Source organism: Scomber scombrus, chromosome 10, assembly GCF_963691925.1.
Source record: "Scomber scombrus chromosome 10, fScoSco1.1, whole genome shotgun sequence".
Classification (NCBI taxonomy): Eukaryota; Metazoa; Chordata; class Actinopteri; order Scombriformes; family Scombridae; genus Scomber; species Scomber scombrus.
In genome coordinates this window covers 12,123,419-12,380,499 of record NC_084979.1, presented here as the reverse complement: position 1 = coordinate 12,380,499, position 257,081 = coordinate 12,123,419, and the positions used below count along the sequence as shown (strand labels likewise).

Genomic DNA, 257,081 nt, shown 5'->3' with positions numbered 1-257,081 from the left:
TTAAAAAAATGTCTCCCTTTATGTTTTTGATAAACATGCCTCCTGTGTAAAACTTATGTTACTTCTTTTTTGCATATCTACATGTTTAATCTTTTATTTAAATGTACACCCATTTTGTTGTCCATGTGCCCTAATAATTGAAAAAAATAACTGTACATCCATGAAATTACACTAAACAAAACAAGTCCACCAATGAATTAACTTTAAAATAAGTTCAACCTCAGATAGTCTAAAAGCTGTAGATACAGGTAATCCTTTTTTTTAAACCTCTGACAGTCTGACTCTCTTTTTATCCCACAGCCCCTGAGGAGAAAGTCGGCCAAGCAGCAAGAGCGCTCGAAGTTCTGGAAATTCTGAACTACTGAACTGTGATGTCATTTCCGATCATTAAAACAAGCTCGATACCAGAACTAAACGAATCTAACCAGGACTCTGGACTGTCGCTCAAAAAGAGGAGAGGGGAGGCTTGTGTGTGTTTATGTATGTACTGTACTGTATGTATGTGAGACAAGAGGGGTACATGAGCAATCATCCTCACCTCCCCCGCTACCTCCCTGACCCCCTGAAGCCACCAACATAAAAGACTCCATCATCCCCTACTCCAAACCCTCGGAGAGAACAAAACGACGTGACGGCAAGATGTCACAAAGAATTTCAGGGCTTTACAAATGCATTTTATTCAAAACAGAGAGAAGAGAGAAATAGAGGGTTATCTGGCATTTGGAGAAAAAGTCTCTCTCCTATAAAGTGATACGCTTACAGTGACTGGCTTTGATTTGCATGCAGGTTGAAAAAAAGACATAAAATGAAAATTCAGACTAAACAAAAGGAAATTGAATAGACAAGGAAGGTGTGAGCAGGAAAGGAAGCAGGAGGGACTCTTAGAAATTCCACAGGATGTATATACAATGCAAGGGGACTACTTAATATACAGCTAATGACTTTCTCATATGTTGCAGTTGCATAGGCTAGCATTTGATATTATGGAATACACAGTACATGCAGGCAGCCTTAGGCTATTGTTGTGGCTAACAGACCTTTAAAAATACCCTGAACACCAGTCAAAACATTTTTCTCACATATCAAGAATCCCTGATATGTTAGCCAACTGTATGAAGCACCGTGTGCAGAAGTTGTTCTGACATACATGTAGCAACTCATGATTTGTGAGGGCTAGCATGGGGCTAACAGAAACGAAAAGGCACCCTCATTTGCAAGAGTAACGTGACATTCTGCCCACTTTAACACTGACATATAAAAACCTAATACATATCTGTGAAATTTAGCAGAAGGGTTTGTGCCACTGTCTCTGGTATTCTCTGGGTAGTTAGGAGGATTTTAACTTTTGAAGTGCATTATTAATGTGAATTGACTGTACTTTTTAACTGCCACCCATTCCAATACTGAACAGCTTTGATGACTTCTGGCTTCCTCGCCAAAGCGTGTTCCTTGTAAAGGCTTACAAACAGCCAGCTTTTGTTCAACATAGTAATAGCATTGTCTTAACAATGTATTCATAGTAATTCTGTTAATAGTTTGATTACCAGAACAGCCATCTAGTCTTTTAATTGAGCTAAACCCAGATTGCGTAAACAGGATGACATTTTATAGTTGCACTTAGTTTTAGTGCACAGTGTTGGCAGTAATGCCCTTTTTTTGTTATTTTTGCCATTGTAAGTGTGCATAAATGGGTGTACAAATGATTAAGTCTCAGCTTAGCTCCGCTTGCTTACAAACTCGTTTAATATGTGCACTGAATGAGTGATGTAATGTGTAATGAATAGGCTTTAGACACTGCAAAAATTTGCAACGACATGTTTGTTTCCTCCCTTCTGCTTTGCCATATATTATCAGTTCTAGGTCTTTAATTTGTGCCATCTGATTTGTTTGAACCCTTTTATTTAATTGCAGTGTTTTTGTTCATACTGTTTCAATAAAAAACTGAAAACACTCCACAAAGTAGTTCCATCAATTGCTCACTGAAAACTCTCATTTTTCTTCTGTGAATGAATAGCTTTTTCCAATATTTGTTTATAGTCCTCACTATTTCCTATCAATTAGATTAGATACCATGGCAACACCAAAATGTCAACACATTCTTGGGAAGTACTGTATTCACTCTTGAGTCAAGCCAAAATAGTTGTAACAGTTAAAATCTCCTGACACTTTTCTATTTCCAAGTGCAACTCACACACATCATTAACAGCTTCCACAGGGGCAGCATCCAGCTGCCCACTCTGATTGGTTCAAGTAATGCTTCAAATTTTCAAAAAAAAAAAAAAAAAAGGGGAAAAAAACTTGTCATTGAAAGATTGGAAACAAACAGTACCAAATATGGAGGAACATATGGCCTCAGACCGTTGAGTCAGTTGAGCCCTCTGACAGTTAGGTGTGTTTTTTATGTCATGTTGTGGAGTTTTTCATAAGGTGCTGTTAAGCTGAGGCAAGGCTCCAACAGTAGGCTGTGAGTTGCACAGAGATGCTCTGTGTCTGGCTCCCTCTCCTCCGTGTGGTTTTAGGCAACGGCCCAACGCCCACCACCTCAGCCTCTGCCCTACCAGCGTGCTTCATAACTCCCTTTAGCTCACTCTCTAGCTTCAGACTGCTGGGAACAATGGAGTCTTTTGAGAGGGGCAGATGGAGAAGCTATGGGTTGTGGCTGTGAAACTTCTCGCCAGTAGCTCCCTCTCGCCCCTTCAGCAAAGGGGGAATTCTGTACATCGCTACAGGGTGGAGTCACTTCCTGGGTGGGCCTAACATTGATCATGTGCATTTACACACGCACTCACAAACAGAAATACTCAAATAGAGACCTAAATCACTAACTGTGTGCCGACTGTGCAAATGAACACATGTTAAAGCTATCATAACAGTCATGCTCCAGCAAAATGTCCCAGCAGAAGCAGCTATTAAGCCACACCATAAAAGTGTGTGATTCACTGAGTCAGATTCATGACACATGGTTACGCAAGTACACACACAGGTCTACGTCTCATATTTAATTATCAGGCTCAAAACAGCCTGTTTATGTGGTGCACAGGCATAAATATGAGCTGAGTGTGTGGAAGCTCTGCATAGTCACGTGTTGGTTTGGTCCACCGCATGTGTGTGTTTGGGCTTTTCATGTTATATACAGTATATGTCTATAAATACAGACAATGCATGAGCCTGTAAGTGTACATGTGGAATAAATCATCAGAATTTTTTTTTTTTTTGGTATTTAGACATTACGCAAAGTCTCTCCTCCCCTTTCCTGAGCTCGTCTTGAGGTAACTGAAAAACTGCTCAGCTCTAGCAGACAGATGGATGAGACAATATCTTTTTCCTCTTAATAAAACCACACCGGTGTATTTAGATTTAACGGAAGAATGTGTGTTTATTTTTGTCTGTGCAGCGGCAAATGAAATACTAGGTTCCTGTGAACGGCCTGTTTGTGATTTATTCCACTCATAAGAAACCTGTCTGGACTGGTCATCATTTTCACTTTTAGGGAAGCTGTTGGTGCTCACTCAGCAAAAAATAATCCTGTAACAGTGTAAAGAAAGCACAGATTGTATAACAATAGAGGACTGGGGATTATTAAATGCAGGACTTAAAATAAATACCAGACATCAGAGTAATTCCCCTAAACTTGATATTGGCAGGTGAGGCTGTCTTAAAGAACAGTTTGGTTTGTAGCATACATGTGCTCAGTCTTTTTAATTGTTTTGTGGCTTCTTTTTTTTCTTTGCAGTATCTTAGAGAGAGTATACTATGTAAGGCAATCCAACAAACTAATGATATTAAATAAGTCATGCTGTACATAAAGCTTTCATAATACAGATTATACAGAAAAAGGATAAAGGATACTGCAGTCCAAAACACAGAAAGATATGAAAAAGGAAGGAAACAAATAAGTAAAAGAGACAAGAAAGGAATTCAAGCTTACATCAAATATCCATTTGTGCCTTAAAATAGTTGGGGTCACTTTCATAACTCTTGCAAAATGTCCAATACCTATATCATGGTCTCTTTATTTATAATTGTTATATGAACTTGCAATAAAACCATAGCTGTTTACTATGTTTACAATTCTAGTTTTCCATGAAATAGTTCTCCTTAGTTTTTAGTTGCTACTAAGATCTTACAACACACATGGTCAACCTGAATAAAACATAACAGGTTGCTTTTTTATCTATTGTAGCCACCTGTTGTCATTGCTTCATGTTTTTGGACTCTTTGTGTTCTCTTGGTTTCCAGTGTGTGTTCAGTCATTTGCTTTTGTTTATTTATATTTGGGTTTTGTAAGAGTTTTCTGGATTTTTATTTTCAGTTTACTGTGTGTTTTCCTTGTGCACTCATCTTCATGCCTGCCCTGCATTTTCATCATTAGCCCTGACCTGGGCTTGTATCTTCCTAGCCAATCAGCTCCTAGCCTGCCCTTGTGTTGTGCCACCTGTTCCCTGTTGTTTGATTAGTTTGGTTTGTATGTAAGTCTTGGTTTTTCTGTTCAGTCTTTATTGGATCCTTTGTCTCGTTTCATCAGTTCGTTCAGGTTTGTACATTTAGTTTTTGTATGCACGTCCAAGGAAATGAACCTTTTTCTGCAGCCCTGCCTTCGATCTCTGCATTTGGGTCCACCTGGGGGGTATTTCAAGAAGGAGGTTCAACAAACTCCGAGTCTAACCCTGAACTCTGAGTTGACTTACTCTGAGATGAAAACTCTGAGTACCTGGTTCCAGAACAGCTGATCTGAATTAGTTCAATAAACTCTGAGTATGTTCACCTTGAGTTAAGCGCGTGCACAAACACTATAAAAAGCCATCATCAATGGAGCCCTGATACCTTGATTCACCATGGCAACTATTGAGAAAAAAAGATTGAGTTACTTTACCCCACTGGAACTGGAGGTCCTCAGGCCTGTGGCGAACATGACCATATATTTTCTCAAAAAGCAACACCGCTGCAGACACTGCGGAGAGATAAGCAGCATGGGAAAAAATTGCTGCCCAAGTCAATGCTTAAGTTTGAATGCACCACTCCATTGACTTAACATTCCTCATTTAAAATTGTAGCATACAGGTGAAAAATTGGTGTAACGTAATTGGAAGCAGCTAAAAATGAAATAAGAAAAACATAATTCAGGAAAGTAAGGCACATTTTGCTAGGCTATGATTGTACCTCGCTTTGATTTTATTCATAGTTGATGTAGGGTATTAAACAAAGTAGGGAGACTGGGGACAGTTGAAACGGGATGGTTGCAACAAGTCTTATTTCTCCAATCAGAAGCATGCTAGAGTGATGACACTCACACTGCACATGCTCAGTTAGACTCTCTGCCCACCAAGAAGAGAGAGGCCATATTGAGCATCCGGTCCTGCTTTTATCAAGAAAAGTTGTTTTGGAGGTATGAAAGTAGCTTTTTTCATGAGCTGTATTTCTGTCATACTGTCCTGACCTTTTGTATGAGTGAATTTGTTCACTCATACAATGAGTTTGAATCATTGTTTTGTTGACTATTCAGTGACATGGTTAGCATGTGTCAATGTCAGTGTGGCTAGCTAGCACATGATGTTTTGTCATGACTGATACCATGGGGACTGTTGCAACAGTTGCATCTGTCCCCATGGTAAGTTGGCTAGTCATATCAAAACAGACCACAAAACAGTATTTTTGAAGATTTTAAGTTCAATTCATGTATTTTATTGTGCCTATGCTCATGATGAACAGAACTGGCAATTATATTATAAGATAATGAGAGACTAATGCTATTGATAAACAAAATAATTCCCCACATATCTAGTTGAGCAAAAATAAGAAATTATTGTTCTATTTGTTTTGCTATGGGACAAACTAGCTACATACATTTTCCTGTGAAAACAGGAAAAAGTCAATTTATTTGTTGTCCTATAGTGAATAAATCATATAAAAGTAGGAATTGTATTCTGTTTGTTTTCAGTATGCCAAAAGTGAGGAAGCGAGTCACTAACAGAGGGGTTCCCCTCGATATTTTGGAACGAGCCTCAGATATTGTAAGAGATGAGGGCAAATCAGTCAGAGCAGTAGCCAAGGCCTTCGACATATGCCACACCACATTATTCAGGTACCACAAAAAAAGAGAGAGACTTGCAAGCGGGACATCAAATAAGATACCGCTTGCAGGGTACTGGACCAGCAAAAAAGTATTCTCAGAGGACCAAGCAAATTATTCCATTCTTCTTGTCTCACACTGAAATATTGAGTTTTAATAGCTTCAGTAACTTCTGCACATTGACTCAAGGTAGGCCTATGATAAATATTATTAAATAAATAATAGTTAATTGGTTAAATTTAATGTGTTTTTAATATGTTGCAACCGCCCCTGATCCGTGTTGCAACTGTCTCCAGGTTTGGGGTCAGTTGCAACATTTGAATTTTTCTATTCAAATCAATATTGTGATTGATATGTTATGTAACCATCTTTAAATGGTATGGGTAATTAGCAGACATGTGTAAGTTTAATATGTAATAAGTTTGGTGGGCCTAGACAAAATAGCCTCTGAGTAACTGAGAGTAATGTAAAAAGTGTTGCAACTGTACCCAGTCTACCCTAAATATTAAGTCTGTGGCTATTTCAACGTGTAGTAATTTAAACCCCCAACAGAACACATATGTCCTTTTGTCTAATATCCTCCTTAGTAGATTAACATCTTACATAATTTTAACACTTATTTAACACAACTGGTGGAGGGCCACCAAAATACTTCCTAAAATAATAAGATAGAAACAAGACCTGCCAGCGAGCAGGTTATGTTCACAGAGTCAGTTACCATGGTGACTGACTCAGAGTTTCAGTTACCTCTCTTTCTGGAACAGATAACATAGAGTTTTCCTCATCTCAGGGTAAACTCTTGAGTTTTCACATAACCCGCTTTCTGGAATACCGCCCTGCTCTGTTTCCTGTTTACCTATTGGAAAATCATCCTTAAAAAAACAAGCGTGAACAATTGCAATAACTCAAGATAAAATATTTTCTATGACAAATTTTACAGTACCTCCACATTGAGCAATTAAAGGACACAACTAAAATGACTCACTTTCCAGCATAATTTTATAGTATTTCCATGACACATTTACTTAATGAAAACAATAAAGATGTAATCAGAAACCCAGATTTTAGTATTCAGATTTTGTCTGTCCTTATATATTTAAATAGATTCCATGCATTCGTTCCCTAAATTGCTTATTTCATTCAGGGTTGTGCATATGTTATCACACCTTAGGCAAGACAGTTGTATCCAGGCTTATAGATTCAGTAGTTCATCGTGCATGTCTCTGGACTGATTGAAGAAAATAGAACGATGAGGAAACACAGAGGGAACATACCCCACACAGAAAGGCCCCAGCTGGCAAGAACTCAAGACCTTTTTGGTGCAAGGTGACAGTGTTAACCCGGCCATATAACCAGTTTGACAATATCAAACTCATTTAATTCATAGCCTCTAACCACTATCTAGGATGTTTCAGAAGGGTTAGCGACAAGGCATTTGTGGTTTTAGGTTGATACTTCATCAACAGGAAGTGACTTCATGGTTTGATTATCATTATAGATTCAAGATACATACTTATTTCTATACTATGCGATACTAAAGCCAAAGCACTTGTGTAAACAACTGGTAGCTATCTCCATGAGTCACACTAGTTCATGTCTGCAGTTCTTCAACTCATGGAGTTGGAATGAATGCCATCTTACGGTGATGTAGATTTGTGTGCGTGCAAGAAGCGCCACATGTCAGGCCTGTAGGGTGCAGGCGTTTGTGATGTCATGAAGAAAATGTCAGCCCATAGGGCCATGTGCTTTGAGTGCCGCAGACAGCTGGGCCAAAGGGTGGATGGAAGGGGTGGGGTGGAGGTGGAGGGGCAAAGGTGGGGGCACAAAGTTGGGTGACAGGCATAGACACTTAGTCAAGTCAAGTCAGTTTTATTTATATATTGCCAAATCAAAGCAGAAGTTATCTCAGGGCCCTTTTCACACAGAGCAGGTCCAGGCCGTACTCTTTAATTTACAGAGACCCAACATTTCCCCATTCGCAAGCATTTGGCGACAGCGCCAAGGAAAAACTCCCCTTTAAGAGGAAGAAACCTTGAACGGAATCGGGCTCTAGGTGGGCGGCCATCTGCCTTTACCAGTTGGGATGAGAAATAAGGGAGAGAATAGAGACTCAAAGAAACAACAATAGCAATAATAACAACAACAACAACAACAATAATAATAACAATAATAATTATAATAATAATAATAATAATAATAGAACTACATAATAATAATAATAGCAGACTCTGGCGCCAAGCAGGACACACTTAGAATGTTTGTGTGTGTGGTCAGAGACAGTATGGATGGTACATGGAAGAGCTGAATGTGCTTGTGTGTGGCAGCAGAGAGGCGGAGACCGTGAAAGAGGAGAAGGACTGATGGTGTGTGTTTGGTATGTAAGAGTGTGTGTACAGTATCTGTGCACATGGCATGTGACTTTATGGGTGTCAGGGTGCATCTCTATATGTGTGTGTGTGTGTGTGCAGAAGTCAGAGGGTGCAGTGATCCTGGAGGGCACATGTGTGTTAACTGGACTTTGCAGGATTATTAGCATGGGTGTGGTGTGTGTGTGTGTGTGTGTGTGTACATATATTTCACTGTGTTACAGTTATGTGCACATTTGTACAGTGTCATGTATTTCTGCACTGTACAGTTTGTATTTGTGTTTCGATGTGTTCACATTTACATGTTCTTCCCTGCACATCTGGCGTCCTACATGTGGCAGTAAAATTTTATTTCGTCCCAGTGACATGACATGTTGTCTGATCACAGACAAGGCTTTGTCTGCACTGTGTGGCACACATCCTCTATAAGAGACCCTTATTGTTTCACACTAATGTCCTGCTCACTGATCGTCCTGATACACAGACACGTTGTGGACCACCTCTCCCTCTCCCCCTCTTTGTCTCTCTTGTCCTATATGTTCATGTGGTTGCTGAATGTTGCATTGTGCACAGAGTCATTGGCACGTACCGGCGCACACTGCCACAGGATACGCTACCATGTTTGTAATCTGGGTCACATTTTGTTTCAGTTTTCTCTTACAATCACTCAGTTTCCTTTTTGCTCTTAAAGCAAAGAATATTCATAACTTTTAGGACGTCATTCGGTGTGTAAAACTACCATTTTATATTTTCTTCATGTCACATATATTTTATTTGAATTTTGTTATTTTTCAACACAGAAACATCAAAGAGTGAGCACAAGAGGTAAACATCCAACTTAGAGCCTCAACGCTACTATGGTGTGCATATACTGTAATCATATAACTACAGAGAGACATGTGCACATGTTACACTGTGATGCAACAAATGATCATGTGGGAATAAAAAAGAGAAATAATCAAATCATTTGAAAATGATATCTATACATATATGTGTGTATATATATATATATATATATATATATATATATATATATATATATATACACACACACACACACACACACACACACACACACACACACACACACACACACACACAGATAGATAGATGTAGATATATATATAGTATTAATCCCTCAAATGTCACATTGAGCATTTATATCTTCATGAATGTCGTCTGAAAGCTTGAGAGTTTTGTTTCCATGTTCATAGTAATATATAGTACAGGGGTCATTTACGGCTAATCCAGTTGCATGCTTGTTGACAGTGAAACAATCTGTAGCAGATGACGTTTGTCTCCTTATTTACTTCTCAGAAGTCACGGTGGAGAGGATACTTAACAATATACTTAACAATAGGGCAGCAGATATAAACCCACATTATCACTGAACATCTGTTGAGATTAATATTTAAAGCTTTTTCTGTAGAACCAATGCAAACATTTTCTTATTTTATATTTCTAGTTGTCAGGCCTGGTGCAACAGAGTACAGTTTGTTCTCTGATGAGGCTAAATATGTGTTGAATTGCTTTCAGCAAGCAAGACTCATTCTACAACTTTGACTACTTAGCCATTTGTCTGACATGGCTTACAGGTGGTCAACAACTGCTTATACAAGGATTTGACGTATGTGGCCAGACCTAATCGTGAACTGCTCATCATAATTCCAGAGCTGCAATTGGTGTCCAATGTGAAAGACACACTGGAGCCTTGGGCATGTCCAGAGTGACTGTTTTTAATGCCGTAATGAGCTATATAAAAAACAATATATATATATATATATATATACACATATGATCATGGTCAACTTGTCACCAAATTAACTCTGTGTAAGAATCTGATACTGCCAGATACAATTTGTTCTTCGAGAGTTATGTCAGTTCTACATACCACACTGTGTCAGCATTTTCACTGAAAAGTTTGGGGGCGTTTGAATCTCAAATACAGAGAGGGAGAAAAGCCTGAGAAGACAGGCTTTTTTCTGTGATCTTTCAGGATGGTTCGCAGAAGTCTGGCATGTAGCTTGACATCTAAAGACCACTTAGCCCACATACATTTCAACAAGAGACACCATGCATGTCCCATTAGAACACCACCCATATGCTGCACAATGTCACAAATGCACATGTGCACGTCTGGTGAACTCCTACAGATTCTTTCAAAGACCGTATTTTATGTTTGCATGATTCTGGGGGTGGAAATAATGCCATGTGAAACCAGAGGGTAGCTTTCTATCAGTGTAGGTGTGAGCTTTACATGAGCTAGTACCATGTGATCCTATTGACAATTGTTGGAGAAAACAGAGAAGTAGTTGGGGAATGAGAACATATCAGCACACATCATAAATTGTAAATCTGTCAACTAGGTGTGGCTTCTCTCCAAAGCTGAGAAACAGAAGTGACAACGGGAACACAGGATTGAAATATGACCTGGCTATACAGTATTAGCACATAAATTAACACAGTTTTGAAAGAAAAAATGTAAACACATAAAATGTATGTATACATATATGTAAACTGAGATAAAACAGAACTATATTTTAAGAAATGTTTTTTTTCATACACTTGTATGTTTTACATTACATTTTGTAGCAAAAAAAGTTTTAATCTCAACACTGCTACTACTGTTGATAGAAATAATATCATTAATATAGCAAGGGCTGTAAACATTAAACATGCTAAATGTTTATGCCATACAAACAACACAGAAATACAACTGTAAATGACCAAAGTTACCAATATAATCCACAGAAGTAGTGAAGCCAATCAACTTCTTTGTATTGACAAGATGTTGTATTGCGCCCTCTACGGGTCAAATTATTGCACTGCAACGAAAATGGTTTCTTTAAAATAAAATATGAGATGACTGTATTACAAAGACATTTTTTGGATAATCCAACTGTAATGCTGAGAGAGTGAGGAGATGATAAAAAAACCATTCAATATAAAAATGTCGACATATAGTGAAAAAAAGATAATAAATAATAGATTTTTATTTTATTTTTTTATTTTTTTAAGTGAGTGGTTTCAGTTTGGAGTTAGTTTTTTCTTGCAATTTTAGATAAATACATACATTCAAACCAGCTGGAGACAGCATGAATATATGTGATTACGCAGGTGAATGTTTTATAGTCTTAAATCTTGAAATACAGAAGAAAATGTAAACATGTGAACGAAACAACCTGCACAGGCTGGCAGAGATGCGCAATGTTCTCAATTTAGTCTCTGGTGACAGCTGCTTTGATGTTATTTTCTTCCCGTGCCTTAACAAACCCGTTGCTGATTTGTCCACACATTTGACATCCACTATCTCTAGCCAATCACAGCGCCGGAACCTTGTTGGTAACATTAAGGAACACAGCTGTCTACAACCTGCACCAGAGGAGTATTTCAGACAGCTCAACCGCACTCAAGCTGCAAACTAAAGTATGTGCAGGAGCTGTAACGAGCAGGTTTGTATAGCAGGAAGTGTTAGAAACAGTCGTGTCTTATTTCCTATTCCTAACTATAGCCAACCAGCCAGGGCTCTCGAGCTAGCATGTAGCTAGCAGTACGTTACATTGTCAATGATTAAATGGCCGACAACAACTGACTTCTTTCCCTTTGGTAAGTGAAACCTTGTTACAGGAGCTTGACGTTTATCGGTGTTTAATTTGCCAGCGCCTTTCTTGCTCGTCGGGGATAGCGTTGGGGCTATTTTAGAGGAGCCACTTGACCTTTTCAGTGGGCGAGCTAGAAGCCTCCGTAGCACAACAGTGCTGTGACGACGTGTTGTGGGACCAGCTAGCAATGGTGCAAGGACGGGGGAGCGTCATCAGACCAGGTGAAGCATGTGAACGCACCAGCACGAATCCCACCTGCAGTTATTCAATTAAAATGCGTATATTTCTTTGTTTGTTATACATGCACTTTATATGTCACGCCAGATAAGCTTGTTGTAACGCAGATGGATGGAAGTTAAATATTTAAAAACTAACTGGCTCAAATAATGTTATGTAGGCCTCTGACTGGTGTATGAACAATTTTCGATTCTTCTAACATGATATCGTGAGTGATTCAGTTGTCTTTGTGCAACAAGAACTCACAAATGCTATGTCTTTGAACATAAATGCAAGATGTTTAAGAACAAGCTTTAAGGTCTTTGTTTACATTTCCTCTCGTATCTACAAGTGCCTGAAAACTGCGCTATGATGCATCAATTATGCAGGATGGTTAGAAAATAAACTCTTTGTTCCTTAAGGAGAAATTAACAACTTAACAGCTGAACAAGTGATGAAAGAAGTGAGCGCAAATGCTTTATAAGTGTTAAGAAACGATAGATCTGGCACACACATGCTGGGCCTGCCATTTTGTCCTATCAAGCATTGGATGAATATATCAATCTGCATTTCCTTGCAAGTTTTCCAATAATAACTGAAACTATCAAAATATTGACCATGATTGGTGTGTGTGTGTGTGAGGCAGTTGTGTGTCGGTGTATAAGCAGTGTAGCAGGTGGTGTAAGGCATACCAGGGTAAATAAGGTAATCATGGGGGGATTAGCAGTAAGCTCACTGTTGGTAAGCACTCATTAAAATGAAAACATGCACAGTATCTAGCATTACATTAACAGTGTACAAGGTGTTGGTTCCTTGATAGGCTTGATGGACATCAGCTTACTACATAATAATAAGGCAGGAACCAAGGTTTACTCTACAGCTAAATGACCAGAAAGATAAAGCATACTGTGGACAGCAACTCCGCCATAACGGATCAATTTGAGCTCTGCATCATTTTGTAGTTTCAGTTTGAGCGTCATATCATTAAAACCATTTTCATGACTTTTTTTTTTAATATATGCTTTGCTGTTGTCTTTCTTCCAACAGAGTGAAAAGCCTGTGTGTTCATCTGGCTAACAACAAAACATGCCTTCCACCCTTCACTGATAATTAAAATGGTAAGATGACAATGATTTAAAGTATAAATAATATAATAAATATAAGTGTTGTCTGATGGCTGAATTTAGTTAGATAATAACACATGAAAGATGGGGAAAGAGCTCTACAATAATTCTGAGGGCTGATGAAACATTCTCAAACAAATAAGACCAAGATTATGTAAAGATGTTGATGTTATACTGAAAGATTTAGATAATATCATGAACACCTGTAAGATGTCATACTATTCCAATACTCTCTTTTAATCTCCCCATTTTTCCTTTTTTCTTCATGTGAAGCACTTTGTAAATTATGTTCTGAAAAGTTCTATATTAATAAATTGCCAGCAATGCATACTGTTTGTTTTTGTTGAGCGCTGCATTAGAGAGGTGGAAATTTGCTGTCATTCATAAATAAAGGGAATTACTGCTATTACTTGTAAGAATAAACTTTATGCAGCACTTTTATAAATGAGTGAGAGCTTCAGTTATGCTTTACTATCTATTACATTAAAACAATAGATAAAACAGATAACGTAAACACCACTTAAATGTTTATGTATATTGATTTGCACTATAGTGTAATGATGGATGTTGTGTGGAGTCCTTTAATGACACTTCAGCAATGTAATGTAGTGTTTGTTCATTAGATTGACAGTGCCTTTTTTATGTATTCATTAGTTGTGACAGCTGTCAAAGTCCTGTGTAACAGACCGCCTTCAGAGAACTGGATTCAACCTCCACAGAAGATGGAGGACTCTTCTCATTTGTACATATCTGAATTTGGAGACAGTGAGGATATAGAGGAGGACGAGGAAGACGTTTATCAAGAGGAAGGTAACATTGAACCAGATGCACCTAATTCACGAGACCTAGATCTTCATGAAAATCCTCCCCAGAGAGCCTGGGACTCTTTTCCCTGTCAGCACTGTGAGAGGCATTTTACCAGCAAACAAGGCTTGGAACGACACATGCACATCCACACATCGGTGAACAACGAGGCGCATGCATACAAAAGCAATAAGAGCATCATGTCTTTTGGTTCAAATTTAGGTCAGCTGCAGCATGAAAAGATGAAGCCTTTGGATTCAGTAGGCTCAGTCACGCAGCTTCATACTTCATCCCCCATAAACTTTAATACTTCCATTTTGTCAGCTGAAGACCACATTGCTCAGCCAGAAAAACAGGGAACATTAGAGGAGCATCATGCTTGTAAATACTGTGAAAAAATATTCACCACTCATACCAACAAGCGACGACATGAGCGCAGGATCCACGAGCAGCATCTGCAACTCACACATGTAGAAAAAACCCTGCTGCCCCAGGAGGAAAATCTTCAGAGGATTAGCAGTGCAGCATCGCAACAGGAAACAGAGCTCTGTGACAATACAGCACCTGCAGCTGTTGTGAGGAATGAAGGGGAGCACACAGAACAATACATGCTAGACGTCTCAAGCAATATTTCAGAGAACCTTAGCTTTTACATAGATGGAAAGATAGTGTCAACAAGTACAGTCAGTAGCTGTGAAGCAGCTGAGGTTCATTCTGTGTCTTCAACTTTAGTAGGACTGGATGCCCTGATTCTAGACCCCACCCAAATCAGCCAGGTTTTAAATCCAGATTCAGTCACAGGCAAAGAGATACCTGGTCAGCCAGTGGCCAAGAGGAGAACTGCGACACCACCTCTTTTACCACAAATTAAAACCGAGCTGGAGTCTGAGGTGGTTGTGTCTTCATCCTCATCATCACTTGTGTCTTCTTTAATAGAGAATCTACTTCCTCAGAATACAGAGTCTACAGTTGTGCAGAAGGAAAGGACTGTGTTTCTATCCCCTAAGCTGAAGCAGCTCCTGGAGAAGCAGGACGGCCTGAAACCTGCACTGGCCCTCATCACAGATGGCCAAAAGCCTTGTTCACCCGTCTCTCTGTCTGTCCTGCCTGCTGGAACAGGAAGGTTTAAAAGAAGGACTGGTTCTCCACAAAGTTCTCCACAGCAAAACCCAACATCTAACGAGGAAACACCAATGCAGGATACAGGAGATTGTGAAGCTGCAAGTACAGGACAGACGGAGACCCAGCATAGTTCACCTGTGCACCAAACAGCCAATGAGAAGGATAACACAAATCTGTTCGTAGAGGAACCAGCAGTGAATGCCGTCCTAACAGAGAGCTGGCCCCCTATGACTGGTGGCAATTCCTGTAACCAGCAACCACTGGATCTCTCCAATACAGTCAAAAGAAATGAAGATGAAAGTTTAGGCGATGCTGTGCTGGATTTAAGTTTGCAGAAAAGGAGCCCAGATGAATCTGAGGGGACATCAAATGTAGTTTTGCAGGCAGTTTTAAAAGAAGGAAGATTAAATACAAGCATGTTGGAGAAGGCCTTAATCAATATTGCAGAGCAAAATGTAGGCCTAGGAAATTCTGAGACCCCTTTAGTCACAGACTTCACAATAGTTACAGGCTCAGATATGGTGACCCCTGTGGAGTCTGTTGCAGAAGGACTTCTGTATGGACTTACACTTCCCTCCGGTTCTCTCACTCCATCATCTGCCTCCCTTACCTCTGTTGCCTTGCAGCCAGCTTCACCATGCACTATAGCATTCGCTTCCCCAGCCTCACACACAGTGCTCCCCACTGCTCCTTCATTAATTACAGTTCTGGCACCAACGCGGCCCATTTCTAACCCTTCAAGCCAACCAATCCAAGTATTAGCCCCAAATATATCTTCTGAGCCCTTGGTAATCTGCACAGAAAATGCATTAAATGCCTCAGAGTGTGATTTAACTACTGCATTTACGTCTGCGAATTCTGCAAACCTTGTCACTCTCTCACAACCCCTTGACCCAACTCTAAATCTACCTGGCCACGTGTTTCTCACTGATCAAATCACCCTCAACCCCCCTTTAGTTGAATCCACTCCTGTGTCAGAAGTACCATTCACACCCACTGTAACTTTAAATGATTCCCTCATCAACTCTTACAACATTACAAGCAACACTGTGTTGATAGAGTGCACAATAGCCCTTGAAGCCCCAGGTAATGTTGTCCCTGCAGCAATTACCTTACAAGAACACACTGCAGAGCCTCCTAGCAGAGCACCTACGCAGATGGTTGTTAATCACATAGAACAGCAACAGATTGTATCAGTACCTAGCCCTCCAACCGTGGACCCCACCGTTCTTGTGTCTTCCATCGCAGAATCAGTGAGTCTGTCCACCACCACCTCACTGATATCTGATCGTCCTGCAGTGGGTGAATCAAAGCCTGACCCAGAACCAGCTGTTAATGCAGAGCCACCAACCACAAAAGAGGAGAAACTGACTGGCATTTCTGTTTCCAAACCCGAAACCTCTCAGTCTCAAACCTCGCAACCCCCTGAGAAAGCTGAAGAGGAAGAATCCTCAAGCAGTGCACCTAGTGAGCAGCAGACCTTCACCAAGAACTTCATCTGCAATGTGTGTGATAAGCTTTTCCATTCAATGAAGGAACTGGGCCATCATGTAGGTGACCATGCTGATGAATGGCCCTACAAATGTGAGTTCTGCGTATTGCTCTTTGGCAAGCCCTCTGCTTTGCTTGACCATCGATCAAGCCTCCACGGTGTTGGCAAGACTTATGTTTGCAGTGCATGTACAAAAGACTTTGTCTACCTTTGCAATCTGAAACAGCATCAGGAGGAATTACATCCCAGTCAGCAGTGTACTTACACAGAAGAAGAAAAGGGAAAACTAAGACCTCAGAACTACAACAACTCAACAAAAGTCAACACAGAGCCTCCAGAGGAACCCAAGAAATCAGTAAAAAAGGAAGAGAGTGAAGTGGATGTAGCTGCTGAAGAACTGTTTACAACAATAAAAATCATGGCCTCAGATGGAGGCAAACTGAAAGGGCCTGATGTTCGTCTTGGCATTAACCAGCATTATCCCAGCTTCAAGCCTCCTCCATTTCCTTACCATAACAGATCACCTGCTGGCTCAATGGCTTCAGCCACAAACTTCACCACCCACAACATCCCACAAACATTTAGTACAGCTATACGGTGCACTAAGTGTGGGAAAAGCTTTGATAACATGCCAGAGCTACACAAGCACATCCTGGCTTGTGCAAATGCCAGCGATAAAAGGCGATACACACCCAAAAAGAATCCCATCCCACTACGCCACTTTGCAAAAGCTCAAAATGGAGTGCTGTCTACGACTAATTCTGCTAATGAAAACAGAGCCAGCCAGTCAAACAGGTCCAAAACTCACCAGGAATCACAAGTAAAGATGAAGTTCAAAGTGCTTAACAAAAGGAAGAAAAAGATGGTCCAAAGGGTCATGCCTCAGAGGAACAAGTCGACCCCCTCGTCAAATAAAGTGTCACCTTCACAGGTGGACGAGCAGCAGGAGATATTTGTCTGCCCACACTGCAAGAGGGAGTTCACAATGCGCCGCAGCAGAACCAAACACATGGCAGTCTGTCCCAAGAAGCCTAAAGAGGTGAAGAAAAGGAAAGAAGGGGGAATCTCTGTAACCAAGGAAAATGACGGACACCTGCACAGAGGGGTTTCTCACGTTGAAGAGAAACAAGTCTCACCTCCGCATAAAACTAGACTGCAGACTTCTGGCCCTGCCAAGAGGCCAGCCATCCTACCAGTGCAAACTGTCTTTTCAAACAAAAGAAGTAAAATAATCATAAAAGAGAGCACGCAACCAAAAACTGAGACACCCACTCTGAATGAACTTCCCATCGTTCGCACTTTCAACCCCTCGATGCGCCAGTATACCAGAGTGCAGCATAGCGTCAAAGGCATCCCCATTAAAATCACCATAGTGAAACCACAACAGACTGAACCACAGAAGGACGAGCTGCCTCCCACTCTGAGCCGAGAAGAAGCAACCGGAGCCGTCACCAGCAGCTCTGAGCAGAGCGCTACAGCTTGAAGACTATTCAGCAGGCCACCAGACGATCGCCAGGTAGATCATGTACATTTAAGTTTATTTGCAAACAGATATGAACAGTTATTGCTCATTTATACAGGTAAGGTGAGTACTGAACAACTGAAGCTGAAACAACACACAAGAAGCTTCTACAGCCCCTTAAGATGGTTGTGCAATTAAAATTTCAGCCTATAAGATCTCAGCTTGGCTACGCTTTTAAAAAACTGACAGAAAATGAAATTTTGCTTAAATACAAGAACTAGAAGTACACATCTGTCTCAATAAGTTGTTGTTTACACTTTCAGGACTCTGCTGTGTGGAACTCCTTCGGTGGTACTGAAAGGCGATAACTGCTTATCACACTGTAAACTCAACGGACTCAGATTGCATTACACTGTACATTAAATGACTGGATTGAGGATGGATAAAGCAGAAGACTAAGGATACTGCAGTGAGTGGATGTATTCAACTGAGTATTTGAATGCTTTTGTAGTTGCTTGGAGTTTTGTAGCTTCCTCCTTCATTTTGTAAACTTTCTGTCAGACGGCTTGGATTTGCACTTTGAAGTTAATCTGACTGCTACATGTCACAAATTGGAAAGGAAGTGGGAGGAATTGAGCTGGATGCTCCTCTCGTTTCCTGCTCTGCAGGCTACCTAGAGTGGAAGGCAGGTGGCAATCGTTTTCAGCATGCATTTGCACTTTTCCTTATCTGTTATCTGTGGCCTTTTGGTTTAAACTCTTACTGCATGCTGTGAGCTTGTATTACAGCTACATTCATATAGGAAGGATTATGTTGATGCAGTTAGGCCTTAAAAACTGTCTGATGTTGCGTAATTATTATAGTATAGTATACTATAGTGTAACATCGGCCACAAACTACCTGTCAAAATTCTTGTTATGGGCACTGTCAATTATTAGAGAAGTCAGTGTTTTCATTTATGTGAAAGCAACATTTGGTAGAATTAATGCTGCAGCCTTTTGTATATAATCTGGTTGGCCAGTTGCTATGTATCTGTAAGGAACAGTTTTGAGAATATTGATCTTTACTGTATGTGCCATCAAACATATATGACATAGTTAAATGTGGCATATAAGTGATGCTGAATGAAAATAGTTCACTGTTTCCCACATGTAGAATTTAAGGTGGCTGATCAAAATAGATGATTTTTAAAAATATTTATCTCTTCAGAAATCAAATGTGCAATTACATCTAAAAAGAGAAAGTACTTCCTTTCAGAGCCGAATGTCTGGGATGTTGGATTTTGTCACTAATGGACCACCACAAAAACACTGCAGTTTGATGTATTTGCACTGCAGTCCAAAACAAATTATCATGTCATTTTCTGTATAGTTGGATGCATCGCCGCCACTGTTACAGTAATAAGACTTCAATTCAAAACAGCATTGACTAAGCCAGCTCCAGTGCTTGGCTTCTCTGCATTTCTGCTGAAATCTTGAAACATTAACAACAGTCCAGTTTGTTTTGCACCAGTATCACAAAAAATATGATTTTGTGTGGTTTTCTTTCCTCTTTAATGACTAGACATTTTAATGTGAAGTACAGTTCATTTAGGTCTCTGTCATCTGTAGAAAACAAGCACTTCATCACTGCATAAATCCTGTGTAACAGTTGTTGACAGTTTATTGTGTAGTGTGTATAATGAATTCCAACATCTATAAATCACAAAATGGAAATGTAAGATCAATTATGTGGTCATTTTTGCTGGAACCCTGCACTGAAGTATAAAATGATGATGGCAAATTGTAACTAATGTCAGAGTGAGTGTAATAAAGTTTGTCTGTTTGCTTATCATAAGCTACAGGTTTTAAGATCCAGTGGTATACAGGGTAGTTTTTTCATTATGATTTAAATGAGATAAAATAATTTGAACTCAAACTTGCACTTGAGAACCTGACAATGGTCTGTACCTGAGAGCAAGTAATGGTACTTTTGTTTTCCTTTTTTTTGCATTTTCAACCCTTGCTGGTAATATTTCCTTCATGCAGAAAGACTGCAGTTTGTTGGCTGTACAGGGTGGTTTGGGAGACTGTTATTTAACTGTGAAAAGTGCTTGTAGCATTTCAAAGTGTAAATGAAGTCATGTATATTTATTAATAATTTAAAATTATGTTCTCAATCTCTGAGCGGTTCCTCTGTATAATTTGCACTAAAGTTTTTTCAAGCGAGTGTTCAAAATAAATGGAGAATGTTAAAGCTACATGTGAGGTTTGTGTGTGACTCTCTTTAGTAATCAAGCTTATCACATTATTGGAGGTTTATGAATGAGTAAATTCATTTGATTTGGTTATTTTACAGTGGTAACAGTATTCAACTCGGTCTACTGCAGTGTGTTCCTGCAAAGAAATTAAATGTCCAGGTGGTGGCACACTTTACTCACTTTAACGCCTTGAGCAGAGGATTCAACAGAGATGGGATTTTGAAATACCACTGCATCCCATCTGCACTCCCACTGTCTCTATGAAAAATCCATTTTTGGTGACACATGTTTTTATGCTATTGTTAAAGCATTCTGTCCTCCATTATTTTAACATTTTAAATGTGGATGCCAACAAGTGCTGCCAGCCTGTGACCTGTTTTCTGGAAAAACTGAATATCTACAGAGTGTAGAGTAGCTATTACATGTTAACATTCATCTGCCTTTATTAAATATTGACAACAAAAAGGTGTAAATAAAATTGCAAATAACAATACAATACAAAAGTCAGAAGGTGCAACAATTATCTGTTCTCCATCTGTATGGATGTGCATCAGGACTAAATACAGTAACTTCATTCAGCTTTCTTTTTCCTAAATTAACCATAGTTTAAACACAGTTGTTTACTCAAGCTTAGGGTCATAAATAATTCAAACCTATCAAGTAGGTGTGTGTGCAATGTGAGTGTAATTGCCCGCATACAAAATATTTAGCTGTCCTTTCCTTTTCCATCTCTGGATAGCTTTCCTCAACCTTTGCGAATTGGAAACTTGAACTCTAGGTTACCTACAATTAATAATGTCACATACTGGGGCTATTTATGTATATGTATTATGATATTTATATAAAAAGGGATGAGTCAAGTGATGTGTGAGTGGTAAAATGTACAGCAGTACCAAAAATTGCAACATTTTCCCACTCCCACTCCCACTTTGCACTCAAAAACTTAAAAAGTGTCAAGAATCTGCCACAGATGAACTGAACTGTAGATGTTCTTTTTGTGTGGCAAAAGCACAACAGAAAAACCACTGAACCGCTGTGATGCCCAGGAAAATTGTTCTGTACAAGCCCACAGAGGTCCAATTATTTCATAAGTCATTTAACTTTTGTGTGTGTTGCATTAATGTTTTGTATAAGATTTTTGGTTTTTATACTTTTTGCTATATGACTTGTTTGGTTATATATTTGCAGGCAGCCATTGTAAATGGGAGTTGCTCTGTTGCTCTCAATTGGCTTCCTCTGAGTAAATAAAAATAAATAAATGAATAAAGGTAATTAGCCATAACTTTAAACACCCGTTTACATTCAAGCAATCATCATTCAAACAGTAAAACTCTATCACCTTGATTTTTTACTGTGTCGCAGCTGTGTGGCTGAGCATGTTAATATCAAATACATGTGCAGTGTTTTAATTTGTGTGCGCGTGTAAAAAGATTTCCCCCGTCAGTTACAGCAGCATAGTGTGGAAGAGTAAAAATGCATTGGCAATTGTTAAGAGTCGACTGCAAAGCTGTAACTGCAGTAAATTAGATTTTCACATTTTGACATAGGTCATTTTTTGATCCAGATGAACAGAGGAGTGTTTGAGGATTCTCAGAATACCTTCAAAAGCAATGGTACAGTAAGTGTTGCCGAGCAACCTCAGGGTTTTATCTGTTTAACTTTAAGAAAAGCAAATGCTCTGTGACTCTAATATAATGATATAGCCTGAATGAGAAACTGGGTCAATAAACAATAGCTTCAATAACATCAAGTACAAGTTTTTAGTTCTAGTTTTTTTGCTCATGCCTGTATACAGTACATGATAAAAACAAGCTAATAAGTATAGCAAGTAATAAAAGACATCATATAACAAAAATGGTCAGACCATGGCCATCAACATATCTTGTTTGGGAAATATGAAAGAAAAAAAACAAATACTAACATTTAGACACAAAACAGATGACAGATTTTGAATCTATATATGGTGGGACTTTCTGTTATTTTTAAATGAGTTCAATATGCTTCTCTTTTTTTAACGAGTGTGTCTGTGTGTTAAGGTCTAGTTTAGCTTAAAGACTGGAAATGGAGGGAAACGGTGAGCCAGGATATATCTACAACACCCCTACAAACACCATGTACCCATACATAAAATATAAAAACAATTTGTGGTGTGATGGGAAGTCACATCCTGGAACTATTTCTCGACAACCAATAATGAATACAGTAACGGTGTGCAGCTATCTGATTTAACGTGGTTGCCAGGTTTGGTACTAACGTTACCAAAATCAAAATATGTGCTCATCGACCTTATCAGGCAACATGCACTAAAGCCTGAGATGGTGCTCTTAAGTACTGAGAAGTTGGATACACTGCTGGAGTAAATGTACTCATGTACAGCATAGAAAAGTATTTAAATGTTTAGCCATGCTGTTAGCTTACAGACATACTAATCTAAGATGGTAAACATCAGCATACTGACAGCAGAATCTAGCTCAAAGCTTTGCTGAAATACAGCCTTTCAGAGCTGCTTGCGTAAACTCATCTTGTTACCTGTAAGACCTATGAATGAAAGCAGCCTCGAGAGACCACTTAACTCTAATTTTACACAACTGTGGACTTCAATTTCTATTACTGTCCGTAGAGACCAGTCAAACTGCTGGCTTGTGTCAGCGTTCTCTATCAATCAAACACTCGCAGACTAAAGCTAATATTTGCCTCAATGTAATTGTTAATCAACATGCAGCACGGCGGGTATAACTTTAATTGGATTTTGGCAGTTATGCAGATTCTTTTATTTTCTATGGGCAAATAATAGAGGGGTCCACTGGAAAGGTTGTTTTTTTAATGTATTGTCAATTTTATGAGACAGTGGCTATGTTGTACATCAGTGTGTGACATTGGCATATTGCTGTGATTCCTCCATCCTCTTGTGTCATGGCCATAGCCAACACTGTAATTAAATGCAGATGCACATGACTTAGCAACAGCAGGTTCTCTTCGCTTCTCATCAGAAGCTTTTCAGTGCCTTTGTTACAAGTCAACACGAGTGATTTTGATTTTGGTGAGCACAGTTTTGGATCTTAGCCCAGGATCATGCTGCATTCTCACTGGAAGTTAAGAAGGAAAGTGAGGACACCAGATCAGAGATGGTCTAAAAAAACAGATACAGCCATCCCAGAAGCCTGTGGAGAAATCTTTCATCGGCTTCTTGTTATTTTCATCATCTTTATTGAAAGTTTGATCCTTTTTTCTCACAATAATCTGGAACCAGTACCACAGCGTGACACTAAGTGTATTTTTTTTCGCCCCGAGGTGGGTTGGAGACCTGATCTGTACCTGTAGTGTCGAAAGGCAAAAAGACTGCTGGACTCTGAATGATGCAGTGTCTCATCTGAAGGTGAGGATTAAGTTTGCAAGTACAGGTCAACAGTGCATGAGATGATGACAGCAACCTGTCAGGATCACAGTGTTTTAAGTGAAGACACATAAAAGACTTGAGTCGCACCACCTCTGGCATAGCTTGTTCTGCCTGACATGACAGTGATGGTTTTTGAGGCAGAATCGTTGGGACTGCTTCTGTAGTCACAAACAATTTTGGCCAGATCTCACTTGAAATACAGACTCATAATCTCAATAGAATTTATCTAGTTAAACAAAAGTTAAATATAGATAAAATTCAATATTTGAGCATTGCAGGCTCTCAGATCTCCTAATGCAGCTTCTTTTCTGCCACGACAACTTATGTAAGACTGAGTTCAAAGGGAAGGCGAACCCGTCTCTGGCATTATAAAGGTATCCAACCCCCTCCAAGCAACACTGAGTGGAAGCAATAATGCCAACAGGATATGGGGATAAAGTACTTTTTGTACAAGTCTCTTCTTCCCTCTCTGTATGCTGTTCATGCGAGAGCAGAACAGACATGTTAATGAGGACATTAATAAAGGATGCCGATCCATTTTTAATGATGCACTGGCCCCTTTAGTTTGAAAATGATTTTTTATGTCCGTGGTTGAGTTTTCCGTGTTTTTGCTTTGAGACGGACTCGCTAATGCGCTATTTTTGCCCACACAAGCAAAGTGCTGCATAAAAACAGCATACACCTTTATGTTTGTGCGTGTGAGTGAGAGACACACACACAATCAGTGTTGTCTGTCTATATTTGGAAGATAATCGTTAAGTAGGTAGAGCAAGGGGAAAAAGAGGGAGTATGGAAGAAAGAAAGAACTTAAACTTTATTATCCTGAAGAAAATCTGGTTCTGAGTCAGACAATGAACACAGACAGTAGATCACAGGAAAGAAAAAGTAATGTTGGAAAATCCGATATTGTAGACAGAATGGCAGGTATGAGACCTGCATTTGGCTTTGATTGCGATAGTGTTGTATGTGCATGCTGGAAAATTACACATTTTTGCCCTCTGATCCCAATCCAATAGATGTTATCATGCCTATTTGTTGTGTATTTTAACATTTATGCCTGTCAGCTTAACATAGAAGAGTCAGATTGGATTAAAAACGAAAAAGAGATAAAAGAGAAAGAGGAAACCACAGCCAGAAACTACACGCAGCAGCAGCTACAGCACAATGTTAGAACTGGCTATACACACACACACACACACACACACACACACACACACACACACACACACACACACACACACACACACACACACACACACACACACACACACACACACACACACACACACACACACACACACACACACACACACAGTCATCTCTATTCTCACTTTCGTCAGGGGAGAGAGTCTGTCTTCTCTCTGCAGCAGGCTTCTCCTTCTCATTGCTGTCTCTCTCCCTCTCTCTTGCTTTGTTCATGCTGCGCTCTGCTCTGAAGCAGCGCCACACTGGAGCACTAATGAGCAAACTGAGAGCAACCCAACACAGATCTCCTGTCAGTTGAGGAGCAGCAGCAACTCTGACGGCGTCTGAGGCAACGAGACATAGGGCTGATCTGCAGTCAGCGGGGAGGCAGCTGTAAAAAGCAAATGAAAGCCCTGGGAAAGGCGTAGGAGAGGTCGTGAGGTGGCTTCAAAGACAAATTAGCAGTGAGTGAGAGAGTGAGAGGGGAGGGTTGCTCCGGTGTTACTGTCAACCTTCTCCACGCTCGGAGGCTGACCCCCAGTGCACTTTTTTTTAGTGAAGACGAAGGACCGTTTTCCTCCCTGAGGAGCGCAGCCATGGAGGAGATGCTCACCTGCAGCCGAAGCCCTTTCTCCCAGGTGTTTGGGCGTCAGGGTCAACTCATGCAAGCCAGTGAGTGTTAACATCCACCTGAAGTCTGCAAAATATAAATATTTTACGTAAAAAGTTTTATTTGCCTTGCTTGATCTTATTGAGTTTAACCTAATTGCATGTAATGGGTGCACCCACACTGTGTGTATTTAATTCAGAATATCCATCACAGACTGGCTTTAAAGTAGACTATTATTAAAAGAAAAATCCAACAATGCAGGTATGCAAAATTGAGGCATTTAGGGAGGCAACAGTTGAAATTCTGTGTGCTAGTTTCACACAAAAAAGTAAGAAATCATATTTTTTCTTTTTTTAATTAATATCCCTTTTAGCTTATGGTGCAATTCATCATTCAGTTTTTGCAATATTTTTAATCATGTTACCCTTTTATCTTTTAAAATGTGTATTAATGCAATTTTTCAACTCTGTTGTAAAACCACTTTGAAAAGACAATTTATATTTCATGCGGCATACCTTCATCATATCTGTTCTATGTATTTCCTAAGAAACATCACATGACACATTTTGCCAAACAGCGAGTTATGCATCAATACTAAATCATTTTTAGTGTAATGCAATGTAACATGGAGATGTGTTAATGTTGATAGACTGTGATACTCCTTTCATGCACAAGAGAGATGTCAGGTGTGAACATGTGTGAGCTCTGTCTGGTGTATTCATGTACATTGAATTCATGATACACTGTGAAATACACTATAATCCAATAAACCCGGATAAATAGTCCTGTAAAAAAAATACTGCTTTTATCAAGTTCATAGTGTTTGATTAGTGTCACTCTGCTAATTCATCATAGCCTACTCAAGGGCAATAAAATAAGTGTTTTTTATTGAACCTGAAAATTACAATTTTAGTCACTAATTCACTAATGCATTGGAATTTAATACTGTACCAACTCTTCAAATAAACTCTTGTAGATTTAATCTTTGCACATGAGGCTGATCAGTTAAAAATAGATGATGTTTGCTCATAATTATATGCTATTGTATTTCATGGGAGTTATTTAAAAAAAAATCCACATTAGAAGGGATTCTCTGCAGACCCCCACACCCGCCATTCAAACTCTGCTTACGTGTGTGCTATATGTATTATTTGTATACAGTATTCAGTATGTAAATTGTCTCAGTGTGAACTATAAGCTTGAGCATTGAGGTCCTATGGCTTTTATTTTCTTCAGGTTCAAAATCCGCCTCTGGTGTTCTGTTACAAGGTGTCACCTAATTCCTAAAACAGAAAATAGCACCCGGTGGACATAGAAGCTTAGTGAGTTGTGATTTTTCACAGGTTTGCCAGTTTTAGATGACTGTGCATGAACACGCATGTATCTGCTGGGCAAGTTCATCCACTGTGGTGCAAAAATGGATTGCTTTGTTCCTAAATTCTACAGAATTTTTTTCATATGCAGTTGAGCTGCACCTTGTCAGATTTTATTTTTTTATTCATCAATAAATAATTGTTTGTTTTCTAGCTGCTGTTTTGGTGTACAATAGCTATAGCTTTTCCCTGGCTTTCCTTGACATTGGAAGTATCACTGTAGATTTCTTTCAAATGAAATGTTGTGTAACATAAACTTTTATGAATGGCAAAGTATTTTTTATTTTCTGCCTGTGGGCGAGTGGTTACTATTTGTGTGTTAGTCTTTAGTTGCAATCATAATTACTAAGATTGAATAGGTTTCCTGATTTAAGAAACTGAAATGTTTACTCACTTAGATATTCATTCAGGCATAGTGGAGAACACAGCAGGCAGTATAACATGGGGGAAAATCTGCGGAAAAGAGTGTTTGAAGGCACGTCAAGCTTTCTTTGTGCAGCTTGTTTGTGGACTATCACATAATGAAAATATATTAACACTGAATATTCAGACTTTGTCCCACATTTATTTTACATATGTCCATGGGCTATTATTGTGTTCCTTCCCTTATTCAAAATGAACTCACAAACAACTTCCAGTCAAACTGTTGTGCTCATTTGCAGCGGCTCCCCTCCAACACCTACTTATCAGTCACAGGATAGGTGAGAGCGCTGGGCGTATTAAACCTAAATGCCACTCTTTGGTTGTGAAAATGACATTATCGTTGCCATGTGTTGTGGTGAATTACAGTCAGTCTTGTGCTCCCCAAGTTATCTATGCTCTTTGAAGCTACTGCTGCATGTCTGTGAATTTGGATGTGCGAGAGACGGAAGGGAAAGGGGAGATGGAAGGAGAGAAGACGGAGGGGAGGGGATAGGGGCAAGAAAGTGAGCAAGCTGCAAACTGTGTGAATAAGAGATGGGTGTTTTTTTTCTATTTTTAGCAACAACCTTACATACTGTTACACAGCTGCTGGAAGACTAATCCACAGTAGCGCTGGTTCGCAATATCTGAACAGTAATTATAGGGGAAATTTTTTGTTATCTTTGGCTGTCACCCATCATTGGATCAGAAGTCACTCAGCTATACGGCCTGCCTGAATTGCAGAGAGAAAATCCATTACATGAGTGTTGCATATGCCCAAAGACTTGAATATTAACAACCTTCTGGTGGTACCCTGGCAGAATAAACACTTGACAGAATTTTTTTTTTTTTTCTTGTGAATCACATTCACGTGGCACTGCCAGGTGCATAATCCTGCTACATTTCTGCTGCTCCCCATTGGAGGTGTGATTTGTTCTGTGTTCAGCGTTGTGATGTGTTGTCAAAAATCCTTTGGCTGCCAATGCTACTGTTTGCCATGGGGTTGTGACAACTCAGTTCACTGGCTTTGAAATAGAAAAAGTATTCGAGAATGTTCATTTCTTTTGTCTACAACTTTTCAACATTTGTCCATTCTAGGTAGAGCATTATTTGACTAATTACCCAAATTTAGTTTTCTTGCACTCGAAACAAATAAATCTTACTCCTCTTGAGGATCAAAGACAATTCTCAACAAAGTATGTATTTGTTTAAAAAGCCAAGAAGCAGAGGTTTACAGCTTAATATTACAAAATATTTGAAAGATATCTGTCAGCTGTTGATAGGATTGTGGATCAATAGTATGACTTCACCTGACACTGCCTTTCAAAACTCAGCTCCCAGCTGTCATTGTGTTTGAACAGGGGATTCCTGTTTTCAAACATCTGACGATGTTCTTTACCACAAATTCTAGATGATAACTCTGTCAGTCTGAAAATAAATGTAATTTTGACTAATTTCCCTCTGCTGTTTGTGATTTAAATGTAGTGAGCAGAGCATCTGACAAAATAGTGTTTTATTAAAAATGAATTCCATTTCCCTTTTTAAAGTGCATATTAATTTCAATTAAGAAAAATAACAAAAATTGTCTGGACAGAATGTTACAGCCCTAACATTTTTTTAAAAATGGATTGTTGCTGATAGACACAGATAATCACTTAATGGCAGTTAATCATAGCTGTATTTCCGATATAACTATAATGAGATTATTACTTTCAGAGGCAACTTTAACATAGGAGGAAAGTATATTTTTAGTTTGGCTGTCAAAGTTGGAGTTGGTTCCTTTCTTACCTACCTCATGACTATCCTCTTAATACCTCAGTAAACCGTTGGTAAGTCCCTGCTCTGGAGAGGTGGTTGGATTTGAAGTTTTAATACGTGACCACTGCAGGTGTACAACATATTTGGGTCTTCTTTGAAGTGATTAATTCCTCTCCTGCTTCCACTCGTGTTATGGTTCTAGCACATTCACAGATCCCTCATACCTCCTTACCCGATGGGCTTTCCTGCAGTAAGAGATTAGCTTCATGCTCCTGGTGTTGCTAATCATGTAGAAGGAGTCACGTTGCAAGAGGTTCGCCGGTACAGTGACTGTGTGCACTCAGCAAGGTAACATACCATTTCTCACTTGGTGAGTCCGTTGGGCTTTTTTTTTAATTTTTGAGATTTTCATTTCTTTTTTAATTTGCTCTTAAGGGAAACTGTTGATCGGTGAAAATGAAATGCCAACACTAACTGTGACTACAAGATTGGTGCATCGATAATAACATTCACACTCCACCTGCTGTCATTTTGTTGTGCATTTAAATAAAACCGTGTAAATTAAGTGAAGGAATGAAGCCACCGGAGATTCATTATTAGTCCACCAGACTTCAAATTATCTCATACAATCTGAGGCAGATTGTATGAGATAACACACCAGAAAATAATTCAGATACTAACTGAGGCCACGACAATAATAATAATAATACTACACAATGTATAGTACACAATGCGCATGCTTAGAGTTACAGAGCCGTGTTGGTATGTATTTTCAGTTTTTAGTACCCTGATATAGTTAGTTGTGCGCATATTACAGAATTTAAGGGATATACTATAGTGCTCTTGTTGAGGACTGAGTGTTTGCGGTGCGGTAAACTATTTGCAGCTGACCTTGTACAAGTAGTGTAAGGAGGTCTGGATATTTTTCAATTCTCTATTTTCTATACTATATTCTATTTTTAGTATTTCACCTCTATATGAAAACTATGTGTTTACATCATACCAAATGTGCAGTCTACAAAGAGTGTAATGTGTTTCTCAGAAAATTCTCTTGTGCTTATAGGCATACAGTAAATTAGTAAGATTATGCTGTTTTCACAGTGGGTTATCTGCAGTATTTTGGGTTATTGTGGGATAACTCGGAAAATATATCTTCAGTAGGCTTTTGTGTTGGGACCTCAGTTGATCTCTGGTTTGGAAATGTACCTTTATGACCTAAAACATAATTAAATAACCAAGCCATTGCTGGAAAATCAAGATTATAATAATATAACATGCACACATAAACGTTATATCAACACCTGATAACAAGCAGTCCACCACAGATAAATGCCAGCATCTGTCTGCACTAGTGGGCCTATCCCAATATGGTAAAGATGGGCCTATACTTAAATAAATAGCAAAACCAAAGTTCTGTCTCAGAAAGAAATTATAATTACATAACATCCTATGACAAACACAGTATGTTTAGACCTGACAGACAGGTCAATCACAGATGAATGCAGGTTATTGTTCTGCACCAGTGGGCCTACTCTTCCTCACATGAGTTAGAGACCATGGTATCGCCATCCACCCACTCCTTGAACCCCAGCAGGGCATCAGAATCACATGTGAAATATAGAGTTTCACACTGTTTTCACCCAGCTCCCTATGCAGAAGAACTATGAACTGTGCAAATACTTATTTTTTGGAAAAGTATGTACATACATGATAAACCTCTTCAAAAGTCTCCCCAGTTGCAGCAAAAAAGTTTGTGTTAAGTTGTCCTGGAAATTGTTTGTTTTTATTGGTTGCAGAAATCTACCTTCCAAGTTTTTTTAAAATCCATAACTCCTCAAATTGGAAAACTGCTGTCAATGCAGTCATTTTAGTTTAAGCGGCAGACCCTGGGACACTTGGCATGCTCTGAAGAATTTACAATAGACCACCTCCAACCAATTCCTGTCCTTAGAATTGGACATCTCCAACTTGCATTAACCTTCAGATGACTGAGCACACTGCCAGGGTCAGCAGGCTTGGTCTACGCATCTCCTCCGCCTCACTTATCCTCCTCTACTTCTATTGAACCATCCTCTTAGTATAAAACCTACAAATTATAATATGTTGAAAATAGCTACGGCCCTATTCCTGAGACAGAGTCACCATCAACAAGAGATACAGGACCAATAAGCCAGGCTGAAAAGCTTCAGCCTATTGAATAAAAGCATTAAAGTATGTTTGATACTGTGATAATTTAATACTGCATAAATGTGGAAATTCTGTGTGACATACTTTCAATGACATTAGATATTATCTGTGCTTTGGAGTTTCACACAGATGTCACAATCCATGCAAAATGTGTTTCCGTAACACTTTTCTCTGTTCGCTAATTCACTCAATATCACCTACTCCAATGTGCACATACATTTTTGACATCAACTCAATAGGCATGATTGCACCATATTTGCTGTATAATTTCAATTTGGGAGGCTACTGCTTCTGAATAATGTTTCATTTCTTAAAGGAAGATTTTTATTGCTGATTTAATGGCCAGTCTTCACAGTACCTCGGTATTAGCTGACTGCTATATTTTTCAAATCCATCAAATAAAGGCCATGAAAAGGTAATTTTTTATAACCAAATTCCAACTTGCTTGAACAGTACCCGACTATTCTCTGTTCCCTGTCACTTTCGCTGTTGTGCATATTCATCAACATCTGTGTATGAAGGAAGGTAAAGGAGTTCCATAATCAAATACATGGTAATAAATCATATGACACTTTGCTACCTTTTGTGTCAGAGTAGGAGATTGCTGTCTGACAAATGTGAAAAAGCCATTTTCTATTATGTTATTATATTCAAAACAGCTGAACAATGGCCAGTTTTGCACCATATACTTTCTACCAAAGATCTTGATTGTCTCTGGAAACAAATGTTAAAGTTTTTTTGGGTTTTAATAGCATCACAAATTAATTCCATTCACCTCCACTGTAACAGGGGCGGTGGCATAAATCTCAGAGATATCTCAAAACCTAGGCAAATATAGTTGGGACTACGCATTGTTTTTAAAATATGTTTTAAAAAGTTCATTTATTTCTGTATTGTGGGTGATCCTATTTAATTGTGAGCTTTCAATATCTTGCTTCTACAGCCATCGCCATATGATGGCACTATTTCACATATACAATGCGTTTAACCCATTAACGATCCTTGAGTTCATGGATGTATTGTGACAGAGTTTAGTGCGACCATCCCCACATTTAATATTTGGAGCCAGCAGTGAACATATTTGGACAAAAGGGTGGAGGGTGGGGAATTAGCACTGTATACAGTATAAAATCTAATGCAAATTTTTGCCAGCAAATAACTAGGCCTAAATACATAAAAACAAAATGCACTTACCTGAAAAATGCAGACAGCTAACCTCTCAAATGGTCTTTTAGTCCAACAAATGGTAGACCTGGCGTTAGAGTCACTCGTGTGTATGAAAGATTTCTGATGGCAGGCTAACTTAACTGAAAGCGAGGTCGGCAAAAAGGAAGCGAAGAAACATGCAGGAATAATAACACTAGAGAATAGAGTGAAGACGTACTATGAGGACAACACGGGATGAAAACAGGGAGGCTGCCAATTATGGAGCTAATATTGATGCTAGCGAGCACTGCTAACGTCAGGAATCTACTGAACTGCATCCACTTTATAGAGTGAGTGCTGTTTTTAAAGAGTGGCTTAAAGAATGAACTAATAATACCAAGAGGAGCCTTGTCTTTATGGGAGTTACAGATCAAGTTTTGCTAATTGCTGCATGAATGAGTGTCTGTTAGTGTAATTTAGTCTTGATAGAGGTGACAGACTCATAGATTTAGATAGATAACACATATTCTCATAATTTATCACCAACAGATGTATGGTGGGGGATTCACAGGTGCGCATACTGATTAAACCCTGTATTGATGCATACAGATGCCTTTGAGTGAAGCTTTGCTGATATAGAACACACAGGCATCTGTTTTTAACAGAAGACATCCATTCATGTCTGTTTGATGGAAACCCTCGCCTCTTATGTCCAAGATAAGCAGAAATGAAGGGGATAGGAGACAGGCTGGAGTCTTTGTTCCTCTTGATTATTGAAGGATGTGTGTGAAAGCAGACATTAAAACCCTAAAAATTTCCTAGTATTGCTTGATGGTTGTAGTTATCTGTGTTTTAAGGGTAGTTTATGAATTTATATTTAAGGGGGAGTGGGATTTTATTGTATTACATTTTGGAAGGGAGGTGAGGTAAGGTTTTAAAAATTAAGCTTACATCTGGTAAGAAATGCCCTTACATGCATAAATAAAGTTGCATTGAATGGAATTTAAATAGATTATAGCAGTGTGTGGGCGGGCCTCCCAGGGGGGCTCCAAACAGTTTCAGGGGAGGCTCAGTGACTGGAAGTTAAAAAATATTACATTAGTTACTACATTAGTTATCAAAAGGAGATCACATAGAATATCCTAAATGTGTGTGATTTGGTTAAAGAGATAGTTCAGGGATAGTTACTTTGGGGAATTTGACTATTTTTCCCACTTTCCCAGAGTTAGAAACTAATAAATGCCTTAGGACAGACTTTTTTATGTATTTGGTGTCGTCTGAAGTTATGTCAAACAGCAATTAGGCTATTTTACTAGGCTATCTTGACTCAATTGTTGAGTGTCTATGGGATCAAATAACAATTATGATCCCATTGGCATTCAGGAACTGAGCAAAACTAAGCAAGTAAACTAAGCGGAGGAGAGAAGACGTCTTTTTCAAAACTTCATCTGAGGGGAGGGTCACAGTCATAGACTTTGAAAAGCCTTGGTTTATAGTAATATTATGTATCTATGGGGCCAATTTAAATTTATGACTGATACAGTATCAGAGCGTTTTTTCTCGGAAAGAATACAAGGTACTTTATAATTTCGATTTATATGTTTTAAGCAATGATTGCAGGATAGCCATCCTTTTGTCCAGTTTTTGAGGATCATTTAAACTTTTGGCTTTAGAGTAAAGGTGTGATATTTTCTGCATGGCATGTGGTTCTTAGTTCTTGAAGTGACTGAACTAGTGCATGTCATTGCTACAGTTCACTCTGCTCGTATACACGTTTCTCTTTCTAGACACTGCAGCAAGACAAATTATGCAGTAATTGGCACAATTACAAATTACAAATACAAATGTAGCATTACTGGCGTTGCCATATACTGTGCTCCTTCACTGTAACTGTACAGGTAAGAGAATCCAACATGAACAGTCCACACTGTAACTCACTGCAGCATTTTGTTGGCTTAAGTGGGGAACTGGTGTGCAAATACTACCAGTCGACTCTTAGTGGTTCTGTATTTATGGTATCAGCTGGCAATGGTGCAAAGAAGCAGGCTGGCCACAAGCTGGCAGGGCTGGATGTTAGCCAATAACCAGGCAGCAGTTGCCTTAGCCTTTCAAACAAAGTGTTATATTACATGAATTTAATAATAGTCTAAAATGGTGATATTCATTGTTTCATCTGACCATTACACGACACAGAAAAAGTAGCTATAGGCCTTTTTCATGGCAGACATGCAGGAAAACACAAGTGTAGCTAATAGCATGGCATGTATAATTGGAATGCAGACATTAATTTATTTCAATGGTGGTGTTCATGTTGTGGGATGTCAAATATTCTGCCCTGAGGAAGGATTTAACTAATTTCGCAGATTCCTGTTCTGTCAAATTGACCTCTGTTGCAGATGCAATATGATCTATAACTCTGCCTCTAAACACATAAAATAACATTTCTGCTCTCAGCTGGTAACACACTTAAACACTGGCACAGTTCCAAAGGACGTAGTTTTATGTCAGATCCTCCCATCCCCCTTAAAATAGAAGGATAGGATTCAGGTTCAAACACAGTGTCAGTTTTACTCTATTTGACTGATCATGGAGCGTGATGCCATATTTAAGGGACATACAATTTCCCTTCTGGCTCCTCTGCAAGGCAACTGTAATCCTCTCTAATCACTGAAAGTTGATTATGTTTGCAGTTGTCATTGTTTTGCAGCGTGTTTCATATTCTTTGCTATTCAGATAACACGTGTTTTCTTTCCTCCTGTTGTTTTGTTTTTCTTGTTGGCTCTAGCGGCAGGTGGATAATGCGTCAGCAGCATGTGATTTTTCATCACGTCAATCCTAGGCTCTAATCCTTCACTTTCCCGCTTCTAAATCCTTACTTCAGGCGTCCGTGTGCTCCCATCTAGACAATCCATCTCCACCAAGCTTTCCTCTGTGAGACGAGAGATCATTGATGAGTGATAAAGGCTTAGGCTTTAATCCCAAACACATACAGGATTATAGGACAAGTGTTGCACATTTGAAGTAACAAAGCAATAGCGCCTGCTGTGACTTTGAGTTTTGGACTTTTTAGTTCACTTGCTGTAATTATCAGATATCCAAGAAAAATCTAACCACACAGAGCAGTCATCATACATATTTTGATAACCACTAGCAGTCTATAACCCAGTGAACTGGTCTCATTACAGCACTTTCTTTCTCAGAAACTTTGATGTGTATATTCAATGATTTTAAGGGTTTGAACCTGTACATTTATACTGTCTTCGTCTCAGTTAACCCAGTGTCAGTTTAGACAACATCACAGGAAATCATTCTCACAGATGATATTGTAATAATCCGTTTCACCACAACCTTTATTCTACCTACAATGGAAGCTCTTTGTCATGTCTTTTTTTTCTTTTCTTTTTTTAAGTGCATTCAAATTTGTTACAAATGAAAAAGAGGAAATGCCTTCGCTCAGAAATTATGTTAAAATATTTAATTCACCACGCTAGACGAAGAAACAACCATAATGCAATCCTCGGCTCATACCAGACTGTTGGAAAATGGATGATGAAACCCACATGAAGGCCACTGACTGAAATGCTTTTGACTCCCGCTGCGTATTCAATAAGCATAACACACAATAATTTGGCGGTGCAGAAAGTCTTCTTTTTGATCCTCACTGTCATATACTAGCCCCTAGAAGCTTTCCTAACTCACTTGAGCTTGATTTAAAACAATGGGAGAGACAGAAGCTAGAAGTCTGAAGGTGTCAGCTCAGGTTAAAAGAGAACAGAAACCTAATAAAAAGTAAATAGTAAACATAACGCCCTTACTGACACTAAGACTAATACTCTCATTTATTAAGGACAGACTAGCATTATGAGTGGATGAATTATGCTTTTTACTGGCTGAATACTCAATCGGGGCTTATTGAATAGTATTTATAATGTGTCAGTTGCAGGTTATTGGAGAAAGAAATAATCAAAATGATGTATCATCTGACCAAGGTTAGAAGAGTGCAGCTCACTCTCTGGATGTGTGTTGAGGCTTAAAATCTCACCTTCCACTGTAATTATCAGAGGCTCCGTTGCCTGAGGGAGTAATCTCACTCTGGCTGAGGTGTTAGGATGGCACAGCGCAGCAGGCTACAAAACCACACAGAGCTGTTAGATTGAGCTGGGCTCTTAGATCGGTCAGTTCTGAACAGTCATTGTTGTCTCAACAGCAAGTTCTGCACCGATAACTAAAAGACCCCCCCCCCCCCCCCCCCTAAAAGCGTCATTTCATTCCAATTATTAAAAATAAAAATCTTCCCACACTATTTACTCATCCAGATAGTTTGGGTGTCATTTGTCCTGGTTTTGAGATATCTGTCTCTAAGACTTCAAGGGAGATGGATGGAATTTCATTGCTGTTGCTCATAGATATGTTTAAAAAATTCAGTGGCAACTTGTCGTTCCAGAAATGCTTGTGTGCCTCTGAATAATTCACTGACCACTGACTGGCTGTGACAAGTTTTTATTGGAGCCATCGACTGATTCATCGGCATGGACGGTGTCATCAGCTGATGTTGGATTATCTCAGATATCTGTCAGTAATGTAGGTCTGCAGCTAATGATTATTTTTTACAACTGATTAATTTGCAAATTCTTTTCTGGATCAAAAGATGAATTGTTTTGATCCGTAGAATATCAGAAAAAAAAGAGAAATGTCAAAAAATCACTTTTGTTAAACCAACAGTCGAAAACCCACATACAGTTTGCTGTCATAGAAGACTTAAAGAAAAACCAAATACTCACATGTTAAAGCAGGGGGTCTGTTTATATGCATACATCATTTCATTTCAGAAATTGCAATAGTGAAATGTTTGTAGTAATTGTAGTTTGTCCACAAGGATGCATGACAGGTTTATTTTTCAATTGTAAAATGTCCATATGTCAGTACTCAGAACATATCTTGGTCAACATCCTACCCAGCACACACGTTTAAAGTCCCCGTCCACTCAAAAATGTGTTGTGCTTATTGTTACCTCACTTGGATGTTTGAGTTTCATTATGAATGAATGAATGAATGATGCAGAGTTTGAAGTTGTTTCCAGTTTGTCTGTGCACACCTTAAATATGACTTTAATGTGTGTACCTTTGAGGATGTTTAGTGACATCACATGTAGTTGGGAGCAAATTGTGCTCCGGTATTAACATTACAGATGTTAAAATGTATTACATTTAAGAGGAGAGGACATACAGTTCCAGTCAAAAGTTTGGACACACTTTCTCATTGATGTGAATGGGAAAGTGTATCCAAACTTTTGACTCATACTGTAGGTGCAGTGAGTAAAATGGTGTATGTGATTTGGATCAGTGGTTGCAGGTGTGTCCCTCCATCAGATAGTGTTTTATATGCCTGTTTGAAGTGTGCAATAGAGGTTATTGCTGTAATGTAATATGGGATCTCATTCCAGATTTTATTGTATGTGTGAACAAATTATCTCTGCTTCGTCGTTTTTGTAAGCAGATACTGGAATAAATGCACGCAAAGCTGATCTGGAGATGTGTTCCTGTCTTGTGTTGGCAGTAAGGCAGTAAGTGTTAGAGGGCAGTTATTATTCTGGATGTGAAAGTAAAATGTAATGGCCAGATTATTCGTGTAGTTCTGCAAAGTCAGGGCATTAGAATATGAAAGTGCAGTGCAGTGGTGAGTCTGAGGGGGAAGGTTGCCATGGATCTTCTCGGCTTTATTGTATAATCTTGCTATTGGTTCAATGATTCCCTTTGTGGTGAGGGACCAAATTTGAAGCCTCCAGTGAACATAGACTGTTCTCAGTCTTTTGAGTCAAACTTATAAAATATTCATAGATTCTGGAGTTTCCAATGGGGGATAAAAGGAGAAGACATTTTAAAGATTTTAACAGGGTAATATAACAAATTATTATTCAAAGCAGTAAGTATTTATATATGTTAAAAAAAGTGGCTGCAGGGCTCCTTTAATTGTGTCATGTGTTTAAAAACATATTGGCCAATATACTTTATGCTTATACCATACTACTTATACCAATATATATTTTTGTTAACTCTTATCCATATTGGTGAAAGCCTCTCTGCGTGGATTGATACCCTAAGAGTATTTATTTATTTATTTAGATGAACAGATCTATTAATGTGAAAAATGGTTTCCACTCATCAGTAGTCTATGCGCTTGTTCTTTTTGATCATATCTTTTGTTGGGAACTATAGCAGAAATAGATAGCAGAGCTGTCTAATAAAAACTTTATAGAATCGTTTGTGCTCTGAAGCTATTTAAATCTCCTTTAATCGAACACAGGTCCACAGAAGCTGTTTAATTAAAGGAAAGTTCCCTGATGAGCATCATTCGCTTTAAACTTAAACACTAAACCCTGACAGAGGACTGTCATTATACATGTAATCCCTCTTGTTTTTGTTTTGGCAGCAGCTTCCAGCCCCCACAGGCAAATCAGCGGGGATGACAGTGAAAGGAAATGGTCTTGTCAAGTGTGATTCATGGCCCCCTCCACACCCCCCACCCTCTCCTGATACCAGTATGCAGACTTCTAAAGTGAAGTAAGAGAAGCTGCGGTGCAGCAGATATGTCTGCACACATTACAGAAAACTGTGTCTCCTAATCGCAGGGTAATATTCACTGACCAGCACCTTTTTGTCTCTAAAAACATTCCCATGAATATTAAAAGAGGGGAAGAGGTGATGGCGGTGTGATGTGTGGGAGTAAGTTGTTTGTCAGTTTCATCTTAAAATGTAAGAATATTAAGGCCAGTTTTGCGTCAGGCTGAAATTTCCTTTGCTTTCATTTGCCATCATGTTTGTGCTAATGCACTCAGCATTAGCCATTAGCTGTTCATGCATGAGTTCAGAAAAAGTGCATAATCCTGTTGGAGAGCTTTTGAAAACATTTCACAGCGAGAGCATTTTTTGTCTTTAAAATTCACACGGCGTCGCAGAGAAAATGAGAGTGCGACATTCAACACTCTCGCTTCGCGGATTGCTCAGAACTTCAACTTTGAACTAAAGTTAAGAGCTGTTTATCCTAGGATCACATTTTAATCAGCCTGGCAGATTCAACAAACACATGAAATTCTGTTATGACACCAAGCACAGGCAAAGATTCATCGGTCTCTAGATACTTGGCCCAGATCCAAATTTTGACAGTATTTACAAAGACAGTTCTTGTAGTTCAGAGATGCACTGTGAACAGCAACACACTTCAGACCACCCGGTATCTAAGGAGAGTCACAAAATGTTCTCAAGGCATAAAAGCCAGACAGTTTTGAGTTGACATAACAGTTTAATCTTATCTAGACTTTGGCAGCAGGGTCCGAGGATTGAATCCTTCCTGTTTGTGCAGAGCTTTATGTTGGCCGTGACCAAAATCAAAATAAACCAGAGTGTACAAAGCATCAGACATGAGGCTTTTCCTTTTAACTTAAGAGCCCTGAGTCTGTTTTCGAGCCGACAGTGTTTATAAGGCTACATTATTAAAAGATGAAGTTAATGCGCAAACAACATTAGTCAGATGATGTTGCCGCTGCTGTCCCTTTGTGCTGAGACATCAGATACTGGTTTTTTTTATTATTCTGTTTCTCAAGCTGAAATTGAGTACATGCTCGAGCCGGTATGTAATCCACTGAACAATTGAGGATGTTGTTACAACTGCAGCAGAAAAACACAAGAATGAGGGCAGAGAGGAGGAGAGAGCTTCAGTCATGTAAAGCTCAGCAGAAACAGAAGGGGAAAATCAAGGGGGATGCATCTGCTGCTTGAGGCAGAAATAGGCAGATATGGTGAGCCAGGCCTGGATTTTTTCTGTCATGGGCAAACACACAGACACACAAATACACCCACATCCCACATACACACACACACACATACACAAACCCTTTTTAAGTGTACTGCTAACCACCTCCAGGAAACCACATCCCATTCCCGCTCCTCTCTCTTTATTCCGCCCATTACAGCAGTAACAGATACGATTAGTAGAGTTTAATGAGCTCTGCAGAGATGAGAGTTCTGCTTGCTGCTCTCTGCTTCGTAGCTACAGAACCCCCGGGGTTCCGCTCCAACCAATCGAACGATGTGTGTTTCTTGCTGTTTGTGCCATCTCCTTCTCTTTATCGTCATCATGTAAATCTTGTGCGGGGACTGTAGGTGGGAAGTTGATGGTATTATGTGCTTTTGTGAGAACACTTGTAAACATGATCCTATAAGAGCCACCTGGTTATGATGTGTCTGTCCTGTGGGCCTTTCATGAATTTTAACTTCTCTCCTGTCTGTTAGATGATTTGGATAAGAAGGAAAACTGGCTCATAAATCCTGATCAAGAAAACATTTGTTTCTTCTTTAGCAATCGTGTTGATTCATGTATCAGCTTGGATGACGACACATTTTTCAGGCTGCGTTCATGCGGACTTTGTGATGATGATTAATGCACCTAATGTTCTATGAAACTATCCCATTTCTTTTGATGGCCCGCCTTCATATCTCCCACCAGCCTCGCCACTCCAAAACCAAACCTACAGAGGCACTTTAGATCAACAGAACGCACATCAGGTGTTGAGCAGTGATCACATCACTTAAGACACTAAGATATGCTGAAAATATCCTTACAAGGCAGTGAAGATGCCCTCATGAGACATAACTGTGAATGAAAACATCTCATTCCTATCAGGCCATATTTTCACACTCAACAGACAGACTTATAATTGACATTAATTTGAAGACTATCATGCGCCTTTTCATCTTTTTTTATGTGGTTGAAGTCTGGTAATGTTCTCACCCCAGAGATTTGATTGATTTGCATTCATTTCACAGTGAGATTAAACTGAGTGGGAGTGTAGTGAACATCATATGACTATTACAGACATTAAGATCAGCAATTGGCCAATGCTGCAATGTTGTATTGTTATCATTAGGGGGCAGTGTTGTATAGCACTTCTCTCATGTCAGTCTGACACTTTCTGACTATGTGGAAATTCATTTGATGCTGCATTCTGTCAGGTAAAACCTATGCTATAAAACAAGAAGTTTAGAAACCACTCCACTTTTATTAGTACTGGTATTGATTTAAAAATAGCTAACCTCCTGTCAGTTTTGGCTGCATAGTGATTTTTCCCCCTTGCCCACAAGACCATAATTATTTTAATTTTCTGGGGAAATTGTACCAATCACTCATTAACAGTAGTCAGGATCCTAGTTCACTGTCTAGTTTAGATGCCTTGTTGCTTCATATGTCCTGTTAAATGTCTTAAAAACGGAAGTTTTAGCATGAGAATGTGGACCTGTGTGTTTAAAACAAACTAAAACACATATTTACATTCCTGAGCATGTCTTTAACTGCTTGTCAGGGCCTAAAGAGTTTACCATTGCCTAAAATAGCTTTTATCATTATGATGTTAATGATGCCGTTGAAGATCTCACACATACTTGAATATCGATTTCACAAGTTTTATTTTTACAGCTCCTCATAGCCCATCTGTTCAATTTACCAGATGTTTCATAAGTGCATCACTTTAAACTGTGCTTAATGGTGCACACAGTAAACCACATGCCGGGCTCCCAGTTAAGCACCGAAGGAATTTGTTTCACCAATATGAACACAAAATGGGAAGAATTCACTGGAATTGTCTCCCATTATGTGGCTATTGAATACTTTGATGCAAACCGCTTTAGAAAATAGTATTTTTTATTTTATTTAGTAGTTGCAATTTTTATTTCATAGTCGCTATCAGCGTGTGAAATTGTTTCCCCTCTTTCATTGCTGCCTGCTGAAGGAATCAACTTTGGTATTGTGTTATTATTCACAATAGCAGCAGGCCGAGGTATTGTTTGAAAGGTGTCGATGCCAGTGACAACACAAAACCAGTTTCAGTACCAAGACAAAACAATAGTTTTCCTCCATATCTCACACTGAGGAATATAAACATGTTTTTCTATAAGCTGTTTTACTATTTAACAAAGTAAACCAAACATCTCCAATGCATTGGAGTTTAACGTCGTCTTCACATAAACAAAAGAGTCTGTAATTGCCAAAATTATGATGTAAAAAATAGGAATCATCTTATTAACAAATAAGTAATCAAGAATCTGACCAAGCCTTCAACAACTTGATAGTTCAGCAGATGCATTTCAGTTAGTATTAAGATGAGATATCCAGCTCTAATTAAAATACCTTATTCACATCACCTACTGTAGCCTAGCAACAGCTATCAATGACCTTACACCAGCAGAGAATACATTCAGGAGATCAAAACTATCCAGCAACTCGTGTGCTGAGAGCAACATTATTATGAAAATATGGGTTACATTTCATTATCATATATTCTTCTTACTTAAAACTTCAAATGTTGGTTTCATACTTAATTAGAGCTGAAATGATCAAATACAATAATAATCTATCGTGTCAGTGATTTTTTTAAACAGACAAAACCAACAGTCCTGTGGGTCCAGCTTTTAAAAACGTGATGATTTTCTGAAAAGTGTCTTTGTTGGTGGCACAAAACAAGAAGACGTTATCTCGGACTGGAAAATTAGTTCAGACAGTTTTTCATTCGTTTTTTGTGCTTCATAGACTACACGATTAATTGAAAAAATAATTGGCTGATGAATTGATGTGTGCCACCACCCCTGTTTGATTCAGTTTGAACTGGAATGCTACTTTTTTACACAGAGGGTAAAATGTTTTCCTTTCTTCTGAATTGCACTTTAGTTAATTAACACATTAGACGATAACTACAACTAAACACTATTTCAAGCTCTGTGCGTACATTACATGCAGTGTTAAAGAAAAGTTTTTTGCTTTGCAGTAAATGAAAGTCTGACTTCAGAACTACTTCAGAAATGGATTTTGGCTCATCATCCTCAATATTTCTCAACATTCCTCCTAGACTTCATGTGTGCTATGAACAATTCGCATGAAATAAGCCCCTTTTATCTCGACTTTTGCCCGACTACTGCACCTTATCCTATTAGGTTTGCTGCATACATTCTTTCAAACATTTTTTCATCAATAGTGATCTTATTCCCCCTGGAATGCAGAGTTCTCCCTCCTGAACAGATAAAGGCCTGACAGGGTGCTGCTGTGGCCTCTTTCTTGGTCTTTTGTTGTGCTGTTCCTGCTCTACAGGATGACATGTAAGGCACTTTGAGTTCTGCTTATGCTGGTGAAACACAGATAGGAGAATAAAAAATAGAGAAAAGGAAAGAGGACAAGCAACAGGAGAAGTGCAACTGCTGAGCCAGAACGACAGGTTTATTTTCCTTCACATCTATTGTAACCAAAGTACTGCAATTTTATCTTCCTTCTTCCTTCCCACCTGCATAGCGCTGCCTCTCTTTCATCAGTTTTCAGATTAGCTGAAGGCAAGCTTGAGGTAGAATCTATTTCTAGTTCGCTGATGAAGACACAGAATAACAATCCCTGTAGTTTGGTATATTTCGCATCGTTATCCTTAGCAGCAATGTCACCGCTGTTACAGTGATATATTGTTTTATTTACCGACACATAACATGGACTGAAAATAACTGAATTAAGATCATAAATGTTTAATGTGGACAGTATCAGTTATAACCATAAAAGTGCTATACTACTATATGCCATTTACTATTATTGGTTTGACCTGAAGGAAAACTCCACCTCGTGTTAGTAGAATTGTGTAATATACTGCATAATGTCATGAAATCAGTAATCAATAATTGCTATTTGGTGTATTTATGAAAAGATTGACGCACATGCAATGAGAGAAATGCCTTCGATGAATTGTGTGTGTTTGTGTGTGTGTATTCAATCCCATGATTTGATTCTTGTTGATACACACCGGGTGGAAACACCTTTGAAGAAAAGCGTCGACTGTGTGCTTCATTAAACTGGTTAATGATTTGTCTGTGAAATAATGTGCCATGCATCCAAACCATTTAGTTGTACTTTTTTTTTGTGCCTCAGAGGCTTAATGATCGCAGTATTGGCGACTGGACAATGGTCAATATGCAGGGTTACGTGCAAGCAAAATGTCTATTGATTTTAGTGCATGGCGTATGAAGTAGGTAGCCTTCATGATCGATGGCTACGAATTTGAAATCAATGGTGTTTATACCCCAGTGGCAAATTTACTTTATCTATTCTGTTAGTTTTAAAAAGTCTTTATCATTTTACCTGAGGTCTCTTGACTATCCATGCAGTAATTGAACATATTATTAAATTAGGTTTGTATACAGTGTATCAAATTTAAAATTCCATAGCAAATCAGTATATTACCACAGCCTGTCTAACATGCTTCTGGTCACAGTAGTGCTACACTGATCTTATGCTCAGTTATGTGTTGTCAGGATATGAACTGGCAAATGATCAATACCACAGATTCACCAGTGCCTGCATGTTCATTATTTGCCCAGGAGAGGGCACTAAGAGTAAGCGACTGAACTTGACTGATGGAGTGAAAAGGCTTTATACATAATTGCTAATGTGCCTCTATGTGGCTTCCACTTCAGTGAAAACATAGAGAATACATTGAAATTAGCAGGAAGAAGAAACATGGCGTTTGCCTTTTTAATCAACCACATATCCTGCTCATAAGCTGAAAAAAGGGAAAGAACAAAGCAAGAAAACCTCTTCACTCACCATCTACTGAAGTGTTACAGTAGCGTTTAGCTGAACTGGCCAGAGTATGTGTGAAGTCAGGTGACACACCGCAGCCTACTCACATATTTAAACATCTGACGTCTGCTCGACTCTCACCTCAAGGGGACACAGTCTTCCTCTTCAGCCCCCTCGCTCCCTTTCTTATCTCTGCCGCCTTCAGTGCCGACTTGTCAAATTTCCTACTGAAAGCTTGTTTGCTTGGAAATGTCACCCACGGTGAAATAATTTTTTGGTTATGTAACATGTTAATCTATGCTCTCTTTTTTTGCGTGGGCTTTTGTGTGTGAAAGAGGCTTTATGTTTGCATCCTGAAAAGACCCATACTCATTCTTGGCCTAAATTCATCCTGCTTTATATGGATTTAGCAGGTTAGATTTCTTTATTTGGCAGAAATGTGGCTGTGCCTGATTCCAGTAGAACACAAGAGATTTAATGGCTCAGAGTCTGTTTGAGATGACCTCTGGACAGAAGGTCAGTCATTGATCACCTCTGGCTCCTTTTATAACTGACAAAGCTGTATGTTTGAGTTTTTAGCGAAGTTTAAATGCTTGAAAGATGAATAATGAGGCATTAGGGGTTAGTGCGGCAGCTCATAAAAAATACAAAAGATACTTATGCTAAAAAGGCACAAAAATATGGAAATGCCTTTTTCTCCAAGTCTTTCATTTATCCAGCATTTCCACCACGTGGGTGGCCTCGGAAATAGTTGCGGTGACCTTTCAAAGACTAAGGGGGATTAATGGTAAGTGGAAGAGGGTTGAGGAAGTCTGTGTGTGTGTGTGTGTGTGTGTGTGTGTGTGTGTGTGTGTGTGTGTGTGTGTGTGTGTGTGTGTGTGTGTGTGTGTGCGAGAGAGAAGGAGGAAATACAGTAGGGCTGGCTAGTTTTTTAATAGGGGAGCCTACGCTGGAGAGGAAACCTGAAAGGAGTGGTTTGCCAGGGACACACAAGGGCAAGAACATGGAAACAAAAACAGGATGGATCTCAGGCCGACATGGAACATTCTGGACCTGAAAGGGCGTTGACAGAAAGTCGGTGACAGTGTGACAGTAGGAAACTGTGTTCTTCCACTGTGTTATCTCTGCTGTTCCTGCTCAGTAAGAGGTTGGCATCTCATCCACAAAGGAAGAAGAAATACATTTGTGTGTGTGTGATGGCACTATCAAATGCAAACCAGTATCAAATGCAATTTATGATTCCTTTGAACCTGTCTCCACTCTGATAGGGCGGACATATAGCGCTGTTTTTCCTGAACAATAAGGAGGATTTTCCGTATAGTTTGAGTTTGATTCACCAGACTAATGTATCATATTTTTAATCACCAAATAAAAACCCAAATTGAACAAATGTTCTGTACGTTTACAGCCCTGATTTGTATTTGTGTGTCTCCCTCTAGCTGTGCAGTCTCTGAACAGCCTGAATGACCAGATTGCAAACTTCATGGTGGCTGGACCTAAGCCCCTGGAGGAGGAGGAGCACGCTTTTATTCCCCCTGAGAAGGAGACACTACAGAAGTCCATGACCCTGATGAGGCACCTCCTGGTGGATGCTCAGGTACAAGAAACAGCAGAAAGTACACTTATTAGTTCACAAGACTGCAGGACGAGAGAATCATCACTGACAAAATGACTGTTCAGCTCTCCAGGTCTTAATCAGTCCACAAGTTGACATACAGTATGACATCCTTTTTTTTTCTTAAATAAATTAAATTGGATAGGTTGTCAACAGAAACAGAGTTATACATTTTGACATATGACATTCTTTTCACACCAGCATTTAAAAAAGAAAAAAATCCACCAAACTCTGTTAATTTCTGTAATAATCAGTGATGGTGGTGAATTAAATGAATGCAGTGCTTCTGCCTAGTTAAACTTGGGTAAACTTTAATATGATAACACAATTGCAATGCATTTCATAGAAGCTTTCATTCAAGCTCTGTAACACATCCTGCAAGAAGTCAATATATCAGCATGCCTCCAGCACCACCTCTTTTGCAAGAATGCATTGATAGGTTTTTTCTCTGCCACTTTGTAGTGTGATTGTGGGACTTACATTAACGGTTTTCATAAAGAGCTCTGATCGGCCTAAACATTGATCCTTTAAACTCTAGAAACAGAAAACTGCAGGTGACTGCATGAATACTAAACACATTACTCAGCTGATTGATTAGTCAGTCAACAGAAAATTTAATCAGCAACAATTTAGATAATTAATTAATGATTCAAGTCATTTATCAAGCAACAAAACCCAAACATTAGTTTAAGCCCTTGGTTGGAAGATGTTCTACTTTTCTCTGTTTTATATCTTGAAGGTTTTTATATTTGAACTTGGACTAGTCTTATAAATCAAACCATTTGATTTAAAGCCCTTGGGGTCTGGTAATATATGATGGGCATTTGTTTCGGTTTTCTGACATTTTATAAACTAAATGATTCATTTCTCTATGAATGGAAAACATATTTGAAGGATTGTTCATTTGAATTAATCGTTAGTTGCCGACCTATGCAGTTAGATTATGACTGATATGAGGTGAGACACATTTAATTCACCTTATAAATTGCCGAAAAATGTAATCTCAGGGAACAAAGGTCAAAATAGGTGTTCAAATTTGAGAAATCTCAACAGAGGAAAAACCCAGTTTGTGCTGACAGCTGACAGACTTGTAGTGCAGGAGTACACTTCATGCTTCATTTTGCACCAGTGCAAATTGTTTGTGAAGACACAGAATGCTATTTCTAAGCAGCTCTGGCAAAGGGCCTCAGATGAAAAGAAAATATTGACTGTGTGTAATAGGGGTGGAACAACAAGGTTACATTTCCTCCATCAGAGTCGATTGCCACTTAAATTCCTTCTGTGCAATGACAAATCCAGTGAATAGAACAGCGTATTGTAAAGTATTCTTACGGTTAATTTATTTCTCCGTGCTACCTCCCTGCTCCTCCTCTGACTGAATCTTCTTCCAAGTCTTCTTAATATTGAGTGATGACCACATCGTCCTCAAAAAAATGTTTTCTGGGGCATCAATCACTCAAGTAAGCATCTGTGAGAATTGATGTTTGTCATCTGCTAGGGTGGAACATTTTGTTACTAAATGAATTTGCTGAACCACTATTAATGCATCCTATAGAGACGATGTGGACATAACATTATCAGCACCCTCTCCATACATCTATTCTCTCTCTGTTTTTTTCCTCTTGTTTCACTCTTGTTCTTGCTGATAATTTGATGTAACCTTTGTGAAAGAAGAGGAGGAGATGAGAGGCTGGATTCCTACAAGCTCCAATTAGTGGAGGCATGATGCAGCCAACTGAAGTGGCAATGTCAAGAGTGTGATTGAGCTGTTTGCAGTTTAATACGCATATTTGTTGTGTTAATTTGTTATGCTGTCATTTGTATTCTTTCACACAAATTCAGCTTGTAATGAAAAATGTACTTCATGAGCTACAGCCTAACTGATGTTGTTGTATAAAAATGGTCATGAACTCTAATTTACATCAAGGTGTCTTTAAAGGACCAATGTGTAGGATTTAGCAGCATCTAGTGGCGAGGTAACAGATCGCAACCAGCTGAATACCCTTCCCTCCTCTGCGAAACTCACAAAAAAAATGAGAGGCCCTCTCTAGAGACAGTGTTTACTTTGTCCATTCTGGGCTGCTGTAGAAACATGGTGGTGCAACATGGCGGCCTCTGTGGAAAAGGACCCGTACCCTATGTAGATATAAAAGGCTCATTCTAAGATAATGAAAAGACAATGATTCTTATTTTCAGGTGATTATACACTTATTAAAACATATTTATGAATATTATATTCTATTTCTACCAAGTCTGTTCCGCTGGACAGTAGTGTGCACAAGGGGGTGGGGGCCCAATTGTTGAAAAAACGCACACTAAACTGCCCTCTTGTGAGCCAAAATGCGTGCTAAAGTGCCCTCTTCAGTGGTGAGAACGCGCTGTATGTGCCCTTTTTTTTCTTTTCACCCCTGCCCTTCAAAAAGTCTGTGCACGCCACTGCCGCTGGATGCCACTAAATTTTACACACTGCACTTTAAACTTGCCAGTTGCACCTCTATTTGACCTTTTTTTATTTTAATCATCATTTATACAAAAGCTAATGACCTTCTAATGAAAGTAGTTACCTATTTAGCATTTCTTTCTCTTTGATTCTCTCAGTCTCTCATTGTCTGTTTCTTTTGAGGCTAAAAAGCCGGTTCAATGCTCAAAGCCAAAGGAAAATCCACTTAATGCCAGGACAAGAGACATGCTGAGACTACTGAGTGACGGTGACTGACATTGAGCGTGCCTCTTTCCTTCTTTTTTCACTTTATCACATCATCTCTCATTCTACCTCTAAGTGACAGGTAGCTATCCCCCTTTCAACAACACTGCAGACTGTCTTGTTAATTTAAGTTGTAGTCAGACCCTTCTCAATCTGTCAGAACTCTTGGAACATTTCTCTTTTTCATTTTAGTCATTGCAAAGTAAAACAAAATGTCAAGCAGGTGTCAAATCAGTGAGGATGGTCGTTCTCAGAACAAGAAGCTCCATGCAGTAAAAAGTGGACACAGCTCTATATATATATATATATATATATATATATATATATATATATATATATATATATATATATATATATATATATTTCTTTTTTTTTTAAGTAATTTATGGGGAATCAGTGGTATAATATTGAAATGACAAAACATGAACATAACATAAGAAATATAAAATGAGGAAGAATCTGGAGATGTCTCAAATCTTAAAATGTGGTTTCCAGACTCTTAAACACTGGACAATATAATAATTAATGGATGATTTTAAGTTATTCCTGTTGCAGCCCCCAAATCAATTTATAACCTTTTATGATGTAAATATAGGGGGGGGGGAATTGATTCTTTGATGCATCACAATGCAGACATCAACAACTGCATCGATTTGCAGAAGTAAAAAATAGATTTTCTAAATGTTTATAATGTCATGTTGATGGAAAGAAAAAGGTGGAACTCAAACTTCGAGGGTAGTGCAGCAGTTGGACAGTCGACAGCGCTCACATGCTAGAGTTCATCCTCAAAAACGGTTGACTAAATCATTACCTTTGTGCTTTGTGGGATTAACATGTAACAAGTATATTGTGAACTTTTTAACTTTTTACACTGTCTCTCAGAAGCTAACATTAGCGGAGCGGAACAGCAAACAACACCAGCTGACCAACACACTATGGCATTAGACAATGCATTTTAAACTAACTCTGAGGTGAAGAAAATAACTTCAAGTGTTCAGTCTGTTTCACCTCATCAACCCTGCACCCGCTTAGTGTCTTGGACAGCAATGGCTTTCCCTGGAGCTGACGGTGCAGCAGAGAGGCTGCTCTCCACTGCTGGAGACATGACGTTTATAAAAACACAGCGGGGCCCTCTGCCTCCCTCTCGGTTTGTTATTTTTTACACATGCAGGAGACTGTAAGGTGCTTTCAAATTAATTTATTCATTAATGACTGTAGTTAACTTTTTAAAACAAAAAGGCTGCTGAGTATTTATCTTACCTGCTATATAAGTTATGTGTCATTTTATATTTCAGTGGACTGAGAACTAGGGTTGCAAAATTCCGGGAATTTTCGAAGTTGGAAACTTCCCATGGGAACTAAGGTTGCAAAATTTCGGGAATTTTCAAAGTTGGAAACTTCCCATGGGAATTAACGGGAATATACACTATATTGCCAAAAAGTATTGGCTCACCTGCCTTGACTCGCATATGAAATTAAGTGACATCCCATTCTTAATCCATAGGGTTTAATATGACGTTGGTCCACCCTTTGCAGCTATAACAGCTTCAACTCTTCTGGGAAGGCTTTCCACAAGGTTTAGGAGTGTGTTTATGGGAATTTTTGACCATTCTTCCAGAAGCGCATTTGTGAGGTCACACACTGATGTTGGACGAGAAGGCCTGGCTCTCAGTCTCTGCTCTAATTCATCCCAAAGGTGTTGAGGTCAGGACTCTGTGCAGGCCAGTCAAGTTCATCCACACCAAACTCTCTCATCCATGTCTTTATGGACCTTGCTTTGTGCACTGGTGCACAGTCATGTTGGAACAGGAAGGGGACATCCCCAAACTGTTCCCACAAAGTTGGGAGCATGGAATTGTCCAAAATCTCTTGGTATACTGAAGCATTCAGAGTTCCTTTCACTGGAACTAAGGGGCCAAGCCCAGCTCCTGAAAAACAACCCCACACCATAATCCCCCCTCCACCAAACTTTACACTTGGCACAATGCAGTCAGACAAGTACCGTTCTCCTGGCAACCGCCAAAAACCCAGACTCGTCCATCAGATCGCCAGATGGTGAAGCGTGATTCGTCACTCCAGAGAACGTGTCTCCACTGCTCTAGAGTCCAGTGGCGGCGCGCTGTACACCACTGCATCCGACGCTTTGCATTGCACTTGGTTATGTATGGCTTGGATGCGGGTGCTTGGCCATGGAAACCCATTCCATGAAGCTCTCTACGCACTGTTCTTGAGCTAATCTGAAGGCCACATGAAGTTTGGAGGTCTGTAGCGATTGACTCTGCAGAAAGTTGTCGACCTCTGCGCACTATGCGCCTCAGCATCCGCTGACCCAGCTCCATCATTTTATGTGGCCTACCACTTCGTGGCTGAGTTGCTGTCGTTCCCAATCGCTTCCACTTTGTTATAATACCACTGACAGTTGACTGTGGAATATTAAGGAGCAAGGAAATTTCACGACTGGACTTGTTGCACAGGTGGCATCCTATCACAGTACAATGCTGGAATTCACTGAGCTCCTGAGAGTGACCCATTCTTTCACAAATGTTTATAGAAACAGTCTGCATGCCTTGGTGCTTGATTTTATACACCTGTGGCCATGGATGTGATTGGAACACTTGATTTCAATTATTTGGATGGGTGAGTGAATACTTTTGGCAATATAGTGTATGTGAACTAACATAAATAAACTGGACATTTACAAAATTGTATGTTAGCCTATAACAGGGGACTTATATATAAACTACTTATATAGTTAGAAAAAAACACATTATAGCATAATCTTGGTTAAAACAACCAGAATTAATGCAAATACAGTTGAATATCTACCCTATTCCTCAATTACATGCACATAGCACATTACTTACTGCAGGGCCACACCCCTTACATACACTGTGCATTCCTCCATCACATGCACACATGATTTCTAGAACCCTAGACTATTGAACCCTATTGACTATTTTGAACCCAAGGACTACATAAAGTCAAGTAAGTTTTGATGATATTAGTGGGGTAACGATATTTGATCTATGTTATTAAAGTTTAACTTGCAAATATTAAATCAAAATGTGTTTGTACAGTAGCTAGCTAGCTGGTAAATCAGATATGCTAAATGTAATCTAGCTACCTCAAATGTGATGCTGTTTCTTCTGCCTCGTGCTAGACAGTTTTCTGTTGTCATACAAGAATTTATACATCAATTGTAAAAATATTTTTTTACAATTTTTTATAATACTTTTTTTTTGGAGGGGAAGGAGGCTCCTTTCATTTTACATTTTGAATGGAACTTTTTTTTGAGGGGGCGTCAAAGGTTACATTCATGTTTTTGCGTTCAATGATTATTTTTATTAGTTTGCGTGCATGTCTGCTTATGACAAAAATAAATGTTTATATTTATGTTTGTATACAGTTGATACAGTTTGTATAAATTACCCAAACTTTCCAGTTAATTGCTGTTAATTCCCATATATTCCCATAATTCCCATGGAAAGTTTCCAACTTGGAATATTTCCAAAATTCCCCAGTTTAACTTCCTATGGAAAGTTTCTGGAATTTACCAGAAATGTATCAGAAATGTTCACCCCTTGCAACCCTACTGAGAACAAAGAAGTACTTAATCATGTATAGAAATAAAAAATGTAATGCGTCAAGATGCATCAGTAATCGTTTTACCATCGCATCGTAGGTCTCTGAATTGGAATTGAATCGAATCATGATGTGCCTTGAGATTCCCACTCCTATATAAGTAAGTACATTAAGTAATACAAATGTAAATTTTGTATTTACAGACTGCAGCTATGACTGAGTCTGGCTGTGCTCAAATTAAGTTCCGCTTAGATTTTTTTTAACTTTCCACTTTGTCAGGTTGCCTGCAGCTCTGCAGTATCTGAGAAGGGCATTTGAAACCAGCAACACACTGACTTCATGAGTAAATTGATCTATGGAAAACCCAAGTTTATCAAATTTATCTCTAAAGTATTATGCCCTATCATTAGAACATTGCATTTTCAACAAACCCCTACTATTGTCCTGCAATAGACAGCTCACTGCAGAGCTGCTTCGTGTGGATCTTCTTTTTCCTCCAAAGGCCCATCTGGTGTGTATCCTGCAGTCAAGCTGGGAGGAGATTGGCTGCTGAGCTTTTGCCACCGACCCTCCTTCTATCTCCCCTTCCCCGTGCTGTACCCGGCTGTGCCTACATTAGCTGAGCTGTCACTCATCAATGGAGGAGAATGGGGGGAGAGAAAGGGGGAGTTTGTGCACAGGGGGATGTGGACACAGTTTAGAGGCCAGTAAAGGTGACTTTGACAGTGACTGAGTGGAGACACTGATAAATAAGATCTATCTGACTCCCTCTGACCTCCACTCTGCTGTAATCATCAGTGGAGAGTTGCAGACACGTCTGTCACTCTTAGTGAAAAAGCAAAGAAGATACACAGACACAAAGGTCTGTTATTTATTTTTTTTACAAGTGCAAAGTTACACAAAATTTTAGAGCTAAAAGCGATGAATGTATAAAACGAATGTGATTGATATTTCATGCTGTGAAATTTCCACAAAAAGGTAGTCATTTTGAGCCCTTTGTAATATGGATTGAACACAGAGAAAATCAATATTGTTAGCATTGCCGGCTATTCTGAAAGAATCAATATTTTGCGGCTGTAAAATGTACAAACTTGGCATCGCCTTACAGAATTGTTGCAAAGTCTCTCAACTCATCGACATGAATGCAGTATTATTTCAGTCTATGAATGCATTTGTATTGTATGGAAGTGAATAGATGGTTATTTTGACTTAAAGCTGCACTTATCAACATTTTTTACATTGAAAGCCCCATGAAACAGAAATTAAGAGTGCCTTAAGCTTGTGATCATTGTACTGTTATACAAGGGATTTAAATCAAATCCTTTATATTTGATTGGACTGCAAAAAAGTGGGCAGGGATTAAAGTTTAGAAACAACTACAGAGGACTGTTGGCTCCACACACACACCTCCTCCACTGTTGTTCCATCAGGAGGAAGAGGGAGAGATAAATGAATGAAACCTCAGCCACATTGTTTTGGAAATGAAAACAAAACTTTTTCCCTCCAATATCCAAACACATATCTTTTCCTGTCTCTCTCCATTTGCTCTGTTAGTTACTACAACTGTGAAGTGCTGTTTTATATGAACGGTGTGGCTAGTTACTCACCCAAAGTCACATTTGAATGGATGAACTTTTGTCAACTTCCTGAATGCAGGTTTAGTCATCAAACATTTGAAACTGTAGAGAAAACACAGGGATTTTGAAAATACTCTCATACAGATTTTTTGATGTATAAAAAGAGATAAAGAATTAACACCAGGACACAGAATTAAAACTGTGACAATGCATTTTTCATTTCATTGGGCCTTTAACAATCGGTCAAATGGCAGTGTGTAATGTAAAATGGGCCACTCTTAGTGATGAACCACGGGGGCTAATTATCACCTTACTTTGTAGATTCCCTCATCTCTACAGGCTGTTTTTGTGTCGTTTAGCTCCTGTAATTTAACTTGTTTAGGTTAACTCTCAATGCTCTCATCAGTCTCACCACATGCAGCATGCAGTGTAAAAGCTCTGATAAATCCACTATATGCAACCTGGCCAGCACCAAACAGCAGACTGACAAGTTAGTGACAAGCACAGTGGAACATATAGCTGCTAAAATGCCATATATTTGCCTCAGAAGTTGGTGTAAGTATAGCAGACCTAACAGGAATAATAATTTTGGAGGATGGAAACACGACTCTGAATGAATACTACTAAACAGGCAACTGTTTGCTAACTTTTTAAGTTGACGATTGATCAAAGTTGTGTTTATTGCTCTTTCCACTGCCCCCAAGTGGCCACAAAAGAATTAAGACTGCTCAAATGAGTGAGGTAATGATCCCCCTATCTACATTATGTGTCAACTAGTTACCTAAATTAGTTGTGTCGGATCAAATAACTATCCTAGGAGTGTCCAAATTAGTATTTCAACACATTGGACTGGCTTGCACATATATATCAATAGTGCTGGACCTGTGCCCGGGGTCATGGAAGAGAGCAGGCTTTCTACAGTCTCAGAGGACTGGGGGGAGGTGCTATAGAGGGAGTGTATGTGATGGGTCTGGCTGGGTCAGTCTGTCTCTCTATGACTTGGGGCTCAGCTGGCCCTCTAGAGCACGGTTTTTACCCATGCATAATACATCACCTTGGTCCCATCTGCCCTCTCAACCCTTCCTGTGACTCCACCAGGTCTGTCTAATAGGCCCTGCTCCAAAAAGAGCCAGCCAGATATGCTGCCATGTGGTACTACGGTGATGGCTTATTGTGGCCCAGCTCAATCCCAGAGTGTGACAAATGAGAATGGAAATTGGGTAATGTGGTTCAAAGACAGTTTTGTGTTCATCTATTGTAGAAAAGAGCTGGGGTGTTTCATGGGTTTTACGCTTCTGTCGAAACATCCAGCAATATTTTCAAAATACTTGAATTTGCTCACTTAAGTTTTCCACTTCTGTGTATGTAAATTTTTGAAAATTACTCTTTCATATCAAAGGCAGCAAGCTTCAACTTGAGGTATTTGGTTTTGAAGTCTGTTATTTTCCCATTTTCGATTAGTTTATTCATTTCTGTTTTGCTTTTCCTCAAAGTCATAATTGCCTGAAATGTTGTCAGTCTTAATGCTGCTGCCCTTAAGAGTATTGCACTTAATGAAAAGCCCATATGTCATTTATTCAGCAGATACTATCCAGGAGGAATGTATAAAATTATGTCTTTCACTCTATCTGCTGCTTTCAATCTTTTTTTTTTTTTGGGCCACATAAAAATGGAATTATCGGTGCTAAATGCATGATAGTACTCCTCTAGCTGGTGGACTTGTATGTTGAGCAGATTGAAAAAGACATCTTATCTTGTAAGGAATAAATTGAAAACCATTTCATTATAGAAATACAGTTCTGAATGTTTCCTGCAGAGAAAAGAGCTCTCTGTCACAGTGAAACATAATGGTATGAAGATTCATGAGTCAGTAGGAAATCATTTAATGATTCTTTCATTAAATGATTTCCTACTGTATCCTTTATTTTTACTTGAACTCTGATAAGTATTATAGGAACTCACACTTTATCATTTGTTGAGAAAAATGTATAACTAAGTTATCATAATATGTCACCATAGTTGTCATTTCGCAGCTTGAGTCAATATTTGGACACAAACTGTTTTCGGAAATACATTTGCAGAACTTTGAAATTAACACAGTAGAAAAAAACAATCCTCTCCAGTGTCAATATTTGCCCTGCCATCAAAATCTATTATGAGCAGGTGGAATCAATGAGCCCTGGCACAGTTAATAATGAACAATGCCAGAGAACAGTAGGACAAAGAGTGTGGCAGCAGTGAACTGTGCTCACTGGCCAAAGTAGACTTTTTGCTTTTAATGTAATTTTTTTTATTCCAGATTCCCCATAAATATTATCAAGTGTTCAGACCAAAAATGGAACTGTAACAATGGCAATGAGCTATATTGATGAAATATGATATTGGAAAGCCACTCTTAGTGATTGATCCAAAACACTGCATAATGTATAAGTTAATAATACATCTGGGATGGATTTCATAACTCTTGGAAGTTATATGGCAATCATTTTATTCTTTGCCAAAGCAATTTTGATTTTCAATGAATCCGCTGATTATTGTCATTTTTTCAAAAAAGTCCAAAAAAGAATTCAGTTTGCTATCATGTATGACAATGTAAAGCATTATCAATAGCAGCTAATTATTGGTATTTTTGCTTAAAAATGACTAATATTATTATATAATTATAGGTACTGATTCATCTTCCATCGATCAACAAATTGATTAATTGCTTAATGGATCCATCATTGCAGGTCTGGCCTCACTGATAAAAGTTGAGCCGTTTCATCATCGTTGCTGGACAACCAGTATTTTTTGGTGCTGCATCAGCACCGCCCCTGTGCCAACACAGTAGTCTCATTGAAATGAATGAGGGCAGCGTTCTTGATGTTTTCCAGCAAAGTAAAATAAATATTTTTGTCTGAATTTTGTCAAATGTTTGTTAAATTTCTGTCAAATCAGACTTGGCTGTTCATATATAGACTATAGCTTGTTTGACATGTTTCTTACATAAAAGTTACTGTTAAAATGGTGTTAGTTAGGCTAGCATGCTACATAAACCAACCAACACACTTTACATTTGAAAAAACTAATCTCAAAGTGTAGTGTCTAACCAAGCTAAAACTGCTGCTAAGTTAGTTTGGTGAGCAGTAAGCTTAATAGATTCAGTGTCTCTCCTTTGTTCACAGACATTCCCTTGCTATATCACTGCTGACCCAAAACGTGAATCATTCTTTTAACAAAGTAAACTGTTAGCTGTTGTGATACGGAGCCTTGTTGAGTTTACCAGGGAACAGGTAAACAAGCTAGCCTCACTCACATTGCTCTGATTGTCCACTGCCTGCAGCAGACGGTACCTCATCTGCTGCAGGGTTGCCAGGACTGTTGTCATTGCCTGTTTGGTGCGATCCAGAAGATATTTATGACATGTTATCTATGTGTATTTTTGTAAGCTTCCATCTATTTTAGACTGTTATTGACTCAACAAATAAAACACCAAAAAAACAAAAAACAAAAGACTGCTCACCTTGAAGAATCTTAGTCGGCTGAAGGGTCTTTGACAGTGTGTTATAATGACAGATATGAATGTTAAACATGGTCGAAGGTCCAAAGCCTGATGTGAACATATGTAGAAATGCTCCCTGCAAGTCAAAAGCTCAGGCTTCTGTCTGCTCTGAATGCTTTGTTTGCAATGTTTTTTTCTACCTTGCCCATAATAGGCTGACTGTTCCATAGTCTTTTTTTTTTTGAGGTTCTTCATGGTGTGTACGGGTTCTGTGAGACTGCATGAAAGGTCAGTATGAATTAAATATGGAGTTAAATTTTTTTTTTAATTCATGTTAAGATATTCCACTGGTGCGCCAGAATAAATATAGGCAAAATGGAAATGTCCCCTGTAATTTCATTTAGCTTCCTACTGTTTTGGGTATTTGTGCGTTCGCACATGCTCAGTAAGTACTTTCCCACAGCACAGGTCTGTGGGGACACGCATAAACTTTCCACTCATCTTACATCTAAAGGCCCCATATATGGAATAAAAAATGGCATGTTTCAAGCTAGCTCTCTGCAATGAAAACTGAAAATTACTAATCTATTGATTTGGCAAGTGTACTTAACAGAAAGGGAGAGAACTGATGATTGTGCAAGCCTTTAACACACTGCACAGTTCTCATCTTCCATGAAGCCTTACTCTCCTCAAGCTTTAACCATTTCTATTGGAGGTCAAGGTCTGACTCTAACAGAGACATACATTAGCTATGGGAATAGTAACACAAGGTAGTGGTTAATAGCCTGCATTGATCCAGAATGCAATGCCTCTGAGATTCTGTGACTACCAGCCCTCCGAGCTGGTCTCCAAACACAGCTGGAGCAATAACTAACTGTCCTTTCTGGTCTCCTGGGATAGGGAAAGATAAATGTGCATCCTTCAAGGAGAACCACAACCTTGAGGCCAGATTTGAGCAAACTGCTAAATAAAGGCATTTAACCCAGAACAAAAGGTTTTCAGATTGTAGATTAGGCAGCAGCTGAAATGCTGGACTTGCTGTTACCTCCCCAGTGAAATGGCTTTACTGGTTCCTCAAATCAGTTCTGTTTGAATTTGGTATTGAATGAGAAGGCCGACTCAGCATGATCTGGCTACACTGAATATTGTGAACCCCATGTGGAATTGTCTGCTAATAATTACAGGACCCTTGTTGGGCTGTAAGTTAAAAATGGGATCATGATAACTAAAGCTAATAACCAGATTTAGTTTATATGGGACAATGCCAGATACAACACAGTTCATAGATGACCTTGTTTAAAGGCAAAATACCACGGAAAGCCTTTTACATTTACCAATTTCAGACACATCCTTTGCATTTCTTTTCAGCCGTGAATCCATTTGGTGAAGACCCCTCAGACTGTCAGATAATGGATTCATTATTGTGTCTAATAACCCAGAATGGGGCACTCAAGGAAAATTCAATCACAACAATAACTTATGTGGAGTTGGTGTTGAACAGAAATATTTCAATCAGGAGAGAGAAGTAAATAGAAAGATATTTATTGTAAATATGTAATGAACAAAATCTTAGTAATGACAAAGTCTTTGGCGCTTGAACTCCATGAGGAATCATCTCTGAATGGCTGCATATATATGTAGATCCCCCATGAAGTCCAGACACTGGTGATGGTGATTGCTAATGAGACTGAAGAGAAGATGGCAGATGGGAATAGACGGCAGATCCTGTAGAGAATGGCGGAGATTGGGAGGTGGTGGGGCACAGGAACAGCTGTATGACAGGACTGAAGCAAAGGGAGAGAGGCACATTTAAACGGACCGCTACAGGATGATAGGCTAAGGCTGAAGTGTGGCGATGTGCTATTGGTTGCTGAGATTGACAGGTGACTAGCAACAATTGAAATAACGCCCTAGACATAGAAATCTAGGTAATAGATGAGCATGCTTGAAGGAGGCAGAAGTTACCAGTTATGCCTGTATGTTTTAGAGTCTTCTGACTGAACTTTCGCTAAGCTTCATTTGCATAACTGCTGGCTAAGTCATACCTAGATGGCTAGGTAACGCAAGTTGTCTGACAGCCACTGTCATAGAGAGTCATGTTCATGGTTGAATCTGTGTTTTGTTGTTTTGTCTTATTTTTTTGTCAGATTTGTTTTTCTTGACTTGTCATAAGAGAAAGAAACCTTTATCCCAAGTGTATGTGTGTGCCTGCGTGAACCCATCTTCTAAGCCAATGAAGAGCATGCAAATTCTTCCAAGCACATAATCCACTTTGACAATGTCTCTACACAGAAAACGTAGCGTGAGCAGCATGTTTAGCAGAGCAGTAGTAGCGAGTGCTGTGTATCTACATTGGTGGTTAGGTGCAGTATTGAGTGTAGTTCACCTGCATTTTGGAAGTGCTCAGAACCCACCACACAGTGACTGTAGCTATGTCTGTAAATTTGAGAAAAATAGACTCAAAGCCTAAAAACGTGCTTGTGGTCTTGTGTAGACAGTTTCATTGATTGACATAGAAGCGTACTGTTCCCTCAGACAAGTGAAACTGAACTGAACTGGACAGCCCAGTTTAGACATGATATGAGATTCATGTGATTATTCTGTGCCTAAGTCATGTCAGAAACATTGCATAATTATTAATTTATTGTTTAGAAGGTCTTTTACTCTTTGGCAGCTCACCTGGAGCCACTTATAGTGTTTCATAGTTAAACTTTGAAGATCACAAACTAAGAAGTGTTCCAACTTGAGGATGATTCAGTTAGCAAACTGCTGCTCACAATAGCTCCATGATCTCCCTTTTCATGTGGAGAATAGTTTGTCTCAGCAAGTTTCGGTCAAATCAGACACAATACCCTTCTAATCTAATCTAACTAAGCTCATCTATTGATGTAGTCAAGTGGAAACCTCAGTTGACGGGACTGCTACCTCAGGTGTGTGTTTTCATGTGTATCTGTGTATGTGCATACACATGTTCACATGAGGTACTGTAGTAGGTTACTATGGAAACAGGAGATTATTTTGATGGTATAAAGAGAAGATATAGTCAGAGAGGTAATGGAGCCAAAGCTTGTTTATGTGCGAGTCCCTCTTGCTCTGTCTTGCTCCTATTTCCCCAATGTGTTCTTCATATTACTGTACCTCACAGAACCAGCTATCTTCAAAGATCAAAGGCTTTGCCCTCAATTTTGGATCAGGGTTTCAGAGCTATATTGGGCTGTCTCTGACGCAAGTATGTGCTGTACCCATAGCTACACTGTTTAGTAGAGGTAAACCCAAAACCCTCAGGTGTGGAAGAGTAAAAACTCTTCAAGCCTTCGTCTAAAGTATGTGTGTGTGTGCACATACATATGCAGTCACTTGCTCACTCAATTTATGTGACCTTCAACAAGTGAACTGCCACAGAGATGACTGTTCCAACCTTTCTCTTGTCTTTGTGCCGTCCAAAATTAACTTTGACTTTGTGACTGTCAAGTGCTCAAGATTTAAATCTGCATTATGCTTGAGGTGGCTCATCATGATAGCTCTGTGCTCTTTTCTTACCCCTGCACAGTGGGAGTCATTTTATATTAGAAAATACTTATTATAAGACAACCCTTCCTTTTGCTATGTCTTATTTTTGGTAGTTAATAAATGTTGATGCAAACATTGTAATAGTATTGTTACTGTGAAATTAAAATAATTTTAAAAAGGAAATAAGAATAAAGATTCTTAAACTCAAATAAATCTATTGTTTAATACCTTGTTCAGGGTCACCTGGGGTCTGTTTTGCCAATTTACTGACTTAATAGACTTATTTCTCTAATTTCCCTTTGGGATTAATCAAATACTCTATGTGTCTATTTATTTAACGGCTTTTATAGGCAAACTTTGTCCATGTTTAACCAGTATTGTATCATTACAATGTTGGTAGTATATGCAATTGAACAATGTTTAACTTTTCTACCATGTTGCTTGTATGCAGAGCTCCCTACTCATTGCTAGCAAATGCTTCCCACGTGATGTGAAATGTGTCATCCGGTATACAATTGTGTATAAATTGACACCAACATGTATTTGATCAGGCATATGTAGTGATGTGATTGAAAAAATTTGCATTTTTAGAAAGCTTGAGCTTTTTAACATTAGAAAGAAATGGTAACATTGCGGTGAGGCTGGAGCCTGTCCTATCAGGCATCGGGGCAGGAGGCAGGACACACCCTAGACAGGATCACCAGTCTGTAAGGCTAACAAAACAGACGGACGCAGTATTCATTGTCCCATTCTCAGCTAGGTTCTGCTGAAAAAGTGTGTGATAACATTTCAGCTCAGACAGAGAAGAATCAATAAGTTTATGATGAAACATACTTTCCTTTCTCCTACCAAACCTGCTACCGTGGTTTGCCTCATAATATTGGATTCATGGACAAATAGAGTTCCCATCATATCAGATGTTTCTGGACTTTCATTTAAACACAATATGAATTGTTTAGCCTGAAGTTGCTCATTTCATGTGGATCCTGATAGAAAAAATATTACAGTGGGAGGACTGCTTTGGACGGCGCTGATTGAAAGATGATAAAGTGTTTTTGAAATATGTGGGGAAAGGGAAGAGGGGGGAGGGGTTGTCACGTTGCCAACACATATCGCTTGAGTAAACAGAGCTGGACAGGGATGACAAATAGAACAATTCATACTGGCCTAATCCATAATATAAAAAGCACTGGTGTTATCATCAAACCCTCTTGTCACTTCGGATTATTGGCTCTTGAATGAGGTTTAAAGGAATCAATAAATAGAGAGCGAACTTAACAATGAATGGCTCACAGTGTTTAGATTTAGAATAATCACTTTTTTCAGTGGCTCATTATGGAAAAATAATTAATGGTTGTATTTATCTTTGGAATCATTAACATGTTGTGCTCAAGCATGAATTGAGGCCAGCCCTCTCCATTTCAAGAGTTTTGAAGAATTTATCTGTGTGGTGCAGCTGTGGGGAAAGCTTATTGGATCTCGTGGAAGCCTTGAGATAAGAATTCCTAGTGCCACACTAGGGCACTGGGTTATAATTGCCCTAAATTAATTGAAATTTAGTTTTAATAATTGAGTGTTTTGGTCAGATTGAATTCTGCTTCTATACAACCTGTGTTTTGAAACACCAAGTTTGCCTTTTATTGAGGGCAATTTTGACCACACAGGAAATAAGTCTTGTTTTTAGGGAAAGTAAATTAAGCGAGTGCTTCTAACAGGGTTCAAGCTTAACAATTGTTTGTCCACTAGCCAAATGGCTAATCAATGTTCAAATGTCCACTCAATAGACTACATTGTTTTGGTTTTTTTTCTAGTACGTGAAGCAAATCTTCAAGCCATGTGCATATTTTACCAACATGTGGCTGGTGCTAATTTTGAACCCTGACTTTATAAAACATGTAACCCAGTCAAATCACTCAACACATTTTTATCAGCTAATTGCTAAACAATATTCTGTTGGCAGCTTTAAAGTCTTCAACCAAAGAGAATTAACTTGGGGCGGCTATCAGTAATTATAATTCAATTCCTCACACTACATCTAACCACACAAAAACACAGAGTATATCTTCATAAAAGATGGAGAAATATAATTGAATTACCCTGTGTGCTACTTAGTGTGCTCATCCAATCATACACAGATGACACTGTACTGCTTTGCTCACGTCTATAATGCAGACAGTTCTGAGTTGTGAGTCACAGTCGAGGATGGTACACTGGATGGTGGTATTATCCTCGAGGCAAATCAGCTGTCCAAGCAAAAAAGAAAATGAAGCAACTGTAGCTTAGTATAGTCTAACTGCAATAACAAATACTTCTCATATTTTATTCTAACTGTTCAAGTCACACATTCCTGATGTATAGTTATTATCCCCTCAGAAACATTAAAAGTGATCCGCAGGGCATATTTTCCCGTCAAGGCTTTCCCTCCTAAATATGACAAAAAATAACACAACAGCAAAAAGCAGAGGAACAAAATTGTACACTAGAAACAGATGAATAGTGCTCTAGTTACAGTAAAAAATGGTCTAAGCTCTCCTGTTCACTTTTTCTCATCGTCTGTCTTTTTCTTAGGAGAAATTCTGTAAGTGTTCATGACGCCTAACGTAGAGCGATATCAGTCTTGTCTTTGATCTTGGTCAGCGATTAAAGACAGTATAAGTAGACAAGGTAGATCTCCTCGTGGTTAAATGCCAGAGTAAATGGGATTAGGTTTCATTTTCCCATGAGGCCTACTGAGCCCCCCTACAAAGCTGACACACTCAGGATGAACTCAGTAATAGATAACTGCATTTTCTGCTGCCCACAGTCCTCAGCGTCACTATGTGCACATCTAACCTTTTCTAATGTCACTGAGGCGTTTTCAAAAGACTCACCCAAATGGTAGACTGAATTTTCATAAAAGTGCACTTTCCATGGCTTAAATTGATTTTCTGAAACCATGGGCAGAAAAACAATGAATTCAGATGTTTCATTAAAGGAGTCCAGTGAGGGCTGCTGCCAGTTGTCTGTGACATTACCACAGGAAAACCAGACACATTATGTACAATTTAGCATTTCAGTCCACTCTGAGCTTCTAATCTGACCTACAATATAGAGCTAGTTTCTTGCCAAAATAAGATATCCATTGTTTTTTAAATTGGGGATATTAAGGGCAAAATACAATAGCCTTAATCAGTTTCTGTGTCATAAAAAGTGTTTCTCATGTTTTTATCATGTTCTGAGAAAGTTCTTGGTACCCTCCAGGGGTTAAATATAGGGGCGTCATGCAGTCAGTTGTTTTTAAGGGGACAGTTTCACAATGCATATGTTAATGTTCATACAGTACCAAACCAACCTGCTATCATTAATCATCTGACTTGGCTTCAATTAATATCATAAAATTGTCATAATTGCCCCCCTTTAAATTAATAACAGTATCTAGAACTATAATTGAATGAAACTTTTTAACAATATATTGCATTTAGCAGCAATATTGAACAAGTTTGTTCGTGAAAAGCGAAAAAGCTTTAAACAAAGCAACCAATAATTTAGCTACGACTAGTAATAGCAAAGCACAACAAGAAAATGCTAATATTAATTACTTTCAGGTTATTGTCAAACCACTGGTGCTTAAATCACTTTAAATAGCACAGATATTTAACATTATGCCATTATGTATATTCAGTGTGGGAACTGAAATTGAAGCAAGATTACAGCATGAGTAGGATTCATCACAGGACAGGTATGGTTTATATATACAGGAAATAGCTGCATCAAACATGCAAACTCAGTTGTCATCATAAACTTCAAACAGGCTCTGGCTTAATATTCAGACTGAACCAAAGCAATAATGAACACTGTAGGAGTGTTTCACTGCTGTAGTTATGGGACTGGACTGTGACATCTTGAGCCCTGCTGTAATTTTCATATGTGCACATATGATATTATTTCTCTTGCTCTCTCACCCTGTCATTCTATCTCTCACATACATAAACATACAGTGCCCGTGTCTTTCTTTTATACCATCTCTTCAGTTTCTGTTAGGGGTCATCAGAGCTGGCAGTTTTTCTAGTATTTTCCGCTGACTCTGTCTGGGCACGCTTGGGCATCTTTCAATTTAGTTCCTTCTGATAACTCCCCTTTTTCCAATAGATACATATTAAATTAGAACAAATGACTCTCACTCTCTCAGCAGGCATTTGTGCCCTCCTCCCTGAGGTTTTTAACATCAGCTAAACAAGCACTACTGCTATCTGTAATTAGGAGTGGGTGGAAAAAAACAAATTGCTTGCATTTGAACTGCTAAATCAACATCCTTTGCTTTATCGATAGTAACCATCCAGCTGCAGCCTCTGGAAAACTGGACATTATTCAGATCAGCTGTGCATATTCTCAGGGGGTCACACATTGCTAAATCACCAAGTTTTTGTCACTGAATCTGCATTTATGAATATTCCTCAATAAAGTGGAGGATGGGATTTCAGATGGGCTTTTAAAAACGAAAGCTAGATGTGGTTTACTGGAATGTTTCTGCTTTTACATGATAAGTGTCTCATACATATATACTGAAATAATCTTCCTGCAAAGCCTTTTCATGTTTGTTTTTAGCACATATTCTAGGTTCCAAAGAAGGTTGTAATCCTGTAAGCCTGTTTGAGTGTGTAACATTATTAGTATAACATGATTTGGATGGCAAAAGACAAGTGAGTTTGATTGGGTGTCGCTCCCAGGGGAACACTTTTGGATGAAGGTAACATTGTGTAGCATCTGACTATCTGGCATGAGTTATTAGATGGTTTGTGTGATAGGGAAGTGCTGCAATGCTGAAAGCTGCTGCAGATGGCTCATATCTATCTGTGCAGCAGCAGCGAGGCCTCCATTTGGAGCAGTGAGTAATATCCTGAAGCAACGATGCAATTTGCTGTATCAGTTTTTGAATCAATCTGTAGTATTGATATATCTATCTGTCTATTGGCCTGTCTGTCAGACAAGTTATTGGTCTATTTATTTATTTTCCTAAACTACTACTCTATCTTTAAGTGCAATATGTATTACAATCTCTGTATGTAATGAGCAGTTCCAAGGTTAAAAAACAGTACATTTTGAGACATCAGTTGAATTAAACTGGGCTAGAATGTGAATCAACTCCTTGTGAATATTCACTATGCTAAAATGCCACTTTGATTCATGGAAAGTATGGGAGGATATGGCTGTTATGCCACTGCTCACACATTGTGTCTGTGGAATTACTGTATATTTCATAAAAAAAGACACATGGAGCTCACTGATTTGAATGTCTTTGGCAGACCATGCACATTTCTCATCACTATAGGGAGAAAAGTAAAAATTCCTTCAACTCACACTCCTCAAGGAAGGCACTGAGGAAGATGAGTGATGTTAGGATTACGATGTGGAAACACTTTTATCTGGGATTTGATTTTGGATTAGTGCCACCCATGAACATGGTAATGTAGGTTTCTGGGTTTACAGCATCCATACAGTAACAGAGCTCATGTGAATCTTAAGGGAAGATTAAAGGAAAACCAGTGTTGACTTTTGGTAGGAGTTGCTGTGCTATAAGAACAACACATAACTTCCTGCCATCACCAGTAAAATGACAGCATTGGTCATGTCATCCAATGCTAGAATGACTATGCTCACTTTCTGTGAAACAGCATGCTCCATTTCTGTGTTTTTGTGCATTTGTGACATTTCAAAGCCGATCCCCAGCTGTTCCTGTTGTCCTTCAGACCACCTCGATTTGCTCCTGCCTCTGCACCTAATAAGACACGAACTATGGTTCATGTCTGTGTTTGTCTGCTGTGTTCTGAAAGAAGTGCGTACCTGCAATTTCCTTTGAGAGATCCTGAAAGGAGCGAGTTGTGGTTAACACTGTCAAAGTGAACATAACTACACTGCTTGTAAGGCTCAGTAGAAGAGAGCTTGTGAGAAAATGTCTGAAGAACGCGGTCGCGCCATTACCAGTAAAGTAAGGGGGGATAAGTGTAAATAAATACTTATAGTATCTGATTCACTGATTGTAACATGTAAGTAAAATGCTGGTCCTGGCAACAAACCTACAAATGACTATTAGACAAAGAACATTACGGGGAAACAAACATTTGTTCTAAACAGACTGTGACTGTTGAAGATAACGACCCAAGTTAACTTACTTGATGCTGAAACATCATGTTATATTCAGCTGAATTTTGGAATGTACTTTTACATAAAACAATGGCTGTGGATGTTGTCTTTCATCTTTTACAGTGTAGTATTGTTCCAGGGGAATAGTTTCAAGGCCTGTGTGGACCTATCCTTCAACCAAGTAGTTTTAGTTTCATAAACTTAATCAAAAACCTTACAGGTAGCAGATGAGGAAACATTCAAATGACTCATACTGATAAACAGTGTTATCCTGACATCGGGCGCCACACGAGAAAACACTCACATGGGTCTTTTTTTTGGAAGGAATTACAAAAAGGGCTCACTCTGTTTTGACAAGGGTTGTTTGTCAAGGCTGTTTGAAAGAATCAATGCTTTAATGTTTTTTTGGAGATGGCAGCCTCTTGTTGGCCAATCTGCAATGCAGTTGAATTGTTGCCTGTACTGGCTGACACCTTTTATAGATTTGAAAATAAATACAATGATTGTGCATACAGCTCGCACATTTCCAGCTTTCTAGATGGATTGTAATATTTATGCATGCAACATCCACAGTAAGAGCGCTTACCTGGAGAGGACAGGGTAATGTAGCATTGTGCTGCAGAATCTGTCCTCAGCTGTTCAGCTGCAGCGTGACCTCTCTGTGAAGACAACGCCATTCATTATCAAATAAAGGTGAGCTTGCATATGGATGTTAATGGCTCGCTGTGATTTACATTTTAGTTGCAGGGGCTATATGAGAAATTAGTTGTATGCAAATCATGAACTGGTGAATTGTGCAGGAAAATGATTGACATTTTTCAATTAATACTGCAAGATGAATTTAATATGTTTTGTGCTTTAATTAACTAGAGGAAATGGAAATGACTAAGGATGGATTAGCATGATCTATGCGTGGTTCTGCCGGGGTCAATTACCCAGCTGCAACCGGGAGAATGAAAATGCTGTCATCTTTGATTGATGTCGATTCTTATTAAATTTGATGTGGAGGTCTGATAACTTCACTATCAGACTGAGCTCCTGCCAAATTAAAAAAAAAAGGTCAGGGTTTCTACATCTGAATTCCTCCCCATGTTGTGTTTGCGGTGCTGTGGCTCTGTTTGAAAAGGTCAGATGATCACAGTATGTAAACAGTAGAATCATAATGGAAGAACCTGCTTCTCTTTGATGCGTCATGCACAGCGGTGTGTTATGTGCTTGTTACTGTTCAGAAATGACGACACCTTGTCTACATTGTTAGGTGTGCATGGCTGTAAATCATACAGGCTTTTTTTTTAACACTTGCAGCTTTTACGACTTACTGATGCATTTTAATCTCAAACAGACATTTCCCCACATATTGTTGAGCTGTTATAACATAAGATATGCTAAGATATAAATGTCTCAGACAGCAAGACAACAAAATAGAAACTTGCATCAGATTGGTGGATGATGTAAACTCACACTAGATAAATGAAAATGGAGATAGCAAAATGTGCTGGCTGACAGTTAGACTCTTGATATGAATGTTATTTATTCCATCTGCTTTTCTCTTATCATTCACCTTCAACTGTAAGATTCTGCCTATGCACTTTAAATGATGTTAAAAGATTTCTCCAAGTTTCAACAAAAAGGAGAGAGAGCGACACAGACGCTGCTCTGATGTCAGAATGTGTGTCACCGTCATGAAATATTCATCATGTTTGCAGAGGGTGTGCATTAAGTTTAGAATAAGAATAGCTTGAATTTTTCAGCAGCAGACCATTGATCCGGGCTGTATCATTAGTTGAATGACTCATCGCTGAAGAGTGTTGCTGAATATTGATCGCTCACACGACTGAACCCTGCAGAGCACATTTCCCACATTTCTACAGCCACTTTTTGAAAATGTGTAAAAAGAAATATGCATCATAACATAACTGCTTATTTGAGTTTACTTTCAGTTTCTCTACCGTGTACTTTCTGCTCTGTTCTCGCTGCAGACATTGGCTGTGGACACACAAATATTGACACAAAGATAGTATTTCAGTATTCTTCCTTTTCCTCTCTCCATTTCTCTTCCTCCGTGTCCTGCTGATAATTACACTTTAGCTATCTTTGATTTCCTCTGCGCTCATTGGGACGCTCCCACGAGTTACCTTCTATCTGGCTGCCTTTGACACGAGCAGTAAATAACAGTGAGGAAGGCTATAAATCATGGTAATTCTTACATAGACCTGTTCTCCAGACCTATCATCCAGATTGATTACTCGTGCGCCTATGAAATCCACTTGTGATTCTTGTCCCACAGATATAAATTAAGTAGAATTATGGGAAATACAGTATGTACAATAGCATCATTCTGTATCAGATTAATTCTGCAGCAGACGATGTGTGAAAGCATGGCACGGAGGCCTTTTTTGAATCAATTTGGGGATTCCACTTTAAAATTTAATTACTTAAAGAAAGATAAGGGAAAACAAATTAATTCATTTATAATTACTTGATAGTAATAAATCATAATTAAACAAATCTATAACTATAATATTCTGGTGATATACTCCAGACTACATAGTTTGGTGGAAAATGAAGAAATGAATCATAAACCAAAGGCATATAATTTTGTAAGGTGCAAAGAAAAGAACATTTACAGTCTTTATTAAAGTAAGTAGTAAAATAAGTGTCAGATTTGGGATGCAGAGGGGCTTCGTCAGAGAGCAAAAGAAAAGAAATCAATAAAATATTACATAAGATTAACTTACACGACACGATCTTTAGAAGCTGCAGTTTTGCAGATGTCACAAATGTCCTCAGTGCTTTTCTCATTTTTTACCCTTGTGGCATTGAAGGATAGGGATATCCAACACTTAAACAAACAAACACACACACACACACACACACACACACACACACACACACACACACACACACACACACACACACACACACACACACACACACACACACACACACACACCCAGAGATGGTGAGCTAAATGACTGACATGTATCTTGCTCTTCTGCTTATATCACTTCTTTAAAACTTTCCCAATATAACTGACTTCACAGGGGGCTCAGTGTGTTCACTGAGTCAGAAAATCATATTTTGATACACAGCTAGCAAACTAATCCCAGCCGTGTACAACTCTGGACTGGACTGGCAACAGCTGCAAGGCATCCACAGACAATGGTGCTTTATCTCCCTATTGGCAAGAGTCGGATTAGTCTCCGCAAGACTTTTTTTATGGCACTTATTAGCTCATATTTCACCCAGCCATTAATGCAAACTCATTTACTGAGTGCTGGAGGATGTTTGGCCATGTGCTGCTCTGACAGCTTGGGGTCAGCCACAGATGACCTGCATAGACAGAAGGAATTAGTTTCAAATTTGAGCAGGATACATATGTAAGTAACTTTCATAAGCAGAGCTGGCAAGCACCAAACACACTTATTAATCTGTTTGTCAGCATTTGCTCAATGCATTCAAAGCAGTTCGGTCATCTAAAGGGGTTCTCACACCAGTTATTTGGGAGATGGGGTCATCAATATGCTTTGTTTTCACAAAACAGAATTGCTACACACTGAGGATTGATTTTGTGACACATATTCATGGCAGCAAGTTGTTTCTTGTTTATAAGGTTCATAATGTTCCTGTTAAGCCCCCAGGGCTCAACAAAGTCTTATCTTACTAACAACAAAAACACACCAGCTAGCTAAGCAGAAAAACAGATGAGGTATTCTGCATGATGCATATATGTGTACAATTCAATTTCTGGCATATGTTTGTGTGGACTCCATGAGACCACTCGAATTGTACCCCAAACCAGTGTTTTATGGTGGTCTACTACAAATTACATTTATGTAGTACTAATTTTGTTGACAGAACATTTAATTCATGCTGGGATTATGTTCCATGGCAACAGTTTTATGTTTAAGGTAAGTGCAGCACTTATTTGCCTCACTAGATCTGCAGGAAGGTAACCAAGCTGGATAACGACTGTACAAAGTTCAGAACTTTGATGTCGAAGCCCTTGGATCACTTCTGTTTTTAATCTATGTTCCTGTTCAATATTAATGATAAAAAAAGATTAAAAACTTAAAACACCAGGCAACTCAAAAAGATAAAGTAGTAAAAAAAGGTACAGATTAAATCAAATTAAAGTCCACTTTGAATGTATGTAACGTTGTACGCTGTAAGATACTGTTCAGTTCTTAGGGTTGTGACCAGTTGATTGTCTTCCTTTATGAATCAGTCATCATCCTTTATGTGGTCTGGTGTTTGATATTCAGTGCACAGGGATAATTTGATTAATAATGTCCAAAATGTCTGTGAAGGTCTTTTACAAACCACCAATTTTTCTAACCACAAGGCTTTTGAAAAACAAGTTGACTTACAGCACAAGTCGAAACTTTCAAGGGAATGGGAAGGTGTGTCCAAACTTTTGACTGGCACTATATGTTTTTTACATTTTAGAATAAGGATCATTTAATGGATAAACTACCCCCTCTCCACAGTGTGTTAACAGTCACACCAATATATTTGTCTAGCTTTTATTAATGTTGGGAAAAACCTACCTCTGTCATACAACTACATAAACACTTCAGGTCATATGACAAATGTGCTGAATTTGGCTCTTTCCTGCTTCCTTGGTTCAGGCTGTAATCACAAAGCACCCATAGGTGTCCGCATCTATTTTTCCCATAATCAGCACTTACGCTGTCTGCAAGCACTCTACACTAATTTAATACAGTAGGTAATGTGTTCATTTGCAAAGATCTGCATATTTTAAGGATAAAAACAATGCAAAACACCAGGAGTGATGGAAAAGTTTATTCCCTGTGGTGTTTTAGAGGTTTCTCTCCCCATTCCTATAACTGATTCTCTGTAATCTTGATGACAATGGGAGCCTACTTAATTCTGCTGCAAATAAATCAAGTGTAAACATCATTACATGTTGATGAGAATTGTGTTCATTTACAAAATGAAGTTGGGTATGCTCCACTAGATAAACTCATTGGCACTGAGGTGAATCCAGATATGAATATTACAGGAAAATAAACTGTTAACTCAACAACATTTCTGGTGTTTTCAATTATGATTTTTTTATGTGTCTTTTCGTATGATACCATTCGTTCTTTATTGATGTTTTTAACTCATTCTTACATCTGATTTTAAGTCAAACATGCAATAGTTTAGTAATTGTAGCTTTTTGAAAGAAAAATATACACGTTTTTGTGTATTTATTATTAATCAATTTTAATTTATAACTAACTATATTTTAAACTGTGCTACTGTGTTTTAGACATCTGGGTGTATTTGTCTCCCATTCCAGGCATCCTTTGGTTTTCATTCATTTTCACATAATTTTTTTTTAGCACACTCTTGAAAATTGAGTTATTTTTAATCCATCGCATTGCACATCAAGTTATAAAGGATGGTTAAATAATTTTCTTATCACACACAATGAATGTAATGTCACAGCAGCTTAGAAAAATAGGAAATATACCTTAGAGGGCTGGAATTGTGGAAAACAAGAAACATGAGTTGTGGGATGGATTAGAATGATGATGGGGGCGCTCCTGTGCTGTTCTATCTCCTTAATCTTTTTCAAGTTATTTGAAATGTGCCTGTTTCTGCGTTGCTGAAGGTGGAGGCTACACTTGCAACTAGTTGGAGTAGGTGGTCTATAATAGTGCAGCTATAATGTTAAATCCACAGTCCTTGTTCTGTGCAAAAATGTGTTCAAATGTTTAATGATACGACCAGTTTGAGTTCAAAAATACAGTGTGTATCTTCCAAGTTTACAGTCTTTTTACTATGACAGTCCCTCTTTTGTTGTTACTATCCCTGCAATGCACATCACAAAGGAAACTGTGTCTAAAGGAAGAAAGACACTTTATTTGTGTCAGCCTAAAACTTCGGAATACATTTTCACACAGAATGAAGACTGTGGAGTTTGTCCCCCATTACAGTGGAGGCTTGGAGAGGAGCTCTTAATGGCCAATAACAGGAGGAACAATTTCAACAACGAAAAAATGTTTCAATGTTCATACGTTTTAAGACAGACAGACTTGTTTTCTCTTGTATAAAATCTCTTCCTCACATATTGTTTTACAAACAAACAAATATATTTTTGATATCTTTTCGCCACCTCTTTTGTAGAGGCGCAGAAATGCTTGTCATCCATGTGTTTTGCCTTTGAAGAAAAGTGGTTTTGAAAGGATACATCAAGCCAGCCAGCATCAACCCCCCTACAGCACCTAAACAGAGCTTCTCTCAATCCCTGTCACAGAGACGACGGTTGCTGAATACTGAGCAGAAGAGACAGGAGCTGCCCCTCAACCTGAAACACACAATTATTCTCTCTATCTCTCTCACACACACACACACACACACACACACACACACACACACACACACACACACAAAGGCATACATACATGCAGACACATACACACGTGCAATTAACCACACCAAGTGAAACAGCACACACCTACGCAGGGATTTTAGTTCAAAGAACACTAACAGCATCAGATGTGCAACCACACACTCCCTTTCAACAGGAAAAATGGACCATCTGTGAGCTCTTCAGGCCACCAGCCAATGACATTGTTTAGGACTCATTTTAATGGCAGTCGTGAACTGCATTATAAATCTTTGTTTAGCAGGCTCTTGCATTTGTTACTGAAAAGGCTTTTTTGTTCTGTCTGTTTTGTAAATATTTGTGTGTGGATGTGAAAATTGCTTCTATAATAGAATTAAGGCTCACTGATATCTCAGCTACCATATGCTGTTAACGGCAGGAGTTTTTTAACAGATTCATGGAGTAGGAATAAACACATACTCATGCTGATTTTATTCATATAATGTAGAGATGTAACCGCGTGTGTATTTGTTCCAAACTTTCATGCCCCAGACGTCACAGTTCGTTGCATGTAGTTGTATGAAGAATACGCTTTAATAATCCACTTAAATGTAGAACAGTAATTCTAGAGCATGAGTTTCACCTGAAACTATTTTAGCAGCACACCACTCAGCCGTAGCATGTATGCTAGCCAGTTTAGTGTCACACCCAATGACAAATAACACTGACGGGGTGCAACACTATTCTTAAAATATACTCCATTATCTCTTTTTATCCACCTTTGAGTGAAGCTGTTCAGAACAATGATAAATCATTTGACTTCTGACATGGTCGGACACGTTGTAAGAACCAGTTCTGCGAAAGAAAAATGTAGTTAAAAAGTATGAAAGTATTGTAGCGGTTTGGTAGATATATTATTATGTATGACATTATAAGATTATTAATACTGGAGCATCAGTGTTAGAGCAACATGTTACTGTTGAAGCTGCTGGAGGAGCTAGATTCAACTACTTTATATACAGGTAGACCATAAATCAGAGTAAAACAGCTGTCAGCAGGTGTCCTGAGTACTTGCAGGAAGCAGAAAGCTTTTTTTCCCTTGTCCACTGCAGCAACTGAACTGTTTCATTTATAGTTTCCACTACAGCACTAAATTGTTATAGTAATAGTTATGGCCAATGGGCCATTGTTAGATATTTATATTTTTGAAAATAAAAGACCAATAACCAACAACCTTTTTTCCCCCTGCTGTACTGAAAACATACAGAACTGTGAATTTTGTGTACTATCACACCCCCTATTATACTGTATTTTATGTGTTTGAATATTTAATTTACACAGGAACTTTATTGAGGTAAAGGATTATGGAGGGTTGAATGGCGGACACATAGTTCGGGACTTTGACATCAGAGGGTGAAGTTCACATGCTGAATCCTTTGTGTGGCTAGGTCTAGGCAACAAAAATGCTTAAGTAGAGGTGAAGCATTTTCTAAGACTCTTTCAGTATGAAAGCAACGTCCTTCAAATCCTAACTAAGCTCTGTGAGTGTCTAAACAACCATAAAAAGTGCTATAGTTGCTCTTGTTTTGAAAAAGTGAATATTATTATAATAATATATATATATAATTATAAATGTATTCTTAAGTTTTAAGAATACACAGACAGACAGATTTGTTCTTAAAATGCAGGCATGAGTGATTTCAGATCATTTGTAGCATTCATCAAAATGCTCAAATGGTCCATGTCACATATGACATGTAGGTAAAATTAATTCAGACTAGTGTGTTATAAAAAGTGTTTCTCCCCAATGAAGAAAAATCTATTCATAACAGGTACTGTTGTATGTGTCATGTTAAGATTTTTATGGCCATATTTTAACGCAGCAGTTTCTACATTTCAGTAGTTGTTGGAAACTTCTCTCACTCCCACAGCTGCCCCTGTGTCTCTTTGCAGGTCTCTTTCCAGTATCCTCTTGTGTTGCAGCTGTCAGTGTAACATCACCTGAATACAATAATATTCTCTCCTCTAATATCCCTGTCACTGTCACATCACTTGACCACCTCTCATCACGGAGCACTTTACTTTAGGAATATTTTTTTAGCATCATACTTTTCATCAAATCATTCCCTCTTTATTTCTGTCACGGTGCAGAGCTGCTCTATGACGTGTTAGCTGGATTCATATTTTGGGTTTCCTATGTCACTCCTAAATGTGTCCTGTGTTTGTCTTCAGATTTCTTAAAACAACACTTGAAGTTACAGTGCTTGTACTCTTTGAAAAGTTTTGTGAGTGAAACTCGGCCCCAAACAGAGCAGAACATGGAGCTTTACATGGCAATTTTAAGGCCATGGATTATGCTAATGATCACATCTTGCAAACATGCACCTCCTCATGAACAGGTGGCATTCTTCAGGATGATAAGTTCAGGCAGTTAAGAGAGTTTGTTGAATCCCAAGTAGGATTTTCTTATTTCCTCTCACTGCACACTAGGAGTGCGAGGAAGCCTATATTAATAGTCTTCAGTAGTGCACTGTTTTTAAAGAACTAGTGCAACTATGCAAACAACACATTTTGGCTTTCCCAGGTTCACGACTACAAAATAATGTTTTTTTCCTCCAAACATTAATTAGTTGTGGATATTTTAGAGAGTTCTGAATTTTAAAATGGATTTGAACAAAGTGGGTTTGAGGCGTAGCTGCTGTAGGCTCTGCAAGTCTATTCAGGGCATCATTTCCAAAACTAATCATTATTATTATTAATAATAATAATAATGATAATAATAATAATAATAATAATGATTCATGAAAGTAAGATTGTAGCTTCCTGCTGAATAAACTTTAAAAAGGCTGACAATTTCCTAATAGGACTGCCAAGACCGTCCCAGAATGGGAGTGAAATGTATTTCATGATGACACTTTACCTCATGGCTTATTTAAAACAGTGAGGTTTGTTTTTGACAGTTAGGATGTCTGCTTGCGCACAAAATCCACTTGCATCATCTAAACACAAACACAACCTTCACCACCCTCAGTAGATGGTGATCATTGATATCACACAACCGGTTTCAAACAGACATAAAAGCATTTTTCTCTTTCGCCCATATAACTGTGGGAGATCTTTGTTGCCCGCTTGTCTCCCTTCAAAAGAGAGTGTATCTTAATTCCCATCAAAGCCTGCAAACCTGTTTGTGCCTGAGATTAGCCTTGAACTTTTACCACGGAGCAAGAGTCCATTTGGTGTTATGGTGTGGCCAAAAAAATTTCTCTTTGCCATCGCTGTCTGCATCTGCCTCACACTGGCATTGGGAATGTGAGGCGGGAGGATGTGAGCAAGAGCTTAGCGTGAATGGCACAAGAGATTAGAGAAATTGCGAGTGTTTGGATGAGCACACAGGATATTCCAATAACACACTTCCCCATCTGTAACCTCCCCACCCTTGTCAGACAGAATGGAAAACTTATCTGTGAGTCAACAAATAGTATTTACCCGACTGCATCTGTGTATTTTATTTCTTTGTCGGTTGTACATGCAGTGCTGACGGTGGCAAGGACAGCAGAGCCATCGATATCTACTCATCGGGAGTCTGTTTGTTGTTCGACATTCGTTGCTCGTCTCAGTGAAATGATTATAATTTCAGACTCAGTCTTTAGGAAAGGGGCATAATGAAGGACTTCCCTGGCCCAGTAACAACGAAGGAAAACTGAAAATAATAATCACAGTTGTTGTCAGCAGATTATATCAGCTGTAGATAATTTATTTGAATTACATTTAAAAATGTTCTCTGCAAGCTGTATGTAAAAACATGTTATTTTTAGTGAAAGAAACAGTACTCTACAGGAGTCTTTAGTAATGATTATGTTTTCAGTACTCAGAATTTAGTTTCAAGCTTAACAATTTAAAGTTATTAACGTGTTGAAAGTAAGATCTAACCAAGTAAGATCTGATTTGGTGAAATAGGATTCAGAATCGGTAAGTGGTTTTGATCTGGATTATTTTCTAGTTATGGCCAACAATTGCCTAATTACAAAACAGTACAGAAAAATAACAGCATTCAAGTGCAGTTGTCCAATAATCCACTCTCCTCTCAGCTCTGTATCTCTAGTCTTCAACTCCTGAGAGAAATATCTGATTATTTGGTTATAAATGCTCCACTGTGTTCACCAGCTAATTTGTCAGTATCAGAGCTTTTTCACTTAAAATAATAGCTTGCTGTGACCAAAAATGAGGATGATGAGAGTGGAGTTGCTGACTGGAAAATCAAAACAGTGATTCCAAACTAGACTGAAAAGCAGCAATGTTTGGTCATCATTCTAATGGGGCTTTTCCATTATACAGTTCTAGCAATATAGCCTACTTGGCTCGACTCGACTCTACTCGTTTTTTTTTTGCTTTTCCATTAGGGATAGTACCTGGTACTTTTTTAGTACCTGCTCTGGCAAGGTTCCAAGCGAGCCGACCCGATTCTAAAATGTGACGTCAACAGACTGCCCGCCACTGATTGGTCAGAGAGTGTCGTCACTGGAAGAGTCATGAGCACGACGTCTGACACAAAAATCAAACCCGCCATTTTTAAATACCGGCAACAATACTTACAGCGAGTTTCATGTGAATTAGTCTCAGCGAGTTTCATGCGAGTTAACATGGCTCCTAGGGGTGTGACGAGATCTCGTGGTACGCGAGCTGAAATGCGACGATATTTTTCGTCGACGTCAATTTTGTCTCGCGAAACTACTGTATGATTAAGGGGCGCACCAAAATTGTCACGTGTGGATCATTAACCTTGTTTCCGCTTCTACCTACTGAGAAGATCTCAGTCAGAAGTAGGAGAAGAGGAGAGGGGCAGCCGTAAATTGACCTCAGTTCTCTACACTGAGAGCCTGAAGTAGGAGGAGCAGGGAATCTAGCTCATCTATGGAAGCCTAATGATGCAAAAAGTAAAATGAGTCACATTACCAGATTATAACACAATTTGTATGTTGTTCTACTTGTGTATTTATGTGATACAGGATTTGTGCAATTTCCTTTTATTTCTGTATTTTTTTATTAGCAATATGTTATAATTTGTGATATTGGATTCTTTATTTAATTTATATTTATATATTAGAATTGTTTCTACAATTTACTTTTTAGTATTTGTGATTGTATCTAACTTTTATATTTATGGTTGTTATTTTCATAAATACCAAAATTATCCATCTATAAAATATCTATATGGGGAAACCTTTTACAGTGATGCATACTGCATATGATAATTATATATTTAGAGGGTAGAAAAAAGTGATTCATTACAAGCTGATTAGTTCAAACATTTCAATTCAATTTCCATTTTGTGAATTTTGAATAAAAGAACAGTCATGTATTTCCTCATTGAAGTTTTTTTAAAAATATAGTTAAAATCTCGTCTTGTCTCGATCTCGTAAACCCAATATCTCGTCTCGTGAGCTGAGTGTATGGTCACACCCCTATTGGCTCCTATGCGCAAAACTACACCGTGGTCCTTTGACGAGGTGCAGACGTTCCTGTGTGTGGTGGCAGACGAGCCGAGTAGTGCTTGAACTGTATAATGGAAAAGCGCCATATGTGACGATTGCATTTCTCTACGGTGTAGTTTTGCGCATAGAAGCCATGTTAACTCACGTGAAACTCACTGTAACTAACACGTGAAACTCGCTGTAACTATTTTTGCCGTTTTTTTGCGGGTTTTGATTCTTGTGTGGGACGTCGCGCTCATGACTCTTCCAGTGACGACACTCTCTGACCAATCAGTGACTGGCAGTCTGTTGACGTCACATTTTAGTATCGGCTCAGCTCGCATTGAACCTTGCCAGAGCAGGTACTAACAAAGTACCAAAAAAAACAAGTAGAGTCGAGTCAAGCCGAGTAGTGCTAGAACTGTATAATGGAAAAGCACCATTGGACTGTATTTGACATAGCAAGATGGGGCGTTGTCAGCTGGTTTGCATTGGAGCTGGTTTGAAGTTGTTGTTTATGGTCAGAACCATCTTCTCCATTTGGAACAATGACCACCATCCCGCTTATTAGAGCACCCAAATTTAGTAATTAAGATCATAATGACTAGTTGAAAAAATTATTTACATAGTATTTCTAGAGAGAAGTTGATGGTTTTTGAATGCGAGGCAGTTGACGCCTGCATCTAGTGGCCGTCAGTGGCATTGCACTTTAAGGTAGTTTTGCTTCATCCTCATGCTATAACAGTTGCAGCTTGCTCATCACAAATAGCAACTACTTTCACATTACTGTATTGTGTCCATTGTTTATATAAACAAATCAATAAGTGCAGCTTTAATAAAAATATTTGTCAAAATGCCACTGTGATCTAAAATGTTTCTTGACAACTTTAGAGATCAGGAAGTATAGTAAATGTCCCTTACAAACACTTTGGGAGTTCAGCTGCTCAGGCTAACTCTGGGTGTTGGTGTCAAACTGGTGACCTTTTAGTTTTACAAGTGTCTGTCTAATCCCTTGGGGAAAGACAGACAGTTGCCACTGCTGTCGGAGCTCTCTTTCTCCTATCCTCCAGCTGCTCAGCATTATCCATTTTCAGATAGTTTAAGCAGTGAAGGAAGAGAAGGGAGGAGAATAAACAGATTAGTGCAGTGAACATAATTCTGTGTTTTCATAAGACTTGTGTCTGTTCTTTGTCTTGGATTGACCCATCATGGTGGAATGAGCTCATTATTCTTCTTGTGTCACACAGTAACTTGTCCTCTCCCTGTAGAAATGTTCCTTAATGTGTGATTGAGATTGTGCTCACTTCATGGTATGAAACTGCCAAATTCTGTGTAAGAAACCTTGGTATGAAGCAGCAGGGCATCACTTTGCAGTGGAGTCATCTGGCTTGTCTTGTAAGAGTAAACACTGCTGATTTCATTTTTCAAGATGGTTTTATCCTCATTAACACACCAACTAAAAGTGTTGTATTCTATCACTTATGATTGATTCCCGACCTGATGTTGCCTGTTGTATCCCCATAAATGACTTCAAACATGTTACATTTTTCAAATTGCTTTTTTCCTGTCTATTTGGCTGGGCTTGTACCCCTTCACTGAAAACATGGGAAAACAGCTGGATGGAGGAGGAGCATTTAGCATTTTCCAGGTCATAGTAATTCATGGGAGTAAGTCTGCAAAGAGCTCCCTTGTTCTAATGTCATAAAAACGGATTTTCAAAGACAATTAATACAATGACTTGCAAAAGCATTTTCTGTAAAGCATTGACCTCAAATCTGTAAACAATAAGAGTATGTCCACAAAGTCCTAACCTTTGGACGAGATTCTGAATAACAAGAACTAAAGTAAACATTTCTTTGGAAATACTGGCTTGCTTGTTTATAGCTGTGACTCATATGAGGAATATCACAATAGTTCCTGATCATTCTGATCTGTGGCCCAAAAGTAAACTCTCTGTTTGTAGAACAAGCCTATGGCCGTGTTGACTTGTTTTCCTTTGGGCACTGTCTGCAGCTTCTACCCACGAGCAGCAAGATATAAGACTTTCTGCACAATAGTGGTCATAAATGACAGACCCGGTAAATATTATGATCTTATTGGAGAACATTTCTCTTCGGTACCTCTCTTTTCTTCAGTGCCCGCCTCTCTTCCTACCCCTCCACCTCTGTATGTGTTTGTTATTAATGTGTACTGCCTGAATCTGACTCTGCAGAGAAAGACTTTTTTGCTGAGCCCCGTCATCCCCTAAGATGATCTTGATAAGAGATAGCGTTCAACTACAAAAACTCAATTTCCTTACTCCTCCAGAGACATTAAACCATTTCCTTTTGCTCGGAAAAAAATAAAAGAAAGCAACCTCAGAATTCACATCAGCACTGCCCCGCATTACTGCACCTTTTCCACCTCATCGGCTGGCCTTTCCAGATGCTATCAATGAGCAGGTGATTTTGGTGCAGCCCATAAGTTCTGCATTGCAGAGGCATAGTCTGAATCACTAAACACAGATTGTGGTGCTTTTCATTGTATTTAGACTATCTGTGCAGCAGTAATGCTTACTTACAAGCAGAGCCATGACTGCTGAAAGCAAAATGTACTAAAAGTACAAGACATACATTACAAAGACATGTTTCTCTCTAGAGGTCATTTCAGTTTTTTTCTTTAGTATCAGACTGAGAGATTGTGCTAGAACACACTCAAGATTAGTATTTATGTGTCTTTTAGTTTACCGGGAAAGAACAAACTATATCAGTTATCTCAGTGTATGGCAATGTGTCTTCATGAAACAATCACCCATTGTCTGGTGGATAGGTCTTTGACAAAGCTAAGACAGAGAGAGAGATCATTCTCTTGAACTCATCACTATACGTTTCAGTATGGTCTTTTCTGTAGATGGCACTTATTTTCTATCATGTCAGCCTTTCTTTTGTACCCCGAACTACACCCACACCTTGTCTATAAATGCTCTACAGTATGTTGCTCATCATTTACACCTTTAACTGTTAAGTAATGGATTGAGAAAACAGGTTTGGAAGTGGTGGAAAAGAAAACATTATTTCTTTAGCTATGTATACTAGGCTAAAAGAACCACTGTTACAAAGCAAGAAAAAAATATATTTCATAAATAATACTAGTAATTGTAATTGTAGAAAGGTAACACACTTCCTCGTTTTTGAGAGGAATTTACAAAACCTAAATTCTGATGTAAAAACACAATCCACCATCAAACTTTTGTCAGAAAACACTGACAAAAGTTGTAATAGTAAAGGTCTTTACATTTTCTGTAGTTTTTACCACCACAGCTGAATTCAGTTTGTCATGTTGCTAGGCAACAAATACCATCCCAGTGTGTACGCAGTCGTGGCTTATATTGCTTAGCAACAAAATTCAGCCCCAGTAGGTCAGAAATTAAATCAGCGAGGCTTAAAAACTACTGTATAGACTTCAGTACTGCCACTTTTTTGCATGACTGTAGTTGAATCCGGTGGCTTGGCTGCAGAAGGCCTGTTGTGTGTATAGATACTCAGCAGCAGCACAATGAAGAATGGTGGTAGAGCACTGATCCCACTCCCCACTGTCTCTATTCATATGATAATCCAACCCATGGCACACCCACTAATTACTGATACTCAGGCAGCCACTGGGTCCTGATTCACTCCACTGACCAGCAGACACATTTAAAACCCATGGGTCATTTATTTGATGTACACACAGCCATGGATTGAGGTCTCAACACATGTTCCCATTTGGAGCTTAATTTACAATAAACCAGTAACCTCACTTATGGTGCAGACACACTGGATCCGTCGATGGATGTCAAGTCGACAGACCACATTCATTTTCTTTGAAGAGCTGGAGATCCAGCCACATGGTGCATGATGGATACGGCACAGTGAGTTGACAGACCAACCGTCGTATCTGAATTTGCATAATCACAATATGGGGTCCGTCCAGCGCATTGCAGCCAGCTTGTGAATCTTTGTATCTCTTGTGAAGCTTTGTATCTAGTCTGAGATGGCATGGAGACTAGAGGACATAAGAAGATAGTAGATAAGTTGTTCATGCTTAACTAAAGTTAAAGGAACTGGAATTAGATTTTGCCTGGCTCCCCACCACTGCCCATCTTCCAAAATGTCCCAAAACACTCTTCAGTTAAACTATTTATCAGTCCATGTCACTTTTATTTGTAACCACATATTCATTAATGTAGTTATGCATACACAGTTTATGTTTTATGGTTAATATGGAAAAGTAGAATGTAGCAAAATGTAACTTTTCAAGTTTAATCCCCCAATTGGCTCTTTTTGCTCTCCTTCCTGCATGTACAAAATGTCAAATTACCCATTGTAAATAAGCTTCTGTAACACTGCAGTGCTGTAAGACAATGTCAATATGCAAGTTATATAAAATATCAATATTTAACCTTCTCTACCCATGCACATGCATGCAGACAGAGGCCATGATGAGGCAAATGTATACCAACATACAATATAATTTGCATTCTATGGATACCATGTATAATCCTTAGGAAAAACACACGGTGTGAGGGTAGAATGTAAGTTATATGAATGGATAGATACATCCTTTGGCACACTTAGACACCAAAACATCTTAATTACCCAGCAGGGTCCAATAGACTTTTATGTCACCTGACAAGAGATGAATCTCATTAATAAACATCAAATGACTTTGGGATTATTAGCCCCCTAGTGTGTGTGCGTGTGTGTGTGTGTGTGTGTATATATATATATGTGTGTGTGTGTGTGTGTGTGTGTGTGTGTGTGTGTGTGTGTGTGTGTGTGTGTGTGTGTGTGTGTGTGTGTGTGTGTGTGTGTGTGAGTGTATGAGTTTGTCTGTGCCAGCCCTCCCCTGTGACTAATGTATCATATGCGGCAGAGGGGTCGTCTATAAATAACAACATGATGTTCATTTACTGAGCGGGAGGGGTGACTCGTGTCTGGGCAGATGGATGAATGGGTGGAGGGAGTGTGTGTTGTCTCCTTGCTTGCAGTCAGATAAGTTTTGTTTGAGGCAACAGTGTGAACCTCAATGTTTGGCCCACACTCCCCCTCACAGAGTGCCTGGGGCTATGGTAACATTTTCTGGGAGGCCACAGCAGTTGCTTGCTACTCTGCTTTGTGCAGTGCAGTAGGTGATCTGTGCTTACCACATGCAGGATGCATTGGGGCCCACGTTCGCATAACCTCAGGAAACAATAACAACACAGCTGCACTGCTGAGTGAGTGGACATGCTTTGACAGCCGAATGTTGGACTGTTGCTGAGAAATGCAGGATTGAGTTGGGGTGTTGGGGTGGGAACTGGCGTAGGTTTTCAAAGCCCTGGAGCCCAAAGACAATGATACAGAGCAGTTAATTCTAAGTAGTTCAACAAAATACTGGAGTGTCAAACATTTTTTCTCAGCTGCATAATTGGATACTGAGAGCACGGGAACTGATTTCCTTTCTCTTTAAAACATTTTATAAAACTTTTCCTCTGGAATTCAATGAAGTAGCAGTATTGTATATTGGGTTTGAGGCCCCTTCCTTGCTGAAGTGTCCTTTAGCCAGACACTTAATCCCTACCAGCTCGATTGATGATGATTTGTAGCTGACTGTGTGGTTTATGGTGGGGAGGAATATCTGCTTCTTCTCATTGAACACTTAGAACTTGGTTTCATGTCTTAAACCTGCATTAATTGATTTTTTTGGTCAATTGCAGGCAGCACAACAAGCTGTGAACACAACATTGACATCACATTATTTGCATTAAAGCTGTTTATTTACTAATCCAGCAGGCACAGCGCACCATTAGCATTAATTTGCATGAAGTTGTGACTGTGGGCACCTGGCAATTGTAAGTGCAATATCCACCCTCCTTTTAGGTCTGTTGTGATCCACACCAGCTCCTGGGAAAAGTATCTGGCTCTTTAGTAGCTAAAAGTTCCACAGTGTTTACCTGCAAGTTGCTAACACTGCTGATATCCAATTCTTTGTATTGTAATTTGGGTTCAGCACGATTGCTAGTTTTGATTTATCGATGGAAAAAGAAGCGCTATCATTATTATTATGCAAGTACACTCTGTGCCAGTCCTTTTAGCTGTGCCATTAGTCCACTTAGTTACAATAAGAAACATAACTGTCAGTTAAGCTGCAACGGTCACAGTCTGAAGACGGAAAAAATGCAGAGAAAAGTGTGCCTGTAGTTTTTTTTTTTTAATCTAAAAAAGTTAACTTGACTAAGTATAATACTCTGCCTGTATGAAAATAATGAAATGAAAGTGTAATTTACTGACTGCCACTACTTGCTAAATGTCTTTTGTACTACAGAAGTTGTACAGTGGGGGACCCTGTCTCTAGCAGTGTTGCCCCCTCTCTGCTGCAGCCCTGCTATGCATTAAAACAGACTGTGGAACGTTATACAACACTATAGAAAGTTATTGTCCTCAACAGCCCACAGTTGGCTGGAAGTTTTGTAAAGTGCTGCATTATGTGTTGTTCAGCCAGCTCATTTGTACTGTTAGAGCCGGAGTTCAGTGCTCCACTCCCCTATTGTTAGTCTCTGGTTGATGGTGTATGAAGAATTCATAAAATGCTTCTTGCAAAGCTAATTATTAAGCTGTAGAATCCAGACTGCACCCAAATGCTTGCCTATTTTGATGATGAACCACAAAACAACCTAAAAAACAGACATAACATCAACAGCAACATTCAAAAATTGTATTTTGGAGTCTGAATCATAAAATGTAACAACTTGCAATTCTTATGTGAATTGATTTTTTACGAGCAGCTATCTTCCAAGTACATATCGTCATGTTTTCTGTTGTTAGAAATATTGATTCGTGCAGCTTTAAATAATTCTGTACATCATGACTAGATAAGCCACAATCAGATATAACGTTAGGAAAAAACATCCCCACTTACTATTTAATGAGTTTTAACTCCACTCGCAAAACCACTCACTCAGCTTCTCTTTCATTAGGAAAAACAAACACTCCTAATGGAATAGAAGCTGAGCAAGTCATTGGATCAGGTTTGATCAGATCAGATTTGATTGACATGGTTGTCTCCCTAGTAACATGTGCAAACTGCGCCACAATGGTCATCAGATTTGTATATTCATAGAAAAAATATGAAATATGGAAATATGTGAAATATGTGGCAGAACGTTTTGAAACCACTGACAGTAGCACAGGCAAAACAAAACACAAGTCGAGAAATCTCTCATGTAAAATAATCAATATTGTTCTAAGTTTGGCAGAGATGTGCAAGTAGGTTTCAGGGAACCTGCTTTCAGTTATGGGTGTTTGTTCAATACTGCATGCACATACAAAATACTAGGATGGAGCATCCAATACTGTATTGTAGCTATCTGATGCCTATTGGCAAACATATTCATTCTGCTCTGCAGCATCAGTATCGAGCTACTTTGGATTAATCATGAAGCTTTAATATCTTATAAACGTCTAGTATCAATCTGTCTCCTATGTGATTTCTGGGGGATATTTGACTTTTCTAAGTAATATGATGCAGTGCTTAAACGTACAGTAAAAGCAACAGGCTTCACACTCTGACTGTAGATAATTTCAACAGACCTCCTCTGTGGTGCTGCAGAGAGGACAAAGAAGCATTAATGTTTCATTGGCTGTGAATGATTAGCCTTATTTGTAAACAGGTGGCAGTCAGTGTGTCTGCTGCCTCCATTTGTGGGCTTTGAGTCATCTATGGAGAAAGAAAAAGAGGGAGAAAAACAGAATATAACTTATGAAGGGTTATATAAGATATTTGTATTACACTGTTGATCACACACACTGAAGATCCTTTAGAGGTGTGGCAGCCAGTCACAAGTAAATGGTTTAATTCACCAGACTGGGAAAGTCCGGTTAGGAAGAATGAGTGAGCAACATTCTCTTTTTCCCAGAGCAAGTATTAGGAGGGGAGAGCACATGCTTTCATTCCCAAATCCCCCTGCATAATTTGAAGTTTGATAAATAAAAATAACAACCCCAAATTTATGGCTAAACATTATTATTTTAGTAATGAGCATCCTTCTGGTTTTGATCATTTTGTCTAAGGCTTCAACTAAGAGTTGTTTTTTTCCCCTGACATTTTTCTGATTAATTGCAAATAAGATGTTTATAAATATTGGGGGAAAAATGACATTCACAATTTCCCAGAACCCACAATGACTCACTCAGATTGCTTGTAGAAATTATATTCATTTTTCAATTATATGAAACAGAGAAAACCAGCAAATCCTCAAGCCAGTGTGGGCTTTATGCCTGATAAATGACTTAAACCATTTTCTGTGAAGTGACTAGTTAATTAATAAACGAATCATTTCAACACTAGTGTGGTTTACGGACCTCAAGTCTTATTGGAAACTCCTTTACACACTTGAATGCATAAATATGAGCCAGTCCAGACAAACATTACAGCCAAGCTTTAGAAATGCATTTGTATTGCAGGAGGAATACTGTGATGAAAGTTTTGTTTGCATAACTATTAGTGTTTTCTCCCCTCAACTGCTTCTTTGACAAATTAATGATTTCCTTCCCTTTGTCCATGAGTCCATGGAGGGAGGTGCATGCAGTATACAGAGAGAAAAAGAGGAAAGGCTGGAGTGTTTCCCTGAAAGTCCATCTTCACAGGCTTAGTGAAATTTGTTCAGTTCAGTTCAGTTAAACACACAAACCCACAACCTTATAACAATAACTCCTGAAAACAGTTGTGATGAGGAGCCCTGACGTCCATGTGCTTATATGGTGTAGCTCACTCCCCCCCCCCCCCACCCCCGGATTTTCTCTGCAAATGGTACAGTCCATTTAAAAAGGTGCCTGTCATCTCTCAATGCTCTGTGTCCTTTCAACAGTCAGCTGCGGGGAGCACATTTCACAGGGGCAGTGCTGGCTCTCTAACACACACACACACACACACACTCACACACACACGCACACACACGCACATGCTCACTCACACACACACTCATGCTGTTACGGAAACTCTCAGACACGCACACACAGGCATGCTTGCACACTGACACACTCACATCACACATACACCATCTTCCAAACACATACTCCCTCCAGCGGATACACATTTCCCCTGAGTCGGATGCCTCTCTTTAAGGGAAAGGACAAACTGCTTTGAGGATTTAACTTTGCTTTTCTCATTAAAAAAAGGGAAGAAGAAGAAAAGACAGACAAGGGAAAGAGGGATTTATTTGGGGACACCTTCCTTCAATGGAAATGATCAACTTGTCAGCATGACACCTTGTCTGGATTCCTATCTCCTCATCAGGCAAAAATCCTGAAAATGATGGATGACAACAAGCAGTTGGCTCAGCGCATAGATGGGGCCATTCAGTCGGCCAGCCAGGAGGTGACCAACCTGCGCTCAGAGCTGAGCGCCACCAGCCGCAGACTGACTGAGCTGGGGGCAACCGACTCCTCTGCCAGCATGCTTGAGACCCTCCAGCACAACCATAACGGTAAGAGACTAACTGTGTGCTATGAAGCTGCAAACATGTGGAGAAGCACGAGTAGGCTGCACGCACACACACTCTGATGAAGCTGTGCGTAGTCTTGCAGAATAAAGTATCTTTGTGTACATGTGTTCTTGTGTGATGGATGAAAAAGTCTGCGTGCGTGTCTCCTTCCATGGGAATAAGTGCATATCAGTGAGTGGATGCGTTGGAACAAAAGAGGTTAGGGGTTTCTGCTGGCTTTTGTCCACTTTCTGTTCTCCCAGAAATCCCCTCTCATGTTGAATAATTAACCTCCTGAACCTTTAAGAGGAGGGGGTGGTGCTGCACTTTAGAGGGGGCAGAGTGGGTAAAGTTACAGCCTCTTTTCTCTCTGTCAGTCTGTCTGCCAGTTCATTCGGCTCTCCCTTAACAGGGCAACGGATCTGTGTCTCTCTCGGGGAGGAAGGGAAAGGGGGCTGGTTTTAGGGTTGCCGTGGGTTACTGTTACCGAGAGCTGTTTGAATGGCTGCCCAGTCTGTAGAATGCCGTCCTCTGTGTGTGTGTGTGCCTGTGTATGTGCTGCAGCTGCTCTGTTAGCCCTTTTCTACCTTTTTAGACTCAGTTTGACGTACAGATAGGTAACAGATGTGTGTGTTTGTGTTTGTGTACATGAGTGAGCTGTCTGATAGGATACATTCCATCTTGGCTTTTCCAGCACTCAGCTTTAAAACCACATATATCAAAGACACTTCCGAGATCAAGCTCAGGAAAAAAAAAAAGTCTGCAGTATTTCCTCTCTTTCATACACGAGGAAAAAAACTATTGGCTAACTTTCCTTTTACAATGGGAGTCATGTAGTCCTCAGTTGACCTCTAGTGCCTTTTTAAAGAAGAAAACGGTCAGCGGGTCAGGAACAGTTGGGTCATGTGTCAGCATTGTTTTCATGGACTGCCCCTGTCGCTTTGTTTTGCGGTTATCTCCCTGCTTGCATGTGTGTGTGTGTGTGTATGTGCCTTGCGGTATCCCTTTAACCCTCATGCACACTCACACTCCTGCTGTTTCCATAGCAGTGTGTGTGCCAGTGTAAGTGACGACAAGCATTCCTCCGGGAGGGTTTGAGCACTGATGTCATTGTCCCTCGCAACTGGTTCTCTGCTCAGCTGAAACGATGCCTGAGATGTGCATGTTCAGTGCTGGAGTCACATCCATCTGTAGAGAACTCACATAAGTAGCACATTAACACCACAGAAAGAAAGACTTTCTGACCCCCCCCCCCACCCCCCCCTTATGTTTCTGAAAGAACACACTTTTAGAGGCTGACATCTATCTGCAGATCTCTCTGTAGATGGATTTTGTCAGATATAATTGTCCTGAAATACAGTACTAAGTGGTTCTGAGTGCCCCTTTTTCAACATCAAAAATGACACGCACACAGGTCTTCTTGATGCAGATGATTATGGTTACTGAATCCCGCCTTTGTTTGGCCTGTATATCTTCCCACCGTCGTTGTGTCTCTGACAATGAGTCCTTTTTCTCTTTTTTTTGTTTCACACCCACCTCTCTTAACCCCCTTTTCTATCCCTGTAGCTGTCCTTTACAAGCCCAGGGTGTATAATAGAAACAGCTGGGGATAGGAAGATCAGGTAATTTATCACCAGTGACTGTGCTGGGAAGGGAGGTGTGTGCTAAGGGTCGCCGGTTCATTGCGCAGCTACCATAGTGGGAGTCCTGAGGGAAGCTGAGTTTGGGGTTCTACCTGGTACTTCGCTAACAACAGCAGTAACCTTGCTGGCAGGCTGGCCTAGCTTAATTACGTCTCTGCTGCCTGGGGGGTTTGCATTTGCATGTTACACACACCCCACAAAGTGCAAAAGATATAAATAAATGGAAGTAATTCATGTATTATCTTTTTGTGGTGGTCTGCGGAAAGGTATGTTCACAGTTGTTTGTCAAACATGTGCACGAGCCAGCATCTACATCTCTCCTTCAGACTGTTTAACGCCTTCTGTATCCTCTAAACTCACTATTATCTTCACATGGTTGTTCATGAGTTTCCCCCTGGACTTAAATGGACTACATTTAACTTTGTTGTGGTGCTTTGCCTTCTCCTTATATAGAAAAATGCTGAGCAGCCATGAAAGTGGCCCAAAACTGCTGCCTGTGGTCCCAATTCATGCTGCTCTCATTTTCTCTTTTTGAATGGGAGAGGATGTCACTTCAGGCTCCATTCTGGACATTGGCTACTCTGACAAGGTTTCTGTAATGGTTCTTAGAAAAGAAGCTTTTTATTCTCAGTGCATCAGATTTAGAATGAAATGATTGTTACATCCAATTTCATAGAGGTGCATAAAAAACCTCCTCTATAGGCACTCGATTCATGTGTGAAATGCATAGTCAAACCACAATTTTGTATGCTAGATGCACTGCAGTTACCTGGATTAAATCTTGTGCAACCAACACAGGGCTGTTACAAAGTAACTACACGAGCGTCTGTGCTGTTGTAGACATCAAACCTGCTGGTTTTGCTTTTGTATTCCACACAGTCTCCCAGTCTATGCAGTGCAAATCAACAGTGTGAGAGACAGAGACATCCCCAGGACGCATGCAGTGGAGGTTGGCCTGTGGCTGCAGTGAACAGCATGTTGTGGTGAAGCAGAATCACGACTGATCGTAACTCTGTGTTGGGTAAATTTTATAGACAGTGATCAGCCACACGACTTTATTATTAAATAGGTAGTATTCACAAATGGTTCCATATCTGACACTTGAATGTTACCAAGCTGTGGAAACCAGTTTTTCACCAGTTTGACAGGTCCACTTGTGATCTGCAAGTGTTTTGTAGAGCATTAAGACATATCTCACAGTCTTTATCAGCAGATTGAGGTTTCTCTGTTGTCATGAAAATGGCTCAGTTGTCATCAAATAGTTTTAAAGTAAGTAAGTAGTATAGTAATGTGTCAGTAGTTAGCATTTTAATCACTTTTCTAAACCACTACTCAAATTATATCAAAACCATATTAAACCATTTATTAACTAGTGCCACCTCTCATTGCTCAAAATTAGGAATTTCAATGTGACAGTCTTTTTTTTAGAATTTACAAATTATAATAATGAAGCACTTACTCTGTACCCAATTAGTCATACATCAAATTCTTTAGACAGCCTTGAGAAGTTGTAAAACCTTTTGGTCAGCTATACTTTTGTGCTATTTCACCCAGAGAAACGATGAACTTACTTTGGGTCTAAGTCTGAAAATATGCAGAGGCTTTTATTGGATAAAACATTGGATATTTTCTGTAGCTGATTGTATTCTAACCACCTCTCATGAGGGATGATAATAATTATTTATTCAGCAATCAAAGGTTATGAGAGAAGGTCAATCCTATCGCGTATAATGACCCATCCATTCTTGTGTTGAGAGCGAGGGCTTTTGAGCTGAGCGCAGTTGGTCAAGCGTTATTGACTACATTACTGCCTCAACACAAAGGGCATGCTTCTCTTTCTGAAGCTCATCTCAAAGTGTCATGTGATTTCAGGGTAATCATTTGAGTTTAACACAGATTTTTATCCTCATGATAATTAAAAAATGCTAAAATATATTAATCTTCAAGAAAGGGTTGTTCAGAAGATGAAGGCTGACTTAGGCCTATTATATCATTTACCATGGAGGCTTTGCTGTCTCTGTACATCATTAATGAGCAGACAAGCTCTGCATATTAAATGCTACCGTGACTACAGTCAGGTGATGTTCTGTAATTCTCTTCACGAAAAGGCCTCCCTGGCCATTGACATTAGATATTAAACAGGATTAAGAATATCGGAAGGCTATTTGCTCAAAGAGTAGATACTCCTTCAGAGGTGAGAAGAGCAACCTGGACATGACAAGACTACTTACGCTATTACTACTATTAACCAGAGCTGGAGCTAGAATGAAAAAGGGGCCAGTATTCTCTAGAGCAGCACAGCTTGGAGTATAGGGAATGTGAAGTTTACATCACACTTTGTTGAATCTTGGGTAACTGACATCATCATTTTATTTGTGCGCCATGTCGAGAGGATGCTGCCTGCCTTTCTGTTTGTGAATTGGAGGCTGTGTTTTGATTTTCTGTTGTGATCCTGTAAAACGTTGCCATGGTAGGTCAGTGCTGTTGAACCAAGAACTGCCAACATCATCGTTCAAGAAGAAAACTGGACAATGGAATAAGTTTTTTTTTTCACCTTTCCCATGTGGAAAAAACATGGAGGGAAACAGATTGAGGAGGTGATGAGAAGATGCTGAATGACGTAGGTAGCTGCAGTAAGAAGGAAATACATTACAACATTCCTGCATTAATAAAAGCGTGTGGTCTGTATTTTCAGTCAGTGAGTTCTCTGATCTCTAAATTTGATCTAAGTTGTACAATATTTTCACTTTTTCAAATTCTTCTAAAACACACCTGCTCTCTTTATGGTTTTAATGATGGACTGTGAAGTATGTATAAAGCAATGGGCGAAACTAGAAAAACAGCCAAATGTAAAACCAGTACAAATGCAAATGCAACATTTATTAGTTAGGCTGCTTATTATTCTCTTTCCTGCTGTGGAACTTCATGTAGTTTTTCTGCAAGCCACATCCATCAACACTGGTGTCACATAGGCTGCATATGTGTGGCAGGCAGGCTGCACAGGATCTCTGAACTCCTCACATGTGGCAGCACAATCAGTATAGTAGCTTTGCCACCTGTTTTATGGATTACAGCATAAAATTGTATCAGACCCAAATGTATTTGTAATAGTGTGGTAATCTTCCTGGAACAAGTCCTCATGCCAGGCCTGTTGTCAATCTCACCATCCAGAAGACAGTTTGGTTATTTTCATGTGTTAGCAGCATATGTGTAATCAATCTAATGGTTCATCCCAGCCTGCACTTTGTTCACATTACACTCCAGTATGCCTGTTTGTCTGTGACAGTCTTCATTTCCCTGAACTGGATAGTTTAACTTGTGAGGCAGCTGGATTCATTCCGACGCACTTGTAAGCATCCTATGAGGATTTTGGCGTAGCATCTTGATCTTGCAATCTTGTGAACTTGGGCCTTGCAAGGTAAGACGGTGATAGATAGTGATAGAGAGATGTTTATTCCAATCATCTGCCAAGTATTTTTAAATTTTTACCTTTTCCAAATAGTTTCCAAGGACAACTTCTCATTTAGTTCTGTGTAACAAACAATCTTGCCCTAAGTAGGGCCCCAACGTGAGTGCATGTCTCTACAACACCAACCGTGCATATACAGTGGGCTGAGGAAACTTAACCAGTGGAGCTGATGATAACCCAAGCCTTCAGAGGAACCTCACTGAGGCGCTAGCAATACATGACCTGTTACATGATTTGAATTAGAGATGAGTAACAGCAGGGACCCTACATAGAAACCTAAAGGACTCAGTCCAAAAATAAGATAGTTTACAGTGTCCGGGTATGTGAGTGGAGGTTGTGCATCAGGGTCTGTAATCCAGTCTTAGACTGCCAAGTCATATGGATTTATGTTGTTTATCATGATTAATACTATTGCTTTACATTGGAATTTAATTTCTCCTGCTATCGTCTGGTATGGTTTTCTTTCTCTGTTTCCTTCTCTATCTGTCCTCCCTTCTCCATCAGATTTGACCCATTTAACCAACTTTTTAGCCAAACAAAACAAAAGGTTAGCAACATGCAACACGGCATGATGTACCTTCACATTCCTTATTGGGTGTTAAGCCTCTATTTCACAAACACCTTAAGTGAGATGGCCCCACACTCCTGTCCGACTGGCCCCACTTGAAGTCTCCAGATCGATGAAGTGTTGTGATGCCAGGCCATGCATCAGTGCAGGGTTTTGAAAGTGAAAGCGAGAAGCTAAGCTTGCACCTCCCTTGTACTTGAGTACCAGGCAATTCAAAAACTGGTGAAGAATGGGCTTCATGCTTTATTTGAAATTACTGTGAAACCCAAATGCACACACTTCCTTGATATTAGACCTCACTCCCACTAAGGTAACATGCCATTTCAGGGAAATTTCGCTGTTCTGTGATGACAATCTTTAATGCGCGAGTGCAGATCCTTTTTGCTCAGTGGGGGCTCCAGTCATTCTGTGTACAGCATTAACATGCAATTGTCAGTATATTAGAGACACATTAGTTGCACAGTAAATGTTTCTTTAAAATGCAGAAGAAGAGCTTGGACATTTGTATTCCTTCAGTATACAGCCTGTAAATGTGCATACCCTGACACACACGACTGATTGCTACTGTAGAAATCAAATGTGTATATAACACTTCATATTTGCTACATGGACCACGCAGAAATCAGTTCTGTCCACAACTACAGTCGTTTCTTTAACATGTAGAGAATGCTATTCCACTGCAACTTACAAAAACATACGTTTATATGTCGACTATTTAAAAATCTCAACAGCTTTTTACATAATTTCTTACCCTCTTCAATCAGGGTAATGTATACAAAAAGTGGTTTTGGTACATTTATATTCTAATGTCACTTCTTTCTTGTTGAGAATATTATTTGGGTGCTCAGATAGAAACATTATTAGTATAGTTACATACCGAGTTGAAGTTTATGAATACATAAATATGAGTATCCCTGACAATAAACTGTTCTGAATAAATGATTTGAGTTCACTTTAAGGCTTATAAAATTTGAAGGAAACATATATATTAAAAAATGCCTATGAAAGATATATGACAAATTGTTTTTCAAGTTGCAATATGATCTATCTCACATCATTTTTGAGAAATGTGACTATATTTCTGTCCCAATCTGATCACTGCCTTCGCTGTGTCAAGCCCCAGGGCAAGAATATCATTTCCACCATTGTCTTCTTTTATTGTAAAGTTGTGGTACTGTCAAAATCCCAGCAGAGTCATTCGAGTGTAGAATGTCCTCACATAGATTACAGGTTTTTCAATGAATAGCATTTCCTGCTGTCTTTTGTCCTCTTTCACAATGCCTGAAAAAATCTGACATTTTGCAACATTCCATTACCTTAATAGCCGTTCACCCTCCATTTCAATGATTTGATGAAGAGGGATAGGTGTAAAGCTGCTGTCACTCAAAGAGGCATAAGGTGTTGAATGCCAGCTGGGTGACTGAAAAACAAAGAAACAAGAGAGAGAGAGAGAGAGAGAGAGAGAGAGGAAATACATAGCAGGATAATGCAGTCATAAAAGAGTGCAATGAATTACCTCAAGCTGTGAAAATAGCACCAAATCTCATTAGTGTTTTTTTCTTTTTTCGATGGAGATGGCTTTTGAATCCCTCTCTTTCTATGGCAATGACAAACTTAATGACTTGTGTGATGAAAAATGATAGCCCTCTTCAGGTTTCATGTTTATGGCACATTTTATGGACATTTATTTGACAAAGTTACCCACCAGATGGTTACTCATCAAAGCAGTCCTCAAAAGTGCAACGAAAATTGGAAACACCACACATGCCTTTGGCAAACTTCAATTTAGCTCCTCTCTGGGCGTCGGCTGCAGTAACTTTCCTAATGAATCCCAACTTTAGATGGAATCACCACCCATTGGAGGTTGTATTGCAAATGGAATGACCTGTGTCAGTATAATTAATAAAGCTGTAACCTGAACATGTGGTTCAAGGTAGTAATTACTTGCCTATAAAGCATGTTACTGATGAGTGATGTTAGTCTCTAACCATATGCTTAAAGGTCATTCATTTACATATACATGTAGTCATCAATTGAAGCAGAGAACCTTGTGAATTAGATTGATTACCATGTGGTGTATGTTTAAAATGTAGGATGTGCTGCCTCTCACCATATAACGGTTTATCCTCTAGGGCTGGATGATTTTTTATATTAATTGATATCAATAATTATCATGATATATATACAATAATAATAATAATAATAATAATGCTCATTTTACAGTTTTAAGAGTATTCTCCTAAGGACAGAATACTCAGGACAGATAATGTTAATTATAGTTTATAATATACAATTATTTATTATCAGAATGAACAGGTGGTCAATATTGCTTTATACTAAATACTGAGTAAATGAAATAAATATAATTGATATGTAAACAACTTCTGTGATTCCCATCACATCAAATGCCTTGTTTCAAACATCTCTCAGACATTTTAGAGGTAATATACTGATCATTGATTCAAGAAAATAAAATAAAAACTTAAATGTTGAGGATGATAATGTTACTATGAGGTACACATTTTTGGCAGCTTGCAAAAAACGAAGAAGAACATGTCCACAGCCTCAAGCTTGTTTTTTTTTTCTTTTCATAATGAATTGATAAAATAAAACCCAATGGGGGCATTATCATTTCAACTAGCTAACCTCTGTAGGTAACCCGGGGTGTAGTCCTAACCTTAGAATGGTTTGTGGAATTTTGCATAGGTTGTCTTTTGTTGGTGCGAACTAGCAGATTAGAATGCTAGCCGCAAGCCGGTCAGGTACTTTCTGGCCTGGTTTTAAGCCAAGGTTGTAGAGCCGTTTCTCTGCTGTACAGTTTGCTGTTCATGTTGTTGTTTGTGTTTTTTGTAAGTAGAGGAATGAAACAGACTCAAAAAATAAGTATCAAAAAGAAATCTCATACATTTTCATCATTTTATCATGAAAATGATCAAGATCATTTTATCGCTCAGCCCTGGTGTCCTCACAGTGCTGTCACAGTCATACACCTTTGTGGCTTTATCATGTTGTTGAGCAGAGAAAGAAAGTGTTTTTAACCAGTTTCAGCTTCCAACAGGCAGCAGACTTTGTTTGACATTACAACCTTAATACTAATTAACTCACAGCCCCACTACTACACACATATATTATTCATTCTCTACCTGAATAGACAATTTGATGCCCTTCATTGCATTTGTGCAGGTCAGGTCTGGAGCTTATATTTGATGTTTTGGGTTGGTCACAGTATGAATTAATGAGGTTGAGCGGCTCTCGGATATGTTAATGTATGTTGCCCTCTGTCCTTCAGCCTGCCTGTCCTGAAAACTGATGCTAACAGCACTCTTACGCACAGCAGCAGATGGCATGAGCGAGTGTGCTTGGTAATCAGTGACATGGCACATATTTACATGCCAGGAAGTGCAAATGCTGAGTTGTGTCATGCAGAACTGTGGAGGTAGATGGTGAGAAAGACAAATGAAAGTGCTCAGTACAACATAAATGTAATTTTTCCCATAGAAACGCATTTGAAAGATGATTCTGAATATTTTGTAGCTCCATGAAGGTGACAAGCCTGTATAATGGATGGAGCACCATGTAGATAGACTACTGTGAACAATGATTAAAACTCTCATTAATTTGATGGAAAGCTTCATTAGTGGCTGATGGTGGGTGGTGGGCTTCATTGTTTTTATACTGTATCCACTAAGATCCCCCATTACTCTCTAGATGGTTTTCCTATATGTTTGCCACAGGGCCCAGCTCAAACATATTAGTGCAAACTTCTCCCTCTAGATAATGTGTGGGAGAGTCATTTGTAACTGTATTGTTGCCAGTGATCACAAAGGAAAAAGAATGGAAAATTACATCAACTGAAGCTACGCAAAGCTTTACTGCAATTACACTAGATGGGACTCTGGTGTAGAAGTCTGCATGGAGGAAGCTGATCGGTGTGCTCTGTAGCCCCAGAGAATGGCTCCTAATGGGCTGAGATAGGAGATGAAGAAAGTGTGTGCTCATCAAGCACGGAGCTCCCCAGTGGTTTTTGAATGATGTGATGTGACGGGGACTGGAGGAAGAGGCGGGAGGCTGGGAAGGAGGGGGTCCGCTGCAGGGCTTCCTAAGATTTTGTCAGCAATTATTCACAATGAGGTGCAGTCAGACGATTGACTGTGGCAGCAGCAATGATGAAATTACATTTCCTCTGTTCATCTCTCATTTCTGGTAGTGGCAGATTGAAATGATGTAAGTTTTGCCTGTTTCTGTCCTCTGTACCATTTCTGAGGGGCCCATGTGGTGCATTACATGTGTTTGAATGAGTATTACAAAATGCTGCAGTCATGTCAAGACAGTGTAAAAAAAGAAATATGTTGTTGTAAGTGCTAAAAACTGACTATAGAAATGACTAAAAGGTGTCAGTTTAAGCAATTTTCACATTACAAATAATTTGAGTAAGCAGTCCTGATAATTAGTAGATGTTGATTTTTAGGGCCCAGCCAATACTGGATATTTGGAGCCGATGCCAATACCGATATTAGGGAGTGAAAAAATTCCAATATTGATATATTGGCTGATAGTTTGTTTATATACAGATTATATACATAACACACTTTTTTTGATCCCTTGAATGTGGTTATCAAACACTTGTGTGATATGTAATGGAGGCCATGATATTTTACAGCTTAACAATAAACTTGTATAAAATTACATCAGGGCATGAAACAATAAACTAAATTTAATAAATACTAATAACTATACATTTTTAAAAAACACACAAAAAAAACATTAAACCTGAATTAAGAAAATCAAATACACATAAAGCACTTCCCATATATCTTTAAAAAATATACATACACACTGATATATCGGTCAGACTCTATTGCTTATATATACACACATGCACATCAACAGTTTATACACAAAACTTTACAGTAGACGTACAGATACCCTGTAATAATGTCATTCATTAATGACACACGCAGAGCAAAGTTCATCTTCTTCAGGTCTACGTCTACGACAGGGTGGTAATTTTGGATCCTAGCTGGGGGGAGGGGGGGGGGTGTGTGTGTGTGGTGTGTGCAACCCTAGATTATAAGGATATTTTGGGCGTGGGTATTGCCCGAATAGAATTACTGCATAGCTTTGCAGAGGCATTGCCCTGCCTCTGAGCATTTTCAGACACATGTACTGGTCCTAGATCAGATTTCTCCTCGCACACATCCCACTGCAACCATTTAAGAGCTGACAAATAGAGTAGAATCTCGGATCAGTGATTCTGTAAAGCCTCTACTCATGTGTCAAACTGCCTGCACTAGCTCAGAAAGATTGGCCAAGGGAGCTGTGAAGGTGTTTCACAGTTTTTGTGAGACACTGCCTTGAAATTGCTACAGTGCGCTTGGCAAAGGGCACAGGATGTTAGCCTAAACCAATCACGCCCAGTGTTTAAAGAAAAGGATCAGTGGGAGTTTAGAAGTGCTCATGTACAGCTGACACCAACGCCGCTATCTGAGTATTAAAACACTCCCTCCACCTCCCACATTTTGTACTTGACATGCTGCTTGGATTGCTCTTAAATCTTGCTGATGGTGTTGCGTCTTGATGAGTTCAGCAGTGAAGCATACCAATAACAGTTTCTTTCCTCTGTTGACTAAAACTGGAAGGTCTTATCATCATTAAAGTTAGAGGTAACAAAATAGACTGTTGGGATGATAGTTGCCTGGTTGTAGTTTCAAGTTTATACTGCAGTCCATTGACTGTGACCACACTGGACACATGCTCAGGCTAACTGCACAGCTGTGAGCATTGCTAGTGACAGAACCAGAGGTCAGTGGGTGCAAATACATAACATCATCATTCTTATTGCTATGCAACACACGCTTTGACAACTATCCAGCTGTCCAAGTAGCATTAGCTAGCTAAGATAAATTAATGAAATGGATCATCTTTAAAAAATAATGGGCGCAAGGAAGTTAGTGATTGTTTTTCTTGCTCCTGATGGAGAGCATAAGGAACCAAAGTATGGGTGTGAAAACATAACATGGCATGATTATTGAGAGAATGCACTGTTTTATGTCCATGTCAAAGACTATTTCCAGTAATCTAATGGCCAAAAACTGAAATATATACTGTATATAACAAAAAAGCACTGATTCACATAATGTTTTCCTTTTCATTTGTTTCTTGTTCTCGTCTCTCTTGTTTTCTCATCTAATTATCATATCAACAATCAGCATACAGAGACACAATGCTGTCTGTGTTTGTTCTAGTCAGTTAGTTAGGCCTGGCTTTTGTGAATAGGAGTTATTATCCAGTCTACAATTGTCCATCTATCAGCATGCAGGCTGTCCAGCCAGCTGGTGCCTGCTGTGTTGGAGAGGCAGATTGGGCAAGCCTGGATGTCACAGTGGTAGCAGGTGGGCCCCGCCATCAGGTAGCGTAATGCCCACTGGCACAGACGGGGCCGTCTCAGAGCTGCACGATGGGGAAGGGACAGGGCATGTGTGGCGGAGGAGAGCGGGAGGCATCTTAAGCTATGTGTGTGCCAACCCTGACAAATTGGATAAAGCCTACAGTTGATAGGGAGGGAAGTGCCAGTGTGAGGCTGACATATAAAGAGGACTGGCATGGTGGGTGGAATGGGCAGAGGGTGGGAGGGGTGAGGGTGGCGGAGAGCAGATGTGTGTGTCATCACAACCGTGGAATCATGCTGAAGGAGAGGAAGCATTACTTAGGTTAATGGACATAAACAAATAGATTCACAGAGGAAAACAAAAGATTGTGCTTGTGTTTGTGTGTGTGCGTGTGTGTGTGTGTGTGTGTGTGTGTGTGTGTGTGTGTGTGTGTGTGTGTGTGTGTGTGTGTGTGTGTGTGTGTGTGTGTGTGTTTGAGAGGAGCTGCCCTTCTATAACAATACTGAAAAATACTGCCAATGGGGCTATTTTCACACAAACATACACGATGTCTGTGGAGAGGTGCTCTTCATCTTCTACCTCATTAGTTTTTTCATGCTTTTCTGCTCCTATTACATAGTATGAAAAATAAGTGGTAAGTCATGCTGATGCATTTATGCTTTGTAAATTGCCACAGACTTGCATTGTCAGATGAGCTGCACTATTCTCTCAATCAGAACAGTAGACCATACACATCATTTAGAAACATAGCTGTCAAAGGAAATCTGTCAACACTGGATTGCCTAAATTGATGCAGAAGTTTTAATGCCTTTCTAGTACTGCTGTGCTGTAAATTAGCAAATCAGTTTTATATATATGGTGGAAGCCATCATATTTACTCCTAACTACAAGTAGTTCCAAGCTTTGTACTTTGCTGATGTAGAAACCAGTTAGACTCTAATACAATCCATGCAAAAAACAGGTAGCTCATTGTCGAAGAAATTGCATGTGCGCTCTGAGTATTCTGCTTCATTATGTCAGACCTCCATTTGCAAGCTGAACCAGAACTGCTCCTTTACACAAAACTAAAGCAATTACTAATTTCTCACAGCTGCTTTCACCTCAGAAAAGTGGGGATTAACTCAAATATTTCATGACTAACCTTTTCTTGTCAGCTTACAGTCCTCAATGGATTTCTTCCATATGAGGATTTGTTGATTCAAATTGATTAATTGGCTGGACAAAAAGTACACAAAGGCTCCATCTGAGCAGGCTTTTTGGCAGGCAGAGATCTGTATTTGCATCATTCCACTTAAGGATCTGTCCTGTCATCGTCTTACATTTTATTGATTGGGATAATACTGCAATAGCCAACTCCATACCTGTAATGCAGCTTTTATTATGTAATGAAGACTTAATACAGTGAGAAGATATTAGATGATATGTTGAGACTGAGAGAAATCTGCACTCTCTGTGCACTGTTAATTGAATTTAACTGCCAGTGATTCTCTGAAGTGCTATTCAGGGCAACATATCTTGATGCAAGCAATGTGAACGGCCTGTACGACTCAGCGAACTAAGGTGTTAGTCTAGGGTTGATGCATTTGAAGGCATCACTTGACTCTGATTGAGCTTACATGACCCTTAACCCTGGACCACATGACCTCCAAACTGAGGATGTGATATCCTCACACAGTCATTAAAAATTGGTCAATGTGTCACCATGCCTCTTTTAAGGCCCATTGAATCTTCATCAGCAGGAAGCTGGGCAGATGTCTGATCAATAGGCAGGGGAAAAGCAACAGAAGAGTCACTCCTACCAAAATCTTTGTGTGGCTTTTGTAAGCAGTGACCCAATGAAAGTCCTTTACCCTCTCTATTTGAGCCTTTGTTGGCTGAATGCAAAAAGACAAAAAAGGGTTGATCTTTTTAACTGTCTTAACATTCAAGATATTGAATATAGAATAATAGCAATTATTGTTTTCTTCTGTTATCCTCATCCTTTAAATGCTTCTAGTTTCACAAACTGTCAGTGTTTTAACCACCTCAGAGCACAGAATTACCATAACACTGTGCTAGGGTATGAAGGGTTGGTAATGAACATAAGTAATTCAAGCTTTGCTCTGGCATTCACAGTCATACATTCTGGCCCATATTCTTGTAAACAAACCCCCACATTGTTGAAATTTCACCTACTGAGACATGGAGGATGTTGCTATGAGTGTGTGAATGGCAGTGTACCATGCCAAATTAGCTTATGGTAAGAAAAAAAATACTGTTTTTTTTCACAGATATTTCACCTCCTCACAAGAAAATACAAGTGACTCAAATATTTTCTGTCCTTCACCTGACCTGTTTATATTGCATTTCTTGGTTGCAGACTGACACCCAAAATGCTGTAAATTACTCACGTCAACATCAAGCAACGAAAATGTCTATGGCTACTTAAATGTTGTGGCATGTCTCATTTGTATTTCAGGAGTTGGTTCTTATCTTAGACATAACAAAAAGCAGGTGCTGTTTTCTGGTCTGTCAGTCTACAAGTCGTCATGACACTTCATCTCTCTCCAGCTAAGAAGCTTTGTCTCGTATCTTCAACACAAACAAGAAGAGTTCAGCCAGAGTTCAGAAGGAAGTTGAGAGGGAAAGGGAGGCTTTTGCTTCTCCCTCTGTCAGTTACTCCCCACCTTTTAGGTCTTCCTCCTCTGGAAAGAGAAGTTGTTGATTTGACAGCTGGTAGGTTGGAGATATGCAGGAGAAGATATTGCTTTCTACGAGCTCCTTGTTTAGAGTATGTTGTGAAACAGGGTTTGTCATCTTTCAGAGAAAATCAAAAGGAATCTTTGACTCAGGCAGCCTCAGGGGAACACTTTTAGTTATCAAGGATGCAGATTGTGATAAAAAAGCTTTACAATCCACCTGGCCAATGAAAAAGCAAAGTGATTCAGTTACAAAATGAAATAATACATCAAGAGACATACCGTATGTGTTTTTTTTAGAAATGGTGTGTGGAAGAACAAAACACCCATTTATTAATCTTGGACAGCTCCAGAGATCAGATTCAGGGAAGAAAAGCAAGGCAGCATGATGAATTGTTCTATTGAAAAACTCATTGGGTCTTTTTGGGACTCAATACCAACATTAACGGTCTCTCGAGGCCCTTCAGCAGGGCTTGTTGTTGCTTGTGTGTATGCTCATCATGTACGTACATTGTCAAACAAACACAGACACACACAGCCTCGCTGGGTTATTTGCTTTGTGCGGTGAGTGATCCATTTGTTGGGGTGCTCTGCAGCCATTAATTGATGTGGCTGGCAGTTTAGACAGAATTGATTTTTGTTAGAGGCCATAAAACACAATGCTACAGCTTCTCACTGTCAAAATCTACAAGGCTATTACCTTGAAAGGAAGTTGATGCCACCGTTGAACAGATTCATGGATAATGTAATGGATGTAGAGAGAAAAACATACAGGGCTATTGTGCTACTACTATTCCAGCTCCTACTACCCCACTAAGTCAGATCAGTACTCTTGTATACATGTGTTTTTACAATAATCTTGATAGAAATAGATGGTTTCAGCCAAACACTAAAAGAGAAATTCCACTACTCATGATATGAAGTTCATGTCTGCTGTACTTAAGTGTTATGATGGACATAGTCTTAATTTGTCTTGACCTTACCAAGTGAAACTGAAAGGAGGAAATGACAATTACTAGCTGTCAGTCAGTAAATTTAACACACTGATAAAATTAGATTCCTGTCAGAGTTTTTTGTTATTAGTCTCCCCACACTGGTAAAATACTCCAACATCTCAACCATAAAAGTGGACTTTTTTGCAGCATCGTAGTTTTGTGGTATTGCTGCAAAAACATCTGACTGATGGAATCTAATTTTATCAGTGTATTAAATTTACTGACTGACAGCTAGTAATTGTCATTTCCTCCTTTCAGTTTCACTCAGATATTCTGTTTACTGTCATGTATGCCAAAATATCCCCACATTTGAGAAGTTGAAGAACTTCAGTTGAATAAGTTTAATGTACTAAAACGATTATTCGATTATCAAGACAAGTGCTGATTAATTTTATGTTGATTAAATAATTGTTAATCATCATCGCAGCTCAAAACATGAAAGCAAATCCTTACCAGACTGTTATGTAGCTGCAGCTTTGCACATTGGATAATGATTCAGTGGTGCCAGAGGATTGAGATCTGCTGGATGTCTCGATGTTTCCTCTGTTTTTAAAAGAATAACGACACCCTAGCTGAAAATCCTACATGTACTGCCATCAAACTGTTGCTTTATGATGCTCTGTCTGTCCTCGTCAACAGATTCAAAACTCTTGAGCCACAGAGGTCAGTACAACATTGATTTTCCTCCATGCAAGGTTTAGTGTGGAGTTGTTATTTAAATAACATACATATTAACTTGAGGAAAAGTGCTCACTTAACAGCTGTAATGAAGTCCTAATGCTTTCAGAGGTGTTCTTTTCTCACAGCTGCCATTCAACCAGTTCTGTTGTTATAATAGAGAGTAGCTTTAGATTGCCTGTATCTGTGTGTGGATAGCTGTCGTTGCATCTTGTTATCGTAAGAATATCCCAGACTGATGTCTGCGTGTATCCGGATTCAAAGCGGTAAGCTACTTATATTAGATTTTAAATCCTGCAGATCACCAAACAACATCTCAGCTTTTCTTGCACAATCCATTTGGATGCTCTGAAATTCACTGATGAGCCGCCAAAAACCCTCAACCTTATAATGTCCCATAATTCTGCAGCTTAAAATACGATCGATGCTTTCCCTTTACGAATTTGACTTGAGTGGATAGATGGATAGGCGGCTGTCGGTGAGGAGGAATAAAGTCTATCGCCTCATAGGCAATCGATCTTTTTCAGGAGTGACATGCAAGTCTGAGCAGTGTCTGACTCCCTCCACTAAACTGACTTACATAGGCTTAGTGTTCAGATATTGCTCTGCCGCTCAGGGTGTCTGAGAATTATTTCCAGGCTTATGCTCCACATTGTGATGCCAAAGTGTATCATTGATTCATTGATTGTATGCTTCTTACAATTATTGCTGCTCTATGTGGTTTAGGGTTTATGAAGAGCAATTTTGCAGTTAAAGTTATAGGAAGAATTATTGCAAGGAATCAATCTCAAAAGTCGGTATTACAGGAGAAATGTTACTTTTATGTTACCCACCCGGGCGTGAGAAAATGCTTTTGTTTCACAATTATGACCACATAGCTACATCATTGTGGTCTGTGTTCTTTAACCGATTACACGGCCAGTTGGGACTAAAGAACACATAACATTATTAAACGAGTTTTTGTTGATGTAGTTGTGGTCTAGTGTTTCACCCCTCAGACACTCCTGTTGCTAAACCTGCTTTGCTCATTGAAAAGAAAAACCACAACAGCCCTGAGCCCTGAAAATGGTCTGATAAATGCTATTAAAGGATGATTCCAGCTTATTTCAACTAGGTGTATTTCTGCTGTAGACGACTCACCCAGTCTGCCCAGGTATACATCATTTTGTGTGAGTTCTCGCTTCTCCCGAACCTCGTAATGGAGCTGGCGAGTGAAAAGTTAGAATGATCCACAGAGCCTCAGTAGGGACATTTATGGGAAATGCGCCAGGTTTAAAACCGGAATGATCTTTTAACAGCAACAGTCGTATGTTAAGTGAAATACATCTGAGTTGAAAGGAAAGTCCAGCTTGTTGCTGGTCACTTAGGACTTGGTATTGAATGAAATGCATACATAGTATCCAGTATTCAAAACTGATTAGTACCCTAAAGCTGGCATCAAATGTTTGGTCAGATTTGTTGTTTAGTTATTAATCTTTGTTGTTGATCAAAGAGTTTCTGATCTCAATCAAAATTTTGCTCATTTTAGACTGTAATTTCTTAGGCAAAGTGCTTGTAAGGCTGCTCGTGTTTAGGCAACATTTGAACATTTGAGAACTTTGGCCTTTTTCATTAATTAAAAAAACATGTTTTTATTTCTCAAAGTAAAGTATTAAAAAAATATTGTTTTATTGGCTTTTTAAACATGTTTTATTCATTCATTCATTTATTCATCACTCAACAAATACATGACAGAATGAACATATAAGCAGCAAAGCAGTGAGGTGAACTTAGGAACATTCACATCAAGGCGCCGTTATTAGAAGAATGTACTTAAATTATGATATTAACAGATGTTCTCTGTCTCAAAAGCTGAAAACAGATTTCCCAAAACTCCATAATAGATAACCACATCTTCTCAAAGGTAGACGTTTTTGTCTCATGAATGTAAACTTTTCAAGAGCAGGAGAGGGCAAAAGACCATATCGACTTGTAGACTCAGTCTGTTCACCGATTTCCAAACTTTGGAAAAATGGGTTTTTCTTGTAATAAACAAAATATTTTCTTATCTGTGTAGCTTGGATTATTTTTGCAGGAAAAATTCCAAACACACATGGTCCAGGGCACACTCCCTAGCACCATTGACACAAAAGGTGTAGGACTCACTTGGTGCTATCTTAATTATAATCATAATATAATCATCCTGACAAATTGAAGCATCAGTGTGATGTAACCCTGACACATGAGAGTACGTTGGAATAAATATAATTTAGTATACAGTCTGCTTTAAATGTCAATGCTTTTGAGTCTCAGTACAACCATGAATTTTTGTTCCTGCTGGTCAGTTTAGAATTATGAAGCTATTCAGTAGAAAGCAGGTAAATATGCAGTGGTTAAGAAATGGCCCCATGGTTATGAAAGGGAACATTGAACGGTGACCATGCAGTGGAAACAGTACAGGCTAGATGTATAATTTTCCTCTCTTGAAGCGGTGACAAGACATTTGTGGCTGTTCTGCAGGGTTTGTTTTTCATGCTGCTCCTCTCATGTCATGTTTTTAAACTGAAGGATCGTTTTACTGCTTTACTTCAGTGCTGTTGAGTATAAATATATATGAAATTCTGAAATATTAATGAAAATACATTTCGAAAAAACTGCTATCATGCTACAAGTTGCATCTCCACAAAGAAAAACCTCAAACTGATAAACTCCTTTAACTTTATGAAATCTTAAAGTCTTTTTAGGCTGGAGATGGCTCTGCCTTGATGTCAACAGCTCCACATTCATGCAGAAGAGCTTAATTGTGTCCTTTTGCTGTAGGTGTGTCTGATGGTTCCACCTCTGTGGATGCTCAGTGACAGGGTCTATGTAGATGTAAGATAAGAGTGCATGGCAGCGTGCTTGCTCAGGGCACTGAGAGACGAATGGCAAGTTTTCTCTGCTCATTAGGATTCAGCAGTAGCCGCCGAGGGAGGCAGAGATGAGAAGATCTGATGAGAGGAGAGGCAGCGGAGGGCCAGAAATAGATCAAAACTAAACTGGAGTCGAGAGTACTGGTGGGCACGGGGAGGGAAAGAATGTTGGCCCTGTAAGGCTGGACACGCTAAATAGAGCTGTCTGCTTGGACTGCAGATAGAGAGGCGCCCAGTAGAATGATAGCAATAGACCGAGCTTCCTAATGATGGGAAGTATTTAGAATTGCTGATAACAGTATGAAGGGGTCTTGGTTTTGATTGGGAAGGATGAAGATTATAGAAACCCTCAAGCTCTTCTTTGCTCCCCATTTCTTTCACTTCATCTCTTTCCTCCCTCTGTTATCTCCCTTCAGTTTTGCTGTTCTGACTGTGATTAGTAGAGAGATAAGAGGCTCATGATTCTTCTATTTTCTGCTCAATTAGTTTGACTCACTTCCTGTGGTTGGTCTGTGTCAGTGACCGAGTGGTTGTCTGCTGTAGTCTTGCCTTCATCAACTGTTGTCTGTTTTTCAAGGCCTCTCACTCCACAGCCTTTCATTTAATGGGACGCACGTCTTAATTGTAGAGTTGGGACCTATCCAATCCATTATCGGTGTTAGGTGCCAATACTGGTGTAATTCACTCATTGGATATCGGAATGACGTTACATATCCACGTACTGGTCTGGATTCCATAGTCTGATGTTTTGGCTGGCCAGAAGAGAAGGGGAATCACAGACGTCTCCTGCTGTAGAAGGGACTTAGCAAGGAAGGCAACATAAGATTGAAGGAAGACACGGCCTAGTTGTGAATAAGGAAAAAAAGCTTATGGTACGTAAAAGCCGGGAGACCAGCCGACACCCAGCAGAAGCCTCAAGTGAGGCATGGGTAAGGAGATGGAGCTCAGCACACTGCACTTGCAGGCCACTGCAGGAAAGAGGCACACGCTTCGTAGGAAATTAAAAGGGTGAACACGTGCTATTGTTTTGGCTCACTCATATAAGTTAGTATAGCTGGACTATTCCATCTTACATCATATGAATTCCTGATGCAGTAGGAGACTGAGACAGACAAGTCTGTTGATTTGTTTTCAACCTCTGTATTCACCAGTTGGAGATACTACGAGGTGGACAGGGACTGGAGGCCACCCACATGCTGCAGCCAGAGCAAAAACAGGACTGCTCTTAGCTGGATTGAACACTGACGTCTTAATACTGAGACATTTTATGTCCTTTACTGATGTTTTATTTCTCCTAACAGACTTTGATTTCTCACCTGTTTTAAATCTGTTCTTAAGTTGTGTTTGCTGTTTTGGGTCAGCACAACTCCCCTACAGAAATGATTAAATGTTTCTTTAAAGTCACACTCCACAGCCAATGGCAAATTTATTGCATTTTTTGTGTACTTCTTGCTCTTTAAATAAGAAGTGCTTTACGGGTTACTACAGCCTTGTGTAACCTTACACATAATACCACCACCAACAGTAATAATGATAATAACACATTCAAGAAAAAAGAAGTCTGGTTTTGGTTTGGGTATCAGAAGATATTCAAATTCAGGTATCAGAATTGGATCAGACCTGAAAAAAGTGGATTGGTAAATCTCTACTTATATACTACAGTGCAGGTTATCCTTTGCAAAAGTTTCATTTTCTGTGTTGGTTACAACGTCGTTGATTCTAAAAGAGAAAATGAAATATATGCGCTGTATCAGTTAGGTCATGAACATGTGTTTTAAGCTGGATTCTTAGAGTGCTCAAAAACAAAAGCATGCTCAGATATGATCTCCCAAAAGTAAGTTTTTAAACTTCTTCATATGCGTTGTGCATTCAGTATCAAAATAAGACAATTACAGCTTATTGAAAATGTGACCCTCAGTTCAGCAAGTCCACTTTGCAACTCCTTCCTCCCCTTCTCTCCAAACACACCATTAGTGCTGTGCCGGCCAATCTGGAGCTCTGTGAATGGATGACATTTAAGAAACATCGCCTTTAGTCATTCCTCTTCCTCATCCCCCTTGTCTTTTAACCTTTCTCTCGTTCTCTTTTCTCCTTCTTCATTCTCTCAATTCTTACTTCTCTCCTCTCTTTCTCTTATGTGCTGTCCTTGCCTAAAGTCCTTCTGTGACTTGCAGTTTCATTCAGACAGTGTTTTGTCTCCTCTATTTTAGCCCCCCTCTCTCCTTCTGTCCCTCTCTCTCTCTCTCTCTCTCTCTCTCTCTCTCTCTCTCTCTCTCTCTCTCTCTCTCTCTCTCTCTCTCTCTCTCTCTCTCTCTCTCTCTCTCTCTCTTATATTTCTGTGGATCCATGAGTGGAATGGAAGCAAATAGAGCGAGGCAGCGAGGTAGAACCCACTACCTCATCTGGTAATGAGCCTGGAAAGTTCCCAGTCAAAAGCACACCGTCTCCATGGAGACTGAGGTAAAGCTACTGGCACTGCCTGTGCCTGGTGTCTTTGAAGGCCCTGGTCAGAGTAAACAATGCCAAGGTCAATGCTTTTAGGGGTCTGTCTCAGCATCTGCAACCACAGAGACACACCACAGTCTTTGAGGATGTCGTGGGCGCTTGTTTTTTTGTCATATTTTTTTGTCCCTGACCTTTTCGTAAGACACACTAGACCACCCTCACTGTGACTTACCACCCAACTCACTTTGTTTTTTTCTCAAGTGCAAACCTCTAACTTGCCATCCTTGCGTCCATGGTATTTTTTGTCTTGTCCCAGATTGAACTTTCTAAAGCTCTTTTATGTCTAAGGCACCGATGAATACCTCCATATATTTCCATGCATCATATTTAGTATGAACTTGTTAGTGTGTTCATTTACTGTATATAATTTTAAGGTTCATACTAAGTCAGACATTTTTAGTACTATGTTGGGGTGTTTTTTGTGTATTAAATGCCCTCTTTGTCCTGCTGCAGCTTGTTCTTTTCTCTTTTCCATTCCCCCGCAGGCCACCTCTGTTTATTGTTCAATTTAATTATTAATGTTCTTAATTCTAAACCAGGGAACAAAGCTGCTCTGTTGATTATTTATGCCTTTGAGCTCTGAGCTATTCACTCTCTCGCTACCAGAGTTGTTGCTGTAGAGTCGCAAGTCATTGCTGGTGGACTAATTACACACAGAGGCACCCACACACAGGGCTGTGAGCACTTGGTAAACTTTAGGTCACATTTGGACCTGGTGTGTACAACGCAGCGTCTAGGAAATATTATAATTCAGTGGTAGAACTCCTGTGGTAGCTGCATTACCGTGGTAACACAATCACATCACGGCCACCGCAGAGTCAGGCTGATCACCTCTTCACCGCTGAGTGAGCGGCTCAAGTAATGGGACATTAGTGATCCTCTCAGACTTGACATAAAGAATGACGTGCCACAAGATGTGACTGTCGAATGCTGACCAATATTCCTGCTGCAAAGTCCAGAACACTGGAATAAAAGTAGACATTAGGCTATCAAGTCGTTAAAAAATAAACTGCTACAGGAATAAATGCATTGGAATAATTTATTGCATTTGTCCGAATATAAGATAGTTTGTTTGTTTTTTCCTGGATATACAACTGAAAATGTGGGGTCATCTTTTTCCGGGGTCTAGACAATAGTATGTTCACAGCACTGTATTCTTTTTTAATGGATAAAGTACCGATGTAAATTGAGTGTTGCATTATGGGTTGTTTGTAGCCTCATGTAGCTAGACTAGCAAGTGTCTTAAAGTCTCTTTATAGTGAGTGTGTTACAATCGATCAGCCCTAAAAGTGTTTGGCTAGTCCTGTTTAACCTGCAGGAGTTTCTGAAGGTTTGCGTAACATGTTTCTCTGCCATAGAGGAAATACATAAATGAATGATGAGTCCAAAGCATCTTCCAATGTCTCTACTGCAGAAACAGAAATGGTCACAGATGATAAGGGGCTCAAAAACAGAAAGAGGCAGTCTTATAAGCTACTATACATATTTAAATCTACTCATCGTTGAGAAAAATATATTGACATAATATTTCAAGAGAGATTTTGGCATTTTTTGAATGGGAGTCAGATGGAGCCTGAACATTTTTGGAGCCAGCATGTTGTGACCATTGGTAGCATTGCCCCTTAAGTCCGATCTGCATAGGCTCCAGCTGAAAGCCATGGTAGTTGCTGCTTGGTGAAGAGTTTTATGTTTCAACTGCTTTTGTACAGCTTTTACCAAGAAATGTATCCAGGAGAGTCTGTATACTCTGCTATATGTTGAAATATAGTTATCAGGAAATAGTTTAAAGAAAGATTGTATGTATTAGGCCAGTAGCACATGCCTAGATGTCTGTTGACCAAATCACCATGGTTACGGGGCAGCTGTTATCAGCTGCTCGAATAATAAATTACAACTTCGGGGGGAGGGAATGGAGAGCAAAATCCACATGAACTTTCATTTTAAATAATCTGTTGTTTTATTTTTCATGTTTTGGATTTTATGTTACCTTTTGCAATAAAGGGATTAAGCACTACACAGCACTTTGACTTGTCTTCAATTAAGGTCAGATAAAATGGTAATTTTAATCATTTTTTTCTCCTAAAGTCTATGTTATAACCAAATGTAGACCAGTATGATGAGACTAAGCAACATCTACATTCACACATTGCTAACAAGCCGTGCAACTACACCATTTTGCAGCATATGTGACCCTTCAGGTTTGTAACTGTGCCGGTACTTGACATTTCTTCCCTGTGACGCTGTGTTTGTGTATAAATTGTGTGGCTCACATGTCACATTGTCCGAGGCTGTCCCAGATGCTACAGGGCACATCTAGCCGTTAATTGGGGCTGAGGGCAAATCCAATACAGATGGTATTTGAACCGTGTGATGAAGAGGATTTTCTGGGTTTACTGCAATCTGCAGTGCAGCTAAAGGAGGAGAGGAGACGAGGAGACAGGAAATTGGAAAAGAGAAATGGGGGAGATGGAAAGCTACAAAAGGGCTGAGAAAGAAAGTGACAAACATTGAGTGTGGATATTGAAGGAAGGGATGCACAGAGAGGAAGAATGAGAGTGACATACAGCATCTAAAATCAGCATCTAAAATCCCTTTTACCTCTCTTCATAGCTCTGTTTAGAAATTTGCTTTCTAGCACTTCAGAATTCAGAATTTCAGCTTAATTTAGTGGTGAGGGCCAAAATGTAAATATGTTATGTTAGAAGAGATCCATACAATTGTCTAGACCACACATTGGAGCCAATTATTTTACATGCATCCTAATTAATCGCCAACTGTTTTTATGTTTTAAGAGGAACATTTCTAAATTCTCTCATTCCAGTCTCTCAAATGTGGTTACTTTGGTCTTCTATGATAATAAACTAAATATTTTTGGGTTGTGGACTGTTGGTTTGGACAAAACAAGACATTTGAGGACATCACCATCGGCTTCCGTAAACAGCGATTGACATTTTCTTTTAAGAACCAAACGACTAATCGAGAAAATAATCAACAGATTAGTAATGAAAATAATCATCAGTTGCAGCCCTAATCCTAATTACATGCCATGGACACCCCAGTTAGGACAAAGAGTTAACCGACTAGAAATTGTCCCCCCTTTAAATCCCTGCTCATCCTATAATTACCACTGATAGAATCTCCTGGAAACTCATTCAACTTCCTAATGTGCAAAGTTAACTTGATGGACGACAAGCAATAATGCGTCTGCGCCCTCCATCAGTCACCATTAAAACTGAGAGCTGGCCATTGCATCTCAATGTAGCCCTATGAACAGTGGGGTTTCTCGAGAAGATGGAGCGCTCTGCATACTAAACCGGACAAGAGGCCCCAGTGTCATGCTGAAAATGAACAGCCACCCTACTGTAAACTTATTTAATGATTGTCATCTATGATTAATGTGAGTGTTTACTTGTGCTGTTGAGTGAATAGTTACTAAACAAATGGCAGCTATAGATACTGGAGCTTTATTGAGACACAAACTGATTTAGAAAGCTATCCTCTCATGTTAGCATCTTCCTAGGAAAACTGCCACCAGAGGGATCCCTCAGTGACACACCATTTTGCTCTCAGCTTTACTGCATTTATAATTTATGCATGCAAAATAGGACTCTCAGCATGAGATACAACTTGCACCTCCCAGTTCAAACATTTTCTGTAGTCACACTGTTTTTTACATCAAAGATTTTCAGACAGGGATTTTCTAATGCACCAAAAAATAATGCCCCACAAATGCGTCCCAGTTTGTCATATAGGGTGATCATTTTTTTTTCTCTCTCTTTCACCAGCTAAAAGCTGATGAATGCTTTTTCTATTTGACAGCCTTTTTTCTTTCACTGTTTCTCAATGCTCAACACGTGTGAATTCCACTGTTATGCTCAGGAGCTTTAATGTCAAAATATACCACAAAGTGAAAAAGAATTGTGGTATGCATTAACGTATATGGTACAATTTGAAGGAGATTGACTGTGAATGCTCTATCTTCAATGCAGTGATAGTCCAGAGCAAGCTGGAGAGACATACTCAGACAAAACACCAGCGTGTGGTGGTGGGGCGCTGGAAAGTAAAAAAAATCACTATGAAGGAGTGCCATATTTTTAAAGTCCCTGGAAAGGCAAATCCATGATTGACTCTTAATTATGTAATTTGGGACCTAATGTACATATAAAAACCTAAAAGTATAAGAGCATAGCCTTTGACATAATTATTATTTAGTCTCTACCTTCCCTTGTTACTAGGTTGCAATTAGGCAGGCTAGGCAAGGACATTAATTACATAATACATTTTCCCCCAGTCATATTTAGGAGAAAAATGACTAATGTGGCTATCTGGCCAAACTGACCTTCACAACACTTGCAGTTGTCTCCCAGATGGAAAAACAATGCAGTTATTAATTATTATTAATTATAAATTATTATTTGCTTTTAGTTAGATTAAGAATTCAAATAAACCTGCCATGGTTTGAAATCTACTGTGTTAAGCTAACTAGCAGACTGGGGTATCCCGACCAAATCTGTATTAATCATAGAGGTAATAAGTAGCTCAAAAGTGTAGCATAGCAAAGCTAATGCTAACTGTTACATTTAAGTAAATTGGAAGATGCTAAAACACTTAACCTCTTAGACCAGGAGGTATACTTCAATAAAAACACAGATCTGTGTAGTCTACACTAGTTTGTTTGTTTGTTTATTTACACATATGGAAAAATGAATAAAAAATACACAGTAATAATAAGTACAGAGAAATATTAGGGAGAATTGCCGAAAAACCCTCCAGGGGCTTGCAGAGTTGCATTCTCGCGGCAGCAAAATTACAAACACATAGTTACATCTTTCAAAGAATTAATGCAAGTATACCGTACATCATCATTGCCAGACTGAGAATTTAGTTTTTTAATAAAATAAAGTTAAACAAAATTGCAGTAATTTAGCCAGTATATGAACATGTAAAAATATTTATTGTAATCAGAGTAACTAGTCTGCAAGTTAACCAATTAGTCAAGGTAACTAGAAGAATCCTGGGGTAGTTGATAGTAAGATTAAAAGTTTCACATAGAAAAGCTAATGCTTACTATTTCATCTAAGTGAAGGGAAAATGCTGAAAAGATTAGCGTGGTATAGGTAAATAAAAATACAGACTTGGTGGGCTAACCTAGTTTGTTAGTTAGTGTGTTATTCAAGCTTTCTAACCAAGTAGGGTCCATTTGATAGATTTGGGTTTTTTATTTCCATGGCAGCAAAAACTTTTTGGTGACTGAATGGAAAATAAAATGGTGCTTGAGCTGAGAGGGAGCTGTCAATCAAGCGTGATCTGAACACATTGCGACAAGTCTTGAGAAATGGTTTGAGAAGCCAAATGAGCTGTTTTTGAACTACTTTTTAATTATGAACATTTATTTTCACTCTATTTTTTGTGAATTCAGAATGAGATGCTAAACTTTGATATCGTACATGCATTTTTACTATTAGAAGCCAAGTTTTCTAAAGGCTTTAAAGGCATTTTTGAAGCAATTGTTTATCAAGTTCTCCATGAATATTCTGCCGTAGTTGTTGTCAGCATTTTGATGATATCAGGTTTTTTCCTTTGATATTGGAAGTATTTGAGTTGAGCCAAAGGAGTTTTTATTAATGCTGAAATCACTTGTTACATCTCTGTAGAGATATTTCATTTTCATTTATTTCTGTTATTTCTGTTGTGTTATTTAAAATAACAAACATTTTCCTCAGGGGGCTTTTGCAGTCTTCATGGCAATACAACATCATCTATTCTTACACCCTCAACATCAGTTTATTGTCCTTAGTTTCAGTTTGCTCTATGGCAAGATGTTAGACAACAGTCTCATCTCATCCTCAACTATAAATGCACTTGTAGTGTTATTTTTCTGTGCACAGTAATGTATGCTTGCAATAATATATAATAATCAAACAAAATGACAATACACCAGCTGAGCAAGAAAAGTAAGCTGTGGATATCAGCCCAGTCACACCTCTCCCTTGCAAACATGATGGATTGCAAAACAGCCGGTGTCTAGAAAAACAAAGCCTGCATTTAAGCTTCTAGCTGCCCACTATTCTTTTCTGTCGTCCGTGGCATAAATCTCAGTCAGGCCATACAGAGTGCTTCCTCTAAGAGAGGTGAGAGGGCTTATTTGTTTCACTTTGCGGGGAGTCCACAGTGGGTGGGTGGTGCAGATTTCATCTCATCTTTGGGGAAGCTTTGATCGTCTGATAAAATAGTTTGGGCGGGAGAAAGGTACAGAACACCAAGAGATGTAAGTATGAAAGCCGAGAACAGCCATCTCTGCAATAACTTGTTTTAATGGTGTTCCCTCTAGATCACAAATTAATTATTATCTCAAGAAAACAAGCTTTTTTATCTTCAGATAATCAGATAATCAACCTGTTATCATGAAAAAACAAACGGTTGTTTCCTCTTATTACTTAAAATCTTCATCAGAGATCAGGAGTTCCATGCCAGCATGCACAGATGGTGTCTTGACAACTGTAGCAACTGATTTAAGCTGAACATGTCAGATCAAGTCGTACCCATTATTATTTACAGCGCCCTTATTAATGGCATCTTTGTCAGCCAAATGGCAGGTTGATTAAATACTGGTTGTAGTATGATGGGATTTTTCATGTAGGAAAAGTACCAAATAATACCATTCAAGTATTCTCTTTTTATTAGACTCAAAAGGGGCCTAAGATACTTTTCCTTATTTTCAGTTATATATGTTAATGTTACAGTGTCAGATATTCACATTAAATGTGGCCAACGTTTCAAATAATGAGGGTAAACATATGTTGAAGTAATCCCTGTGACCTGATATAGCTGCCCATTAGCAGGTTTCCGGAAATCTGGCCAATCAGAACAGAGTGTGCCCATCGGGAGGGAGGCCTTAAGGAGACAGGAGCTAAAACAGCCTGTTAGAGACAGAGGCTGAACTGAGAGGCTGCATAAAGGGCCAGTATGAGACAAATATAGAATTGGTTGTTTTTTTTAAACTAATCATGCAAAGTTACTCTAGTAGAGTCCCATGTTCTTAAGTGACATCTGAAAGCTTCTTGTTCTTAATACATAGTTGAGCTACTCATGTGAGGTAGACATGGAGGACCAATATGGGAATCAACAAATCAGAATGAGCTCCACCCAAGATAAATCTTGTGATAAATTATCTCATTATCTCAAGAAATTTGCCTTTTGTTTTAATGAGATAACAAGATGAATTAAATCATGATCAAGATACTAGCCTAAAAAAAAATCATTTATAACCTGGCAATTTTCGGCTTCCGTAGACGTGTGACAGTGTTGTTCCATGTAATGCTTTTTTGAGAACACTTTCTGACTAGGAGGGTGTGTGTGTGTGTGTGTGTGTGTGTGTGTGTGTGTGTGTGTGTGTGTGTGTGTGTGTGTGTGTGTGTGTGTGTGTGTGTGTGTGTGTGTGTGTGTGTGTGTGTGTGTGTGTGTGTGTGCTTTTCTTTAAAGCAAAACAATAGACATACAGGCTGTAGAAAGGAGCACAGTTTGAGAAAGTTGTATAATAGGGTGTTGGTGAAGTTGGACAGAACATGTCATTTTTCTTTCTCTGAGCAGACATAAACACACATATTGGCAGATAAATAGGTAGCTGGGGATTGGTTCACCCACAACAACAGCTGCTCATGTCTGGCCACTTTCACATTAGCTAGCAGCCAGCCATGCAGGCTGAGGACTACAGTTTGTTGGCAGAGTCTGAAAGCATGTGCTGTGTATTTACACAAAAAAGTTCTTGTACAGTACACAACATGAGTGCGAGGAGCTGTGAATGCTGTGTTTTGCAGCTAGTTGTGAATGCATTTAGTAACAGGGGTGTACAGTCAGGTCATGGTTAAGTAAACACTGCATTATATTAAAACATTTGACAGTTTGAGTGATAACAACAGTGGTAAACTTATTTATTGCTATAAATGCAAAAAAAACATTTTTTGAAAGTAGTTTTTACTCATTTAGATTTGTAGATTTTGGCAAGAGAAGCAAAGAGTAGATCCTCTTAGCACTGTATACTTTAAAAAAAAGAAGAAGCTTGTTTTACAAACAGATTCTGATATGAAAAATAAAACTCAAGAACAAAGTCTGACTGAATTAAAATGTTCTCATTAAGATTTTCTCTCTTAATCCTCTTCGTCCTCTTTGTGGCTACAATGAACTCCCTTCCTGTAGATACTGTAGGAATGTCCAAACTTTGTTAAACTAATGTTCTCCAAATATCCCAAGGCAGACACAACCTAATTTCAGCAGAAAGTCTAATGGATACTGCTCTTTTTATGTAAGTTTGAGAAGATATTTAGAGATTTCATGAATGCAAATTCAGTGGAATCATGCAAATAGAGATAAGCAGATATAAATGTGTTGGCATGATCTGATGTGAAAACATTTAAGTTTTAGTTGAAATGAGCATTAATCCTGGTTTGGGAGCCAATTGATAAGATTGACTTGATTTCATTTATATTATTAACCAATGTGAATTGTTTTAGAGTATATATATACATATATATATACATATTCATCCCCCTTCTTTCCCCTCCTTTCCTGTCAGAATTAGTTTGCTGTCTGACAAAATTTAAAAAAACAAAAAACATCAAAATAAATCCCATTCCACTGCAAATATTGATATTAAGAATTGTATAATTATTTGTTGATATTGCACTAAGCCACTGTGTTTTCACCTGTTTACCTCTGGTAATGGTGGTCAACACAATTTCCACCTCATCACATTGTAAACAAACAATAAATGGAAGAATGGGTGTTTGAAATGAGGGAGAGACAGAGACAGCTTATACGTCTGTCTAACACCAGTGCTAGGTGGGTGTTGACCCTTTAATCAAGCATCAACACACACACACACACACACACGTTTTCTTCTTTTACCACTGTATAAAATATATCATTACGGCCTTGCTGAATTCGTGGTGGAGGTAGAGGAAGGGTGAACATCATAAAGTAGAGGATTCAGAAGACCTTTATATTTTGTGTAATCTCCATAGACATTTTATGAACCTCAGATATGCTCCAAATGACCTCCACTTTAAGTACAATGTCTGGCCTGTGAGTGTGCCGTTTGTCTCCTTTGTGACAGTGTGTGTGTCCCCCGTTGATCAGGGCGTGTCTTCAGATGGTCATCAGGGGGCCTATGAGAGGAAGGCTGGACGGAGATGCGCGCACACACACACACACACACCCAGGCACACTCACACACAGATTAACGGGGTAAGCTGTGCCGCTCATCTGGGATAAATGCGGTCAGAGAGGGGAACAGCTGAGCAAACAGCTCTGGCAGGAGGCAGACAGCAGAGTGGAGAGGGAGAGCGGGAAGCAGGGATGACGGACTATTCATCCCGGCGCAGCGTTGGTGACCGGCTGCCACGTTGGATATGTATCAGCCCTGAACCTGGGAGAATTGGCACCAGTGGAGGTAATGGCTAACAGACACACATATACTACACTGAACTGCCAACAGGTTTTTTTACCCTGGGGCAAACCACAAGGGGAATGGGAATTTAAGAGTAAACTAGTTCACTGAACCCTGGAAGAAAGAAACAATTGGGACGCCAGGGAAATCCTTTATTGTTTTTATAGTGACAAATCAAGGACAGGTGCCAGTGCTGATGTATTCTGTGTATATCAATCATCATTATTTTTCCCTCGAGAGGCTGGCAGAAATATGTATTTTTTCTGTCTTCCTCTAAAATAAGCGACATCAAAGAAGATAAATAGTGGTTAAAAATGTTTAAAATAAAGGATAAAAAAATGGCTCTTTAGCATAAAAGTCATATATTGAAGTTTGAAACAAAAACTGTTGTTTGAGATGATTTGCAGAGCACCAGATGTGGCACAGCAGTTCAGTGAGAGGAGTCATGCTTTAGATAAAACACAAGCAGAGGTATTATGCTGGGAAATACACCCACGTTGTACAGTACATTACGAGGCCAGATGGCCAGATGCTGATAGTCAGTTACGATCCAATGAAACTGGTGTCATTAGAATAGATAACAGTGATCTGCTACATTAATCCTCCAGTACTTGGTGAATATGAAGGGAAAATACAGCATGAAATTGTCATAACCTAATTAGCTGTGTTGCTGCTTGATGCCTAGTTTGATCAAAAATTGAGGGTTTAGACTTTGAGGTGGAAGTTGTTGAATGCAAGAGCGTTGATCTGTCATGTTCTTCGAGGTTTTTATGTTTTGGGTGACAAAACAATGAACCTACAAGGAATGACATGCCAGTCTGACAGGTGGCAAGAGCTAATTGTATCATCTACACTTTATTCAACACCGCTGTAGTGTCAAACACATTAGGCTGTCCCTCATCTATCCACACAGAAAAGTCAAAACTAATAGGTAAGGCTCAGTACAATTTAGGTTGTAAATTGAATCATGACACTTAAAATCCACTTTCGTCTCAAGGCTTTCAGAGGGTGTCATCTCCTGGATCCATTTTGTTGCCCAACTCAATTTACAGTACTGAAACCTTCTTTTTCAGTGTCGCTGAAGGCTTAAGGAATTACTAAGCGAAAAATTAACTGTGCAGTCCTGCAGTCTCATTTTGGCACATTGACATTTCTAGGGCGGCTTGTTGTTGCTTAACATGCTGTGCAAATACTGTATGGTCAAAAGAATTTTGTCAAGAGAATGTCTGCTCAAAAAAATAATGCCTCAAAATGAATATCAACTTGAACGTCAGAAACATTATGTTCGGTTTTCCTTGCTTAACCATTGATATGGATTTGCTTTGTCTGGTTCTCTGCAGTTGTTCTGATTCATGAACAAAACAATGTAATGTTTAGACCTCTGAAAAGGCTTTTGTCAAACAGCTACTTATCATGAATGAACACACAGCACATATGCACAGTCTATTAGTCAAGACGTCTAAACAACCTTTTGGACCTTTTTCCCATCTAGATGGCAGATGTTTTCTTGTGGGTAGCAGGCTTAAGGTTTTCATCCAGTTTTTTTTTTACTACTGCTGTTGCATGCGTGTACAACACACCTGCTCTCTGGGTGTAGTGGGTTTGTTGTGGTCTGCTTTACGCCTCTGTTGGAAAGCACTGTTTTTAGTAGTTCAGTGAAGGATTTATTTATATATAGAAGCAAATGAGGTCTGCATCCTCCAAAGATCCTCAACTTCAATCAATGCGTGGCAGTAGTGTTCTAGTTTAATAGAAGAGGCCTCAGCATTTGCAGCCTCTGCACTGTATACTGTATAGTATAGTACTGTACAGTACAGTAAAGTATTGTAGTGTTTGTAGTGGTTTTATTGTGGTTTGGGCTGACTGAAGCACTGCCTAGAATTGGAGTAATAATAGCATTTTTCTCTGTCAGAAATACGAAAATTTGATGATAACAGCTGAAAGCTCTGTCTTATTTTATTACAGTCAAGTCACTGGATATTATGCACATTGGGGACCACAAATACAAAGTCCAAACAGATGGTTTGCTCAGTTTTGCAGATCAGAAGAAGCTGGATGTGTGTGTACAGATGGTTGCCCATACCTGGCTGCACGTGGTCTAGTGTGAGTGTGTGCTTGTATAAGTGGTACATACACACACACACACACACACACACACACACACACACACACACACACACACACACACACACACACACACACACACACACACACACACACACATATATATGCATATATATATAGTAACACCAGGCAACCCTGCATCCTCTTCCTGTAGCAGCAGCACTTGATCGTCACCTCGCCAGATTGGAGGAGCAGCTGATGGCGGCTATCAAATTCCCACTAGTTCTTTGTCACTCTTTACCATTCATGTCCGATCTGCCAACCTTCTACCAGTGTCTCAGGGGGTTCTACCAGTTAAACCAAGGTCAAATCAAATAAATCCCCATGTCCACATGATTAGGCCTTACCAAATTGTTAATTATCCAGAGCACGGGAGAGCTGATAAAAAGCGATGGGCAATAAGAGACAGGGGGATGGGGGCACTTGCAGTTGGTGAGGTACTGGTCTAGAGTTGCTTTGTTAGGCATGCACATTCTCTGGCCTCAGCTTCTCAAATATAAGGATAAGGATTTTCTGCTTTGTACATCAACATGAATTAACTATATTGGGTTATGGACTGTTACCGAGTCAAAATAAGATTTTTTATGATGTCAACTGGTTTTGGGGACCTGTGATGGACATTCTCAAAAATAATACAGACATTAAGACATTTGACTCATCACAAATAATGACACTGGCCTGACTACTAACACAACTTTGGCTGGTGTCCCTGTTTTACCAAACCAACTGCTTCCATGACTTTCAAAGTCTGCCAGACACCCTCATGCACTTGACCAACATCGTGCTTCAGGTCAACCAATATAACAGTGATGTCAGACCTTGAAGCAGTAATGTAAACTTTTTTTTCCCCATTTGAAATGTAGCTCCGGTGTCTGAGCTTTCCCTCTATTGCACTGCCAGAAAATGGCTTTGTCAGGCTATTTTAGCTGAGGCTTCAAAGATTGCAGATTTGCTATTCTGGGAGTAAAATGGCCTTTGCGGTGTAATAGGCTTCTGATGGGAAATGCTCCTGGAGGGAGAGAGAGCCCTGGGTCACTGTGACTTCTGGGTCTGCAGAGATTTGGATACACTGCAGGTCTCTCTCGCTTTTTCGATGTTTAAAGGTCTGTTTTAGCTGTGAGGCTCAAACAGACAGACACATATCCATTCCGACACAAACATATACACTCACTCTCTTATTTTGATGCTGTTTAATCTTGCATCTGCAATGGAGATTGACAGATGAACTGCTCATGTCCTAAACTTTGGTCACATACTTGGTAGTGAACTTAATCTGCTCATACTCCGCTTTTCCACATAATCTCAAGAACCTTCTTTAATCCTTGGATGTCTGCAAGCTTTCCCTATAAGCCTCTGGGAAGCCACACTTTGCACATGTGTTTATTTGTGTATGTGTGGTTTTATGAAAGTTTGCATGCATCACCATGTCTCTGATGCTCTGGCACATTTGCTGACTTGACTCCTCACACCATTCACCAATGACTATAAGGCTGGCTGTGACAGTCCGCACACAAGCTCCATGCATTATTTAGCTAATGGTCAGGTGGCAGATGCTGGAGTGCTTGTACTGAGACTATTGTCCCAGCGGGCAAAGGTTGCCCTTCTCCCCTCTACAGTCACCTCTTTTTTTTCTAAGTAAGATCAGTGATGTTCCTCTCCGCTGGTTCAGTGAGCTCACTGTGTTTTTTCTGGGTATCCTCCCAGTAGTTAATGTGGCCTCCCAGGGGCTTATATTTGAGAGCTTGCAGCGAGCCACAGCTTTAAAGGCTCAATCAAAAAAACTAATCAGACCAGCCACACCAGGACACCAACACAGATCACAGATTTGCTTTGTACTCCAAGATAAAGCCAGCTGTGTGCACAGATTCATTTTGGTTCCATGTTAAAAGTTGAGTTTACTGTTGGATAGCAAAAATTGAAAAAAATGTTAAGTATTTGCTGCATTTCTCTGTTTTATATCAACATGAACTCATAATCTTTGGGCTTTTGACTTTAAGACAATTTTAAGATTCTATAAAATTGTGATAGACAATCAGCACAATATTACTGACTAGTCCACTATAAAAAAATAGATGAGCCAATAAGGAAAATCGTTGCTCACCATGCACTTAGTTTTCTTTGCATTGCATTTTCCTTTTAGTATATCACTGAGCACTGTGCTGTGATTACGTCTGATTACATTTGACTGAGGCAGTATGGGGTTGATGGTTCGGGGTAAATCAGGTCAAGTAATTACGGACCTTAGATATCAATCTAGCCTGGCTCATTATGTTGTTGCATAAACAACAAGCAAAATCATTTGTCCCTAATATTCCTACACTGAGCTGTGTGGCAAAAAAGCATGAAATGTCTGTCCAACTTTACACCAGCTGAGGCCCGAGCTTGGAATCTAATGATGCTAATTGCAGTCATTAGCTTGGCTTTAGACGAGCGGCTCAGATGTTGTTTGGACATGGACGTTCATTGTGACACATTCTGCTGTATTATGTAGTATCATCCAAAGCTAACTGGAGCACCATAGAGTGCTGGCTGGTGTAATTGGGAGATGTTAATTAGTCTATTGGATGGAGCTTGTACCCTCCGGAGTATTGCCTTTGTGTGCTGCCCTTTTCTGTGTACAAAGCCAACCTAATGCTTATGTCAGTGTAAATGTCTGAATGTGTGTGCGCGTGTGAGGAGAGGAGAAATCATAGGACAGTGTGAGTGTGTGTACTTCTGTTTGTAAATATACACGCCACACTCTGGGGGTCTAGCTAATGAGGCAGTCATTTGTTTAACGTAATCACCCACCAGTTTATGCCACCCGCTTCCCCTGGCACAGGGACAAGCCCTATTATAAAAAGCGCGTGTTTGAATCACATTAGCACAGTCACCCCCACTTCCCTGTCCCTTCGCCCTAACTCCCCATTCACATGCTGAAATGGACCCCGCTGCCACTGCACCAGCCAAGCATTAATGATGCCATGCATAAGGGAAGCACCAGTAGAAACAGAGCGCAATTAGGTCCCGCCCACACCCGGAGGGGAATACAATTCAGCGCTCTCCATTGACTTTTTATTGTGTGAAAGTGCCTTCTTGTCACCTCTCTCTGCTAGCAAACAACAGAAAAATGCCTCAAAACTGCTGTGTGGTGGGAGGCACTAACAACAGGGTAAAAAACCCAGAACTAAGTTTTTATAAGACGCCGAACTGAAAAACTGAGCCTTTAAGAAGACAAAAGTGGAAACAGACAATAAGATGTGAGGCATCAGCAGGAGGAATGGAAAAACAGTGGGACCCTGACGCTCAATCTGTCGATGAGTGCAGCAAGAAATTTCTCACTCGTAAATCAAATGTCACTTTTAGGCTAACTATATTTCTGTGAGTTACTTTAAAGCATTTTGACAGAATGCGACTTGTGTTATAGGCTACCGAAATGTAGATAAATCAGAAAGTTATGTAGTATTATGTTTACAAGTGCCTAAGCTAACTACATTAGCTTCCTAGCAGCTAACTAATTTAGTTATCAATTGCACCAAACATTCCTCAATTTCTGGCTCTGTTTTCGCCATAAATAAATTGTAATGCTAATTTTCCTCCTTCATGTTGTGTACTTACCCTGGGGAATCTTGAAAAAAAGATATTTATAAAGGATGCATCATTCCAACAAAATATTTATATTTCTGCTTGAGAGAGAGAGAGGCAGGGAGGGGTAATAAATCATCTTTATTTACCACAGTAGAATCAGAATAATTTTCAAGAATTTGAATTATTTTGGCTATCTTGTGCCAACTATTGATTTCTTGCCTCAAATTTGTAATGTTACCTACATGATTTATGATGTTTAAGGCTTCAAAAGCAATACTGAGTCTCATCCAGACTGCATTCCAACCTTTCTGCCTCACAACACTGTAAAAACACCCACTTCACTATGGCGGTTTCAAAGTAGAAGGAAGTGTCATCAATTCCATGTTGCCACCACCACAGCCCTGCCCACAATTGATGACCCTCCAAATCCCAACCCAAATTTATTGGAAGAACACTCAACAACACAACAGCTTTACCTGGATTAGTCCTTTTAAGAGAGGAAAGGGATGCTACCAGGAGAGAGAGAGGTAGAGAGAGAGAAGAGGTACAGAAACCTAAAGCCAGCAGTTTCAAAGAAGATGATGAGAAATGCAAAAATAATGACAGGTGTATCCTTGACCATTTTTGTTGTACATCATGCATTCTTCGCTCAGGTCATTCAATTCACTTGACTCTGCAAATTGACTTCAGCAGACCAGTTATTCCTCATGTTGCACAAGTTGCACCAAAACCCAACATCACCTGTACTGGCTCATATTTGGACTAGTTTTACGTGTTTTCACCAAGTGGATAGATAGTCATGTTTGCCAAAGAGTGCACAATCATGCATCCTTTAGTTAATAAGCCTCAATGCTAAGTCTGACTATGTAAGTCTCCCAGACCAGGCTTCCATGATTAGATTTTTCTTTAAATCAAAGCAAAGAGCGATATTGATGCTAACCTTTACTCAATCATAGGGTATCAATAGAAAGAAAGTTTTATATGATGGGAGGGGACACATGGAATTATTTAAAATTTGATGACCAACTTCAGGATGGGTCAGTGGCAATGTTTACCACTTTCCAGGAAAAGAGAAGAATGACATAGTAATGTAATGAAAAATATGAGGAAATACAAACAGGTATTTTTTGTCTAAGTTTATAGCTGTACAATGCAAATTGGTGAAAATGGTTTTGACATGAGAGAAGTTATTTGCACTATAAGTGTGAACTCACTTTTTTTTTTAATATAAACCAAATGGGGACACTGCATGAGTGAAGTGGTAGAGTGGAATAAGAGGCTATTTCTCAGGATAGCAATAGCATTTGTGCTGTATGTGCATTGTCAGATATTGCTGGTCATGTTTACTAAGTTTCCCTTTACATACCAGTTTATCTGAAAAGATTCATATGTGCTGTTAGCACTGAATCTTGCTTTCAATTTGTCAAGCATACGTATGTCATTTCTAGTTGACATTTTTGCTTTATACTGTTCTTATTGAGCTGTTATATGTTTTAATTGATCCATAAATTTAGTAGGCTTTAAGAACCCCTCATAATGCTTTTTAGCTTTTAGAACTATTGACATATGTGATCAGTTTTAAGGGAAAACATCCTTTTTATTGTCTTGGGCAGGCAGAGACTTGATGGCCAGTAAATCAGTCAGATGAGCCCCTTATAATTCAACACAAAGCAGACAATCTGAAAATCAGTTGACAGACAGCCTATCTGATCCTCCAGCTACCTGTCTTTTACAAGATAACAACCATCACCCGATAAACTGAGAGAGGATCAGCTGCTGCTAATGAAAACAGGCCTTTCATCACTGTTCAGTCTTGTAGTTTAAATACGGAGGCCAAAATTTATAATGCATAAACTTGGCCTGAAGTGCAGTTTCCATGTTTTTATGGGAAAAGGAATAAACACCTCACATCAAAGATAAACACAGATATTTCTGGCTGCATCTTTCCCTTCACTAAAAAAAAGTGTTTTGTTTTTGATCTATCCTTCATGTTTCAGTTTTCAAAAGTAGGCACAAATTGCACTTGAGGGAAGTGTTGTGCAAATTAGGGCCCGAGTGTAACGAATGGCTTAATCAGAGCTTATATGGAGAAGGCTGCAAACATCAGACGATTGCAAGGCTAATGCTGGGATCAGACTGAAGAAGTTCATTGGTATCAAAATACAGATCATATTCAACAAAAGTGTTATAACACAGGTAACAGCTGAAAATGGTTCAGAGACATGCAGACTCATATACATACATAACATGTTTTCATATCAATTTCCTCACATGCTTTTTAAAACACAATAGGGCTGCCAATAACTATTTTCAGTGTTTATCGTTCAGTTAATCATTTGGTCAATAAAATGGGGGTGGATGTCCATCACAAAACTTAAAATGCCATCTTTAAATTGCATGATTTGTGACATTTCAGTTAAAAAAAAGGACAGACTAATCGATGAATCAACCAAGCATTTTAGCACTAACATAACATGCTCAAAATTAGCTTGAGAGTCTTTGAGTGTCTTGCAGTGCAATATTAATGCACAGGATGAATGTAAGGAAATATCTTCCTCGTTTGTTAATATCACAGATGGAGTATGGTGCATTATGTCCTTTGTTGTGTGGAAGCTGCTAAGAGCTGAAGCTAAACAACAGTGATTAATTCTCAAGAGGACGCACCAGCAGGGAGCACAATAGTGAGCATGATTGAGAAGCTTACAGTTTGTCATGTAATGATCTCTGGCCTTCTCTCTGTAATCGCAGCGCCGATATTAACAAAGACATGCATGGAAAGTAATGAGGAAATGTGCCACTGACATCAATAGTCTTGCATCACATTCACTAACTTCACATGCCGTAGACAGAGCAGTAATCCTTCTGTTGTTAGGGACACTTGCTAGTGCTACACATTATCAGAAGGATTTTTTTTTCGGTCTTCTGAAGCATGAAAAGCATTGTTTTGGCTGTGAAGTGTTTCTGATGTGGTGTCCTGTGAGGAAAAAAGCACAAAAAAAGACGTATGGAAAATGTGAAATACACTGTCACCAACTTGGCTGGATAACGAAAGAGCCTCACAACACAAGAGGAATCCTACTTCAAAAAAATTTGTCTGAAGTCAGAGGGGGACTTCACCCTTTTCACGCACAGTCATAAACATTCCCTTTTCAAATTCTCTAAGATCTGGTGCAGCTCGTATGTCATAGAGGCGGACAGTACTTTAAGATTTTTGAGTTTGTTTATAGCCAAAAACACATTTGTAAGTGTTGAACTTGAAGGATTTTTTTTGTCTCTTTGCTTCCTCCCACAACCACAAACTGTTAGGGAGGCGGCAGGTAATCCAATTATTTATCCTCACGTAAACCGGCTCATTGAGGTGTTGAATTAATACATGTGGAGCCTGAATGGACACAAACAGACTATTAGAAGGGAATTGACCATTAGAGTGAAACCATCCCAACAACATCCTCAAAATATGCAGCCCCTGAAAATCCAAGTGCCTATCTGTCAAGTCAAGCTTGAGGACACAACCAGGAGAGAAAAGAACATTATGTAACCAGACGCGCATCTGGACGTTTTCTGTCTAATTGGAATGATTACTAATGCAGGGGGCCAGGAGGCCAGCTGAGTCCTGCGATTGCCCTTGTGCTGTCTCCTCTGGGAGCCGAACTGTCCCGTCGAGCTGAGGGCCAAATCAATGTCTCTGATTTGGACTGCAGCTGGGTCTTCTCTACAAACATTAGCTCCCCCACCACAGGAGATGCCGGCTGCCTTATTGAAATAAATGACTGTTCATATTAACAGCTGCAAGGTGCACACAAGAGAGGAAAGCTGTGCATCTAAATGTGACATAGACACATAGTAAATATATAATAGCATTAGTTGTCATTTATTGTTTGATGATGATCCATGATTTCCTTTTTTAAATAAGAAGTTTCACCTGGTCTGATAAGCCTCTCTCTTCATTCATTCATCAGTTATTTCTTAATTTCACTGTTTATTTCTTGTCTTTTTCACCTAAAATCCTGCGTGCACACATTAGGTATTCTCTATTAGACATAAAAACTGTGTAATAGTCAGTTTTTGGGCTGTGATCTGAGAAGATGTAGTCATTTTGGGAGATATTTGCCCCGCACATGTATTATAGATCTAACAAATTACTTGTGAAATACAGTCAAAGTTATGTGATTCACTTGAATCCCACTTTTTGGCCTCAAACACATTTATCACCTTTCTGACAGCAAGCAAGCAAATTCAATTTGTTCTGTATTTTGTAAGTACGCAACGCATCTCATAAAACATTACTACTTATTCTTTCAACATCTCCCATCCTTATTATAGGCTGATATGACTCCAGCAGCATCTTACATTTAGTCCAGACTCCAGAGGATGACAGGATGCTGCATTTGTCACAGGTCCTGTATGTTGAGCCTAAAGTTCACTGTCATATTTTTCTGTTAGCCTTCATTGTAACAACAGTCTCTCAGATCTGCAGGCTGCTGAACTTCTCACAAAAAGTTCCCTCTGTTCAGACTCAGCAGTCAACTCATGCCTATGTATCTTTAATGCTTGACTTGTTTTTGTTAGTATTTATATCTGATTTGTTACATAGCTTCACCACAGTGGTGAAAGAAGTGCATAAAAAAAACATTAGGCTACATTAAATAGACAGCTAGTGTCAGTCAGCCAGTGAACCCCCTTCGCAGCATTAGTTGGGTTACTGTGCATGTACATGGCCATGGACTACCTGACCTTGTTTCACACTGTCTGCACAGTCATCCTTTAAACAAGCAAATTGCAGCAAACAAAGGCAATCCTAAGTAAACCGTGGTGCTAATACTTACCAATGACATCATACAAACTTGAACTCTGTAAACAATATAAGACATCTAGACTGAAATTGTGTTTCTCCTGTGTCTGTCAGTATTAAAGGTGTAATCCAAAGTGACAATCTTTGTTGATATTGCCAAAAGCAATTTGTTGAACATATTTGCCACCTAATGAATTTGGAAATGAAATACAAACAGCGACAGTAATGTTACAAATTACTGTTTGATTACCAGAATGCAATCTCTGTGGGAAGAACAAATGGCTGATATACAGCAAATCAAATATGTAGTTACAGCAAGCTGTGCGTTCTAGTAAATCAATTTTGTTCCAGAGATTACTGAAGAAATATAAACTATTTTTGCTCTGGAACATACAGTTTCATAATGTGAATAATACCAAAAAAAAAAAAAAAGCTAATGAATGTTCGCTCAAAGTAAAGGAAATATAATCCTGAAGTCAAAGTTATTTCTAACCTTAGTGCAAGGAGGAGGTTTTTATGTGATGATGGAAATTTCCACTTATTGGCCTGCTTTGGCAAAGTCAGACGTTATAGCCTTGTTTTCTGTTGCAGTGTTTTGACATTTTTTTCTTTTATAAACCCCTCTGGTCCTGTCTGTTTCTCAGAAATGTTGGGTAACACCACCTTTTGCAGACTCCTTTTCATGATATTATCTGTAGTAGTCACTCCATGTCTTTCCTCTGGTCAATTTTTGTCTCAGCTTAACTGTCAATTGCTGCATGATGGAAGAAGATTCAGCTGGACTTACTTTTGAAAGAAAAAAAGGGTTTTTTGAGTGTCTTTTTCTATTTCTCGTCTCCTCCATCTCATTTTTTCTTCCCTCTTTCATCCTGCCTCTGTCCCCTTAGGGATTTCTGTCTGATAGGAATGTGTTTTTCATTCTCTTGTTCATCCCTTCAAATGTCAACTTCTGTTGTTTATATTCTGCTGCTGTTGTGTTTTCCAAGTTCTCTTAATTAAAATGCTGGTTTGTGTACTTACTTTGCACACTCTCTGTTCCATCATGTTTTTCTGTGATTTGTTAAATGGTTAGTCTGTGGGTGGATTTTTCTTCTCCTTCTTTCAAACTTAGACACATACCTCTGTGCCGTAAGTTCTCATAGTAGAAAATTACCTGAGCAGATCAGCAAGATATTTTGACATCAGTTCATTCTCCTCTATAACCTGGCAGCAGAAATTTCTCACAATTTGGATTCACGCCATGGGTTATCGGTTGAGTCAGTGCTTGACTTCTCTCAGTCTGCTCCCAAAGGGCTCCGCTTTGCCTGAACTTGCCCTCACCCCCTACTCTGCAATTTGTGACAGCAGCCGAGGAGATGACAGGATTGTTCCAGGTCAGCCACGGAGCTTTTCGACCTCTACTCCTCTTTGTCTCTTATCCAGAAAATGGCACACTCGCTTGGGTAAGCCAGCTTGATTTCACCTCAGAGCCTTAGCCTTTAGTCACGCTCCAGCAAGTGATTGACCAAAATGGCAGGCTGTCACAACAAAGTCATTCACTGAACTCACAGACTGCAGATATCCTAGTTACCTGCTGATGCTTGGATGGCAAAATCAATTCAGCCATAAATTTGGGATTGTGAAAGGGGGACTGGGAATATGTCTGTTATGAAAAAAAGAAGGGACACCTATATGATTTATTGGTGTCATCCACAAGTTCACGTAGTCTGGGTGTCACTGCAGCAGGCATTGTGGAAAAAAACATAAAAATATGAAATCTTGGTTTGCCATAATGTAATGCAGCACCATCCAGCAAATATTATCTGCCGCAACTTGGACTATTCCATACCACCTCGAGCAGTGATTGTAATGGGCTGAACCATGTCAGGCCACTTCTGGATGAGCAGAATCAGTCTAGTTGAATCCACGGTAAAACCCACTATCGAGTAGGGCTGGGCAATATGACGATACCTATCCCGATATAGCACATTTTAATTCAATGAATAAATAGTTGGTGCACTCACCACTAGTGCCAGTGGGTGGTGGTTCTTTTGTTTGTGGACATATGTGTGCATGAAACTGTAAGGTGACTATTGTGAGTTGGCAAAATACATACAAGTGTATATTCCTTATAGACAACTTTGTAACATGAACAAGAAATGTTTATTTTAGCAATCGTCAAGACAGATAATCAGAATCACAATATCATGTCCACTTGTCACAATGCTTAAAACTGGCCCCAATTTTCGATCTATGTTGTTTCACTTCAGTGCTGTGACATGCTACATGGATAAATGTACTAAGAGTGTTTTTTTGTACATTCCTCACCCAGTTTTAGCTTTGTTTCAACTTCTTCTTGTTACCAGTCTGTGTTCTATCTCGTTTTGCTTCTACAAACAGTCCACAACCCAAAAATAGTTTGTTTACTATCATAGAGGACAAAAAAACCCGGAAATATTCACATTGAAGAATGTGAGACCAAGGTACATCAGTATTTTTTCCTTCAAAAATGACTCAAAACAATGAATTCATTACCAAAATAGTTCAATATTGTAATTCATATCAACTAAGTGATTCATGAAGTAATTGTTACAGTACAATAACCTACAACTACAACCCAAACAGTAGCAAGGAAAATTGCAGTCGTTCTGGTTTTGAACTTTAATTCTATTGTTCTCAATGTGCTTCAACTTTATTCAATAAGAAAACATTTTGAAGTCTTTTTGCTGAAATGAGTCTCTCTTGCTACTGTTTGGCCCCAATATAGGATGGAAATAATTTCATAGGCTTGTTTTTCACATCTTATTCCAAAATTAGTCATCTAGCTTCAGATTTTGGATCATGATGTGTAATACATACAGTAACAGGTCCTTATTTGCCCCGATGATACAGCACCTTTCATGTGTACCACAGCACCATATAAAGTGTACAGAGCCTCATTCATTAAATCATCTGTCCCCAGACTCCCTCTGTCTGGCACCAAAGTAATTAGAATCTGCACACAAGGCATCAGATTGACTCTCAGCTGGCTCAGTCAGGCTTTCATTTTAAGTCTTTAAATCTTTAAAAAATGGAGTAATCTGTCATACACTTGTCTAAACGAGGAGCTAGTAAGGCAGAGGTGCTACACAGTCTATTTTGTTTGTAAATCTTCCACACTTTTCATTTATAAATTCATTGTCAAGGATCTTTTATCGCTCCTGATGAGATGTGTTCGTGTTATTGACAGACTTGGTAGGGGAATCATTAGCTGGCACAAGGATGCGTCAGTGTAGATTAGCAATTTAAGTGTTGTTATGTGCGCTGTCATCCTTCGGCAGGGTACATAACAACATGGAAGTAGTCTGCTGACTTTTTTTTTTTTGTTTGACTTCCTTCGTTTGATTTGAGCTGATTGCAGTTTTTGCATGCTACGGGGAAAGAGGTGAGACGAAGAGAGGAGAAGCTATCATTCTCTAATTTGTATGGTAACCTGTCTGACACGTACACGCGCACGCTGGATGAGAACAGCCTATTCTTGTTTACTGAGTGAGGACATAGCAGTAATAAGAGATGGCTAGACTAAAGTAATAGAGGGTGATCAATTGAAATAGAGTCAGAGGAGGAAAAAAAGATACAAGGAGAATTCAAGACACGAGCCAAATGGAGGGACAAAAAAAAGATACTATTACTGTAAATGGAAATTTAAATGTATAATACACCCTAAATGTGTAAACGCTTTAACAGCAATTGCAATTTTAAAACAATAAAACATCTACAGAGAGCACATTTTGAGGTATAAATTCTTATCTATCAACTATTTAAGATAATGAAATGGGGAGAAATTCAAACCAAAATAACCTCTGACTCAGTCTCTGCAAACAGGATTGGTTTTAAAACATATTTATAGTCAATTTCTGATTTTTCTGGACAAACTTAATTGGTGTTTTCTTTGCCATTACTGTTATTATTGCTGTAAAATATAGGTTAATGCATTCAGGTACAGTTTGCAATGATGATTATTAGTATTGTATATATTGGCATACAAGATAAAAACACCACAAATTATGACATCAACCCCTCTTTGATAGCCATGATATTAGTGAGTAAGCAAAAAAAAGAAAATTATGAAAAATGAATGTGAAAATGATGAAATGTAAGTGTAAGATTATACAAAGGGAAAACAGTCCTTCAAGTACAGCACAAAGTGATCATTATAGCTCCACAGTATTCATTTTTTGTGTGTGTCTGGAGATGATGAGCTGATTAAAAGATGAATCGTTTCTATCAATCACCTATTGAACTGGTATCAAAATAAAAAGCTGCTCTCTGGCCTCAGAAGAATGGTACTTAATAAACATTACTATAACTCCATTTACCAGTATATCGTGAGAAAGTGGAAGCTATTTATTTTCAGGGTTATAGTTTGTAGAATAAGTTCTAGTTCTTCATCTTGATTGTGCCTCCAATTACTTTACAGATAATAAAGGCAAGTGTATTTAGATTGAACTGATTGGCAATCAATTTTAAGATGAAATGAAGCATTATATCAAGTAGAAACTAGACAAGACACAGAAGAGCATGTTGGAGTGATATAATAAGCTTATCTAATCTTTATACCCAAGCCTCCAACAACATTAGACTTGTAGACTTAAATTGTCCAAGAAAACTTGATATTAAAAATTTAGATAAACATAAATATCAGTGGAAATTGATCTGAGCTCCATCAATACCTGCTCTGTATGTACTAGTAGTGGGAATCTTTATGAATCTCATGATTCAATTCAGTTCTGAATCGTTGGTGTCCAATTCGATTGATAATTGATTCTCGATTGCATGAATAGAAAAGGGGGCATCATTTTCCATCACTTGCACCAGTATACTCTGTGTAAATCCATTCACTTAGTGCACTGAAATATAATATAACTAACAATATAAAATATAAGTAGTGGGTAAGATAAACAGTCTTCAACCTTGGCAGCAATTATTAGACAGTTATCATGAAGTGGTATTTGTTCAAGGAATGAGGGAGAAAGTGATGACATTCACCAAGGCCACCCAGTGGTTACCCAGAGGTAATTTCTTTCATAATTGTTAAGATGATATTTGTAATTTCTTGTGTCTTTTCTTTTCTTGTAATTAACGAGTGCAATTCAATAAGAAAAAAAATATTTAAAAGCAAAAGTTAATTAAGAATCTAATTTGTAGGCCCGGATGATGCAGGAGCAGAAGATAGTAAACTTCTCACTGCCAGCTGCCAGCACCAGCCACACAGTCCACTTCCCAGTCCTCATGCCAGCATCCTAACTGACGAGGTTGTACCATATCAGCTGGCTCTCCTGGATGCAGTGAAGGAAACTGTGACATGAGTAGAAAACTTTAATGAAACACTGAAACAGTTATTGGAAAATATATATTAGTGCATGATTGAATATGTGTGTGTGTGTGTGTGTGTGTGTGTGTGTGTGTGTGTGTGTGTGTGTGTGTGTGTGTGTGTGTGTGTGTGTGTGTGTGTGTGTGTCATTTGCTTCAGAAAAATTAAGATAAATCCATAAGGAAAAGTGAATTATTTCATAAATGTATTTAGTATACATTTTGAGTCTCGATTGAATGAATAGAAAAGGGGGCACAATTTTCCATCACTTGCACCAGTCTACTCTGTGTAAATCCATTCATTTAGTGCACTGAAATACAATATAAAATATAAGTAGTGGGTAAGATAAACAGTCATTTTAAGTTAACATAATTAAAGATGCTTCATAAAGGCGTAGAGCACTGCAGCCCTGCCATCATTTGTGCATACACATGGTCTGAGGAAGTTCTAAACTTGGGCCCAGAGTATGAACAATTTAGGTAAGAACATACTGATGAATCCCAGATGTGTGTGTCAAACGTTCGTATGCAGGGTTTAAGCACAGATTTGTGTATATGCACTGTTTGTGAATGAGACCCATTGTTGGTCAAGACGTTGAGGTGACACAGACTGAGTTGGTTTAAGATGTGTAATGCTGCAGTGTGTGTTGGTCAGCTGATCTCATTGTTACTGCTGGAGTTTGCTGCTCCGCTTCGCTAATGGTAGTCTCTTGAGTGACGGTGCTGAAAGTTCACAGTATGATTCAAGTTCGTCTCACAAAGATAATTATTTTGTATAAAACCAAACAGCTGCCTATTGTGAAGATGAACTCTAGCATAGCTGCACTGCCTGCAGTTGAGTTCTGCCTTTTTCATCCCATCTACATCATATTATAAACTAAAATTTACAAAATCGATGCAGAAAAATGACACAGAATCATCCACATTTCAATGCATCGAAGAAAATATTTTTTTCCCCACCATCAGTGTGTACTGAAGTGCTAAGAACATGCACAGAAGGTGAAAGAGAGACAGGAAACAACTTCTCCAATTACAAGGTAAACTGACAGAAAACCAAAAAGCCCATGAGGAACCCTTGCCTGCCACAAAATGCTGACTTGTTGGATGAGTATCCTTGAAGTGAACAATAGCCTGGAGTGACAGAGAGCGATTCACATGGGAGATCTGAAGCTAGAGAGGTGGAGAGACAGCCGGTGGAGCTCTCAATAGAGAGAAAGAGAGAGGCAAAGTGACACAGAAAGGGAAAGTACCACAGACCTAAAAAGATAGAGTTTGTGGGGCAGACACGCCTCAGGGCCTGCAAACCAACTGCAGAGGGATTAATGATGCGAGGTCAGACCCTGAGCTTGTTTACAGAGAGACGTACAGCTATGTTCACTATCACTGGCTTCTATGGCCATGATGAGGGCACAAACCAAGGTCAACAACTACATTACCAGACATGCAACTAGACAGATGGACCTGAGGAACAGATGGAGTGTTGTACAGTATGTGTACAGTTAGCAGTTGACAGAAGTTACTAAAACTTTACAGTGCAGCGTGGGGTTTTTTTATTCACAGTTTTATAATGCACATAAAAACTGGTGGACAAGAAAGTACTCAGATTTCAAAAGTGAATATGTAAAGGATGCATAGGAGGAAAGAAGGACTGTAGAGGGACTATGAGGGTCTCCGGTGACTTTTGAGGCAAGCTGGCTTTGCATTAGGTACTGCGGGCCTTTTCACTGGACATATTTAGGGCTACCAACTAGGACACAGGTGTACCGCCTGTAGAAACAGTCCTGTGTTACTAAATGAAGCCCACAGACATGGAGAGCACCGTGTGGGTGATTTGCCTGTTGTGTAACCTTGACCACACATGTCGCGCTCCGTGTCTCACGGTCGTAGTGAGTGTGAGCTCTTTTGTCTCTAAGAACTATTTGAGTGTACGGTACTCCACACAAGAGGCTCCTTTATTCATAAAAAGCACATGCGAACTCCAAAAACACATCCACTACACAGGCTGTGTAAATGACACTGACCCCAGTGGCGATGCTGCAGTGTACTATCCTTTACAAGAAGCTGTTTTAATTTAGCTGGGGTCAGACACACCCATTTAATTTAGCTGAGACGATACTGTGCTGATACTCCACTGTGCTATTTTGAATATAGGACACTATCAAATCCACTCCACTCACTCAGCTCCCTGATGTCATACCTCTGTCTCTGCACACAGTTGCTGACTGTTTCTGTTTTAGGTGGATTTGCACAAAAGTGAATGAATACTTTAAATTCTTGAGATTAACGTCCTTGTCTGTTTTGTGCATATTTTCATTATCAAAGGATAAATCTTTGTCATTTGGAGGTTTTCTTTCCTGTCTTTTTTCTCCAGTACAAGTACAAATGTAAGAAAAATTCCAGTCAATATGAAATGTGAGGTTTTTATAGAAAAAAATCAATCCGTCTTGTACATTTACCACCAGTGGCATCAGGACATCCATCATAAAATACCATCGGAGGTGGGTGCAGTGTTCACTCCACTGCAATTTATGATCATTGTCCAATAATTTCGCCATTCCTTTTTGGGATTATTCGATTAATTGTGTAGTCCATCATTGTGATGAACAGGTAAAAACCTAAAGATTCAATGATATGAAGCAGACATCTCTCATTTTTGAGAGGCTGGAATCTGTGAATTTAGCTTCAAAGTCCTCAAAGAATATTCATTTATTGTAAATTAGTTAATTAATTGTTTCAGTAATATTCAACTCTGCTTTACTAATACTTCAGTGTTAGGCCATGCTAGCTTCTATTTTCAGTCAGTTTCAGGAGATGTGGAGTGAAGAACATCTAGGTGTGAGTTTATGTCATCTGTGGTGGAAATTAGATAAACAATAGGATAGACAAGGAAGCAGTTTCAACAAGGACTGTTGTAGAATGGCTTGGGGTGGGGGTTGGGGTTGGGAGTGGGTTAGGGTTTAGCAATAAAGCAACCTGGCGGTGTCAAGGTTCAAAGAGCACCAACCTCTGCCTCTCTATCTCCTGTTGTCATTCGTGTTTAGTCAGAAAAAAACAGCACTTCTTCTTGGTGGCAGACAGACAGAAATGTCGACACCCAGGAACCGCAGACTCCCTCTTCTTCTTTGCCTAGCAACACATTGCAGTGACAGCTTACATCACCAAGCTCGCTGCCAAAGTCTTCTGCAACAAGCTTCTCAGCAGCTCCCTGTAAATGGGAAAAGGCAAAGTGGGGAGTATGAGAAAGTGACAGAAAATGCTTAAAAGGCCTCCAGCTGACAACAATTAGGACCATTTTTTGATATTGTTTTGTCAGTGGGAAACCAAATATGAATTCGTGTGACTGAGTGGTGGTTTAGTCTGATGTTCTGCCTGGTAGGAAAAAAAAGTATTTTGTGTTACTGAGCATTCTTTGGTTTAGTGGTATGTGAGGATATTGCATACCAGCCAGCCAGTGCTATATGGGTGCCAATAACACACACACACACACACACACACACACACACACACACACACACACACACACACACACACACACACACACACACACACACACCTGCTGGTATAATTTGGAATACACCCTCATGCTATTGAGCTAATAATCTAATTTCTAATTCCCAAGCAGGAGTCATGTATTTTGTTATCTCTTGTTAATGACATCTTTCATTGTTAATGACTTGTCTATTGGTAACATGTCTTTAGAGACATGTATTCATAATAGGAATCTAGCTTTGTGTCATTTATTACATTAGTGGGGCAACAGGGAGCCTAATTATCCTTCATGGATTAATAAGGCCCTGCATCTGCGTTTCATTATAAATCAACTACTGTCACAACCTAGAGTACACAAGGACAGAAATATTCATTTAGCGGTGAATATGTATTGTATTCTGAATCATTATCTAATTTTCCACAGTTGTATTTGCCTTTGTACATTTTCCAAACGTGTGTTCTGGTCTAGATTGCGAAATGAGTTGAATTTGAGCCGCCTCTTTGTTTCCCCCCTTCTCTTGACTCCCTGATGGCATGAATGATGAAAATTTTACTGTATTAGGTAAGGCAATTTAACAGTTATACACACAGGTGTAGGCACACAAAGTAACCAATGAATGCCATCAAGCACACTATTTGCACTTGCAGCCATTCAGTGACAGACGGTCGAATTTCAGTGTTGGATTTTCAATTAAAATCTGCTGGCATCTCTGGAGTGGCTGTTGCTTTTCATCATGCGCATTTTGTCATATCAGTCGTTGATATTTAAGATATAAATCCAGACATATTTTAGGAAAAATACTGTACTTGGGATAATAAATTGTCTGGCAGTTTTTTCCACAAAGAATGTTCAGTTACATAGTTAAAATCTCTCAATGAAAAATCCAGCATCCATGAATATACAAATCATCACATTTCTGTGTTTATCTGTGAAGACATACACTGTGTGTGTCTGTCGTTCTAATAATCCCAGATGTCTGGACATTAAATGTCAAGCGTTTGCACTTGACAAAGATATGTGGCAAATCCTTTTAGTTATCCAGACAATTAGCTTACATTTGCCATTTAAACTGATGCTGATGTCATCTCCAAATGTTGCATGGCCACTGAACAAAAAGATCTGCTGTGCTGTTTGTGTCATGAGTCACTGTTTGCCTTTTAAAAGGAGCGCTGTGAATAAGAAACATGTTTGATTTGGGCTGAAAATGTCAGATATTTCTGTCCTTCTGTGATTGCGTACATTAGTTAGAAGGCCTGAGCCCTACAGCCACCGTCACCTTCTATATAAGTCAGGAGGGTTGCGTGCATAATAGGCTGCTGTATATTCTGTATATTCCCCCCTGGATATCATTACTCTGTCAGAGCTAGTGTGAAGATATAAGCATAGAGCTGTTTTAAGGGTTATGTGGGGATGGTGGGTATTCAGAGTTTAGGGTTATGTCTGCTCTTGTCTTGCTAGAAGGAAAGGTTTTACAGCCACTGAGTTTTCCACTCCGTTCTCTCATGGCACATTGACTAATGTGACCACTCCAGTGCCAACCCCAAGCCAATAATGTCTCTTAGGAGCTTGTTAGCCACGGACCTGTAGTGACCTAGACACCCTCGCCTTTTGTCTGTATGCTGAAAAACGTACTGATGTTTCTTTTTCGTTTTTCCTTTCCCCTATCTGCCTTTTCTACATGGAAGAACTCAACAACCCGTTAACCCTTTTGGTTGCTTATATGCACTTCACAAATAGTTAATGTGATAACTGATCCAGATGAACTGGGAGTATTTCAAAGTCTGAAATACTGAACAGTTAGATACATTTTCTGTCTTATCCCAGAGACTTTTTGAATAATGAGCTCTCCATTAAAAACACAGATGAATAAAACCAATATGTTGGCAGACTTGATAAGCGCATTGTATTGATCCATCATGGCTGAGAACACTCAAGAAGCTCAGATGCTGATTGGTACTGACTGCTGCCCGTCCCAGCCTGCTGCCCCCTGCTGAGATTTCCATATACCTCCCCCACTCCTTTCTCCATTAACCAATCGATAAACCTCTAAGGTACACCTGAGTGGTTGCCGCCTCAATGCTGCTGCTGCTGCTAAGTGCTTTGGTGGAGTGATGAAAAGGGTTTGCTAGGATTTATAGAGCCTAACAGCCATCACAGGAGCACCTGGAGATGCTGAGTGGTCATGGCCAAACTTTTGAGCATCCTATTGGACTCATTGTTTCTTACTGTGCGAAAGTGAGTCATAAGATAAAAAAAGAACGAGGCAGCCAAATTACTCATTGCTGAAACCCAACCGGACAGTTTTATGTGCATGACCCAAATCTTATTATTAATATTCATAATATTCTTTTCTCTATATTGTTTTGTGTCCAGTTAACATATAAGGCCAGTGGGATACATTGACTTGTATAGACTTTACACTAGAGTCCTATGGAACTGAGAGGTTTCCATTTGGGCTGTAGCTAGTGACTATTATATATATCTTCCAATTATTTTCTCAAATAATGATCTATCATTCTATCCTTAAAATGTCATTTCCATTTCTTAGAGCTCTTGGTGACGTCTTTAAATGTCTTCTTTTGTCTGATCAACAGTGGAAGATATTCGGTTTATGGTCATGTATTTTTGAAGCTTAAAACATTTTTTAGTGTTTTTGCTGAAGACACTATCAGTTAATGATGAATTCTCTGTAAATCGGCTAATTGACTAATTGTTGCAGCTCTAGGTTCCATTGGAAATCTTATCTAATCTCTCTTATCATATTTTTGTATTTAATATGTTTTACCACCAAAAGGATAATACCAGTCCAGTGATAATATAAAATATTATTATTGTATTTATTACTAAGATAAATCTTCAGGGAAAAGGAATACAATGTAAAAGTAATTGGAAAAAAACAAATCTGACATACGTGACTTAATTATGCAGATGATGTGATACGCCTTCTCTATTAAACATTTTTAGTAAATATATAAAGTTGACTGACAATGCTTCTTCAGTCTTATCCTCACACTGCTTCCCACACACTCACACCTCTACAAGTATACGGGAGTTGTCCACTGCTTCTTCAGTTATCTGGTGTTGGCTGTTGAGCCACTCCACAGGAGCAGTGAGGGGTTAAGTGGCTTGTTGAACACTACCTCAGCTGTTGATGGAGGAGGAACTCATTCACTTCCCTCTCCCACATTTTCCAAACACCGATCTGGGATGTGAACCCTTTGACCCAATCGCTTCTCAGCTGCCACCATGTGGGCTGGAAGGCGGTTTTTCTATATTAGTAAGTTTCCTCTCATTGCATGGAAACTGAGCAGGATCACAGTGACATGGTTTTTTTCCACATTTAAATGTTTTTGTACGATTTTCAGCACAACCTGGGCTCCTGTCACCTGTCAGAAATACTGAATACCCCTCCCCCTCACTTTACATGTGTGTAAGAGAACCTACAGTAGCTGTGAAACTCATAAAAAAAACACTAAAAGCCCTCTCTAGAGCCAGTGTTTGGTTTGCTCAAATGATTATACACTAATTAAAACATACTGACACCGCATCCTGACATACTGAGCGAGCGAACCGGCAACGAAATCTCTCGCAAAACTGTCCTGATATGCAGCGTGACGAGTTTATCGCAAGTATATTCCAAACCAATCAAATTATTGAGGGGCGTCAAACTCTCTCTGCTAGCTAGCTTGTCAACAGGAAGCAGCGTGTACATTTCAACCAATAAGAAGTGTTTAGGGGCGGGACACGGCCGCGAAATTTCGTCCAGAGAGAGGCAGAGCAAGTGATTTTCTGAGGGGTGGGCGTCATCACTGGACAGGTCGATGTTGCTCGCGGCATGTCAGGAAAGGCTGATTGAAAACTCATGCATTTTAATCACTTTTTCTCGCTCGCTCGCGTCGCTGTATGTCAGGATGCGGTGTTATGAATATTATATTTCTTTTCGGCCAAAGCCATTCCATTAGAGCCTACTGTATCATAAAAACAATTATAATCGTGATACTGAAAGTATGTATGTTACAAAACTTTTTTTACACATACTGTGCGTTGTATTAAAAATGTATAGCATGACTAGCAAGAGACTAATTTGTTCCACTATCCATGTCTCATGTCCTCTAAAACTCTGAGGGAATACCACAATCATCATTTCGCATTCATGATGCAGGATTTTCCCCAGTCGATGACCGAAGTGCTGAGTTGTGAAAAGATTTAGTTTGATGTGTAACATGCCTCAGAGCCCACTGAACTTTATGTCTGACAGTTGGTTGGCCTTGAAGTGGGAGTAAGTGATGCTTTACTGGCAATTTGTTTTGCAGTCTGAGATATTGAATAAGTAGTGTAGCGCCGGGCACCGTCATGCTCCATGAGCTTCATGGAACATTGGTAACCTGTTTGATTTGTTGTATCTGCTCTCTGTGGATGAGATGTGCACATTCTTCCTTTGGAGACCAATTTGATGCGCATCTCGACACAGAGTCCATCCTTGCACCCAAGATGAAGTGTTAAGCAGCCGACGATTCCAACCGATTTGATACAGACTGTGTTGGTGCTGTTCAAGGTGGAGCATTACTGTGCTGGGATTATCTAAACACTTATAGGTTACTTTTAACAAATGTCTACCATTGTTTTCAAGACAGAATCTGCGGCTAGAAACACTAAACCTCGACATATGTAAGAAAAAGAGTAGAATTAAAAATATGTCGACATTTTAATGACAGGAAACCAACAAAGTGATACCTCCACACATTGCTATAATTATTAGTAGGTTTTTTCTACTACTTAAAAGTGAAAGTGGATCTAGAGTTGTTGTAAATGTCCACTCTTTTTAACTGTTTGGTGAAAATTGTTTTTCTCTTTGTTGTTCACAGGCAGAAGTTTACAATAACCTACTCCAGAGGTTTATATACAACAGTAATCTGTATTATCAGCATATTAATATTTATTTAAGCTTCACATATTAATGTACAGCGTCCTAAATGTAGCATCCAAATAATCATGATCATGCTGGATTAAGATTTCAGGAGAGACTAAAACTCATGTCTGTTGTGTGTGCAGATGTATTTTATAGTCTGTTTGCGATATATTTTCTAATTACCTAATTAAAAAATATTGCACTAGTTATTTGAAGGTATATATGTTTACAACAATGCCACATTAAGAGCAACTGCCACTGAGAACTCCATGTAATAATCCTGCTGACATGAGGAGGAAACAGACTTTGGAGTTTAAAAAAAGATAGTCACTGCTTCACAAATAATCTCACTGTATGAACTTGAAATAGATGTGAATCAGGTCAAAAGTGTGTAGAAAAAGCACTGTTAATTACCATTAGAGTCTGCTGCATAGGGAAGTTTAAATGATTAATGAAGGTGTCCTCTGTAAATTCACAATTACACACTATACATCCAACACTGGACACTGCAGATATATTCCTGCTGCTGATGGCTTCGGGTAGAAAAACATTACACATTCATATACAACAGCTGTGATTATTACAGCCTTTTCACAAAGGTGTTTTATTTTTCAAATATGAAGTCTGAATGTGCACCTCAGCCAACAAGTTAAGCACATGTTAATCACATTTGTAGACATTTCTGTCTTTTTTTAGCCTGTCAGATACAAACAATCAGCTTTTGCCCAATTAGCTGTTCCTGTAATATCCTGCTCATTAAGCATACGACTCACTAGATAAAACACCAAATACAGTAACAACACAGAATCAATACTCTGCACAACATGGTTTATCTGATGAGCTGAATTGTATAAATATTTTCAAAGAACACCTCAAAATACATATCCATCAAAGTAAAGCCACTTGAGATGGACATAAACATACATAAATACATTCTCACACACACATCTTCCCTCACATATACTCTACCTCCCTCTGGCTTTGCTCTACCTTGTTTTGCTCTATCATCCATTCCTTGTCAGTTTTCACATATTGTGTTATAATTGGTAACATTTGTAGCAGCTTTCAGGCAACACTGTGACACATCTATCCAAAAACGCACGTGTTCACCATATCAACACACAATTACATTCATACACGCATAATAATCCATGAATGGACAGATTCCGGTGTGGCCTTCAACAGCCTTAATTGGAAAGAAAAATCCAATTTATGAGTGAATGTGGCTGTTCTGTGTATTGACAAACTGCATCATTCAAAGCAAGAATGAATTTGCCCAAATCCCTCTTGATCATTTCTCATTCTGAGCCAAGCCTTTCTCTAGTTTGAGCTGCTTGATGTCTGGATATTTGTTTGTAGTTTAGTATTCTATTTTTGTTTCACTGTTTTCTGGTGCAGGACCACAAACAGACAACTGTAACTAAAGCTCAGTTCGGAACAGAAATGATGATGATTAAAAACACTATGGACAAATAATAACAACATAAGACTAACAATAAGCCCCCTTGACTGAAACTAACATTAACAACCTAATGATTTGTATAACAATATCCAAATGTGCATATCTATTAAACTATTATTGAAATAAATAATGTTCAGCTCAGTGTAAAACTCCCCATCGAGACAATTCCAGTTTAATGTCAAACTGCACGCTTTGCCTGAGCGGGTCCAGACTCCCCACTCTGAGAGTAAATACACAGCAGGCAGTTTAATGTCTTCAATATGGCATCAAATCCTCCTGCCAAAGACTCAGCCACATCAGTAGGGAGAAAAAGACATTGCCAAGTCAGTTTTTCTGGGAGTAGCTCAGTTTTCACTGCCCTCTCCTGGTGTCTTTCGCCTACATTGCAGTCCAAATAAAAGCTGAGTAAACTCAGCAGGCAGCACAGCAGTAAAGACATTTATGGACAATACAATGACGTTTTTGAATTGTGAGCTACATAAGTTGGTTTTCAGTTTCGATGTGAATGCTTAGATAACGGTATGATTTATACGAAATGTACCAAGCCAACACACCAAACTTCTAAGGTAGCGAATTTTGTTAAGTTAAAGTTAAGTTAAAACATAAAAATGGAGGATAATGTATATTTTGTATCAAAAATGAGACTGACTACAGCTAGTTCCCTTTTTTGGTCAAGTGATTACACATTGATAAAGAACAATGATATGAGGAATAAATGAAAGTTATTCTGAATAAATTGTGACTCAAACTAACTAGCCAACTAGCTCTAAGAGGTGAATGAGTTGAGCCAACTTAAATTTTGAAGTGGGTGCACACTGTGTCAACTAAATGGCAATGACATACATTTTTATATTTGGTCTCTAAACTAAAAAAAGCTGTGCAACCAGTTACTTAACTTTTTTACGTTTTGCAGGCATATTTATTTTTACAGTGTAGAAAAAGCCTTGTAGGTTTTGTTGACTAAATATTTTGCACATTCAGAGCATAATAACTAAATGTTAATAAGACCAATAAAGAAAGAAATCTCAGTAGTTGTGTTAACCAGGAGAACAGGTTTTAAAATGTAACAACTAATGTGTTGCTTTTTAATGCCACTAACCAATTCCTGGAAACAAAGTTCAGACTTCTTTTTAAATTACCTTTCATGCACGTGACAATGCACAATGTATAGTGTTCAAAATGTGGCAGAGTAGAAATATGCACTTTCATATTTTATCTCAGGAAAAAATCATCCCTGCAGAGGCCGTCTCCAAACACTTCAATTCAGACATCAGGGTCTGTCAGTGGACACTATGTTGCATGCTGAAGAGACACTGATGTGGTTGTCAGGGGCAACAGTGTCACGAGTGTGTGTGTGTGTGTGTGTGTGTGTGTGTGTGTGTGTGTGTGTGTGTGTGTGTGTGTGTGTGTGTGTGTGTGTGTGTGTGTGTCAGAAATGCAGAAAAAAAAATAGGAGAAGGCTCTCTGATAACCGTCTGTGGTTCAGTCTTCTTCATTTTATCCTATTACGGTATTCCACAAGACAAATGCAGACAGCAAGTGAGAGGAAAACAGAAAAGAGAGCAAACACTCATAATGACAAACTGAGAGTGAAGGAGAGAAAAACAGATGAGAGAGTTGGGAAGGCTGAATGTGCAGAAGGTTGGAGGAAGGGGAGGCAGACAAGGAGACAAGGAATGAGCCGGGATTTAGAGGCTGGGGTTCTTTGGAGAGGACAGTATGAGAGAAACGATCTACAGTCAGCGAATGAAAGTGAGGAAAAAGATATGGGTATTTGTCAGGTTTGTCAGTGATTTTCAGACTGAAGGGAGAGAGTGAGTTTCAGTTGATAGCCTCTCATCAAAGAGGGATGGAAGAGTTGTTAGTGTCTGGGATGGTTTTGTGAGGTGTGTGTGTGTGTGTGTGTGTGTGTGTGTGTGTGTGTGTGTGTGTGTGTGTGTGTGTGTGTGTGTGTGTGTGTGTGTGTGAGTGTGTGTGTGTGTGTGTGTGTGTGTGTGTTTGTGTGTGTGTGTGTGTGTGTGTGTGTGTGTGTGTGTGTGTGTGTGTGTGTGTGTGTGTGTGTGTGTGTGTGAGTGTGTGTGTGTGTGTGTGTGTATTGGGCAACAAAGTATTTTTGCTATTACTGTATAGTTCATCTTTGTATCAGCACACATACAGATGCACATGCCAGCGCACTATGTTTATACTTCAAGTTCTCAAATGAAAGGGAAATGTATAGAGAAAACATTAATAGGTGAAGAAATGACCTGTATCATAATGTACAGTACATCTTCTTCACAGAAATGCTGTTTTCATTCACTAATTAAATCCAATCAGCTCTATGTTGCTGTTAGTTGGTTTAAATATGAAACCCTGACTCTGTTTCTGCAGATTTCTCACATTTGAGATTATGATTATTATTATTATTCCCCTTCAATCTTTGTTTTGCTCCTTGCAGCCAGTAGACAATAGGTAAAGACAAGGACGGTTTGAGTTTTAAAAAGCATACAATACAGGTTTCCTACAAAAATATAATAAAACATACTTTTAAAAAGGTGAAAAAATAAGTCTAATGGTAGCCAGTTTTAAGTAAAGGCCTGGTTGTTTCTTCTGGTTGAGGTAAATATCTGCAAAAATTACTTTTTTATATAAATGGAAACATCTTCAGTGGCTTGAGATGAGTTTTATCTCTACTTATGTCAGGGCAGTTTCACACAGCCATGCCATGACGACCCCGCCCACTTTGAGTAGGTACTATGAAGTAATGGAAAAGGTCGTTCCTGGTACCAAACCGAGTCGAGTCGAGCCGAGTAGTGCTGGAACTGTATAGTGGAAAAGCGCCATTAGCCATCCCCAACCTTCCCCAACCCATTGATTGAGGACATGGAAACTTCATCACATATTGTCTTTATTTCCTGTCATCTCTCTCTCTTCACGTCCCTTCTTCTCAGTCATTCCACCCAGTGTTTCTCCATTCCTCAAATTTTCTCCCTCTTCCCTCCTTTTCCTGTCTCTCACACCCGCACATGACTCATCTGCTCTTATTTAATCTTGTCCTCTTGGTCACTTCCTTCTGTCTTTCCACTTCCATTCACTGGCATTTTGTGACATTAATTTATGAGATTATAATCACCACCCACCATCAGTGTAAACCAATATTAACCTTTTGCTGTTAAACAAACTCAGACAACAGGAGCACAAAAATGAGTGTGCAGACTTTTCTGCTCTGTGCTAAAACTGATTGTTAAAGTAGATGCCTGTGCTCTACTTATTTGAAGCATGTGGTACCCGACAGTCCATAGCTGTGCAGGATAAGCTGTATTTTTTTTTTTAAATATGCAGAATGGTGACAGCTTTGCAAGTGGTGCAAGTCTTTTTTCATGCTTAACTGTCTTTTGCATGATTTTGATTGAAACTGAAGTTAAAACTGTGTTTAAATTTTATATAGCAGTGATATTTCAGCGATTCTTCATATAAAATGTTATGAAATGCAGGCAGATGATCATATAATACAATATTTAACTGCACAGCACCATCATTTAATGCGCTTTGCCAGTGCAAGCTTAAATGAAAGAAAACAACAGCCTCTCATGGTCCTTTGGAGAATACTACACATGAATAATTTTGCACTGCCTTTGAGTCATAATTTCTGTTAAAAGCTGCTCATAAAACACATTTGGTGTAGATTGTATTTATTAAATTGATTCTGAACAAATTGAGAGGTGCTGAAGAGGATTTATTTTCAATTTTACCTTCCAGGTTTTTTGCATAATTGCATTGGGATAATTATTCAAATATCTTCATATTCGTTCTCAAGGCAAAATTCGAATTAGTTTATTAAGTATCCACAGTCATGTCTGTGTTTTCTATTATAACATGGTTGGCTAAAGTAATGTGTAATGCTAAGAGTGCATTCTGCTAATATTCTGCTCTTATCATACACAGTGAAATGTGCCAAAGGTTAGGTTTTGGCACGTTCAGAGACTGTTTTTTAGTCTTTGAACGTACATCTTCAGTGGAGTACAGTATTATTTTAATTTAGATGCGTGCTTTTCACCTCATTGTTCCAAAGACTTTAGTTTGAATTTTTTTAACAACATGCTGTACTGTAATAATGTTTGATCAGTCAAATTGACAAACCCGAAAGAAATTATTTATTCCCAAGACAACTTAACACCATCAGTGGATCCTCTTATATAAAGACTGTCAGGTCAATTCACAACAGCTGTCTTAGCTACAATTTCAAAAATCTATCCACTTGAAATTTCTCATTATCTCTGGACATAATATAAGCATTCTCACAGCTGCAGCGGGTTGTTGAAGAGTATTAGTCTGCCAATGTGCTTTGATTCTAGGAACAAATGTGGTGTTAAAGTGGCCGTGCTCAAGCCACTTAAAAGCTGTATTACCTGCAGGCATCTGTCTCTGGTCTGTGATGAAGCTCAGCAAATGGGCCATTTTTCACTCTACATACAGTAGTGATGTGTTCATGCCTGAGATAGCCACTGTGAAAACGACATTCAAGCACTAACAAAAGCCCGCTTCTCCTCGGTTTAGTCTCTCAGGCAGCAATTCCCAAGTCCTTACACCAACTAATAACATCCCCGGCCTACACACGTCCTTTGAATGGCCCGCCTAGTACATTCAGCAGCCTTTCATTACAATATGAATTGACGAGTCGTCTTGAGATCGGGGATGGTTAGTGTGGGCGGCAAACGTTAAGCACTAGCTGCCCACAATCACACCCTTGGTCCATTAGTTCCATTTATCTGCAGGATATTTATAGGGCACCTTGATTTTGGTTTTGAGGCAGGTGATGCAGAGGAGGAGGGGGGGGGGTGATGATTAATGCATGAATATGTAGGCTTTATCATGAGTCCGGCAGCCTCGGGAACGGAGAATGTCAGTGCAATTAAAGGCGTGTGGCAGACGTAAGAAAAGAGAGCCAGGGCCTATCTGCAGATTGCAGACCGAGCTGGGGAACATGGGCAGCTCGGCGAGAGTTCCAGCAACAGTGCCTATTCATTCCGTAATCACCTCCACTACTCATTAGGGCCTTCTTTTGTTCCACCCGTCGCCTTTTTCTGCGCTGTGCCAGCAGATAAAATATGGCAGGCTCAGAAGAGAGAAGAGCTGGGGGAACCCCATTAGCCGGTGGCAGAGAAAGGATAGAAATTGAGGTAGGAAGAAGGAGAGATGACGTCGCAGTGGTGGAGTCAGTCAACTAAGGAAGAAGAGAGGACTCAAGGGAGATGGGTGGTGACAGGAATGTGAGAAACGGAGAGAGAACTGTCCGAGCATGAAGCCTAGTAATTCCTCACGATCTTCCCTCTAGGACTGTTGGAACACTCAACCAGAAGACTATTACAATATGGGATGTTTTATATCATAACCACATAGAGTTCAGCTCATTACAGCTGTGAATTAGCTCTACAATATTCTCCTCAAACCTGTGAACTTGAACTCTGTGAATGTGGAGTGCTGTGTCCTAGCACAGTTACTGAATGTAAATGAGTGGTTTTAGTCAATCATTCTTCATGTTAAAAGAGCATGGGAGTCCTCTCCCCGCTATGTAAAAGTATCAAGGTCTTCCATAAGATATGGCTGCACCGATCATCATTAAAATATCCAGGGGTCGATACAGAAAAAACCCCACTCCGATACACATACACTGCTGTCAGTTTATCCAGTAGATGCTGACAAATGGGCTGATGTAAATAAATGGTAAGACTCACCACCTGTGCTCATAATTGAAGTAAATGAAGCAGTTAATAATAATGTGTACTGGGAAATATAGATATTAAAAAATGAGGCCTATTTTCAGTGGTTCTCAGTGTAAGAGCAAGAAAAACAAGAATCAAACTGAGGCAGAATGTTGCTGTTGAAGCTGTATGTGCATGCATATTTTCCTCAGCTTCATAGATTATCCTTTGACCAACTGCAAAATATTAGAATTTTCAAAAGCAAGTGTCTGACTTCTTTAAAAAAAAAAAAAGGGGGAAAAAAGCGTAATGAAGTCTGAAGTTTGAACTAAATCCTCCTTCAGACTCAGCGAGGTAAAGGGACTATTCTGAGGGAACTGTTTATTTTGGGAGATGCATCCTTCCATGACAAGGATTTTGTGTTTCATCCCCGCTGTGAAGAGGAACAACAGGAGGCTCTTCTTGGCAATGGCTGAGTCCTCCATGTAAGTTGTACTGAAACGATGTAAAGGTTACCCTCAATCTCCTATAGAACAACATAGAACAGTCAAGCAGGGTCGGTGAAGAGACAGTGAAGCCTCAGCAATCTCTCTTCATCAAGAACAATGTGTCTTTTCTGTCATTTTTGCAGTTTTAACACAATAGATTGCACCTGACACACCGGACCAATAATGGTATGAAGTGGGTTTGATTGTCGGGATTTTTGTTTTTTCTTTTTTCTTTTTTCGGTTTTGGAAAGTTAGAAAAAAACTAATTTGCACGTAAACTTGTGTAAATTCCAGGAATAAACTGTATTAAGTCCAATGTAAGTTTAACAATTGTTGTAACCACATTTCTTTGAGTTCTTGCGGACCCTGTTTGGCAAGGATACAGCAATTTGGATAATTATATCATTAGAAAAGCCACATGGTGTACAATAGTTGTTTTTGTCTCAGGGCCAAATCATTATTTATTTCATCACAGCAGAATTACCTTTTCCCTCAGTTGTGTGCTCGGCTGGTTAAACCGCTTATTTTTAATGAATTGAGGAAGTTTGATGGTGAGGAAAAATAGAACCTAGCCATAAAGTGTGATAAATTCTCATCAGCAATTTTAAAAAAAAACTAACATTTCTGCTGCAGTGCAGTGCATTGCTTTCTCATGAAAGCTATATATCTTGCAAGGTTATTACAATCCATGCCTTCACTACTATTCTGTGTGTATATATAAACCTTTCCTCTAGACAAAAAACAAGAACTTGAAGTAAGGAAACAGGAAGGACAGAGCTGATAACAGTGAAACTGTTTTCTTTGCAGCTTCAAAGAGAATCTTCAGGTAGCTGAAATTCATTGTGATTTAATTCAGTTCTCGGGAATTTCAATTAAATTGGTAAAAAGGAAGATTAACTTCCCTTTCTAGCTACATTGTTTTTAACTTACCTGTCTTAGTTTAATTGGCATGTATAATGCATTATTTTACCTCTGCAAATATACAGATTCTCTAATTTTATGCCAAACTGAAATCTTCCTTAACTCTGTGTGGCAGATCTCCACACTTGCAGTGAAGCTTACTGTGTCTTTGTCAGATAATATTGCTGCGGCTGGCATGTGGTGAAATGAGAAAAGAACAAAGGGAGATGATGGAAGTAGAAAGGAAATGATGCTCTTATCGCAAATCCTTAATAGATCTCCCCCAACATGATTTATACAACAAGCTTCACTCAATCACGGCGCAGCATAGCAGGTAGCAAATGCGGGCAACCAGAGCAACAATGGATATTACATTTTTGATTGCTTCTACACCTCTGTCTGTATTATCAGCTGCTGGTATCTCATTTTGACTTAATCTCTCACCCTTTGTTTGTCTGTCTTCTCTGCTTGACACTCTCCATAGGGTTTTTTTTTACTTAAGTTAGCTGAGATAAATATTACAAGATCAATATGAGGCTCTTGGACCTCACCAGACCAAAATATTCAATGTGTTCAAAATGACATTGATTCAGAGGTCTGGATAGTGACCTAGAAAACATTGCAATTACCTCCTTGACAACTCCACTTGGCTAAATAATGGCATTTCTCATAGATGCACACAAACACACATTACTGCAAAGTTTGAAGGCTGAAGCAATAATAAGAACAGCAGCCTGACTATTCACTCTCTATACCCCTAACTGTTATAAAAATAAAATAAAAAACATCCAAATCTTATACGAAGAAAAATTATAGAACAAAAATCTTTTTTTTTTAAAGTGTGCAGCCCACCAAATTATTTTTTTGTCATGCATTTTAAACCTGCATGGTTCTGTAGATTTAAAAACAGCCTAAATCATAAAGTACGGCTGCATCATAGAAGAATTTTGTGTTTGGTGGAAAATATCTCGCAATAAAGAACTGCATGCAAAATTGTTATTAAATGATTATCAGCTTATCCACATTTGGTAGTAATTGCTTACAAATATTATATCAGTAACAATATGACACATTAATCAAGTGCAGGCAGCAGCACCAGGTACTGATGAGAAGATGAGATACACCTAAATGTGTGCAGTTTTCTTTCATTTTAGTAAGGCATTTACATTTTTGAGGTATGACAGTAAAGATTTCACAGTGAATCTTTGAAGATTCATGTGCTGCAGAAAATAAAGAGAGAAGGAGCTCAAATGCAACCCAAAATTATTCAGATGTTTATTTCTGAAAGAAAGAAGACAATGCAGTGAGCTTAAAAATAAAATAAATCAATAGAAGTTCTGTACTGTCATTTAAAGGTCCCCTTCTCTCCACCATAGCAGCCTTTCCTTTCCATTTTCACTAAGTAACTATCATGGCTTACTTCTTCCTTTGCATTTATTCCACCAGACTCTTTTCCTTTTTCCGTAAGTTTTCTCTGAGGGCCTGTCAAGGGCACGATGCAGGGAAGATAAAATATATTCACGAGGCTACCAGGCAGCAGCAGCTTGGAGCTGGCAGATAAGTATGCACTGTGAATTATTAAAAAAAACTAACAACTGTGTTCCTGCTGCTAAAGGCTGCACCAGAGGCAAGTTTGAAAAATTATACATTTGCTAGGCTGGGTGGCAAAGTGTTACATACAATTTTAAAAGAAACGGCCCTCGTGTGCTCTCACCAATCACCTTAGGTGGGGAGAGGCAGCAAGGCTGTTATTTGTTGCCTTATAAAGTCCATTTCGACAACTGTGATGACTAATCTTGCCATAATGACAGTACCGCCCCTAGACGTCGAGCTCTTTGCGCAGACACATCTGTGCTCAATTACTGCAAATAATTTAACCAGTAACAGCTTCCTAATAGGTGGGTGGTGGACTGGTGGCAGATGATAGAGGAAGAGGAGGAGGAAATGGAGGAGGAGGTCAGAGAGGAGCGGAGGTTGAGGACTGACGTTGAAGAGATGTGGTTTGCTGAAATGTGAATTTCACTGTGTGCCTGAGCAAAGCCGAATCTTAAATTGTTTTATTATTTTTTACCAACTCAAGACAACTATTCTTCAAAAAGCGATACCGACCAGGAGTGACCCTTCACAAATGTGTCTTTGAAATAAAATCTAGAGAGGATGGCAGTGGTGGACTGCACATGTTAAAGGCTTTTTAGCAAACACTCAGTGCATTCAATATGCATTCACAACGTGCCGCTTGTGGGAACCAAAAAGTATATTAGAAACCACTGAACCTCACCAGAAATCGAATCACACTCTGGTCATAAAAATGCTAATATTTATGTGTGTATGCAGTCTCTCAAAGCAACGGCTGTGTTTATGCGCCTGCATGTGTTTAAGGCTTGTATGCTTTTTCTACGGCGGTGCGTTCACACTATCTCCAGAGACAGTAGCTGTGTTGATGAATGGTAAGCTGCTGTGGAGTTAGTACAGTGTAAGGAGTTAAAGGTTAAAGTTCATTATGTGTGTATTGCGATGGATGGTGTTGAGTTCATTGGTGTTGCGTGCTGCAATAATCATCTTGTTTCCCAAATGTCCTCCTGCATGACTACAGTATAGTTTTATGTACAGAGGAAGACCAACTTATGAGAATTTTTTAATATACACAGGCTTTCTCTCTCCTCACACACATATCTGTGTATCGTCTGGTTTAAATTTAATGTCAGTGGTCTTGTTCAATGGAAATTGCTTATAGCTTGTTTACATTTATGGTGCTCAAAATGTATGTAGATTTTGTTTTTGAATGTATTAACTTTAAAGACATAGTCAGTTTTATACAATTTTACAGCCCCAGTTTCACTTCTAAGTCTGTACTGAATGCTTTAACAAACGTACAGTACAGCTACACAAGTAAAGCTAAGATGAACTTTAAGAAGTCCAATATACAAAACTGTATTTTCTCCTGGAATTTATTTGGAGTTATTAAGAATCCTCTCAATCTTGAGCTCAAGTCTCATTTCCAAGAACATTGATAAATTCTTCTATCTCTCTCTCCTCTGTTATCTTTCTAAATCCCTTCATATGTTGTATGTTAAGTTAACCCTGTCTGGTTATTTTCTCCTCTCCCAGATCCATCTCCCCAACCGAGGCAGAAGCCTCCCGCCACTGACCTCTGCTACACCAGTGAAATCAGCAGCCTCATGGACTTCAACTCTCCGGATGCCTCCTTAGACAAAGGTAAGTCTGCTCATTCCTGTTGGCTTAAAAGTGGGGCTTCTGCTGCAGTGCCACCATTGAAGGAATTCAGGAAGAAGCTCTGGTGGATGTTGTGGTAAGGCAGCATTGACACACAAGTGTCTGAGAATGTATGCATGTGCAAATATACTATACACACCCACATCTGCACCAGCAAATAGATTTTTCTCTGAGATAGTCCACAAGAGCTTGAGTTTTAGATTGAGTGCCTGTGACATGGATGTGCACGATTTCATTATGGGGTAAGAGCAATAGTAACTAGTAGCATCTCTGCAATTATCAATTCTTCTTCCATCTCAGCCTTTGCTGCTTGCAGCTGTTGTTGGAACAATGAGCATCCATTACACATGTTATTCCAGCTAACGAGGGCTGTTACTACAGGTCCAGGTTGCCCCTGGCTGCTAATGAAGCCACTGAGTCCTGAAACATCACGGACAGCTTTTTAACTAATCAGACTATAAGAAGGGCTGCTTTTTAATTTAGGCTGCATGCACTTTAGTACTGATCCAGGAACACAACAATGATTGACCACTTGTTTGTTTTTATGTGCAGTTGTTGCATGCTTGGACGGACCAGAAGGACAGAAATAATAACTCTATCTGCAGCATGTACAGTAATAATACAGTGACTAAATACTTATCCTGGTTAAAAATTTACAAATTATAGGTAAGACTTTTAATACTCCATATGGTGGCATTGAATATATTTGTTATATATCATTTAAGGACCGTGTAAAGTGAATTCAGACATTTTCTTCTAAACACATTAAATAGGTCATAAATGTATTTCTAGAAAAGGTGTAAAAAGCATTTCAAACATTTAGATTTGAATTGTGGAGCTAGGCTTCACAAACTGTGTTTCAAGATTTCTGTGTTCAGGATTTAGTGGGCGGGTCTGAAAATCACCGCTGCGTTACGTAACGCGGCAGTGATTGGCATAAACCCGCCCCTGCTGCTGTAGGTATAAATACATTCAGCGCACACTACTACTACTACTACTACAGTCTACAGTAAGCCAGTTAGCTGAGCTACCCGCTGAGTTAGCCTCCGAGCTAGCAGCTGAGTTAGCAGCAGAAAGCTCTCAGACATAGTGTCCATGTTTCTGGTAAAGGTGGTGACTTTGATTGACAGGTGACACTTGGTAGGGGGCGGGGTTTCAGCAAACTCGGCGGGCACTCCCACAGCGTTTGGGAGCAGGGACAGAGGCTGTTTTTTACACAACTTTGAAGCCTAATTTTATTATTTGGCGATTTTTTTAATCATTCAAATTTGACAGGGTGGTTAACCAGGGTGGTTGTGGTATGTCAAACTCAGAACACATATTTATTCTTACTTTACACGGATTTTAAACGTGTTGAAAAGTTAGTGGTATTTGTTAGGCCAAAAAAATATTTTTGAATGCCAAAAATAACGCCAAATATCCATTTATATAGTAACCAATAGCGTTTGGGAGCCACTGTGCAGTGCTGTTCCGTATCATTGCTTGTTGAAAACTCTTGGTAGCATTGCTCAAAAAGCAGTGTGTAATGTGTATGCATAGCAAGTGTGTGGTTGAACTAGTGCAAGTGGCAGGAAAGTGACAGTGAATGTAAGCAGAGGAAAATGTTAGCTGTAAGTTGTCTGTCTGGAAGCAAATGTAGAGTACAGACTACTGTTTGTCACTTAATAAATGTTGCAGCTTCTCAAGACCGAGAAAAGTCTCATTGTGTGTTTCCCTAACTGCTGGAAGGGGGTTAGCCCCTAACTTAGAGTCAATGGGTTACCCCTACCTGACCAAGCTTATGGTGGAGTGATCTTTAAGGTGAACCTGCTATTCTCATTTTGTCAATCTCACCTGCTCCTACACAGCGAACAGAGAAATGTGTGGCTCCCAAGTTTTGCTCAGCACAATACAATGCTGTTAAATATAGGGGTAATTTAATACATATGTCTGCATGTTTTGTAACTTTCTAATTTGTGTAAATAGTCAGTACACACCGAAATGTTTTGCAGCCACAACTTGGTTGGTGACTGACTCTGTGCCATTTAAGCCTCCTGCACCAGCTGTTTTCACATTACGAGTTCTAAAACAAGTTAAATCCATTACCTAAATGTTTCAATCTGCTGAGTCAGTAGTAACTTTTGTAGCTACAGTATTGAGTGGCTAGTGTAGAGACTTGAATGGTTCTTGTGAGGACAGTTTTAACACTTACTGGTTTTACACTTAATGCACATGCCTTCCAGCCCTCATGCAATCAAATGCTACAATATGGCTCTGTCAACAGTTCGTGCCATCAAGCTCCGTGGTGGCCTGTGTTAACTATTCTCCTATGAGTCACTTGCGTCACCATGAACCATCCCAAAGAGCAGCCTATAAACTTTAAAGACTGTTTTTATTCCCAGACTCTTATCTGGCTGGGTGGTCGGACAGGTCCAACATTAGCATCGTCAGCTATTCAGACAAACACAGTTGTAGCAGTTTATCTGTAGTTTGTTTCCATGTTCCAGCTCTTTCATGACAAAAGCTTCTTTCAAGGTTTTGGAGTCTTGCAGAGAGGATCAGGGTAGCTAACGATGGCACCAGTACAAAAGTGTAAGACTGCAAGCTCCGGAGTCACCCAGGCAGTCCCCAGGGGCCCTTTCCTCATTAGAGTTTTTTGCTTTGGGGGTCCATTTGGCTGCCAGTTCTCTCCTCTCTCCTTTTAGCATTGTTTGATGTTGTGATGATACTGAGGGTGCTCACAAGTATGGTCATTTGAGTGCTGCTGATTTTTTGTTTTCTTATTTATGTATGTTAGTCCTCCTGTTATCAAAGGTTGTACTGATCTGATGCCAGCTTTCTGAGTGCCGGTGTCTGCATCTAATTGATTAATATCACACAATATGCTGAAATATTTAATTACAAATGAGTACAGTTATCTTTTTAAAAAAAATAATGTGCAGTTACTGTACTTGATCAGCTTAGTTATATGCACAGACTGATGCACACATTTTTGAATACATACACACTCTCCTTCAGCATGTACCAGCTGGTGTATTTGTTCAATAGTCGTTTCCTGGGTGCTGTAAATGTGCCGACTCAGGAAAACACACAAACACACGCACACGCACACACACGCACACGCACACGCACACGCACACACACACACACACACGCACGCACGCACGCACGCACGCACGCACACACACACACACACACACACACACACACACACACACACACACACACACACACAAACACCACCCCTGCAGTGGCCAAGGCCACTTATATCACCACAAGTTTCATCAGAATGGGAACAGAGAGCTGAGGGGTTGTGTTATCAGCAAATTCATCTCAGGGCTGCAGTAGAGAGAGAAAGAGAGAGAGCGAAAGAAGCGGAAGAAACAAAAGTAAGTAGTGAGCATTGTGTCAGTATGAAGATAGGTGCTGCTTCTTCACATTAACCGAAATCGCAAGCAGGGTCAAGCTTGGCTTTCCAACTGTGCATGTGAGCTGTTTTAAATAAGAAGGTCAGTGTACAAAAGTCGAAGAGGGTATCCAGGGGGAAAAAAATAAGGGAAGTAGAGACAGAGAAGGAGAAAAGAAAAATGTAGGAGCACGGTGAGGAAGAGGACAAGGTGAAACATTACATAATGCATAAGGACACAGTGTCGTCTGCATGTTTTCTGATTAATAAGAGAAAATCATAGCGGGAAAGGTGGAGGAGAGCGAGATAGATATGAACAAGAGAATGATAAAAAAAAGCAGGATGTGAAAGTGTATGTGTGGGTGTGCAAGAGGTCTCTGCTGAGCACTGCCATTTTTCCCATGCGCTGACACTTTTCCAAAACACCTGCCCCCACCAAAGCCCTCTTATAACCATTGGGAGAGTGGCACTTAAATTGTCTCCAGCAACAATATCCAGGCCTCTCCACTGTAATTTCCACGCATCAGAAATAGCTACTCAGAAATGCTCACACACAATGGCAACAGTTAGGCTTGTTTTTTTTTGGTTGTTTTTTTAATGTGACTCATCATTTAATTATGCCACAATGCACTGGCCAGACAAATTGGATACTGCTTGTATTGTCATCTTCAAAGTCAGATTTGAAGCAGGCATGGTCACTTGGTGATCAAAGGCTGCTCATATTACCAAAGAAGAGGGAGAGAAAAAGTAATACGTAGTTACTACAGTGGACATAATCATCATAGACATATAATGGGAGTTTCACTTTGTAGATTCACAAAGATGTTTTGGCTTCATAGACAAAGGGCTTTTGTGTGCTTGTGTGCCTCTGTCCTCTGGCTTCCCCATTAAAGGCTACTGAGAGGCTGAAATTGACAAAGAGAGCCGAGCAGCAGTCTGATTATTTGCAGTCTTTGTCACTGCTGCTGACAAGTGGGACTCAAAGGTCATAAAGTCAAAAAGTTAAATTTCCAAATGGTCTAGATTAAATTTGTCTGTGCAGAAAGGCTTATTTGAGAAGTTATTATAATAAATATAATTTTTCCCTAAAAAAAAACATCTTTTGCGGGCACATGTGGGTGAGTGTCTGTGTGTGAGCAACACTTGTGTTTTTCACTAGAACATCAGAGAAATTCTCAGAGACACAAACTTCTAATTGCCTGTATTCCTAACTGAGCCTTTTCCACACACTTTTGCTGTTTTCTTCTTCTATTCTTTCTTCTTTATATCTCTTCTTCTTTTCTTTTCTTTCCCGTACAAAGGCAGGTTGCTCCACCTAAATATATTAACCCACCAAAGTGCTACAGCACATTTGACTTTGTCAAATACAACATGACAGTTTAAATTCACACTGCTGCTGTGCTGTGCAGTTAATCAATCAAGCCTATTTTATACACTACAGCAACTTTCATGCAGAAATGCAGATCTAGAAAATATGTTGAACTGTGTGTCAGTCTTGCACAGACTGTGTATTTTCATTCATTTGAGTAATGTAATGGTTGTTAAATAGTATGCTTCTGAGTGTATATGATGTGTGTGTATCAATGGATTCAATGTCAGACAGGCTGAAATTTTTCTTATTGCTTGTAAATTTGTCTCTAGCAAACGGAGCAGAAAACAGCAAATGTGCATTCAGTGACCTTCATCTGATACTGTAGTTAATCAAGCTGTCAGTATACCTTGTAAATATACATGCTGTATGTATTTAAATGTGTATTTAAGTTATATTAAACTGAAACCACTTTGGTTATGCGGACTGTATTAAAAGTTGGCCTTAAGATATGTTTATTTGTATTTTACATATACATTTAAGGTATTCATTCAAGGTACTTTGTGTTACCAAACAAGTAAAACATTTTAAAAACAGATCTCAAATATATTTAATGTGTTCTTAGTACTTAGTTTATGCAGTATATGTCTTACACAGCAGTTTGAGTTACATCTAATTTGTAGTGTAGCTGTTTAAACATTTCCTATTAAAACCCAAAATTTAAACCTGCTCTTCTTGATGTGCTGAACAGAATAGCCCAATAACAAGAACTTTATAGTGGGCACCATTTGTTAAGGAAGCTGACATGAAATAAGGTAGGGGGTCTTGACTGCATCACAAATTCATCCTCTCAGACTTGTAGGGATACTGGAGGGAGTTTGCTCATCCACTACATGTTTTGTGAAGGCTTGGAGAAGGCTTATGAATTATGTACCATTGGGTGTTTGCGTGGGGTACTATGGTATAATGTGATGCTTAAGATATTAATAGAACATGTCTTTGTATATGGACACAGAGACCTGTTGTAAGCATTAGTTCAACAGGTGAATACATTCTGGAGGGAAAAGGTAGCTTAGCCTAAAACTGATCTCAATGTACCACTTAATCTATATCAAAAAACATCTATCTCATCTATGGTCATGAACTAAAAGTGATCAAAAGATTGTGGATTCAAGCAGCCAAAATGAATCTGCCTCATAGCATGTCTGCGCTCACCCTGAGGCCAAGGAGATCAGACATCCAGAGTAGAAACGCTGCTCCTTCACAGCTTTTCCTTTTAATTGACAAACTAAATAAATCATCTAATTAATCTTTTACAATATTTTCCAAAATAAAACACTTGTCTTCTCACCCACTGAGAGATTCTAATGTGTTTTTTTTTGCAGTCTAAGAATGCATTCCAAAATGTTCACTCAACACCTACACCTCATTAGTCTTGGATTTACACCTTGGTGCAGCACTGTGCCAAGGTGCTACTAGAAGTGTATTTTCTATTTCTGAATTCCACCTTGGACTCAGTCTTGACACAAGGCATACAGCCAACTGGTACAACCAGTCACCGGTTGTAATACCTTCTGCCTGCCCTTCAAATGGCTGTTAAAAAGGCCCACATGAAGCTCATCTGTGCTGGTGCCTGGCAGTAGAGACTTGGCAGCGGAGTTGATGGTGGAGAGGGACCGTAGCTGTTGGCGCTGACAGGTTTGGAAGAGAGCTGAGTGGCACCTGGTGGCTGGCGGTTCCCTTTCACTGATTACAGAACATGAAGTTTGGAAGAATAGAGAGCTGAGATGAAGAATGAAGGAGCCGGTCTGGCTGAGTAGAAGGTATGCATTTCACGAGTATGATGAGTGGACCAAGAAAAGAGCAAGCAAGCCAGTTAGAGAAGCTAAAATAAAGCAAGAAAGAAACTTTTTGACACACAGCAGATCAACAATATAAGGTTGCACACCTTCAGGTCTCATTTCAAACAAAAGACTTTAAGTTGACAGTTTAACATTGACCCGCCCTCCCAATTAAGGTGCTTTGCCTGGTTAAAAGAGTTAAGAGTGGGGGGGTTGATACGGAGGTCATGGGAGAGGAAATGACATCCTCTTGAAGGTTATAACAAATCTCAGACCTTGGCATTCTTTGTCAAAGCCCTGCAGTAATCTGCTAGAGACCCATTTAGGTGAAGTATGCACTGACATGTCATAACTTCAAAAATGCAACAACAGAAGTGTTACTTGTCTATAACACTGTTCAGAACGACAAACAGTACTACGTCAAACACACTCCTCAATCATTTCAGTGAGACTGTTGCATTGGCACAGCTGGGATCTTGATGCAAAAAAAAGGTCAGAAAACAAAATGACTTGTGCAGCAATATACCATCATCTGGCAACACGCTGCTTTGACCAATAAATATGTGCATGTACAAATTTCAGGTAGAATTCTTTGAAAATGAATGGCGAGATTGCCTTCTTTACCTCGTACTTGTCAGAAAAATAACATCTTTTCTGCTTTGACTTGAATTGTAAAACCTTGTCTCAGTATTATAAAACTGCTCTGCAGTGTTTTGACACCTTTATAAATAATCAAGCTGTGTTACTCAAACTAGACTCATTTATTTTAAATCTTCTCACTGTTACCTGAGGCAACACAACCACACCAATGCATCCTTTGTTTTTAAAATGCAGTGCTATTTGTGTTTTAAACAGCCTTTTCTGACAATAGACACAATATGAAATCCGTTTTGAAGGTATGCCTGTGTAAGTACATTTTGTGATGTAACTGCAGCTGTTGCACTGCAGCACAGCAACTTGAACATGTTTACCTCTAGGTTCTACCACATTACCACAACATTTCCTTTCATTATTTTCTGTGGTGTAAAGTAATAATAAATTCCAATTGGGACTATTTTTCTATTCAACTTTGTCATCTTCACAGTTCACTGGCTTTTTTCCCCCAAACAGTTTACACTTAGCAACTTGTGGGTGAACTTTCTTACAGGCTTGTTTCAAGTGTTTTTTACTGTGCAAGCTTAAGTGTTGGGAAATATCATGGGAAGAGAAAGGAGGGATGGTGGGGGTCTTCATGAGGAGAGGGTGTCCATTAACACATGCATTGTGTGTTGCAACAAAGGCAAGTTAAGCAACACTGAAGACCGGAATTAAAAAGATGGACAGCACCTCGTTCACAAGACCTGTATACATTTCTAAATCTGTCTCTCATTATCTTTGTTTTACTCACTTGTCTTTCTCACATGAACAATAAATGGCTGACATCTTCCCAGCAGTGCGAGGTGCTGCTGCTATCCTTGAAGGTGTTGTGTAAACTGACTGCAGAGGGAGATTGGCTACTTCCATTGATTTTCATTTAAGGGATAGTGCTCTCAGTTCATCACCTCCAGGAATCCCAGAACTCAGGAACATGTGTGTGTATGCGTGTGTATAATGTGGCTACACACAATATGCAGAAAAGGCAAGGTGAACATGAATTTAATTTCTTATAAACAGTTTTTTACAGGTAAGTCATGTTCTCACAGTATCACTGTGCATTTTAAGCCATGTGTGTCAAAGAAAGCTAATTTCCTCTTGTTCCCTGGTCTCTCTAGTGTGATTTGATGCCGTCTTAATGTGGTGTAAATAGCCTGCGCATGCCAAGTACATTCTTTTAATTAGGAAACCCAACAGACCTGCTGATTAGCACTTTATCTTCATAAGTGTCTGGGCCTGAGCTGCAGCTGGACCGCTTCCTGGTTACCTTACACTCTAGCAAGCATGTCCCAACAGGTCTGGAACAAGAATAGTGTAATTAATATGTTGCACTCTGCCATCTACTGAGCAAGCAAAGATGGTTTTGTTAATATGTTCAATATACAGTGCTTGTAAGTTATTGTATTTTTTAAATATGTGAGCTTTTTTCACTCTTGCACACTGCTCAGCAACCCTAAACCTCACATGAGATGGTAAAACCCTATTGTCATAAAAAAAAAAAACTTCTTCCAGGTCATCCAGCATTTAGGGAACTGCCCTGCAATGATTTCTTGGGCACTCCACCACACAATTTTTCCTTAAATTCTCTTCTTGAGTTCTCCTGAATGGGGAAATCACTGAATCATCTCTTATCCTTGGATTTCTAATCCTAAACCATCGGTACTAGGCAGAGGCACATCCTTTATAGCCAATATAACTTCTGTAGCCTTCTTCTTTACTGACATTAAAAGGCATTTGTTACCATTTCATGAAATAGCCTTGTGACTGTAAGATGAAAATAAGGTCCAATGAAAATCAATAACTGGATTCCAATTGTGTCCATGTTCCTTCCCTCAAGGATCCTTTGAGTGTTATCATGAAGCAAAATCCTTCGTCATATGCACCCATGTTCACAACACAAAGCCTTACACTCTCATCCGGCTTCACAAAAATTGCATCTCCACCTCTAGCATTTAATCTGCTGTGTATCAGCTGAGTGGAGAGGAAGAGGCAGCGGAACTGAAGGCCTGCATGGGCTACAAACACCCCTTTGAGTGGGCAGTGTTTAGTTTCCTCACTTGTCCATTATGCATGGACACAGTAGACAACAAGAGATTATTCTCTGTAGCTGCTTTACTGTTTCAGAGAGAGGGATGGATGGTACGCGGAATGATTCTAAAATGACGTACTCTGCATAGGAGAAGGGCTGTCAAAATAATATTGCAATATCATGCTATAGACAAGCCAACTGTGTTGTATTGCAAGCAACCGCCATAACTGCACTATTTTCACTTTTTTTAAATGAGGCTAGGCCCTTCTTGTTTTACGCTTTAATGAGTGTGTATTGAATGTTGCTGCCCCGGTCTGGTCTGGTGGCTTCAGAGGATCCCACCCACCACACGCAGCGTCTCGTGTGCTGAGTGTGAGCTTACTTTGGAGGTTGATGCTGATTCCCAGTAGTTAAAAACACATGTGTATGAATATTTTGTCATAGCTATATGTTTAAACTCTACCAGGTTACTGCACGACCGAGCAGGCTGCCATTTAACATGCAGCAATGCAATAGGTCGGCTTTGAAATAACATCAAAACACACTTGTGTGGGTGTGTCTGTATATGGAGAACACACTCTTCTGACTCAAATTTAAACATGACCTTTTGACACTATCAGTGCAGATTTCTCCATGTCAATCGTCCATTTATTTTTGGTAGGGACATATTACACAGGCAGATTGGTATTAATTGTGCAAGGTTACATGGTCAAATTTAACATGGTCAAAATGGAGGAATGTTTTTACTTGCAAGTGTTATGCCAACCCATGGTTTTGGTTAAAATGGTTAGGTGTAGACACAAATCTACTTGGTTTTGGAAAGATCAGGGTTTGAGTTAAAACAGTAAAATGCAGTAAAAACGTCCCATTTAACATCACTAAAATGCACAACATGACGGTAAGAAATGTCCAGTCAGTGGCCTACAAGAGGTCTGGCAATAAATTCTGGAAAACCATTACATAATCTGTGGAACAAACTATTGGCATGGAAAACCAGTCCAGGACAACAGCCTGTGGAATACTGGCATAGTATCCCGTTGCGTGTCAATAGTTGGTATAGCATCGATTCTGTAGACAAACCAGTCCCAAATATAAAGTGAAACTTTATTATTCTAATTATTTACAAATGTTGTTCAGCCCTGGATATGTTTTCTTGTCAGTGGGGAGTTGTGTAAGCTCTATTGAGGCATGTAATTAAGCAGAGGTTAGTAGTTAAGTATTGTTGATGAATTAATAGATACATTGAAACACATTTTATGAGTTTAATTAAATTTACATTAATCAATCAGCATTGTTTTTTAGGTTCTAAAAAACATTTGTACAAGTTGACTTTGTTAATTATGGAGCTTGAGAGAAGTTGGGCCCAGCACAGGCCAGCAGACAGCCGGTGAGGGCTCCTTTTACCACAGTACAGTGTGGGTGGACTGGTTTTACTTTTGTAGCAGGAGCAGTGACTGTGTGGCCCACATACTGTATGTAAATATAGAAGAAATCTCATATGGAATCGTTACATTTTTATTTTTTAATAATGAATTGTCCCATTTGAATGTGAACTAATCAGCTGATACAATATAATTATGATGGGAATTACTGATTATATATTGGTTGGCACACAAAAGGCTCCACGAGGAGTGCTGCTTTATTTTTTATTATTACATGGATGAAAGGCAGATAACTTCAATATACAGTTCAATCAGTCTTTGATTAGTCTTTTTTCTACTGCTGTTTTCCCCTTTTTATGGCTAATTATGTGTGTGCACTTTACTTGTAGGATTATATTTATAGTCTGAGTCATCATTCTGCTCGTTTTAAGAGGTTTTGTCTTTTCCCTTCCAGACAGATGAATAAATCTTAATTAATTCATAAGATCATCTCTTTTGTTTAAAACCAGGGCTTCTTCTGTCTGACCTCTCACATATCACCAATCTTTCATTTACCTTCCTGCCTTCTAACAGCATGTCACTGCAGGAGTGGTTAAATACAACAAGCATACACAGATTTTGTGAACAAATACAGCACACCTGTGTCTGCACTAATCGTGAACTCCGGTGATTGAGTCTATTTGCTTGCTCTCCACGCCAACCACAGAAATTACACATAAGAAGATATAATTAAACTAAAATGTAGGCGGCTTTAAAGGATAGCTTTTTACAATGAAATGTAAGCATGCGTTATGTATTACAACTTATAAAAGAGCTGCATTTTAATCCACCAAAATGATGACAATATCCTGTGTTCATCCCATGGCTATAGGTCTAAATCCAGCCATTATTACATTTCTTAAGCCCCTGCTTTACTCTGTATGACTTGCTTAGTTTGTACAAGTTACTAAAAAATGTGGGGTGACAGCCTGAAAAACATTGATCAGCATGAAACAAAAACATGTCTCACTGACTGTATAACAGCATCAATGCAGACAAAAACATATTTTTCCTTTCATTGCTGTGGTCATTTTAATGGTACTGAAAGGTTTTCATGCTACCATACGTGTTGTTTTAAAGGTATTAGGTTACTGAGACCCTCAGGCAAGTCAACAGCTGGCAGACCTGTTGCTGAGCAGCCTGCCGGTGTTAGGCTACACACATATTGACACTCACCTGCTTGCAAGCCCACACCTTGGATTGGCTCCTCCCCCGAGGGTCGGTGCGTATGTTTGTTTTTGAGTGAGTATGAGTAATGTGGGAAAATCATTGTGACAGCCCCGGTGAGCTCCTCCTTTTCCTTACCCAGTAAACCATTTGAGTTTAGGGGGAGGGGCCGAGTGTACTGTATCACTGAACCTGTGGGAGTCGCCTTGAACAGGTACACTCAGAGAGGGAGAGACACAGCGGCAGCGCTTGGATGTATTTCCTGGTGCCAACTGAACCTGACTTTTAGTGGGGAACAGGATAAAAATGGTTGTGGTCTGAGGGAGGGCTGTTTGAGAAACAAGGATTTGTTGGATTCTGTCTTTGTTTCTGTCCTGAAAGCCCGCAGCACACACCTGACAGATCCTGGAATCCTCCGTAAAACTGCCCTCGGAGGAGGGGATGAAGTCAGATGGAGAGCAGGGGAAGTCTGGTGAGTTGAGTGGAAACGACAAGTGCAGCTGCCGCTTTATTCCTTATTAGATTGGAGTATGAAGTGAGTTTCAGCCTGGCGCTTTTTACAATGAAAAATCAATTGTGGCTTGTTCTGTGTCTTTCTTTTCAGATGAAAGAGCGACACGTGTTCATGTGTTTGCAGGTGTCATGTCACTCACCAGTTGTGGTGCTGAGCCGTTGGGGGACTTTAACCTGCACTGACGTCAGAGTAGTTGTTATGGTCTGAACATGGGGCCAGAGACTCCACCATTAATGGATTATTCTGCGGTCTTTAATATTAGTTTGTTATGCTAAGAATGAGTAGGTAGAAACTCTGTTTTTTTCTTAAATCTGTGGAAATATTGCTGTTAAGGTCAGAATCCAACCTTACCTACATATAAAATAAAACATTGAAAAAAATGGTCATTATTTGAGTTTGGAGCAGTTTGAGGACAGAGGTGTCACAATTCAATCTAGTTTTTGTTCTATGTAGGCTATGAGGGATTTATTTTCTAGCCGTCAATGATTAGATCACGGTAATGTTGATTTGTAAAGTGAGGTTTGTTTTGTGTTCGTTTTCGTGGCCTCATATCATAAAGGAGTCATTGTGTTTCTATTGTAAACATTGTGGTCTCAGGTTGTTGACCGCAGATCTTAGCCTGAATGCACATTCAAACAGGATTTTATGCTGTGTCAGCCTGGCTGGTTTCACACTTTTTTAAAGGGAAAGCATTAAATTACAACAGCTGTGAAATGTTGCTCCTGTGGGTGGAAAAAACTGTAGGTGTAATTCTCTGCTGTTTTTCGTTCAAGTACCTGCATTTCATTTCTGTACTGGTAGTTCACCTGACCTTCAACCTTGGACTAAAAATAACCCAAACATAGAGGTAAAAGTTCAGATGACAACACATATTAGCCGTGTGTTTTCTGCCTGTCACACTTTTTGTAGAAACTCCATGCGTTTATTTACCGAAGGGTACAGTAAATGATCTTTATCTGAATCTGAATTCTTAGCCACCCAGAAAATATGACATATAACTGGCTAAACTGAGTTAAATGTTTTTCAAGCAGGTCATCTAAATCCTTCGAGCTTAACCCTGAGGTGTTGCTGTGACACCATTAGTGCTTTCAAAGCAAAACAAACACCTAGAGGCTGGATGGCTGTCTTTGCCTACAGTAACCCTCGCTGTCCCATGTGTGGTTATGTATTTGTAATTGTGCTCAGTTACTCACCTCTCCTTGTTACGTTTCTGTGATTACAGCTTCGGTCATTTGTGGTCTGTCTTTGCAATATGGAACAGGACAACATTAGTCATGCACCCATTACTACTTGTAACCATAGCAGCAGATTATGTACAGTATAATCATACCATGCTGTTGATGACATCCAAGCAGCAATATTCTGGTTAAATCTTCACTACATTAAATCCACATCAAACCCCTCCTCAGCTTTACCAGGCCTGCCAGTCAAATAGCGACACCCCAAATCATTTCAGATTATATTGCTCCTTTATGTCTCACGGCTGCCACTCAGAGAGAAAGCAGTGTTTTCAGATGAATGACATGATGTCAGAGTGGGTTTAACACCTTCTGTGAACCAGGCTGTAAGACTGAAGCCACTGTTGGTTTCCACTGGACAGCCTGTTACTATCTGACTGACACTGACTGAGGATCAGGTCAGGGCTATGTGGTTGTGGCCACATTTATATGCATCTGAATATATGCATATGTCCATCTGTGCGTATGTGTCAATCAACTCATGGACGCGTGCATGTGCGGGTGGGCTTCTAGCTGCCTCAATTTGACAGTCTAATTGTTGCAGCAGCTGAGTTTGGTCCTGGCTGTGTAATTGCCTTCTTTCTCTGACTGTGCTGCAGGTAAAAGCAGCCAGCGGCTCCCTCAGGTGCTAGCTAGTTTTCTCACGTTGAGGCAGACAGAGGACAATTTGGAATGAGTTAAAGATACTCAGCCGCCTGCCAGTATCAAGTCAACGATAATGGTAAAGTAACTATAATAATCATGATTGACAATAGTCACGCAAAGTTGAATTTGCGACTGATTTGTGAAAGCATGGAGTGATTTTTGTATTTCAGTGAGGATGGACTGATTGGAGCCTTTATGTTTCATCTACTGTATGTCTTTCCGTTTGAATACCTCGATGCCTACAGTACTCAAATTCACTCTAAAGAAAAGCTCAGATTAATGTGGCTGCTTACTTTGTCACCGTCACAAATCAAATTCATCCCACTGTCGCCTGCTGTTTTCAGACACTCTCCATTCCTCTTCAGCTCATCAGATATGCAAGGATGCATGACAAAACTTGCTGCGTGTAAGTCATTGAAAAGGTAGCTCGTATTTGCAGTGACAGACTTCTCAGTCTCGTCGCGTTATTTCCTGAAGCTGTCAGCCGAGGCCCTGCTCATTTTGAAAACTGGGAACAAATGCAACGCTATAACCATTAGCTACATATTTCAGCCCCAGAATCTTATTTGGTATCTCAAGGGGCTTGCAGGATTGTTTTGACACCTCCATTCTGTAATTTGCCTGCCACATCATCATTTTCTAGGTGGCCATATTTATTTTTGGCAACAGCATGTCTGTTGATGTGTTGCTTGATTTGAAGGAGTGCTGTGTATTGTCACAGTAATAGGAGCCACCTCACACAGGTGCAAAGTCTATGCATGTATGTGGACTCATGCACCTACTGATGAAATATCCATGGTGACACAGCATCTACCCTCCTATGTGGGAGACACTATAAATAACAGCACTTTTAGCTTTTGGCACCAAAGGTCATTTCTCAAATATATGCGCACAAACACAGATATACATAGTGTACACATCTGCTCTGTCACACATGCATGGAGCTACCTGTCTCAGCTAATCTGCTAATAGACATTATAGGATGAATCTATTGAGTTTGATACTTATTCTAGGATGAATTTGGAACAACGCTCTGGTCATACAACATTGAAGAGACGTCTCTCCCCAAAACAGATTTTTTTTTATTGTTCCTATTGCATCAGAAATTGTTACTTTGTTGTCTACAGTACTTGACTCCCACTCATGCACAACAAAACCATTCTCGGAAAATAACTGTTTATTTGTTCGCAATATGCTAAACGGCTATACCCGGGGAAGATGAGGTAACATAATAGCGCAGTGTTAACAATGTGTAGCAATAACATGGAACCACAAGCCAACAAAAATAGATGTTGCAAAACAAGCTGAATGTTGATGTTTTGTGTGATGCCATTTCATATCATGGGTGAATGATTAACATGTTCTTATCCACATTACAATACCAGCACAGCTCATCAAACATAACCATGGCAGCAATTATTCCCTACACGGCCTGATGCAACCAATTATCATTTGCATCATGTCTGCTACTATATCATCTTCTCAGAATAAAATCACAAACAATAGCTTCTAACTGGAGCAACCACCTGAGCCAAAACACCAGTTCATTAGTGCCCTAGCTCAGACAGCAATGTACATATAATTAGTTATTCCCAAAATAAGCAAAACGTAGACATTTCTGCAGTTACTGTATCCTCAAATGGGCTTGGTTTATATTCTAGCTGTGTTTATTTGCCACGTTCATGCCTACTAATACGAAATACTGGAGGATGATAAAAAGCAAAGAGCTAAAAAGGAGATCACGTAGGAGGATGGTTGCCAGCCTGCACCTTTACCATTACTACCTCTGCAGAAAGGGTTCTGCTCATTTGCAGTCTCTGGCTTGTCCAGATGTCGTAAATGGCTTTGTCCTTCCATCCTTCCTTGAATCTAGCGTCCATCTTTTCTTCCATCCAGCTGTTTGTTCCTCGTGACCTCTTCCAGTTACATAGAAACTCTGCTGTTAATCTCCATGACAGGAATTCAGAAAGCTGTCCAGAATATAATCTCACTGCCTGTAGATTTCATGCTATAGATAGAGGGGGCAGACTTTAAAACAAGCAGATTGTTTTGATGGATTACTGTCAATGCAAGTACAGACTGTGAAAATGAGAGAGAGCTGGTTATGAAACTCTGTGAAAGGACACCAAAAATAAAGATATTTTGTATAGCTATGGTTTATAAATGCAAATACTCCTTTTCTGCTTAAACACACAGCTATAGTTACTCATAACATACATATAAGTGACTCAGTTTGCATGTTTGCCTCTTTCTGACAACATCAAGTTCTGGCCAGAGTGGCTGATACAATCCATAGACAAACGAGAGGGTTTTAAGCCGACAGATGCAGATCATGGTGGAATGTGGCTGAGATTACTGCCTATCTTTCCCTCTGATCATTTTTTTTGCTCACTGTGGAGCTCTGTTCTAACCCCACACTCGCACAAGTTCAGCCCCCATTACTCCAAGGACCTGAAGCATGAAATAGGCTTGCCAGCATGTGGATGTCACATTCTGTGATGTTAAAGCATAGACTTCTTGATCGACACTGGCTGACTAGATGGGAGTGAGTCACGTAGTGAGTGACATAGTCATTTCAATGCCTTTGATGCAAATGAATGGTGGCGGCCGGGAATTCTGTGGATTTCAGATTGTAGTTTGTTTAATAAAAGTATTAATTCACTGGAGGTAAAACGTCATCATGACTGAAAGGGTTTGTTTGATAACTGATATTCATTTATTGAACAGAAATCTTTGCTGGTTTTTCAAATGTGAGGATTTGGTGCTCTTCCCTGTTTTATATGATTGTTCATCGGATAAGTTTTATAGGCTAAATCATCCAATACATTCACTGTTATGAGCTGCTTCAGAGCAATCATGAGTTTATATGAGGCTACAGACCATGGGGACTTGAGGCTACCCTCCCCATTGCTGTGCTTATCAATAAATAGCAATCCATTCCTTTATGTGCTATCCTGAATACCAATCTCTCTTCATCAGTGTCTCCATTAATACAGAATATTAGAGTCTAATATATATGATGGAGAGCCCTAAGGCAAGGTGTGTTTTTTCCCCCTTTTTTCCACTTTTCATCAGGCGTGACCCTGTCATCTCCTCAGGCGACGCAGGGAGATTGTTCTGCTCATGAGAATTGACTAGCTAATCCAGAGCAAAGCACTCTCAGACTGAGCAGACACTGAAGGCTGCCTTCATTAGTCAGAGCTTAGGCGTTACTACTGTCATGAGCCACTGATGAATTTGCTATCAATGGTCCATAAAGACAAGTGTGTGTATGTGTGAAACAGAGAGAGACACACACACGCATACCCTGACATTTATTAATGATTCCAGCATCCCGTTCGAGATGAGTGGTGCTATAAAATAGATTTTGGCAATCTGTCCTGAATGGCATGTGCATCGTCTCATGTGAAAATGTGCTCATGTACATTCACTTTCATAAGGAAACGCAAGTGAAAGTGACGCATTTAACAGATTTTTAACACTGCATTTGTGCCCTCAACAACCACGCCCTCTAATATTACAGTAAATAGGTCACGTAACAGGAAACCAGTCATAACTAACCTAAAAGGACCATCCCAGTGTGTTTCATATAATAATTTACATTTCAAAATGCATTCTCTTCAGTTTTTTGTAGGAATATATTTTTCCTGCCTATTTTAGTAGTAGTAGTAGTAGGCAATAACTGGTTTCCATTCATCTCAAGTCTTTCAGCATGTGTCAGTTGTATAATCTGCAGTTCATTTTAATTGACTTAATGTTTATTATTATGGTACATAAATGAATGGAAATCCACAAAACAGTAGAATTAAAGCGGAATGGTTTTCAAAATAGTAAATTATACTGTAAAGTATACATGACATGCAGTTAATGAGCTAAACATGCAAAGCCACAAGTATAGTCTGTTAACAAGTGCCAGTGTCCAAAATGTCTAGGTACGTAACAGCCAAAGTAGAAAAGTTAAGAAGTATAATATTATTTCTAAAAGAGTTTTTCCTAGAGAGTCCCTTTAGAGAAAGGTCACATAATGACGGCTCTTTGTATACATGCCTGCAAAGGGCAAACATTAGTCAGTATCCCATCATGCATTTAGTATGGTGTGGGGTGTGCACGTACTTTGTGTTGTTAGTGTGTGTAGAATGAATGTTTTCTGGGTTTGTTTTTTTACTATTGTGACTTTGTCTGCAAACACATCAAATTGAAAGCTTTGGGAATACAATGTGATATAGGCGTTTTTTAAACCACAGAGTACATGGAATGTTCAATATCACTCTTTTTCTAACACTGCAGATTGTGGATAAATCCATGAAGTTCTTGTGCCTCCTGGGACATTATCATTACAAGGAAATGGAGCCATGTCAGAGGGGGTGCATTAAGCCTGAAGGCACTCTTACATGTAGTTTTCTATGGAATAACGCTGCTGATCCTCATGGATTTGTATAGGATCCTAGCTGGTGAAGCACTGGCTCAGCTGTTCTTTGCTCTGTCACAAATACTGTAAAGGCAAAAGGAAGCAGAATGAGTCCAGAAATCAGCTCAAACTGAGTCACCCCCAGCCTGAGATGTGTAGTAGATCTTCATGTAGGGAGTCAAAAAAAACCCTATTCCTTTACAGTTGAATACAATTTAAATTAATTATAAGTAATTATTATCTATAATAAGGATAACAAGCCTGGCATGTTTTATAATTATTACAATTATTTTATTTCTTTTTTTTTTTTGGAGATGGAACAGTGGACGATATGGCAAAAATATATCATGATTTTTTTCAGGCAGGATCACGATCCACTAGCGTGCGGTATGACAGGAGTTGCTGCCAGTTAGCAGGTGAGCTAACCACTAAATGGTGGCATTTACCTGCAGCCCAGCTGTCAGTTTAACATTATATGGAGCAGATTTAGATTTTCTTCCTAGCAGGACATTAAAACTGCTGTAGATTTCACAAGCAGATTGGAGATATGGTACGATGTGCTCGCTATGTTGGCACTGTTATCTGTTAGCCTCCTGCTAGCAGACCGAACTGATACAATGTGCACTGTAGCCAAATATTAACTATCTCTCTGTAAAGGAAGATTGAATTTTTAATTGTTCTTAATCTATTAATGTCTTATTGCACACCCCTAGATTGAAGTTGGCCGAAAAATGTTTGAGGAGCTCTTCTGCTGCACTGCGAGCATAAACTTCAGTTCATTAGGCTGCTTGAGCTTAAAAGAAGTTTTATTGTTATTGCCTTTATTTGCATTCCTTGGTTACAAAAGAATAATTCTGCTGAAAAAAATCTTTATCACATTAGCCTTCAAATCAATTTGTTTATTTATTTTAAGTATAGTATATTGAAAGGACTGCAATGAAGGGTTAAGCTTTTAGCCCAGCGGGGCATCGCTGAATGGTTTTGCAGAGAATCTGTTTGAATGTAATTATTCAAGTGGTGCCACGGCTGAGTTGCCAAGTCCAAAACAAATAAGAGGATGTGGACTGTTGCCTCCCGTCATGAAAGCACTTGCTACTCGCATTCTTGACCCCAACTGCTCTTTCATTCCCTTTTTTATTTAACACATTCCTGATTTGGGTTGTTCCATTGTCCTGCACAACTGTGGTGATACGCTCTGTATTCAGACAATGGATAATATTTTACTATATATAGACCCTTTAATCTTTGCTGGAGAAATGATGTTGGAGCCCAACTAGAGTCATTTTACAGCATTTTTCTGTCATTAAATATGACTGTTTTTGTTTTTATATGAAGTATGTTTTGAAGGAATCCATTATGCATGTATGCATTGTAGGTGGACTTTTCTAATGATGTATAATTTCATCAAATGGAATATTATACTGCGGTAATCAAAGCAGTTCATGTGCATAATGTGTCAAAACTACATAGTTATTATGTCAAAGTATACCTCATCAGGATTTCGAGTTCGTGTACCTTCTTCATTATGTATTCATTTTTAAGCAGTCCACATACAGTATGTGCACCCACATTATAATGTGTGCAGTGGAGAAAGACTGCCTGTCACAGCAGCAGCTATTTTTATTGCCATCATCTGCTCCATACTGTGTGCCTGTAAGTCCTCACTGTGTGAGCCAGCTGAATGAGAATTCTGTGGGAACAATAGGCCTGTTAATTGATTTTGTCTCCAGTAACAGGCAAAAATTGAACCCCACCCTGTCTTTCCTTCCCTGTCACTCTGAAGAGGGAGAACCAATCTAAAAAATTCCCCCCTCTAGACACTTTACTGTCAGTCCCTCTCAATTTCTGACCTCCAATCCTGTTCCAGCCAAGTCCAATTTCAGCTGCCTTGTGGCCACTGGACTCTCAGACAGATTGTTGGACCTTTTGTGACTTTGGTTTGTGAGTCCTGCTGTTTTTTGGGAGAGGAGGATCTGGAAGAGAACAGGACTGGAGAGTCTGTGGTAGACATTGAAAGTGACAGAAACAGAGACAGATAGAAAGAGATCCTCATATTGATGTAGAATCAGCAAGAGCCAGCTCCATGGAGTGTCTTGATGAATGACTACTGATTACAAGTGCAGAATAGTCTTTGTGGACCCAGAAAAAAAACACTAATTTTAAGACAAATTGTAAATTCTTTTGGTCTACCACAGCGGGAAGATGACTTCATAAATTCTGAAAAAAAACAAAAATGTTTTCTGAGAAAGCTGATATTTTGAGACAATTTTAAGACTGGTTTCCACCATACCAAAGCTCTTACACAAAGGCTGCGGATTATTAAGGGAGGCGGCTTTGGCCATTTTGCTTAAATCATACAAATAGGAAATGGCACTTATCAGATAATTCACTGGTACCAACTGCATGTCAGCTGATGCATGGCCACTATTATGCAAATGGTCACATTTAAGCAGTCATTTACATCAATGGCCAAGGATGGAGCTTTTATTTACTGTTTCGATGAATCATAATAACTAGAGGCGAGCCAGTTTAGGGAATTGGGATGGAATGGAGGCAGAGATGAAGGAGAGGGACTTCAATGAATGCACATATTTCTTCGCTGATCGAGTCAGAGACAAAGATCAGCCGTCATTAGCCTCAGTTTAATCCCTGTGGCACTTCGCAGTTGCATAAGACTTAAGGCAGAGAAACACATTAAGGCCATAAACAAACTCCCTGTTCACAATTTTTTTATATTTCTGGCTATTAGAAGCAAGAAATGCAAACACAAAGCTAATGGTTATACAAGCAAAACTCTTAATGTCCAGTCATTAAAGGCTGGAGACTATGTTGTGTCTTAAAATTCGGATTTATAGATTTGCTTTTCTGTAAATTCTTAGTAAATGCTACAATACAAAATCTTTATTGATGGGGTTGTTCTCTTTATTATTTCTGTCTTTCTTTAATCATTGTGTACTTCATTAATAACAATATTGTGAGTAGTTTCATTTATATATGTTATCTTTATTGTGTAGTGCTATATATGTACGCTCACGACACCCACTCATATACTGTACTTGTAACCACACAGGATAGAACAGCATCTTCAGTCACTCCAATTGTTACCCAGATTATATCAGACACAACTCTGTTGTTGTTTGCTGTAGTCTGTTCATATCAAAGGCTCAGTCACACAAGCATTTAAAATTAGGGCCGGGACTCGATTAAAAAAATTAATCTAATTAATTAGAGGCTTTATAATTAATTAATCGAAATTAATCGTATTTTAACCGCATATAAATATTTGACCTGAGAACAGTGAGAAGTAATTTTTTTCACATGGATTTTTAGTATACCATTGAATAATGACTGAATACATAAGCTTAAGCAACACAAATATTGTTTATTTTTGTTCAAGTCCAACAGACCAGTGCAATTTTTGCCATTAAGTGTAGCAATAGCATATTTAGAAATATAGTACATTTCAGAAATTAGCTAGCTACCACACTAGCTTCCATGCTAGCTGCTATATGTTTTGCATTGAGGTGATACTTGAGGCTCGATGTGCTGCGGTGATATGTGAATTCCTTGTTGCATAGCTTGCACACAACCATGCTCTTATCCACACTCCCATCCACGGGGCCAACCAAAGCGGTCTCATCAGCTACTTTGTTCATGTTCACTGTGGTTTGTTGTTGTCTGAACTACGCTTGTTAGAAAGCCCACATTGTTTTGAGTGATATTTACCTGTTTATAGTCTGTTTGCATTGTAGGTTTCATTTGTCCTACGTTTTTGAATGCAGCTGAGTTTTACCGACGTTCTTGAACGCACCACACCTGTGCAATTCTTTTTTTATTTTTTATTTTTTATTTTTTAACAACTTTATTTTTGCTTTACAAAATAACAGTGCATACAACCATATGAGCATCATATTACACCTGTGCAATTCTCCTTCTCCATGCGCTAGAGAGCTGACGTTTTTTCCCTTGCCTTTTTGCATCTTGCATCCTTATTGCCCTGATTTCCTGCTGTGTGTGAATGTATAAGGACCACAGCTGTAATAAAGCAGATAACTCCGTACATCTGTATCCGTGTTCTTTAATCGGGACACACTCACCATACCTTGCCACTCTAAACCAGTTAACTTCCTGGAGACCCCCACTATCTCCTTTGTAACGCTAGTTGGTGCTCCAGTATAATCGGTCCGCCTGAAACTCATCCAGTGAGAAACGTTCCGCGGTGCAAAAATAAGTGTGATTAAAATGCGTCCATTTTTTTTAACGCGGTAATTATTGTGTAATTAATTAATCTTAATTAACGCGTTAAAGTCCCGGCCCTATTTAAAATATTTATATTTTGCATCAAACTCATTCAAGTGCAATGAAATCGGGTAAAGTACAGTATATCTCTTTATGTCAGGTTAAGTTTTGTTGAAATTGTGCTATTGACCAATAGCAAGATATCTTGAAAGTGCTGTCCCTTCAGGGAAGACATCTAAAATGGAGGAAGTTGTGCTACACCATCAACTTTTAATTAATCCTCCTTTTAATAAATAAAATAAAAGACAATATAAGAGAAAACTGCTCCATAAAAGAGGAATGGCCATGAGTGTTTTATATTTGCACAACATTAATTGAGCCTAGAAAAATGATTGTAAAATGTACTAATTTAATGCCTTTTTATAATACATCCCTGCAGGTTACAGACTGACTTCCTGACTGAACTTTGACCTGCTGTGCTACACAGTAGTAGTATGCACTCAAAGTGTTCTTGTGCAGTGAGTGATGTTTACAGACATATTAACACTAGCTGTGCTCACTATTGGTTTTATAGATATATAAGCGTATAGATCTAGATAAAATAGTTTAGATCATGTTGCTGTTGCTTTTGGCTTGTTTACAACCTATTTGATCATTTGACCACTCGTGTTTCTTGCCTATTTTTGATTTTTTTTTGTTGAGAGGTTTTCTCTGATCTCAGCAATTACTTTGGTGTGTACAATGTTATCATCATCATAACTGAAAGAAATGACGTCTGAAGTGTGTACGTTTGAGTCAGCAGCTATACTGTAGGTTAGACTTCTGTGGTAATTGCCATTGTGGAGAAGAAAATCTGTTGGTTCTGTCAGCCAGTGGGGAACAGGTGGTCTTGGAGGCTGAGCTAACAGCAGAGGCAGTAAACATCTGACCCTGAGAGATCCTCGCACCCCTTCTAGCAGTGGGGGTTGTGATGGCAACAGTGTCACACCACTGCAAACTAAAGCCACTTCATGTATACTCACAGTCCTACACACATTTCTTTTTGTATTTGCCATATTTTTTTCTGTTGAGAAGAGATGTAATTAAGGCCAGAAGGTTTTTGTTGACAATGGAGCTCGAGTGCAGCTAAAAACAGCAACGTGGTTGAGATGTGTAACATTATTCTGTTGCAGTGAAAAGAAAACATGAAAACTTTTTCATATTCTTTTCCTCTCACGGTTAAATTCTTTTCACAATACACTTGAACCTTTGTTGAGTTAAACGGCCTTGGGTCAATGCTTAATATGAATGCCAACCATTTCATATTGCTTCGTTAGGGCTTTTGTAATGAAGTTTTTATGGTTAATCATTCATCCAGGTTTATCCATCAATACAAATACATGTGATCTGTCTTTAAATGTTTCACTCTATTCACTAGGTGTGTTACACAAGTCATTTTACTGACTTTAAACTGAAGAAAACCAGGGACACTCAATTGATTTTGTGTTGCATAAGTACACATTATCACAAAGTATTCAAACCAAACTTCATACCTGAAACAAGTTACATACTCATTTACATTTAAGCTAAATTATGAAACACATTTTCTGTGAGACTGATGTTGGCAACCATGTCAGAGAGGATCCTCAATGTGAATGAGCTGTGTGGAGTCCTGGAAGGGGGGAGCAGGAACAATTGCACTTATCAGGAAGCTCCCACTGAGTGTCATTTGTAATGCATAGCTACAGCGCATGCTTCTTGCCAACCTAGAGGCTATGCGGACATTGAAAAATAGGTGGCTGTCTTCACTCTCCCCCAACCCACTGTCTACCCCAACCTTGGACGGTCTTATCTAGAGTGCTCCAGCACTGTTTTCGCCTGCAGAAAGCCGAAGAAGACAATAGCATATATTTTTCAACATCTCTCACTCTTATGCTAATAACTGCTGTGGCATATTTAGACAACGAATGTTGCATTTCCTATCATAGATGCTGAGGGTCCTCTTGCCGTGCCAAGTGTGGAGACTCATCCTGTCAATGCTGCATTAAAGAAAGGTTTTAAATGTTCACCAGCTGGTTGTCTTTTTCAGGGTAATGACACATCATTGAGTCATCAAGTGTTTCCTTTTAATTAAAAGGCAATAGTGTGAGAGTATCTGGATGTGACATCTGTATTTTCCATAGGTTTATTTTTGTCTTGAAGCATTTGTTTTTATGTTTCTGCAGCTGATTCTTCACCCCACATATAGAGTAGGCAGAGTTAAAAGGCATGAGATTTGAAAGTACACAAGGATTTTCTTTTCTCTATAAAGTTGTTGATACGTTATGTAACACACACAATCTCATTTCACATGGCCATTCAAAGTGGTTTACATAATGTATTTAAAATACTAAGACACTATGAAATACAAATGAAAAATATGTTATGATGAATGTTTCAGTTGTAGTCAAGGTTGAGTCGTACATTGATACTGTGTAAGTTTGTGTAAGGTAAACTGTATTTTGCATAGTAACTAAATGCTGCCTTTCCAGTTGGATTCTGTAAACAGTTAGCAGGCATATGCACCATGCAGCCAGTTTAGTATGATATAGTATTTTACAGTAGTGCATTTTCCAGCTGTGATAAACAGCAGGAGGTGTAAAATGACACCTTACCAGTTTCCAATAACAAGTGGAGTTTCCTGTGTTGCAGCACTGAAATCCATTTTCATTTGGGTTCATTATCTCTCTTGCTATAGTGATCAGTCTCAATCTGATCATGTCTAAACTGGTTTTATTGTAAAGTTGTGGTGATTGTAAGTTAAAATCACTAAAGAAAATTCCTACAATGACCATACACTAAAGTGGTATTGCACACATGCGTCCAGATTTTGTATTCAAAGCTTTGTGCCATTGACTCTGAATACACAATTTTAAACATCTATGACTAAACACAGACACAAGATGCAACTTTATTCTATAAAGGAGTGAGTCTAATATAGCCAGTATTTGTGGATGAACTATTAGAGATGAAACCCATATCTCCGAGGTTCTCCTTGTTCCTTATTTATGATTTTGTGTTTTGCTGCCTTTGCACAATCAATACATGCAAACGTAATAAGTAATGAAATCGAGTCTGGCTGTTGTAGGACTTTTAAACACCACTGAACAGTATTGTGCAGATGGTTGTTTCTAGACTAGGCTTGCTCTTTGGTTTGCCAATATGCTTGAGTTGCTCTGTAAAATGTGCTTCTATTATCGGGTCCATTAAGTATACCTCGGTGTAATGACACTCCACTCACTGGCGCTTTTCTCTCGACCCCTCTCCTAATAACCCCTTTTACATTTCATTTTCGTTATTTAGCAGGAAGCCTTTATCCACAGCCACATTTAGTCAGTGAACATAAATTAAAGGACTCAGAAAGACCAGGAAGCATGTACACGCTGTAAAAGCAGTGAACTTGTCTTAAAGGTTTGTTTTGGTTTCAGGAGGTGGAAGGGGAGGGAAATGGATTAGTCACCCATTTGGTGCTAAAACATAAAGCAAGGCTGCATACACCAAATATCCTTTGTTATAGTCTGTGCTCACTGTTTGTTGCAGTGTTGAACCATCTCTAGTGTCCTTATGTATTGAGTCAGTGACAACTGTGGGTGCAGAAGAGGAAAATGGGATTATAGCACCAGGTCTGCTGTAAAGGAGTGGAGAGTAAACTGTTTGTGTCAAGGCCAAACTGCAGGATTAAAGATACATGTGTCATTCACGCAGGTGTCATTCAACAACAATGAATGTGTCACTGGTGTGACATCAAATGCTGCGAATGTTTCTAGATCTACAGGTAATGGACAGAAAAACATGAATTCATGTACAATCTGTCAAAAATACTTAACGCTTACCATGTTCATCTTGACATTCAGGCATTGGTTCAACAATATAGCAATATTTTAGGCCTTTATATGTGTGATGTAGGTGTCATTGGCTGGATTACAGTATATTATAAGGTGTCTGAATTCTAGCAGTATATGCACAACCCAAAACCTAGGCTTAAGGCAAAAACATATCGAGAACAAAAAGACACACACATACTGAATACATGCTCCAAATAAGGATATGTATAGGGTACAATTACAATGTTCAGGCATCAGGCATTACCAGATGAAGCCATACAGATGAAACGTTGTCATTGTAATTGAGATGTTTTTATATTAAACACTAAAAAAGTGACCAGAAATCCTAATTGTGGGCAAATTAGTGATTAAAATATAATATGAGGACAATAAAAACATTTACAGTGGCAGTATAGCAAATTTGGAGCAAATCCTGTCTGCAATTAAAAGATTCAAAATTCAACCTTTATTGTCAGTAGCACAGAGAACTAAACGCACACTACAAAGACATTCTTAGTCTGATTTTGAAGGGCCTAATTTTTTCTAACTTGAAGAAGAGAATACGGGACTGTAAAAGCAAAACACTTTTGGTGGAAATTCAAATTTGCTTAATGTTTCTAAATGATCACATATAGATATTGCAATCTCAATGATGTTATGGTGTAATATTGATAAAAGACAATGCATTAAGTGGGCAAAATAGACAAACCTGTAAAAGATTATTTCATCTGATGTTCTGCAGAATTCAAAGCATTTGTTGTTTTGCTGAATTGGCTACATTGTTGGAAATCAATTTCTAGCTCTGTATGTTGAGCCTCACTATACATTATTATACTTCTAAATAATCAACCTACCCTTAATTAAAAAGCTGCAGTGCGATCTGTATTCTGTCTTTAATTTGTCTCTTCCCGTCCTCTGTATTTAGTTTCGTATTCTCAGTTGCCCCATTCATCTCTGATTTTATTAAATTTTTTTAGACAGTAATATTGCAGCCTGGATATATGAGTGTGAAGTGTGATTTATGCAAGGCGGTTGATAGTGAAGCCATGCGAGATGAGGCTGAGCTCCCCTCTGCCCTGCGGATGTATGAAATTGAGCAGAATGACTCTACTCATCCTTATATAAATCACTTTCCATATGCTCCACCTAGACAAGCACATTCACTGCAAAAAAAAGACATATTCTTAGATTAAATATTTCTTTTTGGAGGTTTGATGTGAGTGTGACATTTGTCTGTTGTGCTTGTTTTAAAAGCGAGTGAAGTCCTCTCTGCTGCAGCGGAGATTTTGAAAGCACTTTGAGAAATTCTCAGTGAGTCAAATTGCAAGAAAAATTGATTTCTCTCTGCTGCTGTTTTCATTTTATTGTTTGCCTCTTCTTCTTCTTCTTCTTTGTAACAACGCCAGGGAGGAGCTCTCTAAACCACCAGCCACTGCATATTAAACGGATACACCTCTCTCATTTTCTCATAATTTCTTCCAACACAGACCAGATTCAACCGGCAGCTTCAAAGACAAATTTCATTATAATATCGGTGTCTTGTCCCTACTCATCAACTGGACCCCACCTACCCCTGTGATGCTTTATACCGACAGTAATTTGGCTCTACAGTTATCTCAATTAAAAATGAAACCATAACCTCCTGTGGTGATGTTAAATCGATTTTGCATTTCAGACATAACCCTTTCTGCACTTGTGTGACTGTTCAAAGCTAATGCACCTCTATGAGATTGAATTCTAGTGTGCATATGACCCTATTCTACCTACTGGAATTACATTTTTACTGCAGCTTAAAAATGACATTCACTGTGAAGACTGTTTGGCAAAACCAAACACATTTCAACAATACATGCAGCCATGTTTTGTTATCAGCATGCTAAAACTCTCTTCTTCTGTGTTTTGTAGTCCTGCTGCGTGAAGAGGTGGCCCAGCTTCAGGAAGAGGTGCACCTGCTGCGGCAGATGAAGGACATGTTGAGTAAGGACCTGGAGGAGACCCAGGGAGGCTGCTCGGCCGACGTGCTCTCCGCCACCGAGCTCCGCGTGCAGCTGGCCCAGAAGGAGCAGGAGCTAGACCGAGCCAAGGAGGCCCTGCAAGGTAAGGACCTCGCCAGGAAACAAGAAGCTGTGTGTGCTATTTAAAACACTAACATCATTATTAGAAGGGGAAGGGAGGCCAAGAGATTGTATTCTCAAAGACATGTTGTCCCTCAGATTATTGGTTTATATTTACAGTTTAGTTCATTTTAAATGCCTTCTGAATATTGACTGGAAATACAGCAGTGGTCTAAGACTTAAACCATGTAATTGAAACTTTTGATTCCTGTTGTATTTGTTGCATTTTATACTCCCCCTATCTCCCTCTCTTAACATGTGTTTTCTTTACTTTCAACTGTGAAAAACAACCCAAAAAAAAGAATTATTTCTGACCAAAGTAAATGATCCTGTGAATTTTAACATGCTGTTATCAGAAAAAAAGTTAGGTTTCAGTTTGTTTCCCTATATCTGGGGACAGTGTTTGTCTATCAGAAAAAGAAAGATCAATGAAGAGCCATAGTTAGCGGCAGGGGCGATTTTAGACCCTTTGTAGAGGTGCTCAAGCACCCCTAAATTTGATCTCAGCACCCCTAAAAATAAATGAAATATTATGGGGGTTTTTTCTAAAAATTATTTTATACAATTTTAATTATTTTGCAAGCCTGTCTGTTAGAGATGGGACAAACACTTATGGTACAGGTTCAAATAGTTTTTATTTTAACATTATTTTAATCTCATGTGAGATCTGGGGAGGAGCCGTTCATTTCCTCGTATTTGAGGCGAGATCAACGAATGTCGATCAAATGCTTCTGTACGCTACTGGACAAGCTTACAGCCAATCATATCAACGATACACAATGACATATTCAGAGCGGGGCTAACTGGTATACAAGGCTTTTGCCAAAGACTGTAGGGAGCAGTGCGAGCCCATCCTTTTTATGAAGGAAATCATGTAGTGCAAGTTTTTGTTCTATTTTCAAAGTGAACTTGCCTTCCAATTTATTTAGCACACAATCTATTGCTGCTTTTAACGGTTGCTGCACCTCCGTGGCCGCCATGCTGGATGTAATCAGAGTCACTCTACGGTCATCATCATATTGCGCCTGCCTCCCCGTTCTGTGATTGGTTCCCTATCTCAGGCGGACTTTGTCTTGGAGGCCATGCTAACATTCAGAGCGAAGTGGATTGTTTCTCGTATGAGAGCATGGGTATACCCAGGCTAGCAAATTGACACTTAACCCTAAAAATAGAATAAAACAGCACTTCTAAGGAGCTCAGTAACAACAGCAGGCGCAATACATCTGTACAGACAAGTACACCAAGAAATGATTATGCAAAAGTTTGACAACTGAGCAAAAAAAAAAAAAGTAAAAAATTTGCAAATTGTAAGAATGCAAAGAATGAGTGAGTGAACTGAGTGGCAGCAGTTCCCACTTCTTGCTCAAAGCACTCTGTAGTCATTCAGCTCTTAGCTGATTCAGGTTTTCTGTTTGACCCTCTCCACTCATACTGAGAGAAAACCTGCTTTGTTTTTTTTCTCCACAGGGTTTTAAACCAGCATTTCTTTGTTTTCTTCTCATCACCATAATGTAAACATGAGTGTCTGTAACAATTTGGTAAATGCTGTCCATTAGCTGCATTACAGGCCATTAGTATGTGTTATGCTTGACGGGTGGAGCGGTATCTTGGGTGAGAGAGGAGGACATTGATGCTTTGTCTTTTCAAAAGAGCCTCTACATGCTGCAGGAATAGTCACTCCACTCCACTCCCACTCTGCACCACCCTCATACCCTCCTGTACATAAAGCACAATGTACTGCTGAAGCTCTGTAATACCATCAAAACAAAGCAGGATTCTCAGTTTTAAGATGAGTCAAGGTGAAGTGGGACTAAAATAAACTCGAGCTTCACCTGAAGCTTTCATTGTATTATTACAGTTTTGTGAGTATATTAGACTCTCCACTTCAAGACTTTACTTGAGACTTTAATTCAATAACATTCAAGTCTCACGTTTTAATAAAAATAAAATAAAGACAGTGACAGACATGCATGGCCACATGCCTTAAATATTAAATTATTATGGCAATGTTAAAATGTTGTCATTTTAATGCTCATCATTAAGAGACCCACCCTATCCAAACACAGAAAAAAGAGGGCTCAACCTAAATATAAAGTGACTTCCTCAGAAATAAAGTTAGAGTTTAAAAAGAGAAAATCTGGGGGGAAAAAAACAAAAAAACATAATTATTTAAAAAAAAAAAAAAAAAAAAAATTAAAACAAATCTGCATCTCTCATATGGAAGCCACTATCATCATTGTGCTTCTACTTCATCTTTTCACTCATCCATCTATAAAAGAAATATAAATGCCCCACTTGAGGAAATAGTTTTCTCTTGTGGAGTCTCCAAAATGTAATGACCAGCCTGCATCACAAACTGGGAGCCTCGAGGTTGAAAACGATGGTCACATACCAGACAGGACTGAAGGAAGAGACACGATTAAATTGCATTATGGATGTGTTTTGTACCATGAGTAATAATAATGACTGAAAGTCACGCTCTGTTGCTTCGATTTTTACCATTCTGTCTCTTACGAGTCCTTCAAGTCTGTAAAAATGCAATACTAAATCACTGGAGTAGCCTTTTAACTTTGCCTTGCTCCTGAAGGCTTAAGAGTTTACTTGGACTTATCTCCAATTACTTGCGGTTTGACCTGGACTTGCCTCAAAACATTTGAAAACATCCCTAGGAATCTGTAATGTCTGTGCTGTACATAGGATCTGTTCAAGCACAGCAACTGAACATGAAACTGAATATGGCTATGATGAGATACCATTTTATAGAGCAGATTAATGACCAACAAACAGTATTTGTTGCTCAGTATCTTACATGGATGAGTGTGTGTGAAATGGAAATACAATAAGATACAGCCTTCATAGAAACTATGCACAGGGTAAAGTAGAGAACATGTTCTACCAGGCAATGCATGGTGGATTGCAGGGTATCGAGAAGAGATGTCATCAGCATGGCAGTGAATTGTTCTTTTCATAGAATTATCACCAATAGAATGAGTCAGAGCACAAAACCACCATTTGATATCAGACAAACGTATGACATGCTGTCAGGGGATTTTGTTGGTGCGACATTTCACTTGACACTTTCAGCCTACGCTTTTTGGAAGAATTGAACAAAAACAAAATGCGCCAGAGCCGAGTAGAATAGAGCACACATCAAATAAACACTTATCTCTGCTTGGGCCGGATACTTGGCTGTCTAAGCAGACTGCACACAGGCTCATACAGTCATTTGTATGACTCAGGCCTGTTAATGAAAGCAAAAGCCTACCAACTCCAACAGGCACTGACAGTAATCAGCAGCTAATGAAAGCCTTATAAAAAGGGAATTTGGTTGGCTTACAAGGTCCAGAAACGTTAAGCAGGGTGAATATGGTCTGCAATTAAGATGGGGGATGTGGGAGGAAGTAAGTTGGCTGTTGTTATGTTTAAGTTTGGTTCTGTTGGAGTGGGTTCAGAGAGGCAAATTGAATCAACCGTGAACTTGAGTGAGAGGACCTTTCTTATTGTTGTTTTTTTTCTTTCCTAAAGCTGTTTTATATGAGGAATAGAGCAGACGTTGATGTTCAAGTATTGCTTCTGGGCAAAGAGTGACCTGAGAGTGACCTGAAAAAATATAAGCAATGTATTTGCATTCAGTGGTGATCAGCAAGATTTCTGAATTATTTATATGTTTTATTTTTGTTTTCTGCATGGTCTGACTTGTACAGCAGTAGCTGCTTCCCAGCTCCTTTGTAGTCCACGGTTGTCACCCTCCATCTTCATACACTGTTCCTGTGGCTTGCTCACACTCCAAGAGTATTTTTAAGACTAAGCAATGAAAGGCCAGTAACAGTATTAGCTAGCATTTTGCTCTTATTCTGTTTGTGGTGGGTAGCAGTCAGTGAATTTTGGCTTTACTCCCAGCAATGTTTTCAGCTGTTTCTAAGCAAATATGGAAACACATCTGTCATCCAATTTTTTTGTTTATATTGCTTTTCCAGCTGCTTTCACCAAATCAAATGCATCTGTGCTGCAGATACTTGCTGTATGTGGTACTGGTCAGTACTGGCGATAATTGCCATCTTCTTCTTCTTCTGGCTGTTCCTGTTAGGGGTCACCACAGAGGATCATCTGTTTCCATCTCTTTCTGTCCCCTGCATCTTCCTCTGTTGCGCCACACATGCATGGCTTCCCTCAATGTACCCATAAACCTCTCTGGACCTCCTCTTTTCCTCTTGCCTGGCAGCTCCATCTTCAGCATCTTTCTCCTATTATAACCAGCATCTCTCCCCTGCACATGTCCTAAATATCTTAATCTTGCCTGTCTCGCTTTGTCTCCAAACTGTCCAACCTGAGCTGTCCCTTTTAATATACTTATTCCTTATTCTGTCCATCTTCGTCACCTTCTATGAAAATCTTAGCATCTTCAACTCCACCTCCAGCTCTGCTTCCTGGCTTTTCATCAGTGCCACCACCTCTAAACTAGACAACAAAGCTGGTCTCACTACCCTTTTGTAAACCTTTACTTTCACTCATGCCGGAGCCCTTCTGTCGCAGCTCACTCCTGACACTCTTCTCAACCTACTCCGCTCTCATTGTACTCTCTTCTTCACCTCTCCTCCACACTCCATGTTACTCTGAACAGTTGACCCCAAATATAAACTCATCCACCTTCACCACCTCTACTCCTGGCATCCTCACCATTCCACCGTCCTCCCTCCCATTCATGCACATGTATTCCACATTGCTCCTCCTGACTTTCATTCCTCTTCTTTCCAGTGCATACCTCCACCTCTCCTCAACCTGCTCCCTACTCTAAATACACATCACAATGTCATCCACCAACATCACACAGTCCATGGAGACTCTGGCCAGACCTGGTCTGGCAACCTGTCCATACCCATTGCAAACATGAAAGGGCTCACAACATAAAAGATGGGTTCACAGTGGAAATATATTCCCACCTCCAATGTGAACCCATCCTTCATCAGCATTTTCAAAGCAAACATATCTGTAGTGCTCTTTCCTGGCATGAAGCCATAGTGTTGCTCATCACCTCTCCTCTTAACATAGTTTCCTCACCACGGTAGAACAGTTTGACCCACCTCACCTCCACTCTCCCACCCCTATTCCTCTCCCGCTGCCTCCTGACATGCCTTCTCCTTCAACCAACAGTAACATAATTTCGACTGGCACCCTGCTGGTCATTTGTGCCAGTGGCAGCCATTGGTAACCCAGGCCTCAACAGATCCTGTATGGAGATCTGATTTATAATTTGATTTGGCATTGGTTTTACATTGTGACACAGCCATCCCCATTTATCCAGACTTGGAATCGGCACTAAAAATGCACTGGCTTGTACATCCCCAGTGGCTGAGTGGCTGAGTGGCTGAGTCGCTGGTGATAATTGCAATGTGTTGGCTTATTTTGATGAGGAAAGCTAGCACATCAAAACTTGTGATTCCATGAATATTCTGACACCATTAAAGTCAAGACAAGTCAAGTATATTTTGTGTATCTTAATGTCTTAATTGGCTTTCACAGGCTGGTTCACAGTGGGGCTAAATAAAGAGAAATTAGTTAGCATGACAAAAATAAGCATATAAAGACATTCAGGATGAAGGTGAGGAAGCAAAAAAAAAAAAGAACAAAAATGAGGAAATACTAACTAGATAGAAATCCTCCTTTTCATTGCACAGTAGGGGAGTATCACATAAACCTGGCTAATTGCTGTATGACATGGTAAACATTGTCAAATTGTCTTTTTTGGAAAATTACACAAGCTGTTGGATGCAGCTTGATTCGTGAGTTTAATACATTTGTGTTGGGAACATTTGTTCTTTAATGAAATTTCTGTTTAGTTTTCATGCCTTGCTCAAATTGGAGAGAATTTGTATTTTTTGCATCAGAAGTCAAGTATAAAAAAAAACCAGGCCAAATGTTCTTGAGAATACCTCATTTAGTACAGCAATTTCCGTATGCTGCCAATTGATTGGAGGCGAGATGTTGACTGTTATTTGATTTCCCCCCAGTTCTCACAAGGCTGGCATATTGTGAACATCCCACCAGAATGCTCCGGCAAAGTGTTTTCCCGGAAGAATGAGAGCAATGTTTGGACAACTCGAGTGCCCTGGGGGGTTTTATTGAAGTGGTACCAACAATTATTGTGAAGCAGAGTAGCCTTGTGTGTTTTGTTTTTTCTTTATTTATTATCCTGTGGTTCTGCTTTGCTTGAAAAAGGCTGGAGTGATGAAGTAGTGTGAAAGAAATGCATCATCCCTTCCTTTGCTCTCTCTTGCCACTTGAGATAATACCTGTTTACTTTTGGAATGGTTCACAGAAAGTGTTGCTACTCCTACCTCAGTTCATATGGTTTGCGGCTAAATTACATGCAGATTTTCTGAAAATGAAGAATGCAGAAAGGAACACTACTTTTCAGTCTGTTATCTCTCCAGTTATTTTCATTTTCTTCCTCTCTGTGTCTTCCTCTAACTCCCCTTCCCCTTTTGTTTGGCAAGATGCCCACACTAAGGCCTGAGTTCACTCCCGCTGTGTGCCAGACATTGGCCCGTGAGCACTATAATTGTAATCGTGGGTAATTGCCAACCTCTTACAATTGCAGGTTTTGTTGTGATGCCTACGGGCACTCAAGCCAACCCAAGAGCTGCTGCATGGAGGGATTTCATCCCCCAGCCCAGTACACAAATAACAATAAACTGAAACTGTCTTAGCAATCTCCAAATTACAATAAGAATATAAACCACAGTTTGGTTATGGCAATGGAACTGTTCTTGAAAGGTGCTTATAACTTTGCCCAACTTTTATTTGGACTTTCTCATCATCAAGGTTGTGTTTAATGATTTTTCATAGCTGGCTCTCACTACTGTTTTTTAATTAGCTATTTCCACTTTGGCTAATTACTATCACTGAGGGACTCCTAGTCAATCCAGAGCTCAAATGAAAGCAGCAGACAGCTATGTATCATCAAAGCACAGTCTGGCTGCTCTGTTTAGTGTCATTTCACGCTACACCGTACTCTGTCCTTGACTACAAGGCCTCTTCCTTCACTAGCCGTTTTAAACACCAGTGCCTCTAAATCTCATCAGGCCACTTAACCTGATAACATTATACTAATTACATATGTTTTTAGTGGTGACTTTTATTTTTAAACAAATAAGGACTTCTTTTGAATAAAAGACTTCAATTAAGTTTTGGAAACCAGGGAGAAGCGCTTTGGGCCAGTGTGTTTTCAAAAATCCACTGTGATTTTAATTCCTCAATGCTGGCAGGCGCTTCATCATAAAAGGTAATGAGGACGGTTTTGCTATTCAATTTGCACCTCAATCTATTCAAACTGGAAGGTCTCCAGTGAAAACACGTGTTTGGATCACAGTGGCCCCTAGTGGTAATCAAGGGTACGTCGGCCATCCACCAATCCTTGGTTAGATGAACAGATCTTTGTAGCAGCTGTCCTCCTTTTTGCCTTCACCTGTGACAGTGGTGTTACTTAGTGTGCACCTGAACAATTAGGTTCAACCTTTGTGAAGATTACAGAGCTGGTCTCTTTTTGTTTAGGATCCAGTGAAGACAGAGATGTGAGTAATGAGGTGCTGTCATGGGATCAAAGTATGATTCTCCCCTTGATTCCCTGATGTGTCAGTGCTGATGATTAAATAGCTGCTGTGAACACAACACAGGCACACACACACACACACGCACACACACACACACACTCCTCCAGATCACCTATTAGTGAGCAGTGTTTGATCTATTTTTAATGGGGGCTTACAGGTTGTGCATAAACCTATAACAAGAGTCAAATGTCATAGCTGAAGTCTATTAATGCATTCATTAACTTTAATTAACATGTTTGAATATCGCAGTGACTTCAAAGAGGTCTTATACAGTAGTAACATTATCTGCTCCACGGTTTCAGATATCACCAATGCAGATATCATCCTCTTACAACCCATGAGTTTGTTTTTACTGAGGAAGCGAGGAGGTGAGCACACTGCGGAGCTCTGAGACTCGTACTTCATTATTCAGCTGGCAGATTTAAAATCCCAAACCGTGAACAATGGACTCCCTCCAATGAGCCGATGTCTCTTTTGTTCGCTTCCCAAATAACTATGTTAAGAGCCGACTATAAGCCTGTCCCTTCTCTTTTGGACTGAATTTATATGGAGTAGTGTCAGTGTGGAGTGTTTTCATTCATTAATGTGAAGAACATCATTTTCTGAGGGTTGTGTCGATAAGTGGTTTCATCTTTGTGATGCTGTTGTTAATCACGGCAGGTGAAGTGAACTTGCATGGAAAGTCTTAGCTACAACACAATTTTGAATTCATTGAAATGCATAGACACTGCATATGCTGCGAACATTAATTCCCCAAAGATCCCATTATTATATTCTTGGCATACTCTCTTGTCATTTATTTATCCATGTAGAAATCCTCTTCGGGTAGAAACCAAAGTGAAAACTTGAGTAGAAAATATAAAAGGCAGGAAATGTTATGTTGCTAACATCATGGCTGGATCTTGTTATATTTGTACCATAATAGATGGGGCACATCAGATAATGAGGGTTGTTATTTAACCAGAGAGAAGCTGTGAGTGGAATGTGAAATGCGCACCACAGTGATAGAAACCGCAGTGAATGAGATGGAGAGGTTGGTTTTGTTTCTTCACGATCAAGGATCTTCAGAAGCCTTTTCCTGGATCTGAGACACATTTGACAGTTGATTATCCCTAGAATTACCCACAGAGCATTTGGCCTGGTAACTTGATATATTCATGTTGTGTTTTGAAGTGACTCTTAACAGGTAGCTGTACAAAGAAAAAGTTTGTTGTTTCTTCACAAACAGCAGCAGCTGTGGTCAGCTTGAATTCATGTCACTTAGAAAACGAATCCTGTGGTGATATGTTTTCACAGCAGGAACAAAAAAAGATCAATAACATCTAAGAGATTCCTAACCCTAACCCTCCTGCAGTGTCATCCACTCATCTGCTGTCCATACATGCTCAGTGCGGTGCAAACTCAAAGCCCAGTTTTGACAAAATGTGACTTAAGTGCACTGCCTCTAATGCACTGGAACATTGACTGAACATACTCTAATTCTTCTACTAAGATTAATACTACTAGTATTACTGCTACTGATAAGAATAACAAATAGTAAACTCCCAACACCTAACCAACTAACAACAAGCCCCAGACTATCTCTACATTAAGGCGTATACATTTTAAAAAGCTGTAGCCACAATAGCAGGTTTATTTCATTTTGTTTGGTTTTTTTAAAGACCTCTGCCCACAGTGAAACACATTGGAACAGCTAAATCTCTGTCTTCATCCTCTTTCCAATCTGCATCACAACAAACACCTTGTAAAGGAGTGGGTGACAAAATAATTATTTTACAGTTGCGATCTGCAAAATCAACCTTAATGCAGGTTTATAAAACAGCTTTGCTGTATGTATGCATATAAATACATACACATACATACATATATACACACATATATATGTATGTATGTATTTAAATGCATACATGCATAAAGGATCATTAAATGTCCATTCAGCCTGTATGTCTCCAGTATTCTGGTTTAGTCCTGATTAGTAACCAATGAGTTAGTCAACTCAGTGCAGGCAGTCTAAGCCCTCCAGTAGCAAATTGCCATAGAATGGCCCAGCAGACAAAGGCTTTTAGCACACTGCTCACATTAAACTACTTTAAAGCACAAGGGCTTTGGACGTGAGCCTCCATGTGGTGAGCTTAAAACCACTTAGTCAGATTTGAGAGAATATGTCAGGATAGCATAATACATTCAGGTGTTTTCGTTTTTAACATCGGGCAGTGGGAACAGTAGCTTGGACTTTTGATGGTGAATGTTTTGCACGTACCCTGATCTGCTCTTTCTTTGCTTACCCAGATTGGAATTGCTATTAGTATCTGCATTTTACAGGCAGAAACACATCATTTTGAACAAAGACAACCACTAATGCACATTTTACACACAGAGGAAAACAGGATATAATCAGAAAACCTCAACAATATAAAAAATACACAAAATATATTCACACGGTGTATAGCAAAAAAAACAAAACAATATGCGATATAAATTCAAGACTCTATGTTTTCTTTTTCTCCATATACACACACATTAGCTTCAGCTCTGTATGGTTCCCAGATGATTCCTCCTTGTTTCATCTGGTAATAATTCTTGGAGACTTATTAATATGGCTGTCAGCAGAGGGAGACATACTAGTGCTTCCCCAACTCACCTAAATTCTGTAGTGTAACGTAACTGCAAGAATCACGTTGTTCGTAAAAACTGTTATGGTAAGCAACAGCGCTTACATGATTTGTGGCTGTGAATGGGCCCTTTTACCAAGTCACAGTGAGTGCTTTCTTGTGTCTGACACTAGGAGGGTGGATGTTGCCAAACGGTCACAGGTGCAGGATGTGAGGCAGCAGCAATGTTTTTGGCTCATCTCAAAGACGGCTTTGATTTCACTTCCTGAGGCAGGTGCTGGGAGGTTTCCTGTTTCTCTTGGCCAATGAGGGATGTTTCTTGTCTTCTTTCGCTGGCTAGTTGGCGTGCGTGTCGCCTTGGCTTGAGGATTCCACCTCTGAAGAATGGGTGAAAGGGAGAGATATGAAAGGGTGACAGGAGAGAAACAGAGGAGAGGAAATAGACGAGAGGGTGAATCTGTCCTTGTAAAACGACACTTCCATTCCACTTTCCTGTGCGTACTCCCCAGACACTACTTGTGAATGTCACGCAATTAACCAGGCTGTGATATGAGTTAATTAATGACACACAGCTGGCTTGGAGAGGAGAAAAAGGGGGAAGAAAAAGAAAGGTGAACATATTATAACAAGCATCAAGGGGAAAACAAGGAACTGTGTGATGTTATGAAATATCCAACTGGCAGAGCTGGCGTGCTGTAAGGAAATAGATGTCAAAGTAAAAAAGACAAAGGTGCACGGACACAGTGTGAATACATAATATATTATATTTATTGTGTTTTTTGGAATTATAGCTGGAGGGGAACTCAGCTATAAGTGGACATCTAAAAAACAGCCTGAAAATGGAGGAACATTGAGAGAAACCAAGAGAAGCGGTAGATACAGATGCAGAGGAGAGAAAAAGGAGATGTCGTCTTTGAGAAAATTAGAGCTTCTCTGAATAACTACAGTGAACCATATTCTTCTTTATCACGATGCGTGGGTGAGGTGCCAGAGGATTAGAGAGAGTGTGCTACTGAGAGATAGATGAAAAGAGAGACGGAGCCTCTAACTAAGCCAGCAGCAGAGAGGAGATTGACAGAAGGATTCACATGAGATTCAGTTCTTTATCAACATGCAGCCACGCCACGTAAGACCTACAACAGCAGGTTTATTTTATGTTTTTACTTAAGGATTCTCATATCTGGAAGTGTTTAATAACTAGTAATAATTAATCATGAAGAAACTGCTACATTCAAACTCATAGACAACACACATACTGATTTAAAAAATGATGTCATAGCAGATAAGAAATACTTAATAACTTCAAAGCATGTTAGCGGATCAAATCAAGGTTTTACATGTGTCCACTTTAGAATAATTTTACTTTTTATTTATATCACTGCTTTTAATATGTGTGTATGTGCAGCTGTTTTGGAAAAAAAACCCAAACACAGTCTGTCATTTTAAGACTTGCTTGTTCCTTCTAGTTTTTTTATGGCAATATAATTGAAATAAACGCTAATTAACTGCTTAACCCTCTTCCTCCACTATGTGTAAATTTATGCTTTTTCACACTAAACAGCCATGAAGTCAGACCGTAAGCGTCTGAAGGCAGAAAAAGCAGACCTGGTGAACCAGATGCAGCAGCTTTATGCCACACTGGAGAGCCGGGAGGAGCAGCTCCGTGACTTCATACGCAACTATGAGCAGCACAGAAAAGTATGGCAGCCGTGCTCTGACCGTATACTGTCACACACATGTGCATGCAGCCAAACATCCATACAAATAATCTTTTCTTTTGCAACTGTGTTTATTGAATGTCCTTTGCACAAACAAGTATATTAGGTTGTGTTCTGAACTGGTTTTGCAAATGAGTGAGTACTTGGAATGGACAGCTGCAAATGCATCTGAAACACCTCTTGTGTAACCTTCAGTCTTTACAACATAATGTGTGACTGTGTGCATGCTGTGGGATAATTTATGGATATGTGCAGTGTACATGTACTGATCTACTCAAGTGTAGTGTCGCATTCTGTAATTTCTGCATATGAGACCATGCTGTGAAGTACTTTACTACAAATCAGATGATTCTCTTAACATTGAGATTTGAGGTCCAAGCATGTGTATTGCTGGTCATCTGTTCCACTATCATAACATATATTCTTCCGTACCAAAAACAGTCACCATGTACTGATGTTATTGCCAAGCATAGACATTCATGTATCCTCTGTGACATTACATATACAGCTATTTTAGATTTAGACTGCCCTCTTCTTCTGGAAACAGAATTATTTCCCCTTAATCAATTGAAATAAGGTTCCACTAGTTAGCAACTGTGACTCACTTAGATAAGCCTGATTTGTGAGCCAATCCATCAGGATCTCTATGTCCACTAGGAGAGCGAGGATGCAGTGAAGGCACTGGCTAAAGAGAAGGATCTTCTGGAGAGAGAGAAGTGGGACCTGCGGCGGCAAACCAAGGAAGCCACTGAGCATACAGGGATGCTGCGCTCTCAGCTCGACCTCAAGGAAAACCGCATCAAGGAGCTGGAGGCTGAGCTGGCCATGGTGAGACAGCTACACAGGCGGGGGGGTTCTAGACTTGTATCTCTTTCTTTGGCATATATGAGTTTGATATTCTACATATTTAGAATGTGTCTTTGTTAATAATAAAAATAGAGTGTAAACAACAATAAAAAGTCAGAAGAAACCAAAATACAGTTATCTAGGCTCAGACACATATCCATCACTAGTGTTGGAACTAAAGACAAGGACAAGAAAAATAAGATATTTACGCAAAATAAGAAGGCATAAATCATAAGTGTGATTACTGGTTAAATGTGTGTACATTATTTTGGGTATACTTGCATATATTTAAACACGGAAAGCCTTTGAATGTACAGTATAGCCATCCATCATGTCTCCAACCCCCAGATGAGTAACTGTGTCAATCAGAGAATGGAATATCGGGTGTTTGAGCGGCTTGGGGACAGGGACAGGGACTACTCTCCCAGAGTCATGGCGGTAAGATGGGACCCCAAGCTTTGACTTTGACCTCTTTTGACCCTCCTGCTCCTTGGAAATCTCTCCTACTTGTGACCTCATTGTCGTCTTGGAAAGCCCCTCCTCAGCTGCACGTTTTTGACTAACCCCGGCTGATCCCAGTGATCCTAACAACAGTGATCCCAAGGAATTCCTGCTGTGATTGATCTGAATGTGGTTTAGGTCTAATTGAGCAAAGAATTGCTTTTGGGGGAGATAAAAACATCAATATTCTGAAAACTAATGATTACTCCAAAGGGTTGTGATTGTATTCTGTTTTGCATGTCAAAGACATTGATTGGTAATCGTTTGACCGCTGGCAGGTAAAGATGATTGTAATGAAGCTCATTGTGTTGGTGTTGATTTATTTGTAGCCTGCTGTCACTTGGCCTGATGATAAGATTTGCACAATAATAACAAGATTTCAAGAATTTGTTAAACACTGACATGCCAAGGCTGAGCAGAAAACATACACAGGCAGAAAAACAACAACATTTGACTGACACAAACCACACACGCACAAACACATCTCCCAAGGCTCCAGCAGCCTATTGTTGTTCCTGATAAAAGGCAGTGAATTGTGCTTTGTGAAGAGGCTCTACAGAGCACATGTATTCATTAGACTCATGAAAAAGATTCATTATGCCCTGTTTTCCTCATGTCTACACAACCCAAACCTGCACCACCATGGTAGGAGACAGCAAACACCTTCTCCAGATATTCAGTTTGTTTTTCTCAGCACTCTCAGGAGCAGCAGCAAGAGATTTCACACAACAAAAGACAAACATGAATACAGCTGCATTTTTCATGAGACAACAACCACAAGAGGAGGCCAGTGGAGAACTCACATATCCACATGCACTCAGAGACTTGTAGGAGAATTCATGATATATCACTCAACATGTACATGTGTGCACACATACATCATGCATGAATAAAAACAATAACTGTGAAAGACATGCAAAGACAACCAAGAAACTGCAAGAAATTGTAGGATTTCTCTGCAGGATTATTGCTTGTGTTGCTCTCTGACTCTTTCCAACCATCTGTCCACCTTCTTAAGGCCAAACAGTCACTAGCCACCCTTACCAAGGACGTACCCAAGCGTCACTCTTTGGCTATGCCCACGGAAACGGTTGTCAACGGCAACAACCAGGAGTGGGTGATGCAGGCTGACCTTCCTCTGACTGCTGCCATCAGACAGAGTCAGCAGACACTCTATGTCCACACGGGTCATCCCACTGACAGACAAGGTAAGCCAACATGAGCACACGTGCTGCGACGCCTTCATCCTGTTCATGAACTGACCTAAACAGGGGTGGTTTGGTATGCTCATTTTAAACTGCTTCACACACATTCACTCCTGCACATCTGCTCAGTATGATCATATTGTTGACGCTCAAGTCGTTACATTTCATGCGCTTTCTGTAGCAGTTACAGTGAGTGTCTTTTTGGCTTTACAGCTTCCATTCATCTTTGTCTTGCATAAATATTTACCTTTTTATATTTGAGGATGTTTGCAGCTGGAATTCATACATTTTTTCTGTGATGTTCAAGTACTGTAACCTATATTATAAATCTAAAAATGTCTACATTTTTCAGCTATTTTTCACCTGACAGTCACCCAGTTTTTTTTGCCCTTGTTTATACTTTGATATTATAGTTTATATTTGACACCTCAACAACATTTGTGACTGTAGGTTCTTAATTTGACTGACATGTAAATACATTACATACATCACAGGACATGCAGACTCCTTTTGAACATTTAAAACAAACATGGTTTACACACAGAATTTTCTTGCAAAAAGCACACGCTTTTAATAGGGAATAACTGTGGTCTGGAGGCAATACTGTAGTTACGTAATCTGCCCCTCTCAGGATCAGCATTTGAATCGTGTCATGCAACTTCTGAAAAGATCAAACTAAAGTAAACCAAACTGAACTTACTGGCATTTCCCACCCTAAAGAGAAAGTATTACACAAATTAGCCTTGCTGCCTCTAGAGTAGGAGATCATCTCAACACTGTTTGAAAGGGCAGCCTTTCAAACTGGTTGCTGACTAATTGGGAACATCTGGAGAAAGAAGCAGACAAAGAGCAGAAACAAGGAAAACGTGTGAACAGTCACGATCCCACAAATTGCTATGCAATTGCTTGTACTGTACGTATCAGTCTCTCTGGTACACACATGCTCTCCCTCAACCTCTGTGAAGCTGTTTTTACTGTTGCCTAGCAACTGCAGATGATTGCAATAATATCAGGCTTTTGGTTCGGGATTTTTTAGATATATTTTTATTTAAGGGTGTTGCGGCCTCATTGAGAAAAACCTGATTCTCCCTGTGGCCAACTTTTGGTGCCCAAACACACCCGAAGAAAACAAGCCTCTTCTTTCCCCCCTCCCGTCTCGTCCCATTTAGTGGCTGCTGTGCGGGTGAGCCCATGCCACTCGCGTCAGCCCTCCGTCATCTCTGATGCCTCAGCGGTGGAGGGAGACCGGTCATCCACACCCAGCGACATCAACTCGCCACGCCATCGGACTCACTCTCTCTGCAATGTAAGAGCTGCCCACCACTGCACACTCCCAAGTAATCACTTCCTTTTGTTGTAACTGCCTGGCCGCTGTCGTTCCCTTTCCGCCATCGTTCTGGCTGAATTCATGTTTGCCCCACGCAGTCTGTTGTGTACTCACTCTGCAGCTGTGACTTGAATTCATGTGAAAATCAGTGGTGGTTGTAGAATAAGTGCATGCCTGGCAGCATGTCAAGTGTCACTTCCCCTTTCTGTTGTGATCTTTATCTTTCCTGGACTTTTATTACCCACTCTGCACCGCTTTCACTGACTTCTCTGCTTTTGCATCTCTCGTTTTGCCATCCCTTCATCTTCTTCTGCTCTCTCTCTCTCTCTCTCTCTCTCTCTCTCTCTCTCTCTCTCTCTCTCTCTCTCTCTCTCTCTCTCTCTCTCTCTCTCTCTCTCTCTCTCTCTCTGTCTTTCTTCAATCAGTCCCTAGAAGATCTGGAGGAGGCGAAGCGTAAGAAGAAGAAAGAGAAGATGGGGCTGGGCTCTCTATCGCGTGTCTTTGCCAGAGGAAAACAGCGCAAGTCCCTCGACCCCGGTTTGTTTGATGGTACTGCAACACCTGATTATTACATAGAGGAGGATGCAGACTGGTAAAGCACACATGTCCGAGCAGTCCACCTGGAGAGCCTTTGTGGCAATTATCAGAAGACAGCATTGTATTGAAAAGCATGTATGTGTGTGAGAGAGGACGGGTATGTGTGTTTGATGTAAGTGTGTACAGATATAAAAAAAAAAAAATGTGCGTGCCTGGGGCAGTCTCATAAGCATGCATACTCACATGTGTGTGAGCGTGTGTGTGTGAGAGTGTGTGCATGTGTGTGTTGTCCATGGTAAGAGGCCATGTCAGAAGCCGGAGGCGCGTCTGGCTTTGCTGAAGTGTAAACCTTAACGAGCAAATTGCACCTGTATGTATGTACAGTCCTGTAAATAGAGTGTGACACAGCGACCATGTGGATATGTTCTATTGTATCTACCCTCCAAATCGGCTGTGTTATTGGATCTTTTAATTGTTCTTTACATTTTGACTTTTTGTTTTCACTCAACTGGAAACTTGAAGGACTGCTGTACCTGTAAATAACAACAGTTAATGTGCACTTTGTGCGTGTAAATGTCTCCTTGTCCTGAATGCCTTTGTTATTTTTGACATGTACCCCCACCCCACCCCACCCGTCCCACACCTCTCACTACCTTTAACTTGAACTCCACCCTGTTTATTGTCCTGCTTGGTCCATCCCCTCCTTCCACACTGCCATGATGAGAACAGTTTCCTGTAGGCAACATGCAGACTCCTCAAATCCACATCCAATTTGGTCGTACAGCTCATCCATCAACCGCCAAGAAAACAGTGCATAGCCACCCCGAGATCTTTTGCTCAAACGAGCAAAGACGCCACTAAATGCAGAATGAACTTTCTATGCAGCAGAGTTTGTTCCACATCAACATGAAGCCAAACAGGAAATGTAAGAAATGTGTTTTCTATCTATTAAGATAGAAGGTACATGACTAATGATGTGTGATATGCATGCACATAGTCCCAGTCCCCAAATGCATGGTGAACAAAACCCTACTAAACCGAATTGTCTTTCTCTGGGTATGTTGCCGAGAAGATGATAAACTGTCTGTTTAAAAAAAAAAGAAAAGAAAAAAAAAAGAGAGAGAGGTCAGTTACGGATTTCATGATGTTTATTCATGATTTCCTCCATTTTAAATGAAGTGATTACATTTGGAAACCTCGACCCTCTATTATTCAGGAAATGTTCTGGTTAAACTTTAAGAGCTTAACAGCCCCAGCTAAACATAGAGCGCTTTATTCTGCACCTACAAGGCTATTTATGCAAAATGACATTTGAAATATTAAAGGTCAGTTAAGTCAACAGTCTCAAAGCAACACTACACTTTGGATTATGAAAGAACTTCCACTTATTCATGAGGCTCTGTACCATTTTCTCTGTGTAGGATCTTGCAGTAGCTTGTAGCTATAATCTTATTAATACATTAAAATCATTTTCACAGTTAAGTTATTCTGGGAAAAAGTGACACTGAACAAGAAAGCTATTATCACAACATATGTGCTAGTATAAAATATCAGTTGTACTTACAATATAGATATTAGTCTGATGGTCAAGGCTTCTTTAAACAGCAGGAATTAGGCCATTTTTCCAGAATATAAACACGTCAATTTAAAGGTAGGAGCAAGGAGCAGACATTAAATGAACTCGTATAACAATAACGAGTGCCAACTCTGAAGGTTAAACCTCAGACTTAAGCAGGCTAATCAAACTGAAGCAAATGCATACCTTCACCCGTGACCTTGTGAACTCACCAAAACATTCTGATGCGGAGTTCAGGCCATCGCTGCAAAAAAAGCAATTAACTATGTGCCAAAGGTTAATAGCATTTCTTCAAGCAAAAGAATTGCCACAGACATTGGATTATTTTCATCCTTTCATTGGATTGAGCCGGAGTCTGCACTGCCCCCCCCCAGGAAATCTTCTCTCTCCCTGATATGAAACTAACACTGGGTATTTGTCAGTCTCACCTGAAGCACTATAGAGTCACAGATTACACTGGAGCTGTGTTTTACCACAGTGCTCGTCAAAAGAGCGTCCACATAAGCAGCGAGGGGATTAGCATTTAACCCTCAGCTCAAACTACATTTGGACTCGCACACATTGGATCCAGAGGTGAATCACTAACGTAATGCAAAGATAAGTCATCATGTAATAAATTGTATGTATAAGAACAACAGCTCGACCAGTTTATTTCATTAAACATTTAATGAAATGTATTGAAAATCAAGGCTATTTTTTTATTTTTTTTTCATTTAACCAACTTTTATGATACTCTGTTGATGGGGAAAAAAGAACATATCAAATGAAAAACATTGTATCATTTTATGTTTTGAGCCATGGTATCTTGTTTTTTATTTTATTCTTTTACCACAAATATTTAACTTTTTGTAAATGAGATAACATTACAGAAATGAAAGTAATATTATTGAAGAGTTTTATTTAAAGTCAAAGATGTAGGCCTCAGTGGAGGACTTCTATTGTGAGGTCCTGAGATGTTTAGAAACGGATAGTAGCAAACTTTTAAAGGCATGGCAACAAAATTACGCTCAAAGAACTAAATGAGAAAAAAAAAGATTATTTTAAAATAAAATGAATAACGTTAAATTTCCACGTGGCTGTCCTCTCTTTCCCTGTGTTAATGTTTGTGTGTGTATGTGTGTTCATTTGTTGTGGTATGGCTCTAATCCTGATTCGTCCCTCTGTGCTGGAGGGATCTGCCATTTTTAACATATGCGTTAGCTTCCCTCAGCCCTGCAAGTCCATCTGTGGGAGGACTGCATCTCAAATCTTCCAAATGGCCTCCTTTCCACTCTTTTCAAAACATTTAACCCTTCATTCACACCCGAAAGTCTTTCTTTCTCTTATATTACCCTGAAATCAATCATCAAGAGATGGGAGGGAAAGGAAGCCATGTCTTAATAAACAGAACTCATATGTATGTCAGCACATGGTGTCGATAATGCTATGTTTTGATTTGACCCCTGACTTCTAACACTGACCCCTCTTGCCTGACCTCCACTGGACTCTCAACACAGTGAAGTGACCCAAGAAGTAATCAATCAGACTCAGTGAGATCAAGGTACACCAGTTTCAATTGCTTTAAAAATGAACCTGCTGGGTTGCAAACTGTGTTTGCAGATGACTCCTAACTCAAGAAACATCACAAAATGACCTCAGAAATGAGCACTTCTTCAAGTTGAATCTAATTCTGATGCAAACCATCCAAAAACTGTTGAGTACTGCGGCAGATGTGGTGCTTTCAAGGGCGATAGCAAGTTTTTTTTTTCTTGTGTATTTACATCCAACCAAACTACTCTAACTTTCTCTCAATTATTAATATTACTTCAGCACAGACTTCAGATGCACTTTACAGATTTTCACATTTATCAAATATCGCTATAACAATGACCATATGAATGTAGCAATTAAAGGAATAGTTTTACAGTTTGGGAAATAGGCTTATCTACTTTGTTGCAGAGATACAGATGAGTAAATCAATACAATTTTCATATTACACACACACATACATATATACATACATATATATATATATATATAAATATATATATATATATATATATATATATTCATTTTAAGCTGAATAAATATAAATATATATATATATATATATTCACACACACAGATATAAGAATGGCATCATCTAACTCTCTGCAAGAAAGTGAATAAATACATTTAACAAAATATCAAACTATTCCTTTAAGGCTCATTGCCCTATGGTTATTACCTCCTACATGCAATGTCCAATATTCATGAAAATGTATATTGATGTCAGTTGCCCTCTGGTTGCAACCCACACTGAGTGAAAAAATGTAAATTCTGGATATATTCAATTGTTTAACATTTTTCATTTCAAAATTTGGACACTTCTATAATATGCATCTTGGCACACAGCATTACCTGCTCCTCTCTGACCTAGCTCAAGTGTAACATTGCATCAGAAAGGCTGATGTGCTGCAGCAGTAAGGTCTAGTACACCTGCTGAAGGACACATATAAGTACTGCTTAAACAAAGCAGTCTGCCATGTCTTGTTTGAAATGTACTTGCTGCTCTTCTCTCCATCCAATGGAATGAGCAATCCATCTGTGTTTACAAAACACTTCACACCAAATACTTACTATATGGCTTCAGATAAAGGAAAATTCCTCACAGTAATACAACTACATATCTGTAGGATGTTCTTCTAATGCACTCCACTCTAAATGAGTTTTTAAAAGTGTAAGTTCACAGACAGGCCACAACGGGCTGGCCTTCAACTGGATGTCAAACAATCCATTTTGCAGCTCTTAATCTGACACGTCTTTGTTAGGATTCTGGATGTGAGAAGCAGACCTTGTACCTGGACAAGAGTGCATTTCTTGTCGAAAGAGCCGATTTATTCAGCTTAAAATGAATTGCTCACAGAGGAACACTTAGAAATGTGCCTTCAGTTCATGCATTGCTCTTAGGAGAGAACATAAAAGCATCCAGTTTGAGATGAATTACTGAAGTCAAGTTTAATAAAAATCTGTTTATTCAGACCCTACAATCATTCAGCCGTGAATCTCATTTTAAGAAAACAAACAGCGGTGCAGTAAGGCAGCCAGAAAGGAGAGTTTCTATCTGCTGGCTTTGCTGAAAACAACAGCAACAAGGAGAGACAGTAACAGGCAAGACTGCAGAATAAAAAACTCTTGGATTTATTATTTGTTTGACCCCAAATGAAATTTCATTATGAAACATGCAAAACAAGAGCATCACCCAATCTCACATCTTTATTTTCCCACTGAAGTAAGACATGAAATAAAATGCATGTGGAGAGTAAAGACTCCAACAAATAAAACATGCAGTCGGTGGCTCATAACTGAGCTCTCAGTCTGGATGCTTTTACCAAAGGCTCACTAACTTCCCAGGAGTCCATACAGCTGTATCCTTGATAGCTAAGTCCATATACAGTCCCTGCATGAGCCATAGTGTTCTGTAATTATTGCACCATCAGCTCAGTCTTAAGGCTGCATCAAGAGCAGTACAGTATGTGTGCTGACGTACTGATTTTCACCAAGTATTTGAGAAAACAGTTGACATTGAGGTATATCAGTTTTATTATTAAAAAGAAACACTTCTCTCTGTCAGTGAAAACAACGGCAAAACACCTCACATCTGAAGTACATGAGCCATGATAATATGTTCAATATTTAAAACCATACATGATGCTAGCAGCACCACTGCTCACAAAACTGGCACTACATTGCCACCCACTGGTAAAGATGTGAAAATGAAATGGCTCCCACAATGCTAAGGTTGAAACAAAGTTTTCATGGAGTAATTACACCTCCAAACATTGAAATTATGAGAAAATATAAACAGGAAATAACTGGTTCATCTTAATAACATAACAGGTAAGCATTACAAGACTATAGGGAACAATTTGAGGATGATGATGAGGTAGAGTTTATGTGATTATAATTATTGAAAACATACATAGATTTCCAGATTGCAGGCAGTTATTTTTGAAGAGCTCCTGCTGCAGGCTAATTTAAACAGATGAGTCATGTTATTTCATCAGCTCAACCAGCTGCCTGTTTAATTAACTTCTCTTAGTGAGGAGCTTGTTTATAAAAGCTGCAACTTTGTTGACAGCATCATTGGCAAACTCTTAGCTTGTTGTCATGCAGCCAAAAGCTTAGAGTGATGTTAAAGGCGTGTTAGTTTGGCAGAAATTAGTCACTACCCACTTCCCTGCCTGCACTCAGCTGATGTTATGATTTCAATTTGTTGCACTATGTTGGAATTAATTGTTTGTTTGTTTGTTTTTTATTGCTCACTATACCCACTACCACCTCTACCTTCACTCACACCCTCAACTGCATCACCCACATGTCTCCTCTCCCCTCCCCTCACTCATTCACCCAGACTCGGACAGCCTCTCCAGCCCCACCCGCCTCAGCCTCAGCCTGTCAGATGGCTCTGAGGACCAGCTGGACCGCCTGCAGCAGGTGGAGCTGGCCAGGACCACACCCATGTCCCAGTGGAGGGCGGGCACTGTGCAGGCCTGGCTTGAAGTTGTCATGGCAATGCCCATGTACATCCGCGCCTGCTCGGAAAATGTCAAGAGTGGCAAGGTAGGATAAAGCACTGATAGGATTATGCATTTTAGATAGATTCATAGGGCACAATTGCAAATGTGAAAAACTGAGATTGTGTGGCTTTGTTGCAGTTGACTTAAACAAGGTTACTTTGACATTTTGCAGGTTTTACTGGGGTTGACGGATGAGGACCTGGAGCTGGGTTTAGGTGTCAGCAGTTTAATGCATCGCCGTAAACTCCGCCTTGCCATCGAGGATTACAGAGATGCTGAGAATGGCAGAGGGTGAGGAAGGGAAACAGATTGATAAATACACTGTAATGTGATGTGCTGTTAACAGGGCCATCTGTTGGTGGGTTATAGTAACAACATTCATACACTGTAATGTGGGATCATAACTCCCAGAAGTCACAATATTGACATTAAATTCAGAGAAATGTTCCGACAAGTTTCAATAAAGGCCTCCAACAGATGAATGACATGCAAGTTTTTCTATATGTGAATGTTTGTTTGTGTTTGTCCTGTAATAGTTTGATGATTTGTCCTTAATGAACAGTAAGCGTAGCCAGGTTAAAGGGTCAGTTCTGCAACCTCTAAGCTCTGAAAAAGCACATTTGAAATATTCAAAAGAAATGTGACCTTCCAGAATCAATGTTCCTGTTTCTCTGGATCATTTAACTCAGAGCAAACAGTTCAATTTGGAACTACTGAACTACTACTACAAATAATACAGTCCCTATAAAACTGTTTACAGTGAGTTCTGTAGAGCTTCTAATGTAACACGGAACATCATTTTCCACAGCTTTGAGCACCACAAATGAAAGTCCATTCATCTTCATTGTATTGAGCCAGAAGTCCAAAATTATCTGCATTGCTAGATACCACGAACGGACTTAAATAAATTGTTCTGCTCTCTGTATGCAGGTTGTCCAAGGCTGCAGATATGGATCACCATTGGGTGGCTAAAGCCTGGCTAAGTGACGTGGGCTTGCCTCAGTACTCTCAAGCTTTTCACACACACCTGATTGACGGCCGCATGCTGAACTCTCTGACACGTCGCGACCTTGAACGCCACCTCAATGTCACCAAAAAGTTCCACCAGGTCAGCTTGCTACTGGGCATCGAACTGCTACACTTGCTCAGTTTCGACAAGGAGGTAAGTGAGAATATGCACGCATGCACAGCATGTATACCAAGTATATACACGGTGTATGCAGTACATACACTTTTTATACAGGTAAAAAATCTTTCAGCAATGTAAAATGTGTTTATTAAAATGGTTTCCAGGCACTCCAGGCTCGCCGGGTACAATGTGAGCACCAGAACATAGATCCACTGGTATGGACCTCTCATCGAGTCATCAAATGGATCAGAGATATTGACCTCAAGGTGAGGACAGAGAGGAGGAGCAAATGTAAAATACTCTGTCAACAGTCTTCAGTCTTTTTTTTAAACTGAAGCTGACACATTTTCAACCAAAGGTCACAGTCCATGCAACCAAACAAATATTTTGATCAAGAGATCTTAAATATATTGAGTGTTGTAGGAGGACTGTCACGTGGTATTGTGTGTAATTATGTTTACCTACCAGTCCTTATCATTACAGAGTGATGAAAACTCATATTATTGCACTTCTAAGCTGTTACTAGATGATTACAGAACTGTTTAGATAACAGCCTCTATTATTATGATGCAATATGAATATCCGTAATCAACACTGTCTACTGTCTTGACATAGGAAGGTGTGTTTCCATCATGAGGCATGACTACAATCAGGGTGTGTAGTGATACTGTTTGGGCTGACATCCTGTTAATATCCTCAGGAGGTTTGAATGTGTCCTCATATCAAACAGAAACAAATGAATCAATATGTTCTTTGTCACAGAGCAAATTTGTCATCACTTTTTAGCGACAGTTTATATCCCCGTCTTTAGCTTTAGCCAGGCGTGGCCTGAGTGTACCATCAGAGGATTTTAGATTTGATTTTATGAATGAATAAAGTATTTCTCTCTGCATGTGCAGGAGTTTGCTGAAAGCCTCTTAAACAGTGGAGTTCATGGTGCTGTCATGGTGCTTGACCCGACTTTTAACACTGACGCCATGGCGACAGTGCTGGGGATCCCCAACAACAAACACATGGTTCGCAGACACCTTGTGGAGGAGATGAAAACCCTGATTTGCTCAGCCAGGTGAGATACAGACACCAGCCAAAAACTCCAGCTGTAGGTTCCAGTCCAGCCTCTGTTTAGGGGTTACTAGGTGGGACTATCTTTGACGTTTGAGAGAAAATTCTATATTTTACACTGCAAATGCCTTTTCCCAACACTCTGTTCCCCTCCTGTGCTCCCTGCAGGACAGATGCCAAACAGGACTATGAACGTCTAGGCCAGGGAACACCACCAACCCTGCTTCGGCAGAACTCCCTGGGCAGGCCGCCCAGCTCAACCAGCCGGCACACTGATGATGAAGGCTCACTGAGAAGAAGGGCTGTCAAGGTAGTGGGGGGCGGGGGTGACCAAACTGGAAGCTTTCAAGAGTTGTTTCTCTTAATTTGAGCCTATATTTCCATGTAGTTATCATAATCTGAGTTGGGCACTTTTATTCTGCAAGTACTAACAGTGCAGAGGAAATTGTTCCTGCGTAAAACCGATTTGAAACAGCAGGTGTGTAACATTAATAGGGCGAGACAAGCTGTATACCAGCAGGCTGGATACAACAAACAAGAAAATAATACACCTAGGCTGATGAATAGTAAAATATGCTTACATTATACAACACTAGAGAATATTTCCCTCATCAAATGACCTGTAATAATAATCTTGCCATCACTAGCACAAAGTCAACAGAGAAAAAAAGTCTTGTTTGAGTGTATTTGTAGTAAAAATTAAGTATTTGTGTTTCAGCCTCCAACAGGCTTCAGCCCCAAAGCTCGCAGCGGGCGGGACTTGAGTTGCCATAGCAGCTACGGCTCCCTGCCACGGGAAGGTCGAGACCATACTCCGCCCAGAGCAGAGGGAAGCCCTATCCGCGGTTACACCAGCATCGAGGTCACCAACGTGTGAGGTCATCAGAGTGCGATGAACACCAGACATCAGTGTCATCACAGCCACAATTTACATCACAGACGATTTGTCTTCTATGTGTACCTGAACATGAGATCGTTATTTTTTTTCTCAAGATGAGCCTTTACAGGAAAGATTGCACTTTTTAAAGGGACGGGTTTCTTTTTTTCTTTTTTCTTTTTTCTTTTTTCTTCTACAAGTTTCCTGGTTTGAGGAAAACCCTGTCAGAGTCATTGTGTGCCAGTGGTGTTCCGATTGTTTTGAGGGCGGCTGTTTCTATTCCCCAACGCCAGAATCAAGAGATGGAGGACTGAAGCTAAATGATTATTTTTCTATTTCTTTGTGTGAATGGTTCTTTGTGAACCAGGCAGGATGTGACTTGGCAGTTTGTTTTTGTTGACTCGTGTTTCTCTGAAGGAAATGAGATTTTAAAAATGGCTACTTTGTAGTATAACAGGGTACTTGATGACAAAACGAGGAAAAAAGTTTCTTATCAGTGTAAATTGTTCTTGCTTGATTCAGTTCTTTAAATTTTCTGCTGTTTGTGATGCCTTGCCGATGTAGCTGAGGACAATGAACAAAACAAAAGAAGACCTGAATTGAGTTTTAAAATCTTGAGTATATGTTTGATAGTCATTTTTCATCTTGCACATTTACACTGTTGTGTCCAAACAAATGTAGCACCCCCTTCTGATGTTTTATACTGTGCAGTGAATATGGAAAATTATTTGGGCAATGCCAACAAAAGATGACTGCAGAGCTGTACGTCCATGGAGGCCTATGGGCTAAAAGGTGTGAGGATGCAAATATGTGAAAAGGTAAGACTGTTCCTTTGAATGAAATAAAAGAAATAAATTAAAATATCATGATTGCACTGTTGCACACATCTTCAGCAGGAAGTCCAACATAGACACGGGTGGATTGTGGATGTAACCTCTTAAACTGTGGTATCTCTGAAGAAAATGGTGATGAAAAGAAGCACAACACTGAAAAGCAGCATATCAAAATAATAATGTTTCAAGTTCCACAAGTAAATATTGTTTTCATATTAACAATGAATAAAATGATTACATGTAATGTGAATGTATTGTTTGGTTGCACAATTACAAACCCACAGAGAATTATCATTCAACTCTGCAGCTCTATGGAGATTTTTACTCACTGTTTTGGTTTTTACAGCCAAAGATTTACAGTGCGGTTTAGTCTTACTGCTTTAATCAATGTTGTTTTCAGCAACAAAAAGCTTCAGTAAACCTACTGTAAGCTACTTGTCCAGCACCAAACAGCAAATTTAGGATCTACAGTAGATGGTGAAGCAAGTCACACATCTGGAAGCTACAGAGCTAGATGTTGTACTAAGGAAACTGACTCCAAATAAAAGCTAGATCCTTAAATATTCAACTGTTTGTTAACATGCCATAATAACTTTATAAGGCAATAACATTTCTGTGCTCAGTGTCTTTTGGCTTGTTATGAACTAGACTTCCCCCAAGTGGATAAAACATAAACAGACCAACAAAAGCAAACACAGATTATTACAAGTTGATTTGTCAGATTAGGAATGTATTAAATGTATGAGCAAAAGGATCTTTGACAGTGTGGGAAAGAGGAAATGATATAAAGGAAAATGGATGAATGGAAGAATAAAAAGAGAAATGTGTGAGAAACAGTACTCCCTAGCTGATCTCATTTGCATGACTAAAGGTTTGTGAGGCAGTGTGTGTGGTTCAGTGCCTCCACTGTAATGCAGATGGGGGTCCAGCTCAGTGATTACCTTTTGCATGCTGGTTCTATACATGTGATGGATCTCACAGTATTTTGAGAGGTGAGTCACTCCAGCATCACTAACTGCTGTTAGACATGTTAACTCAAGTCTCTGTTTGCACCACTATGCAATACAGCATGGTGCAACTTCCTCCTCTTGCCCACAGTGACTCATACTTTGGAGCAAACTAATGATGACAGCATTAAACAAGACAGCTGAGCTCTGGCTGGCTGCCATACCTTTCTTACTGGTGTCGTTCCAGTAAACCCACCCATGATCAGGAAAAATAAAACAGGCAATTCTATATGTGATGCCCCTTTGTACTCTGTGATAGTGAAGGCGTGTCAGGTGAAGTTCCACCTGAGAAATTAGCTAACTACTTATTAAGGAAACATTCCATAGAGGGGTGTTATTACGTGTTCATGGAGCAGCAATAAAATCTAGATAAACAATGACACCGTAGTGGATGTGAATGATTTTGCAAGTTGGACTGCAGCAACAAAATCAAGACGGGTTATTTTATCTCAGTGTAGTTTTTCAAGAGGCAGATACATAGCACAGAATATTGATCGAACAATGTAATGTCACATATATCTATAGCTTTAGCAATTGGCTACACATATAGGCCCTGCAATTCAAATGTATCTATTTTACTGTAACATTTTGCCTGTGTAGTACTTCATTTGATTACAGGCTGACAGTGATAGGAGGTCAAGTCAAACTATCAGATGCAATCAAGATGTAATCAAAGCTTTTCACTGTGGTTCTCTGTCTGTCTTTTCCTGTGTGTGTGTGTGTTTGTGTGTGTGCGTGCGTGCGTGCGTGTGTGTGTGTTTGTTTGTGTGTGTGTATGCGTTTGTGTGTGTGTGCGTTTGTGTGTGTGTGTGTGTGTGTGTGTGTGTGTGTGTGTGTGTGTGTGTGTGTGTGTGTGTGTGTGTGTGTGTGTGTGTGTGTGTGTGTGTGTGTGTGTGTGTCATAAAACAGAGGAACCAGACAAAAGCTTAAGAGGAAGAAAAACTCCCCAGAGCCTAGAAAAAAAGGGTTGCCTCACTGAAAAAGAACAATACAGTGAGTGGCCCGGGCTGGGACTGGTTTTGTCATTATTGTAAAATAGGCCAATCTTCATTCTGGCAGGTTGATACAGTGGAGGAGACAGGCACAAGGAAGTGGAGCCAAGTGGAGTTGATTATTACTGTGCTGGGTAACTCTCCAAAATCTAAATGGCATGCACACAAACACAAGCATTAACACACAGAAGTCTGTATTGTGTAAAGGCATGATGGACGACCGTCTGAGTCATGTCAAAATAGCTCATAAGGAGTGACGGTGAGTAGGTAATGAATTAACAAGAAGAAGTTAAAATCACGTCAGACATATATAAAACTGACTCATTTGTTAGTGTTTACTGCAGGGGGAAGTATTGATAAAACTGAGTCAGTGATGTCCAGTCTGGTTAGGTGATAACAGTTGTTGTTCATGGTGTCACAAATTGACATGGCATGTATTTTCATGTACGTCAAAAACTACTAAAGTAGTAGATTAGGGTAACCCTAAACCCTAACCCTAACCCTAACCCATTAACCACAGGAACTTTCTCAGAACCCTTTGAGAAACTGAAGGAATAAACTTAAAGCATTTTAATGGCAGGGACTAAATGTAGTTTTTGTATGATAGAACTAAAAAAAGTCACTGTCGCCTGATCTCCAGTCCGCAACAAAAATATTCCACTCTGGGATTTCCCTTCAGTTCATTTAATTCCTCAATTCATGATCAACATTTTCCTCTGTAGTGCCTGCTATGACACATCAAAATGTCATGTGTGATTAAAGGCCTGTTTTGTGGATCGACATCAGGACTACAGCTAGCAATTGTTTTTATTAACGACTGTTGAGAAAATAGTGAAACATGACTGTAACAATTTGCCATTGTCACAGGTTGTTCCTTTAGATACCTTGTTGTCTTGTCCAAAACCCCCAAATATTCTGTTTACAGTCATGTACTGTATGACAAAGAATAGCATGAAATCATCACATTTAAAAAGATGAAAACAGCAAACTTTTGGCATTTTTGCTTAAATGACTGACTAAAACAACTTATAAATGATCACAATAGTTGGCTTCCGATTGATTGACTAATCATTGCAGATTTAATGGACATTATTGGTCATTGTGTTGGGTTTAAAAGCAGTCGTTGATTGTCAGAGGAACTGAAACTGCTACTAAATCTAAACTGAGGTAACATTCACAGGTTAAATTGTGTGCTGCTGGTAGACATTTCCCATTTTCATATGTTCAGTTGCCATGCTGTGCCCTGACTGAAATACTTTATGGCTACACTAGCTTTGCTTTTAATTAAAATGATTGATTAAATAGAAATGTGCTACTTTACTTATAGATTTTAAATAAAACGTTCTTCATTCCTGGAAAGTAGCTAGGGTTTTGTTTGATCAATTTATAAAACGTTAAATCAATTTAATCCGAGTGTTACTCGGATTTTATGACAATATATACATGATATTATAAATCTTGACTATTGAAGTTAGTATTTTACTATGCAGCACACATAAAGTCACCAGTACAAGACAAATTATGTGGCATGTTTAAAAGGTTAGTAGTAGTTGACTGATGCTGGAAACTGAGGAAACTTGCACTGCAGCCATGCACTGTAAGCAGAAGTAAAATACCAAAAATACTTCCCCACATTGAGGGACTGCTTGTGGCAGGAGAGCTGATGGAGCCTGATAAAGCTGTAACGCCCAGCGGCTTTTATTTCAATCAAATAGTCATAACCTGCAAATACACTTAACTTTATGTCCGTGATAACAGCAGGTTCAACAGGTAAAAAGGACTGACTGAGTGGGCTATAATGTTTAAAATATAACCCTCATGAATGAAATCAACACATTTTGAGACAGAAAATGACAATGCAAATGTAACAGATTTATGATAGCATTCCTGCAGATCTTGTTTTTATTGAGTGCTTTATTAATTGCAAAGTAATTTATCATTTTGTACGTGGCTGAGGGAGTTATTGGTTTATTGTTTTATTATGTGAATCACTTTGTGTTACATTTTGTTTGTGTGGAAAAAGTACAGATATAGTCTATTGATTAAGTCAGCTACAACCTTCTAGTGACAAGGTAGGAGCTGCAATCACTTTTTGGCAAGTGGGAACTGCATGTTATAGGTTATACTTCCCCTTTTAACGTATTTCATCTGGTTAAAAATGACTGAGTGACCTATAATCTTTAAGGGCACCGGAAACCCAAATCCACAAAAGCATTCTGACTATGTAATTTAGAGTTTTATCTACACCCCATGTTATGAATTTCTATCCAATTTCCTGGTAATGTTGACATTTATTATGAAAATTACGTACTAAAAAAACAATAATAAATGATGTGCCATTTCTGTGTCATTGCTAGCCTTTCTGCATCTCAGCCTATTTAATTTTAAATAGGTCTAGCTGCACATAACATGTACCCTTGGTAGGCATGGAGAGGGGGATGGTTAGGGTTAGGGCTGCAAGACTGCAGGTAGACCCTTCTCATTAATTTTGCTATATTCTTTATTACTAAGACTAATTACCCGCTGTACATTTAATCATACACTAGTTCTGCTAAAGCTTAGTGCCCTCCTTCTTTTAGCGACTTTCACGCAAGTCAGACAGTTGTTTAGACACTTTCCAGATCTTTAGCTTAGCAGCTAGTGATGGCTTCCCTTTCTCACTCTCCTGTTCTCTCTTGCTCAGTGTGTCTCATGTTATACCCTTGCCCTGCCTCCTTGAGTGATAATAGTACATGTAATAAATCTAGTATATTTACTGTGTTGGAGGTGAGGCTCAGTGAGTTAGAAGTGCAGCCATGCCATAGAAACCATATAAACAGTCTTGTTTTTTGAGCTAGGTTTTCTAATAGTTATGTTCATTTTTGTTGATGCTTTATGAGACATTCAACTTTGATATTAAATATACATTTTTACTATTTCCAGCCAAATTTCCAAAAGGCTTTTTTACAACTTTCATGAATGAAACCAAGTCTAGTCTAGTTTTTAGGCATGAATAACACAACCCAATTCCTTACATGGTTTGTAGGCCTATTGCCACATCAAATTAATCTGGTAAAAAGGACTGCATGGGTTGGTTATAATCTGGGGCACAGAGCAGGTAAAATAATGCAGAGTCATGAGGATCATTTCTTTTTTTTTTTATATATAACCCATCCATAAATCATGTTAATTATAGCCCAAATATAGGCATACACAAGGATATTAGACATAGCAAACACATCTAAACACTTGAAACAACAGTGTTGCCTATAATCATGCAAATGTAATGCGTGATTAAAGGTGAAAAAAGATTGTTTGATCTGGATAAAAGCAGCTGTAAATGTACAGATGGGGGACAAATTAAAGGAAAAACCAACATAACAAGTCTCACAGCTTCAGTGCTTTTTGGCATTGATTGTACAGTCTCTGAACTATACTGGAGGGATGAACAACAGACTCATTTGGTGTCTTAATGATGGTGATGGAGAGACAATTCACTGACCCCCCACAGGGGCAATTGTAGGATTGGACCTTTAGGGGGGCTCAGCTCCCAATGAGAATTTGACATACAATGCCCTGCAAGTGTAAAAAAAAAACCCAACTTATTTATTTTTAGGGGTGCTGAGATCAAATTTTGGGGTGCTAGAGCACACCTAAAACACGTCTAAAATCACCCCTGAGTTAATCATATGATAAAGGTGATCACATTTTGTATTGATTTGCAGTGACCCTTCCCTCTAAGGAGATTAATGCCACAGAGCCACCAGATCCTATCACTCTAGGGGTCAAGCAGTAAGACCTGTACAAGTTTTTCCTTCAATTTGTCACCGGTCTGTAGCCTATATAAACTGGGCAATACAGCTTTAAAAGACAAATCCGTTTTTTGGCAGACTATCCCTTTTGGCTCAACATTGGACCCGCCCACACCACTCTCCATCCTGCAACCAGCCGGCAGTAAAGGGGTTAACTTAAAACTGAAGCGTAGCACTGCTGAACCCCTTCCCCTCCCGCTCCCTCTCTTTTATCCGCCTCTGAAGAAAGTTCCTGCTTCATAAACGTTATTTGGCACCACAATTACGCTAAACAAACTCCTGTCGGCGGAGTTTGGAAAGAAACTACACACCCCCTTCCAGCTTTGAGAAGAAGACGAAGAAGACGAGAAAAGAGAAGAACAGTTACTTATTATCAAACGATGGGAAGGTGAGTGTTAAACCGAAACACTTTCGCGCCCATATTCATTTGCAAGCGTCGAAATGTTACTATAAGTTACACAATAGCCGTAGTTTTAAAAGGTTTCAGTCCTGGAAAGTTATTGTAGCCCTACTTTAAGGACCCTGCGTTGTCAACGTAAGCAACACGCCCAGTGTTGTAGCTAAACGGATACTGCATGGCAGACTCTGTTCAACAGGAAAATATGTTACTGTGAGACATTAATGCTCAAACAGGCTCGAGTCCTTCACTTAGATGCTTAAAACACAGCACATCATTGGACCCAAACTATAACGGTGAGTAAACTTCAACTTGACGTTTGTTATGAGTTTGCTGTAGTGGTAGAATAATTTCAGACCTTAACACACCAGACCACACACAATAATTACATGTTGTTCGGGGTTGAGTGGAATGAAGGGGTTTTTTATGAGCACGTCTGTCAATGTCTTACTTACTTTACTGTAAAACCCGCCCTGTGGTAAAATATAACCTTTAGGCTGGACTGTAAGCAGGCCTACAAAAGTGTAATGTGTGACATCTTCACAGAAATTATCCTGTGCCGTTTGAATTGCACAAATGTGACAGGCATGTGTGTGTGTGTGTGTGTGTGTGTGTGTGTGCGCGCCAGTTAGTCATGATGTTGTGATTTTTGGATTGTGTCCAGCTGTCAGGATGAGAATAAGTCAGTCTCCTAAAACAAAATATCAGTTGTATTTAACATACAGCTGGATGAAGCATAAATGTTTGTACTACCACTTGATACACACACTTGAAATACTTGAGTCAAACTTACTGAAACAACTCAAACACAGGAACTTCCCACCATGAGTCTCATGCCAAACATTCTTCTGTGAGAAGGTATCTTTGATTTTGGAGTGGGGGGTTGCTGGCTGTCCCTCTCACTCCCAGCAGGTCAGTACATGTTTGTCGGCCCTAACTTTGCTGGTTTATCTGTTGTTAAATGTCTGTTATGCGTATTTATTGATCACAGAGGTTATATATAGATAGTTCATTCATTTCATGGACTTTTGTCTGGATGTATTTATAGTTCCCAGTCTCCCTCTTGTCTTCTCCCTGATCTCAAACTAGCAAATATTTATTTTTAAAGTTGGAGGGAAGTCTTGTGATCCATGACCAGTTATAAATATGCAGTAAATGTGCAAATGCACTGAATGGTCATGCTAGTATTAGTTTGCTAAATGAATACTACTAAACTATTAATATTTCCTTTTAATGTTTGGTTCTGGATTCACATTAAACACTTCATGATACATGAAGAACATTAAGTAATTCAGCAAGCCTTGATATTGTACATTTTTTTTCCTTTTACAGTGGTCATAGCTCTCTTTATCTACCCTTGTAATGTGTTGACATTGGGTAACTAGTGACTCTTGAGAGGCAAGTATGTTGTAAATTTTTTACCATACAAACACACCTTTCCATCGAAGCCTCAGTGGTATTTTATCTCGGTGTGTTTTATGTTCTGTCCATTTCACTGAAAAATTGACTTTCGTAAAGAACAAATGTCTGTGCGGCATTGGCATGTGCAGTACCTACATAGATTATATTTATTTCTGAAAAGGAGAGCTCTGGCTAGTGAGAGTCACACCACTTCAGATACCAGCTTGTAAGAAGTCTTTGTGGTTCTGAATTTTTCTAGAGGGCAGGGCCAAACATAATATTTTTGGTGTTTTGTGTCATTTTCAGCATCAGTGTTATTGTACAGCAAAGGTCAGGAACATCTATATTTAAAATGTTTGGATCTTTTTGTTACATTCCGTGGTATCTTATGTTTGTTTTTAAGGTTTCTTGTCTGTGCCTGACCTCGCATGCATTTCACTCGACAGTTTTTGACGTCACTGTGGCTGGTCAGACTGAATTTGTGGGACTGACAACATGCGTGCTAGTGTGGATGGACAACCAGACCCTCATGGCAGAGGAGGCACAGCCAACAACAACAATAATAACAATAACAACAACAACAACAACAACAACAACAGCAGTGAAAGCAGTGGAAACTCTGGTTCCCAGTATGCACTGTGTGCTCTGGGGGTTGGGCTTGTTGCTCTCGGCATTGTGATGATTGTGTGGAGTGTGGTACCTTCGGACACGGTTGGTAACAGCAGCAGCAGTACAGGAGGAGGAGATGGAGATTATGGTGGCAGGAAAAATAAAGCTTCCTCCGTGGCCTTTGTCTTGGTGGGTTCTGGGGTGGTCATGCTACTGCTGTCCTTGTGTCTGGGAATGAGGAACAAACAGCGGGAGCAGATGAGGCTTCAGGAGGCCCAGAACAACAGAGTGGCAACTATTGCGCAGGAGGAAAGAGAAAAGTGAGTCCAGTCATAACTTTCTTACAAAGTACATCAACATTACAGTAGTATAATCCAACATGAATGCTTTATGTTTCTTGTTATGTCAGTGAGCAGAAGACTCAGCGTCAATTTAAAACATCTATTTGACCATGTAAACTAACAGTCTGGAAAAGACTTTGTGTCAACATTATTTTACCTGCCTGATAATCTCCTTGACTCCAATCAATACTTAGATAAGTAATCCATGGAAATTATAGTTTGGCCAGGTATTCTTTCTTTCTGACATCTGAAACTTGAGACTTATACCATACTTATTTTGTGTCTCTTGAGTTTGATTAACCAACATCATAGCAAGTGAACTGAATGTGAAAGTAATGTCACACTCTGAAGACTTGAATGTTAAGAGCATCCCACTAGTGAGAGCATGATTTCATAACTGATAGCTATTAATCACACATAGTCATTTGTAGTAAATATGCTAAAAACTGTCAAACACTTAAAATGTCCCTTGATAAACATTTGATAATCATCAAATATTGCTTCTATGTTATTATCCAACACTTATTAGCTCTAGCTGTGGATCTGTTGGTGTACATGTAATGATTCATGTGTGCCATTAATATATGTGTTTCTATAAATGTCTGCAGTGCTGAGGAGCAAGCCCAGCGCTACGCGGTACCCACCTATGAAGAGGCAGTAGGCAGTGGCCAGTACCCTGTCCGGCAGAGCAACCTTCGCCCAAGCTCCTCCCAGCTACCATCCTACGATGACTTGGTCCAAGTGGATGGGGTGCAGTATGAATTTGAGGGGCCAGAGGTCCCCCCAGCTGGGGCACAGCCTGCTCCAGCTCCCAGTGCTCCCTCTGCTGCTGCTGCTGCTGCTGCTGCTGCTGCTGCTTCCACTTCAAATCATAGACCTGGGAAAAGTACCCGCAAGCTCCTCCCTATCAAGATCCGCAGGATTAAATCAGAGAAGATGCACATGAAAAATATTGATAATTCTCAGCCAGCACCTGTAATGAGTATAGAACCACTTACCCCACCGCCGCAATATGAGGATAAACTGCCCCCGCTTTAAGATTAGGGTGACCATGTTTAAAACAATCTACTGAATTACTGGAATACTCCTTGATCATTGTTTGTGGATTTTGGGTCTGCCTTGTTGAGCCAAGACTTGAAGATAGCTCCTTTTGCAGAATGTTCTCAGTGGCACTTTGTTATGAAACACAGTATCTGTTCAAATCCATCATTCACGCCACATTGCGCCAAAGCACTGAACAAAAAGTGTTGGATCTCAGTGGATCTCGGAAACAGTTACAGACAGATAGTGACGGACATAGTCACTGGATACTTTCTATGGCACTTTGGAATGAAAGCACGGACCAAGTTCCAAGTCATTTTCAGTTCATGCATTATCAACTCACTTGACACGTGGGTTGACATCTGAAGAGATCACAAGACATCAATGAGTGGTTCTAGTGAGGATTGGCTTGCACACTTTAATAGATATGAGCAGGACACTCATTTTGTAAAGAAGCTGCTGTTTAGGCAGTGTGGCTCTGGATTACTACTGCCAGTGGTTTACCAAATGTAGACACCACAGTGAGTGACTGAGCGCTGTATGTAGCAGAAAATCTCACTGCCAACAATATTGATTCTCTTGGTATTACAGAATTTTGCAGCAAATGACAATTTGAGACAACTTCCATGTTGACAAGATTCTACTGCTGTGCTGGACAGTAGCATTTTATATATTCAACCAAGAGGAAACAAGGCTTATTTTGTTAATATTTATCAACTATAGTTTTCATGACTCTTAGCCATAGGAATGCATTCTACCAGGACCGAAGAGGAAATGTACTGTTTTTGAATGCTTCTTTCATCTCACTTATTATATCAAGACACTCAAATGTTGCCATCCAGTACTACAGTGTATTTATTGAATGGAACAGTAAACTTAGTTTCATGTTTCTCTTTAGAAAGACCGATAAAATAATCCCTCTACAATACATGATCTGGTCATGGTCAAAGGTATGTGATGTTGTATATGAAGTTGTGGATGCTTCTTTACTGAGCTGGACATATGACCATTAGCAAATGACATGGCATTTCCTGTTTTATCATCAAAGACACCATGAGATTTTAACTTTACTTCCTTAAAGCTGTATTAAACACATTTTGACAAGTAGGGGACAAACAGACTCCAACCCAAACAGAGAAACACTGCCCTGATCCACCATTAGCATATCAGTTTGTCACAACAAAGACAAAGCTGAACTAAAAGCTGCGCAGTGCTTCAGAGTTGATTGTTAAGGTACGACCAAAAGGTCATTCAAAAGAGAGAATGGAAGTTAGCTGTTAAAAATATCTTATGGATTTAATGGATGAAATTTTGTTTTCATGCTGTCATGCAGCACCAGGAAGTTTAGGGTCTTCTCTCATGGAGTCCATGGTCATGCCAACAGACAGTAGCCCTGAGTTTATGCTCAACTTGTAGTATTAAAGAGTGAAGTGCCTTTTGTATTCAGAAATACAGTGCTCTACCTAAAGCATCTCAAAAGACATTGTATGATTGAACTTAAGTTTCTCTTCCATTGCAGCGTTGCTTCAATAACGGATAGAGAAGGAAGTATGCTGCAAGAGAGTGATGGAAGGAGCTTGTGAATAGCTGAAAGCTTTAACCCTGTAGCCATGGTGAGCTAAGTCAAGCCGTGAAGGCAGTCATGTAGTCTCGTCTTGTTTTTTGTCCTTACTCAAGATGACCAACAGAAAGACTCTTTGACTGTGCAGCTGCGCTGTAATACCAGCAACTGTTGCTCACTTGCCTGTTCATCACCATTCCTCCAACCACAGCTTGACACACAGCCCTGTTTTCACTAAGAAGTATGCTGGGAATGAGCAGAAACAAAAGAAAGATAGTACACACACTGTGTTCAGAGAAATGGAAATTCACAAACATACGCTATTTTATCAACAGCTGTCTCTTATTCAACTTGTCCAAATGGAAAGATTTATGAGTCATTCAATTACTAATTCAGTAGCAAATTTGTGAAGTTGCGCAACTCTCTTGTTTTGTTGGACAAAAGGCACTTTCATCAGTGACTGTCTGTATCATCGAGTTCTACTTTGTCTTTGAGTCAAACAGTGTAGTTAAAAGCAAAAAAGCTGCTCTAACATTGTCAGCAGGTTAAATTATATATTGCTAGTTGTTTTTGTTTTTTTTAAAGTTCTGTCTTTATTCGACAGTTAGTGCAGCAGGTGCCCCGGTTGTTGTGATGTTGTATGTTGTATGCGCTTTAACCATTAGGCCACCAGGGCACCTCCATATTGGCAGATTTTCTGTCAAACACAGGGCAACAAATTCACTGAGCCACTACAGCTTTGTCATTGGAAGTCTAAATTTCTCTGACTTTTCTTGAAGTTGAATCTTGCAGCAGTGTATTAATTCTTTTTCTTTTTTTCCACTCTTTTTTGTCATTTTCATTACTGCAGACATTGTCATTGTACCTCATTTGCAGACCAGACAACTACATGATTAATTTTCTTACTATGTAGTCAAAACATTTTACATCCATTAGTGATAGTGTTTTGATTAGCGGTCACTTTCTGTTTTATGTAGAAACACAAGCTGTTGTCTGTTTCATTTCTCTTTTTTATTACTGAAATCTATTTCTTGTATGTGTACTGTGAAAACATGTTTTTTTATATGATTATTTTAATTTGTGTTTTTTCTCAAGAGTGAAAACAGATTTATCTCATGAATATTTTATGGGAAATAAAAATAAGTATTTGTTAATTAACTCAGTATATTTTGATGTGATTACTGAATAACCATAAGTCTAATTCTATGGTGACTCGTGTGCCATAATCTTCTGAACATTTGAACATTCGTATTTTTAAACTTTGTTACTGTTCACCAATTGTTGCTTGATAAGCAGCTGCTGCACTGAAAGCTGAGAGAAATGTTTGGATGTGCAGTTGTTCAAAAGATGGTTTCTTGCTTTTAAGTATTCATGACATGCACTCAATCTCTTGTTATATAAAAAGCTGCATTAGTAAATGAATAGTAGTGTAGCTTGGAGAACAAAACAAAGTGACAACACATTATAAATCATAGTTGGTGTTATTGCTGACAAACACTTGAATGGCCTTTTCAGTAGTTGGTCATAACCTGTGTAAACAACAGAAAACACAATTATAATACACTTCCTGTTTTCCAACGCCCAGTCTTTTGTTCGCTGAAGGGTACATTGTTTATGCCGGCAAGGTAATTAGAAAATGGAAATATTCCTCACTGTGTTCATCCAGCTGATGTAAGAGCTGACTTGCGTAAAGACAGTGGGCTTCTGGAAGACATTGCAGCCCTGACCAGAACCGAAGCTCACCACGCCGTGGACATCCCAGGAGCCATCGGGGTTCTGGCAGTTCAGGGGGCCACCAGAGTCTCCCTGTAGGTCAGCACATACTCTATTGGCTACCAGCTCATTTACAGACACTAAGGTATAGTTACCAGCTAGCTTTTGTTTTCACAGATCACATAACTGATCGCTGTAATTAACCATTAAATGACTCCATAACCTTTTTTTCTATAAACTCACATTACAGCCAGCAGTGACGCCATCTCCCCCGGCACAGACCATCTTGTCTGTTGCCAGGACGCTCCACCAGTCGGGCTGTGTGCAGGTATCATGGCCAACCACTGGCAGAAGAGCCTGCTGCAGGATGTCAGCCAGAGGACCGCTGGCTGTCAGGAAGAAAGACTTTTACCAGAGCTTGGGTAAGAAACAAAGATTTTTGCTTTGAAGGAGGTTCATCGAGGGGACAGCATTTGGTGGAATAGTGGATTAAGATATTTGATGTCCAGGGAGGACAATGTGTTCGATTTAGTAAAATCTATTCCAAATGCTGGGATGCCTCTTGATTGGACTAGATTATATTAAAGGTTAGACTTGCTGGGTTTAAATAAAAAATCCAAACCCTGTTAAAATGTTGTATACTGTAAGGAATTCATTTTGGACGGATAAGAGGGTTTCAATCTGGTCCTCTCATCAGATTTTACTACATCTTTGCCAGAGGTAAACTAAAATACTCAAATGCCATAAGGCAGTAAACTGCAAGCTGAGCAAAATTAAGTCAACTAAATTGAATCTTAATCCTAATAGAAAGCATGTTTTGAGTTCCTTTTTATTGATACAGGTCAGGCCTAAGAGAAGAAATGAGATTTGTTCAGGTTGTAAAGGCAAACACTTTCACCTCATTGTGTCATATGTCTCTTGTAGGGAAGTCACTCGTGCAACTGTATTTGATTAGTGTAATCTAAATTGCTTTGGAGAACCATAACCCATCTACCCACCCACCCACCAACCAACCCACCATTACTCATCATTCTAACTCTTAATTTCTTTTGACATATCAACTATCTTATGTAATAAACTGTAGGAATTTGAACTGTTTTGAATTTGTGGTATTTACACATAATTCAGGACACAGGCTAAGAGTTAGTTTGCTGCAGTGGGGACTTAATCTCCAACTCACACATTGAAAGTTCTAAACTCTGCTTGTTGAGCAGTTTGATGAATATTTGACACATTTTTCTGGCCAGCTAATGACTGTAAAATATTATTGGGCCTCGGTAAGTTGCCGTAGATTGACTGGCATGCACAGACACTGACTAAAAGGAACTGGAAAGATTGATATGGATTTACTCACTGGAAAGTCGACCCCAGCCGGTGACGAAGCATGGAGCGCCGTGGGGCAGGACGACGCCCCGCTCTGGCAGACAGGCAGGCTTGATTGTGTCAGTGAAGGTGACAGGGGAAGACAGCTTGATGAGGGCAATGTCATTACTGCAAAAGGGGAAACAACGCACCTACATTCAGGAAGTTATGATAAACAAATCATGGTGTCTGGCACATAAATGTGTTTCTACATCAAGAGCCCCATGTGAAAAATGACCAGTTAACTGATCATTGATACTCTGCCTGCTGATTCTGTTCTTCACTTGGACACAATGAGGTGATACTGAGCTGTGAGGGTGTCTGTTGCTGTTACCGGCTGAGCAAGATGTTGTAGTCCTCATGAGTGATGATCCTGGCCGCCCTCAGAGCTATCGAGTCCTCCTCGCTCCCCTTCAGGCTGTGTTTACCCAGCTCCACTCTGTAACTGTAGCGGTCACTGTGGGATGGCAGATGACATGGTGTGTCCATGTTGTTGGGGGTTTTAGACAGTAGTATTGACTTTTTCTGCCTGTGTGTGCAGTACTGTCATTAAGTTGATGGTGGCTTGTAAATGCTTGGTTGTCCTATAGAGGTAATAGATGGTTGTTTAGGGTGACCAACCAATTTTTAACAGAATTTACTGCAGTAATCTGTGTGATCTCCTTCTTTCTGAGTGCAATGTTTTTTCCTGACAACCAATTTTTCTTTTACAATAAAGTGTGACCTTCTCTGCAATATATGCCACTCTCGCATTGGGGCCATTGCTGCTAACTCTAGAAAAACTACCTTCTTCATCTTTTCATTCACCAAAAGAACAGCTTTTAAGCTTACAGAAAAATAAAAATGCATCATTTATTGTTGGGCAAAAGAACTCTGGAACATTTGAGAGTCAGTAAGTGATGAAACATCAGATATTGATTATTTCACTCCTGGCAGTGTTTAGTTAAACGTACTTGATGCAGTGTGCAGCAGTGAGGACCCAGTCAGAGGAGATGAGGGTGCCTCCACAGACGTGCCTCCAGCGCCCACTGCTGTCTGACTGGAGTGAGATCTGAACAGAGTGAGCACAGTGAGAGGACCGTGTTTGTTGCTGTATGCTGGATGAATGAGATGCATTGAAATTGAATAAAATTTCCCTCCAACAGCTTATAAATCACTAGAAAGAAGGAGGAATCACTATCAGAAGTTCAATGCTCCTAAAAAGATCATTTAAAAAAATTGTGCTGCTCTGCAGTGGCCAGAGTGAACATGCTTTTGTACACATTTAGCCCAGATCCTACCTGCCAGGGCCAGCTGTGAGGCCTGACGTCCACTCCTGCCACCACCCTGCTCAGCACAGGAGGGAAGGTGGGAAGGCCGCATCCACAGGCTGGAACAAGGCCAGTAATGTCAAAAACACCATTTTCTCATTTTGTGTGACAGCAACTGACTGATAATTTTCCACGAATACATAAATGGATAAATATTGCAATGCAATGGCCATTTTCAGGACAGTCATGTTACAGTTTTGGCACTAGACAAACACATTTAACTTTATGATTGATTTGTGGCAGTTTGTGATTAAATCTTGGAAAGAATGAACATGAAGTAGTTCAGAAGAACAGTAAACTATTTTTTTTTAAAAATAAAATGTGATTACTAGCATTCTGTGCAAGACTACTAACAGACTCGCCATCTGATTTATGCTATAGCAAATTAGGTTTTAGCAAATAGCATTAGAAAATGTAAACTGTCTCACCGCTAGCTACCACAAAAGCGAGAACCACCAGACTCCTCATGACTGTAGAGTATGTAGTGTATGCCTAAATCTTGTATTAAGAACAACCTTGTATTTATACTGTCCTGGAAAAACTGGCTGACATAAGCAGAAAGTCGTGGAGAAAGTGGTCGAGACTCTGGATGCAACATGTGGTTGGTGATAGCGTTTTCCCATCACTGCTCCCATTGGGGAACATGTCTGCTTTGCACTGTGTCACTGATTAAACCATGTGGGTGATATATTTGTTAGAATTAAAGTAACTGAATATTTAGGCTGACTCCTCAGTTATAAAATGCAGCGATGCTTTTTCACTTTGCATATTTTTGGGACACTGCTAACTTATTAATGAAGCCTAAAAAGGTACAAAACACAAAATGGCACAAAATATAGTTCCACATCGAATTTATTCAATATGTGCACATAGAAGCTTTGATCTCAAAAGCCTGTCCTCTCAATAGGCCACCATTTTCTGTGGAAGAGATAGAGGAAAGTTAAATTTAATGGAGCATAATGTTTACAGCAATAACACTTTTTATTTTTATTTTATAAACTTTTTTTATTATTTACTATTGTAAGCTTTGAAGAGACACTGATAAAGCACACTTGAATGTTTTTCATTACTTCAGCCTCTAAAGATAGTCAATGAGAGCACTTACGGAGCTGATCCAATCACTGTAGGAGCTGACTTGGGTGAAGACAGTGGGCTTCTTGGGGAAGTTGCAGCTGAGCCCGGAGCCAAAGCTGACGATACCGTGAACCTCCCAGGCGCCAGTAGCATTCTGGCAGTTCAGAGGGCCACCAGAGTCTCCCTGAGTCATGTGAGAGAGAACGTGATCAGTGTGCAAATTCCACATTTAACAGTAACTTCTTGTTCTTGAAACACTCAGTGAATGTGCTTAGTGTTTAGATCTAACACGAGTTATGATGACACACGGACAGTGAGTGCTTTGCTTAAATGTTAATATATTTACGTTCTATTGAATTCCTTCATATTTTAAACCCTTAAGTGACATTCTTCTTCACAAATAGTACATGATATTCATAGGAGAGATATGTGACAAGCCAAAAGTGAGTGTAGTGTCTCATTTCCCCCTAGTCAAGACCATATACCAATAAAAACTTCATGTTGTACCAAATATGATAAGAGGATATGAACTAAATGTTTATGTTTAGTTGGCTATCATTAATTTTTCTATTTATGGGTTTCTTCTAGAAAAATATGTAAGTTTTAGTAAACCATCTATTTTTGTTATTTATTTATTTTGAGAATATTGTTCTTCTTTCTTCTCTTGATAATGAATGAATATGGAGATTATTGCTTAGTGTACATTGCTGCCCTCAGACTTTGGATGATATAATACTAGTTAATAATACATTCATGTGTCATGCATTAGACTCACGTTGCAACCAGACACAACTCCATCTCCGCCTGCACAGACCATGGTGTCCTTCACCTGAAAGCCCCACCAGTCTGACTTGGAGCAGGTAGCGTGGTCCACCACGGGCAGGAGAGCCTGCTGCAGGATGTCAGCGATGGGACCTCCGGCTGTTTGAAGAAGAGATGCACACAAGCTGGAGTTGAGCTCAGGTAAAATACTGGAGAAAAACAGCAGCTCAACAATACAGATTTTGTTCTGGGAGCAGAAGTCAAATGGTGTAGCTAGAAAGTATCAGGCAAATCAGGCAACGTTCATCCTGTTAAACGTAGTTACACTGCAACAGGACTTCAGCTATTTTTTATGAAGGTGTTGTAATGTAGAGGAGGGATGATTTCTTTTTATTTTATTGATTTAATTAATAATCTTCTTGCTTTCTTCCTTTCTTATTTTCTTTTTTATTACCTTTTGTTGTACATATACCTCTATAACTGCAGAGCATAAATTAAAAGATCAAATGCTAAGATATTACTGTATACTACACTAAATACAAAGAAACTCTTAAAGGTTTTGTTAAAACTGCAGTAAAAACGCTTTCTCAACTGTAAATGCCAAATTAACTTGATATATTTTTTGAGATGATACGGACTATACAAGACATGGAACTATCATTTCATGATAATAATCTGAATATATTGACTTGAAATCAGATATTTCAGTTAAATTATAGTTAAATTAAACTGATTCCGTTTCAAAGAGAGGAAGGGTTGTGGGCACTCACTGTAAAGGCGACCCCATCCAGTGACAAAGCAGGAGTTGTTATGTGGCAGGATGAAGCCGGCAGGGGGGAGACAAGCAGCCATGATGGTGTCAGTGAAAGTGACAGGGGACTCCAGCTTGATTAGGGCAATGTCATTACTGGAGAGGGAACAGTCGCACATTTAAGCCCATCATAGACTTTAACTGCAAGAGTTAGTATCTCTAATGTTTACTGAAATGTTTTTACCGGATGAACAAGGGGTTCCACTTCTCATGCACAATAATGTTAGCAGGGGCCATGAACACAGCGGCCTGCTCGGTCTCGATCAGGTTGTGTTTTCCCATGGCCACTCTGTATTCCCTGTCGCTGTAAGTTGACAGAGAGTCCAACAAGAAGCAGTCATTAGTCCAACAATCAAAAAGAAGATAAGTCAAATCTTATACTCATGGATTATACATTCACACATCACTGATTGTGAATATAGATTTTATTGGTCAGTGCAGCATTGTCAGCAGAGTTGTGATAGTTTATCATGGATTGTTTTGAGCTCCACTGTTTCATACCTGATGCAGTGAGCAGCAGTGAGGACCCACTGGTCAGAGATCAATGTGCCTCCACAGGTGTGTCTCCACTCTCCATTTCTGTTGTACTGCAGTGAAATCTGAAACATACATATTAACGCAATCAATTCTTTCTCATTATTGATGGTGTTTTCTAAGTTGCTTACTTTAGTGTCTCCTTCACCAACTGAAACTAACTTCTTTGTGATCTTGAATGCATCCCTGACTTTTGTAGCTATTTTCAAATCTAGATGAAAAACTCTGTTCTCCTGTGATTACTTTCACGACTGCACTTTATTCAAAATTCCTGCACTGTAACTGTATTTCTGGTCTGTTATTTTGGTCTCTTTGTATTTTATTGTATCTAATTTTATTAAAATTCATTCATTTAGCTTCTTAATCTGTTCTCAAATGTTGTTCACCTTGTAAAGCCTTTGAATTGTGTTTGTTTGAAAGAAGCTACACAAATAAACAGATTGCTTAGTATTCAGCAATGGGATTCTCAGTGGGCTCACATCACAATAGAGAAGCACTTATGCATTTTGGCACAGAGCGTTCCGTGCTTTGTCCTCTTTGATTGAGAGATTAGTCTCTAGTCTACTTGGCACATACTGCACTGTGTATCTTTAGTAGAAACCTATAATGTATTTTACTTTCCTGAAGTTTTGTTTTCAGACATGCACTATCTTATTTTCTGAGTGAAAGTCCTTATTCAGCATGTTTTACCTGCCAGGGCCAGCTGTTAGGTACGACATCGTGTCCTCCAACCACCTTGGTCACCACAGGAGGGAAGGTGGGCACGCCGCACCCGTAGGCTGAGGAGACAGACAGACTTTTTTTAAAGTTGTAAATGGGTGCCCAAATGAAAGCAGAAATCCGTGAACATACTGTATCTTAATACAGACGGCAGTCATCAACATTGCATGTGATGTTTATAGCATCAAAAAGATCCTTACCAGCAGCAACAAAGAGAGCCAGGACCACAAACTTCATCATCTTTGTATCTTCACAGTGCGCAATAAAACCTCAGACACTTTTATACCTTACACGATGTTATGTAACTTAAAAAAAACAAAACAACAGATCTAATTCTTGGAAATGTTCCTTTTGATAAATCTTAACACTGGGGTGGAGCTAGGTGAACATCAAAACTGGGTAATGCTAGGCCAAGGCCAAAGTGTCCTGGAGTTCTGTATTACTTTAAACTTGTTTGTTGAACAAGTCGGTGGAATGAAGGCCCCATTTATCATCAAGTGCTGGAGTTCACACAAAGTGCCTTGCCCCATACCAAGTGTAGCACTAGTACCATTTCCTTTACTACAAAATACAGTATATCATCTCCTCCCTTATAAATGGTCAAACTACTGTACTACCAATACTGTAATCACAGCCGGAAGTTTCCATTGCTCCTTAATCCATTCAATGTGGCTGCACTGTGTCAGTGAAGTTTGATTGCACTGTGTGCTTACTGAAAAATATCACTGCTCTATAAATAGGCCCACAGTACGTGTCATTTCTGTTCAGAAGAAACTACAGAAACCTAAATATGTCAAATTGCTGCAACAAATATTTATAAACTATTACCGTAAAATGACACTTCATTGCACAGTACTACATGACTTATTTGTATCAATTTGCAGTCTCACAATTATCTCAGAATTATTTTATTCTAATAATTACATCACCATTTGTCACTTAAGTGATGTATGTGTATAATCATCAGATTACCACATGAAAAATAAACTGTTTTAGCTGTATACCTTCTAATTTGTTTACAGATGTTTCCATCATTTATAAAAGTGCATAGTTTATTGCATATTTTGTAGTTTTTTTAATATTTTTTAATACATACAAACATATACAGTAAGCTACATTTATAGCATCATTTCCTGCGAGACCAGAATGACTTAAGTGAACATTTTGCAGTTTCACATATAAAATTGGGAATGCACTTTTATACTACATACATTATTACTCATTCTGACTAATTTCATCTCTTCTTTTCAAGTTGAGACATCTGTGGAGTTCACACAGAGGTTGAGTTTGGGGGAGATAAGGTGTATTTTGGGATATCTGTGGTATACTTATCTTCAAGGTTGATTTATTTTCCCCACCAACTTTTCCTGGCTGAGCTCACAAATGTTGCATCACGTAAGAGGTCTCAAACAGGTCTGTTAAGGGACTATATAAGGAGGAACAAGTCCTTCTGAACCACTACTGAATACAGTCACAATGAAGTTCGTGATCTTGGCTCTGTTTGTTGCTGGTGGTAAGATCTCACGCTATTCTGTTCTGAAAATTACATGTTTTGCTGCTTACAGCTGCCCACAGTTATATACCCACGAAGTGGTATATAAATTTGTTATGAAGGATTAAGTTTAAAAAAAAGTTTTACCTTCATGTATTGCCAAAACCTGCTTGAAAACATTCATAGTTAAATAACAAAACGAAACAGTACTTTTGATATTTTGATGAGTCTGTCATAAATGATCAAATACTGCACTATTGTCTCTCAGCCTACGGGTGTGGCCTGCCCACCTACCCCCCCACCATCACCAGGGTGGTTGGTGGAGATGATGTCCGTGAGCACAGCTGGCCCTGGCAGGTATGCTCTATTCTCTGTTAAATTCTGCGTCCTCACTCTGCGTCCTCACCCTTTTTTAAAGTGACAAAACATGCATGTGCTGTTCCTGTTTGTTCTCCACAGGTGTCCCTGCAGTACCGTAGTGGCAGCAACTACTACCACACCTGTGGTGGCACTCTGATCTCCAATGAGTGGGTCCTCACCGCTGCTCACTGCATCAGGTGTGGCTAAAAACAAATCTGAAATCTAGACGGTATATGAGGAAGGATATGAGATTTGCTGTTTAAAAAAGAAAACTGGTATATCTGAACTCACACTTTAGTACTTATCACATCCTGATACTGGAATTGGTGTTAGTACTTAAATCAGCACTGCCACTGTTAATAAAACATTTTCTATGTTAAAAGAAGAGAAACATTTTTTGGAAATTCACAAAAAGGTAAATGAATTGACTTTGTACTGTAGTCCAAGTAGTAATATAATAGGTAGACAGGTACTTGAAAATAAGTTTGGTGTTCTTAAGTACATCTCAAAACGATGCAACTCTGACCCTTTTTTTCCTTCTTTTTTTCTGACCAAGCAGCAGTCGCACCTACAGGGTCTATTTGGGAAAACACAACCTGAAGAACAATGAGGCTGGTTCCATCGCCATCAGCCCCGCCAAGATCATCGTCCATGAGAACTGGGACTCTTACAGAATCCGGTAGGTGCTGTCGAGTAGACTGCATATCGTACTTCTGTAACTATTTTGTGATTTTTTTAAATTTTACCCATGCTATTAATGTTCATTACATCCTGTTTCTAACTGGGGTATTTGTATTCATCCTGCAGTAACGACATTGCCCTGATCAAGCTCTCCACCCCCGTCACCTTCTCTGACTCCATCTTGGCTGCCTGTCTTCCCAACTCTGGTGATATCCTGGCTCACAATGCTCCCTGCTACGTCACTGGTTGGGGTCGTCTCTGGAGTAAGTTCTATTAACAGGCTAAAAGGAGTTTGGGTAAATATTAACTGGCAACACTGATGTCCTATCAAATATGTTAATTTTCCTGTCATTTTTGTGTGAACACCGCAGCCCAGATGTTGTTTTTCTCAGTAAAATGTTCAACCTTCTCAAAAGGTTAATGATCAACTAAAATGTCATCGTCTATTCATCTGTACAGGGCTGGTGTGGTTGAGTCTGGTTCCAGCATTACTTTCTAAAAATGAAAAATGTATAAATTGCCTATTTAAGAAATTACACCTCAAAGCTACACATTGACTTATTCATAATTGTGTGTCTAAAGCTGGAGGTCCTATCGCCGACATCCTGCAGCAGGCCCTTCTCCCTGTGGTCAGTCACTCCACCTGCTCCAGGGGTGACTGGTGGGGCAGCCTTGTCACCACCGACATGGTCTGTGCTGGAGGAGATGGCCAGCTGGCCAGCTGCAACGTGAGTTAGATTCATTTTCAAACTGACGTAATGGATAAATCCAGGTCCTGTACAATAAGCATATCTAAACATTGAGCATTTTCATCTATAAATGTCCTAAAAGCAGTTGTCATCCTCTGTCTGATATCCTGCCTAATATCACATTTGTCTCTGTTACCCTCCAGGGAGACTCTGGCGGTCCCCTGAACTGTCAGAACCCTGATGGCTCCTGGGATGTCCATGGTGTGGTGAGCTTTGGCTCCAGCATGGGATGCAACTACGCCAAGAAGCCCTCCGTCTTCACCAGGGTCAGCGCCTACATCCCCTGGATCAACAATGTAAGTGGAAAATGATATGGATATTAGAATATTTGTCCAAAAGATCTCATGATACATGTGTTTATTTTTGTTTCATGCTGACAGCATTAAAACTTTTTCGCTCTCTGGAGATGGAGCCGCTAGCTGTTTACTGTCTTTTTAAACAATATAAAGAAGAGACTTAAAACCATTTGTTAGTGTTCATTATGTGACTCTTAATGTCAGAAATGAAAATGAGAAATTAATTTTATTCAAAAGGAGGAAACCCTCATTTGTGCTTTTTAACATGAATACTTCAGTAATTTGCCAGAAATTATTATATGAAATTATACATTTTAATGCCACAGTGATTGTTGTTTTATTTATCATTGAAACTTTAAAGAGTTGTTGATTAGAGTACAGAATGGAAATGTTATGATTGAGCCACAGGTGCTCTACTGCCCTCTAGAGGATGAATTTAACATTTCCTTTCTGCTTTCTATTTTTTTCTAGGTGATGACCAGTTACTAAGATGTGGATTGGTTTGTGTCATGAAAGGTTTTTGCACCTGATCATGAAATAAACATTGAAGTGGCTAATACAGTGTCTTCTTTGATTTCAATGTTGCTCGCTGGTTAACCAACTAAAAGTACCCATTTCTTAAAACTTCCACTTTACTTCTATGTATTATTTCATTTCCTTGAAATGCTTCCTGTCACATATTTTTTACACAATGAAGCAAGATCATTTTTCAGTCATGTGAATCTCCTTCAAAGCATTATTATGTTATGAAAAAGGTCTCAGTTCAGTAAAATTATAAAGTGCTCTGACTGTTGTAGACATAACTTGTGATCAGATACCATAAAGAAAATAAACTGGGATATAAATGCATTTTATTGAGTAGGCTATAAATAACACCTGAAAAATAATACGGCAACCACCATTTAATCTGCCACTAAAATCTAGTGTAAATAAATGAAAATAACAAAAATATTGACGATTCCAAAAAAATAATTTTACAGTAATCAGTCATAAAATTGTAATGTCATTGCTTTGCATGGTTCACAATCTCTGTATTACCATTTGCAGGACCATTTAATAAATATAAATCTTGCAATCCTGCAGTACAGTGGAATAGTGGCTTTGGAAAATAATCCAAAAAACACAGGGTGTTTGGCCTCCAAACAACTCCTGCTTGTGTCGTTCCGATTAGATACTTAATAGTGTTTTTATTATACTGATGTGACCAGGTTTCAGCCCCTGCTATGAAGTCGGAGGTTGTAATGATCAAAATTTCAGTGCAGTCAGCAATACACCGACAGCCCATAAACTTGGCAAACTACCTCTACCTCTATTTCTCTGCTTGGTCAGATTATGAAAGGACACATAATACAATAAAACAATGTTTGAAGTAATGAAGAACAATGCTCTAAATGATTTAGCAATGTATCTGTTAGTGGATCCACATTTGACCTTCACAAGAACCAAAAGCAGGTTGTCTTTCAAGCGCAACAAGCCCCTTATGACAGCGCTTGTTTTATTCAACAACTAAATGAAAACTTGCAGTGATAACAGTCCTTTGTATAACTTAACTTTGGAGTCTTCATCCTTGATAGAATTGGGTCTGAATTTTGTTCTTCCTAGTTGTCCCTTGTTTTACTTGGTTTTCTTCCCTGTGTTGCCTCCAGTTCTCGTTTCAGGGCTTCATGGTTATGAAACAACCGGTTGTACTGTAGGATAAAAACGTCCATCTGTTTGCGGTGCACAAGGTCATGTTTGGCTGCAAAACGTCAAGAGAAAACAAGCCCTGAGTGTCTGAAATCAAGCCGCCATATACAAAAACATACATATGATATCTTGCTTTCATATTTTAGTTGTATGTAGTTGATAATGATTTCAGGTGGAGCAGCAGCTGCAAAACACTTTATCTCCCTGCCTCTCCCCAGTTTCTTGCGGTGAATCACAGTAATGCAGGGGAAAAAAGTCACTCCATTCAATCATCTGTATTGATTATGAGCTAAGATACAGCCACTGTGAGCCTGAGACAACTGCATCGAAGATCAATACAACAAACAAACATACAGTTGTCATAGCTGAGAAGAATGTGACCATTGACTAAATGCTAACAGACATAGCTCCAACCGTGCAGTTTTCCATGTGGTCTTGTGGAAATATGGTTAAAAATAGATGGCACAAAATCTAGTTTGACCATTGTGGGCAAATGCTGTAAATTAATAGACGCAGCAGACATTTAGACTAGGCATAGCGAGAAAAGCACAGGTGTTACTAATAACATTAATGAAGGCTTTGTTCTATTCAAGTGTCCCAGTGAGTCATGGCAGTATGACAGTAATCCAGCATGCACAATACCAGGACCCTCAAACTGAAGCAACTAAGTGGAATTCAGCCTTCATTACTTTATACACGTGTGCTTTTCCTCATGTGTCACATGTCAAAATGGATTGCTTTATGATAATGTTGGATTTGTATATGATTTTTGTACTTGATTTGTCAGAAATGTAATTTGCTGGATTAGACATTCATACCTTTCTTTTTAATATTAGCTGATACAGCTGATATTATTATTATTTATTTATTTTATATTGATACTGTGATGTAAAATAACGTACCACAGGGTTGCCACCTTCCATGCAGAAAAATAAAGGACGCCTGCCGCTGTGGGGCCACGACCACCACAGGCCCGGTGGTGTGCCAGCGGTGGTCAATCATAACTTAAAATATGGTTTCAACAAAGTATTAAGATAATAATTTGAAGTGCTTTGTTACCAATGGACATTAGAAAAAAATGAATGGCTAACATCTCAGTTATAAACTTCTATTGGTATTGAACATGTCACCTTAACTGTATTTCCCCCCATTTAAATTACGTAGCCTACGCAAATATTTTAGAGTGTATAGCAGTTTATACCTATAGAGATAGATATAAAGGAGAGTCAAAACTGTTAAAAATTTACTGTTAAAAATATTTCTTCTGTGGAAAATATTTGCTTTGAAAACTATGAATTATCTTGGAAATAGTTTTGTGTTTATGTGTCTAACTTTCTCTACAATACTTCATTTCCCCCATCCATTTTTACTGTATTCTGTTCAGTTTGACTTCTTGAGATAATGGGCTAGTACCAGTAGGGAGACCACAAACACAGTGTCAGGCATTATTTTATCCTTTTCAGCTTCTACTAATCAAGGCTTCCCTCCTGAAAAACTAAAACTAAATACTTAAACTTAAACTAGTCAATTGCTCAAAATAAAAACTAAACTAAAACTGCTTAATCACTTGTTAAACTAACTTAAACTAAACTGAAATAAAAAAGCTGAAAAACTAAATAAAAATAAAAACATTTTAAGACTATAATAACCCTGCTCTGCTGCTGCGAATATTAAACATTTTCAATCCATCACTGTTCCGGTTGGTGCAGTTTGGAGCACGACACAACAGCTCCAAATAACAAATCGTTAGTGTCATCCAAGCATTGTATAAAAATAACTGTGATGTCACACTTTGGTTTTGTGCTCCATATCTGCGCGCGCACGTTTTTGTTTTTCTTCCTCCTCGTGTTTAATGGAGGCTCAAAACTAACTTTAACAGCGTATACCGCCACCTGCTGTACCGGAGTATGTATTCAGTATGTCACCAAATCCTTTGAATGAAATACAGAATATAAGGGTTGTTGAAAATATTCGCAGTGTCTCGTAATCCTGTTTTTTTTATTTTTAAAGGTAACTTTGCTCCATTGTTTGCAAATAGTTATAATTATATCTCTAGACTCTATTCTATTTATTTATTCTATTTCTTTTTGTAATATTCAAGTTAGACTATTTAGTTATTGTATATCATTTAGCATTGATTGTTTTAATTTCTTTTACCTACCTCATTGTTTTTAACAACCTGTTCTGAAAAAGTCCCATTGGCACCCAGCCTGTAGGTCCTGCTGTTTTGCAGCTGCTTCTTCTTCTTCTTTTTATTATTATTATTGTGTGTCTGCATGCCTGCTCAATTTGGTGTTCATTTCTATTTGTTTTATTTCTGTATTTTTAAACTTTTTGATTTGATCATGTTGATCAATTGCTTTTATGCTCATGTTAAAGCACCTTGAACTGCCATTGTGTATTTTAATACATATTTATTTATATATTATATTTATACTGATTGTAGCTGCTACAAGGATTGCTGCCAAATGAAATGTCATTGTATCTCGCTGTGCAATGACAATAAAGCCTATTATCTTATCTTATCTTATACAAACACTTCACTGGTACAGTGGAATGAGTTTTCCTGTTTTGTATGTGTAAGTGATGTTGGTTTGTCGATTGACATACTGACAATGACTAATGTTGGTCTGTGTATTAACAAAAACTTCCTATACATGCCACTCAATTTTCTTCTGTGTAGCCTAAATAATCGCATCAAGGATTTTATGGATTGACCTTTCCCCGCCTCCACCATTGATGAGGATGAAGGTTCAGATGCTGGTTCCACCATGCGGCTCCAGATGTGTCTGCAATTATCAAAGAGCTTTGTAACCAGGAGTGATATCCCCTCTCTCACTCCCACCCTCAACAAAATCCTAACATACATACGTAATATAGGCTATTATAAAATGACAGCTGACACAACCAGTGTCATAAACAAGACCAAAGAAAATACTAGATTAACTACTTGCGGCTGAGTACTCCTTTTATTTCAGCTTGTTGCTCTTTTGCAATTTTTCATCTCCAGCAAAGTATTTTAGGCTGTCATGCTGAAAATCAGTGTAGGCCTACATGTGTAGGATGCAACATAACAACTGGAAATATCAAATAGGATCTAAGACAAGTAATTACAATAATGTGTTTACTAATTCATGAATTGCATCTCATTTTTTTTGCTCACATGTAATTTGTTATGTGGTACTAGGTTTTAACCGTTTATTTGCAATAACCCTGATAATACGGTCAACTAAAGCAAAATTTTAGGGTTTTAGGAAATGTACTGGTGCAGCAACAAGTCTGGGGAAAAAAATACAACACATCTTCTGTGTAGTGTCCATGTTGTTTCCATATTGCAATTTAAAAGCTCATCAACACACCAAAGTCTGAAGAACAACTTTCCAACTCAGGAAATAGGACCATTTGAGGAGCCTGTGAATGCAGCATGAAAATATTTTTTATGAATATTATATTCTATTTCTACCAATATAGCCACCTACATATTATGCAATACTCCCTAAAGTAATATTATCACTAAATGTTTCTAAAAAGCCTCCTGAGGCCAACCACATGTGCAGCTTTTGTTTTCATACTGTACCTCGGCTCATTCACTAGTAGCAAAAGCAGTTGAGTCTGTGGTTGAAATGGCCCTTAACATGATATTAAAACAATGGATATTTGTCTTTTTTAAATTTTGTATTACAATTGTCCCAAACTTAACAGTTTAACAGACCTGATGCTATGCTTCTCAAGATGGAGTTAAAGCAATTAGAAGCAGACTACAATTGCAAATACGTATGCAAGCTGACGTTGCGAGTTGATTTCTTTTCTTCAGTTCTTTGCAATAGGTTTGATTATACCTATATATGTGTTTAGTTCAATTAGCCTAACTCTTGGTTGCAGGTTGAACTCATAGATGTAAAGAGAATTACTAAATTGAGTTTATAAACGGTTACTTAATTGGGCTCTGTCTCTTTTACCGCGCTATCACACTAGCGTCACGCACACCGCAGAGTCAAGCTCATCAATGAGATGTGAGCAGCTCAAGACAGTGATGGGACAAAAGTTTTTCTCTCATTCAGACTAGATGCCCTAAAGAATGATTGCCACAGGAACAAATGTATTTGAAAAGTTTACCGTATTGTACCAAATATATGACAGTTTTCTCCCGCCGTAAAACTGACGCCTACACGGAATGTTGCATTATGGGTTGTTTGTAGCACTAGCGTTGCTATGCTAGCGAGTGACTTAAAGTGTGTTTATAATGAGAGTATTAAGAGTCTGTCGACACTATAAGTGTTTGCTTAGTCCAGTTTAACCTGCAGGAGTTTCTGGAGGCTCTTGTGTTTTCTGTCACGGAGGAAATAAATGAATGTGAAAACGAGCGCAAAGCGTATTCAGACATCTCAAAAAGTTACTGCAGAAACGGAACATGTCGAAATACCACTGTCACAGATGATAAGGAGCGAACAATGAAAAACAGTCAGTGTTTTAAATGCTTTCTGCCAAAGGAAATCATTTCTGACCGCTTCCAAGAGCCTGGTAGGAGATTGTGTGAGTGAGTATGTCAATTATTTCCAAAAACAAGTGTTGGGGTGTGGTGTGTGTGTGTGTGTGTGGGGGGGGGGTCATCTCATAACCAGAGTCGCCTTATATTCGGAGCAATACGGTATTTAGGAAACGATGATTTTGTAACATCTGAGGTTTAAATTGTTATTTTTTATGTTACCACGAAGGTTTGAATGACTTGGCTAATTTGTGAAGTAAGGAAAAATATATCCCGCATCAGTTCTGGACCATTGTGTTCCCATTGCAGCTTTCAGCCGAGTTGAGATATGAACCTTCAAACTTATTTTCCTTCATAAGTAAACTAAAATACATTTTGATACAGCTGATAGCATCTGAAAAGTCTGCACTGCAATTCACAACAAACCTGTGACTAGGAGCAGCTGCTGTTTGTTTCACTTGTCTGTGTTCTTTAAACTTCTATAATAGCACAAGGTTTTAAGACATTTTCTTTCTATCAGTATATGACATCTGTTCATATTATCAAAACAATACTGGATTGTTGAGGTGTAAAGGTTACATTATCTTTTAACTTTCTTTTTTTTGCTATCAACAATCACCAAAATACAAATAAACCAAATATTTCAAAACATTTGATTTTGAACATTCGAAAGATCCATGGGTACAAAATCTCAGGGCTTAATTTAAAGAAATATTTCCCTTTAACAGTTTGTATGCATATTCTGTTGCAATTTCAGCCTAAGCCTAATACCTATAGGAAATATGTTAGTGCTACTGTACCTTCATACTCATCAGTTATGGATAAACCTCCTAACATCCATTTGTCCAGGTGATTATATTTGTACTTTAACTCTTTGGTACTACAGTTAATCTTTAATCTTGGGACTAGGAAAGCAGAAAAGCATTCATTTAAAAATATATAATTTATTATTTACAGTTATACCAGCAACACACATTGGAATGTGCAGAAACTATTATTATACTCCCCCTTCTAATAGCCTACTATTTTTCTAGGGTGAACATTCTTTAGTCACAACTCCAATTACTGTCCTGTCTTGTACCTGGAAAGATCTCATTTATAAACATGATGTTCTAGAGTAATCATTAACAGAGACCACTGTGCCCCTCTTTTGCTCCCAGGGCTAATTAGCATATTAATTATCATTAGCACCACAGAAAAACAAGTCATCACAGTTAAATAAGCAACGTTATCTTTCATGTGTGCTCCACCAGCATTTCTTTGATGTATTCACTTAGCATCCACAGCATTATCATGTGACATATTTGCTCGCAACCTCTACTTCAGTCAATTTGCAGGGTAAAAATTTGCCCAGTTTGTAGGTGATTCTAAAAAAAGAAAAAAAAGAAAATTGAAATAACATCATCATTATGAAATCCTAAGCGCATATACCAGAAATAAACAAACTGCACTGACAAGGACAAAAAACGGTCATATGCTGAAAGTAACCAACAGTGATTTAATGACCTGACATGAAAAACAGCAACTAAAGCAACCTATCTTCTTTGTAATGTTTATTTATTAATTATGTTTGAGGCTTGATTTTCACCACTTTTTTTCAGAACTTTGATTATAAAAAGCTTATTTTTTATCATAAAACTGTGATAGATTATATGATGTATAGAATAAAGCTCATTAGGTTGTTTTTGTGTATTTTCAGGTTTCAGTGTGGAGTATAATGAACGAACACCTACAGCATCTTTTCATGGCCGATGGCAGTAGGATTTTACAAGACAGGTAACGAGAAAAACTTTGATCTGCTTGTAGTTCACATTTAACGGAGGAGAACTTGTATAACATTTACTCTGCATAGGATGGTCCTCAGTAAATCTCTGTATATCTTTTTCCATAAAATAATGAAAATCAGACATGAAGCAATTGCTTCTGAAATGAGTCCTTTTACTGAAAAGTGGCAGTGGTTCAGTGGTATCATTTCCACCTTTTGAAAATAGTTTTCTTTTGCCACAAGATGGCGACAGATTACTGTGTTGGATGTTTTCACTGTGAGAAGTCTGTCTTAGTATTACATTATCACAATAAGAGGTTCTGCATGAATTTGAACTTTGTGAATTTGACTTAACAGAAATCTATTAAAGCGATACACAACATGATTATACTGTATATTGTAAAATATTGCATATTACTTACTTGATTATTCTGTGTTTGGATGAACACGTTTTAAAGATGATTTATTTTATCCAACAACATTTCATTATCAAAGAAATCCATCTTAGGCCTCTAAGTAATAGGAATGATGAATAATGATACCACAAAAGCAACTGAAATAACAACGTTTTATTGTAGGAATAGTAGGAACAGAGAATGCTCCTGATGGTGGTGCATGTTCATAATCTACATAATTTTATTCAGATTCACCTCAATGAAAACCAGGACAGGGTGTGTGGTGCTGTCAGCACACACATGAAAATCAACTTGTCAGAAAATAGATTTCTTTCACAGAAACAAAAAATTCTGCGTTGCCAATGAACAGATTCTCTTTGACATGAAACAGCTTGCGTCGCAGCAATCACTGGTTGAGCCTCAGAAACCAGCAGGTGTGAGCTTTCCAGTCCATACATTGAACCAAACAAGCAGTAATGCTGAACAAATGTAACCTTTCAGCCTCTCCTGTGCTGCGATGAGATGTTTTTGGCACTCTGCAGAATTCCTGGATGGCTCTTTCTGACTCTGCTGTAACCCTCGCTCATCTGTTACCATGTCCAGGGTTAGGAGGCTACCAAATGCTACACATGTTGTTGGCCTCAGGGTGTGGGCAGAATGTTTTGGGTGTGATATGGGATGCTGTGATGAACTGTGAGGGTAGACATTTGGCCTATGTGTGGACCTTTCAAGTTCAAGCACAGTTGAACCGACTGTGCTGTATATGCAATGAATCTGATGCAGGCATTTCATCTTGTATAGGCTGCACTCTTTACAACTCCAGTTTTAATACAATTGCTTGTATATTTGAATGAATCTCTCAAATCCTATTGTATTAACAGCTGACACCTTGGTTGAGTTGACAAAAAAAGTATAGAAATATTAAAATGCTGTGTAAAACATGACAAAATACTACAGTTTTATTTATTAAGTGCTACTTAATGCCATCCCAGTATTAATTAGTTTGCTGGCCAGGGAAAAAGTTTGCTGTTGGGAAATGAAGTTTAACCGTATAGCACAGGGCAGAAGCTGTTAAGTGGCCCCTCTTCACCGGCTCTGTCAATACATATGACCAGTGTTTAGCACCACTTTGGTTTTGAGCAATATGATTTAAGTGTGCCAAGTGACAACCGCAGTGACTTCATGCCAGACATCCTTCAACTCACCCAAAGCCTTTCACTTTACACTCCGGGGTGTGCTAATCACCTCCTTCAAACAGAGCCATGAGATCACAATCACATTTTCTTGTTGTAAAAGACCACTGAATGAAAAGAGCTGCAGGTGTGATGTCGTGTTAGTGACATTAAATGTGTTCGCTTGTCAGCCCCTTCACTTAGTACACTTTTCCAAAGAGGATTATTGGCTGATGAGATCCCATTGTTTCAATTCAGCAATTTACAGTTCCATATTGAAGTTTTATTTGCTTTGACGCACATGTGTAGTTCCACTTTTTCTGAGTTCCTGTTTCATTGTTATTTTTATTAGATGCACTACTCAATATGTCTGATCTTTATTAGTTTCAGCACTGCGCATGGCTTGGTGGCACGTCTGTTTTTGCTTTCACATTGTGATTCATCTGTCATAAGACTGGGATTTGGTAGCGCCATGTGCAGCTTTTAGCAGGCATCGGTGCTGCAGTGGATGGCAGGCGTGCAGTCAGGCAGAACATCAAACTTTAATATCAGCACAGTGGAAATGGACAGTATTGAAAATATTAGTTTTGACTTTAAGTTGTGCTGTTTAAGAGGGTTTACAGTGGGGCAGTACACCACGCATTTAAGTGTGACTGTCTGGGGGAAAATAGTACCTTTTTATCAACAAGGGCTCAATAGCCTTGCTGATGTCATCATCACTGTGTGTGTGTGTGTGTGTGTGTGTGTGTGTGTGTGTGTGCGTGCGTGTGTGTGCACAAATGAGACAGACTCTCCCGTGTGGGCATCAGGGGACAAAGTAGGCTTTATGCAGTGTGCCGAGCTCCAAGGCAGAAACATTGTTGAGCAGTAAAACATTCTGTAACTAAAACCACATGTTCCAGAGTGGAGGACAGACAAACACAGGCAGACTCTGCAGCTCCACATCAGGAATTGGTGCCCTATCATCAGGCGCTCAGGGGTTTCTTATGGACTCCAATGCAACACTCTCGTTCAATATTGTGCGTTTTATATGTATCAGGGAACACAAATCATGAACAGATTGTTCCTGACGAAAATGCTTGAGGAGATGGGTGTGTGAGGGAAGAAGAGAAAAAGAAAAAGAAACTAGTTTATCCTAACACATTTTAGGCACAACTGATTGTATCATTTATTGCTAAATAGTTGTTTTTAAAAAAATTAAAGATGTATAATTTTCTTCAACAGATGTTCAAAGAAGGGTGCCCCCTACGCTGTTTGATTGTCTACTACTAAGATTGAGCATGTGGATGTTATAATGTGTCTCATTACCAATAGCCTGTGACTCACAGACACTTGAGGACATGTCAAACATTTCAGCCACTTATAAGACAAAGTATTAGAAAAATAGTCATCAGAGGTGGTGGGTTAAGACACTTGATTGATCTTATAAAGAAGAGGTAAGCGTATCTCCAAAATGTCAGACACAAAATAATTATATAATTTTACAGGGGTAAAAGTAATGCATTAAAAGGTACCCTATGGTTTTTGATTACTTGTAGCAGTGTTGATAAACTTTACATGCGGTTTCCTGCATGTACAATACACATCCCACCACTACCAATGGTTTCACACCATTCCACTGATCTACAGGTTGCGGAAACAACAAACACTGCAAACAAGGATATAAACAATGCAAGTTGGAAACTTTTGGGAAACAATGGGGGACTGCATTTGGGAATGCAAATGTTATAAGGAAGGAAATTCATTCAACACATTTTTTAGACCTTAAGGATATACACATAGGGCCCTGTTTTTCATGGTGATACAGGTCATTATTTTCCTGACCATGAAATCTGCTTTGCCTGCCTGTGTGGTATTTTGGTACCCAGAGCAGTGTGTTTGGTGCACAGGTCGGAGGATGAGGGTCTAACAGGTGGAAGGTTCCTTGAAATGTGGCAGTGCAATGTGAGTGAGCTGTTGGTATTTTGGTGTATATTTAATTTTAGATATTAAGCTGAGAATAGATGTCTCAGACCCTCGTCCACTGCTGCTCGCAGTCTTTCTGCTGTTGATTTGGTGAGTTTTATCAAGAGCAAACTCGATACTTGCAACAAAAGCGTACCAAAATCAGAATAATGCTTAAATTGTAAACCAGCATTTTAAATTAAAGACTGTCCGACCGGTAAATGCATTTAAATTGTCATAAAAAATAATTATGTGGTTAAAGCAGGAATGTTGGTAAAACAGTCTGCATGTTATTATGGGTGATTCTTTTGGGGTGTTTTCTTGCCTTTATTTGACAGTCTAAATTGTAGAGAGAAAGGAAACATTGGTAGAGAGAGGGATATGAAATGAAACAAATGTCTGCAGCTGGACACAAACCACAGTAGTTGGGTCTATGTCATATGCGCCTTGACCATAAGGTTACAGAGGCGCCCAGTTTTGGTTATTCACAGTAGAATTCAGTCATATATGCCTAAAAGACTTCACCAACATTTTTAGTTTTCATTCTTGTCTTCATTGCACTAACTCATAAAGAACATATTATTTGCCTCAGGCTGCAGGTTTGTGGCGTTGTGTCTCTTGCAGCACTTTGCACCTTCAGACAACGATATGGTTTCCTGGAGCAGCATCTTTCCATTTGTTGAGCCAATGTTGTTATTGGTTCGGCTGTCTCAGAGCTATGAAACCAGTGATTTGACTGGTTGAAAGTATAGTCCAGTTTACATATTCCACTTTAACCAGCCCTTTTGCACTTGCACGTTGCTTCACATACATGAATCAAAATAGCAGGTGTGTTTGAACACTTCTTGCACCCAAAGTCCGCAAGCTTTGCACTGTTGTTGCGCTTGCACAATTAAAATAGGACAAGTGACTCTGAATGTAAACACATCTGTTCACATGAAAACTCCACAGGAAACCTTTAAGCCAGAAGGGATATTCTTCTGCTAATTTTCCAAATTAAACTTTATTATATAGCACCTCACAAGCAAGATTGCAGTGCACAATGCAACTGTAGATAGGGACCGCAAATCCCAAGTGGCTTGTACTAGTTCAGCTGAGAAAGTGTAAAGTAATGCATAGTTGTTGATAGTAGTTTCATGCTAGGTTAAAAAAAAACAAAAAAACAAAAGCTAAGTCAGTTTGATCCAAACAATCCCCCCCAGAGCATTTTACATAGCCTCTTTGCATTTTTAGACTCTTTATTCTCTCAATAACCTAAGCGGATGATTTTTACCAGAGCTACTGTGTTTGCTTAATGGCGGCTGTCTAAATTATTGGAAAACATGTCAGTTTTGGTGTTTTCCTTCATAAAACTGATGTGTAGGCTGGAGCTGCTGATTCACTTTGGTGTTCAGCGTTCTGTTTCCATTATTCTCCTGGTCCAATAAAGTTTTACAATTCCCTCACAGAGCTCTTTCCTAATGTGTGCTGGGGTAATTAGCAAGTTGGCTGGAGTTCATTTTCAATTGATTCCCCACACTTCTCAGATCATGAGGTGCTCTATCTTGAAATGCCTTAAACTAGTACACGCTCCCTAGGAGGTCAGCTCTAATTAAAGGGACAGTGTGCCACATTAGCCATGCATGGAGTCAAGCCGGAAACAAAATTTAGATCAGTCAGCCCCCAAGGTTAAGGCTGAACCCTTGACCCAGACCCAGTGCCCCCATTTCCCTCTTCTTGCTAATGCTTGCTCATACCTGCTTTTACATAGCTTAGCTCAATGCCTGTTTACTTAAACCTGAGCAAGCACCAAACAATGTCTTATTTTGTTGCTCTCTCTCTCTCTCTCTCTCTCTCTCTCTCTCTCTCTCTCTCTCTCTCTCTCTCTCTCTCTCTCTCTCTCTCTCTCTCTCTCTCTCTCTCTGGGTGTTTCCCTCTCTTCATCTGTTTTAAAGGTATAATACTTATTTTAAGCTCAGATTAGGGAACTTTATAAAAAATGTTTATAAGTGGTTTGGGTTGCCATGTCAGTATTTTGTTTGTGTTAGACTAAGGCCATGTGGCTTGATAATAATTGTAAGACAGATGTCACTTACTCACATGTTTATGTAGTTTGGTTAATAACCAGCCAGTAATTGTGACTTCAGTCCATGTCTGCAAAAAAAGCCCAATAGACTACATATTGTCTCTGGAGTCAAAATGGTCTTGAACTTTTAGAACAATTAAAGGTTCTGTGTAGTTAATTTGTGATTGTTAATATGTGTCTTTTAACTGCTTCAGCTAAGACCGGTAATGGTTTTCCTTTGAAGTGCTGGAGCTGTGTGTCAGGGGCCATGTTTGTGTTATTGCAGATCCTCTGAGAGCCCATTGTTTGGAGACCTCACAGGTTCCTCCTAATCTAATTGGCCACGGATGTCCCGGCTCAGGACCTTTCTCTATGCTCTGGGGATTGACAGAGCTGTTCAGGGCTTGAAAAGTCACTTGTCCAAATACAGCCTTGTTTAATTACAGGAGGGGGATGCATGCATATCACTGCACACAACCCCTCCAAGCTCAATAAATGCCCAGTCTAACTCTTTTCAGACTAGATATTCAACTCCACCTCCAAAAGAATCTCTATCCAAATAGGAACTGGATTTGAGTCTCCTCTCCTCCTTATCCCAAAGCCCTTAAGCACCCTCCACTTCTCCTCTATTCACCTTCACTTTGCCAGTGACATACCTCCCAGTGGTTCTTCATCCAGTGTAAACACCAGGAGATCCTCCTATGCTATTACTTACACTGCGCTTCCCTGATCCTCACCGCCACCCCCACCACCCCCTCATCCTCCCAACCTTAGCCAATCCCTGACCACCTCAGCCTCCACCTCTGTATTCTGAATTGCCAATCCCAATCTAATTTATGGAATATTTTGCAGGTAACTGTATACGGCGGCAGGGGAGATAACATCTCCAGGCCCCTGTGAAGGACAGGAACTCGGCAGTGTGTGCTTAATAACATAAACTGCTGAAAAAGGACCTGGGCCGGTGCATTGGCAGAGGAGCAGGCCGGTGAGACGGATAGAGAGAGAGAGCAGAGGGAGAGAGAGGGGACCCAGTGTTCTGGGGTGGGGTGGAGGTAATTGAGACCATGTGAGCCTCCCCCAGTGGAGGGATTAGAGAAGAAACGGAACTCTCTCAGCCCAAGATCGCTTTCAATTAGATGCGCCCAGAGCAAGGGTACAGGGGAGACAGGGAGGGTGAGAGACCAGCATGGCCCAAAACGTCTGGGCAGAGGAGGGAGGAAAGGTGAAAGAGAACTTAGAGTTGTTCCCACCTCCTCCTCTTGATGCATGTCAGTGCTAACGTCTCTAATGTCCAGGTCATGTCTGTATGTCACAGTACAGCAGACCAATGTTGCTAGGGTTAATGTGTAATGACAGCATTGGCTTATTTTTCATTTTTTAAGTAACCGGCATTCATCAAGGGAAAGTTGGCTGCCTTTTTTTTCAGTGATGCTTTGTTTTTACCCGCTTTTACCCATTCAGTTTACCATGACAACTACTATCTGTGGACACTGTCTGTGTCTAGTGGATGAAGTGTCTTGCTCAAGGGTGCCCCAACACTTTGATACTGCTGCTGCTCATTATTATTTGTATACTTAACATTTTTAGTACAAAAGAAACTGCTACAAAAAATACAGTGTTATTTAATTTAATTTGAGATTAGTGTATGTAAGTATCAGGAACTGGCAGGATGAACTGTAACAGCTTTCAATGGCCTTCATGTGTCCTCAGAGAGCTAAAAGACTTTTGGATATAAAGGCTGGTGTCACAGTGACATCAGCCATAATCAGAGATGGCACACTCATATTGGACCAGGTTTTTCGTGTCATTCCTATCGTGTTCCCTTCAGTCTCAACAGCACAGATGTAACTCATCTAGGGAACTGGAACTTTTCGGTCATGTCACTTGTGTATGTGACGACCATTGGACTTGTTGCCCACCGCAACCACACAAGGTTTAACCCTAGTGTGTTCTGCAGCCATAACGTGTCTGCCTGATCGCCTAGTGTTGACCCTCTTAACATCATAGCTCTCACTGTCGTACATCACTATTGACGGGTTGTCAGCTGCTTGCACAGATTTTTTTCTACTTCTGCTATTAACTGTCTTGCAAATAGAACACATGCCATTTTCAGTGTTTAGGTAGTTTCACAATGAATCACCAAACTGAGAAGGTGTAATTAAAGAGGTCATACATGAAAAATGTGGAAGAAATTAGTCATGATAACCCTCTGAAACGCTAAATACGTAAGACAGTTGGAACAATTCCGCAGTTCACAACACAATATAATTCAAGTTGAGAACAGGAAAGCTAAAAATATAAGCATGTGCATTGATGCGTGGCCACTTGGAGGAAAACTCCTCTCTGCATAAATTAAGTTATGTCTCAATGAGAGGTGAGCAACTTGCAGAAATACATCAGGTGTTGTAATGTCTGATGAAGGAAGATTGATTTTGGTTTTGATTTTTTTTAAGTTTCATTTAACTGGGTACCCCTGCTGAAATTTTCTCCTTCACCATAAAAATGATAGTTAATGTCACCAAATACGACTACGCACATATAAGCAGAAATGCAGAAATGCATTTGAAATCACATAATATGAGCACTCTAAATTCAGTTGATGAGTCTGAAACCCCCGTAGATGTTGTAAATGGAGTCTACAAGGCATCACTTCATTTCCCGTCTTGCAGATCCAGAGTGCAGGTCTTTTGTATGAAATGCCACATCAGCCCCTCCTGTGTTTAGGTTTTTGTTGGCACAGCTTTGCAAAAGCTCTGATTGTTTAGAATTTGCTGTTTATTTTCACAGTCTCTAAATGTTTTAGAGAAAACCCCTCACCGTAAAAGACTGACAGTCTGAAATCTCTATGTTATGCTTTCAGCATCATTTAACTCAAACTGAAGGGTTTATATGCATGCAGTTCCATTTCTGCAGTCTGCTTCTGTCTACTTTAAAAACTGACTCCTATGGGTATTTGTATATAATTTTCCAAAGGTCATAAACCGTCACTATGCTTGACTAAGTGTTGCTACACTAAGAGGCTTTAACTACCAGTACTAGATGGAGTTGCTTTAAAAGATGTTAGAGACAGTTCAGAATATTTTGGGTTAATAAATATAGAGCTTCTCTTTTTGGTTTTAGAAAGATACTTTAAAAAAACAACTTAAGTTTAAGGCTAAGTTTAAGTATAAGGCTACCTGCTTAAATTTGATTGAAATCCGTCAGAGAACGGTCAAATCAATATTTGGCTTTCTTTCGATGGGCTCAGTGTAATTTTTCACAGAACAATACACAACAAAGTCTGAGGCACACACTCCTCTTATCTTATTACCTGGCATACAATACACAGTAGTCCACATCAAGTTATTTAAAGCTAATTACTCATTAGAGCGGAGACAAACATCTGGAATCAAAATAATCTTACAAGTAACTATCAGACTTTCAGCACAGTCGTCAAACATAATTCATAATTGGCCCTATCCATGGTGCTTATTGTGTGGATATGTAGAATGAACACAGTGACACAAAACCATCAAAATAATAGTTTAAATAGCTAAATGATGACAGTGTAAATTAAACTAGAAAGAGTGGTTTTGTGTGTGTGTGTGTGTGTGTGTGTGTGTGTGTGTGTGTGTGTGTCTGTGTGTGCGTTTGTGCGTGTGTGGTTGAATCACCCAATTTCAAGAAGGTTACTATTTTGTTCTTTGTAACCATGTTGTGTAATTTTTCATCTTCACTTGAAATCGTAAATTTGCTTAGCTGGTTTTTGCCAAAAAAAACTCCAGATTTCCTCTCTATCTGCCACCAGCTGAATAGGCTTACAGAAATAAATTGGTAACTAACAGTGTTGGGTCAAAACATTTTGTTGCATTGCCAGAGTGCTGCTGGACTTCCCACTCACTCACAGTTTCATGGTCACATGACACAAGGTTTTTAATCAAAGGATGTCTCCTTGTTAATGATGATACACTTGTCAATAATAGGAGTACAAATCCTATTCCCGACCAGGCTTCCCTTGACTTGTGGGAGAAAATTCCACTGCATTTTAGGTCTTGTGGTCAAGGGATCACTGCATACTAATATCAAAATCAAGGGTGTTATATCAAAATACAGACATTTACCTGCTTTTCAGACAACTATTGATTTTTGTTGCTGTAAGGACAGTATGAAAATGAACTTTCAGACTTGAAACTTCACTTTTATATTGTAGGTAATCCAACACAGTAAACAGCACGTCTTCTTTTGTTTAGTCCAATCTTGTTGTTGTTGTGGTGTGACAATGCAGTCTAGAACACGGACTTTATTGAATGCTTCTCCTTGTTGTTTCAATCATGGAGTGTGGAAAAACTGAAAAAAATCATTCATCAATCTAAAAGCCTGTTCCTTGCTTAAAGAAAAAAGAAAAAAGAAACAAACATCCAGTCAACATCACCCCATCCTTAAAAAAATAGATTACAAATAGTTGAATTATTGGAAATCATCATTGGAAAATATCAAACAGCCAATACAAAAAATTAAAACAAAACAAAAAACATTAACAGAAAGACTTTGGAGCACCAAATTCTCACATCACACAAACATACTATTTTTGTGTGTATTTGGATTTTTTTTTATTTAAACATTATGTGCAGAGTATAGATTACACTTCCTGACATTCCCTTTCCTGAGCTAAAAAAGCAGACTGGAGAGCTCGAAGCATACTTGGTTAAAGGCCGGAGTCATTGTCAGCCCCTATGAGGTAATTATGTGTTTGTGTTTATAGCATGTTGACTCCCCACTCTGTCTCTGTAATGCACTCCATCTTTCTGCCTAACTCCCCCACTGCCTCCTCCCTCCTCTCCCTCTCTCCCTCTCTGTTCTTTGCACAAGTCGTCTCCCTCTGGGAAGAGGTGCCTGAGATGTTGGTTTGGCCATACATCTCTGTCAAAATCTCTATGAATAAATTAACCTTTTAAAGATTAGTCCACCCTAATACCTCAGGGTTTTTTAAACAGAAGAGTGGAGCCCCTCTAGCCCCCACCCGCTCCACGCCAAGCTGCACCAACTTGGTGTTAATAGTGGAACGAGAACTTTTAAAGGCACATATGTATTGTTTTCTCTATAAATAATTAAAGGCCAGGATTATAGTTATTTTTATATTTATTTATTATTATTTTTACATTCTTAGAGTTGATTTTGAATTTGTGTAGAATTTTAGATTATTTTTAAATGATAATTAGCTTGTGGTGTCATGTGAGCCTTGTGAGGTGTATGGCAGGTGAATGCATTTTTTCCCCCTTCCAAACTTATCAATAATTGTTATTGGTTTTGATAACATTTTAAATGTCCACCTTAATGACACTTGGGGATGGGACCACATTGTTAGGCACAGCTTATAGAAGAGTCCAGGCTGCATAAATGATTTTGAAGCCTGTAAACAAACCTCTACTTTATTCTAAGTAAGAAATGATTGAATAATGTGGAAGTGAAACTGAAATTAAACACACGCAAAATGTTGAAACATGAAGCAGGTCAGCAACAACTAATGAATGTTTAATACATGTTTGGGTAATATTATTAATATTCACATTTTCATTTCCAAATATGTTGTTTGTATGTGTGTAGATGTTAAGAAAATGATCTCTTGACTGTCTTGCCCTACTGGACTTTTCCAGAAGGGCAAGAATTTTTCCTTGAACTTGTTGTGGTAATTTGGCACAAATTATTTAATAAAAAAAGAAAAGAAAAGAGATGCAGAGCCTGAGCCGAAGAATTTTCTGCACAAGACACTGAATATATATGTATACATGTATTATAGCATATTATATATAGCATATAGTATGTTTATTGCTGATCACATTTGAAACAGGAAAAGCTTGCAAGGTTACTGCTGTAAATAATGTACTACCATCCATAATGTTTAAAGTAAGCTGGTTGAGGGTGCTAAACTGTGACATACTGTACTTACACATTCCATTTACTTAACATCATAGGAAGCAAGTAATTATTTGTCGCATGACAAAGCATCAGCAGCTTGCTGGAGGAAAGAGATACTCGTGTTTGTTATTGTAAATGAGAAGAATCAGATTTTATAGACGATTTAAACCCTTCGGTGGCACAAGCTTAAATATGTTTCCTACAATCTGTTTCAACACAGCTCAGGGAGAATGTCCAGTAATTGTTGTTGTTCTTTTACATAAAAATGTCTCCTTTAGACCTGTAGTGAGATTCTGCCAAAAGCAGGGAGCAGTTGGATCAGACTCTCCTTGGTCTTTTTTTTAAATGACTGGGATTATTTAGATGGAGAACAGCACCTGGACTAGCTCCAAACACCCGTAGGCACTCACACTGAATGTATGTGACTCGGGCTGCTTTTACAACATACACGTTTTGCCCCAATATTCTGTCTTTTTAAACAGAGTTTCTGAATTTTGGACTCTGTGGCGACAACTTTTGAGAAGATATTTAGTGCTTCCACTGCAGAACAAGACATTTTGTTAAAAATATGTCCTGCTGAAAAGCACTTTTTTTTCTTTTTACAACCAAACATAACAGTGGTCTCTTGTTGGCAATTGGGCCAGACCTATCCACCTTGGTTTTTTAAACAAATCAGGATAATTATGAAGAACAGGTTTTAGGTTGAAATTCCTTAGAAAATAAACCATTCTTGACTGAGAGAATATGACATGTATTGGCTATGTCACTGGTTTTAGGTTTCACTCTCAGGGCAGGCAGAGGCGTCTCCTGGACTTCCTGAGCTCTAACTTGTGCCAACTCATGTGCTGGAGAACTGGAGGTTCCCCTCCTCCTCTATTTTGGATGGGAGGAGTGGGGGGTGGTGGGGTCTGCGAGGGAGGGGTGAAGGACAAGAGTTTCTCCATTCCGCCAATCCTCCTGGTCCTCAGTCTCCCCTGTTCGACCTCATCACTCAATCTTCGTTTAGCCCCTGACATGTTTTAGCCGAGCACTCCTGGACTAATTTATGTCTGTAAAGACAAGCTTGGCAATGGGGAGCTTCCAGTAAAAGGCCACTGCCTTAGCCACTGACCCACACTGCGGCAAAGTGGCTAATTTAATTTCTCTTAGATGGGAGAAGGAAGCAGTAATGTCTATATTACCACGAAAAGGAAAAAAATCTGCCATCTTGGAAAATTTTGGGCAACACAGATGTTCTCATGGATGCGTTTATTCCCTGGCCCAGTCAGACAGCTTGTGATGTTGAGTGAAGAGGGTCATGCTGACCCTGGTGTTAATCTACAACAGTTGACAACATGTGGCTCCCTAATATACAAAACACATCCTCTTATATAAAAAGACCCACACTGCAGAACACAAGGCCAATTATCTTAGCTGGCCTCCAGACAGGTCTTGAGTGCCTTTGAGATTTATGGCCCGAATTCCCACGTCTAATGGTAAAGTAGAAGTTATTAACTTTTCAAAGTGAGTCTGTCTCCCATACGCATGCACCCATGTCCCCCACCATTTTTGTGTCTGCACAAGCTTAGTTTAACAGCCTGATTAACACTGGCTATAGCTGCTCTACAGAGCAGGGGATTTGGGCTAAAAGTCATTTTATAATAATATTTCCATCTAGCCAATAAAGTTTTATCATACATCTATTTTCTTTCAGTATTAGTCAATATTTCTAAATCTTGGACTTGTAAACTAGAGGACCATAGATGGAATTATTGCCTTAAATCTGACACATACTAGTTGAGGGTTTGGGATAAGAGGCAGTTCCTATTTTGTCTCAGTAGGAGGCTCCAGAGATCACAGAATGCCAGTCTCTCACTAACACGAAAGAGCACAACCCATCTTTTGGTTTGCTGCCCTGCCCCTGCGCTGCCAGACCCACAACAGCAGCAACAGTCCACATATGGAAATGCTTGATTTGATATAGTGTCATTTTACTTTGCAGAAATGAGTGTATGCATGTTCTCCCCCCTCTCTGCAACCCGCCACCACTGTAACCCATGGAGTGTGAAATACGATCCAGGGTTACTACCAGTGCTGTTAAAAAGGAACACACTTCTTATTAAATGATTATCTATTGACACACAAAAAAAAATATGAATTGAATGTTGAGGCTATTCTTTGATTCTGAGAATCATTCACTGTATGACTGATAAAAGGACATGGTACTGTACAGTCTGTTTTGTATATCTGGCATAAAGAAGATATGTAAAACATATTATCCCTGGATATTCGCCTTGGCGCTGCTCACAGACACACAGCGTTGCACAAGAAGTGAACACAACTGGAAAAATTCTCCTCCGTTCATCAAGATTGGCCCAATTCTTTTCATGGGGAATTCCTTGCATGCCATTAAAATATTTTGTTGATTCTAACATTTCACAGAATTCAAGAGATTTGAGGTTTAAATATTTGGGTCTATGGTGGTTCAAGTGACTACAAGGAACTTTCATTTTGTGTTGATTTCTTTTTATTTCTGATGAGCACCACCGCCCTTTGTTGTAAAGATCTCGATCTGGTTCATACACCTAGACTACATGGAAGGCTGCATTCAAACTAAATGCAATGTGGCATCTTCCTGCAGGATTTTGGATTTGTGCTATAGAACACAATTTACATAAAACAATCGGTAATAACATTTTATTTCTCTGATTCACTGCTTTGTTCGCGCTACCGCCGCTCCCTCTCTTCATTCACTCTTGCTTGAGTCGGGAGGCTTACAGCGAGTCTAACTTCTTCTTTTAACGTGATCAAATGAAGGGAAATGTTCTCCCCTCATCCTAGTAACATATTTGTACTTCCTCATGCTACAATGCTACATGTAATATAAACATAGGCTCTTCCGGTCTGTGTGCCGTAAATCGTTCCAGGACAGGCAGGCATTTAGAAAAACTATATAGATAAAGCTACATCTTCTCGCTGATGGTATTGTTTGCTTATGTAAGTCATATATCTTTGGTCAGTATTAAATTGAGACTGTTACACAACCAGTTAAAAACTTCTTATAGTTGCTTTTATGAAAATGTAATTGAAAAGAGAATGTGATCAGGCAAATCAACCATTTGTCTTTGTTTTTCTTTTGAGGAGCAGTAGACAGCGTCTGCACTATATTTAATACATGTGCAAGTAAAACAAAAAGCAACTTAAATGTCTGATGTCATTATGATCATGAACTAAGGGTTAGTTCTTGGACTTTAGTTTGTTTTTTACTAAAACATTTCAA

At 39.2% G+C, this 257,081-nt stretch overlaps 7 protein-coding genes across 17 annotated transcripts; 5 read left to right on the top strand and 2 right to left on the bottom strand.

The window, feature by feature from the left end:
• The first annotated feature begins 11,764 nt into the window (after window positions 1-11,764).
• Window positions 11,765-20,491, top strand: prdm2a (PR domain containing 2, with ZNF domain a). 6 transcript variants are annotated; one of them, XM_062427026.1, is made up of 4 exons: window positions 11,771-12,259; window positions 13,302-13,372; window positions 14,033-18,312; window positions 18,582-20,491. In XM_062427026.1, the coding sequence occupies exon 3, from the start codon at window positions 14,101-14,103 to the stop codon at window positions 18,277-18,279; it is 4,179 nt and encodes a 1,392-aa protein (XP_062283010.1). In that variant the 5' UTR covers window positions 11,771-12,259; window positions 13,302-13,372; window positions 14,033-14,100; the 3' UTR covers window positions 18,280-18,312; window positions 18,582-20,491. The 6 variants fall into 6 exon arrangements, 5 of the variants coding, with proteins under 5 accessions (XP_062283011.1, XP_062283013.1, XP_062283010.1 ...); XM_062427028.1 differs by having other exon boundaries at window positions 11,780-11,888; window positions 12,097-12,259; window positions 14,033-20,491; XM_062427027.1 differs by having other exon boundaries at window positions 11,765-11,888; window positions 14,033-20,491.
• Window positions 20,492-77,407: 56,916 nt separating this feature from the next.
• LOC133987583 (kazrin-like) lies at window positions 77,408-204,912 on the top strand. 5 transcript variants are annotated; one of them, XM_062426995.1, is made up of 10 exons: window positions 77,408-77,547; window positions 88,850-89,039; window positions 156,150-156,257; window positions 184,852-185,043; window positions 196,844-196,980; window positions 197,661-197,828; window positions 198,195-198,284; window positions 199,366-199,555; window positions 200,722-200,858; window positions 201,305-204,912. In XM_062426995.1, the coding sequence occupies exons 1-10, from the start codon at window positions 77,533-77,535 to the stop codon at window positions 201,473-201,475; spliced, it is 1,398 nt and encodes a 465-aa protein (XP_062282979.1). In that variant the 5' UTR covers window positions 77,408-77,532; the 3' UTR covers window positions 201,476-204,912. The 5 variants fall into 5 exon arrangements, with proteins under 5 accessions (XP_062282979.1, XP_062282978.1, XP_062282980.1 ...); XM_062426994.1 differs by having other exon boundaries at window positions 197,658-197,828; window positions 201,305-204,911; XM_062426996.1 differs by lacking the exon at window positions 198,195-198,284 and having other exon boundaries at window positions 197,658-197,828.
• A 287-nt stretch (window positions 204,913-205,199) lies between these two features.
• LOC133987585 (kazrin-A-like) lies at window positions 205,200-211,728 on the top strand. Its single transcript, XM_062426999.1, has 7 exons — window positions 205,200-207,573; window positions 207,703-207,821; window positions 208,461-208,692; window positions 208,824-208,925; window positions 209,559-209,725; window positions 209,890-210,031; window positions 210,440-211,728. The coding sequence occupies exons 1-7, from the start codon at window positions 207,472-207,474 to the stop codon at window positions 210,596-210,598; spliced, it is 1,023 nt and encodes a 340-aa protein (XP_062282983.1). The 5' UTR covers window positions 205,200-207,471; the 3' UTR covers window positions 210,599-211,728.
• A 5,741-nt stretch (window positions 211,729-217,469) lies between these two features.
• Window positions 217,470-221,007, top strand: tmem51a (transmembrane protein 51a). The gene is made up of 3 exons (XM_062427449.1): window positions 217,470-217,609; window positions 219,466-219,948; window positions 220,578-221,007. The coding sequence occupies exons 2-3, from the start codon at window positions 219,515-219,517 to the stop codon at window positions 221,005-221,007; spliced, it is 864 nt and encodes a 287-aa protein (XP_062283433.1). The 5' UTR covers window positions 217,470-217,609; window positions 219,466-219,514.
• Window positions 221,008-224,200: 3,193 nt separating this feature from the next.
• On the bottom strand, window positions 224,201-227,424 carry LOC133987133 (chymotrypsin-like elastase family member 2A). Its single transcript, XM_062426383.1, has 7 exons — window positions 227,385-227,424; window positions 226,927-227,015; window positions 226,600-226,697; window positions 225,981-226,103; window positions 225,639-225,775; window positions 224,528-224,673; window positions 224,201-224,377 (listed from the first exon to the last, which is right to left on the bottom strand). Exons 1-7 carry the CDS (start codon window positions 227,422-227,424, stop codon window positions 224,201-224,203), a joined length of 810 nt encoding a protein of 269 aa, XP_062282367.1.
• A 411-nt stretch (window positions 227,425-227,835) lies between these two features.
• On the bottom strand, window positions 227,836-231,097 carry LOC133987132 (chymotrypsin-C-like). The gene is made up of 8 exons (XM_062426382.1): window positions 231,058-231,097; window positions 230,828-230,916; window positions 230,105-230,202; window positions 229,788-229,907; window positions 229,563-229,699; window positions 228,806-228,951; window positions 228,062-228,214; window positions 227,836-227,874 (listed from the first exon to the last, which is right to left on the bottom strand). Exons 1-8 carry the CDS (start codon window positions 231,095-231,097, stop codon window positions 227,857-227,859), a joined length of 801 nt encoding a protein of 266 aa, XP_062282366.1. The 3' UTR covers window positions 227,836-227,856.
• Window positions 231,098-232,324: 1,227 nt separating this feature from the next.
• On the top strand, window positions 232,325-234,924 carry LOC133987397 (chymotrypsin-like elastase family member 2A). 2 transcript variants are annotated; one of them, XM_062426750.1, is made up of 8 exons: window positions 232,334-232,370; window positions 232,618-232,706; window positions 232,809-232,906; window positions 233,269-233,388; window positions 233,517-233,653; window positions 233,973-234,118; window positions 234,283-234,435; window positions 234,907-234,924. In XM_062426750.1, exons 1-8 carry the CDS (start codon window positions 232,334-232,336, stop codon window positions 234,922-234,924), a joined length of 798 nt encoding a protein of 265 aa, XP_062282734.1. The 2 variants fall into 2 exon arrangements, with proteins under 2 accessions (XP_062282735.1, XP_062282734.1); XM_062426751.1 differs by lacking the exon at window positions 234,907-234,924 and having other exon boundaries at window positions 232,325-232,370; window positions 233,266-233,388; window positions 234,283-234,450.
• The last annotated feature ends 22,157 nt before the right edge of the window (window positions 234,925-257,081 follow it).

Bases quoted from the DNA above. Each gene is read 5' to 3' on its own strand.
- LOC133987585 (XM_062426999.1), top strand. From the start codon at position 207,472: ATGTCCCAGTGGAGGGCGGGCACTGTGCAGGCCTGGCTTGAAGTTGTC. The intron at 207,822-208,460 runs GTGAGGAAGGGA...CTCTGTATGCAG, and splicing joins GATGCTGAGAATGGCAGAGG to GTTGTCCAAGGCTGCAGATA. The intron at 209,726-209,889 runs GTGAGATACAGA...TGCTCCCTGCAG, and splicing joins ACCCTGATTTGCTCAGCCAG to GACAGATGCCAAACAGGACT.
- LOC133987132 (XM_062426382.1), bottom strand. From the start codon at position 231,097: ATGATGAAGTTTGTGGTCCTGGCTCTCTTTGTTGCTGCTG. The intron at 230,917-231,057 runs GTAAGGATCTTT...CTGTCTCCTCAG, and splicing joins GGCTCTCTTTGTTGCTGCTG to CCTACGGGTGCGGCGTGCCC. The intron at 229,700-229,787 runs GTAAAAACATTT...TTCCCTCTCCAG, and splicing joins TGGAACCCCTTGTTCATCCG to TAATGACATTGCCCTAATCA.
- LOC133987133 (XM_062426383.1), bottom strand. From the start codon at position 227,424: ATGAGGAGTCTGGTGGTTCTCGCTTTTGTGGTAGCTAGCG. The intron at 227,016-227,384 runs GTGAGACAGTTT...GCCTTGTTCCAG, and splicing joins CGCTTTTGTGGTAGCTAGCG to CCTGTGGATGCGGCCTTCCC. The intron at 224,378-224,527 runs GTGAGTTTATAG...GCTGACCTACAG, and splicing joins GCGTCACTGCTGGCTGTAAT to GGAGACTCTGGTGGCCCCCT.
- prdm2a (XM_062427027.1), top strand. From the start codon at position 14,101: ATGGAGGACTCTTCTCATTTGTACATATCTGAATTTGGAGACAGTGAG.
- LOC133987583 (XM_062426994.1), top strand. The intron at 156,258-184,851 runs GTAAGTCTGCTC...TGTGTTTTGTAG, and splicing joins GGATGCCTCCTTAGACAAAG to TCCTGCTGCGTGAAGAGGTG. The intron at 197,829-198,194 runs GTGAGACAGCTA...TCCAACCCCCAG, and splicing joins TGGAGGCTGAGCTGGCCATG to ATGAGTAACTGTGTCAATCA.
- tmem51a (XM_062427449.1), top strand. From the start codon at position 219,515: ATGCGTGCTAGTGTGGATGGACAACCAGACCCTCATGGCAGAGGAGGC. The intron at 219,949-220,577 runs GTGAGTCCAGTC...AAATGTCTGCAG, and splicing joins GCGCAGGAGGAAAGAGAAAA to TGCTGAGGAGCAAGCCCAGC.
- LOC133987397 (XM_062426750.1), top strand. From the start codon at position 232,334: ATGAAGTTCGTGATCTTGGCTCTGTTTGTTGCTGGTG. The intron at 232,907-233,268 runs GTGTGGCTAAAA...CTGACCAAGCAG, and splicing joins ACCGCTGCTCACTGCATCAG to CAGTCGCACCTACAGGGTCT. The intron at 233,654-233,972 runs GTAAGTTCTATT...GTGTGTCTAAAG, and splicing joins TGGTTGGGGTCGTCTCTGGA to CTGGAGGTCCTATCGCCGAC.